Raw genomic sequence first — 243,793 nt, 5'->3', positions numbered from 1 at the left:
CCACACACACATACATGCAGGCGAATTTATAAAATGGGAAACAATGTGACAAGGGCAGAAAATTAGAATGAGATTGTGCAAAAACAGAAACACAAGCACCTTAGAAAGAATGTAACCTGCATTATATCAGATCTGATTAGCTTGAAGCAAGCTCTGGACAGATGAGCAAGATTTCTAAGAATTTTAAGTTTGTGTGGAATTTATATGGTAAACAACATTGGTATTTAATCATTTTTGACATAGGATTGCAAAGATCTGCAATTTTTTATGTAAGCCCATTAATTTGGACATTGTACAGTTCTTCAAAAACATTGATTATAGCCCTCCATCTTTGTGTACAAAAAAACTCAGTTTTAAAAATTTGATAGTCAATTTACTTAGGGTTTCAAATATCTAATTTCCCCTTTAGTTTAGCCTAAAAACTTTATTTTTATTAATCTTTTTCCTTTTTGTGATTTCTTTTTTTCTTTGTTCTTTTTAGATATATAAGACAGAGTTATTTTGACATATTATACATATATGGAGTATAACTTATTAGGATCTTATTCATGTGATGTGTATGACCTGGAGTTACATTGGTCATGTATTCATATATGCACATAGGAAGGTTATGTCCAATTCATTCTACTTTTCTTTCTAATGTTTTTCTTTTTAAATTCATTATAAGTTTAGCAAATATAAATCACTTAAATTTTTTTTAGCTGTAGATGGACACAATATCTTTCTTTCTTTCTTTCTTTCTTTATTTTTATGTGGTGCTGCAGATCGAACTCAGGGTCTCACTTGTGAAAGGCAAGCGCTCTACTACTGAGCCATAGCCAAAGCCCAAATATAAACCACTTTTAAGGGACCTTTGGAAAACACTTAATCCTTTTTTCTTAATTAAGTTAATCAAGAAATTTTCATGCATTTTAAAGCACATTTAAAACTTTTAGTAGACTGCATTCAATTCCCTTTTAAATCACTTCAATTGTCTCATTTAACAAATACATTCCCAAGTATACAAATAACTTTTTGCAATCTAATGAATCAAATTTACATAGTGAAGTCTCTCTTAAAATACTCAAGTACTATATAAAAATTTTGTTTTCAACTAAAATCACAAGTTTAGATTACTCAATGATATGTTTTATTATGGTTTCCAAAGTTCAGAAATTCCTTTAAACTTTATAAATGCTTCATATATCAGATAAAGTTGGTACTCTGTATCTGCATATATTCAACTAACTGCAAGTTTTTTAAAAAAATTGCATCTCCACTGAATATGAACAGACTTCCCCTTCTTATCATTCCCTAAAGAATATAGTATAGCAATCTCTTGTGTAGTACTTACATTGTATTAGGTATTATAAGTCATCTAGAGGCTTGTGTAGGTTATATGCAAATACTAACCATTTTAGGTAAGAGTCTTGAGCATACTTGGACTTTGGTATCCTTGGGAGTTCTGGAACTAATCTCCTGTGGATGTCAATGGACAATTCAATACACAGATTCCTTCTGCATTCCAAGTATAAATCCTATAGTTGTTTTTCTCTTAAAGGGTACCTTTGTACCTTTCCTAAATCTTCCTGGAGGTGAAATATTCACCCCTACTTCAAATGATCTGTGTACACACCAAGATTTGGGCCTGGCCCTGACTAGATTCTTGTCAGTGCCCCTAGTGGGATACTTGAACCCTATTAATGATTGCTATGTCCATGGTACCATAATTTATTAAAGGTGGACTCAAAACCCTGACCTTTAGTTTTAAGTTATAGACATTATTGATTCTCCAATGCACACGTGGACTTCTGTAGGGCCCACAGCATTGATAACTTGATTGGATTTTGCATGTTTTTGGTTGTTAGGGTATGTATTTTTCCCTCTAGCTGTAAAGACCTTTGCACTTAAAGGAATCCTAAGATAGATAAGTATCCTTTCTATCTGCTAATAAAGACCTTTGGAATCCATGGAATCTTTCTAGAAGCTTTGATCAGATTTGGGTTTGGGGGCAGGATTGCCTCATAGATGGTGGTGTTTGCTTTCTTCCCAAGAGGCACATCATGTCTAGTGTCTTTTTTTCATGACCTCAGCAGGAACATTTAAAAATATATCCAAATAATTGTCAATTTTGGATACCTCATATGGGTTTGTCTGAGCTGTGGTAACAATTTTGAGGTTATTTTGACAAGATGTGATGTAAATGATTAACAAGATTATACTTTATTTATTTAACAAATATCTTGATTACTTGTTCTTTGCAGATATACTGTGGAGAATAAAACCTGCTCTTTGACTTCTGTTGCTTCTTGCCCAAGGTTTCTCAACCTCTCTACTATTGACATTTGGGGCTGGATAAGTCTGTTATCCAGGGCTTAGTATGAAGGTTAACAGCCTCCAATCAGTGGTCTCTACCCATTGAAATTTCAGTAGTTTTACCTCTCTTCTTCCCTAGTCTTTACAATAAAAAAATGTTTGCAGATGTCAACAAATGTCCCTGTGAGACAAAAACTACTGCTTTAGTTTAGTTGGGAAGGTAGATATCAACAAATAAATACGACTACAAATTTGATAGGGGCTATTAAGGGAAATTGTGGTAGTAATAGATAAATTCTGGTGTCTTAGTCCATCTGAGCTGCTATAATAAAATACCACAGATTGGGCAGTTTAAACTGTAGACATTTATTTCTCACAGTTTTGGAGGCTGGAAGTCTGAGATCAGGGTACATGCATAGTTGAATTCTGGGGAGGGCTCCCTCTCAGATGGCAGATTGCTGACTTCTTTTGCTTGTATTCTCACATGATGGAAGGAGAGCAAACTAGTTTTCTGGCCCTTTATTAGGTCACTTATACGATTCATGAGGGTTGTACCTCTAAGACCTGATTACTCCCAAAGGCCTCACCTCCTAGTAACATCACATTGGGGGTTTGGATTTCAACATATGATTTTTTTTTTTTGCCATGCTGGGAATTGTATCCAGGGCACCATGTGTGCCAGGCAAGTGCTCTATCACTGAGCCACATTTCCAGCCTCAGCACATGAATTTGGTGGGGACACATACATTTAGTCCATAATACCTGTTGAGGAGAAGTATCTCTGAGAAAGTGGTTTTCAAGTTGCTATCTAGCCCAAGAGTCAGCAAATGTTTTTCTACAAAGTGCTAGATAGAAAAACAAAGGTCAGATAGTAAATATTTTAGGCTTCCTGGTGTCTCTGTTGCTATTACCTCTGTAATTGTAGCCTGAAAGCAGCCATAGATAATATATAAATGAGTGGGCATGGCTGTGTTCCAGTAAAGCTTTATTTGCAAAAGTTGGCAGCATGCAAGATTTGGCTTGTGGGTCATTTTGATCTAAAGGTTTAACGGAAGTCAGACAGATAAAGGTATGTGATGTTTTATGCTTAATGTCTTATAAACACCAAGGCAGTTTTTACATGTCTTATTGCCTGGTCTATTGAAACTTATCTATCACACATACCCTATTTTCTGGAAGCTGGCAATCAGATCCACAGGCTTTGATCCCATTCAGGTTTGAATTTTTGGCAAGACTGTGTCATATGTGATGTGTTCTTCCATGGAAACAGATCAGGGCTAGCTTTTCTCTCTCTCTTCCCCTCCTCCCCCTCCCCCTCCCTTCCTCCCTCCCTCCCTCCCTCCCTCCTTCCCTCCTTCCCTCCCTCTCATGTGTTTGTGTGTGTGTGATGTTAGCAGCCATTGATGCTCAAAGTTGGGATCTAGTCAATTCTTGGAAGTTATAGTCCTTCATTCTAATTCTATCACTCCTTCAGGATTATCTGGAATGCTTCCATATAGGCGCTTTCCTTACCTACAGGTTGGATAGCCAGGGGTCTAGGGTAAATCTAAATTTGAGCATTATGTGGCAGATGGGTCATTTCTGATTTGCTTTTGGTCTCCACCAGATATGGCTATTACAGTTTATGGCATACATGCATCCATTGGGTCAAGTGTGCCATACCTGGGGTTTCTGGGTTTGACAAGATTTCTATGTGTGGTTATAGTGGGCTTCTGTTTCCTGGAATTTCCTGGTGCTGATTGGGACAGAGTTGTACAGACTCCAATCTGCACTAAAGCAGTAGCAGGAGGATGTGGGCAAGTTTCCAGGTGCTGGGCAGCTTCAAAAAACAGATTTATTCTCTTACAACTGTGGAGGCTAGAAGTCTGAAATCAAGGTTTGAATAGAGCCATGTACACTCTGAGGGCTCTAGTAGAGAATCTGTTCCATGCCTTTTTTTAAACTTCTGTCAGTCGCTACCAATCATTGACCCTCCTTCTCTTGGGCTACATCACTTCAATCTCTGCTTCCATTGTCACATGGCCTTTTCCCTGGGTGTCTGACTCTTTTCCTTTTCCTATAAAGATACCAGTCATATTAGGGTAAGTGCCTACCCCACTCTAGTGTGACCTCATCTTAACTGATTATATCTTCAAAGACCTTCTTTTCAAATAAAGTCACACCCACATGAGCCAGGAGTTAGGACCTCAACACATTTTTTTGAGGGGTCAGCACAATTCAATCCCCAAATCCAGGGAGTCAGGATGGTAGAAATTCTTCCTGCCACCAGGGTCATGTTGACCTCGGAGAGGTAACTGGGTTGGCAGGGAAGACTGGGGCAACAAATAACTCCATTTGTACGGACAGGTCTGATTTCCCCAAAAACAATCTCCTTAGCTCTCACTGAAAATTTTTATCCCTTAAGATTTTTCAAAGGACCATATGATCAAATCTCAAAGGCCTAACTTCATGGGTTCCTGTCTGTGTAGTTGACCAGAAACCTGTGTTCTGAAGGGCCTATGCTTATTTTGATGTTCTGTGACCATCTTGAAATTCTTCCAGTTTTTTGGACAGGGGTTAAATGTATTTTCATTTTGTATTACAAAACGTAGACTACAAATTACATAGCCAGTCCTGGATAGGGGCACCAGGCAGGAGGAAATGCATAGAAAAAAGGCAAAAATCAAATTTTATTTATAGTATGCTTGGCCTACAGGTAGCTTTTTTGTCCATTTCTACTTCCTTGCCTTGGAAGACTGACTGCACAGCAACATAGCCTAAAGCTGAGTCACAAACAGATCCAGGCTCTTTTTTTTTTTTAAATTCTTTTTTATAGTTGTAGATGGACAGAATGCCTTTATTTTATCTGTTTATTTTCATGTGGTGCTGAGGATCGAACCCAGTGCCCCATGCATGCTAGGCAAGCACTCTACCACTGAGCTAGAGCCCTAGCCCAGATCCAGGCTCTTAAGTGGACTCATCATATAGGACAAGGGTGGAAGTAACCTGTGATTACATTTTGCTCACTGACTGATGGGCTCAGCCCTTCTTAAGTGATAAATAAACCCTTGTTAATTATGGAGTTAAATGAAGAAAATATTGCCCAGATGGCTCTTTGAATCAACATTGTAGTATAATTGTTATTAAAAATTACACATATATTAAGTTTTTCTACCTTAGCACTTGTGACATCTGTACTGGATAGTTCTCTGTTGTGGCTGTTGCTGTGGGTACTGTAGGATGTGTAGCAGTATTCCAGGCCTCTACCCATTAGATGCCAATAGCACCCTTGACCTGGTTGTGGCAAGTATAAATGTCTTCAGACATTGCCAAATGTCCACTGCTCCCTGTCCCCCGTTGAGTGTCATCGATACATACCGGCCATGACCATCTTGGAGCTGTTGTTTCAGGATCCAATGAGGTTATTTGTGTTAATGAACTGTTCCATTCATGCTACAAAAAGACTAATTTGTAACCCTAGTGTCACCAAATGAAAAAAAGATTACTCATTACTGTGTGGGATAAATCCTCCTTCTTGTTTCTGCAAGCCCGAGACTTCTGAGCTGCTGTGCTTGGCTCAAGCAGAGGTCTGCAGTTTTAAGAATCTGTTTTTCCAAATACACAGGGGACCAGAGTCATAATCCTAAACAGGAGAGAGTCCAGCTAGGAGGAAGCATCTGGCTCATAGCAGCTGCATCTTCCTAAAATTATGGTTTGCCTGGAATAAATTTTAAATTGGCCCACTAGCATTGTGTTGAGCAGAACCCATGGGATGGAAAGGAAAAGAAGTAAAACTGTAGCATTGGGAGGAGAGGAAGGAAGCCGGTGATGCTGAGTTTTCATAAATTGGGGTGAGAAACTGATATCTCTCTCTCTCTCTCTCTCTCTCTCTCTCTCTCTCTCTCTCTCTCTGTGTGTGTGTGTGTGTGTGTTTTAAAAATTTCAGGTTTTTACTAACCCAGGTACACATCTACACAAATCGAGGAAGTCCCACTTGAGAACAGTACTCCCAGGTTTCTGGTCCACACAAAACATCCAAACAATGACTATTTTGATTGCAAGTCAAATAAGTATCTAAAGTTTATGTCTTTAAATAAAGTCATGAAATAAACATCAAGAAATAAGCCCACCTCAACCCCATTCAAATTCCTGAGCTCAGGGAGAGGACTCCTTAGGGATCTTTGCACTTTCCTCTTCCTTCTCAGCCCCAAAACCAGCAAAACAGGAATGAACAAGAATAACATCTTCTAATCTCCCCCAAGTCCTGAGGATTTGCATTATTTAAATATATGAGAAGCACCTATAATTGAGTAACTATTCTAGCATTTAAAGAATGCCAAACAATGAACCATTTCTTCTTCAGACCAAATCTAGCCCATTTGTTTTCGCTAGCACAATGTGTAGAATTACTCAATGTGTTACTTCCTAGAACACTATATTGTTTATACAAGGTAGGTAAGACTTCTCTAGCGATACTGTATTTATTTTTCTCACTCTAGCACTTGATGATTGCAGCTGTCATGGATTTCCCTTTTCTCTAGATTCTCAAGTATTGCAAATGTGCAGATTCAATTTTGCACCTTACGTTTGATAAAAAAGGTTATCCTTTGGGGAGAAGGGTGTAGAGAGAAGGCAGAATTTAACAGTAAAAAGCTTTAATCTCTGTCCTTGCTTGTTTGATTTACTCTGAACAATCATTTTAAAGACAGAATTCTGCAAGTTCTGTATCAGTATATTTTAACAGCTTCAGAAAGGGGATTTTCCAGAGGGTCTGGGTGGAGGAGAACAAAAGTATTTGCATGTCCTTTCCCCAGAACCTAAGTGGATTTTTCCTGAGCTGTTTTCCCTCTGAAATCTTGGTGGGAGGATCAGTCACTACAGTGCTCAGACTTTTATTGTTGGCATGACTGTTGGTATTACTGTGGAGGAAAGAAAGAATGCACAATTGTGCACTCAGTTAAGACTAAAGACTCCTTTACCCTGCAGTGTTGTGTGTGTGCATGTGGTTTTTAGTCCAACATGGAAAGCCCCACTTGACTGTAAGAAAGACAAGCCTTATTCTCCCTAACAGTTAATGCACGCGCACGCATGTGACTTCCCAATTTATGGCAAAACTGGAAGTTGAGTTTCTTCATCCCTCTACTGACTTCTTTTCTTTCTCAACTCTATTCATAGGTTTTTAGGGACAATTATCAGATAACTTGCACAAACATTACAAATCCATAGGGACTAGTGGGGGTAATAAAGGTCTTGGTCACCACAAATTCTGCCTTCTTTCTCTCTGATTCAGTTTCTTTTAGGAAGACAAAGGCAAGAACCTCACTTATCTCAGACAGAGTGGTCCAGAGGTGGTGATGGGAGCTTGCAGATTAAGCTTTTTCAGGGAGGGTCTCCAATGTCATCATTGGCATGCCTTGTCACATTCCTTTCTTATCTATTAATGGGAAGATCAAATGAAGAATACCTATAAATGCTATGATGATGAATTCAGTTCATGTTTACTAAGTGCTTAGACAAGAGCATGCACAGAGGAGACTATCTTAGGTTAGGCTCCCTAGAAGTGGCTGAGATGAGGTTCTCATGTAAGTGACTGGGAGCATGTTTCCACATGTATGAGGGGCAGAATAGGGCAAGGGAGGAGTTGGTAAAGCTATAGTTTTGGAGGAGTCTAGCTTCAGCCCACTGCCTGAGGAGCTTTGGGTATGAAAGGCACTAGAGTTTGTTACACCAAGGCAAGATGGTCTGGCTGTTATGCTGCACAGTCAGCCCCTGGGGGGAAGGTAGGTGTAAGCTCTCTGACATCTCTTGTCAATGGAGGGTTTTCTTCATTAATCTCTGGAGAAAAGTCAGCCAAGGCCACCTGTGACAGGCGCTGCAGCATCTGCTACACAAATCAATAAGGATTTGATGACAGCACCACGGAGCTCAGAACTTAGGAATCTTAAGACCTCAGTTTCCCCATCCAGGCTACCCTTCCTTCAGTCTCACAAAGCCTCCTGAGTCTTGAACTTGAGGCTGGCACCCTGGCTTCATTTGCAGACAAGCCACCAATATAATAGTCCATTTCTTTGTTTAGCGCAGACTCTATGCTGTTCTGTGCAGCATCCCAACCCCCAGCACAATGTCCATGCATGGTAGGCCCACAGCCTGCCTTTTCAGCTAGTCAAAACTGGTAGAGAAGGTTCCTCACCCCAGTGAAGGCCAGTCAGCATTGGCCTCCTTGATCTCCTGATTGGTGCAACTCCTCCCACCCCTTACACTTTATCTAGTGTTGTTTTCTTCTTGCCTTGTCTTCTGTGTATCCAGTGTGTGGAGTACCTGTTCTCTTTTTCTTTCTACCTCTTTCTGTAGAGGTTTCTTTCACTCTAGTATGCTCCAGCCCCACTCACATCAGTTTTGCGTGATAAGATTTGTATCTGGATTTGTGAGATTCTGAATGACCATGTGCCCAGAAGGGTGGAAATTCAGCTACAGAATGGCCATTTTTGGTGGTAACATGACTGCAGAGTGGGCAGAAAGGGAGGGGAAAAGAAGACAGTAGCAGCCCCATTGGTGATGAATCATACCAATCAGAAGGAAAAATGTCAGAACAGGGACGCTCAGAATTTGGGGAATTACCTGGCACATCACAAAGTACAGTTGTCTTTCAGTGTCTGATAGGGATTGATACCAGTTCTCCTCACCATACCAAAATCCTTGGATGCTCAAATCCCTTATATAAAATGGTTTAGTATTTGCCTATAATCTACACAATCCTTCCATTTACTTGAAGTCATCTCTGTTACTTGTAATACTTATTATGATGTAAATGCTATGTAAATAGTTGTTATACTGTATTGTTTAGTGAATTATCGCATGGAAAAAACCTGTACATGTTCAGTGCAGATGCAACCATCATAGGCCTAACTACATAGTACACACCAGCAACAACATGACGTCTTCTGTCCTTGGTTGATCAAACCTGGAACTCAGAACTCCTGAGTAGGAAGGGCCAACTGCATTTGCTTTTGTAAGCCTTCTCCCCTTTCCCTTGGGCACCTAAAAATTGTTCATATTTCACTAAAAGGACCCAAGTGTTGGAATTTCTACCATAGAACATTTGGGTTGGAGTACATAGATACTTGGGGAGCAAGGAAGTTTCTGTGTTGTGGAGGTGGGAGGAGGGAAGAAAGACCTTCCTTAGAGACATTCCTGTATCTTCACATTCTCCTTTTTAGAAAGAACTCTTCCTTCTATAAATTAGTACTATGTTACAAAAAATAAAAAGGAAGGTAAGTAATCTTTTGAAAATCTCACCCAAGGAATACAAGCGACTGTGAGTTTTTGGGGGGAATTTTCCTAGTCTCTTTCCCTGCATATCTGAATTTGGATCACTGTTAGACTTTTTACTAGATATTTTTGTATCGATAAAGTGATTAAAAACCTCCCTAATACTTTCTTGCATTTCTTGGCATACTATCTTATGACCTGCTCTGGCTGTGGAGCACTAAGTAGTTGGGGAGTTGGGAGCAAGACACACAGCTCCAACTCTGGGCCTTCTTTTCTCCACTATGAGATGTGAGGTGAACAGAAGTTACCATCTAGGGTTCATTAGGAATTGACACAGCTTCCCCCCCAGCAGTGCTCAAACTATCAGATCCCACAAACTGGTCTTTGTCTAGACCCTGGGCAAACCCTCTGGTGTTCTTCTGGGAGGGCTGCGAACTGGCCACCTGCTCGGCTGCAAGTTTCCAGTTGTGTCCTCCCTACCTCACCCAAGAGTACCACTGCGGGTTCCTCCTCCAGCTCCCTAGTTCCTTCTGCCTCTCCTTAGCGTCTTCACCCATTTTTGCGGGACCAGCTTGGGTATTTTGGGTAACCCCTAACCCCTAAGGTGCGCATAGAGGGGAGGACCCCAGATGTCCAAGGCCTAGGAACTGGGGAAATGAGGTGCCCTGCCTTTTCTCTGGAGAACTGTTGGGGCCCTAGGAGTCAGCCACAAGCTGGCAGCGCCTGCATCCCGGGTGGAGCGTCGTGCTCCTGGCCCTCCTTTCTCTCCGCGGTGGCCCCGGGGGCGGATTGACGTGGCGGCGCCCATCCTGGCCCCGTGCGGTTTCCCAGGGCTGGAGGAGGTGGTGCAGTGGGAGCGAAGTGGGAGGAGCGCCAAGCAGGAGAACTAAGGCAGAGGAGGGGCAGCCGGAGGGGGTGGGGTGGGGGTGGGGCTAGTAGCTGAGAACTGAGGAGGAGTCCCTGAGGGAGACTGGAGGAGGAGCTGCGAGCGAGCCGGAGCCGCTGAGGGAGAAGGAACGTAAGGGGAAAGCTCAAGGCAGAGGCCAGAGGAGGAGCCTTCGAGAGATTGAAGGAGGGGCAGGGAGCAGGGGAGGAGCATCTGAGAAGGGGGTGGAGCCTGTGGCGCCCCGCCCCTCTGACCGGCTGCACCGAGGAACGAAGATGGCCGGACGGGCCGCAGGAGCAGAGGGGCCGCCGACAGCGGTGGCTGCAGCTCCAGCTCTGGGACTGTGACTTCGCGCGAGGCAGCGACCCGGGCAACCGGGGCGGAGCGGGCGGCGCAGGCAGCGGCGCACGAGGCTGGTTGGGCGCCGGTGCGCGGGCGCCCGGCGGAGGATGCGCCGGGTGCGGCGGGCGGCTCCCCGCGGCCGCCCCCGCGACCCGGGCGCGGGGCAGTAGTGCTGGCGGAGGAAGCGGCACGCGCGGGGCGGCCGGGCGGCGGCGGGGCCAGGGCCGTCATGCCGTGGCTAAGTGGCGGCCGGCGGCGACGGCGAGGACAGTCGCGAGAGGCCCCGCGGGAGCCGCCGGCGTCCACGCAGTCCCAGCGTGAGCCGCCGCCGTCGGCACCCCCGGCCGCAGTCCCCGCACCTACGGTGCCCGCCGCGCCGCAGCCGACGCGTGCCCGAGAGAGCGCCGAGCTGCCACTGCCCGCCGGCTGGGAGGAGGCTCGCGATTACGACGGTCGTGTCTTCTACATCGACCACAACACGCGCCAGACGTCGTGGATCGACCCTCGCGACCGGTAAAGGGGCCGCGGGACCTTAGCGTGGGGGGCCACTGGCCGGTGCTGCCGGGGGGATGCACTGGCAACATGCCTAGCTCAGTGCAGGGCCACCGAGAGCCCGCTGGCGGGAGCAAAGAGCAGGGTACCCCTGTCCTGTGGCTACAAGGCCAGCATGGGTGCTATGATCTGGGTGTCTTCACTCTCAGGGCTAATAATGGACCTGAGCCCTGCGGTCCAGCTATGATCACGGCGTTACCATCCCTTAGGCCCAGGGAGAAGACCGAATACGCCAGGAGGCCTTTGGGTTTGGGCGAAGTTTGTACGTCCCAGGTTGAGGCGAATATCCATCTCCCCAGTACCCCTATCCCAGGGCTCTGAACGAGGATGTAGGTGTCCGCTCTCAGGGCCTTGAGTCTCTGGAGCGCAGAGTCCCGGTCTCCTCCCGGCCGGCCCCGTGTCGCGGAGCGGACACTGATTCGGTTCCCTCACGTCACCCGCTGTTCGGGGCCTGGGAGTTGGGCCCCTGGAATTTCCTCTCCCGGGGCTGACGGATGGCCCTCTTTTCCTTTTTCTGTGGTAGCCTCGCCCATCCCTTTCCCGGGCCTCTTCGGCCCATCGCATGGGCTCAGGCAAAATGAGCTGTCACCTTGTATCACAAACGTGCGCCCCAGCTTCGGGGTGTGGGTTCCTTGCCTGGCGGGCTCAGCCTGGTTTCCATCCAAAGCCTGATGCCAGACGGGCACTTCAGGGATTCCCAACCCTTTTGGAGTTGGGAGAAATTGTTCCCTAACTGTTGGTTTCTCTAGCGCCTTAAAAATCGAGTTAACTTCTGTTTGAAATAGCCTTGTGTACTGCAGCCCGAATGGAACATGATTAGTCCCATATGCTTTTGGAATAAGTGAAAAACATGAGTTTAAGTTTCCTTTTTGTGCAAGATATGCATAGGGCACAAAATTGTTTTATTATTCATGTAAATAAATCTGATCAAGTAAAAACAGATTCTTCTAAAAGCACTACCAGATTTTATTTAATTAATTTCATGTAATGAAGATTTTCCTTGACTTTTGTTTGATTCTAATGGTTCATCTGCTTTTGGAGAGATGTATTTTTTGTGGTTGAAACCAAGTGTTTCCACTGGTTATCTGATATCTTGTCCTCTCTAGAGCAACTTCTCTCCACCCTGGTGTGAGTGCCAAAAAGGAAATACTGCAGGCTTCCTAGTGATTTCAAGACTGAAAAGGCCCAGTGTGGTGACATTGTGCCTGCTTCCTCCCACCTACACAGGAAAGGCAGCCTGCATGGCACTGGCGTTTGAAAATAAACTTGTAAGGAGGGAAGCTGCTGACTTGTTTGAAGATTTCTCTGGGTTCAGATGGAGAACAACAAAACAAAACAAAAGGATGGAGGTTCCCCAATATTCTCTCTGAACATTGCAAACTTCTAGACTCAGAAACTTAACATAAATCCTGGCACAATTTTATGGGTTAAAAGGATGCTTGATTATTTTGAAAATCAGGTGACATCATATTATAATTTCAACCAAATGTTAGAACCACATCTGTTTGATCAAACCTTAGATGGTTCAGGAATTGGTAGAACTGCTTGGAATGTGGTGCCCTTTTGTACTTATGTCTGCTAAAAGCCCAAACAACTGGAAAATGAACCAGTTAAAAATAGTGTTTTGCTTAGAAAAGGCTAAGGCTCATTTTATGAGAGTAATATAAAACAGTTGTGGTTGTACTGGAATTGGGACTCATGATGAAAGATATAAATGTAAGAATTTTTGTTTCAGTGGTGTAACCTGTAACATAGGTATGCAGACCAGCTTGTAGGATCTTTGTTTCTATATATTTCATGCACATCTCCTATGTTCCTTTTTTCGGAAGTCTGTCTGTTACTGAATAACATTTTTTTTACCCTTTTCAGACATCACTTATTTTGTAGGTTCTTTAAAAGTCCTGTTTCTAATGCTAAGTGTTGATTGAGTGAACTAAAGTGGATATTCTACTTTTTTTTTGGTAAAGTAAAAACATACGTATACTTTTATGAGACATTGTTTTTATAGTGAGTGAAAATTCAGCCGGGACAGCTTGAACTTCAGCTCCCATAATACCTTGCCCGAAATATGTATGGAATGTTCAGCAAGCCACAAACATCTCCGTAGAGTGTGCTGAAGGGTGTAATAGTCATTCTTCTTCCTCTTTCAAAACACAACGTTGTCGATTTTTATAGGTGACTGGTAATCCTTTAAAGTTGTAATTAACTTTTATTATATGGATGGGACTGTATGTCAGAATGCAATGTTTTCTCCATGTGCATCTGACAGTTAAAACCCTTTTTGTGTTGTGTTTGCTTCACATGCCTGGAAAATGGTGTTCAAGAAATGAGAACTTTTACCAGTTTCCAAATGGAAAGTTGAAAGGAGAGCGACAAATAAATAAAATGTTTCTAAAGAAAATGAAATTATGGAGAAATAAATGAATGCAGTAAGTTAGGTGAAAATTGTTGATTTTAAACATTTATTTCATATATAATTTAGTAAAACCTATAATAGCATGAAATATGCTGCTGTTAGCAAAACTAAGGGCCAAGAGATGTAATTGCAATTCCTTCTAGAGTATTATAGTAATTTCATTCAGTGTTCTGTTTAACAACATTTGATGTTGCCACCTTGGAATATTGGTGAATTATCGTAGCTCTATTTTTTAAAATTACAACAAAGAGAATGCAAGCCTAAGGAAACATATTTTCAAATGTGACTACAAGTGTATCAAAGTCTCAGTATTTTATAAACAGATTTTTTATTTTATTATTAATCCTAGGTTTAAATTTATTATTTTATAGACCAATATTATGAATATAATTTTTATAGTGAGTTTACTGCGAATTGTCTCCAAAATTTTTGTTACAAAGTTAATTCACTATTTCTATGGCTGGCATTTTCTTTGCATAAGTCTTAGGTGGTTTACATTAGTGACACATATATATTTGGCATATGTTAACTCAGTACAATGATCACCTTATTAAAAGGTATTTACCATCTGGCAGAAAATATAGGAAGAAAAGTTTTGTACCTTTGTAAAAATTCAGTCCCTTTAATAGTTGTGTGTATATATATGCTTCCTGCAGGTTTCTTTTGATATTATTCTGTAGAAGGACCTGAGTTGTTGAGACTGCATGTTTTGCTTCCTGTAGCTCAGCTGGAGTTGTACACTCCTGGAAATGCCAGCTCTGGGCATCTTAAGAATGGAAGGAGAAGTCACATTTGAGATCAAAGCAGAGTGTAAATAATTAAGATGTGGTGGAAGACCAAGATTATATCATGGCATGAGCTTTTTTTGGGGAACCATTTGTTCATTGCACAGGATTTGGCCTGTATCTCATGGAAGCATTTTGTGATATATTAAAAGTCCTCTGAGCTGGCTTTTGCTTTAAAAAAAACAGGAAAAAGAACACAAAATTTATTATATGCCTAAGGTACGAGAGTATTCATCTTCAGTCTTTTGTTCTAAGGAGAAAAACAGTACAAGGCTCCAGAATTCGCCAGGCTGGAGCCCCATATAACAGAGACAGATAACATTGTTAGTTCTTGAAATCTTTATTTAGAATTAATTAATAGGAACTTGTCTATATTTACCCCTATAGAGTCTATTTCTGGATTCTACATATTGTCCAGGTTGAGCTTTCTAATAAACAACTAATAATTTCTCCTTTTTTCATCATAGTGTTTGCTTGAGTGAATGTCTGGCTTTTAAGGCCAGCAGGGATCAACCCTGGAAGAATCTTCTCTTTCTTCCATTTAGATTGTCAACCACCACTTTTTGGTCTAGTATCATCTCCCCCCCCACCACCACCAAGACAAGTAACTGGAAAAGTCATTAATTTCTAAATATAACCCCCGGATGTTTGAAAATCTCTTAGTTTCCTTCTCTTTGCTTTGATTCTGATTTGGGAAATTAAAATGTTGTCTTATCACTTTTTATGGTAGGTTCTACTTCAGGAGCCCATGTGTCAAGTGACATGTTCAAGGTCACCTGGTAAGTCTGAGGTGGCCTTTTAGACTTTTAGCCCAGGTTCTTTTGATAGTGTTGGCTGCCTTTCCAATAAAGTTAATAAAATTAATCTGACGGAATAAAAGTAAAATTAAATTCTACTGAGCTCAGTTACCCCATTTAAATTTAATAAAGTGAATGAATATTTATGGAGAGTCTTAACTTCCTTTGTTCTGGGATGTTGTGGAGATGAAGTTGGTTGGTAGATAGACATAAAAATGAAGAGACTAATGATCACAGGGCATCCCAAGATTAATTAAATTCCTCACTTGGTAATCTCTTCCCAGAAAAGGAGGGAGAGCTCACTTGAGCTTGGGTGGCATTTATTCCTGTCCATTGGTCTCCTGGGGTGAGGGCTTCTTGTCCCTTTATAGTGCCAGGCAAGATAAGGGGAAAATAAGAAAAATTGCTGGAGTTGAGGCAGTGCTGGGTGTGTTCAGAATAATTGAGTTGATTCCCTGAATTTTCATGTGAAAACTGACCAAGTTTTCATGTGAGGGACAGAAGACTCTAGCCAGACCATGCATAGTTTAGACTCCCACAGCTTTGGGGCCGGAAAAGCTAGGAACATTTTGTTCAAGCTCTTCTTTTTGCACTTCAGAGCATAGCCAAGTGTTGTGTTCCGATTGAAGTTAGAAGGGCAAGGGTTTGAGCTGGGGGTCTTCTGATCCCCATCCAGTGCTCCTTCTATTATACTACCCAACTACCCAATCCCCACCCATTTTCAAGCATACTACCTCTGATCATTTGCTTGTTCATTCATTCAATAATGGTTTGTTGCATAGCCTCTTGGTCTTGGGCCTTCTTCCAGGGCTGGGACTTTAGTAGTGAGTGGTCCCCACCCATGGATTTTTCTCTGCTGGGATCCCTTGGCTCTGTGCATCTTATTTATTTATTTGTTTATCTATTGTGTTTCTGGGGATTGAACCCAGGGCTGTGTGCCTGCTAGAAAAGTGCTCTACCATTGAGCTACACCCACCCCAGCCTCTGGCTTTCTGAATATGATGGATACATGTTGAGTGCTAATTGTGTGCTAAACACTTTAGGCATTTGCATGGATGTTTTCATCAAAAGCCCATAATGGCTATGTGAGGTATAGGTGGATACATGATGAAACTTAACTTTGTGATCTCATTCCCATGCTAATGAGGGGCAACATCTGTATGCCTCCAGAGTTGAGCCCTGGAGTCAATATGTACTTTACCCTCCCCTAGTTAGGTAACTGTGTACCCCTTGCATCGTGCTAGACACACTGGTTATTTTTATCGTGTGTTTTTTGCTGTTTGATATTTAATCCCCCTGTGGTATGATGACTTCTTAAAGATGTCAATGTCTTAATCTCCAAAACCTGTTAATAAATTACCTTCCATGGCAAAACAGCCTTTGCAAATGTGATTAAGTTAAGGATACTGAGTTATGGAGATAATCTGAATTATATGTGCAGGTTCAGTGCCAATATCATCACAGGGGGTCTTGGTGGAGGGAAGAAGGAGGGTGAGGGTCAGAGTCAGAGGTTGAGAGGTGACAATAGAAGCAGAGGTTGGAGTCATATGGTCATGAGTCAAGGAATGCAGGCATCCTCTAAACGCTGGAAAAGGCAAATGAATTAATTCTCCCCTTTAGTCTGCAGATGCGAGGTAGCCCTGCTGATACTTTGACTTTAGCCAAGTGAAACTGATATTGGATTTCTGATCTCCAGAATTGTAATATAATAAATTTGTGTTGTTTGAAACCCCTTGGTTTGTGGCAGTTTGTCACAGCATCCTTCCTAGAAAGAATGGAAGCATCTGGTTAGCTTAGTGTCTTTGATAATAGCCTCAAGAGCTGACATTTATCACATGCCTATGAAAGTACCGTGCTAAGTATTTTAAAGCCATTTCTCCTCCTGGTTCTTCACAGTCTCCTTAGTAAGTCCTTGTTTCTAGTATGGAGTTTCATGTTGTGGACTCACATCAATTATAATGCACCAAGTCATATCTGATGAACTAGTTAAGTATGGCATGGTGGGTCGACTGGATTTCAAAGAATAGAGGTAGGTTGGAGACAATTGAAGGTTTTCTCAGATAGTAATGGGAATGAACCAGAGGGATCAGGAGCTAGGGCTAGAAAAGACAGGGAAGTGCAGAGGATTTAGGTAGTACTTGAACTAATTCCAGTGAAATCAGGAGGGATGTTAAGAATCTTGCTACCACCTTAGGAGGAACTGAGGCACACTGGGCCAACCTGACAGCCTTCTTTTTAGCCATACTTGGAAGCTTTCATTTTTTGTTATTATTTTATGTCCTCAATAACTTGGAGACTAAGAGAAACATTCATCCCTCAAGTTACTGGATGATAGGTAATGTCCTAAAAGTTATCCAAACCATGAAAGTTACTTTGGACCAAGATTTCTTAACTTTAGTACTCTTGATATTTGAGACAGTATAATTCTTTGTTGTGTGGGCTGTCCTGTGTAGCATAGGATGTTTGGCAGCATCTATGGCCTCTACTCACTAGATGTAGATGCCAGTAGCAAACCTTCCAGACTTTACAATTTTGACAATCAAAAATACCTCCAGTTGGGTGTGGTAGCACAGGCCTGTAATCCCTGTGACTTGGGAGGTTGAAGCAGGAGCATCACAAGTTTGAGGCCAGTCTCAGCAACTTAGCAAGGCCCTAAACAACTTAACAACATCCTGTCTCAAAATAAGAAAATAAAAAGGACTAGAGATGTATCTCAGTGGTAAGTAAAGTGCCCCTGGGTTCAATCCCCCTTACAAACAACAAAACAAAAATTAAAAAAAAAACAACCCTCCAGATTGTCAAATGCCTTCTAAGGGGGAAGTATTCCCTGGTTACAATGTTTCATTTTTGACAGCTGAATTTGTTTCAAGCAGATTGACAGTTCCTGAGATACTATGTAATAATGGGTAAAACCACAGAGGCCTGATTTCTGTGTTTCCATGAAAAACAGACATTAAATGTGTTTATATGAAAAAACAAATCAGCATATTAAACTTTGGGAATGTATATTAGTATGTATATTGCTGAATTCTGTCAATCAAGAGGTATTTATACTCAGTCAAGTGTGTGTGTGTGTGTGTGTGTATATGTGCATGTGTGTGTGTGTGTGTGTGTGTGTGTGTGTATGTGTATGCAGTGAAACAGAAGAAAATGAATCTGTTCACACTTTATTGCAGCGACCCAGGGAGCTAACCTGACCTTTTGAATATATAGGCATATGTGTGTGCATATGCACCTACACATGATATCAACTGCTCAAGATGCCCAAGCCATTTGGGTGTTCCTTCCATGGAAGGAATGAGAGTATTGCTTCTGCCTTTGCTCAGAATATGTAGAAATGCAGAGCAAACACATCTTGAAAGGTTGCTTTCTGGAGCTATGGGATTTCCATCCAGAAAGTCATCTTCTTTCTTTAAAGAGGAAAGGGCTCAGGAAAGAGTGGAAAGGAGGCAGGAGGAATGTTGATGTTGATAATGAATGAGGATGGAAACTGGCTGTGCAAACATTAAAACTACAGAGAAAATAGTTGCACTTAAGCAGCATTATAATTATAGCACTTCATCATAAATATCACATGGCACTCTAAATGGTCAAACTAGAGGAATATTCAATAAGTTTTAGTACATCTGCTCAGTGGCAGCCTACACTCCCAATAAGAATGCCAATGCCAATGATAAAAACTGCAGGGCCACAAGGGGTAGAAAACACATAAGTGAGAGTACTTTTTGCTGGTGGCAAAAGCAGAAACTTCAGTCCATCTGGCTTTAAAGGATAAGGAGGTATTGTTATATTTTTCACATAAGAAAAGGTGCTAAGGGCAGACCTCTCCAAATGCTTATTTTATCCATTCATCTACCTTATCAAGGACTTGGTCTTTTCACTCAACCACTCTTGGCTTCTCAGCCAGCTCCTTCCTGGTTCTGTGGTAGCAATATGGTTGCCCAGCTCCAGGTTTACACGGAGAATAGGACTCAATTAGCAGGAATTCCTTCCATATAGGTCTATGGGGACAAAGACCTTTTCTCCAGACCTATCTGTCTCACACCTCCCTTCACAGTTCATTGGACAGGTCTAGGTCCTGTGCTCCTGCCTCAGTCAATTGCAGGCATAAATACTATATGATTGACTTAGTAAAATCTCAAGCACTGTAGATATTTAGGGCTGGATCATTCTTTGTTGTGGTAAGGACTGTCACATGCATTATAGGATATTCAGCATCATTCTTGGCTTCAACCTACTAGATGCCAGTAAAACCCACCCTAAAATGTAATAACAAAATATGATATTAAATAAATGCTGCCCAATATCCTCCATGGGGTGAGATCCTCTACTCTTAAAATTACTGAAAAGTTATAAAGATTGGGCAGTTTTCACATTGTGAACATTTCAAGTCATCATAGAATATTTGTCAAAACCAGGAAGCTAATCTTGATATGTTATTATTAACCAAACTCTAGATGTTTGGATTTCACTAGTTTTCAATAATGTGTTTTTTTCCTGAGCCAGTTGCTTTTAGAACTAAATTGTTATTTGCATGGTTAAACCTTATGAAAATATCTATTATCTATCTGTTTTGCAGTCCTGAGAATTGAAACCAGGGCCTCATAAATGATATGTAAGTGCTCTACCACAGAGTTACATCCCCAGTCTTTTTAAATATGTATTTTGAGACAAGGTCTCACTAAGTTTTCTGGGCTGGCCTTGAACTTGTGATCCTTCTGCCTCAGTCTCCTGAGTAAACTGAGGTTACAGGTATGTACCACTGTGCCTGGCTTAAACCCAATATTTTTGTGGGTGATCTTTTATACCATTGACAACTTTGCTTCAAGGCCTCATGACAGAGTGCAGGGATTCTGAAGAATTTTGGAATCATGGAACTTGTGAAATATGACGTAAGGATTCTGTGTTTGGAAAAAGGGGCCAGGTACAGGAGTTTGCATATGATGTTGGAAGAATTACCAATCTCTGCAAGCCCAGCTATAGTGCTCACTCTGTAAATATTGCAGAATGAATTCATCCTCCCATATTTACCATCACTTGCCCAGGTTTATCAAGAAGATTCATCCCACAGTGATTCACTGAGAAGCTTCCATGATTTCCCCAGCTCTTCCTGGCCTCTCAAATAACTCACCTTTAAATTGTGGTGTACAGACACTAGATACAGTTCCCTCAAAACATGATGCTAAGTGAAAAGAGCAGATGTAAAGACAACATTTTTGTTGTATTTTATGATCTGATTTCTACAAAGTGTCCAGAAAAAACAAATCCATGGACATGGAAAGTGGATTTGTGATGCCTGGGACTGGGAATAAGAGGGGGTGGTGACTTCAAGTGGGCCTGAGGGCTTTCTTGGGGTGATGGAAATGTCCTATATATCGCAACTTCAGTAAGCTTACTAAAAAAATCATTGAATTGTACATGTGAAATGGGAGAGACTTACTGTATGCAGACTATACCTTAATAAAGTTGTTTATAAACAATTTTTTAAAGGTAACTGACTTTTAAATTCAAGTGGTTACCTTGACTTTGTAGGTGGAGAGACCAGACTATGTAGATTAGACTTGGCAGTCTCTAACCATGCAAAAGGTTTTTAAGCTTCTCAAAATGTCCATCCAATTGTCAGGGAAACCTGCCAAGAAGCCACATGTTAACATTTCCTAGGAGTTTTGCCAACTGTAAGGGGAGAACAATACCATGTAACAACCTGGTAATCATTACTAGGTTAAAAATATAAGTTGGTTTTTTACCAAGGCAACTTTTTCATTCAGAGCAATTTCTCTTATAGGGTGACTCACCAATACTTCTGTTTGTTTTAGTAAAGTTGAAGTGGTATCTGATTACCTGGCAGCATTTGGGGTAAAGTGAATTTTGTGGATAAAGGCCTTGGGCCTTTAAGTATCAACATTCTTTTCTTTCATAAATTTTTGGAAGAATATCTTTAATATTGTATTATATACTTTTTGTAATGTTTTTTTTTGATGGTTAGGATTCATACAGGTGAATATCAAGGTTGACATGTCCTGGAATGTACCACTAACTGCATGGACTGCCTAGGTGTGGGTATCCATGATTTTAGACATGAACAGAATTGATTATGACTCTTGTTTTTTTCCATTTGTCATGTGTCCCAAGGCAGGTTATCTGGGCTCTCTGAACCTCAGTTTCCTTTTCCATAAAATGGGGACTGAGTATTTGCCAGTTTTGAGGATTCAGTAAATAGGGCAAAGCACTTCATCAATGTCTAGTACAGAATAGGCACTTACAGTTTGTTTTAGTCACCTATTTTGCTGCTATGACTAAAATATCCAACCAAAAAAAAATGTAGAGAAGGCAAAGTTTATTTAAGGGCTCACAGTTTCAGAGGTCTTCGTCCACAGAAGGCGGACACCATTCCTCTGGGCTCAAGGTGAGGCAGAACATCATGATAGAAGAGTGTGGTAGAGGGAAGCAGCTCACATCGTGATCAGGAAGGAGAGGGGGAGAGAGAGAGAGAGAGAGAGAGAGAGAGAGAGAGAGAGAGAGACAGAGACAGACACAGACAGACACACTGCACTCTCCAGATACAAAATATATACCCCATAGCCATGCCCCCAGTGAACCACTTCCTCCAGCCACACCCCACTGGCCTCCAGCCCCTGCTCAGTTAATCCCATCAGAGATTGATTCACTGATTAGGTTAAGGCCGTAACCCAAACATTTCTCCTCCAAACCTTATTGCTCTCACATGTGAGCTTTTGGGGGATACCTCACATGTTAAAAAACAGTTTAATTGGTTTTATGCTCGTATTCCATAGTCATTCAATCTTGTTCTTCTCCAGTGTCTTTGCTCTTCAGCCTGTCAAAATTTCCTTTCTCCATTATATCACTTGGGCTTCTGAATTGTTTCCTTATTTTCCTTGGAGTTGGGTGGCACTGGAGGCTTGCCAGTGTAAAGACAAGTGCTCAGAGTTCATGATAACTATTGTTCTTCCCTGCTTGTGACTATTCTTTGCATTCTCTTGATTTTGTGGCTGGGTAAGTAAAGTTGATGGAAATTAAATGTTACTAAGTAGAGATAACAGATTGAAGCAGAGCCATCAGACTCTGTGGAGGTCCAGAGGGTAAATATCTTTTATTTACAGACCACAGAAGCTCTGTGGAAACTACTCACCTCTGCGTTGTAGAGCAGAAGCAGGCATAGATAATAACATAAATGAATGAGCTAGCTGTGTTGCAATAAAACTTTATTTACAAAGACTGGAGGCAGGCTGGATTTGTTCTGAAGGCAGTCTGTTAATCCATGGTCGATGTCATGCTTGTTTGTTTACCATGTTAATAAAACAAAACTTTTATATCATAAAATTTCATTATTGTTTTATTAGCTTGGTTACAAATCTGAAAATACCCTGAATATGTACAAAATTATTGATTTATAGGGTGTGAATGTCATTGTGTTCTGGAACTTGGATGTAGTACTTAGTGATATTAGAGACTGTAAAAAAGTTCTTATCATATGAATGTTTCTATAACTAGTAGTCACTTACTACTGAACAGATAGTAAGAATAGGAGTTGATTGAAAGTCAGAATTATCAGCTACATCTTCTTGGCCCTCTCATACAATAAGTATGAGGCAGTTTTTTATTGTTTGTGTCAACAACTTTCAGATGTACAAATGTACAGGTGAACTTACTTTTGGAATGAAATGATGTTTGCCCAAGTATCTGTGCCCTGTGGGTTTTAGAAGGAAACCCACAGAGTACAGAGTGAAAGAGGTTGGGGCAGCCTAGGAAGTTCTTGCTTTCATGAGGCTCATAGGCCTATGGTGAGGGATGGGAAAGTAGATGAAGTAGGTTAGAGAGAGGCAGTGGAAGAAATTAATAGTAAAGAGTTAATTTCAACATTAGCTTAGGTATTTTCTTAGCAGCATGTGCCTGAAGCTGTAAAAGATCTACATACTCTGAGGTTCACAAATTCCACTAAAACAGTGGTGGTCCTTAGCCAGGGATAATTTAGCCCCCTAAAGACATTTGGCAATGTCTGGAGACATTTTTGGTTGTCATAACTTAGTGATGGGTGGGAAGAGTGTGTGCTAAGGGCATTAGTGGTTTAGAAGCCACGAATGCTGCTAAGCATCCTATGGTGGGGCCACCATGCACAGGATGGCCTCTTGTGACAAAGAATGACTATAGTTCTGAGATCAAGAACCTGCTCCAGGGTCCAACACTGAGCTATTCCTGGAGAGTCCTTGTTCATGTGGGGTAGTGTAGTGGTAGAAAATAGCAATAATGAATATGTCAGTACCTTTAGGGCAAAAAAACTCTGGCTAGTGAAGTTGACAGAGAGTATAGTGGGGTACAGGTGGCCATTTGGGAAACAGGGAAAAGCTGGCTATTGAGGAATATTTTGAGGTGATGCCTGAAGGAGGGTGAGGAGGGAATCTGAGGTATCTGGAGGCAAATGTTTTCAGGCAGAAAACCGCAGAAGCAGAGTTGAGAGTGATGAGGCCAGTAGGAGAGTGAGTGGGTTGAGGTGGCTCTTGAAGGGCCCGTGCAGACTCTGACTGTGATTCTGAGCAAGATGGGGAGCCATTCTATTGGGAAGACTTTATATTGAATCCCTCTGACTGCTGTAGGGAACTAGGAGGGTAGAAGATAAGCAAGGAGATTGGTTAGGAGAAGGTGGCTGCCAGCATGGCCAATCAGTGATGGCTTAGGCCAATGATGAAGCAGCAAGGATGCTTGTAGACCTAGACATGATTTCTTAAGGCCATGATCCCATGTTTTTGTCACCTGTATGATTGACCTAAAAATTCTTGAGGGTCTCTCCAGAATTCCTGCTAGCTTGGGAAATAAAGGGCTCTGCCAAAGTGGATATCAAGGCTGTAATGCTTAGATCAGCATAGAGGAGCTGTTTTTTTTTTTTTTTTTTCCTGAACTGTTTCTCAACTTTGCTGATGGGGCTGTAAGGAATTCCATAGAATAGGAAATGCAGTGCAATACATGCATTATGTTCTTGTTTTAGCAATGAGGCCATGTTCTTAGAGATGGAGTCTTCAGAGTAGATTTATGTATGCTTTCAGAATGTCCATATGGTATAAGTAATAGTGTTTAGAAGCTGATATTTTAAAATTATTTTTAAAAGTGATGATGGGTTGCTTTCTAATAGCTGGAGTGGTTTAGAATCTAAAATGATAGGGAGGCTCAAGTTCACAGTGGCCCACTCTACAGAGCTTGTCACATCCCCCCATGCCACAGGAAAACACTTAAAAGTTTTCTTCAGAATCACTCCAGTGCTGTTTTATTTGCTATGGATATACTGATTCAAAAGGCATTCCAGATAAATCATTCTGAGATGGACCTGATCCAGGTTAACTCAAGATTGCTATCTTATCAATCTTAGTATTAAAAGCCAGACACCATAAACCAATCTTTTCCTCCTTCCCAGTCCATATCATAAACCTCCAAAATGTCACCGTGTACATGGCATATTGACAAAAATGTCAAGGATTACCAAGAATAGCTTCTTGGATTCACATGCAGTTGCAAGAGAAGGACAGAGTAACTTTTGCATTTTAAGTGCCACTGCAGTGGCCAGAACCAGCAGCCAACAATCTTTTTTTTGGTTCTGGGGATGGAACCTAAGCCCCTGCTCATGCTAGGCAAGTGCTTTACCAGTGAGTTACACCCCCAGCTCCTGATAGATGAATTTTTTATTTTCTTTTTCTTTGAGACAGACAGGGTTCCTCTAAATTTCCCACGCTGGCCTCAAACTCTCAATTTTCCTGCGTCAGCCTCCTGAATATTTGGGATTACAGGCATGTGCCACCATGCCCAGCTCCAAAACTTCTGGTTTTAAAATTTCCCAGTGCTCAGCTTTACCTTGGAGATTTAGACATACTTCTTACTTCCAATATTTAAATATGAACACATGTATTTATTATGCTTCTAAAATTATTAGTAGAATTCTTTTTGTTATGCCATTTGTCACCCAGCTCTTTGAGCATACCGATGGCTGTGAAGTTTTACATAAATCTGTGTCTGATTTTTCCTGAGTCATTGTCAGTGTCTCAGCTCTCAAGCTAGTGCCACCTCAGTAAATATTTGATGGAATCCAAAGTCTGAATTTCTTTCAAATGGGCTAGTTTTCTCTTATTATGTAAAATAGAGAAAATATCACTTTCAATCTATTTAGGAATGATCATTAGCCATTCTTTCATTGGATGGAGTATATATATCATCCCTTTTCTGCACCAGTGAAAATAACACCTTAGTATTTTACTTCAGGGACAAATGCTACTTTTGTCTCATTTTTGGAGTTCTAAAACCACGTGGTTTAATCCCAACCAGGTGGCGGGGAACAAGAGCTAAACTGTTCCTTCCACCTTCATGACCTGTGAGATTAGTTTGTGGAAGAACCCTCTCCAAGCCCATGGGTGGCTCACAGATGACTTGGATTTCTTAGTTTTTCAGTTCAATGGTGAGATCTTCATCAATTATATCATGGGGGGTGGGGGAAGCACACCCTGGTGTTTTTCTTTTCTTTTCTGTAAATTTTTTTATGTCTTACTGGTGTTGAATTGCTTTACCTCTCCCCCATTGGGAGAGGAATTTGGTATATTCCAAACTTCTAAAATAAATGAAAATTAGGAAATTTTCCATGAAGCAAACCAATGACATAATGGTACCTCGAGCATCTGAGTTACTGGAGTTGGTTTTGTGAAATGGTTGGCCAACAATGTTTGCAAAGCTGGAAAGTATAAGAAATGTTTTTTCTTCACCAGAAAGGCAGCCAGGCACAATGATACACCAGTATTCTCGCAACTTGGGAGGCTGAGGCAGGAGGATTACAAGTTCAAAGCAAGCCTCAGCAGCATAGCAAGGCCCTAAACAATTTAATGAGACCCTGTCTCAAAATAAAAAATAAAAAGGGGATGTGGCTAAGTAATTGAACATCTCTGGATTCAATCTCTAGTTAAAAGAGGCAGCCCTACACTAAAGTTATAGTTTCCTATTAATTAATGGGTTTTGAAGAAACTGATGTTCATAAGCTCTTTTTTTTTTCTCACATGACTTACTGCAAAAGTAAAGGTGAAACAGAATTGTGACCCTTAGGTCATGATTCTTTTAACAGTTAGGTCTTATACTTACTGGAAAGCTAATACCAGAGGATGAACTCTTTAGAAACAAGAGAAAGAAAGTCCTACAGAAATATGTCAATTACATCATAGTTTGTTAATGAAGGGACAGACGAATATTATGGAATATTATGTGAAGTGATCCCTCAAAATAACTACCTCCACTCTGATAGAATTGTTTAATAAAGCTGTCTCATCATTTCAATCAATATTGTTAATACCTGATACCTGAAATACCTGTAATAACGATCCACAGTGAACAGAATTAGAACATCGTAGGTTGAAACCTATTTTGGGGTGGATCTTGCTCCTCAAAATCATAAACTTAAAGCATTGGCTCACCAGAAATCATATGGCTGGATTCTTCCTGCTGAGAGACATCTCTAACCACTGGTAAGCCAGCTCTGAGTTAGATCATTCTTTGTTCTGTTGAGCTAGCTATGGCTGCCACTGAAGTTTTACCTACTCATTTAGTACTTGCTGGTTCTCCTGAATTCATTAATATTTGCCCTATTTGTTGCTACAATGAGCATACAGTGGTCCACTGATACTTGACAACAGCACTCCAGTTCATTTGAAACATTCATTTATAAAGACTGAACTATCTTTAGGTTTTTCCATTATTCTGGGGGCATGATTTTGAATGCACTCAATGTTCTTATTGTGTTGCTCTTGAGTGCCTCATAGCTGTGATTTTACCATTACCTGTATCTTCTGAATGCTACATTTCTACTTATATTGTTTAAAACATATTTTTAGTTATAGATGGACATAATACCTTCATTTTATCTATTCATTTTCATGTGGTGCCAAGGATCAAACCCAGTGCCTCACACATGCTAGGCAAGTGCTCTACCACTGAGCCACAACCCCAGTCCTATATTTATATTATTTTAAAATGCATATTTTTTTTCAGGGAGAAGGAAGGAGCAGTAATATGATACTCTTTACCCATAAGAGTATAACATCAGATAGAATGCTGTGGTCTTAGCCACAGAAGTGCTCCATTTTTATGTTAATTGGAGGATATATCTATATCTGTATCTCTATATATCTCTAGCACACTAGCCTGGTGCTATTTAACCCTAGCTGAAAGTAAATTTAACTTGAGGAGCTATATATTCGTACTTATACACATATATACACTCTCTCTCATTGCTCAGTCCCAGAAGATTCTGATCATCAGGGCCCAGGAAGCCCCTGATAGCCATTTTTCCCATGTTGAAAACAACCCAATTAATAAAGGAGCAAAAGAACCAAACAGAAGAAATGCAAATGGCCAGAAATATATGAAAAAGTGTTCAATATCTCTAGCAATTAGATAAATGAAAATCAAAACTACATTGATATTTCACCTCGCTCCAGTCAGAATAGCAATAATGAATTATAATTAATAATAATAATTATTAAATAATAGGTGTTGACGAGGGTGTGGAGGAAAAGGTACACTTATATATTGTTGGTGAGACTGAAAATTAGTGCAACCACTCTGGAAAGCAGTATGGAGATTTCCCAGAAAATTAGAAATGGAACTAACATATGACCAAGTTGTTCCACTCCTTAGAAAATATGCAAAAGATCTAAAATCAGCATACTATAGAGATGTAATCACACCAATATTTTTAGCAGCACGATTCACAACATACAAGCTATAGAACCAATCTAGGTGCCCTTCAATAGATGAATGAATAAAGAAAATGTATATATGCACCAATGTCCTTTGTGTCTCTGTGAAATTGCCTATTCTGGGCATCTCTCATGAATAGAATCATAGAACAGTGTCTTCTATGTCTGTATTCTTTTATTTAGGGTACTGTTTTCAAGATTCAACCATGTTTCAGCATGTCAATACTCTGTCCTTTTTGTGGTTGAGTACTATTCTATTGTATAGGTAGATTATATTTTGTTCATCCCTTTATCCATTGATGTTTCCACTTTTTTGGCTATTTTGAGTAGTGTTAATATGAAAATGCATGTATAAGTATTTTTGTCTCTATTTCTAAGAATTTCTGGTTCATATGGTAATTCTGTTTAACTTTTAGAGGAGCCTTCAAACTGTTTCCAGAGCAGCTACACCATTTTACATTCCCATCAGCAATTTAGAAGAGTCCCAGTTTTTCTACATCCTTGCCAGCTCTTGTTATACTGTATTTTTTTGCTTTCCTGCTTTTAAAAAATAGCCAACCTAGTGATATCTCATAGTGGTTTTGATTTGCATTTCCCTAATGACCAATGATGTTGAGTGTCCATTCATGTGCTTGTTGGCCATTTGCATGTCTTCTATGAAAAAGTTGCTTGCACATTTTTCAACTGGGTTGCTTTTTGATGTTTAGTTTTAAACTTTCTTTACATATTCTAGATACTAGACATTTATCAGATACATAATTCTTAACTGGTGTCTTTTTTGAAAGATATTCCTGCTGGATTCCATTAGCTAGCAGGCTTAAGAATTATTATTATTATTATTTTTTTTATTGTTGGTAGTTCAAAACATTACACATTCTTAATATATCATATTTCACAGTTTGATTCAAGTGGGTTATGAACTCCCATTTTTACCCCGTATACAGATTGCTGTATCACATCAGTTTCCCTTCCATTGATTTACATATTGCCATTCTAGTGTCTGATGTATTCAGCTGTCTATCCTATTCTCTACTATCCCCCCTCCCCTCCCCTCCCCTCCCCTCTCCTCCCCTCCCCTCCCCTCCCCTCTTCTCTCTCTACCCCCTCTACTGCTGAGCAACTGATTCATTCATTCTTTAGGGCTTCCTGAAAAACACTTGGGAAGGTTTCTAAAGCAATTTGGAAATTCTTAAAAAATAAGAAAAACCCCAAACCCCTTACCCTCAAACCACTCAGGTGATTCTGATACATCTCTCCCAAAGAAACAAACATAAATACATATGAAAAAGCAGTTTTTTACATAAAGTGACTGATTATCTAACTGAATGAATATATGTCATCAAAACAGAGAATCTAGTGCTTCCACAGAAAGTCAGTATTAGCTCCTTGCTTCCTCTTCCCCAGACTATTCTGTACAGATCATTTGTTAAATGTGTGGCCACTCTTTGTTGATTGTTCCCATGTTACTGGATGGCCCAGCTCTCCCACCATTTTTGCCATGTTGTCAGGCCTTTCAGGATGTGACACTTGGTTCACCTAAAGGGCACCTCAGTATTCATGTGTGAGACCTCAAGCTATGTAATTATTATTATTATTATTATTATTTTTCAGGGGGTTGCTTCAATTGAGAAAGCACTATTGGTGCTTGCTTGATATGCCACTGTAATCATGTTAACATGGAATACTGAGGATTTCTACTGTGAAGAATAATATAATCATCCTCATTTGTCCCCACCTGGCATACCTGTAAATCCAAAGGGTGGCTGAGGGCTTGGCTCAAAACTGAGAAGGTGAGAACATTCCAGGGCTGTTGGTGGAGTTTTCTAATGACAGTCATTCTTATCCAATAGGAAACTGGCATAAGGGTGGGTAGGGATGGGTTCCTAGGGTTTTCTGTGTCATAAGAATCTCTTAAGAGAAAACCCCATCGATTACTCTAACTTCTGCTTTCTTTTAGCATCCCTAGTCACTCTAGTGGCTCCCATTTGGCTCCTGGGTCCATGGGTGATGGGAGTGGTCCTTTTTGCTTGCTACCTATTCTCTGGTTTACCACCTCAACTACCCTTCCCCCACTTATGTGATGAAGCTACCATAAAAATCCCAAAAGTATGAGGTTCAGACAGCTTGTAGGTTGGCAAATGCGTCCACCCCAGCTCCTTGAGGACAAAAGCCCCTGCACTTCTTTTCACTTCAATTTTCTAATCATGGTTTGGTCTTTCTGGTGACCAGCCCTCATCTAGGAGCCCACCATGAGTCCCTTATTAGAACAAAAGATGCTCCTATCACCTAGGAAATTTTGAGGAATTAGGAGTTCTGTGTCAGTATCTGGGGACAGAGACCAAATTTGTATTTCTTTGTATACCACAATATCATAGTTCTTACTCTGCTCATCAAGAAACTTCCCTCTCCATTTAGACACTAAACATTGAGGAGACAGATGAATATCTACCTTTGAACATCACTTATACAAATGGTTCTCAATCTGAAGTTCAATTCTGAATTATCTGAAGAGTGTTTAATAAAAACTACTGTCTATACTTCATCACAGGCAAATTAAGCCTGAATTCCTGAGTGAATCCAAATGTCCCTGGCTAGTGTGCAACTTGCTCACAGTAATGAATATTCGTTAATGATTTCAAACTCTTTCTGAAGCTTGGATAGGTAAGCCTTGACTTTAGAAATTAGATGTGTTAGAGTTTGTAAAGGAGAAAGAAAGGTGGAATAGTTGTAAATGCCATTGCATTATTTCTTTGGAGTAGAGATGGGGGGTGAGGGTGGGGATAAGGGTTTAATGTTCTGCAGATCATAAAATGATTTATATTTATGTTGAATAGCTTCCTCCTCTCAGTTTCCATAGCCCTGTTTGTGCCCCTCCCATTGGGTGAATCTGTCAAGTAGTAGCGATTTGTTATTGTTTGTTCCCTGGTAGAGCTGAATTCCTTGAGGTTAACTTCTGGCACTAAGCATCTCAAATAGCTTTCCTGCTGTGAATATTTAAACAAATGAATAGCACTTTGCAGTTTTCATAGAGCTTTTCCTAGGGTGGGGTCCTCCAGTTCTCTCATCCTTAGCCAAGATTACATGCCTGAGGCTTGTGAGCATCATTTATATCATGCTTCATGCATGCCTTGCCTGACAGGAGTTCTCTGTACAGACCATCTGTCTGCTGAGCCATTCCTCAGGAAGAATTTTCTCACCTCTGTGCCTCACCTTGGTGTGGTCATTACAGACTAAAATGCCCATGAGGGCTGGGCCTACAACCAGATGGCCAGATGACAGAGATAACAGGGATTGGTGGGGACTGTGTTGAGCCAGTCAGCTGACCCTTTTTTTCCCTCTTTTTTTCTTTTTTGCTTTTTTTGGTACTAAGGATTTAATCCAGGGTCACTTAACCACTAAGCCATTTCCCCTAGCTCCTTTTACTTTTTATTTTGAGACATATTCTCATTAAGTTGCTTAAGGCTTCACTCAGTTGCTGAGGCTGGCCTTGAATTTGTGATCCTCCTGCCTCAACCTCCCTGAGTTTGTGGGATTACAGGTGTGTGCCACTATGCCCAACTGACTGACCCTTTTAAAAGGACAGCCCTAGTCAGCTTTAGCCAATTTTTGTCTTTGGGAACTGAAATCTCTGTGCACTAGCTCTTCTCATTTTCAAGAGAGAAATTCCAGGGAGATATATATTTATATTTATTTATATATTTATATTTAGTTGTCAATGGGTCTTTTATCTATCTATCTATCTATCTATCTATCTATCTATCTATCTATCTATCTATCTATCATGCTGAGGATTGAGCCCAGGGCCTCACCCATGACCCATGCCAGGCAAACAGTCTACCACTGAGCCACTACTCCAGCCCCAGAAATTCCAGATTTTGAAATGAAATCTCCTAAATTGAAGGGCTGGAAACACTTTGAGGCCTTAGAAGAGCATCCCCAGGGCCAATACACCAAGACAGAGAGAACGTCTGCAGGAGGAGGTGGCCTGGGTGGCTTTGGAGTCATGTTGTTACAGTTCTCACCACTTGACTTGCCCACTTCCTAAGCAGAGAGAAGCAGAACTGAGAGAATTCAGTGGTGGCTCCACTTGCCCTCAGGGATCATGGGAAAGGGGGGCTATGATGGATTCTGGTTAAGTTATTTAAAAAAATGTCTCCTTTAATTTCCCATCTACTCCACTAATAGTAATTACAGTGCTATTTGGGTGTCTTCTCAAATCTTTTTCTTTTTTAAACAGGGAATCAAAAGGTGATCATATATTAAGTAATTTTCTAGTCACACTTTCTCCTTGACCATTTAACTAAAATATTCCCATGTTATTAAAGATACTTTAATAATTACCCAAGTAAGCATAATAATAACAGGGGTTATATTTTGCTTTTTGCTCCACCCACAGCATCCAATCTGAGCCTTATGTAGAGCCTGTGTTCAATGAATAACTAATGAATGATTATTGGCATGCAATAATTTGTGGATCACATTCTTATTTTAAGTCATTTGGCTTGTTTCCTTTTTCTTGCTCTTGTAAATAGAATTTTGATGCACCTCTTTGTACATTATGCTCTCTACATATTTTAGATATTTTCATAGGTAGTGCTATATAGACTTTTGGGGCTAGAAGATTCTCTGTGGTAGGGACCTCCTACATTGGAGGATGTTTAGCAACCTCCCTGACTTCCACCCACTAGATGTCAGGAGCACTTACCATTTCCTGTTATAATAACCAAAAATGTCTCTATACATTGTCAAATGTCCAGTGGGAGGCACAATGGCCCTTGGTTGAGAATACTATGCTAATATAGTTAATGAAATGAAGGATGTCAATGTCTTTTAATATTTTATCCCTTAGCCCCAAAACACAAAGGTTGAGTGTTTTCACTGATATGTAGAAGATAAACCAAAATAAAGATGGGGAGGAGAAGAAGAGATATTCAGTAGATTAGACAAAGGGGAACAAAAGGACAGAAGGGGATAGGAATAGGAAAGACAGTAGAATAAACCTAACATAATTTTCCTATGTACACATATGAAAATACCTAAGTGAATCCCATCATCATGCCCACCCACAAGAATGGGGTCCTAATTAGAATAAGATATATTCCTTGCTGGTATCATTTTATCAAAATGGATCTATTGTAATGTATAACTAAGAAGAACCAATAAAAAATAGGAAAAAGAAATTATAATGAAACTGAAAATCCCTTTTAAAAAGTTTTTTTTTAATCTTAGAATATGTGCTGCTCAGAGCCAATATTTCAGTGATCTGTTGCTCACTGTTTCTGTCTACCTCCATTTCATCTACTCTTCTTTCTCTGAGGGCTCAGGGTCTTCCCACTTCCCTTGACTCCCTTTTAAAGCAATGTTGTCTGTGTATCCTTGAGTTGCTGTAACAGAGTGCCACTGTGTGGGGGGCTTCAACAACAGACTTTTATTTTTTCATAATTCCAAAGGCCAAAAATTCCAGATCAAATGCTGGCAGATTCTCTTCTGGGTTGTGGATGGTCACCTTCTCTCTGTCTTCACAAAGAGGAGAAAGCAATCTCTGATTTCTCTTCATTTTTTTTTGAATAAGGATATCAGCCTTTTAAGATTAATGCCCCTACCTTATAATTTTGTTTTAACTTTTATCACCTCTTCATAGGCCCTATTTTCAATATAGGTATTTTCAATATTGTCTGTTAGGGCTTCAACATGAATTTTTAGTGGAACTCAATTCAGTCCACAGCATTCTATTCCTGGCTCCTCAAAACTCATGTCCTTCTCACGTACAAAATACGTTCACTCCATCTCAACAACCCCCAAAGTCTTAACTAATTCTAGCCACCAACTCTATAAAGGTCCAAAGTCTCTTCTAAATATCATCAAAATCAGATATGGCTGAGACTTGAGTTATGATTCATCCTGAGGCAAAATTCCTTTCTAACCGTGAATCTGTACAACCAAACAAGTTTTATGCTTCCAAAGTACAATGACAGGTTAGGAATGTCATAGATAGTCCCATTCCAAAAGGGAGAAGTAGAAAAGGAAGTGGATGGTGGGTAACAAACAAGTACAAAACCTAGCAAGGCAAATTCCATGCAGTCTTAAGGCATGGGAATAATCTTTGGGTTGATATCCCACTTTCTAGATCCACTGGATGGCAACATCACACTCATGGCTCTGCAAATTCCCTGCCCTTTGAAACAGGAGGAGACAGCCTAATTCCTGGGCCTGCAGTGGCAGTGGCAGCCTTGCTGATCTCTGAATTGTCTTCAGGGTAATTCTTTGATTTTCTTTAATAGTCCATGTTCATATCTGAATATCTCTATGGTAGAATCTTACAGAATCTGAGAAATCAGACAGCTTTCTTTCATTTCATCCTGATTTCTGTGTACCCTATAGTTCAAATTGGCAGTTTCTCTACTGGCCAGTTCTGCCTCTGTTTCTGGTTGCTGCTGAGATGGCTGATTAACATCATAGGTAACCTCTCTATGGAATGATTGTCCAGCCACGCCCTTGATGATCTCTTTGGAACAAGTGTCTTCATTTTTCATATCCCTTTATCTGTCCCTTTGTTCGTCCTTTAGTCCATCTATACATGCATTCCTGCCTCCTATCCATCTGCTTTTCCATACCTCCATTCCTTCATCCATCTGAACATAGAGAACCCCAGGGTCCATGCTAAGTCCTGGGGGATAAAACCTCTTGAACCTTGATTTTGAGGTGTGCAGAGTCTAGTGGGGCATCTGAAGACACTTACCAATCAATGAAGATTCAGATCAAAGAAGAACCTTGGGATCAGGATTGTTTGAGCTTGTGGTGAGGCAAGCCTCTCCAGGGGAAGGGGGCTATAGATTGCTAGAAAGAGAAGATATTTAGAGATAGGTCATTTATGACTTCTGAGCACTGGACTGGTGCTTTGGAGTAGACAAAGACAAAAGACCTGTATCCTCTGTGATTGGATTACTGGGCCATGTTTGAAAGGCAGGCAGGCATGGACCTTTGGTCTTACCTCTGGATCTCAAGATAGCCCTTCCATTCTGTCATGTCCCCTCTTCTATCATGAAGCAGACCTTGGGCACACAAGGTTTATATCAGCAAAGGATCTCACTGTGGAGTCCTGATAAGCATTGTTTTAGCTACATGGGTGGCTAGGCAGTTTTGTACCTGAGCAGTTCTGACTTACCTGACAGTTCCCTTTGATGGCAATGCTGAACTCTCTTTGCAGAGGGTTCAGAGTATATCCCCTGCAAAGGAACTAACTCTAGCCTGCGAGCACAGTCAGCCTTGGGTGGGTATACTTGACTGGATGTATTTTGGCCAGGTTCCATTGGTCTGCACATGCATTATATTGCTGGTATTGAGAGGTTCATTGTGGATGCTAATGGGTTTCTAGATGCCTTAGGGTCCAGAAACTTCTGCCAGAGTGGTAGGGGCATATGATGATGTATACTGGATTGGTTCCACAGAAGGTACAGTTTAAAGTAGTTTTTATGATAAGGAGTATTTACTATGCTCCTTCAGGTGGGAGACTTTAGCTTCTTTTCACTTCTAAAGGAGAATTTGGAGCAATATTATTATTGATCCACCTCTTGGGGCTGCCAATTGGTTTGGCCTGCAGCTGTCTTGAGTCAAGTGTTGTTGAACATGGTCCTGCTCTGAGGATTCTTTTTTTATTTTTGTGACTTGATGTTAGGCAAAATGATGGTCCCTGCATGAGTGCCAATTGTTTTGGGGAGTGACTTCCTCTTTTAAAGACTTTCCCAAGTCCAGCCCAGCAAAACCTGGACTGTTTCTCTAATTCATTTGTTTGCACATCTATTAAAAAGACAATAGTGACCAGTTCCTACCTTCTTAGAGATTGTCATTGGAGAAATCTTTACACAGACCACAAGTTCCTACTTTGGCAGACTTGCATGAGTGCAGATACTGAAAATGCTTACACTCTATGTCTTTCTGGTATTCCTTAGAACAAAAGCCATCAGGATCATGGGAATGATTACAAAGTAAGCACCAGTGTTCCTGTTACTCTTTCCATGGTATACAGCTGAGATGATAATGTTCACCCCACTCTTGGTCAGGGTTCTGGTAAAGGGCTTCACAACACATTCAATGACTCCAGCCTCTGCCATGGCTATTCACAGCCCAACACTAGTTCAGGCATCATGGTTCTTGTCCTGCTCCACCAGCAGGCTCCCTCCTGTCCACACTTCCTGTCTGTCTCTGCTGTCTACTTTCTCTGCAGCCCAAGGGCTCCTTTACAAAGCAGATCTGCTGATGACACACCCTGCTTCATATTCCTCGGTGGTTTCATGCCACCTGCAGAACCCAGCTTATGTTCTTTAGGACATCCCACACTTTCTTCAGGAGGCTTCCTTTCCCCACGCTAGCCCTCATCTCACCTGGATGGGGCTGGGGTGGGTCCCCAGTCCAGGTAGGACTGGCTCATCAGAACTCAAGTGTCCTCCCCCACACCCTGCACTCCCAGGCAGGTTAGAGACAGCCTTAGTGCCTCTGTTAAAACCAGCCCTTCCACATCCAGCAGTGCTTGTTTACTAGGATGGCTCTGCCCCTGGGCGGTGAGCTTTGGGAACAGGATTCCTGAAATTGGAGTTCCCAGACTAGCTGCATTTTGAGTGTATGTGTAGGCACATTTTTCTGGCAAAGAGACTGATGACTTGTCTCAGATTCCCAAGGAGAAGCAAGATCTAAAAAGAACTGCTGTCCCTGAGAGCTTAGTATTCTCTGCATACTTTCCTGGCATGCAGTTAATATGTCATAGATTGTTAGCATTTCCCCCTCTGTGCTTTTATTCATGGATTTAGTTCATGATGTATGCAAATATGTGACTATAAATAATGGAATTCTCATGACCCAAAAGAAAATGGGTTAGGTGATTGTTAAAAAAGTCGCTTTGCGGGGGAGATGGTGGTAATTAATGCAAAAAAAAAAAAGTCTGTTGATAAAATATTTTTGCTCTTATTCCTTCTTAGAAATCTGGTGCAAGAATTTATCACTGGGCTTCAATACAAAGGGGAGAATTTAATCTTAGCAATATTTGGAAAGTTTACATTGAGATTACAGAGCCCAAATGACTATAGCATTACCACTGCTGGTTGTCTGGGGATGGCCAAAAACCATCCTGCTTTGCCTTCCTTGTGATGCCATTTCTGAAGAATGCTATTGTTCAGCCTCTTCCCTCTCCTTGGCTGGTGTGGTTTTCCTCTCCCATTACAGTTGAATTTACTTCTTCCGTCGATTGTTACTATTTGTTTCTTTTTTCCCCAAAATCCTTCCTTAAAACCTCCCCTTTTAATTTTTAAATCTCTCTTCCTGTCTTTTATATTCAGTAGTAAATTAAGTACCAAAATATTATGATGCTTTATTTTGGAAGAACTATGTTAGGGGACCCCCCCCCGCCCCCAGCATTTGGCAATTTAAAAAAAAAGTTGGCTAGTAACTTCCCTAACTATGTTCTCACCAGAGAAATCATCATTAAAAATTTGTCAAGAGGATAAAGGAAAAAAATAATTATTTAAGAACAGATTGTAGTGCATATTATGCTTATTATAGAGCTCTTAGAGTCCTTTAATTTTTCTTGAAATCCCTTCACTGTGCTCTATGTGGATGTGGAGGGAGGTGGCTGGTTCCACATGCAGGCTTATGAGTCCTTGACTGCCCTTACCTGTGTCCCCTTCTCAACACTTAGGTGTGTGTCCCTGAACTCAATTTTCTCCTAGGTAAATTGGGGATGGAACCCAGGGCCTTATGTATGCTAGGCAAGCACTCTACCACTGAGCTTGAATCCACTTCTTAATTGTTATGATGATTAAATTCTTCCTATTTGGCTGCACACAGTGTTAGGCGTTGCTGCAGGATTGGCAAGTATGGTTGCACAGTTTTAGTTGTAATTTCAATACTGGCAGTGTGTGTCTGTACATTGTGCTTCAGTGCTTACATGACTAGATATATCTCTGTACAGTCAGCCTTCTGTATCTGTGGTTTCTGCATCTGTGGATTCAATCAACCCTCAGAATAAAAGTATTTGAAAAAAATTTCATGTAGACTAAACATATACAAAGTTTTTTTTCATGTCTTTATTCACTAAACAATACAGTATAACAGCTATCTACATAGCATTTACTCTGTAATTGGTATTATAAGTAACTTAGAGATGACTTAAAATATACAGGAGGATGTGTATAGGTTATATGCAAATGCTAGACCATTTTGTATAAAGGACTTGAGCATCCATGGATTTTGGTATCCATAGAGGTCCTGGAACCAATCCCCTATGAATACCAAAGGACATCTGTATAGATATATTCTGGAGTATTGCCTTTCCAAATGCTGCTGTTACCAAAAGTAAGGAGATTATTTTATATAATATGCACAACCAAAACATAAGTTCATGACAGTATGTATTATGTTACCCTTAAGAAGTGTCAGGTGCTCTAATATTTTCTTTTAGAAATAAACATTGCTGGGGACCTACATACTCAATTTCATTGCTCACTAATGGTTTGTGACTACAGTGTGAAAACCCTGTTACAGAGTAATGTGCTGAATGAATACAGAGGATCAGAAATCAGTGGTTTGGAGAATGTTTCAACACATGTTCTGATATTTGAAAGTCATTCTGGGATGTTCATCAGCCATGACTTAGAACTTATGGGCCAAAATTGCCAGATGAATCTAACAGTTTAAAGTGAGTAAGATGACAGTGAAGCTAGCAATAGCATCCATGTTTTCTGAACTTTTTCTTTTCCCAAGTGTTTCATAGGAGTTAGAATCCTGAAATTGTTCTTCCCACTGCAAATGAAATACTCAATAGGAATCTCAGTGTGTATGTATATTTTAAAAACAGCTTTAGTAAGGTGTAATTTACATATCATAAAATTCACTCATTTTGTATATAGTTTGATGAGTTTTAGTCAATTTATATAGCTACATGATCATCACCATAATTATGTTTTAGAAAATTCCCATTGCTTCCCACCATCCTTTGCTCTAGCCCTGTGACTGCTGACCTGCTTTCCTGGTTCCTCTGAGGAAAAGTCATGTTTCAGAAGCCAGACTCTTCTGGGTGTCATCATTTCTACACCCTCCCTGATGAATGAACTACAGTGGAGCTCAGGGAGGAGGATTCAAATGGGGTCTCTAGAAAGTAATAAAGACTTCTCTGCAGATGCATGAGATGGGTGTGTGGGGCTTGTGAGGTAGCTGCACAATGAAGGCTCAGAGCTGATTTGGGGACATCCTTGTGAGGACCTTCCAGCCTGTGCTGGCTCCCCTCCCTTAGCTCTGTGCATCCAGGATGCCATTCCTAACGTGACAAGTCTGTATTTCCGATGGTGCTGGTAAACAGATCCTGAGCACCTGTTGTGCCCAGTCTCTTAAGAGGAAGCCACGTTTCTGTCATGCTACAGCCCATTCTCCCTTGGGTCTAGTCTCTCTAGCCTCAGATCTGCACGCCTGCTTATAAGTGTATTCTTTTGGGACCAGGACCATCTAAAAACAACTCTAGAGCTGCCATAGAAAACATACATTTGAGTGGCCAACTCTACTCAGCATTGGTCAAGTAAAGTCTGACTCATCCTGTGTCTGCAATGGAGCACCTTCAGGGCATACCCAGGAGCTCCATGGGGGTTGGGTCAGAGTTGGAGGAGCCAATCTTGCCCTGAAGGCACCAATACTAGGGGATATAAACAAATAACCACATTATGCTTTCAGTTTTAATAAAATGTTGCAGAAGAGATCAAGTGCTGAGGCTGATCAAAGAAAGGGCAACTTGCTTCCTTCTTCTATGGACAAGAGGAATATGAACCATACCTTGGAAGAAGCATTAGAATGTGACAGGAAGCGGGTAGGAGGGAAGCATGGCAAAGAGAATGAAACAACCCAACTTTGGGGATAATGGTTACCATGGGTTGCTGGGTAAGAAGATGGACAAGAAGGAGCCAGAGGGAAGCCAAGAGTTCCTGAGTGAGATTTTGTGGTCTCAGAAATCTGTTTCTTTTAAAATGCCATCAGGGGCTTATAGAAGTCAGCTTCTCTGGTCAGATATTTCTTAAATGGTCTCAGCTGGGTGGATTTCATTGTGAAGAGTCACAGAATCAAATGATTGTAGAATTTAGATGAGTCACTAAAACAGAGGTCTCCAAAATAGTAGCCATAGCCACTGAGCTCTTAAATCTTGGGGAGCCTGAAATTAGAAGGACACAACCTGTGAAATACAAACTAGATTTCAAAGACTTTGGTACAAAAATAGAATGTAGAACCTTCCAGTTAAATTTTTTATAATTACTACACTTTTCAGTGAAAGTATTTGTAATATGTTGTGATAATAAATTTTTGAAATTAGCTTTGCCTGTTTCTTTTTACTCTTTTAAGTATAGATATAAGAATTTTTTAATTAGATATGTGATGATTCTCATTGTGTTTCCATTGAGCAGGACTGACTTAGGGAATTCAGTTTACCAACTTGGGTTAATTTTATCTTTATTTTACCTTAATTTGTATTGCTAGAATTGCTTATATGTAAAGTTGAACATCTCAGAGAGTCCACTTGATAGGCTTGCTGGGAAAATTCTGTTTTCAGCCCTGTTGGGTGGTGCATCCAGATGAATGGTTGTGATTGATTTGGTACCCCTCTGGGTGTGGTTTCCTTTGCATGGCAGGCTGGCGTCTTGGCCTGAGGTTGGCTTACTTTTAAACTATGTTCTGCTTATATGGTATTATGCTTGTAATTCAGAATAATAATCATATTCTCCTCGTTTGTAGAGGAAAAATATAACATGGAAGGAAAATAGACATCCATGGAGTATGTAGTAGTTCCAGGAACTACTATGTCTCTGCCTTTCTGCCTCACCACCCCCATAGTAATAACGAAAAAACTGAGGTGCAATGAGACTGAGTCATTTGCCCAGGCTCATCCTCATTAGCAAGTGCTTAAAGTATAGTTGCCCCAGTTTTAAGTTTTTCTCCCTAGAAATTTTAGAAAGTTATTGCCATCTATGCCAGTGATTCAATAAACTATATTATGAGAGACCTTACATTTATTCAGTCACTAGTTGGTGACATTTCCCAGGTGTGCTGACTTCCATTGCATCAGTGCCTGAACATGTTTGAGAACCGGTTGGATCAGATGACTGGGGGAGCAGAGCCTGGGAAGATTGCTGGTCTTCTAAATGCCTCCTCTACTGGTCTGCCTTGGGAGAGTTTTTTCTTTGCTGGAGGATAGAACATTTTGCCTCTTTGTCTCCTCTGGACACTCTTTCTGGTGGACAGGCCTATATTCAGGAAACCATATAACACATCAGAGGCTGGCTTGATCATTAGAGAATTAGAACAAAAAGATGGAGGTCTTCAACAATATTTCAGTCAGTTCTGATAAATTACCTTTTTTCTTTCTAAGGACAGATCAGTTTTAAAAAAGAGATATCCAAATGAGGACTAACCCCATAGTACCCTGGCCTTCCAAATCCTGCTTTTCTTATCATCTAGGTCTTGAGAGCTCAAATTCAAAATACCCTTTTCTTTCTTCATTTTCTCCCCTTTCAATTTTTTCTCAACTGTTAATTGGCTCTATTCTAGTTTTTGCATGGTATCAACTTCTGAATTTGGCTGGATTAATATATCAAACACTTTAATGAAGAACTGTATTTCTGGGGACTCTGGCTTTGAAGGGTTAATTAGAGAAACAATTGCCTTTCTTTCAAGGAACTCACAGACTAATTGGGGAGATGGCCATGTCAAAATAATACTAGCAAGTAAGAAGAACTATCCATAATAGAATTTAAGACTATGGAGTGGGGGGACGGACAAACCACCTAATCCTCTACCAAAAAATGTCTATACTTGGATAACAGTTTTTTTCTAAATCACTAAAGACATTCACATCATCAAATGAGATTAAATATTCAGATTTTTCATAGATTCTGATTACTTCCCTTCTTTGTCCAGATCTCTAAGTGTGTCAGCCAGCTAACTGCTTTAGCAAACAACTCCACAGTTTCATCTGCTTGGCAGATTAGAAGTTACTTGCCCATGTCAGATCATTATGGAGGATGGAGGGGCTTCTAAGACCCCCTGATATGCATAATCATTCAGGGACCCAGATTACTTCCATAATGTAGCTCATCCATCTTTGGAGCTTTGCTACCCTCTTTTGAATCCTCTGCTTTTGGCCAACAGGCAAGGGAAGAGAGAAGGCATGGAAATTCTGCCAGGAGCTTATGGAACAAGTCTGGAAGGGGTCCACATTATTTAAGCTTACATTCCATTGGCTAGAGTGCAGCCACATGGACCCACCTGGCTGCAAGGGAGGCTGGGAAGTATTTGACCTTTCTGTGGGCTCAAGAGGCATATAGAACTGATGCTGCTCTATTACTTTGAGTAATAAATGCTGAATTAGGAGGCAGCCTTTAAATGTTGGCTCAATTGATAGAGCAGCAACATTTTATTTGCTATTAAAAGATGCATTTGGCACACTTCTTTTTGGGTTTTGTATCCTGAATGATATTGATAATACTGACCTTCAAACTCAGGCAGGTTGACTATGAGTGTCCTTAGACTGACTAACCTGTTTCTCCATGGTGAAATGCTGTGCCCTGTGGAACATGTCAACTGTGACTTTGCAGGGGAGATTCAGGGAGACATGTGCACCCCTGTGAGTGGTTGTTTGTGGGAGGGACATGGTAATTTAGAAAAATCTCAGTTGTACCTAGTTGAAGGCAAAAGAATAGTGCTATGTTTTGTCATTGCTGAAGCAGAGAGATAAATCTGGAGATGTGCCTTTCATTTTGCAGACTGAAGACTTGGAGACTGGAGGTCTCCTGCAGATGCACTTTTATGCTACTTGAGCAAAGGGGTTTACCCGCATCCAATCCTCTGTGGTCATTTGTCTTAGGGTTTACTTCTAAATATCCTTTTCCTTAAGGTAAGGTTGATGAGCCATTTGCTCTTCAGATTAGTCTGGGAATTTATCCATGAACTGGGATAATTTTGTGTTGGAGACAGTGAAAAGAATGACAATTACACTTTTTAAAAATTCTCAAGAAGACTCAGTATTTTCACATAGAAATCACAAATATTATTTGGGAATGGTCAGTTCTAAGGCTCTATCTCTAATTGGAACCCTCATGTTACATTAATACATTGAATTTCAGTTGCAATGTTTAGACCAAGTTCTGGGGGGAATGATGATTCTTCACCCTAAATTCTAGAATTGGGACTTGATGACAAGTGCCACTTCAGTTTTTAAGCATATTCTAAATAAGTATCTGAGGTAAACATACTTTTGCATGATCATTCTGATATTTTTAAAAAACATTTATTCTTTAGTGTAAGTGGACACAATACCTTTATTTAGTTTTTATGTGATGCTGAGGATCAAACCCAGTGCCCCACGCATGCTTGGTGAGCACTTTTCCTCTGAGCCACAATCCCAGCCCCTAAATGATCATTCTGAATGGCTTTTCAGGACTAATGTGGCAGGTTTTGTGGTACATTCACCACTGTTTAAAGCATTGGCAGACAAATGCAGCATATTTTGAAAAGAACTTCTCAACTTCACTTTGGGGGTAACTGACATCCCTTCTTGTCTTTTGACCTTGGAATTAGTTCTGGAAATCTTTAAAAATGATTGTCAATAGAGCTTATGAATTTTATGAAGACAAATGTTTCTTTCATTACCTTTCATAGACAATAATATTCAACAGTGTACAGTTTATTGGTTTTTAGTATATCTACAAAGTTTTGTGACCATCTCCACTATGTAATTACAGAACACAAATATACTATTCCCAAAAGAAAACCCTGTACCTATTAGCAGTCACTCCCCATTCCCCTTTTCCCCAACCCCTGGCAACCTCTGATCTATTTTCTGTCCCTGTGGATTTGCCTATTCTGGATTTTGCCTTTTGATGGAACCATGTAATACATAGCCTTCTGTGTCTGGCTTCTCTCATGTTATCCCTCTCTACTCCCAGCACCACCCCCACCATAATGACTTCAAGATTCATCCTCATTGAATTATGTGTCAGTACTTTTGTCTTTCTTATGGCCAAATAATATTCCATTGTATGGATACACCATGTTTTATTTATCTATTCATTAGTTGGTGATTGATGTTTCTATTTTTTGACTATTGTGAATAGTGCTGCTATGAACATTTGTGTACAAGTTGTTGCGTGGACAGATGTTTTCATTTCTCTTGTGTACACATCTAGGAGATCATTGCTGGGTCAAATGGTAATAACTATATTTAACTGTTTAAGAAATTACTGAATTGTTTTCTAAAATTAATGACTGTCATGGGTATTTATACTTATGAAAATGTGGAAATAATGTAGATGTCAATAGTAAGAGAGTGCTTAGGTAAATTACATTAACCCCTGGAGTGAATGAATGATTTGTATGAATGTAATTTATTTATTTAGCAAACATTATTGAACACCTATTTCATGTTATACTGGACCAGGTCAAAGGAAGTGTAGAGGGAGTAATTGTTTTTGAGGAACTTGAGGAGCTTGAGCTGTTCACCCATTCCAGGTGATATTCATAAATAAATTATGACAAAGGAGACAGAATTCTTTGCTGTAGTTTAGGCTGGCTGGCTCCAGTAATTTTAGAGAGACTTAAGGTAAGAATTAATAAGTAAGCATGTTCCAAAATTAAGTGGAAGAAGGTAGAATAGAAAATCACATTTACTATATGATCACAACTATGTAAAAAAACCACAAAGAATGCATTTGGTAAAGGAGGAGAAAAAAATACCAAATTAGGAGTAATGGTTGCATTTTGGTGGTAGGTTGAAGGACATTCTTTCTTTTTTATGTGCATTTCCAAAACTTCATGTAATTCAACCCCCACTCCAAGTCTGTGCATGATGATTGTGGGATAGAGTTGGTAGAAAGAGTCTAGCATCAAATTTTTGGGGAGATAAGAACTCAAGAACCTGGGGTAGCATTCCTGTGAGTGAAGACAGACCTGGGAGAAATACCATTGTGAAGGCTTTAAGCCTGAATGCCTTCCTCCTTCCTTCCTCAGGCACCTGTCTCCTAGTTCATATCCTTTACCCATCTGTGGCCCTGCCTGGGCACCAGCAATACTTCACTGTGTACTTAACAAGGAAGTTTTTAAATTATTTTGAAAAGAAAAAAAGTGTCTTCCAAGTTAAAAGCCTAAAGCATGCTTTTTTAAGAAGACAAGTTGATTTTGCTCATTTATTTGCTTAAATTATCTTGCCTAATCTTTTTGTTCCCTTTCAGAAATCAGAGATCAGAAATGAGAGACAGCCCACATCATCTAATCTATTCCAGAATGTTCTACTTTGGGTCCCTGACAGCCCCCACCCCCTGCAAATCCACTTATCCCTGTTTTTAAAAAGTGAGGCTTAGATACTGATAGGCCTAATCTGGGGGAGGTGAATGGGAGTGATGGAAAGCATAGAACTCACATGATTTTACCTCTATGCAAAGGGGAGGAGGAAGTATCAATGTGGGAAATCCCATCACAGTTGGATGAAATGGAGCAGAGAAACAACATAGAGCAAAGTGCTTTTTCTTTTTAGTTTTTCCTTGATTTTTAAATGTGCTTAGCATTTGAACTGGCAAATGCAAATAATAATAAAAATCAATTACATTTATAAAAATACAAGATGTTTTCCCTAGTGACAATTTAATTGCAGAATTAGAAGTTGCACAGCTTTGGTTAATGCAAACACAGCTTTGGGCATTAAAATTAAGAATATATGGGGAGAAGGATAGGAGATCAGACTAAAGATATAGGTTTGATCCTGTTTGTAAAGTATCAAGAATTAATCTTAAGCAGAAACTATGAAATCAAATTTTGGATTGGTTGAATTTGAAATACTAACAAATAAATAAATACCAGTTTTACCAGTGTGAAAAAAGTAGGCATAAATAAATTCATGGTGGTCTTTGTGAGTATGAATTATTGGGTGGTGCTGTAATAGAGAAGGGTCTGGGAGAGGCTGAGGTGTCTGGGTTGTTTTTTTCCCCCATCTTTTACTAAATGGCCTTTGGTAGTTTGAGTTCCCCTGTTTTATTGTTTGTGGTTTTCCTGTCTCTTTCCACATATTAATATGCCACTGTTTTCTCTGTGTGACTGCTTGTAATAATGTGTATCTTTCTGCTTCTAATTTTTCTCTTTTGCTTTATTGTAAGAGAAATAAGTTACAATATTACCATTCCCCTGCTTCTATATACTATGTAACTAATATGGGAAAGCTGAAAGACTTATACTTGCACTGGGGGAAGTTGGAGAGCTGAGAAAGATTTAAAATATCTCCAGTTCTGTCTTTGACATGTTTCTAACTTTTTGTTAAGTTCCATTAAACTTTTATTTTTTTCTTTTTGGATTCAGCTTAATCTGGATGTTATCTAAGGTTTTAGCCTTTTCACATACCAAGCAACTTCCACTTTTTTCTTAATTGCATAAAGTTCATAAACCTCTCTGCTAATGTTAGCAGTATCATTTTCCATTCATTTTGATAAAATAATACAAACAAAATGCATTCAACCATATGTAACCCAAGCTGTTATAATTTTTTTGTAGTTCCTCTCCTTGTGGTCCATGCTGTCTCTGCCCCGAGAAAGTTCTGTTTCTATGAAATGACAGTTTGAAAACCATGCAATAAAATTGTCAGAAGTGCCCACATGGTGCTGAACAGACCTAAAGATGCCTGAGCTCGCCAAACTTTTTTTTTCCAAACAAAGGTCTGGATATTGGGTCCATTGGGAAATGCCTAGAAGCATGAATCTGGCATTGAGGGTCAATTTAGGGGGTCAGTGTAGTTCAAACAAAAGGGTAAATTGTCTGAAATTGGAGGCATGTGTGTATTTAGGGCCACTGTGGCTGTGGCTTCTCAACAAGGAGTAAAGCAAACGTGCTTTAGGCTGTTTGTTTCAAAAGCCTCCTTCCCTTGTGAGATCACTGCTGGGTTCTGGTTGAGTGAGGAGGCTAACATTCATTTAAGTGGAGGGTGTGCACAAATTTAATAAACATGATTAGGAGTGGTGTTTTGTGCCTGATGGGCACAGTAACATGAAAACAGAAGTGGCTCCCACACAGAGGAGACAGTAGGAGTTTGGGAGTCAGACAAAACCTTATTGATAATTTGTAGAGAATTGAGCTGGACTTTGCAGGGCAAATGGGAATTGGGAATGACAGGGGTATTGGAAGCCTATCCACAGGCCCAGGAAAGGCTGAGGACAAGATGCTCAGACTAGAATGAATGTTATGTTTTGCGGGGGGGGGGCAGATGAACAGACCTATCTACAGATTGTGTGGGTATATGGAGTGGGGGGAGTGATAGGGAGAAAAAGTAGAATGAGCTAGAAACTTTGTATGGGCTTGGGGAAGACTTTAGTACCAGCCCAGGGAATTTGGCAGACTGAATGCTATGCACCTTTGCACAGAGCACCTTGGCTTGAGGAAGAGTCTTTGGGCATTAGTCTCTCCATTAAAGTGAATGGATGATAATTGGCAAGAAAAAGGATCTTGACATTTTCTAGGATGAAGCTTTCTACCTTGCTTGGAGCACTGGTTATCCCCCAGCCAAGCCTGATATCTCTTGTAGGTGGTTCCTAGCCTTATGCTGACAATGCAAGACCATGCTTTTTAACCAACAATAGCCAGAAACACCCCTTGCTGAAAAGCTAACACCAAAAGAACGCCAGTGTTCCAAACCCCAGGCAGTGCCCTTCTAATATTCAACTCTCCTCATTGTAGAGATGTGATAGATAGATTCTGAAACTGAATAACTTATCAGAGGAGATTTACTCATTGCTGATGTAATGTTACCCACTGACACCTTTCTTGAGAGAAAAACATCACTTTTATATTAATATAGTTTAGAATATTCATGATAGTATATGTTGTGCAAGAGAAAACCACAAAGTCCCTGTCTCATAAACATTTTGGGTAATTAGGGAAGTAAATGTAAACATTTTTTCCATATGCTTTTATTGGTGTGTTATAATTGTTCATAATGGTGGGATCTGTTTATATAGTCATACATAACATATACAAATCAAAGCATTTTTGATGCTGTTATTGAACATTGTACCAGGATTTGTTTATCTTCAATGAAGCCACAACTATCTGGACATCTTGAGAATGTGACATTCTGGTAGATAAGTCAGAAGAGTGGTGTAGATTTATTTTAATATTCTTGAATAGGACTAAATGTGCTCTGTGCATTTCAATGCCTGCTGCTAGATGACAGCCTGCATCCTCACCATTGATGTCTTTTCCATGTCTGATGGACTGTGAGGGGCTTAGGCACTAGTTCTCTATTGCTGCATGATAAGTCACCTGAAATTTTTGGTTATATTGTCTCACATGATTTCTGTGGTGTGGGATTTGGAAGGGTTTGTATGGATAGTTCTCACTTGGGGTCTCATGGGTTGTGGTAAAGATGGTGGCTAGGGCTTCTACATAAAGCCAATATGAAATTCACCAAAATGGCAGAAGTATCACTTGAATTGTAAAGTAAATGAATTAGGCTCAGAAGTGCCATAAGGATGGGGTTCCCACTTATATTTGTTGATTAAATGACATTGTATACAAATATGCTTAGTATATGCTTGCTTTTGGTCATTTTTCTCTAGGCTTTTTTGTTTTTTGTACTGAGGATTGAATTTAGGGGCACTTGGCCACTAAGCTACATCCCCAGCATTGTTTTGTATTTTATTTAGAGATAGGGTCTCACTGAGTTGCTTAGTGCCTCATTATTGCTGTGACTGGCTTTTGAACTCATGATCCTCCTGCCTCAGCTTCCTGAGCTGCTGGGATTACAAGGCGTGTGCCACCATGCCCAGCTTCTAAGCCTATTCTTGAATATTATTATGCTGGAATGGCAGTAATATGCTCAGGACTCAATTTGAGTTAAGGTAGGATTATTTTTGCTGTGTTTTGGTCCAATTTAGGACTTTATTCATGTACAACACTCTGCTGCTACTTGCTTGGCTTGGAACCACATCACCATCTCACCATCCCAATCGGTAAGGGAATCCTGCTACAGGTGTCAGTGTCAAGGGATAAGACAGAGTATGCAGTAGTTTATCTTGTGATGTGGTTTTTTTAGTGTATCATATATGGGAGGATGTGTATAGTCAATTTTCCCTTCTGGATACTTCTGTTTTTATATTAATGTTAACTTCTTAAAATCATATATTTAAAACTAAGATTAAATGAAGATCAAAATCAGAGTTGTTCTGATAATATTTATCAATTTCTCAGTGCTACTGGGAGAAATAGCCTTGTGGTCCAACCAGTTTGGGAAAATCATATATTCAAAATTCAGTTTGTGAGGCCTGGCTGTGGGTGTGATGTCTCACTTTCCCGGGGCCAGGGACTTGAACAGAAGAAGTGGGAGGGTTGAGCTTGTGAAATTTAGGTTATCGGATTCCCATGCATACCAGTCAGTGTGCATTTATAGAGACAACCAAAGAGATAGCTGCCCAGACTCAGACAATTATAGGTGTGTCCCGTTTTATACAACAGCTGCTGCCCTAAAACCATCTTGTCAATCAACATGATCAAGGCAGTGGGGGAGGGGGAAGCTCTGCCCAAAGAAATCCATGAAAAACAATTTACTTTCTCTCTTGTCAAGCCCAGGTTTCCTTAATCAGATTTCCCTCAAGAAGAGAAGTTTGTAGACAATGTGCTTTTGCTGTTTTTTCTCTAGAAAAACGAAAAATGATCCTTTGAAATTTCTGATTCTTATAGTGCAGGAAGTGCTCAGAAGGCATCTCATTGTACTGTTACCTTGCTTGACTTTCTGCGTTTGCTTGATGGTTGATGTTGGTTCATTAACTTATGACCATGGTTAGTGAAAATGCTTCAAGTGCATTGTGCATAGGTTTAAGTTGGTGTTCATGTGTGCTGGATGGAAACTGAAAGTTGTAAGAGAGAGCATTTCTCACGGAGTGAGAGCAGAGCATGGGTGCTCTCCAATTCTGGAAGAGTCACATTCCATTGTCATGGCCTCATTAATAGACTGTGTGGAAGAAGATGCTTGTTTTACCTGTTTTGTTGGTAACTGTCAATATCTGTTTTTGCTGGTATTTAAAGTGCACTTTGAGATAGTAATGCTTTTAATTATAAGTGTTACTAACATTGTTATTTACGCAAAGCTGGTGAATTTATTTTCCAACCAAATAGTCGTGGCAAAAGGAGTCAATTAGATAAGATAATGTATAATTTTATTCTAAAACTAATTCTAGAATCAACAGAGCTATACAAAACTAACCTGACTTTCAAATTTGTTTTCATAATTTTATTTTGCAGGATAACAAAGCCATTGACCTTTGCCGATTGTGTTGGGGACGAACTTCCTTTAGGATGGGAAACTGTATATGATAAACAAATTGGAATTTATTATATGGACCACATAAATAGTAAGTAGAGTGCCACATTTGCCATCATTACACGTAAATGATTGTTCAGGTTGAATCTCAAAAAATGCTAAAATGTTGTTTTGTAAAGAAAAACAATAGTTACCATCTGATGCAATGTGGAATGGATTTTATAAGTATAATGTGAAGTTTTCATTAACTGAATGCTCAGTACATGAAGCAGTTAGCTATGTGTTATTTATGTCTTGCTGAGGACTGAATATAATAAGTTTAATGCAGGGTTTTAATATTTAGTATAAGTAATAAATTTCCCAGGCAATCTGGAATCAGAAATACCTCTCATAATGGAAAGGTTTATTGCAAAGTAGAATTTAACAAGTTCCTGGAACAGCAAGTGCCCAAGTGGTTGCTTTAACACACCAAACCTTTTGATCTTCATGTGTGAAAGGAGAAAATGGTGTAAAGGTGACAGGTCTTTGATCTTTCCAGTGTCTTTTGTAGAACTATTTGGAGCAGTGGTTCTCAGCCTGGGGTGATCTTTGTCCCCTGGGGACATTTGGCAGTACCTAGAGGCATTCACAATAGTTGTGCCTAACAGAGGTGCTGCTGGCATTTAGTGGGTGGAGACCAGGAGTGCTGCTAAACATCCTACAGTGCACAGGATGGTCTCCCAACAGAGGGAATAGTGCCAAACAAGGGAAACCTTGATACAGAGGCTCCATGTCATTCTACATCCATTCTCCACCCTCACTCTTGGCTTTCTGCTTCTTCATTAGCCTTTCTAGAACTGAGTCCCAACTAGGGTTCCATTTCTCAGTCCCATTTTCATTCTAGCTCCCTTCAGTGTTTCTATCATTGTCATATTACTACTGGGGACATGAAGGGGACATGAAGCATGGCTTTCCCTTGCCTTGCTTTTTCTTTCAGTTTATTAAGTGTGGGTCTGAAGATGCATGATGGATTTTGATATTCTTTCCCTCTCCAGTCCTGTGGTACCTCATGTTCCCTTAGTATGATTAACCTGGGCTGGTTTCTTTGGGGTTGATTCCTGAGTTTTGAATTGCCCATGATGTTTCAAGGTTGTGAGCCTTCTTGTCTCAGATATTGAATGACATTGTCAGGCAGTGGGCTTTCCAATTCCTGGCACTAAGCTTTGTACAATTGTAGCCATTATTCAAAAACTGGCCAGTGATGATTGGAAACAGAAAATAAATATTGTCCTGGCCCCACTGGCCTCCCATGCAGGTATCCAAGTGGCAGGAGAGTTTCTAGGTGGATCTGCCACCCACTGGATAGAGTAAGGTACCTGGAAGAAGAGAAGTTGAGAGGCCCCAGCTGAAGACTATTCTTCCAGTGGCACTATTGGCTTGCCACCTCATGGCTATGTGTTTGGGTGAATATGGCTATCTTGGGTGGCCCTCTCAGCTGATAGAGTAAGAGGCAGTTCCTGACAGCCAAAACCCTCTCATTCTGTGAAACTACTATGCTATGGGACTGGGCAGTATGGCTGTATCACCAGGCTTTCTCCTTCCTGGGCCTAAGTAAGTACAGATGCTCACCAAATGGTATAGACATTTGCCTTATACAACATTTCCAGAAAGTCTGCCTGCTGCTCTTGTGGCCTAGGACCTGTTCTGGCCCGTCTTTCTTGTAAACTCAGCACTTATCCACCAGCGCCCCTTGTTTACCATGACATTCCTTGCCCGCTCACTCACTGAATCACAGCAAGCGTTTATAGAACACCTTTGAACTGCCCACTCTCTTTAGGCCCTGGGCACCTAAGAAAGTAAGACCCATTCTTCACCCTCAAAGATTGACACTCTAAAAGTGGCCATGAACCCAAAAAGAAAATAGCCACCAAGGACTTTCTTCCAGCCACCAGGAACATAAAGGATGACCTAGCATGTGGGGGGTAGTGAGTGAGCATGAAAGCAGCTCTGGGGTCACATCACCTCCTTCATCTGAGACCTTCAAGGAACCCAACTCTTGATGACACAGGTTTAAAACTCTTTAAAGCAAAGATCTAAGGAATCAAATATTAACATTGAACTATGCAGGTGGGTGAGGGACCAGAGAGGCTATGGGTTGATACCCTCAAGATTCCTGAGACCCTCCAGAGCACTGGAACACTGCAAACAATGCCATTGGCTGGCTTCAGGGTGTCATGCAGCTGAATAAACATCAGGAACATCCGGGCAATTACGAAAGTACTGATTCTGCCCCACCCCAGTCCCATTGAATCTGAACTCTGGGGCCAAAGCCAGACTCTGATTTTTGTTTTTTTGTTTTTTCGCTTTGTTTTATCTTTACCCATATAAGCTTTCAAGGCCTAGAGAGGCTTTCTAAGAGCCTGGGGTGGCAGTGTAAAGGGCTGATTAGGGGTATAGGCAGGAAGGTGGATGGGGATAATGTTTTCAAGAGAACCTGCTTTGGAACATTTAGCAAGCACACTTGTGTGGATGGCAAAACAAGAATACATAAAATTTACCTTACTAACCACTTTGAGGTGAAATTCACAGGTCACAAAATGAACGTTTTAAAGCGAACAGTTCAATAACATTTAGTGCATTCATAATATTATGCAACTGTCATCTCTGCTAGTTCCAAAACACTTTCATTAGCCCAACGGGAAAGCTATCCTCATTAATCAGTCATTCTGTATTGCCCTCTCCCCTAGTCTCTGCTAGCTGTTTCTGCTTTCTGTCCTTGTGAATTTGTACATTCTAGACATTTCATATCTATGGAATCATCTGTATGGCTTTTTGTGTCTGGCTTCTCTCACTTAGCATGAGTCTTTCAAGATTTCTCTATTTTGTAGCACATGTCAGTACTTCATTCCTTTTTATGACCTAAATCTTTCCACTCTCTTAAACTGAGAGAAGATCCTGGGGATATAAAGCCTAAGGCAGAACCTTTGCTGTCCAGGGTTCATAATTTACCTGTGAAGCAGAAAATATAGAAATAAGTATGTGCCAACTGGTACAGGTGGTTAGAATGGCATTGTCAATTGTGCAGAGGAGAGACACAGACCAGGAGAGCCAGAGAAGGCTTCAAAAAGAAGGCCTTTGCAATGAGTGTTGGAAAGTGGTAGGCTGCCCTGGTGAGCAGAGAGGACAGAAGCAGCATAAACACAGGCACCAATGAGCTAGTCAGGCACATCTGGTGATTTTGGAAAAGTTGTCTGTACAGAGGTTGTTTGTGAGGAAAAGGAGAAGCTAGGAAAGAGATGAAGCTAGAAAACGAGTTTTGGGACTCATGCTGTGGATACTGGATTTTGTGCTTTAGAAGAGGTACATATGAAAGAGGGTTGCAGCAGTTAGGAAGGTAATGTGGGTAAGTGCACTGAGGATGGGCTTTGTTGGCATGAGACAAGAAGCTGAGTGACTATGGGGGAAGATTGTGAGGCCCTGATTGAAGTAAGGGGAGACAGAGAAAAGGGCATATAGTCAGTCATTATTGTATTCATCAGTAGGAATCACCACTTCTTGATAATCCTTAGAGTATTCTGGGGGGTGGGGGGAGAAGAGCACAAGTTCTTTGAGGATGATACTCAGCTTGGATTCCCAGGTTGGCTAAGTAGATAGATCTAGATACTGCTCATCGAGAGAGGGAAGCAGTGCATGGTGTGAGTTGTTTAGTTTGGTTTTGCTTCTGGTAGTGAAAGGGCAGTGTGTGAGAACAAGTTGTGCTTCAGATGACTGGCTCAGAATTACTATGGGTCTGACAAGAAGTAGATGCATTTAGGAGGCAGCTGGGAATAAAAAAAATTGGAGCTCAAGATAGGAGTTGGAGCCAGAGGTAGATGTGGGCCCTTTCAAGAGCCTGCAGAGTGGGAAATGTGGGGAATTGTGCGTGGGAGGGGAATGAGAAAAGGAAAAGAGTAGCAAGTCAAGCAGGGGACAGTAGTGTTTTTACACATCCCATGTGAAGACTGTTCTTCTCACTGACTTTTTCACATCTCATGGTGAAGAAGTCAGTGAGAAGAACATTGTGATTACCCATTATACAAATATCCATTAACAGTTTTGAACTCATTTGGGTGCATCTCCTTGGGCACTTATTTAAAGTATGGTCTTTATTGATGAAAGGATCGTCTTGTCTTTCCTCCTCCACTGAACTATTTCATATCTGTAGATTTTTCTTTTTGTCTGAACTTTGGAAATATAAGTGGAAGGTGTTCCAAACTTCAGAAAGTTTCATGATGTGAAACCTTTCACAATGTTCATCCTGATAATTAGTTAATTTTCATATTGACTAGTAGCATAATGCATGACTGTTGGTCAACCTACAGATGTTACCCTCAAGACACTCATTTCCTTATCATCTTCCTTTTAGAGCTTACCCAGATTGAGGATCCAAGAGAGCAGTGGAGGCGAGAGCAGGAACGGATGTTGAAGGAGTATTTAATTGTAGCCCAGGAGGCTCTCAATGCCAAGAAAGAAATATACCAGATCAAGCAACAGCGGTTTGAGCTGGCCCAGGAGGAATACCAGCAGCTGCACAAACTGTGTGAGGACGACAGCCGCTCGTATGCTAGCTGTGAGTTGACTTGTTCCCTTCACTGAATGCATGTGACTTTAAAAGCCATCTCCCTGCTAAGTTATCTGCAAACAACCAACTTTACTCGGGCAAGATGGCTTTGTAAAGGCTACAATCTCATACTATTAGCTAATGGATATTTATCAAATACTCACTTTGTGCTCAGATGTTAAAATATGGTGGTGATTAAGAAAGGAAAGGTCCCTCTCCTCATGAAGCTACATTCAGGTGGGAAAAGTGAAAAATAAATGAGCTAACAAAATTTCAGGTCATGCTATGAGACAACCTCCTGTCTCATGATGGTCAGTTTTGAAGACACTTCACTCAGAGACCAGTGCACTTAATAGCTGTCTTACTATGTGCCTTGAGGGAATGGAGGAAACTCACGTATAATGATATGTTGCTTCCAAGTCATATTTCTCCTGGTCTTCAGATATTGGTTCAAATATTGCAACTTAATATTGCTTGTCTGGAGTGACCTCTTAGGGAATGATTCCCTTATTCCTGGGTGGGAAGATTTGGGAGTCTGCAGGCATGCTCAGCTCCTGTCTGTCTGTGGAGGCCTTTCCTGGGCTTTAGTCTTTATTGGGCAGTACACTGAAGGAGAAGGAACCCAGTCTAACCCAAAGAATCAGAGAAATCTGACCCCAAAGTAAATGGCTGTATCTACTGTTCATGCTTTTTTCCCCCTTTTTTGGTGGTGCTGGGGATTGAACTCAGGGCCTTGTGTACAAAAGGCAAGCACTCTACCAACTGAGCTATATCCCCAGCTGGACCCTACTGTTCTTCAGAGAAATGCTTCCTTAGTTTCAGAGGCTACCACAGATGAGTTCCCATTCATTAGTGCTTAGTGGGTGCTCAGGGATGGAAGGAACCAGGTCTGGTCTCAGAAACCAAATTCTTTTTTTTTTCTTTAACTGATGGTAACTGCTCAAGCTAATCCCTTCCCAACAGAATTGTCACACTCAATAGTCCACTGCAGGCATGCATGGCTACCATGTCTTGGGGGCCTTTGAGCTTGGAGAGAATATATGAAGTTAGTACCACTAAGTTTTATTTAATCAAAACCTAAGTCTAGTGACACACAGGAGTATCTATGTGTGACATTGTTGTCATGTTGTCAGGTGTTTGGCTCTGGTGACCAAGCTTTGAACATAAAAGATGTGATCATAGCTTTATTCTGTGTTGCAAGTCAGAATGGAATAAACGCCAAGGGGCCACATGTCTTGTGCTCTTTTTATTGCACTACTGTCAAAGGTGAAAGAAGCATAGAAACTGTGAACAGTGGCAAGGTTTTGCCTCTGTAATAGGAATGTAAGATGTCTTTCTTACCATGTGCCTTGAGGGAATGGAGGCAACTCAGGTATAATGATGTGTTGCTTCAAAGTCACCTTATCTCCTGGTCTTCAGATATTGGTTCATGAAAGTTTTTTATTGATTCTTTTTAGTTATATATGACAATAGAATCCATTTTTATATAGTTACACAAGCATTTTTTATAATATATCTCATTCTAATTAGGACCCCAGTACATGCAAGTTTTTTTTTTTTTTTTAAACTTTCCATGAAAAGGTGATAGGTCAGCTCAGTGCAGAATTTTATGGACTGGTTTCTTCTCTCCATAGTTTTCATGTAATGCCTTTCTCTGATTATCATATTGGGGTAATTAATGCTAGCTTCATAGAATAAGTTGAGAAGTTTTCTCTTCAATTTACTGTAAGAATTTTTATGGGATTAATATTAATGCTTTCTCAACTGTTTGATAGAATGTATCAGAAAAGCCACAAAGGCTTGGAGTTTTTTGTGGTAATGTTTTTAACTATAGAGTTCAATACCTTTGATAGATATAGGGTAGTTTTTAAAAATTTTTTCCTCTTGAATAAGTTTTGGTATTTGTATGTTCCAAAGGTTTTGTTCTTTTTATCTAATCTTAAACTCAGTAAACTTTTCTATGAAGAGTCAGTAGTGACTATTTTATGCTTTGTGGGCTACTGGATCTTAGCCTCCACTACTCAATACTTTTGTTATTGGGCAAAAGCACTCAGAGACAACATGTAAATGAATGTGTCTGGCTGTGTTCCAATTAAAGTATAAATACAGGTAATAAGCCAGATTTGGCCCATAGGGAGTTTGTCAAACTATGATGTGAGCTGTCAAGTCTGTATTGTTCATAGTCTCCCCTTGTTATCCTTTGACTCTCTGTAGGATACAAGGTGTGAATCCTCTTTCATGCCTGATATTAATAATGTCTGTCTTCTTTTCCTTTATTATAAGTGTAACTAAACTTTTGTCAATTTTATTTATCTTTACAATGAACTGGCTTTTGGTTTTCTTTCCCCCTCTGCCTCTTGTCTTTTTTCTATTGATTTTTATTATTTTTTATTTCCTTCTTTCTACTTAGTTTATCTTTAATTTGTTCTTCCCTTTCTGGCTTCCTAAAGTGGAAACTTAGATCACTGAATTTAGACCTTAGTCTTTCACATAGCCTTTAAAGGTGCAAATTCTTGAAGCTCTCTTTAATTCATCCCATACATTACTATATTTTAAATTTTTATTCCTTTCAAAATATGTTTTCATTTCTATGTGATTTAGATTTTGACCCATGGGTTCTTTAAAAGTAAGTTGTTGGGGGCTGGAGTTGTGGTTCAGTGTTAGAGCACCTGCCTCGTATGTGTGAGGCACTGGGTTTAAAAAATAAATACATAAAAATAAAAGTTCATCCACAACTAAAAATATATATGTATATGTATATTTTAAAAAGTAAGTTGTTGGGAATTTTAAAAGATAACATGTTGTTATTGATTTCTAATCTAATTCCATTGTGGTCAGAGACTAACCAAGCTAAAATTTCAATCTTTTGAAATCTATTGAGATGACTTTTATGGCCCACCATGTGGTATCTCTTGGTGATCTCAAGAACAGATGCCCTTGGACTTGATGCCTCAACATCACATCTAGCTGAAACATTGACTTATAACTGGTTCTGAGATCATGTAGTTCATACAGCTTTCAGAAAGCTACTTGGCAGAAGCAAGGTTAAACCAAACAAAATTGCCATTTTTTTGCTAAATAAATTGAATATTGGCTATTTCTTATGATTCAACCTAATAGTGTGTTTCTTTCCCATATCCCTTAGGCACTTTATCTGTTACGTTTTGGGTTTGGTTAGGTCCCCAAAGAGGCCCTCAAGTCAATCTTTCAAAAAGTGGAACAGAAGAAGTACATATCAGAAAAACTTGGTAGGAAGTTTCTTTCTCATGATTAAAAAGAAGAATTGAGTTAAGAGAAGGTGGTGTGTGTTATGTACTAGCTACAGTCAGTGCAGCCAGAATTTCAGCTTCAAGGAGTGTGGGCACTCTGGACTGTACACCTTTGAAGAGGTAGATATAGGGGAACCTTAGAGCAGCCACTCTGAAGGTGGAGATGGGGAAACTCAATGCAGTGTTGAGCCTGTGGAGTAAGGTTATTCAGTACTTAGAGTCCTATGGATCTGGGATATTCAGCAAGATTGGTTTTTGTATTTCCATCACCTTTTTATGCTCTTGATGTTTGGGCAAATAAGGAATTATACTTAATTGCATTCCTTCCTGTACCCCACAGAATTTTATTAGTGCTCAGTAAAAATACTCAAGACGCTATCTTTCTCAAGACACTGTCTTTGAAGTGGCGTCTGCTTCTTCAGTAGAGGAAACTGACAGTTCTGCAATGTTGAGAATTGAATATACCCATCAGTTTCCATTGGCTGACCTGTGAAGTCTTGGTGTAGACAGAGTCCCTTCTCCATGTGAATAGGTTGCCTTGGAGGCCAGAATTAGGCCTGTCTGTTTTCATGAAAGGGCTAGAGATGCCAGTGGAGCTTCCTGGGGCCTCTTAGCTCACCAGGGAAAAAGTCAACTATGAATGGAATCTAGGAGTTAATCCAAGTGGTTTATCAAATTGCTCTGTCCCTAGGGCTCCTACTAGGCTCTTTTAGTCTGTTGTTTAACCTGAACAACTGATTACAATGAGGAAAACCCTGATAGTCATGACTCAAATGAATTCTTTCTGGCCACAGGATAAAGTTCAGTACAGTGATCCTGTTGGTATGAATTGCTGATTTAACAGATGGCTTGCACAGCCATGTCAGAGGTAATGGGCCCACGTTGGTAGCTGCTGTGGCTGTACCACAGCACATCTGGCTCCAGTTGGCTACTTGGATCTTACAGCCTCTCCATCTCTTTCACTGCCAGTTGATCACCTGAAGCAGGGAGGTGACTCCTTGCTCTGGTACTGGGAACTATATATCACCTGGATTTACTTTGTTACTTCTTCATTGGTAATAACTTGAAGTAGAAGAAAACAATATTCAGTAAGGTAGTGTTTCATATGCTTTGTTATGTTTTCCACATTGTAGCCTCTGCTATCATCTTGGGAAACTGAATCAATTGACTAAATTACTTCTTCAAGGTTATATACCCAGTAAATGATAGAACTTGAATTTGAACCCAGATCTGTTTTTTTCATGGCTGTCAGTTTTCTGTACTATTTCCCAGACAAACAAGGCAGCTCAAAAGAGCTGATTGCGTTTTTAGAATGCTTAACTTCTCTTTCAAGTTATCTGAAAATAAAGGCTGGTTATAAATGGACAGGTTGTATGGCAATTATACAACAATAAAGGGGCAAGAGGAAAGCAGAGCACTTTCTACTTCTTGACTTTCTCATAGCCCATGTAGGATCACTCAGCTTTCTCTTCACTTTTTGACAGGTATTTATTAAGTACCCACTGTTGGTGTATACTAAATGCTAGGAACACACTTTATTCCTAATGGCTGATTACAGGGGAGAATGAGGCAATAATGATAAACAGCCATTTTTAATGTTGGAGCAGAAGGGTGTGGGGAGGAGTGGAGGAGAGGAAGTGCATCTCACTTATACCCTTCAAAGATTTTCTCCTGAGCTATTGAAATCACCAGAAAAAAAACTCCATTCATTGGAGAGGAAAGATTTTGTGTCAATGTTGAGCCATCTGGTATCTAAGAATATCCAAGCCTTGACCTTTTTTGCTCCTGACCAAAACAAATTCAGATGCTTTGCTGGATTAGTTGGAGCACAATCTCCAGGAACCAAGATCCCAACTCTATTTCTATGGGCCTCTGAGCTCACTGCCTGGTGCTCAGTCCTATTTTCTGCTTTGTAGAATACTGGGATGAGACTGGTTCACAATGGACTCATTCTCTCAGTGGCACACCTGATAATTTTTCTACAGCTTTATTTTGTAGATTTCTCTTCTCCATTTTTCTTTGCAACATGTTCACCTCGCTGCCTTCTTTTTAAATGAAGAATGCATTCATTATCTCAGAAGCCTTTTCTAGTGTTACTCCTTCATTCTTGAGAAACCTCTGGCATCTACCCAGATATGCCATTTATCTGGCATTCAGATAAATGATGTGATGATTTTCAGGATCTTCTGGAAGAAATTCTTATTTATATATTTTTTTGTGGTGCTGGGGATTGAATCCAGGGCCTTGTGCATGTGAGGCAAGCACTCTACCAATTGTGCTGTATCCCCAGCCCTGGAAAAAATTCTTGCACGAGTAGAATTATAATCTGAGCTACAGGTTTGCAGACTATGTTAGTTCTGCTGGCTGAATCCTGTCCAATGCAGGTGTTGCAAATAACGTCTTCTTGGAACACAGCCATGCCCATTCACTCACTTGTTGTCTATGGCAGCGAAAAAAGCAGAATTGAATATTCAACACAGACTGTATGGCCCACAGCAAAATGTACTGATTCTCTGTCCCTTTGCAGAACCAGTGGTTCTCAACCTTGGCTGCAAGTTCAAATTTCCTGGAGGGCTTTTAAAAACTACTAGACCTGGGCCCTATGCTGTCCCTAGATTTATTTAATTGGCCTTTGATGGGGGAGGCAATATTTTGCGTGTTTCTTTAAAGCTCCCCAGGTGGTTCCTGAGTCAAGATCTACTGGTTTAGATAGACTGTGTATGTCCCTTCTAGCAGCAGGAATGCGACTTTGTTATCCTGACTGCCAGGAGCAATACACTGAAAGTATCTTTAGGTGCCTGGGAAAGAGTCAGCCTTATCTCCAGTGAGAAGGTGCTGACTCACCCTGGATTCTTGGGTCAGGTGGTGGTGAGGCTTGACCTTATCAGCCATCAGTCCTGCCAACATTCTTTCGGAGGCTCCAAGCCCATCCCACAAAAACTATCTTCCCTCGCTCCTAGCTAAAGGATTTCTCATCTGCTGTCTGAGTTAGGATAAAGGCTACAGTCAATCTGTTCAGACTTTTGTTTTCCTTCACATGAGCATGTTGGAGCAGGCAGGAGAAAAATGGATCATGCAGCATTTTCCCCACATATTAGTCTGCAAGCCTCAATCTTGGAGGCAGTAGTAGAGTACATGTGTTTACTGAGAGATAATCCCCCAGGAGTTCTAGACACAAATTCTTTTATGAATGATGGCATAGTATAGATCAAGTCATTACAAATTCAGTCTTTTAATCTACAAAATGGGGAAGCATAATCATCATCTTCCTTTCATGAAGATTTTTGAAAATAGGTGAAATAAATGTGAAAGGGCCTCTAAAATAGCAAGGTATAATAATTTAAATTGCTGTGGTCCAGCTAAACTATAACCTTATTATTATATCATCTGAAGCAATATTTTATGCCAGAGCCGACTACTTAAGCTATTTAATAGCTCTGCATATTCAACTCTCTAGAGAAAAGAAAGTTTCAAGGTGGCAGTCTGGTCTTTATCATAAACCTTGAGATTAGAGAATGTTTACCAGAGGAAGAACTTTTTATAAATGTTGTAGAGTGCATGCTGTTAAAAAGGGGGTCTGGAATCCTAAAACTCTAAAAATGGTTCTGTTAGACTTATGGGAGGATCTAAGAAACTGAGGCTTTTATTTATAAATTGAAATATACTATTCAAAGTTATACCAGTGTTCACAACTATTCTTAGTATTTGGAGATAAAAGTTATTCATGGTCTTAGGTACTTGAGTTGCCTTATTCCTTGTTTCAGACCTGGGATTTCATAATTGTAGAGACCATAGGTAAAGTTATATGAATGGTATAAGTAAAGTCTGTCATTTGGGATGATTTTAGCTGTAAGTAATGGAAAACTAACTTTCATGGGCCTGGACAACATGGAAATTCATTATCACATAATAGTCCTTTGGGGGCTGGGTGGAGTTTTTCCATTGTTGTATCTGATGGCTCCATGTGTTCTTGGTTTATCAAATTTGATGTCTAGGACTGAGTATGCACCAAGTCTCCTAGAGGAGAGATAGCTACTTGTCAACATTGGAGTTTTATTAATTAGGAAGGAGAAATGGGGGGGAAGGCTGCTGCATTGATGTCCAACAGTACTAACCACATGCTCCTTTATGTATTTCAAGACTCCACTGATTTTTCCCTATGAAATTGCAGGCAGAAGAAGTTTGGTGGTAATGATTTCCAGTCATTGTTACTGATGTTAAACATTGAAGTTAACTTTGCTGAAATCCCGTGGTGGGGTTACTTTCTACTCTTAATGTGATAAATCCCAGGCGATAACCATTGGCATTGTCTTCCTATTAAGTTGACCAGTTGTACACACGTGTAAAGGAGGAGGCAGCCATCTGTAGCCTCATTTGTATATTGCTTCCCTCCAGGGTAGAGGGCCTTTAAGCTCAGGTCTGGGAGATTTAAGTCCCAGGACTTTACTGTGAAGGTTTTCTATAAACAATTTTTTGTCTCTTGAGGGCACATTGTTTGAGTTATTGCTTTCATTACTGATCTTAAATGAAACCCATAAGTCGGGCAATATTTAAGTCATAGGATTTGGAAATAGCCATTTTCATCTAACAATTTTTTTTCAGTGCTGGGGTTTGAAGCCAGGGCTTCACACATGCTAGGCAAGTGCTGTACCACCGAATTACATCCCCAGCCCATGAAATTTGTTTTAAAAATATTTTATTTTGTGTCCTTGAGAGATCACAATTTTAAGTATAAGAATATTTGAGATAAATCTGGCAAATATTTAGCTCCTCCAGATATTTATTTCCAGTAGATCCAGATTGAAGTTCTGACTAAATGGGGCTTGAATAGAAGATTTTCCATAGAACCATTTTTAAAATGGGAGATCTGAACTGCTCAAATTAACTTTGGATGTTGTTCTAATTGAAGTTTTAAATAATCTTGCTGTGTAAGCTACTTGATGGTTTTGAGCTATCCTTTCCAATATAAAGCCAGAAAAGGATTTTTTTCTCTTGCCACATTCTTTGTTGGTATGTTATAGTTGTTCATAATCATGGAATTTGTTGTTACATATTCATACATGTACAAACTATGACAATATAATTTGACCAATATCATTCCCCAGCGCTCCCCCTCTCCTTCCCTACCTTCTAGTCCCTTTCCTCTACTGATCTCCCTTTGATTTTCGTGAGATTCCCCACCATTCCACCTTTCCTTTCCCTTTTCTTTTCTAGTTTCCACATATGAGAGAAGATATACAACCCTGATCTTCTGAGTTTGGCTTGTTTCACTTAACATAATGGTCTCAAGTTCCATTCATTTTCCTACAAATGACCTAATTTCATTTTTCTTTAGGGCTGAATAAAACTTCATTGTGTATATATATGCCACATTTTCTTTATCCATTCATTCTCTGATGATTACATAGTTTGACTATTGTGAATTGTGCTGTTGTAAACATGGGTATGCTTGTATCACTGTAGTATGATGACTTTAATTCTTTAGGCTAATACTATGGAGTGGTATAGCTGGGTCATATGACAGTTCCATGCCTAGTCTTTTAGGAACCTCCATACTGATTTCTGTAGTGATTTTACTAATTTACAATCCCACCAACAATGTAAAAGTGTTCCTTTTTTCCCCCACATTCTCTCCAGTGTTTATTAGTATTTGTATTCTTGATGACTGCTATTCTCATTGGTGTGAGATGAAATTTTAGTGTAGTTTTGATATGCATTTCCCAATTGCTAATAGTGTTGAATAGTTTTCATATATTTCTTGGTCATTTGTATTTTTTTATTTTTAGAATTGTCTGTTTAATTAATTTTCCCATGCATTAGTTGAGTTTTTTGACTTTTTGGTGTTATATTTTTAGAGTTCTTTATGTAGTCTAGATATTAATCCTCTGTTGGAAGAGTAGCTAGCAAAGCTTTTGTCCCATTTTGTAGGTTCTTTTCACATTACTAATTGTTTTCTTTGCTGTGCAGAGCTTTTTAATTTGAAGCCATCCTGTTTATTAATTCTTGTCATTAAGGAAAGGATTTTGAACTAAGTTATAGTTCTAGGCACCTAAGTTAACTGTGTGACAGTCAACCTTTGGTACTCAAACCAAAAAAAGTAAAAGAAGGGGTTATGGCCCTGCTGATGGATTTTCTGAGCAGGTGATATTAAGGACAATAACCAGGAGGCTGATAATACTAGTGTGGAATGACTCGCAGATGAAGACAGATGAGCTGAGGAAGAGAATAGAAGTCAAATTGCCATAATACAAAAGCCTGTAGTTTCAGACACCAAAAGAAAGGAGCCAGAAACATCAAGAAAAAGCTATGCAGAGAGATGGAAGGAGTGGTAGAAATGAGAAACAGCCACTGGCTGCTCTGGCCACTGGAGTACTAGAAAAGAAGTGCAGTTCTCTGTGCCGACAGAAATTGGCAGAGAGCACATAGCCTGTAAACAGCTCTGTGGAGCTTATTCACCCTGAGTATTGGCTATTCATACTAATGACACTGTGTCTGTAAAAAGCATTTAAATCATGTGCACTGCACTGTTTAAGAAAGCATTGAGTGATGTGATATATTTAAGCTAAATATCCATCAATGACAAGCAACTAGAATAAAACCATGAGTACCTCATTTCAGTTTCTGGGAACAAAAAACTTGGGGGTGCAACTTTCCTCAGCTTTGCCAGACTAGTGTAGTTCTAGTAGTGGCATAGTACAAATCTGCCTTTTTTATTTTATAAATTCTTAATGTGTCAAAAATTATTCATCTGGATGTGAAGAAAATGAATACAAAATCAAAATGCAACCACAGAAAATAATCACAGTTAACCTTTTGCTTCTATCCTTCAGTGACTTCCATATATGTATATTGGAAAAGACAGAAACAGTGGGTTCATACTGCTTATACTGCACATAGGACAGCTTTCCATGCCATAATCACCTCTTGTTTCCCCTTGTGTACGTATGTTTTTTAACCCTAGTAGATTTGTAGTAGAAATAAATAGGGTTTGATTTTCCTGCAGCCATATATTTTCCTATATGGGATCATGAAGAAAATCTTGATGAAAAAAAAATCAAACCTCAGGATTTGAGGTTGTGCAATATTAATTCTTTAGGAAACAGTGCCCACTTAAATCAGATATTTAGAATTAATTATTTAATATGGTAAATCAGAAGTTTCTTGTGTGAATTTATTTATTTTAAGGATCTATTGTAAAATAAAATATTTTTCTTCTATTTAGCCTTCTCAGGATATTCAACAAATACAAAGTATGACCCACACCAAATTAAAGCTGAAATAGCAAGTCGTCGGGATAGGGTGAGTAAAACTAGTATTTTTACAACTAGATTCACCATACACATTCTTCTTCTCTTTTTTAAAATTTTGGTATATTGCAGTTGTACCTAATAGTGAGGTTTATTTTGACATATTCATAAATGTATATAACATAGTTTTCTCCATTTTAATCCCTAATATTATCCCCTTCCCTTCTATCCTCCCCCCATTCACCCCCTTCATCTACTGTATTGGTCTTCCTTTTATTTATTTAATTGGTGCATTATTATATATAAGATTGGAATTTATTGTGATATATTCATGCATGCACATAGCATAATTTGGTCAATTATATTCCCCACTTCTTCCCCTTCACCTCCTATCCTCTCTCATCTTTTATCCCCTGCTGCTTCTCTACTTTTCTCCCTTCTATTTCTGTGAGATCCCCTTGATTTTATTCCTTTTTAATCTCCAGCTTCCACTTTGACTTTCCGGGTCTGTCTTCTTTCTTTCTTTCTTTTTTTTTGGTCTTGTCTTATTTCACTTAGCATGATGTTCTCCAGTTCTATCCATTTTCATTCTTATTCTGAGTAGAGCTCCATTGTGTACATATACCACATTTTCTTTATTCATTCATCTGTTGATGAGACTTGTTCCACTATATGCTTTTTTATGTAAAATTATTAATCATGGTTCATTTTGTGGTTATCAGTGTATCTAACATGTTTTAGTAAGATTTTTAATTTCTTGGTTTATTATTTTTTTTTGTTTGTTTTACTTTCTACTTTTTCCAATAAAAGGAAAAATGTTTCATTTTGAAGCCTTAGCTCACTTGACAAAAGATAGCCTGTATCCCTGTGTATTTCATGGGGCTGGACTCACCAGCTTTGGGGAAGACATGGTGACATCAGGGCCCAGTCTCATAAGGCTACTTCTCTGGACTACAGGGGTGCCAACTTTGACCCTTAGCAGCCTCAGCAACTATTGTTCTCCACTGGGTGACTAGTCCTAGAGGGATGGATTTTGCCACGGTGTTTGACCAGAAGGGTTCAGATGCTCCTTCCCTGGTGATGCCTGGATGCTTCAAGTGTCACCTCATTTTATCCCATCAGACCTTTGTCTTGGCTGTCTAGGAAGGATGACATTTTTTTTTTTTGTAACAGGGATTTAGCACCCAGGGGTGTTGAACCACTGAGCCACATCCCCAGACCTTTTTAATATTTTATTTACAGTCAGGGTCTCATTGAGTTGCTAAGTGCCTCGCTAACCTGCTGAGACTGGCTTGAACTCACGATCCTCCTGCCTCAACCCCCTGAGTTGCTGAGATTACAGGCATGTGCCACCATGCCTGGCTGAAGGGGTCACTTTTGTTGCATGTGTGAAAAAGCACAGGGGACACATTGAGGCCTCTCCTTCTCCTGGTCTGTCATTCTCTGAACCAGGGTATATCTTTTAGGTAGTGGATCTCAAATTTTAGCATAGCTAAGAAAAATACCTGAGAGCTTTGTGAAAGTACACAATTCCAGGCTAACTCCTGGGATTTATGTAGTCCTAGAGCCAGTCCAGAATCTGTTTAGAAAAGCCTAGCAGGCAGTTGAGTTTCAGGTAGTAGAGACCCACCTTTTAGAAACAAAAGTTTCCTAGGTCTAGTAAGTAGAAGGAAGGATAATGAAGTATTACAAGTTTGCTAATTGTAACATAGAAATTGTTACCTCAAAAAAGAAAATAGTTATACAGGTTTCCCACGTGGGTAGGGAACTGTCAGCAACTGGGGATTTTGGTGTCTAAGCAAGGCGGTTCTTCCAGAGTGGTGGTGATTTTATCTGTGTGCAAATGGAAGTTCATGGAGGGAATAGATGATCATTGAAATTGCAAGCAAATTAGAAACTTAAATGACAGTGCAAATAACAACTATAGAAACCATTTTTCACAGCTTGTTTTTGAAAATGGAATTTGTCTTTAGCTTTCCAGATTAAAACGAGAGCTGACCCAGATGAAGCAAGAACTACAGTACAAAGAAAAGGGCGTGGAGACCCTGCAAGAGTGAGTTGCCTGCATGTGTAGATGAGAGCATTTGCCTGTGATTTCCTGTTGTCTTGACTAATTGGGCTCCTGGACACATGTACCCAAAGTTTCATGACCTTTGCTTTTATGCCTTTATTTATGCTTATTCTTTCCCTATCTTATACATCAGAGTCTCTGTGTCTCTTAAAGATTCTTTAATCTTTTAAATGGAAACACTGAGAAAAGAAGACCTTTATTTGTATGTATTATTTGTATGTTCATAGCTCTCCTTTCCAAGGCACACATGACCATTTGCATTTGAATTTGGGTTTTTAAAATTTTATTCTTTTAAAATTTTTATTCTAAAATTTAAATTAATTAAAGTAAAAAATTTAGAATTTAGTTTCTCATTCTCAGTAGCCATGTCTGAAGTGCTCAGTAGTCACATGTGGTTAGTGCACATTTTTTTGCACCATGACACTAGTGTGACATTTTGGACCAGATAACACACTTTGTGAATATCATTCTGTTACTGTAGGATGTTGAACAGCATCCCTGGCTTTTACCTGATAGCTGCCAGTAGCACCCAACCCCTCATTATGACAATTGAAAAGGGCTGCAGATATTCCTAAGTGCCCCCAGTTGAGAACCTCAGGGCTAGTTGATACTCATCGGGTAGCATAGGCAATAGATTTCCATCATCACAGAACTAGCCCTCAGACAGTCTATAAGTCTTCCTGTTCATATCTTTACAATTTTAACTTTATCCCTACCAAGAGTTTCAAGGTGAATTTCTTACCATCAGTGAGCTATATTAAATCAGCAAATTTAATGAACAAACATTGTTGTTTAACAAATGGCTATTATGATGGTCTGAAAGGATTAATTTTGTTAAGAGAGTATTATTGGCTTGTTGACTAAGAGTGCTCTCTTGACTCAGAGCCTGGCTTCACTGGCTAAAATTGGACATGTGCTTCACACTTTCTGAGCCTACTTTTCTTATTTGTAAATGGTGATTATCTTAGTCCACTTAGGTTGCTATATTAAAATACTATTGACTGCATGGCTTGAACAATGGATATTTTTTCACAGTTCTGGAGACTGAAAGTCCAAGACTTCATTCCTAGTACAGGCCTCATTGCTGACTTTCATGTGGTCACTTTTTTTTGCAGTGTCTTCACATGGCTCAGAGAAAAAGCTCTGGATCTCTCTTCCTTTTTCTGAAAGGACACTAATGCCATCATTGGGATCCTACCCTCATTACCTCATCTAAGCCTAATTACCTTCCACTGGCCCCACTTCAAATACTTTCATATTGGGGGTGGGGCTTCAAAATAAGAATCTAGTGTGGGGGATCATAAACACAGAATACATAATAGTGATCACTGTGCTAAATTGTTCAGAGGGTGGTGCCAGGGTCTTGTACCTAGTCAGCCTTCATCAAAGGCAGGAACCCACATGGCTACTATAGTGATGAGGACAAACAATGTGCCATGCTTTGCATTGTGGAGACAGGCTCAATAACAGTGTACCAAATATGACTGCAGTATCTGTCTTTATAGGGAAGTAATAAATGAATGTGAACGACATATGTAATTATCTCTACCTTATTCAAAGGGGAAGACTGGATATAGCAAATCCTGTTGTTTAACATTATGTCAAGATTGACCTCCTTAATTAGTCAGGATTGGGTTGGTTCAGGATTCATTTGTGTCTGTTTTTTCATTAAGGCCATCTAGGCACCTGGGGAGATACAAAGAAAGGGGAGTTGCATAGAGGGGCAAGACTTTCTTGTCCCTGTCCCTCAGGGCTGTTAAAAGATGATGGTTTGTTCAGAAACACTGCCATGCCCCCTGCAGGTGGGTTTTAATAAGCCTATTAACATGAGTGATCTGAATTCTTTTAAAGTCATTGTCCACTTTTTGCTTTCTCTGTTGTTACTCTGATGTGCTGTTACACTTGTGTTTGCATGCTCTTTCCTGTGTTTTAGATCTACTATTTGAGGTTCTTTTAATTATCCCTAGTTAGTAGTACAACCCCCACTCCCCAACCCCCAAAAAGTTCAGTTTTAAGCAAATGAAGCTTCTTTTCCAGTACTGTGATTTTACTGTGATTTTCTTTTTCCAGTATTGTGATTTTACCCCTGACAGTCCAGTCAGGCTCCAGAAACTCCAGCACCTCCTAGGATGCTTTTCTGTGTGTGGTATCTGTGTCATCCTGTGTCACTTCTGCTAAAGAGATTGATAAAGAATAAGTGCAAGCAAGTAATTTGATCTGATAGGTCATCAAGTTGCCCAAACTGTCTAATTGAATTGGAAGGTGATTTCCTACTTTCATTGGGCCCCACAGTAGGTTTCTCTCATTACCCTACAATGTTTATAGATAATATGTCATTTTAACACTAGTCATTGTGTGTGCTGGAGGTTGTCATTTTCATTCTCACTTGCAGAAGCTCTGAGGAAGGTGACTGGGGTTCAGGTACAGTCTGAGGCTACACAGTACCCATGAGGCTCATGGGAGATCCAAGCTTTGTGCTTTTCCATGTTGGCTGTGATTTCTGTATGGGATCACCTGGGCTCAGTGCCTGCTCCTTTGCCTAGGCTCCATCACTCTGGACAGCTCCATTTCCTTATTGAAGTCAAAGGCTATTTGACAATGTCAGTTTAAAACTGAATACTCGAGAAAATGAAATGTGCCAAGAGAAAGGCAGTTCCCCTCACTGGAAAGTAAATCCACCTCTTGTAGTCATCAAGGATAGGAAAAGGCAACCTCTTTTTCTCCAGATGTATGGGGTAGGGGAGCAGGAGTGGGCACAGAGAGATTTAACTTGATCCCCACAGCTAACATGGAGTATGAGTTGTGCTCCTGGAAGAGAGAAGAGCAAAGTTTGTATTTTCTTTCTGCTTTCATTAGCAAGATCCCACATTTGGGAACAGCAATTACAAACTTGCCCTTTGCCAAGGGGAGGCTGCTCGTGCCTGCCAGAGCTCAAGGGAACACTCGCCCTCCCCTGGGGAGGCTGAGGAGTGGCAGTAAAGGCTCTGGACCTGGCCTTGGTCCTGAGGGGCCCACCCCCTGCCATGTGTTCTGCCAATAGGCCAGGCAGCTTTCCCCAGAGGAGCTGCAGAGCAAGGCCTTGCTTAATAGGCATGTTGCCTCTGCTCATTTGAAGATGCATTGTCACTGCATATTTACTTGATTCTGTGACACAACCTCTCAGGAAGAAGAGAACACACGGACATTTATATCACTCTTAAAACTCTTTGTAAGTGAAAAATAATCTGGTAGCCTTTCTATGAGTTCTATAGGCTTTGAGATGAAAACAGTCTCATTGTTTTTCTGATATTGAAGATTTGGCATTTCTTTTTGGGTTCAATCATTCAATTTATGTTATTCATTGAGAAATTTTGAAAACTCTTTTTAAGCATTGAAGATATGGTTACCACACCTCAACTGTGAAATCCTGAATACAAGTACAAATAGTACATAAATGTGAGCTTCTCTGATTTTATTACCAACATCAATTTAAGGCAGTGGCCCTAGATTTTCCTCCAGAAAACTTTCTGCTATTCTTGCTTCCCAGAATCACCAGTGTATTCTTTTCCAGAGCACCTCACCAGGAGTCTGGCTGCTTATAACATTTTAAATTTAACTTGTTTATCTTGGTGAATTTCCTGGCTAGCAAGGAAATCCATCATTATGCTTGAGTCCAAGTGAGGAAAAAAGAACCTTTTGTATTTTAAAAAATATCTGTATATGTTGTTAGTATGTGTAGCAGGGAGCTGGCCATGGATATAGTCTCTGGATTAATGATAGAATATATACATGTGTGTATGTATTATTTATTTTTTAAATATTTCAATGATGGAAAATGTCAAAGATAAACAAAAGAGAGAAAATGGTATAATGAAACCCTCCTGTAAATTTAATCCCAATCTTGGCTCATTTTGTAATCCTGCCCCTTCCCCTAAATTCTTGGTCCCTTATTGAAGAAAACTCCAGAATCACATTTAGATGATATTTACCTCTCCTAAATCTGTGGACTCCTTTTAAAAACATAACTCTAATACTCATACTCCACTTGTTAGGCATCCCTTCTCTAGCCACACTGTCCTATTTCTCTATTGTTTGGGTTCAGATTCATCTGAGGCCCACACATTGTCTTTCCATCTTGCCTCCTCCATTTTGTTTGCCTGAGAACTTATTTGTTGATGAAAGTAATTTGCTTGTCCTGTAGAACTTCCCTGATTTGGATTTTGCAGCTTGAATTCCTGGAGCATTGTTGAACACATTCCTCTGTTCCCTGTGATTTATGTACATGGGTATAATTTGAGGGTCAGCTTCTGATTCAGGGTTGACTTCCTTTCTTTCTTCCTCTTATCTCTCTCTCTTTCTTAATGTCCATAACAATGTTCTATAGGTGGTGGTACTTCCATCAGGGGGCACATACTCTCTGGTTATCTTTTTTTCTGCTGTGAAGATTATCACAGCTTTCTTGGTCTGCTGCATCCATTTATAGTAATTGCTATCTAGGTCTTCACCTGATATTGTACATGTGTATCTTTCAGGGTAAAGTCCCTGTTTTCCATGGCTTTGCCAATAGAATGTATCAACAAGTTTCTGCATTTTTGCCAGCCTCAATGATGAAAGTATCTCAGTGTAGTGTTAATTTGCATTTCTCTTGAGGTACTCTGTGAAAATCTTCAAAAATAGGAGCATCATTTATAATAGATAATGAAGGTTTGCAGAAATATTGAGCACTTCCAGCAAAAGATGTTCTAGACTCTGTTTCCCTTATTTTCTGAAGCTTTTTGAAAAATCACCTTAATATAACTTACCACTAGTGTCCAGAGGCAAATGGAATGAGGCAGAACTAAGATGTAGGCAATGTTTCCCACATGGGTGATCCATAAGAATAGGCTGAGCATGTCAATAGGTGTGAGGAGATTGCTCTTTGTGTTTCCCTACTGGAGATCTAGGATGCACTTTGAGTTAGATTCTGAGTTGTCTTGATCCAGGAAGTTCATTTAACATGGCTTCATCCTGAGTTACCAAACTTATATGCCATCAAAGCTTTTTTTTCTGCCATGACATATGATGTCCCTGAGCACTAGTGCAATGGCCAGAATATTGCCCTGACCACCTTATTACCACCTCTGTTGTTCATGTTGTGATAGTTCCATATCTGGCACCCAATCCTTCTCACAACTTCCACTGTGACCGCTTTGAGCTGAGATGCTATTATGACTCACCATTCTCACTGGAAACCACAGGAATTTTTTACATGTCTCCCCTGCTGTGACCCTCCTGTGGCTTTCTCTCTCTCCTAGAAAACAACCAGACCCTATAAGAGTTGGTTCCTGACCCAAGGTCATTTCCTGCTAGTTTCATCCTCACTCATTTATGCCACCCACCCTGGTTACCCTGCCAGCTGTCCAGTTTTCCAGGCACCTCCTGCTCTTAGTATGGGTACTTGTAGTCATGTGCCTGCAATGCTCTTTCCCCCAAACTCATCTCTACCTTTTGTGATCTTCCAGTCAGTGACATCTTGCCAAGATCTGTGCTTAACTATCCAATCTGAAAAGGTATTCTCTCCTTTACACACTATCCCAAACTTGACTGCATTTTGTTTAAAACCCTGGATTTATTTATTGTTTTGTTATGTATTTTAATTCTCATCTCCTTGACTAGAATGACATTGCATGAGGACAAGGATTTTTCCTTGTTTTCTGCCCCATCCTGAGGACACAGACAGTTCCTGGCACAGGGAAGGGCTCAGTGGAACAAATGGACAGTAGCCCAGGTGCTCTGAAGAGGGGCTGATGTCACTGCTCTTGCCACTGGTAACTGTCACATAGTTCACTTCATTCTTGGATGCTGTAGCCTTCTGAGCAAGGGCAGATCTATCCTTAGCCAAAAGTTTTGCCTACTGTGAGGATCTCAGGGATCTATATAAATTGGCTGGTCACCTTATTAACTGCCCCCAGCATTTCCTTCTTGTCTAAAATTTGTGTTATACTGTGTTTTGGCCCTGTTTTTAAGAAGTCCTATTACTTATTACTGCTATTCAAATCATAGTAGGTATGTGTTACAAAGTATTCTGATGACCAATTTCCATGAGGTATATTCTTAGCTACTAGGTAAGCTTCTTAGCTTCAAGCCTTCTGATTACCCGAGGAGCTTCCCTGATAGGGTGGAATGAATGAAGTTATACCCATTTTTCTCCTTGGATAAGAATAATTACATACTTCTGAGTATTATATACCACAATGAGGCATTACTAGATGTTAGTTTTTTCTGTCTGAAGGGATTTAGTAGTTTCGGAAGAGAATGGGATTGTTGAGTTACAACAGGCTTACATTAACAATATCCCACTCACACAGCACATAAAGTACAGCCCATGTGAAAACCCTGGCAGTACTCAGATAACAAGAAAACATACAGAAATGGGGATGGAAACAAAAAGAGCATTGTTCCTAGCTGTGGGACAGTCCGGTGTTCCACACAGGACCTGCTGTTGATAGAAAACTGCCGGAAGCTTTCTGAGGTTCACTTGAGGCCCTTGCCAGAGCTGCTGATGTAAAAGGTAAAAGTTGTAACAAAACTTTCCATTCTTTTAGGTTGTAATCTGTGGTATTAATGTGGAATATCTTTAGAAGCCTGGCGGCCTTTTCTCCAAAATGTGGGATTAAGAAATTGTTTGGTTTTGCTCTTGTTTTTATTCATACAATTCTCTTGACATCTTCAATTGAATAACAAACATGGAAACTGTAGGGTGATTAGAAGGTTGAGGTTGATTGTAAACATCTCAAACACATTTTTGACTGCACCAAGTTCTGCATCTGAAGCTTTATCTGTCTTTTTTTCCTTTCCTCTCCTATCTTCCTTTTCACAAGCAAACCATAAAGAGCTCCAGTTTACTTTGGGATGACATTTGACTAGCTGTATGTGTTACCTTCACGTATGACACAGTGAAAATGTGAAGGCCTTGACTTTGAGTGTATTACTGTCTGAGTGATGAAAAGGGTGAGTGCTGGCATGAGGGACCATGACTTAGAACCTCGCTGTATCTCTTACTGGCTCTGGACCTTGAGCTAGTCATTTAACACTTAACCTCCCTGCAGCTACATACAAAATGTAGAGGGTGGAAAAGTAAAGACTACGAGTCTGTACTCAATTTTTTCAAACTGCATTATAACTTAAGTTCTTGTTAATGATTCCTTTTGTTTTTCCTGAGTAGTTATAATATTTCTATAATTTTATCTGCAGTGTGCAGTATAAATACTGACTTGCATTCTTAATTAAAATTAAACACAGAATAAACTAGGTGTAGTGGTACATAGCTATAATACAAGTGACTTGGGAGGCTGAGGCAGGAGGATCACAAATTTGAGGTCAGTCTGTGCATCTTGGCATGATATTATATCAGAATAAAATAAAGAGGGCTGGGAATGTACCTCTGTGATAGAGCACTTGCTTAGCATTTGTGAAGCCCTGGGTTCAATCCACAGTACTGCAAAAAACAAAAACAAAAAACAAAGAAGAATAAGGCAGGGTTATATTTATATTTTTAGTTGTAGTTGGACACAATACCTTTATTTATTTTTATGTGGTGCTGAGGATCGAACCCAGTGCCTCACACATGCTAGGCAAGTGCTCTACCACTGAGCTACAACCCTAGCCCCAGACAGTATTTATTTTGACAATCACAGATATGACTTTTTCATGAAATGGAAGACATTGATGTTTTGGAAAATACCAAATCATTGAGTACATCAACTAGATTTCAACAGAATTTTATGTGGAATTTTTAAAGAGGGAGGGGACTCTGAATTAAGTGAATTTTGCAGAAGTGAAAAGAGAGGATTCCTGCTCTTTAATGTTTTTGTTGGATAATAATTGATCAAAATTGAAAAATGGAAGCTTTTTGAGTTTTGTGATATATAACTTGCCCTTATAAAGAAGCACCTGAACCCAATTTGGCCACTCTGAGACAGGTGATGGATGTTACACTCAGCATCACTGCACCCTGTGATCCTGTGTGGACTTCAGAGTCAGGACACGTAGGTTTGAATCCCCAGTCGGCCAGATACTAACTTGTTATCTGGGCCCCTTAATTAATTGCTCTGATCCTCAATTTCTTCATTATAAAATCCAAGATTATGCTTAACTCATAGGGCAGTTAGGGGGCTAAATGAAGTGATAAGTAGAAAGCATGCAGCTAGACCCTTCCACCAAACAGGTGGTTTATATAGTGAACTATTCTTAAATAATATTATCAAATAATATATTTTAATTTAGTAATGCTTTATACAATAATATTTATTTATAAGTAATAGTATTTCAGAGATTCCTAGCTTTGAGATCATGTTAACTACTTATTTTCACTTTTAAAAATGGAACCATTCCCCTACCTTCCCTGCACACAGCACCTTGTAGGGAACTAGAATATCTTTGATAGAGCTTCAGTAGAAGCTGGGATGTGGGTCTCTAGCCTAGCCTGGGCTCCCTGCTTTGCTACAGGGCCTTGCCACTTTAGGGTGCCTTGGGAACAAGGTCAGAAGAGTTGCCCTGGTCAAATCCTCATTCTTCTCCAAAATCTCATAGCCACTTGGGTTGAGCTAAGAACAGAGCCTAGGCCCCTGGGCCTCTAAGTCATGTTTTTGTTTTCTAAAGCACTCTGCAGTGTCCACCACTGGCCTGAATTACAGGTGCTGCTAGTCCTCTCTCTTGTAGAATTGGGGCCTGTTTTCCTTGATGTGACAGCTATCCCCATCCTAGAACCTGATGCCTCAAGAGGCTACTGGCTTGATTCCTGGGTTTACTGATGGCCCTACTTAGGTGTTATGGCTGCTAAAAACCACACGGCATCCACAACAGTCAAGTATAAAACAGGAACAGAAGTGGTTAGTCTCTCTCAAATTGCAGCCTCGCCAATGATATTTGATAAGCATCCATTTCTAGGCACCTGAAAAAAATTGCATTTGGTGCAGTAGTTTCACTTCTCTACTTGGTGGTCAGTGTCAGCTGGTGATGACTTGCTGTATTCTTCATTCAGTGAACAGAAGCTCCAGTCATCAATTGTTAAAGAGCAATCTGACTTTTCTGTCTTCAGGTTTTTGTCTGGAATTGAGGTAATACTCTTCTGCAGTCCTCATCAATCTAGGGAGGTTATGGTTTATGACATTAAAAATGTATTGAAAACCTTTTATTAGAAGATGAATACAAGATATTGTTATGTAAATAAGCCTAGATTTTCTCTGCAAAAACAGATTGGTGACCTCTTTGGCAGAGTTACTGCTTTAAGATGTATGGCCTTTTATTTCTGCTTTGCATTAAAGACTCTTGGTTTCTTCCTAGAGCATCTACAATGGAAACACATATTGGCTTTCCCCCAGTTTTATGTTTTCCTATATCATGTGTCTTGGTGTTTCTGCAATTCCTATAAGATGAATAGCTCTCAAAAGACACTTTTTTAAGTGCTGGGGATTGAACCTAGGGCCTCACACATGCTTTCTGCCACTGAGTTATATCCCCAGACCAAGATGAACTGACTTTGTACAAGGGACCTCACCCCCCAGCCTGAGTTCCTGAACGAGACATGGAACCAAATAATTTCATCTCTGTTTTTTGCTGTTGCTTTTGAGTGATTTTATGTTGGAAATGGATCTCTATCATATAATTCCTTCTATGTCAAGTCAATGTTTATAACTCTACAGAAAACTGTAGAGTTCAATTTAATGATAACTGTTATATAATGTGTGTCAGTGAATAATAAGTATTATAAGAGGAGTTTCCTCCAATGTCATGGTTCTGGGAGCTGGCCATTGGATTAACAAATTTTCAGTTCTGCCTGTAAATGTTCATTTATAGCAGGGACCTAGGAGTCTATATTCATTCTGGTGAGTCCCCACTCTGTTCCCATGCTTCTTATTCCATTCTCTTTCCATCATACCATTTAACCAGAGAGTTCACCCTGGGCAAAATTTCAATGAATGACATTGATTTTTGTTGTGAAGTTTTGACAGGTAAGAAAGTATAAGATAGGCCTTTAGTGAAAGTCACACTTGATTTATAGGGCTGGGTAAGGTACTGGTTGTGAGTGAGAAAGCCAGCCATTTTGGTGGAAGTGGGGCTGGTTTTAAGAGACAAACAAAAGAGTTTTTAAAATGTACAAGGGGCTTATATATCTACTGCTGCCATTTTTGCTACTGACTCCCACATTTTAGAGATCACAAAATGGCTAGCTGATACTATGCTGGGAACTTTTTATATTTTATCACTAAATCTCATGAAGACTCTCAAGGTATGAAGTTAAAACTAATCACTTCAATAATTTGAATGAACTATTGTGAAGGAACTGGAATAGGGACTTATTGAGAGCAGAGAGCAAAGAGAAAATCCATGATCACAGCCCAAGCTTTAGATCATTCTCACTTATTTTAACTTTCAGCATGGAATTCCATAGTTAAAAATAAGTGTGCCTTCTTATAAAAATGTGTAATTAAATAATTTTTGCTTTGTCTTCCATTCACTCAAACCTCTGGCATGCATTCCAGCCCTGCCACTCACTAGCTATAGGACCCTGGACAAGTCACCTTTTTCAATCTGTTTCCTTGTATCACAAGTGGGGATACTGAAAATACCTCTCCTATGGGATGGATGTGAGATTTAAGGAGAAAATGCAATGTAAGGGCTCACTTGGCAGGAGGGCTAGCATGTAATGTCTTCCATGATTATTATTATCATTGGGATAATGTGGACTCTACTTACTCATGGGAGAAAAGGTTTGTGTGAGTGGAAAACAAGGCAATTTTGGCAGTCAGTTAATGATCTAGATTTTCAGGATAACATGTGGGAAAAATTTTAGAACCTGAATCTGTGTAATGGTGGGCCTAGAACCTGAAAAGCAACCTCGTTTCTTTCCAGGGAAGGAATTCATTCCATTTTGGAGCCAGTTTCCCAAGTTCCTTATCCCTGAGGGCTTTTAAGGCTTAAGACTTAGGTATGGGAGACGTGACAAAGGACAAGTTCCCGAGGCTGCCTGCTCTTTGAAGGCAGAGCCAAGTCTTGTTCTGTTTTTTTGTTCTGCTTCCACCACCCAGAGCAAGGTCTGGTATATGTAGGGGTTAGCTAGAAGTATGGAAGGAAGAAAGGAGGGAGGGAAGAAGGGAAGAATGGGTGGATGGATGTTTGGATTGAAGGAAGTAATTGAGGTGTCTGGGGGAGAGAGAGAGAGAGTAATAAATGAGAACTAGAGTAAAATAAAAGAGAGGAGACATAAAAGTTTACAACTTTTGCACAAGGCACCGTTATTGAAAAGCTCACTACTTATTGCTGTGCCCATATATTCTCCCTGCACACAGATCTCATTCATAGGTTTTTATAATAAATATTTTTACCACTAACCTGGATGATGCTGAGAATAAACAAAGAAGGCTTGGTCCTCCTCCCTGAGAGGGGAGTGTACAGCTTCTTATATTATTCAAGCTAGTGATCTCAGTGCCAGCTCCTTAGTAGAGGACATGGGCACCCTCACTTGGAAAGGCTGCTCCTAGAGTGAAGGCAAACATCCACAGTCAAGTCTCAGGTCTTTGTATTTACCATGGGAAGGAAGGTTTCATGAAATATTTACTTTTCTGTACCAGAACATCACTTTTAACTATTTGCTACCTTTCTATGAAACTTTTGGGTTTTTATTGTTTAAAAGGAATGTCATGATCTCATGTGGTATGACTCTAATTTTTATTTTAACCAGGATTGATCGGAAGATGTCAAGTGCTCACACCAACTACAAACTAGATGAGGCACAGGCTATAATGAGTGAGCTGCGCACCATCAAGAAAGCCATTTGTACGGGTGAGAAGGAACGGCGAGACCTGATGCAGGTAAGGCCTGGGCCACCCCCTACAGAGCCCACCTACTTGCCTGCCTGCCTACCTGTATGTTATTTATTACATATTATATATTTATTGCATATATAGTTCACATATAATATTATATGTACATATTTTAGGCACACATACACACTGTATTTAAATAAGTATATTAATTTCCTGGGGCTGTTGTAACAAAGTACAAACTTTGTGGTTTAGAGCAGTAGAAATTTGCTTTTCTAGTTGTGGAGGCCAGAAGTCAAAATCAAGGTGTCAGTTAGGCTGTGCTCCCTCTGAAGATTTGGGTGGGGTCCTTCCTTGCCTCTTCTTAGCTTTTGAGGCCCCAGGTGTTCTTGGCCTTCCTTGGCTTGTAGATACATCACTCCAATCTGTGCTTCCATTGTTATATAGCCTTCTTCCTGTGTCTCCGTGTTCAAATTTCCTCTTCCTTTCAGGACACTAGTCATTGGGCTAGGGACCACCCATCCAGTATGACCTCAACTAGATTATATCTCTAAAGACCCTGTTTCCAAATAAGGTCACTTTCACCAGTTCCAGGGGTGAACATCTTTTGGGGAAACACCATTCAATCCACAACAATGGGTAATAAATTCATGCTGTTAATAATGAAAATAATTCAAAAGTCAGTGATAAGAGGTCTTGCTATTGCCCCAACTTCTCACCTCCCATAACAACTTTTATTCTCTTCTTCCATAACCTTCCTGTATTCATGCGGATGCAAAAAAAAAAAAATGTGAATACTTGTTCAAAGGTCCTCACACAATGCTGGGACTATTATACTGTTATGCTATAGCTTCCTTATGTGATGATAACATTCTGTACTTTTCCCCTTATCTGTTCCCAACCAGCTTCTTCATTCAAGATGGTTTACATAGGGGCTGGGGTTATAACTCAGTTGGTAGAGCATTTACTTTGCATGTGTGAGGCACTGGGTTCAATCTTCAGCACGACATTAAAAAAAAACAACAAACAAATAAGTAAAATAAAGGTATTGTGTCTGTCTACAACTAAAAAATATTTTTAAAATATCTGATTTACATAGTATTTTACCATGTGGATAAATTTGAATTCTATAACTGGTATCATTGTGGTTTTATTTGATTTATGTTTTTTCCCCTTGAACTCCAATAGTTTCCATTAGTTTTCTAAAAAGTTGAGCTTTTGCAAATAGACATATGCTTGTCTTGCTTGATGCTGGAATGCATTCAATGCTTTGGGTTACAGCCTTTATTTTACACTCAACACCTAAAGGAGTACATAATGCCTGGTAGGCATTTGCCTAGATTATGTAGTATGTAAGACTCAAGGGGCATATAAGGCACTGTTCAGACTTATAGACAAAAATGAGACAGATGCATAATAGCATCCTTACTTGGCAGTGCTTCCTAAGTGTTCCACAAGTCACTTCAAGGCCCTGAGTGTCTCTTGGAGAATTCCCATGTGTTCATTAAAATGCAGTTTACCAAGCCCTGTCCCAGATCTCCAGAATTTCTAGAAATGGGACCCAGAAATCTATATGTTCAGATGACCTCTCCAGGCTATGATAGATAAATAGTCCATTCATTGTTAGATTTTTTTTTTTTTTTGCATACTGGTAGCACTGAAGACAGCTTCAATTTACTAAAGTCTCTGTGCATACCCTATGTCCACTAACTGTATCATACTAACCAACATCCAAGGGTTAACCAGGTGATATTTCATAGCAGAAACACAGAGGATTTACCCTTTGAGGTCAAGCAGGCTACCTACCCTGACCTCTTTGAAGCCACAAGTGCACAGTATTGGGAAAAGCCACCCAGTTGCTTCACTTGGGTTCCCCACCATGGCTGCCTTCTTCAGGCAGGATACACAATTTCTGGAAGAAACTTTAGGCCTTAGTTTCTTCTTTGAGGTCTTCATAGCCTCTCCAACTCTGAGAAGCTCCAGAGAGGCCTGGGCAAAATCTTCTTTCATCAAAACCAAGTCGGTTGTTTTGTCTTTCTTATATGAACTCAATCAATGTGACTGACTCTTTCCCAAAAGCCTTTGTCTTTTTTTTTCTTTTGAGCCAGTTGTGTGAGTTTCAGTGCACTTGTGCATTCTGGTTCTGGGGTCTGCAGTGTTGCTGAAGGTGAATAGGTCCAAAAGTCTAAAAGAAATGCTAACACATCAGATTTCTCTTAAACTTCCACACAAAGGAGGTCCATGTGCCAGAATAAATACTTGTTCTAATTTTTGGCAACCTAACATCCATATGAGATTACTTTTGACCATGTAGAATTATGACTGAAAAATTATGTTGTAAAAATACATAAGCATTGTCTGGGAGCTGTTGTTATCTTCTGTGGTTAATCTATGAAAGTCTCAAGGTGGCCTGAACATTTTGGATGGGAATGCTTGTTTCTTTTTTTTTCTTTAGAAAACATGCAGGCTTAACAAACAGTAAAACTAGTACCATAGCTTTTTTCTATATGCATGTGCCTCCAGGAGGACTCAATCACTATCTGATTTAAAAAATTTAGAATTTTTTTAAAGGTGGATTCAGTGAGGAACGTTTATTTTAACTCTAATGAGAATGAAGAATAGGGTGGGATAACTCTCCAGTCATAAGGCTGCAGAACTTGAACAAAAATGAAAGGACTCCTCCTATAAGAAAAGGAATCATCATTGTCTCTACTCAAAGATCTTGTCTTGATCTCTTCCAGAGCCTGGCCAAACTTACTGATAGCTTTAAGAATAGCTGCTGTATTACCGACTCTATCCAAGATTTTTCTCACAGTGCAGGCGCACTTGGTGATTCTGGTGTCCCTCAACAGTTCTGTGATGCTGGCTCTCAGACTGATACCATGGGAGAGGTATGCTTGCTTGTGTTGTCCTCAGTCATTTGGCTTAATTTTCCATTTTCATCTCAGAAATATTTTAGATTTTGTGCCATTAGGTTTGAAGAAAAAAATAGTGCTTCTCACATCCAGCTGCAATTGTCTAGTGATGTAGGAAGCAATTGAATTGCTTGTTGCCTTGTGATTAAGATTTTAAAGTAGTAGACTCCAGATGGGTGCAGTGGCACATGTCTGTAATCCCAGCAATTTGGGAGGCAGAGGCAGGAGAATCTCAAGTTAGAGACCAGTCTCAGCAATTTATTGAGATCATGTCTCAAAATAATTTTTTTAAATAAAAAGCTGGTGATATATCTCAGTGGTAGAGTACTCCTGGATTCAATCACCAGTATCACAAAAACAAAAGAAAACAAAAATACAAATGTCAGACTCCTTGTGAGAATTGAGTTTAAATATTATCTTGATATGTGTGTGTATAAAGGAACAGATAGTAAATATTTTAGGCTTTGCAGGTCCAGCAGTCTCTGACATGATCACTCAGCTCTGTCATTAGTGAAAAAGCATCCCTAGATGATATGTGAGATAATGAGCTTCACTGTGAGTCAGTAAAGCTTTATTTACAAAAGGAGGCAGTCTGCTGGATTTGGCCAAAGGGCCATAAGTTTGCTGATCTTTAGTTTAGACCAGCAATTTCCAAAGGCTTTGTGGTTGTGCCACCTTTGGTTAGACTTTGTTGTCATTTCTTAGTCTTCTAAAAGAATGTCAGGAAATCAAATTAAAAAAAATTTATTTGAGACTTGGAAGAATGTCATCAAGTTCCCTTTGATAATTAGTAAAGTATTAAGTTAGTCACAAAAACAAAGTTGGGAGAATCATCATTTGAAGCTGACGAGTGAATATTCCAAAACACATTACTGTAAATTGAATTGAGTGAAGTTTAAAATTGATTTATTACCAAATGGAAAGCAGGTCATATTTTTATTAGGGCTTATTAAAATAGAATAGAATATACAGTGCCTCCAAATTAAATAAAAGTAAAGCAGAAAAGGAGAACACCAATTGATGGGGAAACTTTGGGTTTTAAGTAATTAGCTAATATTTTGAAAATTTGGCAAATAGTGCCTTTTTAAGGTGAGTATAATGTACATTAGGACTTTTTCTCTCCTGGATGTTCTGGAAATGTCCTATATTCAATTTTACCCTCATTATTGTCAAAGGCATACTTGGTCATTTTGAACCAGGCATCTTCTTTGGTTTAGAGAACATGCTCGCCATCTGTAACACACAGAGAAGGGTCTGAATCAAAAATGTTTGGCATTTTTGTCTCAAGATTTAGGAGTAAAGGAAGGAAGCAAGTGCAAGACTCATTGAATTCCGGGAATGATTTCTTGCTGCTTGTCATAAGGTTAGATTTAGAGTGTAGAGCTCTAAACTAGTGTGAGAGGAACAACTAAGGTCCAAGCTTCTCTAATGATTCCATCAAGCCATTCTAAACAGATCAGGTGGGGAGTAGTGCCTGGTTCCACTACTTTAGCTGTAAATTGTCATGTTTATGAGCTCCTGAAGTTTACTGGGGCTGGCCCTGGGTTGGGAGCTTCACAGCTGTTGTCTTGGTTTAACTAGTTTTTGTTAGTATTTTTATATAGGATTTTGTTACTTTCAAGTATAATTGATATGAAAATATTAAGGCACAACTACTGATCATACTTTGGGTATTTAAATTGTAACTCTAAAGTTACATCCCAATCCCTGGCTTTTTGAGACCTTGCTTTCTTTCCTTTTACCTTTGGTTCTTTTTCATAACTTGTGACCTTGAAAGGCATTCTCTAGTCCCTACCTAAGACAGCTAGTCCATCTTCAGATCTTGGAACTTTGTAGTACAATATCATTATAGTTGTCCCTCTGTATCCACCAGGGATTGGTTCCAGGACCCCCTCAGATACCAAAATCTGAGAATGCTTAAATCCATTGTATATAATGGCCTACTAGTAGCATATAATCTATACACTTCCTCTCATATACTTCAAATGATCTCTAGGTGATTTTATTATACCCAATGCAATGTAAATGCCATGCAAATAATGACAGAAAAAAAGTCCATCCATGACAGAAAAAAAGTCCATCCATGTTCAGTATAGATATGACCATAATGGGCCTAACTCTATTTTCGATCCTTGACGGTTGAATCTATGGATGTAGAACTCATAGATATGGAGGGCTGAATGTATTGTGCATTTATTGAGGAACTAGACAGTGTAATTCACAAAGTGGGATTTTTTTTGCCTTTTTGTCACCTTATGCTAAATAGTTTCCTATTTTTTTAAAGTCAATTTATTATTTTTTTAGAATTATACAATAGATGGATATATACTTACCCTGTTTTAAAAAAATAAACAAAACATCAAAATACAAGTTTTGGGAAAACAAAAGTCTCCACAGCCTGAATCTTAAACCTCACCAGCCAGAGGTGGCAGCAGAATATTATTTGAAGTGTTTCATTCTATGCCTTTGAAAAATTGGAATTGAAAGACAAATTAAAAAAATATTTTTCATTGTTGCTGAAATTTTAAGTGAATTTTCTGGTTTGAAAATATGTTTTTATTATGTGTTTCTCTTTTTGTTTTTCTTTTCCTCTTGTGTTCCGGAAAGTTTGTCTTTGATGACAAAACAAGACTTGTAGACCGAGTCAGACTTAATTGGCAATATGAGGAAGCCCGAAAGAGGTAAGAAGCACACTTTTTCAATCTTGTCTTCTGTTCACTTATTTCCCACAGAAAAAAGGCTTAACACAGTTCCACATTTTATCTGATGGAACACAAAAATAAAGAATCTTTGTTGTTAATGTAGCTTCTTAATACACATGGCAAAGTTTCAAGTGCACTTAAAATGTGAAATTCTCAGTATTACAAACAGTTATAAAGATGTGATTCAATAAGAATAGAGATCTTCCAGTTTTCTTGTTTTTCATATCCAGATGTGGTGGTTCAGGAGTGTAGAATACAATTGAATTGCTTATTGCTTTGTGATTAGGATTCTTAAAATGGTAGCCTCCTTCTGAGAATTGAGTTTTAATGTTCTCTGGATACATATGACTTTCGAGGGCATGGGTCTAAGTACTATACCAGGTAGTTAAGAACTCCTTTCCCTCTGTCCCTCCCATAGACAGCATCAGTTCCTCAAACCAGCGTAAGCAAAACCATCCTCTGTTTCATACAGGTGCCTTCTGATGCCATAGACTGATGAAAAAAGCCACATATTCAAGTTTAAAAGATGTTTGAGTAAGCACTGGGTCAGCAGATGATAGCAGTGCCTACTTGCTCTCATTTTATTTGGAGAGAAGTGACATTTATGTTGACCTGCATTGTAACTCATCTGCCTTCTGGAAATTGAGATTCATCCAGGTCTATGCATTGGGTTTCTCTTTCCTCACCTCTTTCCCTCCCAGTATATACCATAGGACATGGGCAAATCTGCAAGGGCAAATTCAAAATCTTCACCTCAATGCAAAATTTTTGATGCAGTATTTTTAGCATGGCATGTTTCTCCTCAGGTGTTCAGCATCCCCATTTTCAAGGTTCTGATTCTGCCTTAGCTTTTCTGTCTTCTTTTAAAAGATTTCTTAGTCATAAATGATATATCTTATCATGGTCAGGAGAGGAGCAGAATGCCAGGTGGGGTGAATGAGTCCTTCCAGAAGCTAAAAAGTTGGGCTTGCTCAGTATACTGTACAGTTCATGGAAGTCCGTAAATCTACTTTGTTGGCTTTTATAAAATGCAAAAATAGTAAACCATCTGTAAAAGTAAACCATCTGACTCCATGCCACAGAGCCTGCAATTACCATGGCCCTTCTGCTTTCTAGGAGATGTTCCACCCAATTCTTCCTGGCTTTTTAGGGAGTATTTGTGATGGGCTTTAAATGTCCTCATAGAGTACCACCAAGTTCATTTACCAATACTGGTTACCTTCATGGTTACATGCTTCATCCCTCATGTGTTCCTTTTCTGTTGTTTGTGGGTGCTTATGAGGGGTGATTGTCTTTTCTGACTATTCCTCATCTCCTTCCTCCTATTTCTAAATGGAATTGCAAAATGTGGGTGCTGGAATTTGCTGTGCTGTATTAAATACAGAAACTAGATCATTGCTACACTTAGAAGCAAATTGTTATGTGTGTTGCTGTGACATTTACCAAATATAGCAAGTGATTTCTTTGTCTTCTAGAACTGGTGTCAAGATATTGTAAGTAACCTTTTAAATGTCACAATACATTTGGTGAAAAATGTATTTGGGAAGTTACTGCACTTCATCATTACTTTAATACAAATAATACAAAAATATTATTTAAAGATTGCTAGAACCTTGTTAGGAAGTGCATTGCAGTTACAAGTGAGGGTCCTAGTTCAGGTATTTTAACCTTAGTAACCCAGTAGGGGTTTTGAGAAATTCTTTTTATGGCCTACATTAGAATATTTAAAAATCAGAGATGTGGTTTAAACTTGTCCTGGGTTGGCTTGCCCAGTTGCTAACTATCCTTTTCTCACTAGTACACTGGTCTTCAACATAAGGAATAGACTCTTTAGCTCTCAGGAGATTTCTGGCAATATCTGGAGCCATGTTTAGTTGTCACATCTCTAGGGCAGATACTACTGGCCTCAGGTCTTCAGAGCCCAGAGATGCTGCTCAACATCCCTCAATGCACAGACTAGGTACAACAGCAAGGACTTATCTGGCTCATCATGTCAGAAAGTGAGAAAAAGTTCAATAAAAGACCTGATGAGGATTACATTGGCTAGAGGGATAAAATCAAGAATCTAAGAGAGGATGGCTGGAGACAAGAGGGGAAAAGTGTAGGAAGTAAACCTTGGAAAACACTTACCTCCAAGGGTCCAAGAGCAAAGGAGGAGCACCTAGCAAAGGATTCCAGGAAGAGAGCAGTGGAGAAGTCAAATCAGTTGGCCAGCAGACCTCTGCCATCCCAAGGCATCCTGATCTACAGAGTCAAGGGGAGAAGGAAAGCAATGGCAGGTTTTCATAAAAAAAAAAAAAAAATTGGCAGTCCTAAGTTAGCCCCTCCCACCTCCTTTCTTAAATTTTCCCAGCCTGTGGGAGATGTCACAAAGATGGTGCTCTCTGCTGGATTTAAAGGAGGAGAAAGATAGAAACTTCTGAAGAGTTTCCAGGGTCCAGCATTATGGAGGAAGATCATTTAGATGGGAGATTTTGATGGTTGACAATGAGTTGGTAGCTTCAGTGGGCTTCAAGCAGCTTAGAACTATACTCAAAGTGTTCTTGTCAGTAGAATTTGCCTTAGCCAGTTGATTACAATTCATTGGTTCCAGCCCTTCCAGGTTCTGCTTCCCTTTCTAGTTCCCTTGGAGACATCATAGTCTGCCTCCAGTCATTGCAAGTTAATTCTTGTAGTTAAGGCTTGACTGGTAACCACTGTGTGCCTGAGTTATACACTACTCTTCTATGGATCATGTGATCCCCAGTGGCACTAGCAAGGCTCTGAACTCCCTATACCTTTTAACATTGTCAAGCAGCTCTTCCCTATTTCCTCCCCAGTAGACAAGTTGAAAGTTAGGGACAGTTAAGGTCATCAGGTCTCACCTTGCCCTAGATCATTGATTTTACTACAACTACTCTGAGTATTTATTTATTTATTTATGAGTCAAAGCCTGATGGCTTTGAAGTCTTGTCTATGGGATTTTCACACAGTGCCCTTGATCAGACTGCAACACATCCCTGATATCCCCATGAACTTCACTGGAGAAAAGGTGTCCATATACAGGAAAGCACATGTTCACCTGTTCACCCACCAATACATGAAAATTAATGTATTGATTTTAGTGTCTGTGTTAGCAATGAAAAATATGTCCTTCCCTCATTATTTACCCTGAGGTTACTGAGCATTATGGGCCCTTTTATCTTGCTCAAGTGGACTTCCATTATTTTGGTGCCACAATTCAGTGTTTGGTTGTATTCCTTATGTCACCTCACCCTTGGCCATCAGTCTCCAAGCTTTCATTTCTGAAATTATTCAATCCTGCAAATCTTAGCCCCCCTGCTGATTATCCAGAGAAATAAAACCAAATGGGGCAAGGAGATTGATTTATAGGAATTGACTCATGTGATTAAGGAGGCTGAGAAGTCTGCAAAGTAGACTTTGCAAAGCAGAGAACCAGGAAAGCTAGTGGCTTTCCTGAAGCCTGAGAACCAGTGTTTGGTAGTGATGATGTTGGGGTAGTTTTAGCATAAGTCTTAGAATCCAAAGGCCCATGAACCAAGAGCCCCAATGTCTGAAGGCAGGAAAAAGTGGATGCCCCAACTCAAGAAGAGAAAGCAAGTTTGCGTTTTCTCTCTGATTCTTATTTTATCTGGGCTCTCAGTGAATTGGATAATGCCCACCCACATTGGTAAGAGTGTGTCTTCTTTACTCAGTGTACTGACTCAAATGCTAATCTTTTCCAGAAACATCCCTATAGACACACCCATAAAAACTATTTTGCCAGATATCTGGGCATCTTCTAGCCCAGTCAAGCTGACACATACAATTAATCATTACACCTTTCTCTGCAGAACCACCTGTGCTTTGCCAATTCTAAAAAGTGGAGATGTTTATGCCTTTATGACCTGGAGAAGTCTTTCCTTGGATATCTAAATTTGAGATTGTTTTTAAGAAGTACAAAATCTTCAAAATGCAGAGTACTGAACAATGCATTCGGATTTAAAGGAAGTTTGTGGAAGTGGAATTTACAATTCTAAGTGATAGTATGATTTCTAGAGAATTCCTTAACTAAACTACTACTGTCATGGTGACCAAATTTTGTGTTTTCAACTCTGGATCATGTAAAATGTACCAAAAGAACTGTTTCTTCCATCTCTTCATGAACATCTCTTTGGATACTCAAGTCAGATATTATGCTAGGAATATTTTCACATTACCGGTTGAAAATTTTTAGAGTTTTTAAAAGTGAAGTTGGAAGAATATGTCTTCTTGAAGCAGTCCTGATGACACAGATGACTTCTTATTTTTAAATTAAGAGTACTTGTTCTAGAACTGTGCACAAACTCTAGCTGTTTCCATAGAAACACTAAGTTCAGATAGGAACAATACATTTGGTCCAACCAGTTTCTCTGTGTATTAATTTTTGTTGCCAGGATCAGTTCTGCTGTATGTGATTGTCAGGAATCAGTGGCATTATGATTCCAGTTAAATTTGATCCATCACTTGGATTTTACTTTTATTTCGCAAGTAACTTTGTATCTGGGTTTGGGGGAATGAGGTACAGCTTTGAGGAAAGAAGAAAAGCATCTTTGCCACTGCAGTCTATCTTTCCCATTTGGGTCAAGATAAAGAAACCTGAAGACTTTCTGATATATATATTTTTTAATTTTAGGAAGTTGCTTTCAGAAGATCTTGCTTTCCAAGGGGAGAAGCTGTTAGAGCAGGGAAGGTGAGGACAGGGCTGGATTTTGGTGTATTAGTAGAACATTCTTGCACCATATGTTCTAGATGCAGAATTGTCGAATTTTCCACATAGAATTAAGTGGAAGCCAGGCACCGTGGCACATGTCTGTAATCCCAGCAGCTTGAGAGGCTGAGACAGGAGGATTTTGAGTTCAAATCCAGCCTCAGAAACTTAGAGAGGCCCTAAGCAACTTAGGGAGACCCTTTTTCTAAATAAAATATAACAAGGGCTGGGGATGTGGATTAGTGGTTAAGTGGTTTAATCCCTCGTACCAAAAACAAAACAAAAAAAGTGGAATGGACACTGATTTATCAATACTTCGTTCAGTCAACTGAAGTGATTTCATCTTACATCTAACTTAGATCTCAGCTGAGGTTTTCTTTAACCTTTGCTTTCATTTAGATATTTACAAAAAGAAAGCTAAGAGAAAAATGTAAGAAGTATTGAATATGTAGTTACAATTAAATCTGAAGGCATGATGCTCTAAATTGACACCATGTCATGGAATGTGGGATTAGGATCCATCATAACTCATCACCATCAAATGGAATTGTGGGTTGCCTAGAGTTCTGTTTGCTATTCCAGAAAGCAGCAGGATTTTAGAAAGATGAGAAATTATACAGTAGACTGCAGGTTTTAGGTATTCACATAATTGGAGATTGATTACTCTTGATATGCCTCAAAACTTCTTAATATTAGAAGTGGGGGCTGAAATTGTGGTTCAGTGGTAGAGCACTTGCCTGGCATGTGTGAGGCACTGAGTTCAATTCTCAGCACTGCATATAAATTAAAAAAATAAAGGTCCATCAACAATTAATAAAAATATTTTTAAAAAATATTAAGTGAGGGGCTGGGGTTATGTGGCTCAGCAGTCGAGCACTCACCTAGCACGTGAGAGACCCTGTGTTCAATCTTTAGCACCACATAAAAATAAATTTTTTAAAAAAGTTATTGTGTTCAACTACAACTAAAAAATAATTTAAAAAAAAAATATTAAGTGTATTTTTCCTAGAAAAATGCAGATCCTTTTAAGATTTTCATGTGAATTGTGAAGGTCTGAGTCATTTCTGCAGCATAAATGCAGGTTTCTATTCACGATTTAATGTTCTAGGTTTGTAACAGACAAGGTGTTCGGGCAGAAATTGTAAGGGGAAAATTATTTATATTTAGAACTGTTTATGGAATAGAAATTGGAAAACACATAATAAATATGAAATCTGATTGCTTAATTGAAGATTTTACTTTTATTTCTTCACTATCAGGGCATGGGGACATATATTTTAAAGCTTTTAAAGGCATTTGTGACAGATTATATGTGGGCCATAAAACGTATTACCCATAAAAAATGAGAATCAATAAAACAGGTAGTTGACTTGTAGGGAAAAAAAGAAAAAAATCCTTGCCAATTTTAAGTGGCTCTCAGTTCTCTTTAAAAATGAACTTGGAAAAGTTTTTTTTTCTGCAAACCTTAATGATGACCTTGCTTTTCTTCCATGTATTTAATTTCACTAAAATGATATTTCAAAGAAAAGCCTTTCTGGAAATTGCTTTTCCTTTAATACCCAGAATAGGAATGATGGCCCTCACAGGAATAGGGTTCCAACCAGTTGCTCAGCTGTTTGGCATGGATAAAGAGAAGGTGCATCGAACCTCAATACATCTGTGTTTAGTCTTAGGCAGGAAGTCTGTTTCTTCAAGTAAACCTAACATGCTAAAGATACTCCCTGTGGATGACTGGCTCTATTCCAGGCCAGCAGCATGGTAGACAAGGCACACTGTTTTAAAGGCACAGCCATTTTGTCTTCCCCCATGGAGAATATGTGAGTGATCAGTTGTTGAAGAAATCATTCTAGTGCTTTTGACTTTCAGAACAGACAGACAGATGTGCCTCTCTTGACCTGGCTGAAGTGGACCCCAAATGTCTACGCCCAGAGTTTGGATATAAGGAAGGAAATTGTAGTTTTCAATATATGCCAATATTCTTCTAGATTCATAGCTCAAATATAAACGTAACCATTTGCATTGTTGTGAAATTTTATTTTAAAAGCACAGTTCTCAAGCAAAGAAATGTTTGCCTATGTTCAGCATAGCCCAAATAACTTTTCCAGATGGATTGCAAGAAATCAGCCTCATCCGGATTTGTTTCTGCTGAAGAGGTCGTCCCTCCCCATATGTCTTTGCATATATTTCCTGCAAGCTGTGGAAAGTTACAGTTTGGCTGCTGTACTATTTCTTTATGCCCACAGTAGACAAGCCTCTTGAAAGTTGCCCTTTGCTTCTCCTCCCTCCTATAGTTCATTTTCCTCCTCATTTTTTTCAGATAACTTGAGATTTTCCTGGAAAGGTTATGATTATCTGAGACTGAATCTTCTGCCACCCTCAGCAACTTAAATTCTTTTAGATAGCAGCTAACCGAGAGCTGGTAGACTCAAATGGCATCTTGAGCTCCTTACAAACCTCAGGAAACTTGAACTGGGGATTCAACTCAGTGATAGAACACTTGCTTGCCTAGCATGCATGAGGCCCTGGGTTCCATCCCCAATACTGCAAAAAAAAAAAAAAAAAAAAAAGAATAGAAAAAAAACCCCTACAACAAAACACCTCATAAAAGTCAAAAGGAGTGTTTTGAAAATGTCTGTTTATATTATATGTATGATACTTAGATCTGGCAGGCTTTAGCTAGGCTCAAATAGGCTTTCCTATGGATCAGATAAATTGAAATGAAAAAAACTATGGGGACACAGTAGATTTTCTCATTGTTCTCCAAATCAGTTATATTTATTTTTGACTTGTCTACAGTAGAATGTTCCAGAAATTTCATTTGGTGTGTCTCATATGAGTCTGATTGGAGTGTATATTCCCTGGGCTTCAGTTATATGACTGTCATAAATTTTAATTACTCTAATTAGACATAGGTGGATGCTTAAGCCCAGTTTTATTTTTAACCCTGTTGGGCTGCCTCTGTCATCATTTTTTTTCAGTGACATGATTTGTTATCATTTTTCAACACATTTTTCAGGAAATTAGTTTTAAGTTAGAAAAATTGTCTAAGGAAGCTACTGACACTCAACTAGTTTCTTTACCTTCTTGGAGAAATGGGCTTGAGTTAGATGTATGTGTTTAAGCCCTAACCTGTATACCCTTTCCTTTCCATGTTTGGATTGATTTGGTACCTGGAGAAAGAGCATCATGTATGATCCTCCAGCCAGGCAGATGGGTCCTTATGCTCATGTCTAGATCATGCAAAGCCTGACCTGGCATAGTACTTGACAATGAGTTTTAGTGTATGGGCCAACTTCAGTCAATTGGTTGTATCTGTGTGGAATGTGGTGTTGAGAAGGACTCTGAGGGCTGGGCCCAACAGGTAGGATGCCATATTTGGTTAGTGCTGTGCTACCTGGGCACAGGAGGTAAGTAGTCTTGGCAATGCTCTTGCCCCATGTCTGCCATTCCAAGTTTAGTGAGGATGATCCCATCAGTGCCTAATGCAAATGCTTAAAACAGGCCAGTTAGCAACCCCCAGACGAGGCAGGGCTGCAGAGGAGGCAGCTTTGTCTTGGAGCAGTGGGTGTCCACCTTGAGCAAGCATCAAAAACACCTGGAGGGCTTGACAGACCCCAGATTGGCAGGACCCATTCCCAAAGTGTCAGATTCTGCATGTGGGGCTGGGTTCTGAGATTTGCATTGGTAATAAGTTCCCAGGAAATTCTGAAGCTGCTGGTCCTGGGACCCCACTTTGAGAATTGCTGCCTCAGAGATATATGTACCTGCCACTTAATTGTTTTCACAGTACTCTCTCATCTTAAAGAAGTCTTTGCATGTTTTTAGGCATGTGTACCAAACTCGATCCTCCAAATCATTGGGTTCAGGTTGGGTCTGGCATAACTAGTTTCTGCCTGGAAACAGGCAGCCTTACTTGAGGGGCTTAAAACATACTACTATTTTAAAGGGTGATTTAAAAATATGAGCTATGTCTGTTTCACTTAATCAGCATTAGACACCACTGCAGGACACAAAATATGATGCAATCTATTTGCCAGGCAAGCACTGAAGATTCAAGGGCATGGAAAGTGACAAGATTCTCTGTTTTTATACCCTAAGGATTGTCACACTGACACCTTTGGTGAGATTGACTGGTTTGCATCTAGCCAGATGATCACATGCCAACTTCTACATTCATGGGGATGCCTCTCATTCTCTCATATATTTGCTGGCATGCTTGCCCACTGTTTAATGCTTGAGCTTCTCTCAGCAGGGTGTTGTGTGTTCACATCTGGTTCAGGTCTCAGGTGCAGGAAGTAGCACATACAACCAGCATATGTGGGCATGGGTTTTGGCTGTTCTCTCTTATATTTTGTTTGTTTTGTTTTATGACCCCCAATGGATATTAGTGCTTAAGCATGGCCAATGAGAAAGAAAGCCAGAAGCTTCTCTCAGTATCCAGCCTAGTGTTCAGCTACCGATGATAGTGGGGTGGGGAGAAGTGAGCAGCTTTCCTCGACTCTGGGACATCATCTTGCAGGAACCAGGAATCTGGGGAAAAAAACTAGTGTGGTCATGATGAAGACTGGTGGACTTTTTGTCAACTGTTTGAAGCAAGTATGAATCTTGGACAGGGTAGATTATACAAAGGACTTTTGCATTATTTTTATGACCCATCATTTCCAGACACTCTTAAGTTTAAGGTTGGTGGCATTACTTTACTATTTATTTAGCAAAGTGAGTTTACAGAATCAGTGATGGTGCAGAGAATGTATAAAGGTGATTTTTTTAAGTTCATTGACATCTTCCTGGGCCCCCCTCTCTCAGGGTCGCAAACATTCAGCAGCAGCTGGCCCAGCTTGCTAATGAGTCATGGCCAGGCATGGCTGAGGCCGACAGGGACCGGCTGCAGCTCATCAAAGAGAAGGAGGCCCTGCTTCAAGAGCTGCAGCTCATCATTCAGCAGCGGAGGTCGGCTGAAGATGTGGCCAGGCTGGAGGAGGAGAAGAGACGCTTGGAAGAAGAGATCCAGCGTGCGCGGGCCACATCTGCACAAGGAGCAACAGAAAGGTGGGCTGGTCTCCAGAAGTTCAGGGGCAGGTGGGACCAGATTCCAGTGAAGAACCAACTGGAAAATCTTAATTAGATAACATATATATGGCTTCAGCATGTTCTTGATTAGTACAGGCTGAGTATCCCTTATCCAAAATGCTTGAGCACAAAAATGTTTCCCATTTTGAAGTTTTTCAGATTTTGGAATATTTGCATAGACTGTACTGGTTGACCATCCCTCATTTGAAAGTCTAAAATCTGAAGTGCTTCAAAATCTGAAACTATTTGAGCATCAAGTATTTGAAAAGAGTTTGGGAGTTTGGAGAATTTTGGATTTTCAGATTAGGGATGCTCAACCTATACTGAGAGCAGCTACTGAGGCATTTCCTTGCTAAGTCAAGGGGAAATGGGACCTTGTGCTTTCCATGTCATGAGAGGTAGCAGCTTTCCCCAAGGCTCCCTGAGCCCCTTAGAAATGGGAGATAATGGAGAAACGGGAAGACAGGTGATGCAGCACCTACATGGACCCCTTCCTGGAGTAGGTTCCCCGTGCTTTCACCTGTATTTGTGGGACAGTACCCTGTGCTGGCTTGGGGCACCAGCAGGAAGATGGGGAGACAGATGGTGGTATAGCTTTGGAATAAAGTGGCTCTCTTGCTCCAGAGAACTGGCCCCTATAGCACTGTGGAAGTCTACCTACTGCTTTTATCTCTGATTTCTGGCCAAGGCAGCCTGCTCTTTCTTTTTTAGTAGGAAGTCAACAGCCTATCATGGGTCTATTTCTAACCATACCTTTCCTAGGTTGGTCTTGAGACTCTTTCAAGCATAGGACACATGAAACCAGAGTCTTTTGTATTCTTCAGTGCCAAGTTGTTTGGCCTTTCATCATATGCCATGTCTTCTGGTTTCCATTTGCTGCCTGCAATCACAGATTGTGTTGAAGGCTTGGTCTGCTTTCCACATTTAACAGCTGTCCACAGTTTATCTGTGGCTATCTGCTGAGTTTTGGAAAGCCCATCCCCCAATTGTTAATATACTAACTCCCTAAAACTCAGTGTATTAACATGACCTTTTTCTGTATTGCTATGAGCATGAGCATTCTCTACCTAGAGTTTAAGTCACTTAAATTATTTGATCTGTTCAGATGCACCCACAACTAATATTTTATCACATCTTATGACTGTTCTTTGTATGTGTTGGGCAATCTTTATGCTTGATTCTCATTATTAATCTTTTGGATACATGAGTGTGCATTATGGTATTCAGGACCCATGGCAGCATTGAAAAGAAGGAATGGTGTTTGGGAAGTTCAACTCCTGGTAACAGGCAGAGAGAATTTTGATCTGCCTGAGATGATGGCACCCTATATCATCCCACTCAAACTGAGTTGGGTCTGAATCTTAAAAGGAGCAAGGCAACTGAAGTTTTCTTCTGTGCTGCTGTGTTTCTGCACATTTTTTAGTTAAACACTGTCTTCTATTTTACCCTTGGTATTCTCCTATGTGTGTTCTGGATAGAAGAGCCTGGCGTACTTGTTCATTCTTGACTAAGGATGGTAGATTTGGTCCCACAGTGCTTCCTGATTCCCAGGAAGCCCACCCATGCACCCTTGACTGTGGAAATTCGGCATGTGTGAGTGCTGCAGTCCCAGAGTACAAATTCCTGGAATTCCCTAGAGTCAGTGTTACCCTGATGCCTCAAGGGCTGCAACATCCAAACTGGACCAGCTTTCACCCAGATGGCAGTTTCTTGTGGGACCAGGCTGGGTGTTAAGTTCTGGGACTCAGAACCCTCAACTGGAACTGAATTGACCTAAGGGCATGACCTTGGCTAAAGAAGAACATACACATGTGCTGAGCTCTTTCCTCCCATGTGCTTTGTCTATTCTGTCCACTGCATTGTAAGATGAGGTCAATGCCCCAAGAGAGCTGCTGCTGCTCTTTGATATTTTGTGCCGAGTGGATGCAGACACATTTCTCAGTGTTGCCTCCTTTTATTGAGCTGTGCTTGAAGACTGGAAGTGTGGGACCCATGCTGGGAGACTTCCTCTAGCACAGACTGAGGGGCAGTAGAAGGAGACCCAGTATGGATCTGGGCACAAGGAACCAAGGTTTGTGTTTTAAGGCTGAGTTGTGGTAGCTGTATGACTGGGGCCTGGCTTTTGCCTTGTCTCAGCTACAGTGTCATCAGTATAGAGAGTTCCAAGTTATAGCTTGAAAGCCCAGTGAGGGGCATAATTTAAACTTCCCCTTTTTGACTCTTCACTCTCTACATCTTCTGAAAAAAGAAATTAAAGATGGTTTTTTGAAGTTATTTCCTTTGCTAAGCCTTAGGTAGGAATTTAAGTGTAACATTACATATGGAAAATCTTTCATGAGTAAAGGAATTCTCTCTTTCTTGCCATACATAACAACAGAATTGAATGATAGGAAGTAGGGGCAGTGCAGAGTCTCAGTAAAGTGCCTTGACTTAGGTTCAAGCTGACTTGACCAAACCTTGAACTTGCATAGCACAGGCAAATTACTTTCACTCCTTGAGTATCAGTTTCCTCATCTGTAAAATGGGAATAGGATCAAGTGAGCAGTCAATGAGATACAACATATGACATATAATATGGTCTTTCTGTACTTGGCCTTGCTTCTCTTGATATGACCAGCATTATTATAAGTGCTCAAGAACCTTGTGCTTTCTTATGTGCTCATATATCTCTTTTGGCATAACATGAAAAATATACCCAGTAGAATGTCAGCATTACTTTTTAAAAGTTATTTTTGTTTGTAAAAGTAATAAATTGAAATGTCCTTCTTAAAAATTAAAAATTTTAGACAAGCAAAATTCTTTTTTAAACATTACAACTGGAAGAGTTTATTATAGCTGTTTTCAAACTTTTGGGTTCCAGGACCTCCTTCTACTGTTAAAATTACTAAGGATCCCAATGAACTTTTGTTAAAAGAATTATTCTAAATCAGTCGATATTTACTGCTTTAGAAATTAGAATTGTGAAAATTTTAAATATAATAACAATTTTTATGCATAAATAGCATTTTGAGAATTTTTCGAAACAGAGTGAGAAGTATTATATTTATTCTATATTTCTGTAAACGTCTTCAGCATCTGGCTTTCCAGAAGGCAGCTGCTCAGGCATGTGATCTGTTATCATATATCACTTGTGGTGAGCATATGAAGATCTGACTGCACATGGATATATAGTTAGGAAAGAGGGGAACTCAGAATCCCTGATGGATTCTTGGGGATACCCTGGGATCTGTGGACCACACTTTAAAACCATTGGCTTGAATTTATGCTATTCAGCTTTAAAATTGGTTTTATAGTGGCTCTAGTTATTAAGGTATTTGATTGAGTAAGAAATGTTGTAGCCCATGTCAATCAATGGAGCTTGACATTGTTTTTGCCTAAAAAAGGGCCTAGAATGAGGAAATTGAATTTGTTCTAAGGAATTCTAGTAGATTAACACATGATCTGCCTTTGGGCCAGTTCTACTCTAGTCTCCCTTCCGTCTGTTCTTCTACCCACCCATCCTCCTATCCATCCACTTACCCCTTCCATTCTTCATATGACCATCCATGCTCTGACCTGCCTATCCACCTATCCACCCACCCACTCATCTACTTACCCATTTATCTACCCATCTATGCTCCCACTCATTTTCCTGTTCATCTGCTGCCCTGTCCACATACAGATCAAGTGTCTGCAATGTATCAGGCACTGCTCAGAGTGTCAGGGATGTATTTTTCCAACAAACCCCAAACAGATTTTATTGTCTTGGCATTTAAGACCTAGATACTTTTAGAACTGATAGTCATTCCAATGTAACTCACTTGTGGGGAATTTTATAGTTGAATTTCTTGTTATAAAAATATACTTCCTATTTTTCAAATCCTCCAATAGACTATTTTCTTACCTGCAGGATTCTACTTCAAGAAAAAAGAAATTGTCTACTTATGCAGCTGGAAGAAGCTACACGCTTAACATCTTATCTCCAGTCCCAGTTAAAAAGGTAGGTTCCTTTAGAAGAGAAAACTTAATTATCGTGTTACAGTGACATGTACATGAACTTTATTAATTCCCATTAGCTTGTATTTTTCTCCTATTGAAGTTTAGAACCTGAAGTGGTGTCAAAGAGAATAGAGATGTAGATAGATATGTTATATTTTTAAGATAATCTGCTAACATATGACTCGAGGGAAATGAGTAAAAATTTGGCTTCATAATAAATAACAAGTCTGATGTCAAGTTTATTGAAGCCTTTTGTAATCTAACAGCTTTAGAAGTGTTCATATATGCACATAGACATTTTTATTTTGGGAGTTTTTAAAAACGATATAATTTTTTTTTTGGTACTAGGAATTGAACCCAGAGGCACTTTACCATTAAGCTACATCCCCAGCCCTTTTTATTTTGAGACAGGGTATTGATAGGTTGCTTAGGGCCTTGCTATGTTCTCAGGCTGGCTTCAAAATTGCGAACCTCTTGCCTCACCCTCTGGAGTTGCTGAGATTACAGGCATGCCCTGCTGCACCTGATGGATATGAATATTTTAAATATTCATATTTAAATATTTGGATGCTCAAAATAACCACCTTTTCAAGCACATACTGTATTGTGAGGCATAATGTTAAGAACTTTATTTGAATTACTTTCTTAGTTATTCCTCCTAACAGTGTCATGAGATAGGACCTGTGACTGCCTCAACCCCAGCCAGCAAGTGGGAGGCTCAAAGAGGTTCAGTAACTTAGCGTGCAGCCAGCTAGTGACTGTGGGCGAGGACTCCAACTCAGGCATGAGTCTTTGTTGTTGCTCACTGCCCTCTAGTGTCATTCAAAAGAACAAAGGAGGTATCAATGAAAGTCTGCTCAAATACTCCCAGGGGTTAGGGGTAGGCTGGGATTCGCTGTTCCCAGGTGCAGCAGCCTAGTTGTGCTGCTTGGCAGTGGGAACAGCTATGTGCGTCTCTAAGATAGTTTCTCTCTCCTTTCAGCCTGTCTGCCAGCACCCTGACAGTGTCCTCTGGGAGCAGCCGCGGGTCCCTGGCCTCCAGCCGGGGATCACTGGCCTCCAGCCGCGGTTCGCTGAGCTCAGTCAGCTTCACCGACATCTACGGCCTTCCTCAGTACGAGAAGGCCGATGCTGAGTGCGGCCAGCTTCTACGCTTCGATCTGATTCCTTTTGACTCCCTGGGACGTGATGTCCCCTTCTCAGACCCTCCAGGCCACCCGGGCTTCCACAAGCAGAGGCGGTCCCTGGACACGCCCCAGTCGCTGGCATCACTGTCCTCCCGCTCTTCCCTGTCCTCTCTGTCACCCCCCAGCTCGCCCCTGGACACACCTTTTCTCCCGGCCTCGCGGGACTCTCCTCTGGCGCAGTTAGCGGATGGTTTTGAAGTGCCAGGCCTGGGTGCCCTAGACAGACTGCGAGCACAGGCCTCTGCTTTGGGGGATGAAGATTTGCAGGGCACTGCATTACTTCAACCACACGGATTCTCTGGGGATGGGGAAGGACCTCGTGAGCGTGGACCCCAACTGGCTGGGGCTCCCACCAATGCAAGTAAGTGGTGATGCTTCTCCTGAGAAGCAAAATTAGAAACTCAGGGATGATATTGCAGTGACTGGTGGCTTTTAAGTCCCCGGTGAGCTATAAGTTTACAAACATTGATAGGGTTAGAAGGGTACAGACCTGCTGTAGGGAAAGATAATTAACATTGACAAAGTAGTCTTTGCCAGGTATTTGGCTTGTTTTAAGAATATATTTAATTGTTGAAAATAAGGGTCAGAACCACACAGTCTCACACATTTGGAAGTGAATAGAGAGGTACCAAGACCTCAATGAGTTCTGCAGCACATGTGCCAAGGTAGAGCATGCGGTGTGTGAGCCCACTTCAACCAGTGTGTGAACTAGTGTCTTGTAGTCTAGTGGGAAGCCTACTTCCTTTGTCACTTTGACTTCATCTCTTTATCCTAGTTCTCATAGTATTCAAGGATGAAATTGTTTCAATTGTGGAAATGAAAATAATTGCATAATTTCAAAGACATGTTAGTAAGCATTCAGTCTTTTCCACCAATTCTATTTTCTGGTGATCTAGCTAGGTAAAGCTTCATCTGCCCAGTTGTGTTAGTTTGACTCCTCTTTGGTGCCAGGGTGCTATTGAGGACAATATTGATCCCATGTGCTTTTTAAAGCCAAGCCCCAGCATCTTTAATTTCCTTAGGTTTTAAGCAGGATTAAGAATAAGGTCTCCCATTCCTGAAGTTCAGCCCATTTAATTAACTTTCACTTACACAGCAGAAATGTTTTAGACATACCACTTAGGCAAACACTAGACAATTTGTATAACATAGTGGGTCTCAACCAGGGGTATTTGTGCCCCCCCCCACGCCGGGGACATTTGGTAATGTCCCAGTGGGAGTAATTTCTTCGTTTTCACAACTGAGGTGAAGGATCCTACTGCCATCTAGTGGGTAGAGGCTGGGATGCTGCAGCACATGTGTCAAGGTAAAAATCTTACTGTACACAGTGCTGCCCGCACAAAGAATGATCCAGCTCAAAATGTCAGTAATGCAGAGGATGAGAAACCCTAGAAATGTACTATTGAGTGTTTATGCAACAAGGGGGAGAAATAAAACTAGAATACAAAATTCATGAGGTGTAGTGGAAACAGCTTCAGACTTGCAAACTGGAGACCAGGATTCTGTTCATTTTGTTCCTTGCCCTGTTGACTGCTAGCTGTGTGACCATGAGCTGTCTGTCTCACCTTCCTTGCCCTTGAAGGAGGTGATCTTTATGCTCTCTTCCATTTGCTACCATTCTGTTACTTATGAGACTGATTGATTGATAGATGGAAAGGTTGATTGATCTTTAGATCTAGCTATAAAATAGTAGCCTCCTGGCATTTATATATTTAACCAGAATTCAAGCTGCTCCATGACGTTTTTGGCATTTCAGTTATTTTGGTGTCTTCCCCTCTGTGTTTGAATACACACTTTTTTAAATCCCCACATATATTGTTTTTGTAATTCACATATACAAGTAACCTTCATCCCCTTTGTTCTTCTTTACAGCCCTACCAATTTCTCTTTAAAGTTTGAGATTCAAGACTATCAGTCTGTTTATACAGAAAATCCACACAAGATCTAAGGGCCCCTTTGGGCCATGGAAAAGATAGGATGTGGGTGGGGGGAGAGGCGGCAGGGGGAAGGGGGAGCAGACTTAATTTCTTATCCTAGTTTCTTTGTTTTCCTTCCCACTCTGGCATACTTTGTAATGGTGTCATTTTAGACTGGGAAGTGTTTGCTTTTCTACATTTATATACTGCCACCTGGTGATGGATTTGTGCACTGTCAGTTGACGTGTCCTTAGAAAACTGAAATAATTGACTGAGTTAGTTAATGGGTACTGCTGCATGCTCCTAGATGTCTAGGTTGGGTAATTAGTTTCAGGTATGTACCCAGGGGGCCTCCTTGCCTCCCTTGATGCTTTTGGAACTCCTGAGCACATGGTTGTCATAGTTTCATAATTATGGAGCTTGGTGTTTTATCAGATTCTCCCCATTCCCTTGTTTATCAATTCCAACAGTCATGCAATTCTCTCCACCCTTTTAGTCTTGATGGAAATAGTGGAGTCTGTTTGGCCCCAAGAAAGGTTTCAGTAAGATAAAATTTTTAGTAAGATAAAAATCAAAATTGCCCAAATCCATACAGCAATGATTTCTTGTTGTGTTTTAAATCAGTCAGAGAACAGAAGGCAAGACAGAGGAGTGGGGCAATAGACTGTAATCTTGAACATTTTTTACATTTTTTCCTACAGTCCTGTCTTCCCTGGATTTTGAAAGCCAAATGTGTCATGATTTTGAAATACTTCCCTATTTCATCCACCTATTAGTATTTGCTAATAAAAAGGCATAAAAATATTGACTTTGCTAATCTATTTATTGATGTTTTTATTATATTCATACTCTGTTTAGAATTATTGCTTAAATTATGCCTTTTTTCACTTTGTGCTCTTTTATCTCTTTTCTCATGCGGCTCCACAGAAACATTCACTGTAAGTGATATTGGATTCTCCTCGTTCCCCTTTGTTGCTCAGGATGTGGGCACATCTTTGTGCAGTGAATCCATGTTTAGGATGACTGGGATGTAGTTTATCAATTGTCATTATTTTAATATTAATTTCCATGATGGCTACTAAAGTCATGTAAGAACTTTTCTAAAGCTTTCACTGTATATTCCACATGTGTATTTTCTCCAGAATATAACAGCATTCATTATTTCAATATGTCAGCTGGCAGCTTTGCCCACAATGTATTTCCTTCCTTTTTATCAAGCAGCGTTCATTTCCTTGGGTCTTAGTGTTTGTCTGTCTGTATGACTAACCGTCTTTAATGATGAAAAGGACAGAGACATTTTAAATGAATGTGTAAAAGACTTTTCATTCTTTACTTCACTGGCATTGCTCCCCATGGTCAACCTCATTGCCCTGAAGCCCAAGAGTACAGGTCTTGGATGTGAAGGATAGAGTGTTTCTGTGCTTTTTCTCATCCAGGGCAACTCCTGCTTGTAGTTGCTGTGTGAATTCATTGACTTAGCTTGAGCTCTATGAGAATTAGTTCCTTAATGGCCCTTCTCTTTTCCTGTACTCCTGCCATAATGATAAGACAGAATTATGGTCAGGGTTGCACTCATAGATTAGGGTTAACTGGAAGGGCATAGGATTATTGCTGGGGCTATTTTCTTTTATTATTATTTTTTTAGTTGTCAATAGAATTTATTTATATGAGGTGCTGAGAATTGAACCCAGTGCCTCACACATGCTAGACAAGCGCTCTACCACTGAGCCACAACCCCCGCCCATACTGGGGCTATTTTCTTAAAGGGATTTAAAGCTACATCTAGGAACTATTCACAGTGTCAGGGCTGGGAATGCAAATAATGATCAGTTTCACTTATTAGAGATTGATACAATGCATTGGAAGGTTCCTTTTGCAGTTCAGGACTGGGGGTTGTGGTCCTTTCTCATGGTAGAGATGAAAAAAAGAGCTGGACTTGAGAATCCTGGCATACAATTTGAAAGTCGGTACCTCTGGCCACTCCAGAATGGAGCCAGCTTTTGTCCCTGGCTGACTGAGGCAGGAGCAAATAACTAAACCCCACTCCACTGTGTGGCATTGCAGATCTTTGGAAGGCTAACTTTTGTGTCCAGTTGACAGCAAGAGAACAAAGGCGATAGCCTTATATGTTTGTTTTGTGCAATGTTTAATGTGTTTGTATTTAATTGATGTGAATAATAATTTGGTTGAAAGAGAGATGGTCATCTTTGGACTCACTATTTCCCTCAATTTACAAATGCACAGATGTTAAGATTTTTCTTTTGTAGAGCTTAGAGAGACAAAGAAAAGTATATAGAGAAAAGAGGGACCTGCTTTATTAACAAGGAACATTATGATGCTGTAGCTTCATATTTTATTCTATATTCTAACCAAGTGTGTCCCTCTGTACAACATTAAGACTCCTGGAGGGGCTGGAGATGTGGCTCAAGCGGTAGGGCGCTTGCCTGACATGCGTGTGGCCTGGGTTCGATCCTCAGCACCACATACCAACAAAGATGTTATGTCCGCTGAAAATTAAAAAAAAAAAAAAGACTCCTGGGCACATAATCACATTAACATGGAAAAATTACATGCATATTCTATAGGTTTTGTTTAAAGGAGCTTATTGCTGTGAGGGAAGGGGTAGAAACAGTTAATGAAATGTTAGGAAGAAAAATCTCAATGATTATATTTAGCTCTTGATTGAAATAAATATGAAACACAAAAATAAACTGCCAGGGAATGGTAGTGTTTTAACCCAGGAAAGAAATTCTGGAAACCTGTCTGGCTCCAGGGCAACTGAGGAGGGTACTATAGTTACAGAGTTGGATGGGCATGAGCCTCAGCATACTCCTGGCAGGCTACAGGTTTTTGAGAAGGTGCTTTTAAAGGATTGGTCTGGGTTCTACTGTGTCCTCTTGAAGGTTTGAAGGTCACTAAATTTTGTTAAGGTTTGTTTGGATAGTTAACATTGTGTCCAGTTGTAAAAGTAGTTGTGTGTGTGTGTGTGTGTGTGTGTGTGTGTGTGTGTGTATTTGTTATATAAAATACCAAACAGCATGAAGAAGGAATGAGAAAATGAGAAATGCCACCCTTGGAGAGCACAGTGCTGTTCTTTTCTTTTGGTTCTGAGGTCTAAACATGCAGATTGAAGGGTCTTCCCCACATCCTCTTAAGTTCTCTGTGTTCATTAAGGGGTGAAAAGAGATTTATGAATCCAAGTATCTTTGTAGACAATTTAAAAACTTTCAAAGAAGTAGCCAGAATTCTGATTCTTTAGTTTTTCAATCTTACAAACAATTGTGTGTAGTGTATTTCTATGCATGTGCATATTATGGTGTGTCTCAGGAACACTTAGTAACTTAGCAATTCTCTATAGAGGCCCTGGCCTCCTTTGATGTCATCTCCTGACCCAGGTGTGTCTCTTGTTTGCAGCAGTGACTCTGAGGGAAGACAGTGCCAAGAGATTGGAGAGGAGAGCGCGCCGTGTCTCCGCATGCCTGTCGGATTACTCACTAGCCAGTGATAGCGGGGTATTTGAACCTCTAACCAAAAGGTTAGGAGCTTATCTTATTTCCTTTTTCCCAAACTGACTTACCATAGTTACTGTTACACATGAAAAGGATCCATACTGAAGCTGTCATATATTGAAACTGTTATGTAGAAGTTGAATATTTTTCTAACTTTTTTCAACTTCAGGAGGTTGGGCCTTAGAAACCTGCAAAAATAACTCCTCTGGCTTCTGTGGCATTTGGAGGTTGGCTCTCATTCTGGTGTTCTAGGATGACTTCTTTCTCCCTGGTCCCAGTGAACTTAAGGTTTAAACCCAATAGAGCTGAAAAAGGAGAATCAATACACACATAAGAGAGACCTGCTTTTCTGGAAAGGATAATCCCTAGAAGTGAATTTCCTTCTTATTTCCTTAGCTATAAGAATCCCCTTGCAATGAAAAAAAATGACTTTTTAGACTAATTTTTTTTAAAAAAATATTTTTAGTTGTAGTTGGACACAGTACCTTTATTTTATTTATTTATTTTTATGTGGTGCTGAGGATTGAACCCAGCGCCTCACATGTGCTAGGCGAGTGCTCTACTGCTGAGCCACAACCCCAGCCCCTAATGTGATTTATTTTGATTGACTATTTTTGATTTTATGTTTTCTTTGTATATTCATAAATTTCAAGTATAAGACATTTCAGTTATTTCAAACTTATATTTTTGAATGCTGCCTTGAATATTATATGGAGTTTTGAAAGGTATGCAAAGTTATTTTCCAAAACAAATACAACATAAATAAGTAACAGCAGTTGGTAGGCAGGTACCCATGAGAGACCCCATGGATCCTCAGGATCCATGCCCTTTCATACGCTTAATGAGCCTCTTTATTTATGTCACAATTTGATAAAGCTCTTCTCAGTAAGAGGCACCCTCAGCATGAGAGAGTTTCTATACAACCTGTAGTGATCAGTTCCCTTTGTAATAAAGCTGGGCGAATTTCCCCTTGTGTTCAGGAATGAAGATGCTGAAGAGACTGCTTTTGGAGACACATGTGGTAATGACGACCCCCAGATCCACGTGGGATTTCTGTGAGTACAGAAGCTGCCTTCCCTGTTACTCTTAAAAATGCCTTGTAGGGTGGGGCCCACCATGGTGCTGTTTCCCAATCCTTGATACACACAGTCCTACTTCAGCCAGTCTTAGGTGAGGTGACAGAGGTGGCAGGAAGGAGTGTGTTTTTAGTCAGCTTTTTCACTGCTGTGACTAAAGGACCTGACCAGCACAATTACAGAGGAAAAAAGTTTATTTCAGGACTTGCAGTTTCAGAGGTCTTAGTCCTAGAAGGTTGACTCCATTCCTCAAGACTGAACATCATGGCAGGAGTGTGTGGCAGAGGAAAGCAGCTTACATCATCAGGAAGCAGAGAGACTCCACTGGCCAGATACAAATGTGTACCCAAAGCTACACCCTACTTCCCACCTCCTTCCTCCACACCCTACCACTTCAGTTACCACAGTTAATTTCTATCAGGGGATTAATTCACTGATTGAGTTAAGACTCTCACAACCCTATCGTTTCTCCTCTGAACCTTCTTGCATTGTCTCACACGTGAGCTTTTGGGGGACACCTCACATCCAAACCATAACAAAGCAACAGGGAAAAGGGGTGCCATTGCTGTCTTTCAGCACAGATATTCACAGCTAAGGACTGTCACCTCATGGAGCTAAGGGGTGTGGGAGCCATAATGGGGTACTGAAAGCCCCTGGTTAAGTTCGCCTCTTGGGGATATTTTTGCACATTACTGCCAGGAGTTGAATATGTTAACTGTGGTGCAGATACAGATAATGGGGTCCTTTCCTCTTCCCAGAGAAGTCACCAGGTGGTTTGCAACACAATACTTTTTAGTTTCCAGTTACAGTTTCAATTGAGGCAGTAACTGTACTGTTCACACTAGCAGGACAAGAAGTTCAGATCCCTGGTGTTTTCTTTTGCTTGCTCTTGTTATTTTGTCCAGGTTTTTTGGAGTTGACACTGTTGACATTTGGAAGCAGATCATTCTTTACTCTGGGGGGTTATCTTGTGCACTGTAGGGTGTTCAGTAGTATGCCTGGCCTCCATCCACTGGATGCCATGATACTCACTTTCTCTCTAGTTGTGACAATAAAAAATGTCTCCAAACATTGCAGATATCCCCTGGGGATAAGGTGGGGCAAAAATCCCCTTCAGTTGATGGCCACTGCTGCAGTCCAGTCAGAGGGACTTTTCCGCTGTGGGGAATTTGTGGTCCACAAACTCTGGCTTTGTTTTCTAGGCATGACAGTGCCAGCGAATGTCTTCTTGTGCACGTGCTCCAGCTGAGGAACTTTGCTGGGCTGGTAATGAAGGAAGACTATAAAATGTAAGCTTCCAGCTTGGAGATTTAGGGGCCATGTACAGCTAGTGATGGCCTCTCAGGGGCCCTCCTCCATACAACGTGGTGTACCAACCTGGTTTACTTGGCAGTCTGGGGAAGGAATTTACAGTAAATCACTAGGGAATATCTATCTGAACTATAAAGAACTATACGTTTTAAAAGGAGCCTAGTTAATTATTTGAGGCAGATGAAGTTATGTGCAGTGTTGACACCAAGGAAGTACCTATCATGTGTGTTAAGAGGCCTCTGACTAGGATTAGGGAGACCTTGGCTGAAGAGAACAGGAAAAGTGAATCGGGACCACTTGGGAGTCACCTAGTAACCTTGGCCTTGATAGTGGAATTTCTACCTCTCTGCACTCCATGGCCCTAGGCAGGTACTCAATGGAGTGGTCACTTGCCATTCAAGACCAAGCTTGGAACCCTCCTTCCTTGAGTCTTCTATGTAACTAGTCTTCTAAATTCCTTGGAAGCACCCTGGTGTAAGTGGCTGAGGCTCCACCTGTGATTCAGCTTACCCTAATGATATATGTTGCAGTGGTGATAAATGTTTGAGAATCCCCCATGTGCCAAGTTCTAGGCTGGGAATGGAAAGGGCAGGGAAAATGTCAGTGCCCCCATGTGTTATAGGCTGACAAGTTGACAGTCAGTGCTGTGAGGAGACAGCCAAGGAGTTCTTGCCAAAACACGATGACCATCAGTACTATGGAAGACCTGGGGTATTTAGGACTGACCTCAAAGTTTTCCTTTGGCAAGTGATCTCCTGGGGCACATCCAGTTCTTTGGGCTTACTCTTAGTTTACAAAGGAACTTTTTCCAAAGGACTCTGAAGTTTCCCCATGGGTACCAAAAGAGGGCCACTCATGAGGGTACACACTTGCATCACGTCAATAAGCACTGCCTGCCAATGCTTTCCTCCTGTCTGCTTCCAGCCACGTCCGCGTCTACTTGCCCCCGCTCGACTCTGGCACCCCCAACACTTACTGCTCGAAGGCTCTGGAATTCCAAGCCCCACTGGTGTTTAATGAAGTGTTCAGAATCCCTGTGCATTCCAGCATGTTGACGTTGAAGTCACTTCAATTATATGTGTGTTCAGTGAATCCACAGCTGCAGGAAGAACTGCTGGTATGGTGCCGTGGCTCGTGCTGGCTCACTGCTCCATCCTTCCCTCCCTCTTCTCCCTCATTTGTGTTTAAGTCTTCTTTCCTTCCTTCCATTTTTTTCTTTTAAAATTCTTTTTTCTTAATTTTTGTCTTTCTGCCTTTCTCTCTTTTCTTTTGTTCATTTCTGTTGCCTTCCTTCCCCCCTCTTCTTCCTTTCTTCTCTCCCTTCTTTCTTCTCTTCCATTCTCTTTCCCTTCCCACTTATGTGGGTAGCTTAGAAATGATCCTAATGTCAAGTAGTTTTTGTAGCTGAGAGTACAGAAAGGGATGAGCTAACCAATGATCTTGACCAGTGATTTTTACTTTAAATGTATTATCTCAATATGGAAAACCCCCATGCAATGGCTTCCATATTATCCCCGTTGTCAATTAAGAAACAAAGTAGGGTTGACTGATATGACAAATAAAATATAGGATGATCTGTTAAATTTGAATTTCAAATAAATTATGGATGCATTTAGTATATTTTAGTATAAGTATATATTATTAGTATATTAATAATTAATAATAAGTATATATTATTAGTGTAAGTATATACTCATGCAATATTTGATACTTTCTTGTAGTAAAAAAATATACAGCTTACTTGAAATTCAAATATGCCTGAATTCCCTGTATTTTATCTGACAACCCTAGGACTAGACCTCAAGAGAGGCAACAAATAATCCTGAGAAGCCAGCCGTGCAGTGTCCAGGCCAGGACTTGGAAGCCAGGATGGGTTATTTCCAGTGTTGAAATCTTTCCCCTGGCTCCTGTGTCCTGAGTGGTAGAATTAGGGAGTGTAGAGTTTAACAGGCCTTTCTTATTTCAAAAATTTTGAGGGAATCAGTGGTCCATCAAGTAGCCAAGCTCTGGGTCTGGCCCAGCCCTCCATATTGCTACTTTGCCACTGTTCTAGCACTTTCTGATTGTGCTGAATATGCAAACAGGGGAATCACACTTGTTAGGATCCTCTGGGACCACTTTCATTGTACTGTCATGCTTCTACTAAAAAGAAATATTTTATCTTATGATTGAAGGGTGAACTTGATATTTTAAAGGACTTTAGTTGCTAAGGTAAAATTATTCAGTTCTTGTTCTGGCTTTTCTTTTTAACACCTATGCAGGGCATTGCTCAGATTAATTTAGCTGAATGTGACAGTTCAGGCGACATGCAGCTGCGCTGGTACCCTGTGCAGGTCTTCGCCAGCTCAGAGCCACCGAGGTGGAGGGAGAATGGGCGTGCTGGGGAGAGTGTCTCACGGGACCCTGGGCATGCCAGCTTGGGAAAGACGGTATGTGGCCCTGGTTTAAGGAGCTGACCTTTCATGGCTGCTTTTATGACTTTGAGACTGTCTTTGCTTGGGGAAATCATTTCTAAGAAGATTCTATGTGGATTTAAAGTCAGAATGTGGGGACAATGAAGTAGCATTTCAGAGGAAGGTATAAAAATGGAATATGTCCATATCTATAGCCTTTTCACAGTCATGCTTTTTTAATGCTAATGTGTTTATGATCACCAGAGGTTTGTTGGTTATCTTTAAATCTGACTGTTTGAAAAGGCCAATGAGTATCTTGCTGTGAACAGTGGGTGGGTTCTCCCATTGCAGAGCCATCAAGGCCCACAGTCCAAGGGTGATTGGATTGCTTATGGTGAACCATGGTGCCCGCTGTCTGCTTTGCTGCTGTAAGTTTGTGACTAGGCTTGTTCTCAGAAATGTCTTTTTCTCCTGCAGGATGCAGTGACAGTGTTGCTGGCTCGAACCACAGCGCAGCTGCAAGCCGTGGAGAGAGAGCTGGCCGAGGAACGGGTGAAGCTGGAGTACACTGAGGAGGAGATCCTGGAGATGGAGAGGAAGGAAGAGCAGGCCGAGGCCATATCTGAGAGGCAAGTGCCTAGCTCCTAAGGGCGTTCGTGCAGTCCTCCAGACTCCACCCCAGCCAGGGGATGAGAGTGCTTTACACATCTTCAGGAAGATGAGGCATATTTTCCTAGGGCAAAACCAATGGGTGTTGTTCAGCTGTGGCTCTCTTGGTTGGAGCTGTCTTGGAGTGCAAGATGCTTTTCTCATTTCTGCTGGGTGATTCTCTGGTTCTCTTGCTCAAGAGCTGGGAATCTGATGAGACGTTTGATACTGATCTGAAGAAGGCCAGTTCCCTGAGCTCTCTGTCCCAATTCTCTGTGCAGGATTTAAGCCTTCCCCTTCCCCACTGGAATGTCACTTGAAAGGTGGGATTGTGGACTCCCCTCCACCAGGTCTGAATACAACAAGGTTCCTTTAAAGTCCCTTTGTTGCTGTTTTTGCTTTTCAACCTCCTCGTTGGGATCTAATCTATTTGCCACACAATTCACCCATTTAAAGTGTAAAATTCAGTGGTTTTCAGTATAGTAACAGTGTGCCACTATTACCATAGTCCGCTGTAGGGCATTTTCATCTTGCCAAAAAAGCCCCACCCCTTCTTCCTCTCCTCTAACTCCAGACAAGCACAAATTTACTCTCCACCTCTATGCACTTGCCTGTTCTGGACATTTTCCATAAATGGAATTTTGCAGTGTCCCTTTACATGTTACTAAAGGCAGAACATTAGTAATGTCCTTGACTCTGTAAAGGCCTGCATGTAATGGACAAATAATTCCTATGAGCAAGCACCTCTAGTGAAGTGGTTTGCTTGACCCTCTCTGGAGGCAATTTTTCCATGCCATTTTTCATCTTTCCAAAGGTTCCCTATTTTTCCCATGGCTTCCCTAAATTTAGTTCAAGAGGAATTTATTTTTGGAAGGATAGTGCATAGCAGAGGGGGAGTATATTATGTTCAGGGATGGTCAGAAAGACAGGAGGGGCTCTGGGGTAGGGGTTTCTGGCATTTCCAGTGGCTGCAGTGGTTAATAAGAAAGACCCATGCTGTTCAAAAGCTTTGAAGTGTTTTCTTTCCTAGAAAGCAGAAATGCCTCTTTATTATATGAGGGTAGCAACTGTTTTCAGTTAGTGAATAGAAATGGGTTTCATTGGGTTTCTCTACTACTGTGCTCCAAAAGCAGCAATGAAAGCAATCCCTTCTGATGAATATTTGTGGGATTTTGTCTACCTTTAGGAGTTGGCAAGCTGACTCGGTTGACAGTGGCTGTAGCAACTGTACCCAGACCAGCCCCCCATACCCAGATCCCTGTTGTGTCAGTGTCAACTCCATCCATGGACACACATTTACTGGCCAGGCAGATCCTTACAGCTCTGAGAAGCTTCAGCCCCCACCTCTTAAGGTAAGTAGAAAATGTCAAGGGACTTTACAGAGCCCCTTGATATTTCAATGTATAATATCAGGTGCTGTCCAGAAAGAGAGGCTATGTACCCCTAAATCCATCAAGGGAAGTGTGAGGGGATGGGCAGAGGAGAGGCACTAAAGGAAACCAGAGATGATGGGCACATGCAGGTGTGGAAGGACATGATTACCAACAAGCACCAGCCACATGGACATCATGGAATGTGGGGAAGCCATGGTATACAATGCACAGTGCTGTTGAGTTTGGGGGTCATAGCTAAGCTAATACTGTGTTTTCCTGAGAGCTGAAGAAAAAAATCATCTGGTCTAAGATTTGTAAAGGGCTTAATGTGGTGAAGCAGGTACTTCAGAAATATTTGTCAATTTTATATTTCAAGGAAAGGATAGCTACAACTAAAAATGTAGGTTTTTACTCCTTTGTGTGCTATTTTGTGGTGATCCATTCCTGTCTTCAGGGACAAATGTGTCAAGCAGTTTCCTGGGCCTCAAAGGGTTTGAGCACCTCTTGCTACTTACTCTTTGAAACATGAAGAACAGCAAAGCATCCTTTTACCCCATCTGGTCAACTATGTTTGGTTGACATTGTATCAGTGCCCTGTTGAAATTTTATTACCCAGACTGTTCAGTACACACACACAAAAACCATTTATCACCACGGCCCCTGCCCTTGTCCTGAAACACAAGGTAAAATTTACCCCTTGGGCAGCTGCCCAAGCTGCAGCCTGTACAGCAGGTTTGGAGTAATTTTAGACTAGGCTGCCAGTAATTGCTGTTGTTCTACTTTTTACAACCTTGAAAAGCAGTAGTCTAAATCAGGGTGAGTGGCTGTGGGAGGCTAGTTTGGTGTTTCCCCCTTCCCCAAATTTTATTTTCAAAAATCTTCAAATCTACTCAAAGTTTGCTGGATTAATGCAATAGATATCCATATACCCATCACCTAGATTCCCCAACTGTTAGTCCATTCCCACATTTCCATTCTCTCTTTCTGTGTTGGCATATGTAGTTTCTAGGCATCATAGATACAATAAGGAAAGGGGAAAAAAATAAGAAATGGGCCACCATTAACAGGGAATCAGACAGTTGAAAGGATAAATCTGTGAAATACAATTATGTTCTATGTTAGGTAATCAAAATGTCCACTAAAGAATCAGATGGTAGGGAAGAGGGGTTTATATTTATGGAAACATTTGTAATTTTAGGAAAACTTTACATTTAAAAATGCAAATTTGCATTTACATTTGAGAAAGGTCAGAATCACAAAATAGTGTGACTGCTGTGTAAAACAGCATGACAGTTTCTCAAAATGTTAAAAATAGGACTACTGTGTGGTCCAACAATCTCATTTCTGGGTATTTATCCAAAAGAATTGAAAGCAGAATCTCTGGCCCCAGGGAATCACCCCAATCTGCTTTCTAGCTCTGTGGGTTTGTCCATTCTGCATATTCATATAAATGCAATAGTATAATACATGACTTTTGTGTCTAGCTTCTTTTGCTCAACATAATGTTTTTTTTAAAGAGAAAGAGAGAGAATTTTTTAATATTTATTTTTTAGTTGTTGGCGACACAACATCTTTGTTTGTATGTGGTGCTAAGGATCGAACCCGGGCCTCACGCATGCCAGGCGAGCGCACTACCACTTGAGCCACATCCCCAGCCCTCAACATAATGTTTTTGCAATTGATCTGTATTATATTGTATGTCAGAACTTTGTTCCTTATATGGCTGAATAATATTCCCTTATGTGGATAGAATCTGGGTACTAGATGGTGAATCTGATGAAGGGTTGGTGACAAGTGGTCAAAATCTACTTATCTTGGACACAAAATCAAGAGGATTTTCTCTTGGACCACTCATGGGATATATGAAAGAGAACAGGGCCCAGGATGGCACTAAGATGTCTTTTCCATGAACAAATAGAAAGTAGAGATCTTTGTAAAAGGCTCCCCCTAGTGTGTAGAGAATCCCAGCTATTCACTTTGGACACATGAGGTATGAAATGCCAGTTATATTTGAGGATGAGGTTAGAGAGATGGTTGTTTGCACTGTTTATTGCTTGTGTTATGGAAGAAGTCATAGTAATAAATCAACTGCTGCCCAGGTGGACAAGGAAACCAACACAGAAGATCTCTTCCCAGAAGAAGCAGTGAGCATCCTGAAGGAGCGGCCCAGCCGCCGCACCCGTGGGACACCTTTTGTTCGTAGTAGCACGATTGTACGTTCTCAGACCTTTTCACCTGGAGCACGAAGCCAGTATGTTTGCAGGGTGAGTCATAATTCCTTTGTCACCTCTCTGGATATTCCCTTATTTTTTCTCTTTGTCATGTTTTCATTTTTACTATTTATGCCAAAAGAGCTATGTATCTTCCCAAATTCTACCAGTGAATCAATGAATACCCTACGTGTTGACAGATGAAATCTGAGTTCTGCTGTTGCCTCCCCACTCTTGCCTGGTGCCTGTCTAATTCTGGATCCCTTCAGGATTGGGATACATTTTCCCCTGGTTTTTTTAATGTTATACTTATGCCAACAAGTGGTCAGGAGGCGATGTGAATCATTTCTACATTAGTTTAAGGAATAGCAAGTAAAAACAGGAACTGTCTTTAGTTGTGATCTGGAAGACCAGGTCCCTCTGCATGGTTACAAGTCCTGAAGTGTAGCTGTACCACTGGGTAGTGATAACCTGGAAGAGCCTGAATGCTAAGGCAGTGGGTTCTGACTCAACTATATGTAAATTCATATCCCATGAGGGAAAATGGGGATCCTCAGTGGTTCTCAACCTTGGCTGCACCTTGCAATAAAATCACATTGGAAGGCTTCATCACATACTGATGTCCAGGTCTCACCCCCAGAGATTTGTCATTGGTCATAGGTGAGGCTTGGCATCAGAACTTTTGGAAACTCCTAGATGGCTATAATGGGTGCATAGGACTTTGAACTCTCAGGTGGGTGGAGAGGAGACCCAATCCTGGGTGGTCATTGAAGACAGGACAGTGAGATGGAGGTTGGTAGGCAGTGATGATGTGACAATGATAGCACAGACCTGGACAGAAAAAGAGGTTATTTGGGGTTTTTTTGTTTGTTTTTTTATAGATAAATGGTCATGATGCTTACTCATATAGTTGGCTGCACTTGATTGAAGACTGTTCTCATGTCTCTACCTTATTTTGGACTCTTGCTGAATGACCTAGGGGTAGACTCAGGGCTGCTTCTTGAGGAGGATAGGGTAATAATGCAGCAAAGTTTTGTTCACCTGGAGGAAGACTGGCAGTCCTTGTACAGTGCTCTACATTCTACACAAAAGCTGGCATTTACTGGCGATGTTGTCAGAGGCCTCATTTTTATGTATGTTGGTATCTTGGTGGGGCAGGTTCACTGATGTGCTACTGCATTTCCTGAGTATTTCAGGTTAACTGGCATAGAAAATAAGCTGTGAAGGCAAAGACTTGAGCTTTCACTCAGACACACGTTGTTTCTGTGGTAAGACCCTGACACCACATGAAATCCACAGTGTTATGGTGTGTCCCATAGAAGAAGGCATCCTTTATTTTTCCTCTTTAAAACCAGACTTTCCCCTCGACTGGCATAGCAGGAGTTGGTGGTGTTGGCTTGTTCCACTGCAGCAATGAGTCTCTTGTTTCAACAGCCATTCTCCCAACTTTCTCTGCCCAAACCAGAAATGCAGCAAATGAAGATGATTGATAAACAGTAAAAGGTGCTCAGGACAATGCTGGCTTTTGTGAGCTTCATTCCTAATATCAACTTGTAGTTGGAATCAATAGGGAAAAAATGTTATTGACTCAATCAGTGTGGAAACTCCACATGGTTCAGTTGATAGACTTAAAATGGGACCAGGGTGGTGGCTTTGTCTGCTTTGGTTTTGTCTTTCATTTTCCCTTGAAACTTTTCTGTAGGTTTTGTTTTAACTGAAATCCAAAGACCGATAAGAGCACCAGAAGTCCAAAGTGTATTTATGTGCCTCTAAAGAGAAATGAAATAATACCATTCAGAATACACACAGAATGAATAGTAAATTTCTGATAAAGTTCCTGAACATCATTTTTTTTTTGATACAGCTTTATCGTAGTGACAGTGACAGTTCAACACTGCCCAGGAAGTCCCCCTTTGTGCGAAATACTTTGGAAAGACGAACCCTTCGCTATAAACAGGTGTGTGTTGTGTAAACTAAAATGGCATCTGTTCTTGCCCTGGGAGTTATTTTTATAGCATTCAAAAGGTAATATTTCAGGTAATATTTAAGACTGTGTTTTTTCTTGACAAAAAATCTTTGAAAAACATATATAATGTCATAATGTTACCAGTATTTCTTAAGACACTATTTTGTATAATTTGTGATCTTTATATTCTTAGATGTAGTGAATTAATAATAAATCAGTAACTGCCATCCCAGGTCTGTTTCCGCTTGGGTGGGAATTACTGCCCTCAACTTCATGAACAAGTCTTTTTTCTCTTAGGGGTTTGTTGAACATAGCATATTTGCTTACTTGAGGCTTGTATGGGGAGGAAAGTTTTTGACAGCTGGCGTGTGTGTGCACACACATGCCCACAAGTGTGTCCACACATACACATGGGCATGGGTGTGTATGAAGTTTTTTAAATGTAAAGCACTGATGTGGTTTGTAATGTGTTCTTTTTTCTCTTATACCATGGTCCTAAGGCTTTTTCCATGTCAATATATGTTTTCATTTTTTCAATGGCTACATTTTATGTTGACCTAAATTTATTTAATCATTTCCTGCCATTGTATATTTAGGTTTTCTCCCCCCATCATAAACATCAGTTGGATCCCTTATCCATGTTGGCAGTTGTAACTTTTAGATGCATGGCAAAAATGATATCTCAGAACCAAAGAAAATGTATATCAAATGACTTCTGGAAACTGTGCTCATTTTTGATCCTGCCAGCCCCATATATGAGTGTCTGTTGCTCCATACTTTTGCAAATACATAGGTCATCATTCAAGAAAACAGTTTTCTATTACTAAGCTTATTATTGTACTAGAGACAATCTTGCCCCCCAAGTCTCTGTTTTTGTTTTATTTTTGTTGCCAGGCATTGAACCCAAGGGTGTTTAATCACTGAGCCACATCCTCAGCCCTTTTTATTTTTTATTTTTCTGAGACACATTCTCAGTAGGTTGCTAACAACTTCACTAAGTTACTGAAACTGGCTTTGAACCTGCAATCCTCCTACCTCAGCCTCCTGAGCTTCTAGGTTATAGGCATGCACCACCATGCCTGGCCCAAGTCTGTGTTTTTAAAATTTGGGCTGCACTTAGAGAGATACCTGTGCTGTACCTGTTTCCTATTAATTGTGGAAGAATCTTCCAGAAGGGCAAACATGTAGACTTGCTGGGCTGGTGTGCACAATCATAGCTATGGTCTCCTGCAGTCCTGTAGGTCTTCCCTGGCTGAGCTCATGGCCCGCACCTCCCTGGACCTGGAGCTGGATCTCCAGGCATCTAGAACACGGCAGAGGCAGCTGAATGAGGAGATCTGTGCTCTCCGGGAGCTGAGGCAGAGGTTGGAAGATGCCCAGCTCCGAGGCCAGACCGACCTCCCGCACTGGGTGCTCCGAGATGAGCGGTTCCGTAGCCTGCTGAAGGAAGCAGAGAGGCAGGTGAGAGGTTGTTGGTCTGCCTTGGCAGGCTCCCTGCTTACTACCTGTCCACAGTCACAGCCCTTTGAAACAACTGTACTTGGGTTCAGAAGTAAGCATCTGGATAATGAAGTAATTGTAATGATCTAGGAACTTATCTATGGGGCCAGTTCTCTACTTCTGTGGGTCCGGAGAGTAACATTTATCATGGTACCAGCATACTTCTGGAGACTGTGGGAGCTGGAAGGAAAGCCCAGAGATACTCCCCAACTTATGGGAGGAATGTTCTGCATCCCCGGTCTCCCAGGTCTGACTCCAGCTATCCCTAGTGATGCATGTGAAAAATTTCTCTGAGGGACGTGGAGGAGGTGGACCTTTCTTGACTCTGGATCTTCATGACTGGGGTTGGTTCCTCTGTGCTCCAGGTCTGAGTGTGAACTCACTCATTCTTCCTTAAAAATGGCAATAAAAACATCTTGCTCATTAAATATTTCTGTTTCAGACACGACAGACCAAACTTGACCATCATCAAGAACAAGCAGCTGAGAAGATGCTAAAGAAGGCCTCCAAAGAGATCTATCAGTTGCGCGGGCAAAACCACAAAGAGCCCATCCAAGTGCAGACCTTCAGGTATGGGAGAAACAACACTGTGTCTAACCATGCTTGACACTTTCTTTTTACTATTAAACCTTTGTTATTATGAAAAACAAAGTAAGTATTGAAAAAAAAAACAGAAATACACTAAAAGCAGCATTCCCATCTCTAATAGCTAGTCCTAGTATTAATTTTTTATATCCTTGATATTCATATCCCCAGCATAAACTAGCTTGAAATGTTTCTTGCTTCCTTCAATTCTGATTTAGACTCATTGACTCATTCATTTATTTATTAATAAAACAAATATTCTTATACCTACTCTATACTAGGCACTGTTAGGCACTGGAGGTAAACCCCTGATCTCATGGGTCTTCGTAACTTATTAGAATTTAGAGACTGTATACAAATAGCGTTGTTGCTGGGGATTCAAATTCAGTCACCTTTCAGTGTCTGCAGAACAGCTTCTAACCTGTAATTCTTTCTGATCTCAGGGAGAAGATAGCATTTTTTACAAGACCAAGGATTAACATACCTCCTCTCCCAGCCGACGACGTTTGATGTAGTGCATTGTGCACAGAAGTATTTATCTGCCTGTTTTATTTTCATGAAGTTCTTAGATTAGCTAAATTTGTCTTTAAAATATTTGTGCAAAGCTATTAATATACACATTTTGTAAAAAAAACATATATCTATACATATATATTTTATAATAGTGACGGCAACAGGGCTTGGTTTTTCCTTGTTGTGAAATTGACATCTCTGAAGACAGGTTATTTTATAAAAGATCAACTATCATGTTAAGAGTGTACAGTTTTTACACTGTTTTATTTGACTTAAAGGCTGGAAGACAGAAACGAAGTGAGTTCAGGCAAATTCACTGTATTGTAATTTATTTATAGTACTTTTTTCCTTGAAGGAAAATACTGACTTTAAGATGTATTTTAAGACTGAAATTTTGTTCTTCAGTATTTGTCATACAGTAGAATGGAACTTGGGGCCGGTTTTGTTTCTGACACCCGAAACGCAAACACTATGTGCTAAATCTGTCACTTGTATCAGTTTCTGATAGGTGCATTTACCATGTATATTGTACACTTTCACTCTCTTTGTGTTATGTTAAAATATCAGCTGCAGTGGTTCAGTCGTAATTCACAAGCCATGTATGCGTCGCAGGGCTCAGTGTCCGTTGTGTGCTGTGCACTGATCGCTTCTCATTGCTGTGTTGTTGTCTAATGCATCTTTCTGTGCTTACCACAAGTCTGAAGCCGGTGACAGAGCCTCCGGCATCCCAGGTTTCAGCCTGCCTGTCCATAGTGGCCGTCCACACTGCCTGCATTTGTCAGACCATGTATAGCCCTGCCTTTCCCACCCTTCATGTGATTCTAAAGCAGGAGGGTGGGGTGGCTCCTGCCCTGCTGCTGTTTTGTGAAGGAAGGTAAAAGGTACCTCAGAATGTGTGTTTTCAGTGAAGCTGAGGTGGATGCAGCAGTTATGGCATAGGAATAACCTAGAAAGTGCTTCTTTGTGGAGAGAAGGACATGTGAGTAATTAGAATTACCCAATGAGTCATTTACAGGAGAGTATTTGAGTTAAATCAGAATGCCCCCATATTGGAGTCTACCCAATATTCCCCATGAGATCTTACAACTAGCTCATGAGGAAAAATAAAATTAATGTAATAAAATATACCATTAGTCTTTTAAATGCTGAAAGATATAAGTAGTTTGCCTAGCACATGTTTATCATATGTGAAATGTACTCTCCTTCCTGAGGCCTCAGATAAGTATACAAGTTCGGTCACAGGAAACGTCAAAGAAAGCAGAATTTCTCTTCCTAGATTTTTCTTCCCCTCCCTTGAAAATATCCCTTGTAATCAGGTTTCTCTTCTTATCAATCTATAACCTACCCCCTTATATAACGCACTTCCCTTTACATTTATTAAAAATGAATTTTGTAAAAGCATTTCATTGACACGTGACCAATCACAGACAATGGAGTTTGTCAGTGGTGGTAAAACTGAAAACTTTATGCTATTCACTGTTGTCATCTCTTGCTATGTATTCTTGCTTCTAGTCTTGCTTTTGCTTTTTTTTTTGTTTTTTTGCCAATTCCTTTTTGTACGAACCCACAACAGAGGTAGAGACTGCAAGCCTTGATCCTTATGAAAACTGCCATTTGGCAGACAGCGTTGCTGGGCAGGCCCTCTTTCTGTGCCCTCATGCTGCTGAAACTTTAAACTCCAACCAGGTGCTATCTGCTTCTGGGTACTGGGGTCTGCACAGGGCAGATTGCTCATGTCTCACATGCATGGCACCCTCCATGTGGGGACGGTGCCCTGAACACAGGGATTACATGCCACTTTTGAGCAACTGCCCCAGGAAGCTCTCTCCAAGCTGATCAGTAGGTTGAGACAATTTTTTTTGCCAACCCCCTATTAAGTAATAGTACCAGTGTGGAGAAAACCCAGCAGGGCCAATATAAAAAGCCCCCAGACAAATGTTTTCAACTAAATGTCACTCCCCAGTTGATAAAGATTTCCATGTGAGTGCTTCCCACCTGCCCTCAAGGTTTAATTTTAATTTTTTTTTAAAGAATTTGCCCACAAGAAACAAATGCAGCCTCAGCTTTGGTGTCAGTCCAAGGAGTACTTGTGTCTGACGCCCTTCTGTTTCACCTCTCCCTGCCTTCCTGTCTGTTGTGTCTGCTTTTGCATCTGGCAGGAACTGTAGCAAGGAAAGAAAATTGAGACAAATGAAGGCGAGATGAACAGTTGTGTGGGAGACCGGTCCAAGCAGTCAGGAGGACAAGGAACACCCTTTGTTTCTCAGTCATGATGTGGCTTGCTACCTTCCAGCTAGTTACAACTGCCAGGCCCAGACAATGTGGCAAGTCAGACATGTGAAGTGCTGTCAGCTTAGGGTTATTTTCATCTGCTGTGTAAATTGGTGCATATATAGGGCCTCCTGAGAAGGAAAACTCCGCTGTTTTATGAGCAGTTCTGGTCCAGAAATGATTAGGATTCTGCCATTAGGGTTTGTAGAAATAGCACTGTGTGTAAAAGGGAATTTGGTTTTTCAATATTTAATCACTGCATTGTCAGGCTTTGGTTGATTGATAATTGCTAAAATAAGTAACTTTCTGTTGTGGGAATAAATTATAATCAGTATTCATCTCTTTGTTTTTTGTTACTATTCTCTCTGATTGTGTCATTTGTATTGTTTGAAAGTATTTCTTCTATAAAATTAAACTAACCTGCCTTAAGAACAAAGTGGAAATGTGTGTGTTTTTTTAATTATGGAAACTTTTTTTTGGAGACAGGGTCCCACTATGCTGCTTAGAGCCTCATTAAGTTGTTGAGGCTGGTCTCAAACTTGTGATCCTCCTGTCTCAGCCTCCTGAGTGGCTGGTTTATAGGCATGTGTCACCATGCCTGGCTTTGAAAAATATATAAAAAACAGGAACTATGAATGAAGCTTAATAAAGAGTGCATGCTTAGCATACATGAGGACCTGAGAGTTTCATCCCACTGCCACAAAAAAGAACAAAACATGCACATTTTAAAATATGAAAATAGAGTTATAAAATCAGAGAATAGTAAAATGAATGTACATGCAGCCCCCACCTGCTTCAGCACAGGTCAATCATAGTCAATCATTTTTTTTACACTTCCACTCACTTCTCCTTCTTGTGACTTGAAGCAAATTCCATACACCTTATCATTTCATCAATAAATATTTTAGTATATATTGCCAATAGAGATAAAACATGTACAACACCCTTATGTCTTAAAATTTACTAGTTCCAAGGTTCACTTTCCCATTTGTCTTGTATCATTCTTTTCATTCTTTGAACAGAATCCAAGTATAATCTACTTACTGGGATTTTTTTTTTTTTGTCTGCTTTGGGTTTTTATTTTTGTCATAGCTTTCTTGAGATCTAATTCATGTACCATACAACTTACCCACTTAAAGCATGTAGTTCAATCTTTAATATATTGAGAATTGTGCAAATATCACCACAATTAATTTTGGAACATTTTTGTCTTCTCAAAATATGAACATTCATACCTATTAGCTGTCACTCCCCATTCCTCCGCTAGCCCAACCACCAGTCTACTTGTCTTCTCTCCAGATTTGCCTATGCAGGGCATTTCATACTGAGGGAATCATACAATATATAGCCATTTGTGTCATACTTCTTTCACTCAACTTAATGCTTTAGAGGTCCATCCACACTGTAGCATGTATATCATTTTTTTATGGCTGAGTAATCCCCCATTATAGGGATAGGTCATATTATATTCATCCATTCATCAGTTGATGGACACTTTAGGTGGCTCCCACTCTTTGGCCAACGTAAATAATACTGCTATGATCTTTCATGTTCAAACTTTTGTGTGATCTTTCATGTTCAGACTTATGTTTTCATTTCTCTTAGGTCTATACCTATGAGTGGAATTGCTGGGTCATATGATCATATGGTAACTTCATGTTTAAACTTCCGAGGAACTGCCAGACTGTTTCCTAAAGTCATGGCCCCAGTTTACATTCCCATTAGTAGTGTACTGGGTTCTGGTTTCTTCACATGCTGGCCAACACTTATTGTGTCACTTTGATTATAGCAATCCTGGTAGTTGCAAAGTGGTGTCTTAATAGTTAGGTCTGTTTCTCAGTGTACAGGATTGAACATACACATATTTTGTTAAACATAGGTCATATGTCCCACTTTCTGGACTTATTGATGATATTCCTGTGGTATAGTTGGACATGTTCCTCAGAATTTCATTACTTACAAATTGGTAGTTGGATCTAAAAGTTTGATCACATTGCAGTTTATTTTTCTTCCTTTTTGGGGAGGGATAGGTGGCAAGACTTCTTCATTCTCATCTGTCCTGTAGTCTCTTTGTAATGTTAACAACTATTGGTAGTACCTAAACCCCTTGGTTCCTTAAGGATTGTAAAATGGTGATATTCTAATCCTATCATTTTTCCTACTTATTAGTTGAAATACCTTAACAAAAAGAAACCTACTCATCTATTTAGTTACCCTGTGGTACTATTTTGGGAAAGCAAGATAAATTCTTTTTTTATGTATGTATGTGTGTGTGTGTGTGTGTGTGTGTGTATATATATATATATATATATATATATATATATATATATATATATTTGTAGTTGGACACAATACCTTTATTTTATTTCTTTATTTTTATGTGGTGATGAGGATCGAACCCAGCGCCTCACACATGCTAGGTGGGCGCTCTACCACTGAGCCACAACCCCAGCCCCCACAAGATAAATTCTCAATTCTTACCAGTTTTCAAAAATAATGATTTTGTTTGCTACCAATGCATAGTGGTGGCCAATTTGCTTTTAGTTTTGAGATTTTTTTATATCATTATTAGCATGTTGATTTAAACATGTTTGTGGTATTTTAATTCACTGTGGTTGTCCATATTGGTGATCAAATTCTCCTGTGTTTGGCTGGTAGAATCTCTCCTTGTTGATTCCCAGGTCCTTTTGTTATGACCCCCAAGGATCTGAGATGGATTCCTTATCATCCTGTATGATCAGAAGTTTGTGACCTGGAACTGGTCATTTTCTCAGGATGACTCAGTTTCTTGTTGCTAGATGTCCTTGTTACTGCTGGAGTGGCCATTTTTAATGGATACACAGTATTTTCTAAGGATAAAAAAAGGATGGTAGAAATAGAACATCACAGCATAACCCATTTGCTTTCTCCCATATCACATACATATACAACAGTTTCAGAATAACATTACCAACAGTGCCAACAATAATAGAATTACTGGAAACTGAAATTTTTCTTGAAACTCTTTTAGTGCTTAAGGAATATATAGCCAAATTACTGTGATAGGGACTAGGTGTATAGCTCAGTGGTAGAATACTGTGTTCAATCCCCAGTATAAAAAAATAATATGATATAAAACAACTTGGAATATTTCCTGTTTGGCCTTTTGGGGATTTTTATGGTTTGGTCTTTTAAATTTTATTTTATAACTATATAAAATATTGACATGGTTCCAAGGATAAATATACAAAAGAAGGTATATTCAAATGAGTCTAGTGTTTATTCTTGCCATTCTACCTTGTTCTTTAACTCACCTTGACAGTCAACCATTTAAGAAATATTGTTTTCCCAGGCATTGTTTTTTTAATGTTTATTTTTTTAATTATAGGTGGACACAATATCTTTATTTTTTATGTGGTGCTGAGGATTGAACCCAGTGCCTCACGAATGTGAGGCAAATGCTCTCCCTCTGAGCCACAATCTCAGCCCCTGGGCATTATTATTTAATATAAACAGACATATAAGCATATATGTGCATATATACAAATATACGTACATATGTGCATGTATGCAGATATGTACACATATATACATGTGAGTGTCCATATACACATATGTATTCGTGTTTTTCTCCTTTCTTGGATAAATGATAGCACAATAAACACACTTTTTTCCACCTGCTTTTTCATTTATAAATATATCTTGGGGGGCCAGGTGTGGTGCAGTACAGGGTCAGAGTACTTGTCTAACTTGTATCACAAATATACACTATATGATATATATATATGCATATATACATATATATGTATATATATGCATATGGATATATATGTATATGTATGTGTGTGTGTGTGTATATATATATATATATATATATATATATATATATATATATATATATATATTTGCATCCATTCTAAAGGCCACCAGAATCTGTATTGGCTACTATAATAATTTCCCTCTAATATCTGCCCCCATCTTTGTATCACCCACTCTTCTGTGTTCCTCTCCATCTTCTCCTTTCTCTTATAAGACCTGTCTTTGGATTTAGCTCCCACCTGGTTAATCCAGGATAAGCTCATCTTGAGATTTTAATTTAAGTACTGCTGCAAATACTTTTCAAATAAGGTCACACCCCAAATTTCAGGTTGTCATATCTTTTGGGTTACTAAAAGGGCTACCACTCAACCCATTAAGAACTGCCTTGTCCCTGCACCCAAATTCACATCCATTGTACATGCAGAATACATTTCTCCTATTCCCACATCCTCCAAAGTGGTATATGTAGGTATTCTTCATTTCCTTTTGCCCTTGCACACTGCATTAGTGGCTGTATGACAGTTTATTCAGCCATCTTCTGATTGGTTCTAGTTTATGCTATTAAAAAATAATGTGTTCATCTTCTGCAGACATCTTTTCATGTTTTTGCCTTTATTTCTGTGGAGTAGATCACTAGACTTGGGATCTCTGGACCAAAGGGTAAATGCATATGGAATTTTGCTAGGTCTGACTGCCTCTCCCTTCTACCGGGTGTGCCACTTGTGTTCTCACCAGTAACGTATAAGATAGTGTCCCTGCAGCCTTACTAATAGAATGTCACATTTGTGAGTCCTTGCCTTGCAGAAGTGAGAAAACAGAACAGTCTGAATCTATGTTCATATGAGAGAGTCTGCTTTCATTACAGAGGCTTGTAGGTAGCTTTCAGCATCTGTCAGCAATAGCCTTTCTTCCTTTCTTCTTTTTCAGTGCTGTCCTGGCTATTCTTGTTCATTTGTTCTTCTAAATGAATTTTATAATCAACTTGTCTAGCTCCAGGGAAAAAATAAAGAAGTCTTTACTGGAATTGCATTAAACTCAAAAATTTGGGAGGATTGACACCTTCATGATGTTGAATCCTCTTATCCAAGAATGTGTTGTGTATTTCCATTTGTTTAAGACTACTTTTTTTTTAAAGAGAGAGTGAGAGAGGAGAGAGAGAGAGAGAGAGAGAGAGAGAGAGAGAGAGAGAGAGAGAGAATTTTTTAATATTTATTTTTTAGTTCTCGGCGGACACAACATCTTTGTTGGTATGTGGTGCTGAGGATCGAACCCGGGCCGCACGCATGCCAGGCGAGCGCGCTACCGCTTGAGCCACATCCCCAGCCCTAAGACTACTTTTGTGTCTTTCAGGAATGCTTTCCAGTTTTACTCATACACATTTCAGACATTTCTTGATAGGTTCTTCCCTATTTTGTTTTCTGTATTTTTACAAAGATAAGATATATATACACACAAAAGGCTATTTTTCTTTTTTTTTCCCAGACTTCAGTGAGAAAGCTGTCTCAGTCTGTTTTCTGTTGCTATAAGAAAATACCTGTCACTTGGTAATTTATAAAGAATAGAGATTTATTTAGCTCATGGTCTTGGAGGCCAGAAAGTCCAAGAACATGGTGACAGCATCTGCTTGACTTCTGGTGAGGGCCTTGTGCTGTGCCACAACATGGCAGAAAATTGAACAAGCAGAGGGGTGCAGAAGAGAAAAATGAGGGACAACCTCACTTTATAATAGCTTGCCCTGACTTGTCCCTTTAGAGATGCACTAATCCCTCTTTACAATCTAATTACTTTCTAAAGCCTACCTCCCAACACTGCCACAGTAACAAATTCCAATATAACTTTTGGAGGGCACAAACCTTATTGACTTTAGGGAGTGAATCATGCACACACACACACACACACTTATAAAGGAAACATCTATCAATTTGTATTTTCTTTAGTGTTTTTAACATGAATGTTACTGACTTTCAAACTTGTCTTCTATATCTACTGAGAGGAACATATGATTGATTTGTAGTTGGTTTGCTAGTGTTTATGATTTCTGCATTGATATACTATAATAAATTTTTAGTGAAATCTTTGCCAGGTAGAGAATCAATTTCATACTCCATAAAACAATGTGAAAGTTTTTTTATTTTTTTCTCTGGACTCAGTGGATAACTTTGAGAGAATTCTACTAAGAAGCCATCTGGGCCTGCTCTGTGCTTATTATTTTAATGTTTTCAGGGGTGCTCTTTAAATCACTTTCTCTATTTCTTTTGTGGACATTGTTTTTTAAAACTTGTCTCAAGGTCAATTTTGATACGTTGTAAATTCTTTAAAGAAGTTATTTTACCTATGTTTTCCAATTTATCTGTAAAGAGCTGTAAAGAGCAATATTTTTTTAAAAAATTAATTTTGTTTATTTTTGTGCTGGGTATTGAAATTGGGGCACACTATCACTGAGTTACATCCCCATTCCTTTAATTATTTACTTTGAGACAGGATCTTGATAAGTTACTGAGGCTGGCCTTTAATTTGTAATCCTCTTGCCTCAGCCTCCTAAGCTGCTGGAGTTATAGGCATGTGTCATTGCACCCAGCCTTTTTTATAATTTTCTTCCTCTTGCTGCTGCTTTTCCTCTTCTTATTTCCCACTTTCTGAACTGTATTTTCTTCTTGTTTTTACTTGATTAGGTTAGTTATTGAATTAAAAAAAAACCCTTTTCTTCCTGTTTTTCGAAGAGAACCAGCTTTTGTTTTTTTCCCTATAGTTTTTCTTTTTATGACTCACAAAATACTGCTTTTATTTTTGTTAATCCTTCTTTGTTTTCTTGTGTCTTATATAGTTGCCTTTTTGTAGTTGTTTGAGTTGAATGTGTTTATTTTTTACTTTAAAATTTATATCATTAGTGCTAGGGTTGAAGCTGAGTTTTAGAGTACTTGCCTACCATATATGAAGCCTTGAGTTCAATCCCCATTACCACAAAAAGGAAAAATTACATCACAAAACCAATTTAGTGTGGTGAATTTTTCTCTTGTCAACTGATATGTTGAGTTTTCATTATCATTATTCCTAAGAAATTCTATTTAATTTAAGACTACTCCTTCAAGCCAAGAGATGTTTATTTCCATGTCTTTAAAACGTTTTTCCAGATGTAAAGATCCATACAAATTTTTGTTAATGTCTAGTTACTGCCATCTAGACAGACAATCCTATTCATTATTTTTATTCTTTGGAATCTACTGAATTTTTCTTTGTGGCCTATGATATAGTCAGATTTTGTGTCTATTTTCTGTGACAAGAAAGTGCATTCTGTATAATTAGGGCTGAGAGATTGATTGATTGATACATAGATCTGTACATGTATACATAAAGGATTATTTTCCAGGCCTGCCATTGAAAATTATCACAATATTGGTGACTTTAAAACAACAGGAATGTATTCTCTCACAGTTATGGAGGCCTGAAGTCTGAAATCAAGGTGTAGGCACAGCCATTTTCCCCCAAATGGCTCTAGGGTAGGATCCCTCATGCCTCTTGCAGCTCCCAATGGCTCCAGAAATTCCTTGGCCTATGGCCACATCACTCCCATCTTTGCTTCTGTGATCATGTGACTTCTTCCCATGTCTGTCTGTCTGTCTATCTGTCTGTCTGTCTCTCTCTCGCTCTCTCTCTCTCTCTCCAAATCTTCCTCTCTGTTCTCTTATGAATAGATACCAATCATTGGATTTACAGCCCACCCCAAGTTTCATCTTGAAGATAATTAATTATATTTGCAAAGATGTTATTTCCAAATAAGGTCATACCAAATAAGGTCATATTTTGAGGTTTTGAGTGGACATGAATTTGGGGAGCAGAGCACACATGAATTTCAGCCCTCCCTGCATACCTAACTGTACATCTGCAAGGTCTACTTTGCTGATTAGTGGTCATGTTGACTGGGTGTTCTACATCTGCCTTAGGTCTTGTCTACTTGAGCCATCCTGGGTGCATCGACTGATGTGTGTTAGTGTTTCTATTTTTCCTCATATCTCCAGTAGCTCCTGCTTTTGAAAGCTGTTGCTGTGTAATTAGATGCAAAAGCATTAATGAATCTTAAGTATTTTTTTGTTACACATTTTAGCCTAGAGCACTGTGAAGCATCCCTCTTCATCCCTCTCCATGCTTTTTGGTCTCAATCCCATCCCAGATATCAAGAGTGTGATAATAGCTGCTTTTGATTTAATTTTTTTCCTTGTGAATCTTTGTAAGTCATCTATATTTGGTATTTTTGTTTTAGTTACACCTGTTTCTCCAACAGATTAATATTATATTGTGCTTTGTTAGATATTCTCAAAATGTTTTCTTTTAGCAGATGGTTTAGTTTAGCAATTTACATTTATTAATATTGTTATTATATAAAAATACTCTTAAATCTGATCTGGGGGATATTTTCCAACTTTTGCTTGGCCCTGATGCTGGCAGTTGTGGGAATTTGTCCCAAGACCTGGTTCATTCTTTCTGGCTCTCCTCTATAATCTTGATAAACCCTTTTATTTCAGAGATCCCCTGGTCTCAAGGGCTTTGTTTTAACACTGTTGTGACAAATGATAACAAACTTAATGGCTTAAAATACATATAGTTATCCTTTTATATTTGTTTCTAGAGGTCAGAAGTTTAAAATGTGTCATACTGGGTGAACATCCACGTGTAGACAGGGCTGTCTTCTGCAGGCTCTCAAGGAGATCTATTCGCTTGCCCTTCTAGTGTCTAGAGGCTGCTTATGTTTGTACATTTATGACCCCATCCTCCATCTTCAAGGCCAGCAATGTACCATTTTCAATTCCATCTCTCTGATCACTTTTTACATTGTCACACTTCTTTCTCGAACTGACCCTCCTGCCTCCTTCTTATAAGGACCCCTCTGATGATAGTGAACCAACTTGGATAATCCAGGGCAACCTCATCATCTCAGGATTTCTAATTTAACCACAGTTGCCTTTTTGTCATAAAAAGCAACATATTCACAGGTATTGTGATGAGGGGTGAACATCTTTGGAGTTCACTGTCCAACCTACCTCAGAAATATCCACCTCTGAAGTATTTGTGTTTGTATTCTAGTATGTATGCTCTCTTGCATGCATCTCAATTTTTGCTTTGGAACAAATGACCAGATAGTCCCTTTCCCTCTTAAGACAGGATTTGTAGGCTCCTGAAGAAGTCCAAAGGCAGAGGCTGCCCATTTTGTGGCATTTAGAAGCATCTTGCCTGAGACCTTTGGCAGGAGGCACACAGTCTTGTGGAATCCATGCTATTTCATCATTCCCACCAATAACCACTCTGGCTACACTGCTTTTTCTACCCTGCAATTATAGGCAGAATCCCAAGGGTAATAAACACAAATTGTTTTACTGCAATGGAATTAGTTTAACAGAGATGATTTTGCAGCACTGTCTAATAGAATTATCTGGGATGATGGAATTATTCTCTATTTGCACCAAAATATTATAAGCACTAGCCACATGTGGCTCTTAACACTTGACAGGTGACTAGCATGACCGAGGAACTGAATTTGAACTTTAAATAAATTTCAACATAAGTAGCAACTGTAGCTGGTGGCTATCCTATTAGGAGAGTGTAGTTTGAGAAAAATCATATTTCCAATCCAAAGCCTTGGCACAAATTAACAACTTTTTTTGAAGGCCAGGCCAAGAATGACAAAAGCAGTTCCTTATCTAGGTGCAACAAAACAAATTACATCTATGGCCCATGTACAGTGAGGAGGCTATATAATGAATATCATCATGCCTCACTTTCCAACTCTCCATTCAGTGTCGTGAAGCCAGCTATGGTGGGAGAATTTATACCATGGGAACACAGCAAATGTTATAAATCAAGGCTCTGTCTGCTCTCCCCTTGGACAACTGGGTTGCTTGACATTGACCTGCACACCACTGTGCACATGACAATTTGAAAAGGCAGTCCTACTGAGTTGCCCTAGTACAATCTTAGTTTCTGGCACCCTAAGAAAGGAGATGCTGTGAGGCACAGGTTTCTTGTCAGAGAGGAAAAATTGAATTATTTCTTGGGGGAAGCAAGATTTCCCTTAGCCCTGAGAGCTACACAGGATCTTTTCTCAGTCTTCCTAGATGGGCAATGTCCTTGACAACAACTCCACTGCAAACTACAGAGGGATTTTAAAAGTTTTGTTTGTCACATCAATCAAGGCTATCCCTTTAGACAGATGTCAGTGTAGTATAGTGTGAGTTTTGCAGCTTTCTGATGTCTGTTGTGATCTATAAATGCAGCTTGGAATGCCTGGGAAAGGCTAGATTGCATATTTTTGTATTCCATGTCATTTACTTCTTCCCCACATCTTAAAATTCTTTTTTAAATTGTAGATGGACACAATACCCCTTTCTTTCTTTCTTTCTTTCTTTCTTTCTTTCTTTCTTTCTTTCTTTCTTTCTTTCTTTCCTTCTCTCTCTCTCTCTCTCTCTCTCTCTCTCTCTCTCTCTCTCTCTCTCTCTCTTTTTCTGGTGCTGAGGATCGAATCCAGTGCCCTTACATGTGACAGGCAAACGCTCCACCACTTAACAACGAGCCCAATGCTTCCCCCCCACACCCACCTCCCTGCAGACAAATCTTTTATGATGTTGGCCATATGCACAGTACCAAGCTAGATGTGGAATTCATTCATTCATTCATTCATTTCTTTGGGACAATGTATTCAGGTGTAAAAAGCTCAGGACACAAAGACAGATGAAATAGTGATCTTTACCTCTAGGATTTATAGACTCACCATTTATATAATATTTTTTTTGTGATGCTGGGGATTGAACACAGGACCTTGTGTGTGTGAGGCAAGCATTCTACTGACTGAGCTATAGCCCCAGCTCCCTATAGAATAATTTACCAGATGCTCAGAGTTGAAATTTGAAAGAGTTAAGATAGGCACTTGTCTTGGGTGCAAAATTTAAGAGGGCACCAAAAAACCATCAGTAACCAAGATAACATACTATTTTTTAAATCCAAAATTGATACAAAAATTCATGAAGCACAAAATATCAAATTTAAAAATAAAGACAGGTTGTTGTTTGAGAACCATGCATTGTTGTACAAACATAACAGTCATTCCCAACCAGCCTGGGCTTATAGGGCCCACATGTCCCTTAAGGGTGGGTTTACATGAGTTAACAATGGCATGCAAATAAATTGGGCAACATGGAGCTTTATATATAGTTTGTGTGTTTTGATTTTACAGTCTATTAACTTTTCCACTTGGTTCAAGGTATGGGAGATTATTTCAATAAATGTATATAGAGGTACACAATTTTCCTTGTATCTTAAGTTCCAACAAGGCACAGCTTGCTCTTTCCAGATAGTTTACTTAAGCCTCATGATGCCCCCAAATGGTGAATATGATTATTCTTCCTCTTCTCCCCTATTTTGCAGAAAGAAAAATGAAGTTTTACAGAAGCCTGGCAAAATAGCACACAGTAATATTCTATAACAGTCATGTCACAAGTCAAGGTGGTACATCATTAAAGGTGCTAATATTTGGCTGAGAACATTTTGGGACAATTTAATTTCTGGTGTAACAAACATTGGGTCCCCAAGGCAGTGCTAAATGCTGGACTTTCAAAAACCGATAAATTCAGCTCCCTTCAATAGCTTGAGGATTGATATGAGCAAGTGATTGGGGTATAAAATGGTGAGAGTCGGTGATGAACCTTTTTCCCCCAAGGGAAAAACCCAGGCACCCAGTGTAGGACTCAGTTTAACCACAATATGCTCCTGCCAGGCAGCAGGAGGCTGATGTCAGGGCTGTTTCTGAGCCTGTCCGCAAAATGGGGACAGAGCATCAACCCTGCAGTATTGCTGTTAACATAATCTTGAGATAATCAAATAATCCTGAAGATGAATGTGCTTTGTACACTATACATTTGCTGTATGAATACGGGGGGGGGTTGAAAAATGTCTGTTTTAAACATATGTGGTGCATTACAAACCTAGGAAAGTTTCCCACCTGCCTCTGAGGCCCAGAGCTAGTGTATGTACAGACAGGTAATTATCCTTCTCAAGTGCCAATAAAACTACGTTAAAAGGATTTATGATGAAGCAGAGCTTCCAGCATATTATACAATGGGGAATTGTTTAAAATGGCTGGGAAATGAAATATTTGGGGCATCAAATTATACTTCATAACCAATTTTAAACCAGGCCTTCTCAGCCTCAGCCCTATTGATAGTGTGGGCTGGATCATTCACCATCATGGGGCAGTCAGTTCTGGGCATGTTTAGTAGCATGTTTAAGAATGTCCCTGGTCTCCACTCACTGGATGCCAGTAGCCAGGCACTGTGCCCCCCACCAGCAGTTCCTGAGGGTGGCAGCTGAAAATGTCCCTGGAGGAAAGGGAGCAACATCACTCCCCATTAAGAAATGCTGTTCTAGGGGCTGGGTATGTGGCTCAGTAGAGTGTATGCTTTGCTGCATAAGGCCCGGGGTTCCATCCCTAGCACTGCAAAGGTAAAACAAGATAAAGAAACAAACACTGTTCTAATCTTAGAATTTAACATATCTTCTGTTTTTGAAGATTTAACTTGCTTCCAGTGCTTTGAGATCATAAATAATTGCAGCAAACTTTCCCTAGTTGATTCTTTCCCACCTGTCTCTTCTCTGCTCCCAAACAAGGCAAATTCTTGGCCATAAATTGCTGGAGCAAATTATGTCAAAAGCTGTCTGGGACCCAGAATAATTGGTCAAATTATTCATACTTGCAGGCTTTTGGAAGGAATTATTAAACTGGCCTACCAGAAAGATGGTTCAATTTACCTCTTCAAGGGTGGTGTTAGGTTTGTTTTTGTTCCTATTTGTTGTATTAAACTTTGCCAATTTGATAGACAAGGGTGGGATTTTAGAAGAGTTATTTCATTCTGTTCAAAATTGCATGGCCTAGTTTAGGCTTTTTCTAAACTATTTGTTGTGACTTTTTTTTAAAAACAGTTGAGCAATCACCTGGAAAAAGAGAAGGTGAAACAAACCTGTTGGGGAAAGCAGAAACAAAAACCCCAACCGCCCTGGATGAGGAAGGTGCCTGTATTTAGTCATTTCAGCCAAGTGGAACACAAAGCAAGGCTGTAAATACAGTTTCGAGGTCCTCTTCTGGCCTCAGGGGGGCATATTGTATATCCCCACCCCCCAGGGATTCAGGGAATTGGTGTCCCAGTCGTTCAAGCAGCCCAGCCTCTGGCGTGGGGCGGGGCGCGTCCTGTATGGGAAGACTAAATTCTCTTTGGATACAAATGCAGCAAGGGTGGGGGCGAATGACACTGGCATTAGGGAGCTGCGGAGTCAAGAGGTGACCAAGGCCTGCTGGGCTGGGCTGGGCTCTGTGGTTGGGTAGAGCACGTGACGCTCCCAGCCTGCCTCCCGGGCCCTCTGGGCGCCTGAGGCTGAAAGCGACATTTGCCTCTGGCAGGAAAATGAACTTGTCAGTTTCCGCTGGCATCAGACCGTCTACCCAAAGGAGCGACGGATCGGGGTAGCATTTTAGCTTTCTATCTCAGGGATCTGACAGCGAAAGGTAAGTTGTTTGTGACTCAGAAAAACAAACACGAGAGGAGTGACTGAGAAAGCCACACTGCCACTTTGTTGATTAAAAAAAAAAAAATCTAGTCTTGAAAATAATATAGATCGCTGTGAGAAGCAAGGGCTATATTTATTCCCAAATTAAAGATTGAACGTCCGAAGAGAAAGTTGGTTAATCTGGAGCGAATAGTGGGAAAGGGGCCCAGGTTAAATATAGAAGGACACCAAAGCTGCTGGAATAAATAGCAAGTTAACTTAACTCTTTAACTCTAGCCTGCTTGTAAAACAATTTATTTCACATTTCTCTCAGGGGTGTGGGAGAAGGGAATGTTAAAATTATGATTTAAACTCAAGTGAAAGCAAATTAATTTACATGAAACTGGAATATAAATAACAATTTCTGCTTTTGTCCTTTTACATTTCAAAAATGTTTATGTGGTTTGCAGAAAGAAAAGATTGTGTACTGCTTAAGTTTGAAATATGCTATTTCAACTTTATGAAATGATCACAGTTGGAATCTTTTAAAGCTTCCTAGGCAAGGCTGTTTCAGTTGTGAATGGGAAATGTTGACATTGTACATATTTTTTTGTAATTGTAAAATGAATCACTTCAGAATGTGATAAAAATTAGAAAATGTGAAATAATCCACTATTGTGAATTAAATTTTTCATACCTGAGAAATTAAATGCCTTACCAGAAGATTTAAGGAAATAAACAGATATAATTCTGCTCATGCAATATTGCTTTATTTTAAATAAACAATTATTTTAGTAAATAGTATTAATATGTGGTGTCATTATTTTCCCTTTGCAAATACAAATTAATATTGGAATGCAGCTATTGAGAGTAATTAAAGCATCATTCATCATTGCATTTAGTATAATATTCCTTAAGGAAATGCTTTGATAGTGTTTGATGTAATACTTGATATATGATTTGAATTATTGAACCTCTACATAAAGTATGTTCATGCATATTATATCTTAAGCATCATTTTGATTTGCACAAAATATCTCCCTACTGCATTTGATAACTAAATTGTGTCTCCTTTCACTATAATCTCCTATTGCTAGTTATTTTGAAATCCTTTTACAGGTTTGGAGCCTGTGATAATTTGGGTGTCTCCTTCTGTGTGGTTTGTTTTCCATAATTCCTCGTTAAAGGTTAGGGAAGCAGCACACTTAAAGCAGAATGCCCTGAGGGTGGTCAGAGCGAGGCTTTCAAGCCACCGCTCCTTGCTTTCCCCAGGCGTTCAAGGTCTTTCCCTCCTCGGATCTCCCCTCCTAGCTTCCAAGGCGTCACGTGGCAGCGTGGAGCCCGCCTCCCGGTGACGTCACGGCGCTCACAGCCGTCGCGCTGAAGAAAGGATGCTCTAGGATGCTGTCCAGGTGGGCAGCCGCGCTGCGCGATGCGGCACTGCAGGTAAGGGGCGCTCGGCGCCCGGACGCGCTCCCCGGGGCTCCCGGTGGTGCGGACTCTGCAGGCGGAGCCCCAGCGGGTTGGCCTAAAGCCTGGCAGCGTCCCCAGAAACAGAAAGTGGGGCCTCTGCCCGCTGTGGCGCCTGCTGCCCACAGCTACAAGCTGCTGCTGCATGCATCAGGCAGGGAGTGGCCTGGTGCAAGTCCACGCGTGACTTTGAGTCTTGGCGTGCCCACACTGAGAAAAAAGGGTAGGGGCCAGACAGAAAGACAGGACCTCATGTTCAGGAGGGGAAAAATCTGGAATGACCGCAATATATGCATTCTAAGGAAGAGATGGGCTTTTAAAAGATAACCATCAACTATTTTTTTCACTGTCATTGTGCTTAAATAATAACACATTTATTCTCTTTAAAGGGGATGTTCTCAGTAATTAGACTTATGTCTTTTAAAACAAAAGCCTGCTGGGAAATGGCAGCTTCTTGGTTAATAATTTAAGGGCCAAATGTGCTATCTAAATTGTTTTGCATTTTGCAATGTTCCAATATTTAAATGTGTTTTTTCTTCCAGTGTTTTCAGTAGATTTAAAAATAATAAGATCCAATAAAATAGAATAAAATAAAACGCAGTTTCCAAAGGTAGCATGCCAGTGCCTGTAAGAGATGGCTACATCTCTAAGAACAAAGTGGTCTTTAGCAGAGGGTGAGGGTGGAGATGACACCAAACCCTAAGAATTTCCAGCGTTGTTTTTGATCCCCTTGCTGAATAATCAGCTTGCTGAAGGCAGGGACCTGATGACTCAGCAACAAATGGAGTGGGTCAGGTGACTTAAGTTCCAGCATGAGCGTTGTGGGGGGATTTTAATGGACTTTTCCCTACCCTGTTTACATTCATTTCTCCTGGTCTGTACCCAGGACATGCGTGGGCTCCCTTAGGAGGAGAATGTGTCATTCTTTCCTGAAAACCAGACCCCTCTGGAAGCTGGTAAATGGTATTGGAACTCACACCATGAATAATTTGCCCCATAGGCAACTTGGGGGGCTGCTAAAACAGTGATATTTTCATTGATCATTGAAGAAGGCATTTCTTTTAGAGTTTGAGTTCTTTTAGAGTTGGTGTTACTGCAGTAATTCAGTAATTTGTTTATTGCAGTTTTTTTTTTCTTTGGTTCAGTTGGCTATAAGAATAAAGGTCGGTGGAGGGTGTAGCTCAGTGGTGGAGCATGTGTGTAGCCTGTGCAAAACCCTGGATTTAATCCACAGCATAATTAAAAGGAAAAAGAAGAAAAAAAAAAACAATGAACTTTCCTCAGGTCCCCACCATGGCTTCTCCCCAGCAGAACAAAGCAGGTGATGCAAGTAGATTTAATAGAGATCTGGACTCCACTTCTGGCTTTTTGACTATGTAACCTTGAACAAGTCACCTGGTGTGTTCATGCCTGTTTTCTCATCTTGAGAGGAATTGGGATTAGGTTTTCTCAACCTTAGAACAGTTGGCATTTGGGGCTGGGGCTGATAACTCTGTCATGGGGACTTTCCTGCAGCATCTGTGTCCCCCACCCACTATATGCCAGTATCAATTCCCTCCTGTCAGTTGTGACAACCCAAAATGTCACCTGACCTTGCTACATGCCACCTGAGGACTCCATTGCCCCCAGGTTGAGAACCTCTGATTTAGATGATTTTTTTGGTTTATTTTGTGATGCTGCAGAGTGAACTCAGGGCCTCGCATGTGCTAGGCAAGTGTTTTACCACTGAACCACATCACCAGTCTCTAGGTAATCTTTAAATGTTCTTTTGGCTACAATAAATCAGAATTTATTTTTCTATGATTTGTTCAATGTGGAATCCTCTGTCAAAAATCTGATTCCCTTTCATAATATTAAACATATTGAAAATGCAGTGTGAAGTGAAGATGTTTTTGTACTGAGGGTTTCCAGAAACAGTCAAAAGAGGAGGAGGAGGCTATTGGTATTCCATTTGTAATTGGAGGTCCAGCCTATTAGAAGAGGAGAGTGTTGGAGGAAAAAAAAACACCTCTAGACAAGGTGTGCTGAAACTGTGACCCTGCATGCATCCCCATGCAGGTTAAATCTCAACCTGGGGTAGACCCAGCAGCTGAGAGGCCACATCTTCGTCTGCAAGATTGGCAATAACAGTCTGCACTCAGAAGTGTCCTGAGGATGAAATGAGAAGAGATGACATATTGTGCTGGTGTCAGATGTGGTGAGGACAGGATGGTAGTGATGTCCATAGAGATAGGAAGAGGCAAACACAAACTGCCCACAGAACCAGCAACCTGGAGAGTTCCTCAGTGTGGTGATGGTCACATGCTTTAGGCTTTAGTCCAGGGCCTGTGTCTAAAGGTGTGCTTGGCCACTTATGAGGATATCTGTGTCTGTATTATTTAATCTCTCAGAGCAGTTGCCAAATCTATAAAATAGGACCACTGTTCTTGGTGATCCTGATTCCTTGGTGTTTGGGGAAGACTGGAAGGTGGTAAGAGGATCTGCAAGTTGGGAAACTCCCTGGAGACAAGTAGCAGTGATGACAGAAGTGTTGCAAGGTGTGGAATGTGTTTACTATAGGGCGAGGGGATGATGAATTTAAAAGGGCCAGAAAATATTTCCTTATCCCCCAGGCCTGGGACCACAGTGTGCCTCTCCCCTGCATCTCCTTGCTGCAAGGTCACTCGCTGTCTGGCTCTTCCTTCCTTCCCCATAAAAATAGTCTCCTGTGAGGATTAGAAAAGCCCTCCTGCGAGAATGTTGGCCTTTAGTGAGAAAAGGCTGCTGCACCTTAGGCTCGGGCAATATAGCAGCTAGTCCTGTTCACTTTATAGGCCATTTTCTTCCCAGGCTTCTGCCCTTAGCATTCAGGCTGCTTCTCCTATATCCAAAGCAGCCCTTCCAAACTCTTGTGGCCCTCGGAATGGCTTGGCACTCTCTCTCAGTGCCATCTGGCCTTGTCTCTTCAACAAGTCAGTATCATGAAAGAAAATTAGAACAAGGAGGAGGGATATTTTTTATCAGATGACACTTCAGAGACTGAATAGTCAAATATAACTTGTAGCCCTTGATTGGAACCTGGCCTGAACAAATATATGTAAGAGGCATTTGGGGGAACACATGGGAACTGTTTTATGTGACTGGCTCTTAGATGATACTAGGAAACTAGTGTTGATTTTATTAGGTGTGGTGATTTGTGGTGTGGTAGGCAGCTTCTGAGATGAACCTGTGACCTCTGCCCCTGGCAGCCACAACTTTGCATAATTCTCTCCCTTTGAGTTTGGGCTGCACCTGGCACACAAGTCACATGAATATGATATAGCTGGCGTGAAGGGATGGCACTTATGAGATTAGGGTATAAAGAATCTATGGCTTCCACCTTGGGTATGTTTTTCTCTATTGGACCAAAGGAAGGAGCTGCCATGTTATGAGCAGCCCTATGGTGTGGGAACCCAAGGTCTTCTGTCCAACAGTTCCCACACCCATCCCCAAACCAAGACCTGTCAGTGGCATAAGTGTCCTTGGCAGCAGATCCCTCAGCCTCTGCTGAGCCTTGAGATGGCTGCTAGCCTCTCCTGGATTCTTGACACAGAAACAGTGAGATAAGCCTCTTTACTTCCTGCTGCTAGGTTTTGAGGTAATTCATTACACAGCAATAGCTAATACATGTGTTTGTGGAAAAGAGTCTTATTTTTTGAAAATGTGTGTTGAAATTGAGATGAAATATCATGATAGCAATAATTGGCTTTTTTCTTACATTTTTTGAAAATCTTTATAATATATGGCTGAAGACAAGTGAATTACTCTCACATGTCGTGCTTTTACATTTAGACTGCTGCAATAGCACATATCATGTAGCCTCTGGAAAGTTCCACTATGCACTCATGAAAGAATGGGCTTGAAAGAAGACAAAGACTATTATAATAATATTTTGACATCATGGACCCTGTGAGGTATCTTGGCAACCCCAAGGAGTCCCTAGACCATACTTTGAGACCCACTGCTCTAGATCAGTAATTTACTTTTTTTAAAAAAAAGGATTTTAAATCTCTAATTCTTCAATTGCTTAGCCAACCATCAGAGGCAATAGGGGCAAGCCTTGACTTAGAGGCTTTACCCACACAGAATTCAGAACACAAGCACTGCTGTAGACACAGTGCTGTAGACACACAATAAGCTTGCAGTGAACACAGGAATAAAGTTATATAAGGAGTAGTCTTTTTCCTGGTCTGACATTTTCAAGTTGACCTTTTTTTGTCCTTTTTTTTAGCTCCTAAAAAAAGCATGTATAAATTTTTTAAGGGAGTTGGGGTACTAGGGATTGAACCCAGGGGTACTTTACCACTGAGCCACATCCCCAGCCCTTTTTAGTTTTTATTTTGAGACAGGGTCTCGCTAAGTTGCTTAGTGCCTTGCTAATTTGCTGATGCTGCTCTTGAACTTGTGATCCTCTTGTCTCAGCCTCCCAAGTCGCTGGCATTACAGGCATGTGCCATTGCAAGAAGCATGTATAAGATCTACAAAAAAATTGTACCCAAACCACACATACACACATGGGTGGGTGTCCATACACATATAATCTAAGAGAATAAGAAAATATACTAATAAAATATTTTACAAATGCTCAATAGGAGAAGTGTTCAAAACACCTTCCCTGAGTAAAATTCAGCATTAATTGGAAAAAAATTATATTCATTCTTCTGTTGGTTTGGTATAAAATGTAGTTAAAGCTTTTATATGCCCATGATAAAACTATTTATCCATATTTTATATAAAACAGTAAGGAAAGCTAGGCAGTTATAAGGACTTAAAATCATAAAACAAGTTTAGTCATTCCTCACCTGAATTTTTTTTTTCATTTTTTTCTTTTTCTTTTTTGGCACTAGATGTTAAACCCAGGTCCACTGTACCACTGAGCTACATCCCCAGCCCTTTTTATTTTTATTTTGAGATGGGATGTTGCTGAGTTGCTGAGACTGGCCCCAACTTGTGATTCTCGACTTGATTATGACAAATCAAGACAGAATATTACTGGTACCCCAGAGGATCCTACCCTATCCCACTGTAGTCAAACCATCTGGCAAGTGGCAGTCAGCATTCTGATTTCTGTCAGCATAGATTTTGTCTATTCTTTACCTTCACATAGATGGAATCATACAACATGTACTTTCATATCTGGCTTCTTTCATTCAACATGATTTTGAGATTTATCCATGTTGTTTTGTATAGTAGTAATTCACTAATTTTATTGTAAATAGTGCTTTTAGAGATAAAATGGGAGCATTTGATACATCATGCTTCTCTTACTACTGTTTTTTGGAGACCATTTTGTGTCAGCATGCCCACAGTGTGTTCCACTGTGGGACAGTACAGTAATTTATTCAACCAGTTCTTGATTGATAGACATGTGGATTAAGGCATTCTTTTGTAATCAATAGTAATGGTATTATATGAATGTAAACACTCTCAAGAGGAAGAGATTCACTAAGATTAATTGAATGAATAGAATTCAGTTGTTGGAAGTGAGCTTTAAAATCAAAGCAACCCTTATATTTTACATATGAGGAATAGATATCCAGAGAAATCAAGTGACTGGCCCAAGGTCACATGACTGATCTGACAGAGCTGTGGAATAACCATGGTGTCTCATGTCCTTACAGAATGATCTTTTTTCTACTCTACACTCTGTGAGGACAGAAGCCATGTTTATCTTTTTAGTTCTATAAGCACAGTATGTAGCACATAGCAGGTGCTCATTAAATATTTATTGAATGAAAAAATAAGTGATATATTAGTGTTCTGAGAAAAGACCATCCATATCATGAGAACTGCTAAAGGATTTCCATAGGTCATAAGCCTCAGTATTCATCCAATCATTTGTTCATTCACTACCTTAATTACTTTTTAATTCAGCAAATATTCCTTGGATCCTTGCTGTGTGTCCAGGTCAGTGTTTCTCAAGCTTGATCTATGGACATTTGGGGCTGGATGATTCTTTGTAGTAGGGGCTATCCTGTGCACTGTAGGGTATGTATCAGTATCCCTGAGTTCTATGCACATAACAACAGTCCTACAGTTGTGACAACCAAAAATTCCAGTCATTGCCAGGTGTCCTCTGGCAGGCAAAATTGTTCCCCACTGGAGACAGTGATAAGTCTAGGAGGTGGGGGTACCTGTAGAAGAAAATGGACAAGGCTCATGACCTTGAGGAACTGTCACTGGAGTTCATGAAAGAGGAAATCTCTGTTTCGTAGGTTGTGCTATTCAGTGGGTAGAGTAGGAGGCCAAGGAGGCAGTTCTTGAGAACAGGGTGACCTGTTGTTGGCTGAATTGAATGTAAGTTTGAGAGCAGAACCTTCCCTAGTGGAGGTAACTTTAAGTCCTCCTGAAGTTACAGAAAAGGGGAGTCCTGGAGGGCTCAGGTCAGGCCCTTTGACCCATGCCAGGCACAATCCAGCAGTGAGAGCCAGGATGGTGAGCAGAAAGTTGCCTGGGGTGCCTCTGCCTGAGGACAGTGTCCACATCTGACCCCTCAACAGCAGCTTGTATGCCTGGGGTTGCTCTTGGGGATTGGCTGATGCAAGGTCAGTACAGTGAGGCCTGTTATGCCCATTCCTTGGGGCCTGCTTCTCACCTGGCCACGGACACGTTGACTCATCTCTTGGTGGTCGATGCTGCCTGTACTTGTGCCTGCCCAGCAGTTTCACAGGGCTCTGTGGCCTGACCATGTTTGTGTGCTTCTCAGTTCCTAGCTTCCTTTCTGGTTGCTTTGGCTAAATGTGAAACTTGTTTTCTTCCTCCAGTGTCACCCTTGGAGGCGCTGGTTGGACTGAGGCTTTGTGGTCAGGATAGAGGAGGTCAAACCACAATGAATTATTTTTCTTCTTAGCTCAGTTATGCCTCTCATCAGTGACCCTTTCTCCTCAAACCTGTGAAATGACTGAAATTTCAGCCTCTATCTTGGCTCCAATGGCCTTGTTCTTTTCTCTGTGGCTAGCCTGAGGACAGGAAGGACACATCACAACTGTGTTTAATGCTTCCTGGTGTAACCTTTACAAACTTGCCAGCCGTGAGTGTCTACTTACACTTTTTAAAATCTCTGAGGGGGTGTGTACAGGTAAGCAGCAAATAGATTGTAGTGGAGGAAAACTTGTCAGAAAATGGTCAACAGTCTGAGGAGGTCCCAGGAGAGGAGGAACATGGGTGATATTTCCCTCCAGCAGTATCTTTGGAAGCCGTTATGGGTCAAATTATGCCCCCCTCCAAATTTATATGCTGAAGTCCTAACCCTCAGTATTTTAGAAAGTGACCTGACTTGGAGACAGGGTATTTACAGAAGTAACCAAGTTGAAATAGGGTGGACCTCTAATCTACTATGACAGATGTCCTTACAAGAAGAGGAAATTAGGGCACAGACACACATACAGAGGGATGACTATGCAAGGACACAAAGAGAAGATGCCATTGGTAAGCCAAGGAGAGAGGCTTAGAACAGATTCTTCCCCTTAGAACCCTCAGAAAGAAATGATCCAAATGATCCTACTGAGACCCCCCATCATTTACTTCCAGCCTCCAGAATTGTGAGACAATAGTTTCTGTCATCTGAGGCACCAATATGTGGTACTTTGTTGTGGCTGCCCTAGAAAATGAATACAGCAGTGTTGTTTGTGGATGTGTGAACCTTTGCCCACTTGGGAGATTAGAAGGTAACCAAGATGTCTTGCATAAGCTCTTTTACACAGTATAGGAGAGATGTGGCCCTCCAATGCCTTCTCAGTGGAAGCAGGTGGCTTCCAAGTCTAAAGGTCTGAGGTCTCTTAGGTCCTTGTAGAAGAAGGCCCTTGGGGCCTGGGCTTGATCCAGCTCTCCACTCACCATCTGTGACACTTACCCTCTCTTCTGCCTTAGTTTGCTTATTTGTAACATGGGCCTGAGGGTGACAATATTTGATTCACAGGGTGTAAGGAGCCCTACTGACTTAATCCATGTGAAGTGCTTAGAACAGCACCTGGCATCCTGCTGTCGATGTTGTTATTGGAAGGGGTGTCTGGGGAAGTTCTACATTGTTGGCTCTTGGCACTGGAAATACAGAGACCTCATGCCCCCATCCTCTGTGGAGTGAGGGTGTGAGAACACTGAGTTGATTGTGTCACCCGAGGCCACATGAGGTTGGCCTCGTCTCCTTTCCAACAAGCAGGCTGGGTTTCAAAATGGGACAAATAGCTGTGTGAGCCTGGGGCCATGGGAAGCCTGCCATGGCCCACAACAGTTCACCCAGTTCATATGAGGAAGACTATAGTAGAAGGGGCACAGAGAGTGCTGGAGGGGGACAGGGAGGTGGGCCAGGGAGGAAGGAGAAAGAGGAAAAAGGAAGTGACCTCTTTCCACTTTGTGGCTATAGGCAAAATTATGAAACAGGCCAAGTTTAATTCTCCCATGCCTTTCTGGATATTTGTTTGCTCCCAGCCTTCCTCTCTATTGAAACTGTCTTTGGTCCTGTGGCCCTTGGCCCCTTGCCAGGTGGCCACCATGGGGCTCCTGTCATTGTCAATGCCTCATAATCTTATATCTGGGGAACCCAGCCTGGTGTTTGGAGGGTTGGCCCGAAGGGGCCAATAAACCTCCTCACCATCCTAAAGGTATCTGCATTTTTAAAAGTGAGACCTCCATGATTTCAAATTAATTTGTCATTCCTGGGGTTTCAGGCAAGGCAGAAAAGTGGTGTCAGGCTTCTGCTGGTGTGGTTGCTGGCCTCCTAGATAGTCACTGATGGCCTCACCTCCTGCCTCATGGCCTTGTGTAGTCCCCTCCTCATGCAATAGCTTGGGACTGACCTGTGCAGACTGGGTTTCATCCTTCTTTGTAGTTGTGTATAGTCTATAGTTTTCTCTGCAAATGATGTGTTTTGTTTTCTCTCACTGCTTTAAGAGACCCTCTTTTTCACTAGCTTTAACAATTTGATTACAATATGCCTGGGTGTGGGTGGGTGTGTGCATGTATGTGTGTGATCATGCCCACACATGTGGGCTTGAAGCTCAAAGAGTGTCTTTTTATTTTTTTAATTTAATTTCATTGTTTAGCTGTAGGTAGACATGATACCTTTATTTTATTTATTTGTTTTTACGTGGTGCTGAGGTTCCAACCCAGTGCCTCACATATGCTAGGCAAGTGCTCCCCCACTGAGCTACAGCTCCAGCCCCAACAGAGCTTCTTGTATCTGTGGGATTATAGTCTAGTAGTTCAAATTCTTCTGTAGAACAGCATTTTCTATAGTGAATCTTCTGATTAGCTTATCAAAAATTATTTCAGAGAAACTTCTTGAGAGAGTTTAAAGGGATTTTGAGGCAGGTGGGGATGGAACCCAGGGCCTTTGCATGCTAAGCCACATTCTACCACCTAGTTACACCCCTGGCCCCTTGAAAGGAATTAAAAACCAACTTCCCTCTTGATCCCCTCCCTCCACTTGCATGAGAACAACAAAGAGGGGTTTGTCTTGAGGACTGCTTGAGAAACTGGCAGGTTGTGGCGCTTATAGCCTCTATTCCTGGTTCAGAGTCCATTCCTTTGGCCCCAGCAACTTTGTGTCAAATGCCTGCGGTGAGATATCAGTCAGGATGCTTGGTTGCTGCACTTGGCAGGATGTTTGTATTTGTCAGCTCAACTTTTTTTTTCATGGATGAAAAATTATAAGAGAAAACTCAAGATAAATTCAAAAAGCAAATGAAACAGAACCAGTAGGGGAGAGCAAGTTCTGCCCTTCACACATGCCTCGCTCAGATTATAAAACTCACGATGGTGCGTTTTACATTTCTCCTGACCCCAGTTGAGTTTCCACAGTCATTTTGCCCTCTCTATGTGCACAGATAAAACATTGTTCTTATATCCATTCTTGAGTATGCCCATGCAGAGATGTCTAAAGCATCTGATTGACTACTTGATAGAGTTGCATATCTATAGGTTGATATAGTATTAATTATACTCTTTGTAGAATAGAGATAGTACATGTGGCTGGCTAAACTTTTTGGGTTTAGTAAATATTATTACTCCATAGCAGGGTTCAGCAAATGCTTCTTTAAAGGTCTGGATAGTAAATAGACTTGAGTAAAACAGGCCTCAGCTCTCAAGGAGCTCACAGCCAAACAGAGGAGCAAGCAAGTTTGAAAATTATTATTCCAACAAAATGCAGTTTATGAATAAGATCAATATGAAAAATATTTGTCATTAAACACAACGGACAGGATATAGGGCATGAAGTAGAACCAGAGGTAAGGAGGGAATAAAAGATTATACTAGACTACCAGTTTGCATGTGGGCCCCGGAGCAGCAACATCAGCTTCCCTGGGAGCTAAAATGCAGAATCTGAGGCCCTGCACAGCACTGCTGAAGCCAGGAGCTTGACATGTGGTGGGGCGGGGCCTGGAGCTGTCCCATCCTCCTGGTAGTGCTGACACAGGCTCAGGTTTTAAAACCACTGACCTGGGCAGTTATCTGCCACCAGTGTTCTGCTGGGGGGCTTGTGACAGGCCATTTTGGTACTTAGATTGTCCTTTAAATGCAGAGGCCTTGGCACAGCTTGGCTCTTTTTCTTGGGGGACTGATCATCCATTCCTATCAATAAAGTGTATCAGGGAGATTCTCTGAATTCTTACCTGGAGGAAAAGTTTTGCTTTGTCCATTAATACTGCATAACCATTCTTCTTCTTTTAGGGTTTGTCCTTTTGGTGTCATTTGTTAAAACTCTTTGGCTCTTAGTTATGAAGATTTGCCCATTTCTATGAGATAAAAAAAAAACCCCAAACAAAAAACCCACTCACATGAGTTTTACAAAGGCCAAGGTATAACTAACTGAAGAAATGTATGGTACTATGTGATGCTGCCTGTTTGTGTGGTCTCCCAAGTGGAACTTGAGGCCAAGTTTCTAGTGCAAGGACTGTTTGGGGGAGGTGCAGGGACTCCTAGGGGCAGAGCAGGGAAATGAGACCAGGAAGGGAAAGCAGCCATCAGCTATCAATGCTGTTCCTGCAACTATGACCAGAGCTTAACTCAGCATTTAGGAAACTCTAGGAAATGATGCTTGCTATTTCAAGACCCTCAAGATCACCTCTGGCCCAAGAACTCAGCATGTCATACTCATGGCTATGATTTATTACAGTGAAAGGATACAGAGCCAAATCAGCAAAGGGAAAAGTTGCAAGGCAAATCTAGGGGAAACCAGGCATGTGCTTCTGAGAATCCAGTTGGAGGTATGCAGGGCTTGCTTCATTATACCTGTGAGTTGACAACCCTTGCAAAATGTTGTCCACCAGGAAAGCTAGTTAGAGACTCAGTATCCAGGGATTTTATTGGTAGCTGGTTACCTAGGCACACTCTGCCTAAAATGTATCAAAATTCCAGGCTCTTAGAAGGAAAGCAGGCACTCAGCATAATTCATATTTGGACAGTTTAGGCACAGTGAATCATTCTTATTGGTTCTGAGAATGGCAGGAACCCTTCCCAAACCCAAGTTCCCAGATGCCAGCCAAGGGCAAGCAGACCTCTTAAGGAGAGCAGCCTCAGGCCTGCTACATTGTCTTTTCTGCACGGGTACAAAGCACAGGCCTGGAAATGACCCAGTTCAGGGTCAGGAGAGTGGAGATATTTTGACATCAGTTCTGCTTCCAATGATGCCTTTCAGACATGTTATATGAATAAAGTTACTTTCTGTGGGTCTCAAACAATGCTGTCAGGCACAGGATACCATTGGAAACCAGCTGGAATTTACCAGAAGTTTTGGACTGATCTGAGTGGTGCACTGGCAACATTAGATGCAGTAGTCACTCTAGAAATTGGGTGAGGACAACAAAGCCATGTATACAGAGTGGTTTGTATGCATATGATCATGTGGCAGTGTTACAACTGTGGGTGAAGTTATCAAGGTCAAGGCTTCCTACCTAACATCCTTAGGATGTGGCAGGAATCCCTGCTATAGGATATTGCTGAGCCAGGAGTTGTAGAAAGAGTCACAGGTATATACCTCCTCCTGTTGTCTGCCTATTAGCAAGGAAGGGAAAGTGTGTGTGTGTGTGTGTGTGTGTGTGTGTGTGTATGTGTGTGTGTGTTTGTGTATGTCAGAGTGTGTGTAAGTACATGTGTGTATAAGAATGTGTGTGAGCATTTGTTTTTATTTATTTTTTTATTTTAGATAAAATACACGTTTATTCATTTACTTAAAATTTAGGAGGAAAAAAGAAAATACAAATAATATGGAGATTGTATGGAGATAATATGGAGTTTGCTCTGTCTTCCATAATAAAAGCCCATATACTAGGTGGCTTAAACAACAGAAATTCATTTTCTCACAATTCTGGAGCCTGGGAGTCTGAGATCAAGGAGTTGGCAGAGTTGTTTTTTCCTGAGGCCTCTGTTATTTGCATGTAGGTCAATGTCTTCTTCTCATGTCTTCACATTGTATTCCCTTTTTGTGTACCTGTGTCCTACTTTCTCTTTTATTCTGTTTTTCTAAGCAATAACCTTTGACCATTCTTTTTTAAAAATAATTATTTTATTGTTATGTATTCATTTTTCATTTATTTTATTTATTCATTTATTTTTATGTGGTGCTAAGGATCGAACCCAGTGCCTCACACATGCTAGGCAAGTGCTCTGTCACTGAGGAATAGCTCCAGTCTTCCTTGGATCATTCTTTAGTTGGCTATTTGGTTTCAAAGGTTTAGTCCATGGTCAGCTGACTCCATAGCTCTGGTCCCAGGTAAGGCAGAACATCATGGCAGAGGAAAGCTGCTCAGTTCATGACAGCCAGGAAGTAGAGCTCTTCTGTTTTATTTTTAAACTTCCACTTTTAATGTTTCAATTTTGAGCAGCACAAATAGGCAGATAAAGAAGTGTTTTGTTACATCCTCAAACATTGTGGCAAATTTTTTTTGCTTCCATCCACACAAGCAGATTAAGAGAACACAGCTCTGTTATATAATTTGAAGACAGTGATTAATTTGTCCTGGACTGTAGGGCTTAAGCATGGCATGTTGTATGCGCAGAGACTAATGGTCTGAATAAAGGTAGGCCAGAGTATCCTCATTCTGTGCAAGCTCTGGTTTACTCCCTGTTTCAGAGAACTGAGTGGAAAATGAGGAGCTGGGGACCAGCTTGTCTGGCTGTTGGCAGCTCAGTGGGGGCACATAACACACCCACGTTTGACTGTGGAGCTTAGGTTCTCTGAACTCCCCCCACACCCCCGTGGCCTACTTTCAGCCATTTTGGGGTGTTTATTTTAGATATATCTTCCATATATGTTGCTGAATATCTTAAATAATTGTAAAATAAACAACTGTGTCACCCCCTACCACCCAGGTCAAGACCAAATGTTTACATTGTTGGCATCTTCTGTCCCTATCCATCACTCCCCCTTCCTCCCTCAAATCACTCTCCTGACTTCTACTATGCTTGTATCTCTGATTTGCTTTGTAGATTTGCCACTAATTATGCATTCCCGAGAAGCATAGTTTACTTCTGACTGTTTTTGAACGTTACATAGTGTGTATTTTAATGTGTTTGCTCAGTATTCTGTTTAAAAGTTGTCAGTTGCAGGTATCTTTGGTGATGTATACATAAATCAGAGCAGGCTAGAAGAGAAACCACTGAAGGTGTCAGAGAAACTGCCACAGGTTGGAGACGGAATTATTCTGGTGATCATTTCTTGGGGTGGAACTGGAGCCTTGTGCTATGTGGCAACCTGAGGTAAGGGCTGCTGGGCAAGCCTAGGGGAGGAGCACAGATGAGAGGGCAGGGTAGGGAGGAGGAGCTAAATGTTGGAGCCTAGATGCGGAAAGATGGAGGCCGTCCTCCTGTAGGTTGTTGCTGACCTGTGGACTCTAGTGGAGCTCCCTCTGGTGGCCATATGCTACTATGATATTGCCTCTGAGCCCAGGGGCACCCAGCCTCGTGGCCTTTACAGGAGCCGCCAGCCAGCAGACATCAGTCCTCAGCTCAGCACCTTGTGTGGTCCATGTAGGTTGCAAGAAAAGGAGCTTTGAAAGACTGCTTGTGAAGAGTTATTGGAGCTTCTGGAAAATCTGTAAGAAATGAAACTTTTGGGGTGTTTATTTTTAGATGCCATATGACCAATCCCTGCCTCTGAGCTTGATATTCTCAGGTCCTCTCCTGAGGCTAGTGGTTCTAAAATTCTTAGTGTTCTGTTCATGGTGTTCATCAACACTACAGGCAAGCTCTAGTTGCAGTGATCTTGAATACTTTGTTAGAGCCATGGTGTGATTATTTTTTAATTAAGGAGCTAAGGCACCTGGAATCTGGAAGCATTTGGATCGCTGATTAGTTGGAGAAATCTTTCAGATTGTAGGATCTCAGAAACCTCAGCATATATGTGTGTGTGTGTGTGTGTGTATGTATTAGGAATTGCCTTTTATTTTTCCAAAACTTCAAGGTTGAAATGTTGCTAATGATGTCCAGTAGTTGCATTTCGGGGATGCCATCCTTCCCTTAAATAATTCTATGAGGAATGACTATAGCTCTTTATCTTTTAACTTTTCCCAGTGTATCAGGATGATTTTCTGGGTCCCATTGGTAGGTAAGAGTTGTAAGTGTACTGATAGCTCGGGTTCCTCCAACAGGAGCCTGGCAGGTAGCTGTGGTATAAACAAGGAGCCAACAACTCAGTCTGCACACAGAATCCAGTCCCTTAATTGTTTTTGTAAATAAAGTTATTAACACATAGCCACACCCTTGCATTTACATATTGATGGTGGCTGCTTTGTACTATAATGGCAGAGTGCAGAAATTGCAACAGAGACCATAGGACCCACAGAACCAAAAATATTTACCATCTGGCCCCTTATGGGAAACATTTACTAACCCCTGACTATCAGTTCAGCCTTTTTGAGAGGACAGGAAAGAGAAAGGTGGCCAGAAAGGCTCAGGAGACTCAGACGAGATTTTAGTGGCAGTTTCTCCCAGGTTCACTCTGGTAGAGGACTCTGCTGATGGCCAGCTTTCCTTACAGATTGAGACTTTTTCATCTTTGAATCTGAATTGTAACTTTCTGTTAAATTTGTCCAAGTCTTCTGGGGGTTAGTTAAATAAGCAAATAATATGACATGGTCTGATTTGGGAGAGGAATGCTGGCATAAAAATTGTCAGGTTCCTATGGCACCTGGCCACTGCTGGGCAGAGAGACAAGGGGGGCAGGTAGAAGGTCACAATATGTTATGAGTGGGTGTAAAATATGTTGGCAGAATGCTGTGTAATGTCTCCAAATGGAAAACTACCCAAATATCTATCAACAACAGAATGGAGTAGTACATTGAGGTTTATTACCATAGTCAAATAACATAGAATAGCCCAATCCAGGTCACCACCTACTTTTGTAGAGCTCATGAGCTAAGAATGGTTTTTGCATTTTTATATGTTGAAAAAAACTGAAAAAGAATAATATGTTGTGACATGTGGAGATTATATAAGATTTGAATTTTAATGGCCATAAATAGTTTTACTGAAATATAGCTTCAGTCGTTAATCTGTATACTGTCTCTGGCTGCTTTTTAATGACAACTCGGAGTTCAGTAGACCCAAAAAAGACTAAATGGCTTACAACGCTTCAAATATTTCCTACCTGGCCCTTGGCCATCCCACTATAAGGCAAAGAGAATGAACAAATAGTAATTACACTCAATAGCATGGGTAGATCTTACCACATAATGTAGAACACAAGAAGCTGGAAACAAAAGATTTCATTTATATAAAGTTCCAAAACAAGCAAGAGGAATGTATGATATGAGAGTCAGAATAGTGTTTACCATTAACAGTGGGACAGGAATTGGAGGGCCATGAGAAGGCTTCTGGGGTCAAGTTTTCTTCCTTGGCCTGAGTGCTGGTTTGTTGAGGGCCACAGCCGAGTAGGGATGATGCATGGCATTTTTGCCAGAACGAGTGGTTGAGAGGTGACGCCAGCAAGCCATTGAGATGATGATGGTTATGTTAAGCTGTGTTTTCAATTGTATATTAGACCCCTGCTGTCCGCCTTGGCCTGCTACTTTGGAGTTCTCCCGGATTCCTGGGGAGTTCGCATTGGTTGGGGAAGTGCCGGAAGAGGAGGGATTTCCGGAGGAGGGATTTCCGGTTGGTGTGTGGTGTGTCCCGGGAGAAGGCCGCCTGCGTGGGCATTCGGGTGGCCTTTGCGGGAGTGCGGAGAATAAACGCATTCCTATTTTGAACCTACAAGGCTGTGTGGCGGCTCGGCTATTTTGTGCCCAGCCAGACTGCGGCACTGGTTAATTGGGTAAGTTTCCTTTGTGAAAATTTGTGGAGAGGTATACTTATAATTTTTGTATTTTTGTGGATAGATATTTACTTCAATGAAAAGGTTACTAAAAAAGTGATTTCCAGGACTGTGTATAGTTCAGTGGTAGAGCATGTGCTTTGCTTGCATAGGCCCTGGGTTTAACCACGAGCACAAAACAAACAAATCAGAAAACAGAAGTGATTTCCATCTGACAGCTCCTCCAGTGGTTAAACACCAGTTTACTGTGGACCCAGAAGTTTCACTCCTAAGTGTATGCCCAAGAAAAATGAAAACATGTCCACACAAAGACTCTACAAGAATGTTCATAATAGCATTATTCATATCAGCTTTAAAGTAGAAGTAACCCAAATAGATAGCAACTGATGAATGGATAAACAAATGTGATATAGTTACACAATGGAATAGTATTTTACGATAAAAAGAAATGAAGTACTAACATAGACTACTGCATGGGTGAATCTTGAAAATGTTAAGTGAAGGAAGCCAGACACAAAAGGCCATATATTGCATGATTCTATTTATGGGAAATGTCCAGAATAGGCAAATACATAGAGAGAAAATAGATTAGTGGTTGTCTGGTGATTGATTGGAGAAGGAAGTGTGGTATGGGGTTACTTTTAGGGAGATAAGAACATTCTGGAATTGGATAGTGGTGATGTTGTACAAGTTTATAATTATACCCCCAAAACCTCACTGAATCATAAACATTAAAAGTGAATGTTATAGTATATGAAATATATCTAAAAGAATGCTTAAAATAGATTGTGGCTGTACCTACCCTGTGCATCTATACAAGTCAGAAGGAAAAGATCCTGAGGCCACAGCCATCTTGTTTATGTTTCTGCTGCTACTTTAAGTGCAGATAACTTGAAGAAAGACCTGGATTTTCAACCAGGTAATACAGACCCATCCCCTGGATCCAAACCACTGGAGTAGCACAAAGCAGTGTTTCTAGGATTCAGCGAAAATTGGCATGTTAGATCTGCTACTTTTGCTTACTATAACTGCAGTTCTCAGAAAAAAGCAGGACAAACTGAAAGATTGTAGATAACTCACTTCCCAGACATCTCCTGTGATTATATCCAACTCCACTCCCATTTCCCTGATCTCTGTTTTCCTTTGGTCTGAGGGGAGAGAGGGGAGAATCTTTGCAGCAGCTACTGTTGTGTGTTCCCATTGTCCAGCAAGGACTGTTGCAGGTTACCACAAGACTCCACTGCCTACCTCTAGGTGTTTTTTTTAAATGTATATTTGTCACTCTCTTTTGGGTTACACTTTTTGGTTCTTGCTTGATTTTGAGGATATGAGATGATCATCCAGATTATCTCAGAGTTTTAATTTCACAGACACTGAAGAGTTCAATCTTAGGATTTTCTGTTTTGTAATGACTGATAAAAATGGCTGGCAATGAGATGACTCTGAGATTTCTGGAAAGTTCCACAGGCCTAAACATTATCTGTGGCAGAGACAAATAGTTTTTATGAAAGAAAAACAGGTTTGATTGTCCCAAAGCTGGTAAAAGGAGCAGGTATTAACTTTTAATCTCTGTTTCCTGTGTTAGGGAGGAGGTGGGGAGCACCTGAGAAACAGCCCACTCCAGGGCTCTGAGTTGAGAGAGGAGATGTGCTGAGGGCCAGGGAGGGTCATCGGAGGTCACACAGTCAGACTAGGGATTTGTGTAAATCCCTCCTTAAGTGATCTTGCCACTTTGAATAGAGTTATATTAGATTTGAAAGGAAATGGCCTCTAATAAATGAAAATACTTGGTAAAGTTTTAGGAAAAAGATTTTTAAAGTATTAGGCATAGAGTCATGATTTAATGGCTTTGGTGATTACCCTAACTGCCTGTAGAAGAATTGGAGTTCATCAGGTGCCCCCTGTCAGCTGCAGACTCCAGAGGAGTGATTAGATAAACTTTGGAAATGAGGCAATATGCAGGGCATAAGGAAAGTGTGTTTTCATGAAACACCTTTGATTTTAGGTGAACACTTAAACAGAGCATTAACTACACTGGGTACAATGTGCTTTACAAATGTCAGCTCATTCAGCTTTGTAACAACACCTAAGGCAGGTGCCGCTACTATCCCCTTTTCATAGATGGGGAGGCCGAAGTATGGTAATGTTCAGCAACTTGCCCCAAATCACACAGCTAGGTAGTGGCACAGATGAAAGTTGGAGCTAGGAAGTGCTATGTCAGAGTCTGTTTCTAGCCTCTATGCAGTGCTGCCTCTCATGAAAAATGCTCAAAATATAGAGGGAAAAAGCACAACAATAAAGAAATAGCTATATCACATTGCCCATTTATTTTAAAATGCATCTATGAAAAATATAGTAATATGTTATAGTGATTCACTGTCTAGGGTATGTTGACAGATAATCATTGTTTTCTTCTGGATACTTTTCTGTATTTGTGAAGAGTTTTTATAAGTTGGGTGGTCAGTTTAATTTTTCAAAAATAGCCACAACAGAATGGTTCCTGGCTGCTCCTCCAGAGCCTTTCCATTTCCCCACCCAGAGGTAGTGTTTATTTTCTCTCTACTTGGACCTGGGTGGGCTTTTGTAATTGCCTCAATGGATGGCATGTGGAAGAAGGGCAATTGCCTGACTTCTGTGGCTAGGCCAGGTGGTACCATACAGCTTCTGCCTCATCTATGTCTGGACACAATTACTTTGGAGACCAGAGCCTGCAAGTGAGAAGCCATGCCATCTAGTACCACCATGCTGAGGTGGACACATGGAGATGCCCAGGAAGCCCCAGTTGCTCTAATCCCCAACTGTTGAATCTTACAGACCAGACACAGAGGTGTGAGTAAACAGGTCTTCAGATGACTCCAACCCTGTCTGGCCACAGCCTTAAGAGAGACCCCAGGTGATAACCATCTAGCAGAGCCCAGTCAAACCAAGGCAATATAAAGAGATGATTATTTCTAAGTTGTTGGGTTGGGGGATCTGCAATAGATTATTGATAGGGCTTTTTAAAAAAAACTTTTATGGTTATATACAACAGTGAGAGGCACAGTGATAGTGTAAGGGGAAAAGGACAGAGAGATTGCTCTTAGTCCTGCTGATTCAGGCTGAGAGAGAAAAAACCTGCCCAGCAGACTCCTAGGCTGCCATGCAGGGTGCACCTTCCTCCCTATGTCCTGTTCTTTACATAGTAGCAGCAGGTCAAGGTTCTAACCCTGGTCTTTTTTCATATTTTTATTAGTGCAATATAATTATATATAATAATGGGAATTGTTGCTACACATTCATATATGCACATGATATAACAATATAATTTGGTCAATATCATTCCCTAGTATTTCCCCTTTCCCTCTTCTCCTCCCTCCCCACTGGTCCCTTTCCTGTACTCTATTGGGCTTCCTTCAATTTTCCTGAGATCCTCACCACCACCTTTCTTTTCCTTATCTTCCACACATGAAAGAAAACACATTACTCTTGACTTTCTGAGTTTGGCTTATTTCACTTAACATAATACTTTTGAGTTCTATCTGTTTACCTGTAAATGACATAATTTCATTCTTTATGGCTAAGTGAACTCCATTATGTATATATAACACATTTTCTTTATCCATTCATCCACTGATGGACACCTGCCTCTTCTCACATGTGTTTCTTTTCTCTCTTTCCTGAGTCTTTTATCCTATTTGTGATGAAATTAGATCTTAGGCATTTTTGGTGAGTGCATAAATGGAATCTACAAAACTTCTGTAATGGGGCCTTGCCTCTGTCACCCCAGTGATTCAGAAATACACACACATTTAAATGAACTCAAGATATGTTATTGAACATGAACTCTGTGCTGGGCCTGGCAATGGAGATGCAGCAGGTATGCAGTTGTTGATGACTACAGAGGGTCTCCCTGGAGTGGGAAGGTATTTGTTGCCATGATGTAATTGAGACTTCTGTGAAAGACTCTTTGAGGAGGCCAAGGAACGTTCCTTCAACAATTTCTGGGAAAATTAATGCTAGTTGCATAGAGGGGGATGAACAGAACAGAGTTCTGGAGGGTGAATGGGAGCTTTCCAGACAAAGGAGAGAAAAACTGTTCAAAGTGGAGAGAACAGCACATTCAAAGGAATGGGTTTCTGCCTGATATTTGGTGAGACATGCTGAGAACTATGAGTAGCCTGAGGTAGTGGGTTCTATATTTAGTCAAGCCTTGATTATACTTAGAATCTGTCCTGCTTGATCTTGATCTGGGCGATTTCCTGCTTTTTTTCATCCTCTAGAACCCATTACATTATTGCCAACAGTCAACTGTACAAAGTCCAGGTTTCCCTGAAATGATACAGATCCCTGTTCTGAGGTTGAGCCAATACATTCAGAGTTGCTTTCAACATCAAAGTCATAAATATATTATAGATGCTATCACAGTTAACACATGCTTCTTTTTGTTGGGCCTTGGTGGAGTGAATTTTACTGGCCAGATTCTGTTGTTATCACTTGCTGTTGAAGACTTTGATCTGGCATCTTGAGGTCTTCATGTTGAGACCAAACTGGCTGATACTTTCTTGCTTTGAGGGATGAAATAAAAGACTAGGTGTCTTGCAGGCCTCCCTTTGTAGGTAAATAACGGTTATGTAGGAGAGATGTTATCTTGTCAGGCAGGATAACACTAGCATGGATTAGGGCAAATTTTGTTCAATCCTTCTCTGCTGGTGGCTTTGTCATTTGTTGCTATTGTGACCCTTCTCCCCTGGAGTTGGTCTGCATTGCCACAGATAACTTGACTTGTCTTCCTTTTCCTCTTCCTTGGAGCCCAAGAAAATTCTCTCTTATCAGTTGTTATGATGCCCCTAGCTCCTCCTTACCTCCTTTGCTCCTCCCCCTGAAGCATAGAGACTCTGCAGATTAGATCATGTTTATTTTCCTCTACCAATTTTGTGCCTATTATCATGCCCATGACATGCTCCATCAAAGTTTAAGGATGTATTTGTTCTCCAGAATGACTTTCCATTTCAAGCATTATTGTCTGGAGTTGTTGCTTATCTGGAGATTTGGTTTAGTTTCAGGTAGTATCAACTCCCTTTTAACAGAAGGTTCAAGTCTCTGCAATTCTTTTCTATGCTCTGAGCTTTTCTGACCAGGGCTCTGTCCATCATCTTATTTTTCCCATTAGAAATTTTCTTTACCACATATAATAGGAGATTATGACCATCTTGTTTCTGTAGAAATCAGAATGAAATCTCTGCTTTCTAATTTTATTTCTTCCCTTATCTTATTGGTTATGTTATTGGTTGCTACTGACTTATGCAATATGATTCTTCCCTGGGCCCTCATCAATGGGTGTAGTTTCAACTTGACACAGCTCAGACCTCAAACTTTGAGAGTTTTAAAGTAGCTGAGTTGCACATATGGTCAATAAATCAATCACTGTGGCCACTTTATTGCTTGTAAGTTGATTACCCTACTTTGCCCATAGTGACTTTTCAATTTGATTAAAATGCAGTTTTATCAGGTGGTGGTTGAGTCCTCCAGATACATAAATACATAAAGCAATGGGAGAAGTGTGCAGTCAACTATTTTTATGACCACCTTCAAGTTTTTAACCAGCCATTCCAGCACTTTTGTGGTCCTCGTCTTACAATTCAAATTTCCATACTCTATGCCAAAGTCATTTTTTATTTAGTGCATATTCCAAGCTCTTGTGTCTGTAACAGTGTATTATTTCTTCTGCTAACTGGGGTGATCATCAGTCCTGCTGCAAAGCATTTTCTATATCTTAGATGAGCTCCTCTGTGATCTGTAAAGCAGGCTCTGATGGCAGTGGAACAGGGAAGATGTGTTGGTTCATTCCTGATTGTTTTCTGGACCATAGGAGCCCAAATGTGGGAATGGAATTGTTATCTTAGAAAAGGAAGGGGACTTCAACTTTCCTTCTGTCCTAGCAGCAGGAGCCATTTTAACTGTATCTTAAGAAAAATTTAAAACGAGCATCTGCACTGGAGCTCCTTGCCCAGGACAGTGTGCCCACAGCTCTGCATGGCTCCTGGCAGGTTCTCCTGCCTTTCTTATCCATCTCCATATTGGCTCCCCTAGTGCAGAGGGTTGCTGCTATTTGCAGATTGCTTTGGCTCCTACCAATGAATTAAATTCTCATCAGTGTTTTCACTCTGCTGTTACTGTACATTTGGAATGTCAATGATGAAACTACGTGGACTACTACCTCAGAGGCCTCCTTTACCTCTCAGGGAAACCAGTTATCTGTTTGGTTGCAATTTTGGGCCTCTTTATCCCTCACCTTTTGTGACCTTCCTTTTGCTTCACTTGAGATTTTCCATAAATATGTGTAGTCGATCCTCAATTGCAGACTCCTTATTTGCAACTTTGCCTATTTGCTAAAATTTATTTGTAGCCCCTGTGTTAGTCAGTTTTCTGTCACTATAACAAAACACTTGAGATAATCCACTTTAAAGTAGAAAAGATTTATTTTGGATTACAGTTCTGGAGTTCTAGTCCATAATCAATTGGTCCCCTTGCTTTGGGCCTGTGGTGAGGCAGCACATCATGGAGGGATTGTGTGGTGGAACAAAGCCACTCACTTCTTGCTCACTTCATGGCCAGGACAGGGGGGTTGGAGAAAGGAGCCATACCCCCAGTGTCCTAAGGACCTCCCACGAGGCCCCACCTCTTTTTATTTTATGGTGCTGGGGATTGAACCCAGGGCCTTTTGCATGTGAGTGACCTATATCCCCAGCCCCCCCTTTTAAAAATATATATTTATTTTAGTTGTAAATGGACCTTTATTTTATTTATATATGGTGCTGAGACTCGAACCCAGGGCCTCACACATGCTAGGCAAATGCTCTACCACTCAGCCACAACCCCAGCCCCAAGGTCCCACCTTTTAAGGATTCTACCAGGACCCAAAAGCACCACCTTGGGGACAAAACCTACAACATATAAGCTTTTAGAGGACATTTAAGATCTAAAATATAGCACCCCAAAGTCAATACTTGCATTGCTTTAAAGGTCATTCATAGACAGGCATATGCAGAGTGGCAAAAGGCTTGAGTTGCCAAAAGCACATGCTATCAGTTGAGGTCAGAGAAGATGACCCTTTGCCTTTCTGATTCCACCCTTATACTTTTAGTGTTCTGTTTATTACCACATTTTCCACATTTCTCTGCTTTTTTTTTTTTTTTGTAATTTTGATGTTTAAAATGGCCCTGAAGTACAGTACTGGAGTGCTATCTAGCATTTCTAATTGTGAGAAGATTCTGATGTGTCTTGTGTAGAAAATATATGTTAGAGAAACTTTTTCAGGCATGAGTGATAGTGCTATTGGTTGTGAGTTCAATGTTAACAATACATATTAAACAGAAACCCACGTAAAACAAGGTTATGTATTGATCCAGGGAAGGCAGCTTTAGGGGATGATGAGGAATGATATGGAGAGTGCTCAGAGAGGGAAGAGATGTGTAGGAAGTGAGGCTCAGGCAAGAAGAGACTCTCAGGAACCTCTCCCGGAATTCTCCTAGGAGCAGTGATTCAGTATCTCTTAATTCAGGCTTTGAGGTGACTATAGAACTTAACTGTGATGAACAATGAGAATCAGCTGTGTTCATATTCCATGAGAGCAACAATGCCTATCCTGAAATAATATTTTCTTATATGAGAAAACAGAGCCCATGATTCTTCTTCTGCAGTGACCAAGTAGAAGTCCTGCTTATGTTTTTAATGGCCAGTTTTCTCTCATAGGTGTAACTTAGCATGGTCCATGCAGGAGCGATGAGTGGCTCTGGAAACCTGATGGATTTCCTTGACGAGCCATTCCCTGATGTGGGGACTTATGAAGACTTCCACACCATTGACTGGCTGAGGGAGAAGTCACGGGACACTGACAGACACAGAAAGGTAGGTGGCATTTGTAAGGGCCATGCCAAAGGGAATCTCTGCAATGACTGTGCCATGTTTCATTTGCAAGTTATGGAACTGGGGCTTAGGTCGCAGGTTAGGTTTTCAAGAAGAAAAAAGCTAATGGGAAAGTCAGAGATTTAAAAAGGGAATTATAATAGCAGGTGCTTTGGGTGGGAGGCTATGTCAGACTGAGGGAATGTGGTGTGGAAGCAAGGAAGGGACTCTGGAACCACATAAATTTAGGACACATCCTTCCCTTGCCACCTCCAGGCTGGGTAACTTTGGGGGTACCATTCCTTGGCCCAATTTTCTTATTCATGAGAATGGAGGTAATTATACCTAAAGATTAAATGAAATTATGTGTGTGTGTGTGAAAACACATTATCATGGTGCCTGGCATCCAGTTGGCTATCAGTATATATTGGAATGGACCACAATTCATTTATGTATCCAAGGGATCGTTTAGGAGGGATGGTTAGGGAAGGGTTTTTCAGAGAGGGTGGCATATTGGTTGGATCCTGAAGGATGGCTAAGAGTTTGCTAGTTAGAGAGAGGGGAGAGGATTCTAAACATCACTAGTGAACTTTTTAAAAAATAAATTGCCAAGGCATGAAACAACATGGCCCATTTGGGCAACTGAGGAAGATGCTAGGGTCTGGTGAAGGATTTATGGAAGGGGAGGACTAGGGATGAGTCTGGAAATGTGGGCAATGGGGCCATGTTGGGAATGACCAAGTGGGACATGGAGAGGGGTTTGTATTTTTTGTCGATGGCCACAGAATACAATAAAGATGCATTACAATAAGAGAAGCAGGACACTCTGAAGTTAGCTTAGGAGAAAGAAGGACTTCTAACTCAAAGCAGTGGAATGCTAATGGAGGAAAGGAGATCATGGGCAAGAGACATTCTGAGGAGACATGGACAGACTTTATAGGAGGTATTGGGGTCAGGAGCAGAGTGGCATCAATGAACACCTGGCTGTGGCCAGACAGGTGCAGTGGTGCCTTTGATGAAGAGAAGAAGGGAAGGGGAGGGTGAATAGCAGAGGGAGGCTGGAGTTCTGCTTTTTATGCTTTGAGTCTGAGCTGCCTGGCTGGCCTGCAGGTGGGTCGGGGGTCAGGAAATAGAATTCTACAGTTCAAGGGCTGTGGAAAGAAAATGAAGGCCCTTGGCATGTAAGTGGATGCTGAAGCTTTAGAAATGGTCAAGGTAGCCAAGATACATAGAGAGTAAAGAGGCAGTAGGGACCCTGGGAATGTCAAGATATAGTAGATGTGGGGGTGGTAGGTGGGGAACCAGAGACAGATGCTTAGAAGAAGTGGGTAGAAGAAAAGGAGGGGAACCAGCCAAGAGTGGTCCCAAGTAAGAGGAAGAGGCTGCTCACAAGGTGCCCTGCTCAGAGATGTAAATTAGGTGTGTACCAGCAACATAGGAGCCATCAGTGACCTCAGGGAGAGCAGCTTCAGAGGGGGATGAGGAACAAATGATGTGGCGAGTGCTCAGAGGAAAAAGAGAGATATGTAAGGAATATGTAACATAATCTTGTTTAGGCACAAAAATGATGCAGCCTCTATGTTCCAACATGGAAAAACATGGCAATGGGGCAGCCTTCACCCTAGAGCAAGAGTTATTAAACTATTGGCTCTCATGCCAAAGCCAGCTGGCTCCTTGTTTTATAAAGTTTTATTGGAACTCATTTATATATTATCTGTGGCCACTTTTGTGCTACGGTGGCAAAATTTCGTAGATACAACAGATACCATTTGACCTGCAGAGACCAAAATATTTACTCTCTGATCCTTTATAGAAAATGTTTGCTGACCACTGATCTGAAGGTTTGTGAGAAGGATGATGATCTCAGAGGAATATAGGATTCTCTTAATACAGGAGGAAAGGGGGTGTTCTTACCATATGCAGAGATGTATCTATCTGCTGTGGCGACTGTGATCAACACTACCTGATTCAAAGTTCTAGCCATTAAAATTTAACCTTGAAAACAAAAGTACGAAATGAAGCCTATTTAATAGACTTTTCAATGAACAGACCTTAAAACATAAGTTAGAGTAGTAACTCACATTCAAACTGGTGACTCTGAATCAATGTCTCCCTTCAGAATGGATTTTAAATAATCAAAGAGCAAATAATATTTAGTATGTTTTTTAATTAAGTGAATTTTTTGGTCCTCCAATTCTTTGGAGACTATTATGGCATCTTTATAGCTTTGTGAATTAGAAAGCCCATTCGATCACTGTGGTACATTACTGAAAGAATAATGTAACTGGGAATTTAGTTGCTTAATTACATTCATTTTCTCAATCACTCTGTTTCCCAAGGAAACCATTTTAGGGAAGAAGCATGAATTAGAAAATGTGTTCCAATCAACTGCTGTGTCTGCTTTGTTTCTAGATAACGAGCAAAAGCAAGGAGTCCATATGGGAGTTCATCAAGAGTTTGCTGGATGCATGGTCAGGATGGGTGGTGATGCTGCTCATTGGTCTGTTGGCAGGTACGTGGAAGGGTATGCAGGACTCCCAGGGAAAGCTGGAGATGCTGAAACTCTAAACACCAACTCTTTGGGAAGATATTTGGAGTATGGAGTGTTTCTCTTTTACCCCCAACACAAGGAATTTATTACTTGAAATATCTAAGAGCTAAGTACATGACCATATATTTAGCTTAAAATCTATCATCAAACCCAAGACATAGCTTCTGGAGAGCTGTGATTTTAGCATTGATACGCCCTTCCCACACAGAGCAGTGGGTGATTACCACACTATAGTTTGCTGAAAGTATATAGTTCACATCTGTTATACTTGGTTATGTAGAAGCAGCAAAATATGGAAATATTTTTATCTCTAGTCACCAAACACCATAGGAGACTGGCTTTTACTACTACTGGTAAACCCTGAAATGAACTGTAAATGTCCTACTGCATTCAAAATAATGCTAGATACCCACAATATCTGAGGTGGGCCCAGGCAGTGTACCTCCATCCCCTACATTGTTCTGACTCTCAGAGATAGTGCGTCCTTCATTTTTGTAATCCCAGTGCCATGTTTGTGAGCAGTAGATGTTTCAAAGTAAATGGATGACTATTTGGAGGGAAAACATGTCCTTTTCAAACCAAATGTACCAGCTCTCCATGGAAATTGTTGCCTGAAACTTATTTTCCTTTAAGAGGCTGTGAAGGTTAATGTCTAAGAATTTTTTTAAAATGAGCCCAACATATAGAAAGCCCCTTAATAAAAATCCTCTACATATAGCAATCTAATAATTAAGATTTTAAAATTGACTATAATACAGGCAGAATATAGTAAGTTCTCTAAGAAAGAACACTAATAGGGCACAGATATAATTTTGTGATTACAGAGGATTTTGATTGCTGGGGAATCTTTCATTTATGCCAAAGGTAATTGTAGGCAGGGCATGGTTGCTAGGCAAGAGGTCTGTCTGCTTGGGCTGCCTCCATGTTCCACAAAGAGCCTAGAAGAAATGTCTGAGGTAGGGAGGGTAGCTTGCTTTCCTACTAGTTACAGTGACTGTTTATCCGTCTCTTCAGTTCCATCCTTTTTCCCCCGGGTGGTGTTTTCCAGTGTATGATGATTAAAGCCACCAAGAAAGGGAATTGGTCTTGGGGACATAGTGTTCTGCTACCAATTTTACCTGACTGCTTCTATAAAGACCTTTGAAAGTGGGCAGAGTGGGAGCTTGTTGTGAATTTTGATGCCTTTATGTAGAAGAAATTCATAAAACCTTGCAGTGTATCATTACTCTTGGCTCCTAGGAAGGAGAAATTAATAGGGGAAATGAAGGACTCAGTATCGATATTCTGGCATCTTGCCAAAGTAAATGGCACAGCTTAGATTTATTGACTAATCTAGGGACCCCATTGGGATATCTTTAATGTATCTGATTTTGACCAGCTGGCTTCACTTGTGATCTAATTTCCATCAGTTCTTTTAGGAGGAATCATCTGGGGAATTTAAAAGATATATATACTGCTGCCTGGGCTTCAATTAAACAGCCTCTCCGGAGAGGACTTCCTGGCATTAAGTACAGACTCCATCCTTTTTCTTCCATGATTCTGACGTGAAGCCAGGGATGAGAGCCACAGAGGAAGCAGATCCCATGAGCAAACCAGCAGATGAATATAGGAGGGCAGGAATGGGAGGATATGGAGAACAAAGGTGGCTTAAATGTTCTTTTGATTTGGATGCATATCGAGGGGAAATATAGTGAGCTGTGCCTTTCCCCTACTGTTCTATTGGTGGAGAGGACTCAGGCATCGCAGTGCCTGGCCAGTCCTTCCCTCACAGGCACCCTGACCATTTTATTTGGACTCCCATGATGGGGAAGTGCAGCTGTATCTCCTCTGCAGAGCATTTGTCAGAAGACACCACTGGGTGTCGCTGTTGTATCATGCAACAAAGCTAAGGATCGACCAGAGCACAGTCAGAACCAGGACTGGCAAGAAAGATTGGGTGTGGAATAATGTGATTATAAATGAATGAAAAGTGATGCAATTTGGGCTGATCATTGAATTTTGACTCTGCATCTCTGAAGTACCCTTCCCTCGCCTTCTTTACACCTTTGTTCAAATATTTTCCATTTGAAACTTTTTCTGATCTCTTTAAAAATCACATCCTTCCCTCTCTGAGCCTATCCTATCCCCCTTACTTGCTATATGTATGTATGTAACTACTCTATTGAAATATAATTCACATACCATACAGTTAACCCATTTATGTGTAGAATTTTGGTTTTAGTGTATTCACAGAGTTGTGTAACCATCACTATGAGCAATTTTAAAATGATTTTATTGCCCCTAAAAGACCCTTTAACTATCAAGTGCCAGCCTCCCCTCTCATCCCTGGGTCACCTCTAATCTTCTTTCTGTCTCTATATATTTGCCTATTCTGAAAATTTCATATAAATGGAATCACACAATGTGGTCTTTTGTGATTAACTTCTTTCACACAGCATAATCTTTAAAGGTTAATCCATGTCATAACATGTATCAGTACTTCATTCCTTTTTATCTCCAAATATTTATTCCATTGTATGGATAGACCACATTTTGTTTACCTTTCATCCACTGATGAATAATTGCATTATTTCTGCTTTCTGGCTATTTTGAACATTGATATGAATATTTGTATACCAGTCTTTGTGTAGATGAATGTTTTCATTTCTCTTGAGCATATCCCTAGGAATGGAATTGCTTAGTCAAATGGTAACTCTGTGTTTAATATTATGTGCAACAGCCTGATTGTTTCCTGAGGTGGCTACACCATTTTAGGGTATTATATTTTCTCTCTAGTACTTATCACTTTTCCCCCACCTCATACTTGAGACTGAATCCAGGGCCTTACACATGCTTGGCAAGCGCTCTACCACTGAGTTACATCTCTACACTTTTTATTTTTCATTTTAAGGCAGGATCTTGCTAAATTGCTCAGGCTGGCCTTGAACTTAGGATCCTTTTGCCTCAGCCTCCCAAATTGCTGGGAGCCACTCACACCAGGTGCATTTATTGTCCTCTAATGGAGCCCCTGATGTACGTGTTTTGCCTAGTGTCTTTTTCCCTCTACAAGGTGCAATTCCAGGGGCTGGGAATGTGGCTCAGGCGGTGGCGCGCTCGTCTGGCATGCGTGCGGCCCGGGTTCGATCCCCAGCACCACATACCAACAAAGATGTTGTGTCCGCCGAGAACTAAGAAATAAATATTAAAATTTCTCTCTCTCTCTCTCTCTCTCCCCCCTCTCTCTTTAAAAAAAAAAAAAGGTGCAATTCCATGAAGACAGGGACTTGGCTCTGTTTTGTTTGCTGCTGTATCCACAATGCATGGGCTAGTGACTGGCACATAGTAAGCAGATGATCAATAAACACTCTTTTAAGTGAATGAATGGATCTGAGGATTTTAAAAAATGTTTTCCATTCATTTACACATCACACTCATTCATTTAGCATGAATATATAGCTCCAACTGTGCACCTGACAGATATTACCATGTATAGGGCAGATAGGGTCTGTGCCCACTTGAAGTAGATAGAGGGTCTGGATGACTGACCTGACTTACCCTGTGACACAGAAACTATACAGCGAAACCTTTTCCTCCACCACTTATAAACTAGTGGAAGTACAAACACATGTGCGCGCGCGCGCGCGCGCACACACACACACACACACACACACACCTAGCTAATCATGATATCAGGATGTGAGAAATATGGTGATGGGGGAAGGACAGACTGCCACAGCAGTACTTGGGAAGTATACCTAACCCAGACTTAGGAAATCAGGGAAGAGTTCTGTGAGGAAGTGATATGAATTCTGGCATCTGGAAAATAAGTAGGAGATTGCTTGGTCAGGGGGATTGCAGTGCTTGCTGAGGTGGTGCAGAGAGGACAGCCTGGCATGGTTCAGGAACATTAAGTGGGCAGGTCATAGGGGGTTAGTGCTAGAAAAAGATGAAGCTGGAGAGATGAGTGGCCCACTGACAGGTTCTGAGATCTGTTGAGGATTTAGGTGTTCTCCCAAGAATGATGGGAAACTATGGCAGGGTTTCCTCTATGTGGGAAGTGTGGTGGCATGGACTAGATTGGAGTTTTTGAAAGCCTGTCTGACCACAGTGTGGGGAACCTATTGGAGGGGAGCAAGGATGGAGTAGGGAGACCAGAGAGCAAACCCTTGTACAACCCAGCCAGAAATGATTCCAGAATGTTGGTCTGAATGGCTGCAGAAGTGGCGGAGAAGGAGGGAAATGGAACAATTTAAAAGAGATTTCAGAGGAGGAATTGTGAGGATGTGATGATTGCCTGGAAAGGGGATGTTTATTTAGGTTTCTAGTTGGACAAGTCCCTGGGTGGAGGCATCTCCTCCCAGCTGGGAACAGTGCTGAGGCTAGGGAAAAGTTCCTTGATTTCAGCATTAGAAGCAGTGAGTTGGAGCAGAGATAGCCAATAGACCCAAAAGGCAATTATACTCTTGTCCTTTGTTGATTCCTATTCATTGGTTTTGATTCCTGAGGCTCTATTAAAAAGGTCTGTGAGAATGAGTCCATAGAGTGGGTCATGATTAATTAGTGGTGTCTGCCATGGGCATGTCAAAAGGGTTGTGAAGGTGAATCCAGTGGAGTGTGTCACAATTGATTGGTGATGTCTGCTGTGTGCATTGGAGACTGGCAGCTGGGTTGTGTAGTTATTGTAGCTCAGTAGCAAATGGAAGGATGTGAATAAGGTTGCCAAGGTTGAGAGCTCAGTATAAAAAGAGAAATGTTTAGAGTCAAGTTTTGAGGAAATGAACCTTTTAGAAGTTGCTTAGAGGAGTAGGAAAGATCAGGGGAGGTAGAGAAAAACAGATAACTAGGAGGAAACCAGGAGAGTTCAATATTGTGGGAGCCAAGGAAAGAGGCATTTCTAGAAGAATGGGGTGTTAGCATGTCAAATGATGCTGAGAGGTCTGAACCTGGGTTTAGCATACTTTTTCTTTAAAAGGCCAGTGAGTAAATATTTTCAGCTTTGTGGGCCATACAGTTCCTGCCTCAGCAATTCAATTCTGCCACTGTAGCCTGAAAGCAGCCACAGTCAGTACGTAATTGTATGGTATGACTGTGTTGCAATAAAATTTTATTTGCAAAAACAGTCAGTGGGCCAGATCCAGCCTGTGGGGGTTGTAGTTTGTAGATTCTTTTCTAGAAGATAAAGACGAGCACAGGCCTTTGCCATTAGCTGCATAGGATTCTCCTGATAGACGGAGGGAACGAATTAGGCTGAGGGGAAATGAGACTGAGAAAAGAAGGAATGAGATAGGATGATGGCTGGATGGGAAAGTGGGACCAGGAAGGGCTTGCTTTCTTATAGCTTAAATGCTGATGAGAAGGAGCCATCAGAAAGGGAGGGGTGAAATGCAGGGGAAAGGGGAGGTGTTAAGAAGTGAGGACGAAGGAGATCCAGGGCCTAAGCAGGGAAGGGTCCTAGAACTGAGTCAGGCAGCTTCCAGTGTTGGAGGAGGGGAGTGCTGGTGTGGATGCCTTTGGCAGTGATGTGGAACCAATTCTGTAATAAGGATCTAGTAAAAGTTTGAAGTATTAAGAAGCCTGAAAACACGCACTGCTTTTATAATAGACTAGAATGGGTGATTCTGGAAAGAGACCTGAGGCAGCCTTTTGTGGGCCACTCAACTGCACATTCTATTTTATCCCACTTCCAACAGCCTTTAAAATAAGTTTTGACTTGTATAGACCCACAATCCCTTATCCATAATTTTAAAAGTCCAGAAACTTCTAATAAATATGGTTTTCTCGAGTGCAGTTTGTATTTGGTGGCAAAGCCTTACTCATTTTAGGGTGTGAGGCTGGCATTGTTGCTGTGCCTCCAGTTTGTCTGAATTAGCATGCTTCTGTGAGAAATTGTTACTGTGTGTGATTGCAAGGTCCTGCCCCAGCAGCCACCGAAAGGGTTTTATCTTTTATGGAGAATATTCCCTATTTGAAAATTTGGAAAGGGATGAATTCCCAAAGCCCCTTGACCCTGGTAATGTGAGATAAGAGTGTATCCTACCTGGTGTAAGCCAGTAAGTCCTCTGTATCTCCCATTGAGTGGGGGAACTGCCTTGCCCACACCACAGGTGTTCAGGTGACTTGCTGATTAACGAAAGAGGTTTCCTATGTCAATGCCAGTGGCGGCCCTACAATATGCTCATGTTCTCTCTGGTGCCTGGGCCTTTGTGGCTGCCATGTTCTTGGTTGCTGTCTGTTGCATGGTCTCCTTGCCCTGTGGAGCAACTCCTTTAAATGGCTGTGCTGCTTCTTCTAGGCACTTTGGCTGGGGTCATCGATCTTGCAGTCGACTGGATGACGGACCTGAAGGAAGGAGTCTGCCTGTCTGCCTTCTGGTACAGCCATGAGCAGTGCTGCTGGACATCCAATGAAACTACTTTTGAGGACAGGGACAAGTGCCCCCTGTGGCAGAAGTGGTCAGAGTTGTTGGTGAATCAGTCAGAGGTGGGTGTCTGTGCAGGGGCCTGGCTGGGAATCCCCACCAGTCTGTGATACGTGAATGCGCATGCTTTCTACCTTCTTTTTCCTTATTTTTTCCACAGTGCTGCGAATGGGACCCAGGGCCCAGTGCATGCTAAGCAAGCATTCTACCATTGAGCTACACCCCAGCCCTTTTTATTTTATTTTGGGGTAGTTTCTTGCAAAGCTTCCCAGGCTGGCCTTGAATTTGCTATCCTCCTGTCTCATCTTTCCAAGTGTCTGGGGTTATAGGCACAGCCACTGTGCTTGCTTGCTTTCAGTTTTAAGATGTCCCTGGTGTAATTCTAGGATGGCTTGTTTTCTTCTAGCTCTAATGCTACTTCTGAAACTTCACTTGGAAGAAAATACTTCTCTACTGTTTTATGTACATGGTGTGTGTGTGTGTGTGTGTGTGTGTGTGTGTGTATCTCTTTATGTATGTAAAAGCCTTTTGTCTGCCTTTTTCTTACCAAGGGTGGTTTTTGATCATGCTAAAGAACTAGTGCTGATTTTTATGCCTTCTAATAGAGGAGAAAAGATGTTACATTTTTAAAAAATAACAGCTTTAATGAGATATTTTACAGTTCATATGGTTCTTCCATTTAAAATGTACAATCCAATGGCCTTTAGTATATTCACAGAATTGTGTAACTATCACCATAATCAAATTTTAGAACATTTTCATTACCTCTTCCCTCAAAACCCTGTACCCATGAGTAGTCACTCCCATGTTCCCCCAACCTGCCAGTCTGAGGCAACCACTAATCTACTAGCTGTCTATAGATTTGCCTCTTCTATACATTTCACATAAGTGGAATCACGTATAATGTGCCCTTTGTGTCCCTTGAGAATAATGGCTCCTTCATGTTGTAGCATGAACCAGTACTTCCTTTTCATGACTGGACAATATTTCATTGTATGGATAGATTACTTTTTATTTATCAATTCATCAGTTGATGAACATGAGTTGCTTCCACTTTCTTGGCTATTCTGAATGATGCTGTTATGAACATCTGTATGCAAATTTTTGCATGGACATACATTTTATTTCTCTAGGGTATGAGTGGAACTTCTGGGTCAGATGGGAACTCTATGTTGAATCTTTTGCGGAACTTCCAGAATGTTTTCCAAAGTGGCTGCATCATTTTACATTCCCACCAGCAGTATATGAGGGTTCCAATTTGTCTACCTTCTTGCCAACACTTGCTAATATTTTTTTTATTATTCCTAGCCTAGTGAGTGGGAAGTGGTATCTCATTGTCATTTCAGTTATCATCCCCCATTGCATTTTATGACTGCATTACAGAGGATGTTTCTGGACCTTCTATGAAGAAAATGTCTAAGGCATAGAGAATGTTATGGTGATGCACAGATCCAGTGCTTATCTTCTTGGCAATTATGGCCTCATATCTTTATAAAAATCTTAGCTCTGGAAAGGGTTAACTTCTTACTAAATTCAGTGGTTACCACAATGAATAGGGGTCATTGATGAATCAGAAAGCCAGGTGACGACACTTAGTGGCCAAGCTTCACGTTAGTAGTATTGGGAGGACTCTTCAAGGTAGAACTATGCTTGGAAGATATATGTATTGTATTCGTACATCTCCTTCCTTCCCCACTTTTTTGTTCTTGTCTGACTCACTTACCACAGCTGAGGACATTTGGAATGCACTTTGCCATTTTGCTAAACCTCTGTCTCAGAGGAATTGAAAATTTATTCTTTCACATCTCATAAGTAGACAGGGATCTTGAAATCTCACACATTCTCAATGCTCTCCATTACTTCCAAAAAGAAATTCTCTACCTGGTTTGGTGGTAGTGGGCAGGCGGGATTGGCTGGCTTCCATATTTTATTTCTTCTCTCATAGTCACAATATACATTTGAGGGGAAATATGGCTGTCGATCTTTTCAACTGATTTTCAGATTTATACTTTGATTCAAAGAATTACTGTTTGCAAGAGTGAGAAGTTATTTTTAGCTTCCCCAAAAAGTCCATATTTAAGTGGGTGAAAGGTATTCCTCAGTCTGATTGCTCACCACATAGGGTGTGAGTATATGTGCTTGCAGTGCAGCTTCCAGGAACATGTTGTTGCTTTTAATAGGCACACATGTGGCTGTGGCCGTGGCCAAACTTGTAGGTGATCTCTCTTTCCTTTCCCCCTCACTTGAGTAATCCAGATGGTAATAGAAGCTGAGGTCTAAAAAATGAGGTCTCCACTCAGCAGATCAGGTCCTTGACCCAAAGACCCCAGACTGTGTTTTTGGTTGAGAAACCATTCTCCACACATCAGATAATTTGGAGTAAATGGCTCAGTGAATTATTCTGAAGGAGATGATCAAGCATTTCCACTCAAATTGTGCCTCTCAAATGTCCGTGTGCATGAGAATCGCCCAGAGAACTTGTTAAACCACACAGAGCTGAGTTCCAGCCCATAGTGTCTGATTCAGCAGCTCTGGGGTGGGGCCGCTCTAATAAGCTCCCAGGTGATGCTGATGCTGCTGGTCCATGAACCATACTTAGAGGAGCCGTCTTCCAAAACACAGTTCTGAAGCTTACTCATTGGCAATGCAGTGTCTTGCTGCGGTATGGGTGTGGCTGTAATGAAAGCTAGGAGAGGCCAACCCACCACAGACAAGACAAAACAAATCTTCCCAAGTCTTGGAGGCAGAGTTTTCTGTGTCACACCTTTTATTAACTCTAGTGCAAGTGGTAATTACAACTCAGCAGCATTCATGGTTTCCATTACTGCAAAAATTTCACCCAGTGGAAGGTAGGTGTAAACAACTCCTGGAGGAACACTGGGTGCTGTTTGTGTGTAGTGACTGTAGCAATAGCAAAAAATGACAAATCCAACACTGGCCCCTTTGTTTATGTGGGACAGGGCAAACCAGTTCAGTCCCATCTCAAGATGGAGGGTGTGGGGTTGAGTAGTTGCTCAGGTCTGCTGTGGCTCATGTTTTCTTTCTTGTTTTGTGTCTGTTGTTTAGGGTGCCAGCGCTTACATTTTGAACTACTTAATGTACATCCTGTGGGCATTGCTGTTTGCATTTTTGGCAGTCTCTCTGGTGCGTGTATTTGCGCCATATGCCTGTGGTTCTGGTATACCAGAGGTGAGTTGTGGTTGAATTTCTTTTGTACCAATAATAAGAGTAGCAAATAATTGTGTAGCACTGTAGTGCCAAGCACAGTTTCAAGTATCTAGCATCTGTCAACACATTTATTCCTCACAATAAGCCTGTGAGGTAAGTACTATCAGTCTTCATTTAACAGTCAATGAAACTAAAGGCTAGACAGGTTAAGTAACATGCTCAAGGTCACTAAACTGGTAAGTTGTGAGTTGAACTCAGAAATTTGACTTCAGGATTAATACTCTATCTTCAGGATTTTTGCTCTGTTGTGTCTTAGATGATTAAATGCCTATCTTTATAAAGCAGACTGAACTTTTGTAGCATGTGAGATCAGAGTTCATTAACCATCTACATAAATCTGGCACTGTAATAACTCATAAGTGCATTTATCATGTAATGTGAAAACAGACAATACTGGAGGATCATTGCTGAGAACATTTACTGAACATCAAACTCCTTTGCCACATTTTGCTCTTCTGGTGACAAGGTAATAGCAATCTTGAAAAAATTAATTCTTCTTTTAGTGCATGTACTAGGAATGTAGCCCTGTGAACTTAGAGTTCTTGTAAATAGTTTTCAGCGCTTTTATGTGACCAGGGTAGGAGGGAAGTGACCTCATCCATCAACAAGAATACCTGAGACTGAACTTGAAAGCTAGGAGGATTGACTGGGCAGAATAATGATAACTGAGCTGATTCCCAAAAAAGCCCAGACAATGAAAATTTTAGCCAGAAATAATGTTTGAAGTTCTTATATTTTCATTTAATCAATGCAATTCAGTTCTCCTTTGGCTTGGCACTTCAGCAATGCCCACAGGCAGTGGAGATAGTGAGTTTAGAGATGGAGTTATGGGCTAGTCGTGGCAATGGATCTACACCCTTCTGGGTGCCTTCCCATACTGACTATTATCCAGCTAGTTTACAGAAAGAGATGGAGTGATTAAAAGATGGTCACAGGAAAAATTCAACATGGTCTCATTTCAGAAAAGAGAAGAAACAGTCAATATGCCATACTGAATTTTGATGGCTTATTTTAACATATTGCTTCAGGAACCAAAAAAACAAGCTGTATTACCATCCTGTTTCCTCAGTGCAGCCAATTCTGCTATAATGAGACATATGTACTCTGAAAAATTACTGCTGTGCAGAATGGCACTGTAGAAACCATGGGTTTATGGGGAAAATGGGCTAGAAGGGCACAACACTCAAAAACTTCCCCAGTGGAAGACAACCATTAGACTTTTCCACTCTACTTTTTGGGTCCATTTTGAGTTTTAAATGAGATAATGTGTGTAAAGCTCACAGAGCAATGCGTAGCAATTAGGAAAAAGAATTTAAAAAATTTGTATCATGAAGGACATTATTAAAATAATAGCATTAAAAAAAATTTCCCCAGTGACACAGATTTAAAAATTAGGACCCAAATAAAAATAGTAGTAATGCAGTGGTACACATGTCAAATGGCTAAAAAATATGTAAATTCTACAATACATATGTCACTTATTTTTTTTATTTGTTGTAATTAGTTATACATGACAGCAGAATGCATTTTGACACATTGTACACAAATGGAGCACAATTTCTTCCATTGGCTGTATGTGATGCAGAGTCACACTGGTCATGCAATCATACATGTACATAGGATAATAATGTCGGTCTCATTCCACCATCCTTCCTACCCCCACCCTCCCTCCCCTCCCCTCACTCCCCTCTACCCAATCCAAAGTTCTCCATTCTTCCTTACCGGCTGCATTATGGATCAGCATCCACTTATCAGAGAAAACATTTGGCTTTTGTTTTTTTCAGATTGGCTTATTTTGCTCAGCACCAGCTCCATCCATTTACCTGCTAAAGCCATAATTTCATTCTTCTTTAAGGCGGAGTAATATTCCATTGTGTATATATGCCATGTTTTCCTTATCCATTCATCTGTTGAAGAGTACCTAGTTTGGTTCCATAGCTTAGCTATTGTGAATTGAGCTGCTATAAACATTGATGTGGCTGCGTCACTGTAGAATGCTGATTTTAAGTCCTTTGGATACAGACAAAGGAGTGGAATAGCTGGGACAAATGGTGGTTCCATTTCAAGTTTTCTGAGGAATCTCCATACTGTTTTCCATAGTGGATGTACCAATTTGCAGTCCCACCAGCAATGTATGAGAGTACCTTTTCCCCACATCCTTGCCAACACTATTGTTGTTTGTATTCTTGATTGCCATTCTGACTGGAGTAAGATGAAATCTTAGAGTAGTTTTGATTTGCATTTCTCTAATTGCTAGAGATGTTGAATATTGTTTCATATATTTGTTGATCGATTGTGTTTCACTCTTGAAAAAAACTTGATGTGTGTTTATGGAAGTGAGTATCAGAAGGGATGCAGCATATGAGTTCCTATGAAGGGGTGGAAGGAGGGTATGTTAGTCAGCTTTTCATCACTGTGACTTGAGGAAAACAACTTAAAGGAGTAAATATTTATTTTGGTTCATAGTTTCAGAAGTTTCAGTGTGTGATAAGCTGACTCTGTTCCTTTGGGCCTGTGGTGAGACAGTGCATTATGGCAGAAGGGCATGGCAGAGAAGCTGCTCAGCTCATGGCAGCTGGGAATCAAAGAGAAAGAAAGAAGCTGGGGACAAGATATAGTCTTCAAGGGTTTGCTTTCATGGATCCGTTCCCTCCAAGTAGGTCCCACCTCCTACAGTTTCCACCATCTACCATTCAGCTATCAATCTGCTAATGGATTAATCCATTGATAAGGTTAGAAGCCTTATGATCCAATCACTTCCCAAAGACCCCTGCCTCTGAACATTGCTAAATTGGGGACCAAACTTAGAACAGTTAGCCTTTGGGGGACATTCCAGATCCAAACCATAACTGAGGGTGATCTGAAATCAGAGGGGAAGTTGTGATGTCAGGTATAGACAGTCATGGCTAGCACATGGACTGGTACATGTGTGAAATATGTGCAATTTGTGTTTTTCTACATGGCTCTGTTCAACTGGGTGCAGTTTTCTGCATTCACCTCATATTTTTTTTCTGGAGGAAATTGTGTATTAACAGGCACAAACTTTATGCTCAAGTTTCTCTCTAATATATGAATAGCATTGGGACCAATTTGCATTTTTAAATCAGGTGTTATATAAAAGTGACTGTATTTTATGTGGTGCCCAAAGCCTAAGGCACCCTGGACAATAAAAAGGACAGATCATCGTTGGCATCCCATTTTATGAACCCAGTGCCCACCAGTCAGTGTTTTGACTCAGGCCTTTCCAAAATAAGGAGATGGTCAGTGGGGAATTGGAAAATCTAAAGCAGCAACATAAGACACCATGGGCAGGCTCCTCACCCTCTAAGGATCAGAGATGTGTGGCTCATGGAGAGAGAAAGCTCAAACGTGAGCTCTGTCTTTGAGGGTTTTGTGACTTTTTCTTCTCTAAAGTGGGCATCATTATCGGAGATAGCTGAACTCAAAAGGAGTCAAATACTGAGTTGAGCATTTAAGTTTCTTATGTGACAAAAGTACAGGAAATATTGACAAAAATATGAGGTCATGTGAAGAAAGTAATTTTCAGAAGAATATGTAAAATATGATTGTAGTCATATAAAGTCCACAAACAGTCAAATTGAAACAACATATGTGCTAATGTGGTCAAGAAAGGAGGAGAGGGCATCCCTTTTTTGGGACCCCTCCCTCTTTGGTAGCTCTGCTTTCTTTCTATTACTCTAATAAATCCTGTTACTCTGTTACTTTGCTCTCAAAAAGAGAAAAGAAAGGCAGAGAAAAGGTGAGGGAAAGGAGGAAGGTTCCATTTGGGAGGCAAACAGGGAATTCACTCTTTTATCTCTTCTACTTGGTAGTGGGTTTGTGGGTGCTTCTTTTATCAACATTCTTTTAAGCATAGGTAAGTGTGTAATAGATTCATTTTTCTATTTATAAAAGTTTTCACCTCAATCTTTTCAAGTATCAGGAACCAATGGAAGTTTTGTAATTAAGTATGGTTATGACTCATCAGTAGCAAAGTTTTCACTGTTATCATTTCAAAGCTGGAAATCCCTCCCATAAGGCTGCAGTGCTCTAGCACTGAGCTATGCCCCAACTCAAGGCACGTTTCTAAAAGTGCTCATCCTCCCTCTCAGAACTTATTCTAAGTTGATGTTTCTGTTCCTTACAAAACATGAACACTTGTGCAAATATTGATCAATCAGAAAGGGTTCTGGTTTTAAGGGTAACATCACCCAGTCACAAATCCACTGCATTAAAGCCCTGCTTGCTTCAGTCTCTATGAATTCAAATTAAAGCAAATGATTGGATTTTGGCATCTACTGGGAATGAATTTGCCTTCTTTAGTTCCTAATTTGATCATGACAATTTTATAAAATCATTTTAGAGAATTATAAAATACCTAATACACTGTTCAGTTCGCCACATGTCATGGCTGGCAAAGGCTCAGGTAATTTCGATGCTTGTAATATTCTAAATGGTATTACGCTTTTAAACTGTACCCTGGGGTCCAAATCCACATTAACTAACTGACAAAAAATTACAGATAATTTTATTTGAGGCAACACAAAAGGGCAGGATTGTGGCAGGCATAATAAAACATCCCTTAAATAAAGCGATCTCAGATTCCCCAGAGCACAAGCTCAATCAGTTCAACTACCACTAGTTAAATACTAGTTTAACCACTGCTAGTTGGTCTGCTATTAGTTCAAGGCTAGTTCAAAAAATACTCTCTGATTATGGCTCAGAGATCTCATGTAAGTTCTAGAGGAAGGAGCTCTCAGAGTTTTTGGGAATGCACAAGTGCGTGCGTGTGTGCAAGTGTGTGCTCTCTCCTTTCCCTTCCCCTCACTCTCACCCCTCCTTGCTCTCCTTGAATTAAGAAACATATCTCTATCAATAATTCCTGAGGTGAAAATGGTCCTGTCCACAGACCTTTAAAATTAGAGGATTCATTCAATAACCTTTCCAAAATCACCAAAGTTGATCTGATGTTCAGTAGAAAAAGCTAGTGAAAAAATAGAGTGTTTCAGGGCTGTCCCTGAAATGTCAAGAAATTAGGAATAGCTGTATTACTCTTTTCAGGAATGAAGCACTTTAGAATCACCTGGGAAGGCTATAAAAATTCCTATACTTGGATGCACCCCAGATCAACTATAGCAGATCTCTGCAGTGAGAGCCAATTCTCAATATTTCCTAACTTGCTGGGTAATTCTGATGAGCATCAAGGTTGAGAAGGATTTTCATAGCTATTTGAGGAATTGCTTAGATGGCAGAGCACTGCTCAGAAGGAGGCATTTTGAAGTTATGTAAATGACACTGATAAGAGATAACATTGTACCATCATGTATTACACAATGGGAAAACAAAATTGACCAGTAATTTCACTGAATTCTTATCTAATTAATCTATGATTAGAGGTTTGCAAATTGCCACCTTAGCAGTGAACACTCACTCCATTTTAGCCAAGTATGAGAGAGGTTGGAGGTAGAAGTTATTTTGCTATCAGTGATGCTTCTATCTATGCAAAAGAATACCATTTAGTGGCAAATGTTTTCTCTGATATAAGGTGACTGACTCATAGAGGGGTAGGGAGAGGGAGCATGGGAGGAATAGATGAACTCTAGATAGGGCAGAGGGGTGGGAGGGGAAGGGAGGGGGCAGGGAGTTAGCAATGATGATGGAATGTGATGGACATCATTATCCAAAGTACATGTATGAAGACATAACTTGGTGTGAATATACTTTGTATATAATCAGAGATAGGAAAAATTGTGTTCTATATGTGTAATAAGAATTGGGATGCATTCCACTGTCATGTATTTAAAAAATAAAAGCAATTAAAAAATACCATTTAGGGAAGTGGACTTCAGTATACAAAGTTAATCACCAAGATTAGTATCCAGTTGAATTCTAAATGTATTACACAAAGGCTCATATGTGCCTATAGGAAGAAAGTCATTATTTGGTGAAGTGGAGCAAGTCTGAAAATGGAGCAGGATGTTTCCCTGTATTCAGTCTTTTCCAATACAAGAGGGTAGGATTTGATGGAAGGGAAAAATTTGGAGAGCAGATTGTACACTGTCCTGGATAGTATTATTAAAACTCCTATCCTCCTCTCCATTCTGTCTGGAGCATAAATCATCCAGTCTATCTATGCTGAGTACACTACCCTCGCATTAGTCAATAGCTATCTTGGTTATCAGATTGATTGCAGTTCTTCTGTTCAAGTAACTCTCATTTTATTTAATAATGGCCCCAAAGAATAAGAGTAGTGATGCTGACAATTTGCATATTCCAAAGAGAAGTTGTAAAGTCATTCCTTTAAGTGAAAAGGTGAATGTTCTTGACTTATGGAAAGAAAAAGTATTGTATGCTGAGGTTGTTAAACTCAATGATAAGAATGAATCTTCTGCCCATGAAATTATGAAGAGGAAAAAAACATTTCATGCTGATTTTGCTGTTGCTCCTAGAACTGCAAAAGTTATGGTCATAAGTTGTAGATGAATGCTTAGTTAAAATAGAAAAGCCATTACATTTTTGGGTGGGAGACATGAACAGAAAATGCGTTCTAATTGATATAATGTTCTATTTTATTATTAGTTATTGTTAAATTCTTATGTGCCTAATTTATAAATTAAACTTTATCATAGGTATGCATGCATAGAGAAAAACATAGTATATATAGGACTTGGTACTATCTGAGGTTTCAGACATGCACTGGGGGTCTTGGAATATATCCCTGTGGGTAAGTGGGGGGACTACCATAATTCAAACTTTTGTTAATATAATATCAAATTGAAGACACATCAAAAACTAAGATAGCTTCTCTTCATGTGCTTTAGTGAATCTATCTTGGATGCATTACAGCTCTTTTTCTACCTATGGCTGGAAGCTTTTCAATCCCCCTTGCTCTCTGTCCTCTGTTTCAGATAAAGACCATTTTGAGTGGCTTTATCATCAGGGGCTACTTGGGGAAATGGACCCTGCTAATCAAGACAGTCACCCTGGTGCTGGTTGTATCATCTGGCCTGAGCCTTGGGAAGGAAGGGCCACTGGTACATGTGGCTTGTTGCTGTGGCAACTTCTTCAGCAGCCTGTTCTCCAAGTACAGCAAAAATGAGGGCAAAAGGCGTGAGGTGAGCCAGCTCAGCTTCCATCTGTGGGGAAGGATTCTTCTCAGGGCCCTGGATTCCCTGACCCCTGCCTTTGGCTCACCTGCACAGAGCATACTTATAATGATTTGCTTTGCAGGTGCTTTCAGCTGCTGCTGCTGCTGGAGTGTCTGTGGCCTTTGGTGCTCCCATCGGAGGTGTACTGTTCAGTCTAGAGGAGGTGAGAAGGGGCAGTGAGGGCATTTGTGGTTTTGAGTGGCAAGGCATATGTGGGTGGTTGGCAGAGCAGAAAGCCTTCATCTACCCTTGGGAGATTAAACTCACAGAAGTACTGAATAAGGTTCCTTCAGTTAACTGAGGAGCCACAATTTCCACCATTAGATATGTTTTCAAGTATTTTTTAAAGAGTGATATAAACTCTTTAAAGTTTGAATGTTTTTTTTTTTTCACATGCAGAAGCGAGAGTAAAATAAAGGAAAGGGCGGGGGGAGGATAAGAATACATAACAACCAATCAAATTCAAATTAATAGCTGAGTGAAAAGAAGGCTAGTAGAGTAAAGGAAGGAGAAGGGAGAGGGGAGGGAAATTGGGAGGGAAAAGGGAAGGATCATGAACTGAAATTGATTTTCATGCATGTATGAGTTTGTCATAATGAACCCAACTACTATGTATAACCATAAAGCTCCAATAAAAAATATTGCCAATATAATTTGGGGGGAGATTTATAGTATCTTCTCTCTCATAACCAAATTGGGTTCTATTTTGTTTTTGAAACCTGAGTGGATCAATCGTATGATTGGCAAATGTTTTTTGAAAAGGGCTAAACAATAACTATTTTAGGCTATGTTGGCCACACAATTTCTGCTACAGCCAGTCAACTCTGCTGTTGTAGCAGGGAAGCAGCCAGACAGTGCCTCCATGAGTGGGCATGGCTATGTGCCCTGAAAGCTTTCCTTGTGGACACCAAAATCTGAATTTCATGTAATTCTCAAATGGCACAAAAACTGTTCTTCTTTTGAATAGATATTTCATGTCATAAGTTGCTTTTTTTCTTTTCTGACTATTAAAAAGGTAAAAACCATTCACAATTCGTGTGCCATATATATATTGCTGGCCAGAATTTTCCAATCCTTCATCTTTCTGTTGTCTATAGAATCAAATCCAGAGTTTTATTTACATTTTGGAGGACCTATGTGCTGTGAACACTATTGGCAATATTATGAGTAAATATTTTTGTCTCTCTCTCTCTCTCAGTGATGGGGATATAACCCTGGGTGGGTGTCGAGCATGCTGAGTGTTCCCTCAACCACTGAGCTACACCCCTAGCTCTTTACTTCTCTTAAAACATAGCTCAAACCAGGCATAGTGCTGCATGCTTGTAATTCCAGCAACTCAGGAGGCTGAAGCAGGAGGATTGCAAGTTTGAGGTCAGCCTTGGCAACTAGTGAGACCCTGTCTCAAAATTTTAAAAGACTGGGGATGTAGCTTAGTGGTAGAGCACTGCTGGGTTCAATGTCCAATACCCTGACAAAAGAAAAAAGAAAGAAAAATATGAACTCAAACCTACATTGATTAGTATCTAATCAATATAGTATCTATGCCACTTTTCCACATAGATTCCCTAAATATCTTTATTGGTGCATTTTGGTCACAGTTAAACCTAGACTGATGAAGTATGTGCCACTTACCTTTTGTCTTAGATTGTATTTTTCCTGCTAAGTGCCAGCAGGTAGATACTGACACAAGGGGAAGGGATCTGAGCTGCTTTTTCTCTGGCCAGTCTCCAATTTTCTTCTTGTTTGTCCCAGGTCAGTTACTATTTTCCTTTGAAGACCCTGTGGAGGTCATTTTTTGCAGCCTTGGTGGCAGCCTTCACACTGCGATCCATCAACCCCTTTGGAAATAGCCGCCTTGTTCTCTTTTACGTGGAATACCACACACCTTGGTACATGGCTGAACTGTTTCCCTTCATCCTGCTTGGAGTCTTTGGGGGCTTGTGGGGAACCCTCTTCACCCGCTGCAACATTGCCTGGTGCAGGAGGCGCAAGACCACCAGGCTGGGGAAGTACCCGGTACTGGAGGTCATCGTGGTGACAGCTATCACTGCCATCATTGCCTACCCCAACCCCTACACGCGCCAGAGCACCAGTGAGCTAATTTCTGAGCTGTTCAATGACTGTGGGGCCCTTGAGTCCTCCCAGCTCTGCGACTACATCAATGACCCCAACATGACTCGGCCTGTGGATGACATTCCAGACCGGCCAGCTGGGGTTGGGGTTTACACAGCCATGTGGCAGCTGGCCCTGGCACTGATCTTCAAAATCGTCATTACAATATTTACCTTTGGCATGAAGGTAAGTGAAGGGGAGGGTCAATGGGGAGGGGAGGTTCTGTGTCTTTCTGGGGAATGCACCCTCTTCTCCAAAATAAAATTGTGATGAGAAGGAGGGAAACTGAACTTTCTTGTATGTTCTCATGTGGTTGACATTCTTTTAATCAACAGGAAACAATTCTCTTAATAACTGACAACCCTGTGGAGTTGAAATTTTAATCTCGTTTTATAATCAAGGGTAGCTAAGGCCCAGAGGCCATAGATGGCTTTGTCAGACCCACAGTTTATGGGAGACAGAACTAGGCATCAAATTTGCCTCATCACCTTCACAGACCAGGGGTAAGCAGAAGTTTATCTGTCAGCTGGGTGATAGCAGGGAGTGGAAGAAGCCCAGGTTTGGCTTGAAGGGATCAGCAAATGCCTTGAGCTTCAGCTGTATCCTGAGCACTGTGCTAAGTCCCAGGAACACAGAGCCTGATACAGAATGCTGCCCTTAAAGAATATACCACTCTAAGAGAGACACATGCAAACCCAGTGTTTCGAGATGGTGTGATGAGTACCCTATATACCAGGACCACAGGATGAGAACATAGAGTAAGCATGTCCCTGGCCTGGGTGGGGCTAGGCTAGCAGGAGCTCCTTGTATATGTCCTCTCTTCATGGAAAGTGTTCCTGTGAGCTGTTTTTATTGTTCCTAGAATCAGAGGACAGAGCAGCTTTCATTCTTTTTAAAACACTCTGCTAAATCAGTTCAGATATACTTTGAAAATCCTTCCTAAAGAGCTTTCTTTCATGGACTCTGGCATTTGAGTTATTTTTGCCTTTTAAATTTTGGGAAAACGGAGGACAAGTTCATACAATATAAAAATGGATCATTTTGAAGTATACAAGTCATTGGCTCCTGGAAGCTGCTCATTTGGTCTTTGTCTCAATGGATTTACCTATTTTAGACTTTTCATATAAATGGAATGTGTAGCCATTTGTATCTGGCCTCTTTCACTGAGCATGGTGTTTTCAAGGTTTCTCTGTGATGTAGTAGGTGTCAGTGCTTCATTCCTTTTTTGTGGCTGAATACTATTCCATTCTATGGATATTCCACATTTTGTTTATCCTCTCATCCTTTGATGGACATTTGTGTTGTTTCCACCTCTTGGCTATTACGAATAGTCCTATTATTGCTTATTTTTTAAAAATATTAGAATGTGCACAGCTTGATGAATTTTCACAAAGCACACATGCTGTATAAACAGCACCCAGGACCAGAAACAGAGCATTACTCACCCTCCAAAGCCCCTTGTTATGTTCTATTACTCTTGCTTTTTATGTGATATTTCTGTGAATTTTCTCTTCAAAAAATCTAAAAACTGGTGAACTTGAGTATTTAGTAAAAAACACAAACCAGAATTTGTGCCTTAAGAACAAGGATGGACATCATTAAACAACTGACTGGTTCTAATCCATCAGCTCCTAGCAATGGGATTTATTTTCATGTCTGAGGAAGATGCTAGTAGCATCTTTGGTGCTTGCTGAGAGAAGTTTACTTTGAAGTGTCAGGGGATTAAATTACTGTGGAATAAGAGGAAGTTCAGAAAGAACAATTTCCTAAGGAATGTTTCAAATTCCAATAATTGCACATGAGGACCCAAACTGAACTTCTGAGGTTGAAGACGTACTTCCATCCTCAGATTGATGACCACCTGGGGCAGGCAGAAATGTGCCCAGGATCAGCAGTTGTATGGGATCCCCAAGAATGTGGGGAGTCAGGCATGTTCTGTAGCACGTATATGGTCACTAGGTAAACCAACATGTATTTTCATTCAGCTAAGTAGGTAGCATTCTGCTACCAACATCATTTTGGTTACATAGTCTGTTTCCTTGCTGCCTCTACCCTGGCTGGAAAAATATCAGAATGCCTCTTGGAAAATGTACTTCGTTAGGAAAAGGGTACTTTCCCTCATCTGTCTCTGACGAGTGTCCAGCAATCATCCTTTAAAGAGGGCAGTGAGCCCTTGAAAAGCCTTTTGGAAGACCCAGGCAGCTGCAACGATGCATTCAGCTTCTCTATTTTACCTGGGAGCAATTGCAGACCCTTCTATTCCATTTTCATGCTGTGACTTGACATTTAATTTTCAAAGCCAATCTGAATGACACAGCAAGAGGAGCAAGAAAGTGGTGAGAGTCTCAGGTGACAGATGCTCACTTTGAATGTTATTTGCAGTGAGGCTTATCATTCTTTAATCCACAGCAGGCAAACTAGCCAGCTTTTGAAGGAGAGGAAATGAAAGTGTCAAATTGCATTCTCTCCAAGTTGCAGTAGACTCACTTACTAAGCAGGTCAAATTGCTTGTCCCACCTCTTCCCAGCTGACTTGTTTTGAAGAGTTGCACCTCCTTTGAAGGCTAAAGCCAAAAGAGTGCTTGTTGAAGGGGGATTTCATTTCCTGGGGGTTAGGAGGCAGGAACTCGGCCTCCTTTCCTTAGTCTGCTTTTCTCTGTGTGCTCCCTCCAGATCCCCTCAGGCCTCTTTATCCCGAGCATGGCTGTGGGAGCCATGGCAGGCAGGATGGTGGGAATTGGTGTGGAGCAGCTGGCCTACCATCACCATGATTGGATAATCTTCAGGAACTGGTGCAGACCTGGGGCAGACTGTGTCACACCAGGACTTTATGCAATGGTGGGAGCTGCTGCCTGCCTAGGTATGTCTACAAGTAGGGAGGGAGGGAGTGGAATGCTGATCTGACTTAGAGGACGAGCATGAAGGAAGACAGGGACTTGGTCATTGGGATTACTCAGGATAGGCTAGGTTATGCTGCAGTAACAAGTAAGCTACATCTCAGTGGCTTAACATTTAGTGTTATATATCTTGCTCACAGCATTTATACACACACACATATATAGATAACATATATATTATATATACATGTATGTGTGTTCATAAGAGTCTTATCCACCCAGTCATTCAGAGGTCCAGGCTGATGGAGCTTTGATTCTTTTAAAGCTGTACTAGCTAGAACAACGATTCTCAGCCAGTAATTCTGATGTCTTGGGACACCTGGCAATGCCTAGAGACATTTTTGGTTATCACAAATGAGGGTGCCACTCAAATATAGTGAATAAAGGCCAAAGATACTGCTAAACTTGCTTTAGTGCATGGGACAATCCTGATAACAAGGAATGTCCTTAGTATTGAAGTCAAAAAACACTGGTTTAAGTTTATTGGATTAGTTGTTGGTTTGGATTGTCTCTTTAAATACCAAGGGATACAAAGTTGGGTCTGTCCCTAGTTTGATAACCCTAAGAATTTCTACAGTTTTCCAGATTATGGGTGCTTGCTCAATTGGAAGCCTATATAGCCCATGTAGGATCCACTCACCAAAAATCCAAGCATGTGCCCCTAGTCAGGTTACTTCCAGTTCCCTGATGCCAGGCCAAATTAGAATAAATATGAGGAGAACTGGAGTCTTATTTCTCTTAAGGAAAACTTGGAGACTTGGATTGAGCTGCATTTGGGGGTTGTGAGCCTGTCAGTTTTCACAAATTGTGCCCTAATAAGGGCTTTGGATTGAGTCCAAGAATTGCACTCCTCTCCTCTTCCATTGCAGGTGGAGTTACCAGGATGACAGTGTCACTGGTGGTCATCATGTTTGAATTAACTGGTGGTCTGGAGTACATCGTGCCCTTGATGGCAGCAGCTGTGACCAGCAAGTGGGTGGCCGATGCCTTTGGGAAAGAAGGCATCTATGAGGCCCACATCCACCTGAATGGGTACCCATTTCTTGACGTGAAGGATGAGTTCACCCACCGCACCCTGGCCACTGACGTGATGCGGCCCCGGCGGGGAGAGCCACCACTGTCGGTGCTCACCCAGGACAGCATGACCGTGGAGGATGTGGAGACTCTGATTAAGGAGACAGACTACAATGGCTTCCCAGTGGTGGTCTCCAGAGACTCTGAGCGTCTCATTGGGTTCGCCCAGAGGAGGGAGCTGATCCTGGCCATAAGTGAGTAAGGAGAGGGAAGATCACTTTTTTTACTGAGATGATTGGATGGCAGCGTTTGTACCCCTAGAAGTATTAAAGGAGTTTGAGTGAGTGTTCTTTGAGCCAGGGGCTGTGAAGCTTCAGTGCAGATCTGTCACCTGGAATCTGGTTAAAATGCAGATTCTGATTGAGCAGGCCTGGGTGGGGCCTGAGACTCTGCATTCCTCCAGAGCTCCCCAAGTCACACTGTGAGGAGCAAAGGTTTAAGCCCACACCCTGGAATAGACATACTTGGTTGGAAATTGACTTCCATGTGTGCAGGCAGCCATCAGGGCCCCATTACTACTAGGAGGCAAGCTATTTGCCACTGCATTTTAAAGAAGTTATTGGATAAAGTTGAGCAGGAAGTGATAATGTGAGATCCTGGAGTTGCCCAGGCCAAGCTGATCTCAAAGATGGGCTTTCAGGCAGGCTACCCAGCTGACTTAGGTGCTGAGTACTCTGCCTCTGATACCTGGCTGGCCCCTGCTCAAGTCTTTGCTACAGTGTATAACGTATGTCCCACTCCACCAGTTAGAAGTCCATGTGGTTTAACTAGTAATATCATTAGAAATCAATTCTATGTAATCATTTTCTCCTCATGTTTGAACTGATATTAGCTGCCCTAACAGGTAGGCTGTGGAACTGGGGTAGGAGAGAAAGGGATGATTCATGGCCAGGTGGAGTGTCCTGTCAAGACAGGCACCTCAGAGAACCAATCTGTGGGCCTCAAGTGGCCTAAGGATGGCTGCAGTAGAGAGGGAGCAGAAGGTGGGAGGATTCCAAAGACAGAGGGAACTGAAGGCCAGAGACTTGGGAGAGAATTGTAGGGAGCCCAAGGCAAGTAGGGGTAGTGAGCCTTGGAGGGGTGGAGTCCTGCCAACCTCAAGATGCAGCAGGGGGAGGGATCAGCGTAGTGCATCTCCTGCATAAGGTGAGCACCATGCCCTCACACTCAGCATCCTTGCTCCATGATCTGCACAGCTTCCCTACATCCCATGATAGACTGGGGCCCATGGCATGGCTCATGTTACTCTCCCTTACACCTTCCAGAGTGTTCCTTATAGTACATCAATGGGACTTTCTTTCCCCAATTGCCCCACTGAGAACACATCTTCACCAGACAATTGCTTCCCCCCAACCCACCCTTTGTTCCTGTTTCTAAGGCACTTCCCTTCAATTTCTAAAACCTCTTCCCTATGTTAAATAGCTTTAAAGTATCTTCCTCAAAGGCTTTATAAAAATTAGTTTAGATAAGCTATACCCTCTAATTTTAGTGTGCCGCTCAAGCATGTTTAGCTCCCCCAAACCAAAGATTGATTTTACATTTTAGACACCATAGCAAGTTTGTGCTCGAAAGCTCAGTGATGCTTCTCTTTATTATAGGTCCTGTCACAGAACAGGTAGTGCCTTTAGGGGTAAATATTGCCTTACAAATAGTGAATTTTTTAAAGTTGTTTAAGTAGGGCTGGGTTTGTTTTAAAATAATGTAATCAGCAGCCTTTAAAAATTTATTCAGTCCCTAAAATCTTTTAAGCAAAGGTTGAAATTTAGAAACTAAAGCAATAAATGTCACAGAATCCATTACCTATTGTGTAGCCCCAGGCACACCTGCTAAGAGACAGCTTACTAATTTTGCTGAAATCCATTACTGTAATCAAGTGGGAAGCAGTAATTGGCATCAACCAGTTAGAGAAGAAATTGAAGCTTTGCAAGCGAGCACTCTCTCACAAGCTATGTTTGGAATGTCTGAAGAGGCACCATGCAGTGTAAATAATACCTCTATGCTTTCAATCAGTCCCATAATAGTGTAGAAGCTGTTATTTACACGGTTTGTGGAAAGGCGAGGGGTGTTTTGCTCTGAGGAATCAGAGAAGCTGTTTTCCTGATCTGTGGGAATAGAAGAGTCACTGTATTTTCATGGAGAAATTCATGAGACCTATATTTGAGGAATTATGTGCTCTCTTATGAATATAGAAATATGACATTAGCACTCAGTTAAAAACTATTCCATGTCAATTTCATTTTTAGGGGAATTGGGGGCAAAGGTTATGGCAGGATAGATCCAAGGTAATTATGATAAGGAAAGAATGCTAAATGAGGAAAATAAGGATTTTTCTAACTTGTCATATTTTAAGTTGTAGCAGCTGCTCATGTGGAGCCAAAAATCTTTTGCCAGTTTTTAGTCCATCCGTGGAATGCCAAGGTGCAGCCATTGTCTTTGTTAGTGAGTGATAGTTAGCATCACCTGGGCAAGGTGGCTGTCTTTGGCATCACAAATTACTAACAGGCAGGACCGTAGGTGACCCTTGTTCAAATTCCTGGTAAATGGGCCTTTACCTTGCCTTACTCTTTGCAGATATGAGGCTCTTTCTGTCTTGAATTTTGCAATTAAGCCAGTAAGGGTTCAGAGAGGCCTCAATGGGAAGCCACAATGATGATTAAAGGGATGGAAAGCTGGAGTTATGGGGAAGAGTTGAGGGACCTCTCAATTTTTTCGTCTGGTGGATGACTTAATAATGATTCTCTAGCATATGGAAGATGCTTACTTGCAGAAAGGGATCTCCATCCAGGACTGAACCAGAAGATAAGTGTCAGATCTGTCTGATGAGCTATTTAGGGTTAAAGAGGTTTTTGCCTGGGAGGGCTGTTAATTATTCTAATGGGTCATAGAGAAAAGTGGTGTCAACTACTCTCTGCAGAGGATGTTAAAATATAATGCAGAGGGACTTTTTCATGCCTTAGTAGATAATAACTTGTCAAATATTCTACTTTTTCTTCTCTATAGCCTTTATATATTTTTTTTTTTTTACTTTTTTTTATTGGTTGTTCAAAACATTACAAAGCTCTTGACATATCATATTTCATACATTAGATTCAAGTGGGTTATGAACTCCCATTTTTACCCCAAATACAGATTGCAGAATCACATCGGTTACACATCCACATTTTTACATAATGCCATATTAGTAACTGTTGTATTCTGCTACCTTTCCTATCCCCTACTATCCCCCCTCCCCTCCCCTCCCATCTTCTCTCTCTACCCCATCTACTGTAATTCATTTCTCTCCTTGTTTTTTTTTCCCATTCCCCTCACTTCCTCTTATATGTAATTTTGTATAACAATGAGGGTCTCCTTCCATTTCCGCCTTTATATTTTTTATATCATCTTTGTACTAACCAGCATAGTGGTTGCTTCCAGATTTCTATTTTAGCCTTTCTCATTAATTGCATCTGTCTTATGGAAGCATTTATTTTATTTTATTTATTCTAATTTGTTATACATGACAGAAGAATGCAATTTAATTCATACTACACAAATAGAGCACAATTTTCAAGTCTCTGGTTGTACACAAAGTAGAGTCACACCATTTGTGTTTTCATATATGTACTTAGGGTAATGATGTCTGTATTATTCCACCATCTTTCCTACCCCCAGGCCCCCTCCCTTCCCCTCCCTCCCCTTTTCCCTATCTAAAGTTCATCTATTCCTCCCATGCTGCCTCCTAATCCCCACTATGAATCAGCATCTTTGTATCAGAGAAGACATTCAGCATTTGGTTTTTTGGGATTGGCTTACTTCACTTAGCATTATATTCTCCAACTCCATCCATTTACCTGCAAATGCCATGATTTTATTATCTTTTAATGCTGAGTAATATTCTATTGTGTATATATACTGCATTTTCTTTATCCACTCATCTACTGAAGGGCATCTAGGTTGGTTCCATAATTTAGCTATTGTGAATTATGCTGCTATAAACATTGATGTGGCTGTGTCCCTGCAGTATGTTGTTTTTAAGTCCTTTGGGTATAAACCAAGGAGTGGGATAGCTGGGTCAAATGGTGGTTTCATTCCAAGTTTTCCAAGGAATCTCCATACTGCTTTCCTTTTTGGCTACCCCAATTTGCTGTCCCACCAGCAATGTGCGAGTGTGCCCTTTTCCCCACATTCTCACCAACACTTATTGTTGTTTGTATTCTTAATAGCTGCCATTCTGACTGGGGTGAGATGAAATCTTAGAGTGGTTTTGATTCCCATTTCTCTAATTGCTAGAGGTGTTGAACATTTTTTTATATATTTGTTGATTGATAGTATGCCATCTTCTGAGAAGTGTCTGTTCAGTTCCTTGGCCCATTTATTAGTTGGGTTATTTGTTTTTTTGGTGTTAAGATTTTTGATTCTTTATATATACTAGAGATTAGTGCTCTATCTGATGTGAATGTGGTAAAAATTTGCTCCTTATGGAAGCATTTTTAATGAATGGAATGATAGAGCATTTCCTCCCTAAAAACATATGTACTCTAGAGGTCCTCAGCCTTAACACTACTGACATTTGGAGCTGGATCTTTCTCTATGGTGGGGACTTTCCTGTTTATTATAGGATGTTGAGCAGCATCCTTGATCTCAACCCATTAGATACCAGTAGTTTCCCAACTGTGACAACCAAAAATGTCTCCAGATATTTTCAAAAGTCCCCTGAGGGTAGGGGTAGAGTTGCTCCCAGTTGAGAACCATTGCTCTAAAGCCACTTAATAACTTCCAGTATGTGTGAAGATTGTTTCCAATTTTCAAAAATTTCTTGACCTATCATAGTTTATGAAATCCATCTCACTAACATTTTATCAACTACTTTCTTTGCCTCTGGTGTTACTGCTACTAGAAACTGGAATGGGAAGTTGAATAACCTTAGTGGGAGCTCATTAAATGTATATCATTTTTCGGGAAATGTGGCCACTGAGGCTAGTTCTAGCACAATATATTATAAGCCCTTCAACTAAAAACATTTAAAAAATAATTGATCTACTTGAACTTTAAAATATTTTAAAATAATGTATTAATAGACTATTAGAAACTCATAGACTATTAGAAACATTTTTAAAAGATACTATGTTAGTTTTTGTTACTGTGACAATACCTGACATAAACATTAGGGGAGAAAAGGTTTATTGTGGTTCATGGTTTCAGAAGTTTCAGTCTATGGTCCATTAGCCATTTCTTTGGACTTGAAGTGAGACAGAATATCATGGTGGAAGAAAGCTTTCAGCTCATGGCAACCAGGAAGGAGTAGGGGTGGGCAAGGGCCAGGGACAAGATATAGTCCCAAGGGCATGCCTCCAGCAACCAACTTCCTCCACTTCTTCCAACTAGGCCCCACCTCTCAATCATTTCTGAATTATTAATTCATCAAATGGATTAATCCACTAATAAATTTAGAGCCCTCATGATCTAATCATTTCATAAAATCTCACCTGTGGGCATGAAGTTTTTAAGTCCCTGGGCCTTTTGGGGGACATTCTAGATTCAAACCCTAATTGGCACCAACATTCTCACCTCTCTAGAGGCCATGGTTCATATTCAGTACATTCTTCCTTGTCTTTCAGGTCTTTTAAAAATGTGTATTTTGTGTTATATTTTTTAAAATTCTTTCCCAACTTGGGCTCCCCAAAGTTTCTGGGGTCTGTGAGTCTGTTTTCTCATGGCACTGGCTTATCCTCTGGGTGAGGAGTTGGTTTATTTTTTCATGCAGGAGATATATATTGAGCATTCATGGCTTTTGCAAGTGTTTGGTGACTGATGAATATTTCTGGTGCAAACTAGGAGTTGACTCCAATAGAGAGTTGCATAGAGCTTTCTTGCTGGTTTTTCTTTCATTCATCAGCTTTTATTTTGTATGTAGCACCTTCTCCTCCAACATTTGAAGCCTTAATATAAGTCTTTATAATACAGTTCCAAAGAAACCTAGCAAAGCCCTTCTGCAGAGAGTAGCAGTTGTCACTTAAAGTAGCCAGCTTAGATCTCCAACTCTGACCCTAGCTGATGCCTGTGATCTTTGCTTGGTAGTAAATAGCTCATGGGCTTTCTTTCCTAATGAATATTCCATGAAATAGGCTCTGTTCTCCATGATATAAGAACCAGATACACTGATATTTAGGAGACTGACTTATTCATGCATGCATGCATGTGACAAATATTTGTTTGTGTCTCCCATGTGCTAGGCATTGTTCAGGCAGTGGGAGTTCACTGGCATGTAAGAGTTCACTGAGTGGAGTGGCTGCTAGAATCAGGGTTTCTGGCCCAATCCGTAGATTCAGAAGAAATATAACCGTGTTGTCTATTTTAGCAAGTGGATATATGTCTTGCTAAGTTGTATTTGGTTTTATAAGGGGTTGAGCAAATCCATGTGATCAGTTCTTGATTGGGGTTTGTGGCTTGATTCAATCCTGTTGTTCAGTCTGATCATTGAAATAGATAGAAATCCTGTTATGTGGAACTTTAAGAGAATCAACTGGTCTATGGAAAGAAGCATATAAATATGTGTTGGCTGTTGCCTCCCTGCCCTGGTATGGAGGATAGAACCCTCTTGATTTAGGAGAGCATGCAGAGTGTGTCAGGCAGGATCTGCATTTGAAAACATGTGCGTCAGTGTCGTCTGGTATTTGTGGTTGAATCATATCCCACTTGATGTAACTAGATTTAACCTGACCCATATAATGTGCAGGCATTTGCCCAGCAGGCTCTCTATTCCTCTTTTTAACAGAGACCCTTTTTCAGACTCAGCCTGACCCCAAATGCTACCAGCTTTCCATTAGAGTGCTCTATTGCACTAAATGGCCTTAGAGGAGGTAGTTCGAATTTTATTTTTGAAAGAACAATATAGGTGAATAGTAGTCTTTGACAAGGCAAGAAATGTATTATGGAAACCAGGATTCATTTTAAAGCAGGCCCTGCTGTACATTTTTCCTAACCTTTTCCCACGAACCAAAAGAAAGATTAAAATTCCAACAGAAGGAAAATCGCCTTGGAGAAATATCTTGAGACCGATGGATTTGTTTCATGTGTGACTTAAAATAGCCTGGGTTTCTAGCACTGCATTAAGCTGTATTTCTAATGAGTTCCTGTTACCCTACTTTTCTTCAGCTTCACATGGCTTTGCCTACAGACAGAAATAGACTAATTGCTACCATAACAGTTTTACTATCTTTCTTTGAGAAATCTACAAAATGGCCCATTTTTAAGAGAGGAGATCCAAGGAGTGGGGGGATGCAGCTTTTCTGGGGTTGTTTCTTTGGTCCCAAGGGTCATATTTGGGATTGAGCTGCATTTCTGGGCTGTGAGCCTGGGCTGGTCTTATTGGTTTCTTGTTCCTCTTAGGATTCATAATGCCATTTAGGCCAGTTGTAAGTTAGTTTGTAAAAAACGGTGTTTTAAGGTCACTGGGCAGCTAAATGTGGTTTCTTGTCATGACAAACTTTAGTCCATGATGAGGTGAAGGAGTGTTTGGAAAGCAAGAATGAAGGGTTCTGGGCTGTTTGGGGTGCTCTGGAGTGCAGGAGAAAGCAGTGAATATCCCCAAAGGAACCATGTTGGTCAGGCCCATCTTGTAAGGCATCGACAATGAATGGTCTGGTCACAGCAGGGGGGCCTCACACAGCATTAGCTTAGAGAAATGCCAATTTCACAGATGTTTGGCTGAATCCCCTCATTAAGAATGTGTCATTTGCCCTTGAACCCCTTTTCTGTGGGATTCTGGGATGCTGTGTGGGGGATGGTAGGAGGGTAGTTAAGAGAAGAATTTACATGTGGCTTATCGTTCCTACTTACCCCATTCTAGAGAATGCCAGGCAGAGGCAGGAGGGCATCGTGAGCAATTCCATAATGTACTTCACGGAGGAGCCCCCTGAGCTGCCAGCCAACAGCCCACACCCCCTGAAGCTGCGTCGCATCCTGAACCTCAGCCCTTTCACGGTTACAGATCATACACCTATGGAGACAGTGGTGGACATTTTCCGGAAACTGGGGCTCCGGCAGTGCCTGGTGACTCGGAGTGGGTGAGTAGGTGGACCAGTATAAACAGAACATGTACTGTGGCCAGACTTGGGAGAAAAAGATGACTAAGACCTGGTCTCTACCTTTAAGGAACTCAACCATCCACTGGGACAGACCTGTCCTTGACAGGAGATGCCAATAAGCTGTGATGAATGTATGGAGAAGTAAATGTAGAGGGAGCTTTGGAACTTAGAGCAAGGTGGCCAGTGCAGCCTGGAAAGGTAGAGGAAACTTCAAGGTTAGACTACTCTCTGGGCCCAGCCTGAAGGTTGAGTCAAAAGGGGAGGAGCCAGAGGAGAAGGACTTGGTGTTGCTTTTCTACTGCCATATGACATTTGGGTTATGGAAGAAGGTACAGCTAGTTCTGCTGTAATGTAACATATGTTCCTCAAAACCACAGAGCTATCCAAAATACAGCAGTGAAAACCATAGGACTTATGGGAAAAATGAAAAATGGAATTAGATACATGATATTCAAAAATTTCATTAGTGATATACATATATTTTTTAATGAGCTAGGCATGGTGGCATATGCCTGTAATCTCAGTGACTCAGGAGGCTGAGGCAGGAGGATCCTGAGTTCAAACCCAGCCTTGGCAACTTAGTGAGGCCCTAAGCAACTCAGCAAGACTTTGTCTCTAATAAAATACAAAAAAGGAAAAAAATATATAAAAGGGCTGGGGATGTAGCTCTGTGGTTAAGTGCCCATGGGTTCAATCCCTGGTACCCAAAACAAAACAAAACAAAACAAACCCCCCAAAAAACTGAGATAAGAACACAATAAAAATGGTAGTTTTACAACATTTTGCACATGTTAAATGGTTAGGAAATATTTGAATATGACAGTATGTCACTTAACCTTGAAAAAGACCTGAACTTGACTGTGGAACAGACATCTGAAGGACTACATCTTGTGATTTGGAATAGGGGCAGTTATCACAGCTAGATGGATGGCTGTGGCTTCTCACATCCACGTGAACTGAAACAGTGTGTTCAAGGGGTGTGCATATGTGCACTTTGTGTCCTCCAATGCTGCTGGGTTCAGCTGGGTGCAACTGTCTGTGCTCTCCTGGTTTCTCATGGATGAAATCACACACGAGCAAATGCAAAATCCATGTTGTACTCAGGTCATTCCCAGTGTGAAACAATTTCATCTTTGCCAAACAAATGGTATTGGAGAATGAGATATTAGATAGCCTCTTGGCATTGTTTCTGCTATCATGTTCTATTGTGTGAGTGTGTGTGTATGTGTGTGTGTGTGTATATGTGTGTGTGTGTGTGTATGCGCACGTGCATGTGCATGTGCTACTGGGGATTGAATCCAGGGGTGCTTTACCACAATACTACATCCCCAGCTCTTTTTATTTTGAGGCAGGGTCTCACTAAATTGCCTAAGCTGGCCTTGAACTTGAGATTCTCTTGCCTCAGCCTCCCAAGTCACAAAGATTATAGGTGTGCACCATTGTACCCAGCCATGCAATTACTTTTATTTTGTATTATTACAAACCAGTAAAGTATCAATAAAAAAGGTCAAAGTGCTACAACAGTGCTGGAGGTGCAGTTCTCCAAGGGCCATTCTTTTGCCTCAATATGTACCCCAAGTTCCACAGTTTCAGAAGCTTGGGTAGAGAAAGGGACTGGCTTGGTCTGCATGTCCTGGAACCTAAGTTATCAGTCTATTTCATTCCTTCTAAGCTGGGTGTTGGAATGAGGGAATGGGTTTTGGTGATGATGGTTTAGGCCTTTATAGAACCAAGAGGCTTAACTATCTAAAGTAGTTTACATTTCTGAAGGCAGTACATTCTAGTTTAACTTAGTAGTTCTCAACAGGGGTGGTTTTGTCCCCTAGAGATGTGGGACAATGACTAGGGGCAATGTCAGATATCACAACTAGAGGGAGAGGTGCTATTGTCATCCGGTGGGTAGGGGACAAGGATGCTGCTAAACATCTGGAATGCCAAGGCAGCCCTCATCATCATCGTCATCAACAACAACAACACAATGTGGCCCAAAAGTTCACTTGATATTGTGGTTGAGTGACCCTGATCCTGGACTGGATGTTATGGCTAAGCAAATAAGCAATCCTATCCATTCAGCTTTTTGCCTGCTGTGTTAGTAACAGGGATATAGGCTCTGCAAGAGATGAAATGTGCACAATCACCCAGAGAACTCCTAGCTGGCAGGAAGTATATCCTTAGCTCTAACTGCAGCCAGAAGGGCATCTTGTACATGGGAGGTGCAATTAATAGGGAACAAACAAATTGGTCCTTGTATTTGAAGCTAGAGGTCATTTCTGCCAGAGAATGTTAAAGGAGCTTTGTAATTTCTCAAAGTTGAGCCTGCCTAAGAATGGCCTGGCAGATTAAACCTGCAGGTTAAACCCAGTTTGCTGGGGTCCACTGCAGAGCTGCTGATCCCTGAGGTCTCAGGTAAGACCTGAGAATGTGCATTTCTAACAAACTCTCAGATAAGGCTGCTGGTCTAAGGACCCCAGTTTGGGGAACTGCTGAAGTTGATTTCTGCATTTAGATTTCCAGCTCTTGGCATAAATACCACTGTGATCACCCTTGCCATCTCAAGTGTATAGCAGTTTCTTCTTTCCTTTAAAATAATAATCCAATGTCAGTTTTCATTGGAATTTCCAGTGTGGGCAGGAAATTCTGCCTTAACACCCACTCTCACCTCACAGAGCCCCATGAGGCTTTCCTGAGAAGATCTGGGTGCTGAAGTTGGCTCCGAATGTTCTGTGAGAAAGCAAAATCATTCTCTCTGGCTCTACATATTTTAAACAAACACAGATGCTGCTACGTTAGTGCTGGCAAGAGATCCTTGTTTGCGGGGCCTTTCATCTTCATCTCCTCGGGCTTTCAGCCAGAGTGGGCCCATCTCAAGCCAGCTCGCATTTTTGATGCGTTCCCTCACCATGTGCCTTCCCTGCTCAAGATGGCTGAGAGCCTGAGCCTGTTCCTTGACCTGGATCATCTTCAGGATTTCTCAGGGCCTGGGGCCTAAAGTAATCATGAAACCAGACCAGAATCCAGAGGAGTTTTGTCCCCAAAATGCAGGAGTCTAGGAAGCCTCCAGTGACCAAGAGCAAATTTGGGTAAGATTTGCCCTGTGAAGGTTCTAGAAAGGAAAAGCAACTAGAGGAGATGGTGGTAGATTTCCCCCAAACCCTACTAGGTGGTACATTGGGTCTGTTTAGGTTAGATTTCTCAGAAGAGCCTAGCTGCTCAAATCTGAATTATGTTCTTGGTCATTATCTAGCCATTTATGATTCACTGAATTCACTTGATCTGCCACCCAAAGGGGCTGAAAGTTCAAACCCTTGATTTAAATCAAAGAGAACATTTCAAGCCACTAATGAAGTCTACAGGATTTGATGTTGCCTCTTTTTGGGTTGATGTTTAGCTTTCTTCTATTGTAATAATTACTCTTGTAGGCCCCTGGCACAATTTATGCCCACACCCAAGTCAGCACCTGAATTAATAGTTTCACAATGTTATTGTACCTAACATAACTTTCAGACAGAGGAAGTGAAAAGGTTTTTGGAATTGTAAATGCTTGGGTTTTGGTTTTTGATGTGAGGTCTCTGTGTTGCCTGGTTGGGCCTGAACTTCTGGACTCAAGCGATTCTCCTGCTTCAGCCTCCTGAGTAGCCAGGAGAACAGGCCTCTGCCACAGCATCTGGCTGTGCCTCATCTTTTGATACTGTCTCCAGAATAAAGACAAGGAAATGAAACCCAGGCTTTATAGATACAGGAGGGGGATGTGTGGAAGCATGTTGTATTTTTAGTAGAGTTCTTATCTTTGCAAATATGACACTAGTAGTCATATTTTTTGAAGAGACATTGGTGTAATCAACATTTTACTGAGCATCTATTTTGGCTGAGGGCTGGGGAGGATCAGAAAGTGTTTTTAAAAGAAGTCAAGGATCCTGTTATCTGCTAAGGAACATGGACACAATTCAATGTATTTGATGCTACCCAAAGCAGGTGTTCCTGAGGAGGATGTCCTAAAGCAGGCTTTCCAGTAGAAAATAGATGGCAGAAGCTAAATGAGTGGTTTAAATTGAGGGTCTGTCCATTAGTTCATCACTGCAGAGCCCCCTCCCACTGCCTAACAACCCCTGTGGATGCTCTGTGTGTGAGCTGATCTGTTTGTATCTGCTGTGATTTCACTCCTGATCACATCTTGCTTAGCAGCATATTATAAGTATAAGCTGCTGGCCTTATAACTGTCACTTTTTTTTTTTAATTTTGAAAGAACTATCAAAATCCCAACCCTTGTGAATGTGAATGCTCGCATTTTTACACTTCCATTTACTGTTCTCTTGCCCTTCATTTTTATGCATTCTGCAAGAGGTCAGTGAATTCTTTGACCTTCCCTGTGTTTCTGTCATCTAGCATCTGAAGGGTCATTGTATAGCCCCTGCGGTCCTGCCTTTATTTATACTGATTTATTTATTTTACAGCATATTGAGATAATTCACATACCATACAATTCACCTATGTAAAATGTTGAAGTCAGTAGTTTTAGTAGAAAATGAATTACTACCATCAACTTTAGACTATTTCTATTACACTATAAAGAAACCCTATACACCTTAGCTGTCACCTCCTGTACCCCAGCCCTAGGCAACAACTAACCTACTCTCTGTTTCTGTGGATTGTTCCCTATTGGATCTTGTGTGTAAATGCAGTCATATCCTATGTGGTCTTGTGGCTGGCCTCTTTTACTCAGCAGAGTATTTTCACAGTTCATCCATGTTGAAGCCTGTAACAGTCCTTCATTCTGATTATGGCTGAATATCATTTGTTGTATGGATAGACCACATTTTGTTTATTCATTCTTCTATTGATAGACATTTGGATTATTTCTACTTCTTGGCTGTTATAAATAATACTGTTACGAATAAGACTTGTGTGCAAGTTTTTGTGTGAACATATATTTTCATTTTTCTCAGAGGAATTGCAGTCATGTGGTAAGTCTATGTTTAACTTTGTTTCCTTCCTTCCTTCTTTCCTTCCTTCCTTCAGAGATATAATTCATATACTATATAATTTGCCATCTTAAAGTATATAATTCAAGGGTTTTTGATACATTCTCAAAGTTGTGTTAACAATTGCTTTGTTGTAAATCCAGAACATTTTCATCACCCCCTAAACCCTTTTCTCATTAGCAGTTACTTCCTATTCCACCCTTCCCCCAGCCACTGCCAACCACTAATCTACTTTCTGCCTCCATGGATTTGTCTATTCTGGATACTCATTATATATGTGGCATTACATGATATGTCACCTTTTGTGATTGATCCTTTTATTTAGCATAGCTTTTTCAAGGTTCACCCAAGTTGTAGCATGTGTCAATACTTTTTATGGTTAAATAGTACTCCAACGTATGGATGTTTATCAATTCATTAGGAGATGGACATTTAGGTTCTCTTTACTTTTTGAATGAGAATATGAGACCCTAAGAAGTAAAACACTTAAGATCAAAGGAAATTGGGTACAGAGCCAGTCCTATCTGGGGATCTACCAAGGACCTTTGGTGGAGGACCCTGCCAGTCAAACCAGAACCCAGAGGACATCAATGTTCTCTACACAACAGCAGAGGGGAAGTAGACTGGGGGCAATTTGAAGATACCCAGCATCATCTGTGAAGATGCAGAATCCTGAACTATTGGAGAGCATCCTATAGAACCAGATTAGGACTCATTTGGCTACTGTCACATAGGAGTCCTTACTAGGGACTCTAATTTGTCTTTAAATAAGGCCCCTTCCCAGTATTAGAGTCACCTTTCCTTGCTATTATTGCTCCATTAAAATTAATTATTTTCATGAGAACAAGAACAGAATGTATCTGTCCCCAAGAATAAACCTCCTTTATTTACCTGGACCTCCAAGCCTTTGCCATGCCTTGGGCCTGGAGGCCTGGGCAACTCTTCTCAGCAGCCATATGTGGTTGCCAAGGCAAAAGGGAAGCTCTGATGAGATAGAGGCTCACTAAAGCTTCCATAGAAGCCAGGTGAATTGACAAAGTATTGGGTAATAGTGCCCTTGAGAAAATGTTTAGCTCTCATTGAATGAATGCAGTGGGCCCTTATTATGGCAGTTGACCCCTAAGTAACTAAGACAAATCAGGATGGAAAATGGGGGGGTTTAGAACCACCAGCTGGACCCAGCATTATTCCAGTGCATGAAGACCAGATCCCTTATTGGGTCCTGATCCCCTCAGATGGGTTTTCCTGGAAGAACCCAGCATCTCACTACAGAGAATGATAATGTTCATTTCTTTTGGGGTCATCTTATTCAGGATTATACCAACATTTGGGGGGAACAAACTAGGTCTATTTAAATCAGCTTTATGCATCTTACATGTTTTAGAATTTCTCATGGTCTAGAAAGAGAAATATTCCAAAGGTGCTGTGGCAGCTGAATGCAGAGGCAGCTGAACAGCTGTTATGGGCTGAATTGTGTCCCCCACTTCTAAATTCTTATGTCGAAGCTGTAAGCCCCAGCATGATTGTATTGGGACACAAGTTCTTTAAGGAGGTAATTAAAGTTAAATGAGGCCATTGGGGCAGGACCCTAATCCAGTAGGACTGGTGTCCTTGTAAGGAGAGGAAGAGACACAAGGAGTCTATGTGCACAAAGAGGCCATGTGAAGACACAGAAGATGACTATGTTCATCTCTAAGCCAAAGAGAGAGAGAAACCGGCCCTGCTGGCACCTTGATCTGACACTTTGAAAAAATAAATTATTTTGTTTAAAAGCCATCTCATCTGTGGTATTTTGTTACAGCAGCCCAGGCTGACCAACACAGAAATGCAGTTTGGCAGATTTGGTGGAACAGCATCTTGTTTTATGGGACATCTTCAATTTTACTGCATTATGATACATTTTAGAGATGTATTTAAAATAATGCATTATGACCATAAAGTCAAGAAGCCCTAAAGAGCTTGAGTGAAAATCCACAATTCCTGGCTCTATCCACCTTCACCACCGCTCCACTTGTTTTAGGTGACCCATGGTGTTTAGCATGCTTTTAAAGACCCCTCTTGCTATTTCCTCCATCCTAAAGATGTTCCTGTGGGATGAATGGGGAAGGGCCAGTGTTTCTTGTCTTCCCTAATGTGACAGATGGAAAAACTCACCCAAGAAATAAATCCCATTTTCAAGATTGTTTAAGGTTCAATGTGGTCAGAGTCAAACAAGTCCAAATTCTAGCCTGTTTCTCTCCAGGTGTAACTGATTTGAACACCCCTTCGAATCATTTTTATCTCTTCTTCATAGCACTTTCTATAAGTGAAAGGTGACTCTGGCTAACTGGACCTTAATTAAAGAAATTGTGTTAGATTATACTTGTGTTTTCTGATTCTCTTTTGGTATGTCATCATTTTACAAAGACGTAGAATAGAAACCTGTCATTTTAATAGCTATATAGTATTCCAAGGTGAGACTGCCATGGATTTCTTCCTCATTACTCTATCCTTTTGGGGTGTATATGTGTGATAGAGACACAGTGAGCAGTAATTTGCAAACTTATTTGGCAATGGAAATTTTTCTCCAAAGAAGTTGTGCACATTCTCTTCTGATAAACCTTTTACTGTATCCATGGTGCATAATTTATTCCTTCAGGTTGTCCTTTAAATTTTTAATAAAATAGCGAAACAAGGGTTGCTGTGAATGGTCATACAAATGGGCACTGCCTGATATAGGGAGTACTGTTTACATTGTGGTGTGTGTGTGAGAGTGCTCCCCGGGATTGTGTGATGTACAGTTGAGGTGACCCTAGTCAAGGGATCCTGGTAAATGCCATTCTTTTGATCAGTTGAAAGCAATGGAATTTGGAAGGGGAGGCAATTTCCATACAGGGTCAGAGATGAATGTTATTCTTTACCCTTCTAGTAAAATAAAAATTAAAAATATAATATATATAATATAATATATTTATCTCATTCCTAACATTTCTTTTCGTTAAAATGTCTTACACTTGGAATTTCTATGGTGTGGTCAGCTTTCAACAATGGCTTTCATGAGCACTTTTAAAATTGATTATATTATTGAAATTTAAGAGAGTGTATTAGTCATTGTAGTTTTATTGTAATAACAAACAAGCTTGCAATCTCAGTGGTGTAATGCAATAAAGATTATTTTTCTCACAAGTCACATCTTACCGTATTTCAGTGCATAATCATTGTAGATTTTATGCAAACATATTTTGCAAAAAAAGTGGGGGGTGACCTTTAAGAAAAAACTGTGCCAGTATTACTTAAAAATCATTTATTACTAAACTTCCTTTGGTGCAATATTAGGATGCCCAGAATACTCGTGAATATGAGTTAATGTGATGGCAATGATTATGCACTGCAATATGGTAAGCAATTTGCAGGTGTAGGCTCAACCACATAATCACTCATGGCCCCAGGTCTTTGAATCTGGTGGCTCTTAAGTCAGACCTCTGTTTTCCAGAGTCTTTTCACTGGCTCCTTTGCCTCTGACTACCAAATGAGAAGGAATGAGGAGAAATGTGTAGGAGACCTGGGAGTGGCATCTGTCACCTTCACCCATGGACCATGGGTCAGACAGAGCTCACTCCATTGGCCCTACCCAACCACAAGGGAGGCTGGTAGGCTGGTAAACTTTACCTATCCCTGTCCCTCAGTAAAAATGGCACTGGGGATTAGGGACAGGGATGAGTCCATATTGTAATGCTGACCTCTTTTTTAAATTTTCTTTCCATTCCAGGAGACTTCTTGGCATCATCACAAAAAAGGATGTTCTGAGACACATGGCCCAGATGGCAAACCAGGACCCCGAATCTATCATGTTTAATTAGCAACAAGAGAACAATTTTGAGAACACACTGATAATATCATTTTAAAAGAAATAAACAAATGATATGTTACTATCCCCAATGAAAGATCTTGCACTAGGGCTAGCAGAAGCAAAAGCTTTGCTTGAAAGGAGGGGAAGAAGGATGAAACTTTTTTTAAAAAACAACAAAACAACAACAAAAAAAGCAAAACCATCAATGAATAGACATTTTATAGCTTTGAGCCCCTTATGAGTTTTGAGCTGTGTTTCTCCATGGGTGTGTTAACTGCTGTGGGGGCAAGTGGGTGGCATAAGAACCACGTGCTTCATATGAGGAGACAGAACACAAATGCCAAATGGAGAAGCTGTGACCCCACTGCTCAAGGCTGATGTTTGTAACTTCAGAACACATGTGAAGCTTTGAGTCCAAAAGACAAAGGGGTATTGGCATGTCAACATTCTTATTTATTATGATTCCTGATAATTTGCTGCTATGTACTAAAATCATACTAAAGACATTTGCACTTACTTCATTGGAGGAGAAAAGAAATGAAGGTTGAACAGTGAAAGCTGCAAGTGTGCTCCAGTGGGGTCTCCTCATGACTGGTTTCTTGCTCCTCTTCTCAGCCTGTTATTTTGCTTATTTATCAGTTTCTGAACCAACATCAGGGGAGCCACAATGAGTGTGAAGAAACCATTTCTCTCCACAATACTGGCACTTTGGGTCTGAATGATGAACTGTGGGAACATGTAGTGCTCTGTGTAGTTTCCCCTTGTGCAAGCGGACACATCCTTATTTTGAGGGAACACACACTTGATTGTTGATTTGCATCCCCATTGCATTTGCTTCATTTATTTATTGCTGTTGCCTGTGCTTTCTTAAATATTGATCAGTCTAGCACTTTCCATGTGTCATGGCCTGTATGCTCCCAGCTTGTGATAAGTATGTTTTAATTCCCAACTAGCATATGCAAGAGTCAAAATGGGCTACTGAGTATTACTACTTATTTTTCCTCTCAGGTCTTTTTGGATATGGCTGTGAAGAGGGTGAAGCACACGAGTTCTCAGTGGGAACTCTACCAAATGGATTGCAAGAGAACTACTAAATTGATTCTAAATCTGTTCCATTCTCTTCTCTGTGGGATGCAAAGTGTCCAGTTTTAATGTCTAAGCATGCACTTTCATACTAGCAATCATAGCACAGAAGGAGAGAGTTAAATTTTATATAGCCAATTTAAACATTGGGCATCTTTGTATTAGAATTTAACGACACATTTATTCTTTTAGCCAGGATGTCTGTCTTTTCTGTGAGAATGAATTAAGCTATGTTTTAGGTCCCCACTGTATGATCTGTGTAAAATTTATCCCACTTGTCCCCTTACTTTTACCTTTGTTCTTCCCTTTTCACTGAATCTTTCTCATCCTTTTCAATCTCATGTCATTGGATCTTGATGTATGAAGTATGTGTGATCTTGACTGCAAATAACAGTGAAGGACTGAATAAGAAACCTGGGAGATACACACCCCAGGATTGTCTGCATCATTTCACCAAGGATCAAACTCCTTTGGTAGTTTCCACTACCTTATCCTCTCTCCTTTGGTTTATTGCCTCATAGTTGCAAGATGGTTGCTGAACCACCAGGTATTATGTCTGTTTTCTAAGTGGGAAGAGGGAAGAAGAGGCAAGTAACAAGGTGCAATGTCTACATCCAGAAAGCAAAGCTTTCTGTAACTTGGCTCCCCCTAGTGCATGAGAGTCTGGGAAGGAAAATTTTAGCTAGGCACATTACTCTGTGAATGAAATTTAGAGTCTCTCTCTTTTGTTGTTTATTTTATTTTATTTTTTTGCTGTGTGAGGGGTGGAACCCAGGGCCTCATGCATGCTAAGCAAGTGCTCTACCTGAGCCACATTCCCAACCCTAGAGTCTCTTAATGAGGAAGGGGGATTAGGTTTTGGAAGGGGATTGTCTCTGCCACAGTTTCCTCATATCCCTATCATTGCCCTTCAATGTCTTTTTTACTCTCTCATTCTTGACAAACTCTTGCAAACATTCTTCGAACCTTCTTGCTTCCTACTCTTTTTCTTAGATTTGACCTAGAATTCCTAATCAGAATCCATCATTTCTTAGCCCCAGTAAGAATTTTTATTTTGGATAAAAACCTAGCTACAAGTGGGTTTCTATGAAACGTTTTATTGTTATAAGAAAATACATCTTCTGTGGATTAAAATTTTCAAGTCACATCATGCTGACAACTATGGAAAATTTGTTTCTGCAATTAATGCCCCCTCTCTAAAATAACGTCTAATAGCCACTTCAGTGTGGAAATATCCAGTTAATAGCAGAGAATTTAGACTGTGGTCTTAGAATGAAATGCATTGTCTCATCCACAGCATGTAAATAGTAAGAAAAGATCTTAATCTTGGTGGTGTTACTGGGATTTCCACGGAACATTTGCAAGTGAAGCTGGCTTCTCCTGGACTTCAAATCCTGAATTCTTAAAGATTGCTTCATGTAGTCCCCTTTTATTCTCTTGTGGTATCACTCAGAGACAACCTGTAATAGGAAAGAGGATTAGTCACAGCCCAGCCCTATATAATCCAGAAGACCCTTGTAGCTGAAACAGGTAGCTTCAAAAAGAACATGAATCAGTGGAAAGAGAGCCAAAGGTCAGTGAGACCACAGAATTGCCTTCCAACCCAGCTGAGGCTGTGGAGGGACTGAGGGCATGGTTTAGATTGGGCCAAGGTTATCAAGAGGAAACTTGAGAGTTGTTTCCTTCTCCCAGTGCTTAGCACAGAGATGTTGGTGACCCATGGAAACTATTGGAAGAGTTATTGACTGAAATAACCAAGGCTTCTTTTCCTTTACAAGTTGACCCTCCAATCTGTTGTGGGGTTCAGACTCCTCAACAGAAAGTCAGGGTCAGACAGGTAGGTTAAGATCAAGGGTGGGGAGTGTAGTGGGGTTGATAACAGCAAATGACCTTTCTCCCAGGGAGCCCACCTCAGCCATGTGGTCCATTTGCCCACTGGCCAAGGTTTCACACAAGCTCTGTGGGGACCATACTGCTCTTTGTCACTTTTTCTTAGAAAAGTACCCAGCTATGGACTCTGAGGGTATTCACGGTATCCCAATGCAGAACTTCATCTACTTTCTCTAGTTATCTGATGTAGAGAACTGGGACATGAAGTTGAAATGTACATCTTTTAGAATAATATATTTTTTTCTTTTCCAAAACCAAAGGCTTTGGGCATTTGCGGAACTTTCTGGATCAGTTTTTATTGTAAAAATCATAAACACATGTTAGAAAAGGAGTTCTCTAATGAGACATATCACCTACTTCTTGCTCTCCCTTCTGATTACTAAGGGAATGGGTTGTAGGACACCAAAATAAAGGGAATCCCGAAAATGATATGTGAATTTTTTTTGAAGTGTTTTTCAGTGCATCTCTTGGGAATGCTGATATTCCTGTGGCTTTTAGGAAAAGGTAAATGTGCTAGAAGTAAAGCATCCAATATTAAGTGCTTGCTGTTACATAGACATGCAGTCTCAAGGTTCTCTATTCAGTAATTCCTAAAGGCCTTGTAAAAAAGAAGACTTGTAAATATACATTTTGAGCCCTAATAAGTCACAGACACCAAAAATTTTAGGCCAGTTTGTTTTATTTAGGTGAGAACTGATTACTTTAAATTATTAACATGTGCAAATTCTGCTTGGAATTCATCATCAGGTGCTGAGCTGGAAAAGACGAGAAACTCAAGGAAGAGAACTATTGAATTTCCATGTAACTGTAATATTATGCTTTCATTTTAATTTTGTGTGGGCAGTGTATTATCAAACTGGGCTTTTAACCTTTGAAATGATTTGCACAAAGAGGGAGCCTGTATATCTGACCTAGGAAACATTAACCAGATCCCATTTTCACTGGTGCAGAAATAACTATTTATTTGCCGTCCTTAGGTGTTCTGGGAATGAGCCTATGTGTGACTTTTATGAGATATATTCACATTTGGTGTCGGAACAACCACATGGCAACATGTTGGCTCTTTTTTATTGTACCACTCTGCATAAATGTTGGCACCTTATTACAAATTAAATGTTTGAACTCTATTTTTAAAAATAAAACAAGCACAGAGTCCTCAAAAAATGTTGTAAATGAAGAGATACTGATTTCATAGCATGTTTCTGCCCAATGGATCCTCTTGAAACCTGGTCCTGCTGACCAAGCGTCCAGCAGAGTTAAAGACACATCCTTAAGATTGTCAACAGATTGTAACATCAATTTGGTTGGCTTTACAATCCCTTGCTCTTGGCTGCATGGGCAAGGAGCAAGTAAAAATACAAACTGGCGCCAGGCACAGAGACGGGTGCATGTAATCCCAACTATTTGGGAGGTGGAAGCAAGAATATTATAAGTTCAAGGCCAGCCTGGGCAACTTTGTAAAACCTAGTCTCAAAACAACAACAACAAAATAACTCAGACTGTGGGCTTTAAATTTCTAAGGGTGGAATAGGACCACTGTCCTTAGATCATTTTTGTGTCTTCTCTTTGTTGGAGGCTGGGGAGTACAACTGAGTCTAACATTCATTCATTCTTTCACCCTTGAAACAGAACTTTTTCTATTGATTACCTTGAGGATTACAAGGATTTGAATTATGTCCTTCCCCACCAGTTTTTTATTTAGAAAACTTTAAGGAAGATTAGAAAAAGAAAAAAAAAAGAAAGAAGGAAGGAAGAAAGGAAAAAAGGAAGACTACATACCCTTGACTTTACCTTGCAGTTACAGAAGTCTCCTGTGATAAGAGAGGGAACAAGCTGTGGGGACAGCTGGGTGAAGGATAGCCTCAGCAGAAGGGACAGCACTTGTGAATAAACTGAGATGCAAATGGGCCTATCCTTCTGGGCCCTACTAGGGATGAATGGCTACAAGATATGTGGGGGCTCTGGAAGGGAATGGGTGGATTTTAATTTGGTTTTGTTTTCCTTTTGGGAGGAGGGTAGACACAAGCAGATGCCTTAGGATCTTGAAGAGCCACATGAAGATCTGGACTCACAAGCCTTTCTGGCAGTTGGACAGTAAGTCTGGAAGCCAGAAGTCTGGTAAGGAGGCTGTTGCAGAAGATGAGCAATAGGGAGATTGCTCCAGAGAAGTTCTTGAATTCTGCACATATTTCTAAGGAAGAACCAACAGATTTGCTGGTGGATTGGAGGTAAAGTGGTACAGCCAAATTGACATTTACTGAGATGGGCTAGGTGAAGTAAGGAGCTCCATCTTGGACATGCTGCATGAGGGATATCCAACAGACATCTGTCCCCAGAGTTCAGGGGGATCAATAGTGTTGGAAGGAGAAACCAAACCATTGACATATCGGTTGCATTAAAAGCCATGCCTAGAAACTTCTTAGGTCTAATGATATCCTAACAGCAAACAAAACCAACATTCGAATGGAATTTCAATATTGAGTTTTCAGGGAATCTCACCAACGTTAGGTGACAGCAATGTTGCATTTGAGTTACAGCTCTGTTGAGTTTTGATTGTTTGACATTGTCAAGGCATTGAACCTCTCTGAGCCTGGGATTCCCCATTTCTGTGGAGTGGGCTACTGCTCTTGACCCCAGCATGGCTGTAAGAATTAAACTAGATAATCACTGTAAAGTACTTGGCATGGAATATGACCATGCAAATGGTAGCTATTATCATTTTCTCCCACTATGAAGCCCTCTCATTACCTTTAATTAGAAATTAAGTTTGTGTTGTTAAAGGACATATAAAAATTTAGTTTAATTATAAGAGCCCCAAAATAAACAGATTGGGTTTGCTAATGCCTCTCTTAACTCCTGCAGTCATTTTTCCAAAACACAAACAAAAAAATGAATAAAACACACACATACACACACACACACACACACACACACACCCTCAGATCTCAAGGGTTGTGAAAAAAATTTGCCAACTCCAAATTAATGGGAAGTTATAGGAACAATTTGGAGGAAAATTCCATTTTTTTTCTGTGGCTTCATATTGTCTTGGAGAGAAGAAAAGAATAAACAAGTATGAACACTGCACTAGCCATTGATTAATTTAAAATTTGGAGCAAGAGTTCATGAAACACAAGAATGTGTATAACTTGCTTGTTTTTAGACAGCGTAAAACCCAATACTCACCCACTACGCTTTCAGACAAACAACAACAACAAAATCTCTCCAGCATTGTGTTCATGTGGAAATGAGTCTGTTAGTAAAGCTCATGGAAAAACAGCCTTTTGTGGGGGTTGTGTATTTCCCTTTAACATGATATAGCTATATCCCAAAGGGGGATGATGATCAAACAGGATTTGTCCCCAAAGTGACAACCCATCAGTCTTAATTCTTGGGGGCTTAGCTAAAGCTAACCAGAATGGCCTTGCAAATAAGTCTGGGGCATGCGCGGGCTTCCTGGGCTTTCATGGGTTGATGCAGGACCAGGAACTTCCATCTCTGCCCGGGGCTGTGTGTGCGGGATGTGCACAGGCGCCTGGTGTGCTGTGATTACAGCTCTTCCTCAGTTCATTGGTAGTTAATTGGCTAGAAAGAAGCTACCATATGTGAAAGCAGATAGGGAGCATCTATTTTTGGCAGTTCTTCAACATCGCATTTCATTAAAGAAATGGTTTTTTCTTTCCGAATGAGCAATAAGCAAAGAGCACCTTGTGGGGATTTCCAAACCCCTTTAGTCAGGGTTTGGCTCACAGAACGAAGGGAGCAATTTATATGTGATTCCAACGTTTGTTATGGAACACATATTTCAAAGATTAAACAGCCATCCTCAATCCAAACAGATTCTGTCAGAGAAATTGAAAACACATCCATAAATTCTCGGCCCACAGGCTGCCTGACAGGTTGGGTCCAGAGGATGCTTGCTGTAGAATATTCCTTCCTTCTACCAAGCTCCATGTTCATTTCACACACTCACACTCTCAGGGTTTCCACCTGTTTCCAGCCAATACAAACTGAAGCGGAAATTGGAGTTAGCTCCCTTTTGATGAACAGGTTTCCTTTTCTGCCATTTCTCAAACTTCAGCCTGTTCCCCAAAAGACATTTCCAGGAATGGCTGCTGGGTGGTTTATATGATCAACAAGGAACTTTGTCCAGGGAGTTGCCAAGCTCAAGTTACTGCCTGGGGCAGGAGTCTCACTGGGTATTTGAGAGCTGGGGGAAAGGGCAGAGCTGCATGCATTGGAGATGCTCCACTGCTCGTGGCTCCTGCAGGATACTACTGTTTGTGCTGGATGCTTTCAGGTGCCAGAGGACTGGGTTGTGTGGTTCACTAATTGGTGACAGGTGTGTGAGAGTCCAGGCAGTCTCTTTTTCAGTTTCCAGCTGAATGTCCTTGGAGAAGTTAATTTACTTTAGTGAACTGCAACCTGTCATCTGTAGGGCAGGGATGTAGGACCTTTCCTTACACTCCATCACCAGAAAGTGACTAGAGCCCACCCTGACCTGCAGTACTGCAGAGGATGCACCAATCTGAAATGCAGAACCCCAGCCCCACCCAGGTCTGTAGGGGCTGAATTTACATCTTAACCACCCCAGGTGATTTGTGTGCTGAGTGAAGTCTGAGAAGAGCTGTGTTAAGTGACAGGGGTCCAAATGAGATCACCCTCTAAGTTCATGCCCAGCTCTAAGATACAATGTTCTCCAAGATTCTCTCACTTCCAAAGGAAGAGGGAATGATGGCTGTAGTCATCAGGTCAAGGAGCTTGTCCTAAGAAACAAGGTGGAGAGAAACTTGGCAGAAGATCTTGACATCTCATGTCTCAGCTCCCAAACTTTCCCTGCCACAACTGCCCTGTTGCATGAAGCTCTCTTGGAGATTCTCAACCTTAGCACCAGCGACATAAGGGGTCAGGTGAGTCTTCATGGTGGTGATTGTATGAACTGTAGGACATTGAGCAATTTTCCTGGCCTCTACCCAGCAGATGCCAGTAGCTGTTCCCCGAGTTGTGACAACTCAAAAATGTCTCCAGACATCACCAAGTGTTCAGGTGGAGTGATTACAAATTCCCCTTTCCTTGTTCTAATTGCACAGAAGGAACATTGTGGTTTACAAAGTGTGGGGAAAGGGACCTCTCTTTTTTAGTTTTTTTTTTTTTTTTTTTTTTGTAAAACTAGCTGAAAATCCCTATTGTCAAGCAAAGACTGAGAACCCCCTGCCTGTCTTGGTGCATCTGCGTGGCTGTGGAGGAAAGCGTCCCCTCAGCTTTTAAGCAGAGAGCAGTACTCTAAGAAAAGCAGGTTCTTTTGCTTCTTTTTGAGAATCCAATGGTGAACCCAAGAAGATTTTCTCTGGGTCTAAGTCTCATGCCAATTAAGAATTTTGATACAATTAACTTCATTTTCTCAGGTCTGGGTAATCACCCCATCTTCCCTCTTCAGTTACCCCACTCCCCCCATACATGTAAGCAGGGAGAGAAATCACTCTTGTCATTAGAAAGAATACCAGCTGATAGCCAGGCACAGTGGTGCATGCCTTTAATCCCAGAGACTTGGGAGGCTGAGACAGGAAGTTTGCAAATTCAAGGCCAGCCTCAGCAACTTAGCAAGACCCTGTCTCAAAATGAGCAAAAAAAGGGCTGGGGATGTAACTCAGTGGTAAAGCAGCCCTAGGTTAAATCCCAAATACCAAACCAAACCAAACCAAAAAAAAAAAAAAAACCCAAACAAAAGAACAGCTGCTTCCTTGAGTCAACTTTGAAAAATTTTGTCTTTATTGGAAGCTTAGAGGTAAGCAAACTATAGCACATGTCTGAATTCAGTTTACCACTTGTTATTGTAGGTGAAGCTTTTTGGAAAACAGCCACACCCAACTGTTTATGTATGTCTAGGGCTATTTGTTTTTGTCTATGGCTGCTTTTGCACTAAAATGGCACACGTAAGTAATTGCAACAAACATCTGGCCTGCAAAACCTAAAATATTTACCATCAGGCCCTGTAAGGAAGAAGTTTGCTGGCCCCTGACTTAGAGTAAATTAGGGTCACCAGACCATTGGATAGCTACCAAAAGTAATTTAACTTTCTTACCCAGTGGAAAATATGAATAAATGCTTTTAAAATAAAAGCAAGGAGAGACATGTATGTGTTTTAAAAGATGGATTTGTTAAAATGCCTTTTCATCCTCTAAGTATGCAAGAAATATCAGTCTTGACTTAGATATTAAGAGAGGTATTAATGGCCTCTGCTAAATTTAAATGTTTTCTGTGAGGGAAAATGGGCCATTTGAGTAACTTTGTGTCATTTACAAATATTTTAGCATTTGCTTCTGTTTATTAGTCTCAATAGTCCTGTGAAGAAAATTGATTATACCCATTATTCAGAAGGTGATACTGAGGCCCAGAAAGGTTAAAGCACAGGCAAATCATTTACCTATGGAGATTTCACAAAATATTGATGTCCTGGAGCCATGCCCTGAGATTTTGATTAAGTAAATCTTAGGTGGGGTCTGCTGTCAACTTTATAAAAGGTAGATGTGTGATTCTGATGTGGGCTCAACATTGAGAACCTCTGGGCTCCTTGGAGTTGCCCAGGTTGATATAGCTAGGAGGTAGTCTGCTTGGAGGAAACTCAAGGCTCTTGGTGACTTGCAAATTCAGGAACATTTTCCTTCCACATGACAACCCACGTGAGCTCTAACATTCTCTCAGTCCAACTTGTTGGTCTAACCTTGTGGTTCTCAAAGCATGGTCCTTGGACTAGCAACATCAGGATCACTGGGAAATTGATTAGAAATACAAATTCTCTGCCCTACCCTGGACCCAGTGAGTCAGCAAGTGCAGGGGCTGGGCCTGTCCACCTGTGTTTTAACAAGCCCTCCATCTGATTCTGAGGCAGCTACAGCTTGAGACCCACAGGCCTATGGAAGTGGGATAGGGGATAGATGTGTTTTCATGGCAATACGGTGCTAAAACCGGCACACATGCGCACACACACACACACACACACACACACACGCACACACACACCTGGAAAAGACCCTGCCTCTGGAAAATTAGTACTAGGTGTGGAGGGGCAGAATGAGTGTGAGAAGTAATGGGAAAAGGAAGAGTCCACAGGCGTCTGGGGAAGTATGAAGAAGCCAGGGCGCCACAGAAGAAAATGGACCTCACCAGCATCCCAATATGAGCATCTGCAAACTTAATTTGCCCATGGGCAGCCCTGAAGTTGTTAGCGGAAATTTGTGCATTCCTTCACTGTGCTGGCAAGTCAGAGGGGTCTGTTGTTGTTGTTTGTTTGTTTGGCTATTTCATTTTTTGCTTTTAAAAGTTTTTTGGTTTTTTTTTTTTTTTTTCTGAATCAAGCACTTTGTAGAGATGAACATTCTTGTGTGATTAAATGAGCCCCCTTCTGCTTAGAGCCAAAGTCACATTCTTCGCTTTGATTTGATCCCAGGTGCTCCTTTTTAATTGCATTTTGTATTCAACTGTGTAGCCATCCCCTTCCAGGAGAGGGCTGGCCCCCTAATCACCACAGTTCTTTTGCCCTTGCAGCTGGGACTTCAAAGGCCCCAGAAGTCATATTGTAATGTGAGCTCCAAATTGTCCCTGAGAAGGAACCCAGACAGGCATCCTCAGTCAAGACTCATCAAGGGGAAGGGATACCTCCGTGTGGCATGGGGTGAAAGAATGCAGCCTTATCCTCAGTCCCTCTCGGAGCCACCCCCCCCCCACAAAGTACCACCATTCCTAGTCTGAGAACCGCAGTAAGACATATGTAATTCAAGGCTGCCCAACAGTTTCCCAGAGACAGGGGACAGACATGTATGCCCAGGAAAAAATGTTTGTTTCAAGCAAACGTTCACAGCGCCAGCTGCCAATGGGAGAAGAAAAACAGAGAGGAGGACGCCCACAGGCTGATATGGGAAAGTATAAACAACTGTTCCAGGCTCTGCTGAAAGGCTCATGTTAGGTGAGATCACATCATCTGATTTGGGTGTTTTTTTTTTAAATATATAATTACTGGACCTATAGACTGTAACTGCAAAGCACATCCTGTTTCTAGAATGGGTGGGACTATGTGAGCTCATGACGGTTTCAAGTTGGACTCCAAGAGTTAACAAGAGCAGGCCCTGCTTTAAATAGTAGTTTAATTTTAACTTCCAAAGCACGGTCCCTGGAAGCAGATGGGGTAACTTGTGTCTCTATTTTCTTTATTTAGCATGGAGTTAATATAGAATATTGATTCCTAATGTGGGAATTTTGTGGATGAAAAACTGGGGTTAGCTTTCTTGGTCAAATCCACAAATTTCTCAAAGTCAGGGAACTATGTCTCCATGATCTTTCTTTAGTGTAAGTTCTAGCTTCTTGAATATTGAGGACAATCAATGCATATTTTGAAGAATAGATAAATGCTGAAAGCCTACTCTTTAGCAGTGACCTTTTAGAGTAAATTAGGAAAGTCATCCCGGCAGAGTTTTCTGGAGATGTAGAGCATTTCCCCCCCAAAAGCCCATCTGCCATTGTGTAAAATGTCACATAAAACACTAGGTGTCAAAAGAAAATGGCAATCGGCTTGCTGCTGCATGGCCTGAGAGGGGCTGCTTAGTTTAGAGACCTTGAACTTCCACAAAGTGAATATGAAAGTGGAGTCTGAAGACCGTCCGTGCCCTGGCATATCTTTGATCAAACTGAACCTGCAAAGAAGTGTGGCAGGCTCTAAATGCCGCAGAGACTAACTGCTCAGGAAATCCACGCCAGTGACTTCACTGAACATGTCACATCAAAGGACAGAAATGCCCCACTGGCTGGAAAGTTCTTTTGGTGTTCAATGTTGACAGAGAATAGAAATGAGATTAAATTTCAGTATTTCTGGATTTGGTTAATAGATTCTCTCTTTCAAATATAAGAACTTTAACTAATTCTGTTGCTTTAGTAGAAAAAGATCCAAAAGGTGCATCTAATAATAAGGTCTGAAAGGGAATAAAAATGTAGCTGTAGATAGAGCATCATAATTTTAGAGAAGTTTTTTAAAAATTATTTTCAGCTACCACAGTGAAGATGGCTGCAATTCAGTGCACACACTTCCAAAGGGAGACTCCAGGTTCATAGGAAAATCCAAGGATAATATTTGCAATGTGATTGAAAGACTTAAGCCCACCTCAAAATATACTGCTCTGGAATACTGGCTATTTTTAATTAAAGTCACTTAGGAAACATCAGGTGCAGCCTGGGGATGTGGCTCAGTGTTAGAGCACTTGCCCTAGAAATGTGCAAGACCCTGGGATCCATCCCCAGCCCCCCCACCACATACGTAAACACACAAACAAACAAAATGCCCCCAATCCCAGCAAGTCCAGGGGTGCAGAAAGATCAGTTTGATCTTCATTCTGTTTCTTAAAAGAAGGAGGTAGGGCTGGGGTTGTTTCTTAGTGGTAGAGCACTTGCCTGGCACATGTGAGGCACTAGGTTCAATTCTCAGTACCACATAGAAATAAATAAATAAATAAATAAATAAATAAATAAATAAATAAATAAATAAATAAAGGTATTTTGTCCCTCTACAACTAAGAGAAATTTTTTTAAAAAGCAGGAGGTAAAATTCCCATGTGAAAATGTCCTTCTTATATGAAATGCAATAACCTTATTATCATCAATGCTGTGAACTTGAAACTGAGAGAGCACTGTGCAGACCTTGTTATAGTAACTCTAATCTTTCAAGCCTCCCTACATAATTTAGTTGCTTTTCACAAATCACTATTCTTTGTCCAATTCAGTGTATAAGAGATTGACTCTTAACTGCTTTTCTTTATGAGGGTTCTTCATTCTTTATGAGGGCTCACGTGTCTCATAAAACTTGTATTAGATAAATTTGTATGCTTTTCTCTTCTGAATATATCTTATGTAAATTTAATTCTCAGGCACAGCCAGAACCCTAAGAGGATGGAGGTGGAATTTTGCTACATCGATAGCTCCTTACTTTAGGATTCAAGGAGTCTAAAGCAAAATGTTAGAGAATGATATTGGAGGAATAAAAATACTAATTTGTGTTTTATAAAAAGAAGAATATGGCTGGGCTCAGTGGCTCACACCTGTAATCCCAGCAGCTTGGGAGGTGGAGGCAGGAGGATCACGAGTTCAAAGCCAGCCTCAGCAATTTAGCGAGGCGCTGAGCAACTCAGTGAGACCCTGTCTCTAATAAAATACAAAATAGGGCTAGGAATGTGGCTCAGTGGTGGAGTGCCCCTGAGTTCAATACCTGGTACCTCCCCCTCAAAAGAAAGAATATTATGTACTTTTGAATATTTCATGTCATTAACAAACCACTTAGACCCTGCTTTTCAGCTACTGATGCAGAGCTGCCTTGGTGGAAATCAGCTCTTGTACCCTGTGATGGCCATGAAAGTTCATGGCAGCCTCATCTTGGACCCAGAAGAATCCATAATTAAGGCCCCAAAGGACTAAGATAGTGCAAACATTTCATTTATGTTCCCCTTAGTTGTCCTGGGCCAAAAGGTCAAGATGTCTTATTTCTCCTTCTTTTCTCCTTCATTCCAACTGCCTGGCTCAATCCCATCACCTCTCCTATGCTTGAGATAAAAAAATGCCATTTCACTTTGGTTTGTTCCCAGCCACCTTGAGTCTTTTGTGTTTTGGAGGGAAGCAACTACAAGTTAAATCATTCTCTAGTCACTAATATCCATCAATTTTCACAATCAGGGTTGACAGATTTTTATTTGCTAAAACTCAGCTTCACCCACTTGGAACTAACGGTCTGAAAAAGCCAGATTGGGGATCATGTGTTGCCAAAGCAGAATTACTTTAGCTGGGATATGCTAGGCAAGTGCTCTACCACTAAGCCACAACCCCAGCCATATCTCTTGCTTTTAAGAAACAGCCAGGTTCATATTATTCTGACAATCATCTTTATGTAGGCAAAGCCAGGTGAAACTTACCTGTTGAAGAGCTTTGCCTTTGGCATAGAATGGACATGATTTTGAGTCTAAGCTCTGCTGCTTCCTACCTGTGTAATCTTCAGCAAATTACTTGACCTAAAATTTAGTTTTCTCATTTATAAAATTTGTTAATTCATCTATGCATACATACTTGTTGAGCATGAACTGACATACATAGCATAAATGCTCACAAATATGATTGTGGCAGGGAAAGCTGATGCTCACCAAATCCATGTTCTCCCTCTCTTCTAGGCTCAGAGCTAGACTACATTTCCCAACTTCCCTTGCAGTAAGTGTGGTCATGTACTAGTTCAGCCAATAGAATTTGAGTAGAGAGGAGGTTCATAAACCCCACGTGTGATCTTCCACTTTCTTTCTCTCTGCTAGATTAGAATGAAGATGGCCCAGGGTGACCATGGAAACCCTGTGTTGGAGATGGCAGCTCTGCTGTCAGCCTGAGCCTCTGAAGGACTGTGGAGGAGGACATGCTAGTGGTTTGTTTACCTGCCCAGTACTATCATGTGAGTAAGAAATAAAACTCTGTGGTAATGAGTCATTTTCCATTTTGGGATCTGTTTGATAAAGCAAATAGTCTAATCAGACTAAGCAGTTATTACCATTATAAATTTGTATAAGGCTGCAATTTTATGAAGTCAGCTTGTACCAGCTCACAAGAGCTAATGGTTAAATTTGCAGTAGTTTCATGAGCCATTCAATGTCGTATTCCTAGTTTAAAGGCAGCCATGATGGGAATGGTTACACCACAGACATTGCCAGATACTACAAACCAGACCCCCTTTTCCTCACTGGAACATTTATCAGCATACTACATACAGGGAATAGATCATTTTCCTTTTTCATTGTTCCAAAGCTTGACAACCTAGCACATTTTATATTTGTGTGACCCAAATAGTGTTTGTGTCTATGAATCAGGATTAAACTTAAATAAATTATGTGAGGAAACATAAAAGGATAAAAGCTAATAGTTAGGATTAAATGAAATGTGGAGAAGGGGGAAGAACAGTCTAGTCTTTGCCCTTCTAAAATAAGAATATCTTGGGCTAGGGATATATTTTTATGTCTTGATTCTCTTTAGAAATTTCAGGTCTTCAACCTCCTTTACCTCCCCTACCTTGATTGGTTGTCACTGGTTTCTATCTGCAAGTGAGTATCTTCTGAAGCACACTCATTCTCCCCTCACTCCCAAGAACTCCATAATGACAAGTGCTGGTAAGGTGTCTTCATGCTCCTATATAGAGGCCCAAGCCAGCTGGGCTCCCCAGATAGCAGACCTTGAGTTGAAGAGCCAAATGCAAATTATTTATCTGGAATGTGATGCCAGGAAATGGCCTGAGGGAATAGGAAAGAAGGGGAGCAGGGAAGGGGAGGCAATCAATGAAAGAGATATTATCCAGCTGTGGGCAGCTGGAGGAATTGTCAGGCAATATAGAACATGCATTTCAGACTCCAAAATGGGATAAGGGATATCTTTCAGTCATCGGTCAGTGTAGTGCCATATGCCTAAGACTCCCATAACCTCTTCAGACAACCAGACTGTCTCTGTTCTTTCACAACCTAACCCTAAAAATCTCCTTACTCTGCCAAGTCTTCCTTGGTTTATCAGAAGTGATTTAACTCCTTTATTCTGGACTTCCATGTATTTTCTTAGCAGGCCTTGACTGTGACTCCAATCACATATCATCCAGACTTCTGTATGCACCTAGTTCCCTTTGGTACATTCTTGTAGAAGAAAAATTTAAATCACAATGTCAAAACTTAAATGAGGATCCTTCTGTCATAGTACAACATGATTATGATCATCTTGGGTTAAATATATGTTTTATTAGAATTTCTGCACTATGGTAGACACAAAAACTGGCCCTAGTGAATATGTTGTCCTACATGGCTAAAGGGACTTTGTAGATATGATTAAAGATTTTCCTGGATTATTCAGGTGGGCCCAATATGATCATAAGAGTTCTCATAAGAGGAAAGTAGAAGGGTCAGAGTCAGAGAAGGGGATATAACCACAGAAGCAGATCTAAGTAATGCAGAGCCATGAGAGAAAATGGGGGCAACTTCTAAAAGTTGGAAAAGGCAAAGAACAGATTATCCCCTAAATCCCACAGAAAGAATGCAGCTGTACCAATGCCTTTATATCAGTCTGTAAGGTCCATTCAGACTTCTTCCCCCTACAAATGTAAAAGAGTAAATTTATGTTGCTTTAAGCCACCAAGTTTGTGGTAATTTGTTGTGACAGCAATGTGAAACTAATACATGTTTAAGTTTTAAAAGTTATCTATTTTCAAATTGCTTTTTGGAGATCCAGCATAATTATAATGTTTGACTCTCCTTTTTCAGTTGATTTCAGGAATCAACTTTGTGGATTAACAGAAACCAAATCAGGGTTCCAAATCAAGGCTACTATCTGAGGTCCACTTTCATTATTGGCTGGAGGCTTCTCAGGGCATAAGCCCTCGCCTCACACATAGATAGGTAGGCTACATGGTGGGCTATTGCCCCAGGAAATTGGTTGTTGATGGCGCCTGCAGATTATGATTCAGTTATTCTAGATTAACTGCTGCCTTTGATTACCTGCACATTTGTGTGTGTATGTGTGTGTGTGGATAATCCATCATCCAGATAATTAAAACTTCTCCTGAACATGCTGTGTTCTAGGGCACTTGAAATCCTATGGTTTTACTCCTCTGTTTCTTGGGGAGTGCCTTTAAAGCACCAATAACTTTTGTGCTTGCCAAATCACTTGGCTAATTCATGAATGTGCTTCATTCTGGATAATAAAAGCGAATGTTTCCTGAACACTTCACTATGCCAAACTCTAGGTTGAGCACTTTTTATTTTCATTGCACTTTTGAATACTCACTCTGAGCCGCGTGTACTATGGCTCCCCACATTTTACAGATGAGGACATGAGGCTTGGAGAGGTTTTGTGGCTTGTGGACACTCCCATGGCTCAGGCATGGCAGAATTCTACCCAGAAGCCAAGCAGCTCAATTCTCAAACCCACACTTCTAATCAACAATGGTATTATTACACTCTTTTTGGAAATGACTAAAGTTATTTTCCCCCAGAATTAGAGCTGAAGTTAGCATCTTGCTTTAACTGGGAGTAAAAAAGGCCAAGAGTCAGGAAGCCAAAATGACTCCTTTATTAACTATTGCATTTTTCTCCTGGACACATGCTTGTGATGCATAAGAAGGACTCTGTGTGTGGTGGTCCTATGCTCCTTTCTATTTCAGGATACTGAACTTTACCTCCACCATGCAAAGAAGTGAAGATTAAGATTCTATTGATGTTTAGTGATCAAAATGGATTAAAAAGGGTTCTTGTTTGTGTCCATTGGTGTCTCAGAGAAAAGGCCTAATTAATAAAAAAAGTCAGTTACTATTTTTTTCTGCATTTCAGTTCCTGTAGTTCAGTTGTATTTCCCATCTGCTTTGCCTGTCGATGGCACTACCCTGCTGTTCAGTTGGTCTGATGGCTAGCTAGCCTTCAAATACTTGAGCCTTCCTTCCTTTTATATTAGAGGCCAAAATGCCAACACAGGGCTTCTTGATGAGGTGTGGTTTTTCTCCTCATGGGACATTTGGCAATATCTGTAGACATTTTTGATTATCACAACCTGGGGGAGGATGCTACTGGTATCTAGAGTGTTGTATTAGTTTCCTGACATTGGTGTATACATCAAAATGCCACAAACTTGGTGGCCTAAACAAACAGAAATTTATCCTCTCACAGTTCTCGAGGTCAGAACTCTGAAATGGAGGTGCCAGCAGGGTTGATCCCTCTAGAGGCTCTCCAAGGGAGAGTCCTTTCCATTGTTCTCTCCTAGATTCTGGTGGCTGCTGCTATGGTTGGTATTTCATGGCTTGTGCCTACATCACTCCAGTCTCTGCCTCAGACTTTATATGGCATTCTTCTCTCTCTTTCATCTCAAATCTCCCTTTCCTTTCTCTTATAAGGACACCTGTCATTGGATTTAAGGCCTGCCCTGAACTAGGGTGAGCTCATTCTGAGATCCTTAACTTGATTACATCTGCAAAGACAAATGCTATTTCCAAATAAGGTCACATTCACAGATGCTGCAGGTTAGGACTTGGGCATATCTTTGAGGGAGATGCTACTTAACTTGCTACATGGATAGAGGCCAGGGATGCTGAGAAACACTCCACAATGCCCGGGACAGCTTTAAAACAAAGATATTGAGAAACACTGCTCTGCCCTGAATGAAAAATTTTACTGAAGCAGAGAACACCTCTCCCCATGAATCTAGCCCTTCAACCAGCCATGACACACAGTGCCACCCAGTGTAGGCTATGCAGCCAGTTGCCAAGTGGCACCTCCATGTTCTGCAGTGTGGACCATCATTTCCAATATGTGGAGGCCATTTGTGCCCAGTAGGTGGCATTCAAATACCCCATATAACTAAGCCTAGCAAGCAGATAGCACAAAGGGTAAAAGATTAATGCAACTTTCAGAAATGTGTGGATTCAGGTATATAAATCTATAATTTGCATCTCTCGCTTCAATGCAACTTAAGAATCTCTGGTTTCCTAACATAGATTCTCAAGATTTCTGCCTTCTCTATCCCCCTTGTGTACCTTAATGATTAGTCTATTTGGAGAAAGTGGGAATTTATACCAGGGTGTCCCGAAGTTTTCTATACAGGGCTAGATAATAAACATTATAGACTTTGTAGACCAAGAGGCAAAACTGAGAATATCATGTAGGTACTGATATAATAAGGGAGACAAATCCTGCCACACCCTGCCAGGGTGGCTGGTCCTGGGTGGTGGACTTTGTGCCCAGTTACCATTTGTTGCAGACTTTCTCAGGAGGAAGAGTGGCTGACCCTATTGTTGGAGGCAGGTGGTGAGTGGGATTGGGGGAGGCTTGCTACCTTGATCAGTTTTCTCTTTACCTTTTGACACCCAGGTCCTGGTGTACCCTTCTGTACTCCTGGAGAGCTGGGCCATTTGACTTTGTAGCTGGCCAGAAGGCTCCTAGACTGCTCTGTGCTTAGCAGTTGTTAACAGCAGAGGTCTCAATGTGTAGATGTTGGCCAGAATAGCTCCGGAGTAGTAGCTACTGACCTGGGAGGCAGGTTCTGGAAGCAGAGGCAGAAATAGGAGTGGAGGATGGTGCCCTGGCTGGTATCCCAGCTCACAGTGCCAATCTGTTCCTGAAATGTCTTCCAGCTACACAGACACAGGCTGTGGGCTGGATTTGGCCCACAGGCTATAGATTGCCAGACCCTGGCTTGACCATATGACAAATACTCAATTAGTCCTTTTTGGATTCACAAACTGAATGTTTCATTTGTGAAAGCATAATGTCAAAAGCAGTGAGAACCATCTGATTCCCTTTTGTTAAGCCACTCCCTGGGTTTTTATAGATAATATGTCAAGGTTTAGAAAAATGGGCACTGCGATTTCCCTTTGCAAATTAATAGACAGGCCAAAAGGTACATGGGATAAGGATGCTGAAAGAGATGTTTTTGCCTTTTGTGTTTTGAAGTTTAGCTTCTTTCCTTGTAAACCCCCAATCATCTTATTGGAGTACATAATTCTGCAAAAAATCAGGCACTGGAGATCAGATCTTATTTATTCTTGTGATATATAGTTTAGTTCTGGCAAACTAATGTTTTGGGAATGATGACCAATGAATTTATCTTGTCTTTTACTATATAATCCTCAAAGACAAATATTAGAAGCAGTGTGTTTGGAAAGAATAAAAGAGCAGCACACTCCAACATCCAAAGTTTTAAATGTCATGAACTGCATGCCGCATGAGCCAACCATCTGGCATTTGCAATGTGGATGCACTGGGTAAGACAAAATGCCTTCATAGTCAAACCCCAGAAAATTGTCTGCTATCATAGTAGCGACTGCTGTCTGCCAGAAAGTATTCTTCCCTTGCTTAGAAACATCATCAAAATGTGTTCTAAAAAATGAGATGCCACTTCCCATTTTATTTCTCTGACCTCATCCTCCTTTGGATATGAACTTCCCAGTCCTCTCTAAGTAGATTAGATCAGGCTTGTGGAATGTCATCTCTTGAACTCCTTCTTTTTGATCAAAAAGCCTGGGGACCTTTATACCACCAATAATTATGCACAAATTCAGGACTCACTAAAATTCTGGCCTGCCACTCTGCCATGGAAGAGATCAACAATCACCAGAAGCAGAAGTTTAGGAAAGAGGGCAGAAATTGGTTTTGGACTTCCCAAACTGTGTTTCTGCTTCAGTATATAATCAGGTTTAGGGATCTGATTGGCACTGACAAGGAAAATATCTTGGAGGAGAGCTTGATATTCAGAGACATGGCAAAGATGCTATAATGGCTCACTTGTACCCCCAGAGTCAAATCCTTGCCAATGCCCACACAGATGGAGTCTGTGTGTGAGGAGGAGGGCACTCAGAGAGGGTCTGTCTGCCTTCTGGATCCTTCTTCACTTCTGCGGCACCTGCTATTTCTCTACTGAGGTTTCTTCTAGCCTTTGCAACATGTCTATAACTTTGGGAAGAGTAAGAATAATCAATATCCTCCTTGCAGCCTTAAATATCAGGCCCACAGAGTCCTAGTTGTGGCAGGCTCATCTATACAAGCTCGTTCAGTGACCTTATCCAGGCTCTTGGTTTTAACCATCTCTCTCCAATCCCTGATTTGGGTCTATCTCCAGAATCAGACTGGCTCCAGTAACTTCTAGTTTGCATGCAGCTGAAGGCCCCCAGAGGCACTTCAGACTCAATGTGCTGTCTACAAGAGACACCCTTTACATTCAAAGACACCAATAGATTTAGAGATTTGGTATCTCTTAGGAGATTTGGCATTTGCCAAAGATTGGCATCCCCATATATGTGGGAGGACATGGATGGGGAGGAGTCAGTGAGGACACTTCATCTTACTGGAGCTGACTGGGAGGACAAAGAGATGGTGAGAGATGGACATAGTGGTGTCTGTGATGATGGTGGTGATGGTGATCAAAGAGGAAAATGGGGTGTGTTGGTAAGTTATTTTTTGGTTGCAAATTACAAAGATCCAACTCAAACTAGCTTAAACACGTACACACAATTTTTAAAAAAAGAAAAAGAGAGATTTTATACTTTTACTGGCTCAAGGAACTAGGAAGTTGTTTCAGGAGTAGTAGGATCCAGGTATTCCAATGGTGCCATCTGTTAAAGACCGAGTTCCTTCATAAAGGAGACTGAAGTAACAGCTTGTGTGTAGGTAGTTTATTGGGGAGCAGCATTGAACGGGGATGCAGGAAAGCTGAGAAAGATGCAAATGAGTTAGCTGACACTGTGAGAAACCAGAGCTTAATGCTATGGTCTCTTCAGGGGAGCCTTGTAGAATACATTTCAGGATGGACCTTCTAGGAGACATAAGGGGGAAGCATTTAATTATCAGTACTGTGCCCCACTTATCAAATGTGGCCTCGTGTGTGTTGATGCCCCCCACATTTACAGGTTGCACATTTGAATGCTGAACAAGTTCCACAGGTGTCTCACAAGAGGGTAGCCTTAGGGTAGAAAGTGAATTCATTACAGTCTCAGAGAAGTCTAAGGTGGAGAACACTGCCAGGTTGCACCTGCAGAAGGCCCATCAAAGCCAGCATGGAAGTGATCTCAGCAGCAGTGGGTGGACTAAGGGAAGAGGCCAAGAGGATTTGAAGTAGACCATAAAGCTTTCTTATCCACCATCAACATATCTCATCTCCCTGGCTCTTGCTCCATCTCGGACTCTGCTTGCCTCTGCCTGACTCTCAGACAGTGTTATCCATGTGGTGATAAGACATCCCCAAGAAGCTCCAAACTTATGTGGTACTTAAGAGTTCATCATTGCAGAGAAAGAGACAGACCTGGTCAGCCCATGTTCAAAACAGATTCTGATTCTACTTGGAGCATGTACACAACACTGTAGGGGGGAGTCTAGGAAAGCAAAAGGCTTTTAGTCTGTTCTGCTTGCATCACTTGGAGTTGGGGATGGGCTGTTTCCCAATGGAAGGTGTCTGGTTGTGGTGCATGGAGTATTGCTTGGGTCCACCTTCAAGATTAAAGGAGAAAACTTGATGCCAATAAATTGCCTCAGCTTTAGAGCCAGAGTCATAATCTCCTTAGGGCAATTCCTGGCCAAGGACCAAATGAGGCAATGCTAAAAAGGCCCTGGTTATTTGTGCCCAAAATAAGACTCCTCTAAGGGAAATCTTTGTTCTGGCACTTCCAGAACATGGGTTGATGGAAAAATGATCAGATCAGTGTTACAGTCTGGAAGCCTCCCATGCCAAATCCTGCTTCCTCCCTTTTCTTTCTCAGGTGTTATTATCCAATCAACCTGTTGCATTCATAACCTATCTTAATGCCTGCTTCCTATTGAATCCAGTTGACACACAGGAAAATAAACAAGTAGCTGATGTTCTCAGAGGACTTAAAAGATGAAGGAAGGGAGGAGGAAGGAGAAAATACTAACTATGCTTTAGAGAAAAGCACAGCTGCAGCCAGGCCTGCCTGTCCTCATGGTGGCTTTGACTCTATGTAGACCCTCTTGTAGAACTACATGAATTCCAGAGATGAGCTCCCACGCCAGTTGCCTTTTTCCAAGTTGCATGCCAGGGTCCTTTGTGCATGGGTTGGCCTTCCTAAACTGGAAATCCAGGGACCAAGGAAATGCAAGGAACCATGTTATTAACCTAGACTTGCGTGTTCTCATTTTTCTGAGACTACTCTGTCTAATGTGTCTCCTAACACCTGGTTTGTGCATCATTGGCCTTAGGTTTACAAATTGGGAGTGAATTTTATGAGAAGGTGGCACATAAAATTATGGGTCTATAAATGGCCATCGTAAGCCAGCCAAGTAAAAGGCATAAATTCCAAGTCATGTGGTATGATGAAACAGAGCTGAAATTGCTATTATTTTCACTGGCAGGCAAACAAAAATGAACAAAGTCCTTATTCTTCGGAGTGTAGAGGAATCTAAATGCATTCTCATTGTGCCCTACATGCAGGGGAGCAACACAGAAGTTATAGTTCATCAATCTGACCTTCTAATCTTGGATTTGATATGAATACCAATAATAATAGTTTTCTGTGGTGTCTTCATCCTGGAAACCCAGTGTGTATCACTCATTACTAGCAGTGTCATAAAGCTTTTTCTGTGTCACTAAGGGGCAAATTCAAGATAACACTATTTCAATCATGTTTGTAGCTGGTTAAATTTAGCAAGCACAAGGTAATACAATTTCTACTTTGTCATTTCAAGAATTGAGCTCTTTTTATATCCATCCTGTTAAATCACAAACTTCAAGAAAGATGTGTGACTTTAGCTAGTAAAATAACTGTACTGATCTTGTAAGGATCCAAAATTACATGGGCATCATCTTAGACAGTTAGGTCTAGAAAGTGAGAGCAAACTATTCCATTATGTTACATTTTTTCTAAAGAAGGGCCATTTTTTTCTTTAGAAATAGAAATAATTTCCACATGCCTGTGAGGGAGTGTGGGGACATCCAGGGCAGAAATATTTCCTGGTGCAGTTAGAGAGCTGCAAGAACTGACATGACATAGTAGGATAATAGTGTAGGCACTGCAGTGCTATTGCCAGGTTTGGAGTTTACTAGAACAGACAGCCAGTTTTATAAAAATCACAGAGTATGTTTAGTTTTTTTGATCATTTCCTGGATTTTTGGTTCTCATGTGGAGTTCTTAGAAACTGACTCAAACTAGTCAAACACCTAAAAGATTGAGGAATAACCCAGAATACAAATACAAGCACTAACTTTGTGCAGGGCTATAGCATTGTGTCAGCCACCCTAAAACTTTCTGTTCTGATCTCCAGACATTGGGTAGGTTGCGTAGAAATGAGAAGACTTGGATGGATAGCAGAAAATTAGAATTGAGACTGGTGGATGAGTCTACACCCTGGTCAGGATTACTCTGATAAATCACATAGCTTGAAGGAATAAGAGTATAGTACTTGTATTTATCAGATTCAGTGCCTGCCTGTCTCCTAGATAATCATCAACGTATTTTGCTTCTGTTATATGCATTTTCAGTGTATAGGTAGATCATCATCAAAAAGCCTGTTATGGGGAAGAATGTAACAAAATGGGATAATTTACAATCACTTCCTTTTTTTTAAAAAAAATTATTTGTGTAGTTGTAGATGGATAGTATGCCTATATTGTATCTGTTAATTATTTTATGTGGTGCTAAGGATTGAACCCAGTGCCTCACACGTGCTAGGCAAGCACTCTGCCACCAAGCTATAACTGCAGCCCCAATTTACAATCACTTTCTAGACCTGCCTCTCTGAGACAATACTGGTGTAATTCTGGGTCTTGCAAAGATCAGGGATGACTTCCTCTTCTTGATGGTACTAATTATTTCATTGACTTTTGAAAGTTTTGGGATGGACATTTCAGAATATCAAGAGACAGGCATACCCCAAAATCGTTTTTCTAGTTTCTTTTATTATCTTCATAATGGTATCAAATAATAATCACATATTAACCACAGTGGGTTTTTAAAAAATCCTCTATTGGTGATATTTCCCCCTACTTTTCAAATGTTGAAGCTGGGAGTGCCCATTTTAATATGGAGGGCTGGACAAATGCAGGTATGCCCACATTCAAGCTTGACCATTATGACCTAGTCACTTTTGTTTCACCTGAGGCAAAAATAATGTGAATTGGCGATATCAGCTAATGATATTAGTTTTCTCATTGGAATTGCAAAAGGGCAGGCTTCCTCCCCCTTTTCTCTAATAACATCATTAAGATAGCAAGTCATAATTTTGTAAAAAAAAAAAAAGGTTTATCTCAGTCATTTTACACTTTTATTTCCAGTTCTCTTCTTTTTTTGCAGCATGTATAAATTATACTTTGGTTAAAATCAGAGTCTTGTAACACCTTGCAACAGTGATAGAAGTATCAGTTTAAGAATCCCTTCTTGAGCTAGGCACAGTAGCATATACCTATAATCCCAGTGGCTCAGGAGGCTGAGGCAGGAGGATTGTGAGCTCAAAGCCAGCTGCAGCAATTTAGTGAGGCACTAAGCAACTCAGTGGGACCCTGTTTCTAAATAAAATACAAAAACGGGCTGGTGTGTGGCTAGGTAGTTAAGTGCTCCTGAGTTCAATCTCCAATACCAAAACAAAGAAACAAAACAAAACAAAAGAATCTCTTCTTTCCCAGGAGAAAGAAAGATGGATGCACTGCTAGCCTCCACGCCTGTTAATCTCTAGGTCGGCCAATGATTTTTTCAGAGCAGTGCTGTGTTCATAGTTTTGGATATATCCCAAACTCTTTCATTACCCACTTACATGCACATCCTTCTGACTTCTTAATTTCATCCATGATATATGAATGTTGCTTATTTAGCTTTTGTGAATAATCTTATTTTGCTTATAAGGCAAAGATTGTTCATATTCATTAAACTTACTCTATGATCCCCTATATTTCCCAATTTCCTTTGCAGTTAATTGTAGGCCATCTGACCACTTCTAGTGAATGAATTATGTGTGGAAATGTATTACTTATGGGGCATAGAAGTGAAGAACTGGTGTTCCTCTTCCATTCTTCTCCTTGCCAACCATGATAACCTGATAATTAATCTATTAAGATGCCAGCATCAACAGATAGAAGAAACTTGGATTCCTGAGTCACCAGTTGGAAATGAACTCTGGCCAACTTGCATTGAACTTCATATAAGTAAGAAGTAAGAGAAATAAGAGATTTTTGTTACTGCAGCATAGCTAATGCTATACTCAGTATTCTTATTTCCATGTCCTTGTAAAATATAGTGTTTTCTCTATGAACTAATCACAAATATATTATAGATATGGAGATTCCAGACTCATATATGTGAAATATCAGAATAGTGGAGAAATATTCTGGTTAGCCTCTTCTAGGACTTAAGTTTTCTGCTCAAATAACATCCTCTTCCAAACTACCTAGGATTTCAGAAGTTATGTAGTTTGTCAGTGTAGAACTGAGGAACAATCTCTCTTCAGAACTATTATTACAAGATGGGTCAGAGCTATCCTGAATGTAATGTTGAGGAGTATCTTCAGTGGGGCGGGAATGGAGAGATCTATGGAAAATTGTGCGTTTGCAAAAGTTTTCTATATTCTTGTCCTTCATCTTCTGGCATTCATTCTTTAGGTCCTGGCCTAGACTTGATTTTGTAACAAGCAGATTGTGTATACACACAAAAATCATTCCGTGGGAAAGGAAATATATTTTGAAAATAAAAATAAAAATATTATCAAGGGAAAAATCAGAAATTTGTTCAACTTTTCATCCTCTACAGTTCTGGTCGGGTCTTTTAGTCATAGTAGAGAAAAAGCTGACTAAAACATCCTAATGTATGACCTAATGTAGAGCATCTAGTGGAGTAGGCCACATAGATGGTAGGGGCCTGTATCCTTGAATGACTGTGTAGAGCAGAGCCTACCTGATGGGCTGCACTGAACTGTAATATGTATGAGAAGTAAACCTTTAATGTGTGAGACCACTAAGATTTGGGAGTCGTTTGCTGCATTAGTTAACCTGCCCTAACCAATACAGACTTCTTAGTCAATCATAGTTTATTATTTAGGAAATGTGCACTGTATGAAACAGTTCCTTAGGTGTTAAAGCACAAGGGTTTGAGGGTTACCATGAAGGATTAATACCTTTGTGAAATATTGCCAGTTATATCCTTCCAAAAGTAATATTGATGATTTCCTCCTTTCTGACAACATGGTAACAAACTCTTACCTCTGTCATGTAATATATCACAGAGTTTTGAAATTATTGGTGGTGTAATTTGACAACCTTATGCAGAGAGGGGAATTTATTTCACATTAGGAAGTGAGGTTGATAGCCTTCAAAGATGATCACCATCAATTCCTATGTTCCATGTTGTTCCACTCATCAAAGGGTAAAGTCTATTTTTTCTTCCCTGATGTTTGGATTGGGCTTGTGACTTGCTTTGACTAGTAGATGGCAGAGAATATGACATTCTAAAGCCCAAGAACCATATGCAGAGACCATGTGAAGAATCAATGAGGCACCAGATGTGAGTAAAGCCTTCTTGAACCTTCTTATCCAGCCCAGATGCTAGCTGACTACAGCTAGGAAGGTGACTTCAGTAAATGCAAAATGGACCGGAAGAATCATCAAGCTGAATCAACTCACAGAATCATGAAAAAAAATTTTTTTATTTAAGTCATTAAGTTTTGGAGTAGTTTGTTACATAGCAATAGGTAACTGAAACCAGAGGGATTCTAGGTGTGAAGTTCTGAGTGGTTAAGGAAAAGAATTGTAAAGTTTTGCTTAAGATTATTTATTGTTGTTTTAAATCATGAAGGTAGACACATGGCTTTCAAAGAGGTCTGAGAAAAGCCATTATTCTCAGGGGCATACTGTGGCCACTTTGTCATATTCACACTTGGGCCTTGATAAATATTTGTCTAACTAATTTTTTTTGAATGAAAGTAAGTATTCACTTACTTCTCTGTTCTTTATTTTAGGTCACGAGCTTTTTTAGAGGAGCAATCATGCATTTCCTGGGCATATAAGAGTACTTCAATAAGGTAGCAGGCTTTAAAGATTTATTGATTGAATTAATCCTAAGCATGGTAGGGGGTGGGGATATCACCCTTTTGTTGCTGAAAGCTTGGTCCTTGACCCAATGCCAATCCAATAATGAGAATACAATTTTGAGAAAAAGGAAAAAGACAGTTTATTGCTTTGCTAGCAAAGGAGAAATATAGGGGACTCCTGTCCCAAAGGCTGTGATTCTGCCCATTGGAAGGAACAGGGTTTTTTTAAAGAGGTGATTCACAGAAAATGAGATTAAGGAGGAGAGATGGGAGGAAAGAAGATCAGGGAGGAGAAGGTTAGGGAAAAGAAGATCAGGGAGAAGGTTAGGGAGAAGAAGGTTGGAAAAAAGAAAAAAAAAACATGTAAGTTTCAAAGCCAAAAGGGATATAGTCAAAGCATCAAGTGAATCCCTGTTACACTTTGAAGGAATGAGTAAGCTATGAGGAGGAGCCCGTGTTTTATTCCATTATCTCACCTAAAGTTCAAAGATGGCTAAATGAAAGTTTCTGTGCCTCTTAATGGTTCAGTAGATCAATAGATATATCACCAAATGTTGCAAAGGAGAATTTAGTTGTCACTCAATAGAAAAAGGAAGAAATCTTTATCTTTAGGTTAGAAACCACTATTTGAGGATAAAGATCAATCAAATTGCATTTGAAACACTCTCTGTATTATTCTTAGAAAGGGTTCTTTCCTTGAGAAATGAATTAGCACTCACTATAGACAGTATGTTGATCATGAGGTATAAATAGAGATGGTCCTGCACTAGGAAGGGTGAATGTCTGGACAGAAATAAACCTGATGGAAACAAAATATGCAAGGGTGTTTGTTACCTGTTTTATCTGTACTCTGGTTGTAGCTATTTTTATTTCAATAGCCAGGTAGAGATCATTCAATTCATATTTCAATTTATAACATAGCCAGAGGGATTATTTCACCTCTTTGAAAACCATGTGTCTACCTTCATGATTTAAAACAACAATAAATAATCTTAAGCAAAACTTTACAAAAATTATTTAATAATTTTTGTAAAGAATATGAAAGGATTAGCTGAGAAGAGTTGAATCATATTATAGAAAGAGAACTGCATCCATTTTAATACTGAGTTGAATAAATATTTATCACAAACTCCAAAGAATATACTGTAGGTTTATATTATAACTTCTAGTTACTACTTTTTAAGGAGCTATGAAAAACTTTGAATTTGATTCACTAAGCGATCCAGGGTGTTGAACTTAGGCTTACCTTCCATCTGTCCATCCATCTATCCATCCATCCATTTCTGGAGCTATTTGTGTAGCACTTGATATTTTCCTGGTTTTGTGCATGCCATTGGGAATATTAACTAATATGTAATACTACCAGAGTGTGACAAATGGTTTTCATATGGGAGTTCATGGTAGCATCACTATGCTGCTCTTCTGATTGAGCCCCAAACTGTTTTGACCCTTCCAGATTTGTACTTGGACATGAATTTTTTCTTGTTTGAAGACCTAGTCTATTAAATTTAGAATCTTATTTTTCACTTTCTCAGTTGACCAAAGTTTTCTTGAAGCATGAAATCTTTATCACTATATTGTTAAGGTTGTTTGATTTCGCTAATATGCTCAGACAAATGCTGACAGCCTGCTTCAGTCCTTAATCTAGTGCAACATGACATTAAATAAGATGCTTCTTGTTTTTTGTTTCAGCTGATGCTTCAACACCGAGAAAATGTGGCAATTCCTACATCCAGAGAGAAGAATACTTCATGTCTGTAGGATAAAAAATGTGTTAGCTTTCTGGAAATATAACAAAATAACTGAGGTAGTTAACTTATAAAGAGAAAAGGTTTATTTTGGCTCACAGTTTTGGAAGTTCCAGTCCAAAATAAGGTGCAGCCATTGCTTTGGTTCTCTGGTTGACATGCTGGATGGCCATGGCAGTGAGTGTGTTGTATCCCAAACTGCTCACCTTATGTCTAGAAGCAAAAGAGGATGAGAACAAGACCAGTGTTTCATGATCCCCCCTTCAAGGGCACACTTCTAATGACCTAAAAACCTCCACTAAGCCTTACCTTCTAATGGTCCCACCATTTCCCACTAGCACCACCCTGGGGACCAAGCCTTTAATATGTGGTTCTTTGGGGGACACTCAATATCCAAAGAATAGCAAAGTAATTGTGTTTTTCCAAGATCTTTAACTTGGCACTCATCTGAAAGGTGTGAGGGAGGCTGAGGGCTGACTGAAGGAACTGAAGAAGCTGTGTGGTGGGTGGAGCTTACCTCTGCTCCATACTTCCCTCTGGATGCTTGTTGAGAGGTAGAAATACATCATCCAGTTATAGCAATAAGAACAGAAGAGAGCTTGGAGAGAAAGTTTATGGAAAATCTGGGCAAAGGACCCCAGAGTTCAGAAGGTACACAGATTACTATCTGACACGTACCTGGATGTGTTTAAAGTCTGGGCACTGGCAATTTCTGGAAGGGCAGGGAAGAGAGAGAGAGAGAGAGAGAGAGAGAGAGAGAGAGAGAGAGAGCGAGCGAGAGCGCGCGCACGCATGAGAGCGCTGACAGGAATTACTTGAAAGTTGAACATTCAGTTCAGTGAAGGGGCTGATTTTCAGTGGGTCGACTCAGGAAGGCATCTTTCTCAAGAAGACTCCCTGTCTAGGAGAGAGGTTCCAGATAGAAGAAGCCTGGGAGGGGTGATTGCCAGAAGTAAAAGATGGCCTCTGCAAACTGCATATCTGCAGCAGGGGAGGGAAAAGTGGAAAGTTCCTAAAGGAGAGTGGGTGCTATAGTCTGAATGTGTTCCCTAAAATTCATATATTGAAACCTAATCGGCAATATGATAGCATTAAGAGGCTGATCTGTTCCTGCCATCTTTTCTGCCATTGAGGACACAGTGTTCCTACCCTCTGTAGGAAGCAGCATTCAAGGTGGCATCTTAGAAGCAGAAACTGGGCTATCACCAGACACCAATCTGCCAACATGTTGATCTATAACAATGAGAAATAATTTTCTTTTGTTTGTAAATGACTCAGACTCTGGTATTTTGTCATAGTAGCATGGGTCACTGAAAGACACAGCAAAGCATTCTGTGAGAGAAAGAGTTGGTTGGTATACCTCTGCTGTACCAGCAGATTCTAAGTACACAAGCAGGTAAGACCTTTCTCCCCTAACTTTACTCCTTTGCTCTTATTCATCCTGGAGTAACCAGAGGCAGCATAAGTAAGGGACTAGGAATGGAAGGGAAAAGTGCAGAAAAATCAAAGAAGCTCATGCTCCAACCCTTCCTATTAGCTTCCTAGTCTGAGTCAGGTGCATGCTTTGAGACAGTGGGCATTTTTGAATTAGATGAGTGATGGGAGGTTTGCTTTTAGGCCATACTGGACTCTGTGATCTGCAGGTTCATCAGTAGAAATGAGTAAAGCTAGGGCCACACTAAGAGTGGTTCATTCAGTATACTGGGTATATCAGACAATATGATTTATTGTCTTAGTCTCAGAGCTCTATTAGCCTTGTCTGCTGGCTCCTTTGCTGTCATTGGTATTTAATATGGAGTAAACATGGGTTATGTATGCTAAATTCCTTTCATTGCAAAGAGTTGGCTAAATTCAGAGCTTAAAATGGATTTAACTATGGGGTATAAATGTGGGCACCATGATATATTCTGAAATCCTTTCTCAAAAGGTAGGTGACAGGTTGCTTTGTTTTAGCCATTTCATGGACAATATTTAGCAGGCCTCATAGACCTGCAAGAAAGACCAGGTTGTCTGATATTTTAGAAATGAAAAGATTTCAAAGAAACTGAATTATGTGAGGACTCTCATGATGGAAATCATGACAAAGGATAACAAGAACTTGAACTAGGATTGTGGCAGAGTGGACAAATAACTGGGGATGGATTTTAAGTTAAAAATAGATAATGATATTAAAGGAAGACTGGAGGGATGCAACCTTCCATCTCACTTTGTGCCAACATTATCCACCTACTAACCAAACCTGCTTCCTTGGAATCATCCTAGACTCTTTAATTCTTTCTTAGAACTTCATATTCTATTTTGTCAAAAGGGTCTGATCTATTCTTGAAATGCCTCTCAAGTCTGTCCTCTTATTTCTAGTTTCCCCTGTTCCTGATGAACGTCACCACTATTTGATGATCTTTTTCAAGTCATCTCCTAATCGAACACCCCAATACTTGCCCCAGTTTCTCCAGGCTATACTACATGGAAGCTATAGTAGTCCTAAAATCCTTCCAGAATGTCAGAACTGAAGACTGTGGTCTGAGCTACAGGGTTCCTGCCCACTGTGGTAAGTAGAACCACCTACTACCGATATCTATGCCCTACCTAAAGCCTGAAACCTGTGAGTATATTACATGACAAAAAGGACCTTGTAGATGTACTTAAGGTTACAGACCTTAAATTAGGAAGAGTAGTCTGGATGATCCAGCTGGTCCCAATCTAATCACATGACCTCTTAAGAACAGAAAACTTCCTTAGGGCAGTGGAGGCAGAGAGATATAGCAAAAGCATAGGATGAAGAAATTCCAAGTATTTTGAGGACTTAAGTCAGCGTGGCTGAAAGAGGCCACAGGGAAAGAATGAGGGGGCATGTGGGCAGCCTCTTGAAATTAAGGCTGAATTCTAAGCCAACAGCCAGCAAGGAAACCTGAAGAACTGAATTTGGCCAACAACCTGAAGGAGCTTGGAAGTGGATTCATCCTCAGAGCCTGCAGAAAAAAAATTAAACCTTGACTTTTGTCTTGTGAGACTCTAGGTAGAGGATCTATTGAGCCACATACTGCCCAAGCTCCTGACCTATAGAACTATAAGCTAATAAATGGGTATTGTTGCAAACTAGTAAATTTGTGGCTCTTTGTTATAACAGCAATTGAAAGTGAATACAGCCACCCACTCATCTCAGCCAAAAGGGATGAACAGAGAAGGACTGACTGGGATGGGAGGGCTCTTCAGAGAATAAACTATTTCACCAAATATCTGGGAGATGTAAAGCAGAACCTGCAAAACTGATTGACAAATGAAAGAGAAGAGAGGTGCCACACCCCAGACTCTCTGGGCAGAGTAGCAGTGGAGAAGGTAGCCAAATTGTCTCATAAACCTGAAGTGACTTTTTTGGCTCAAGTGGGCAGGAGGTTGGAAGAGGGAACACAGCAGGAAGTGAGGTTCCAATTGGAGTGGGAAGAAACTGAAGCTGCACTATTTCATCTCCACTTGGAGCAGTAGCCTGGGCAGCACTTCTATCTGGGCACAACAGTGAAAATCCTCTAAAGAAAGTAAGCCTGCCACTCAAAGGATCTACAGCTTATCCAGTGGTTGGTTGCACATGGGTCATCACAAGTGGCATCAAAGATAGGGTTCTGCAAGTGGAGGAGTGTGTATCTGAACAAAGCATTCATCTTTCAGAGTCGGGTCAATATGCAACACATCAAGTTGATTAGGAAACAGAAGATTCTAGTCTTCCAACCTCCAGCCTAACTAGCCCTGGAGGTTAGAATTCTCAATCAGAATGTCTCCTTTCTGACTGTGTGTGTGTGTGTGTGTGTGTGTGTGTGTGTGTGTTTTACTGGGGATTAAACCACAGGGCCCTCTACCACTGAGCTACACTCCCAGCTCTTTTCATTTTTTATTTTGAGACAGGATCTTGCTAAGCTTCCCAGGCTGGCCTCAAACTTGCCATCCTTCTGCCTCAGGCTTTTGAGTAGCTGGGATTACAGACATGTGGCACTATGCCCAGCCTTTCTGACATTTTTCTATGAGTTATTATGTAGAGGTCTAGTGAGAAATGCCAGAGGAACTGAAAACAAGAGATTGCCTGTGAGACAGAGGCAGGGAAGGGGGTGGGTGGCAACTGGGGTAAAGCACTGCTTTTCATTTTACTAGTCTTTACTATTCAATTTTTCATCATTTTAAATCATTATATTAATGCCAAAGAGCAAGGTGTAATAAAGAACCTCAGAGCTGATCTGCATTATTTTCCTTTTGAAAATTCCATAGTGTCCCTCACCACCAATCTGGGGAGCTTTTCTAGAATTTAGTCTCATAATTCCTTTACCTACATGTGTAATGACTTTTTTATTCTGCCTCAGAAAACTGTACAGGCCGTGTCAGCTGTCATCACCCTTGTGAAGGCCTGCATGACCCTTGGGCTTTCTAGCACTTAAGTAGAAACCCATTCACCTTATATGCAGTTTTCACATACATTTCCATTGCCATTTTGTGAGTTTCTCAAAATATACTGCAGTGACTTTTTCATTATTGGATCCCCATCCTCTGGCATAGCACTGGGTGTTAGTAGAGACACAATAATCCTTTGCAAACAAATCATTGAATTCTGCCCTTTGTGACTTTCCCCATCTCATGGTGACTTATTGTATTTTAATCACAATTTTACCTTCTCTGATTCTGACATTTAAGCTCTGGTTTCTCTAGATCTGAGAGGGCTTTGAAGTTCATTTTAACCCAATTTTGCCTGAGGAAATATATTTCAATGATGGAGGACTCAGTTATCCCATGTGACTTGCCCCAGTCCCCTGAGCACTCTGGAGATAGTCCTAGTTCTTTGTGTACACAAACAGAATTTTAATGCACATTTAACTGGAACTCTTTACCAATATTTCATCCTTTTACTTGCCCAGATAACAAAGCATTTACTATAGAAGATAATATTTAAAAGCTGGCACAATTAAAAAATTGGTTGTCTAGTCATAAACTTTTGCTAAAAGTCTTTATTTCTGAATAAGATTAAAAAAACCCTCCTGAATGTACATATTCAGTTTTTCAATTCACCTACCTTACAAAAGATTTAGGCAGCCTGCAAGAAATAGAAGCTATTCTGAAATGTTATTGTGACCAGTGTGAAAAAGAACAAGGACTTAGCAATAAAATAGAGGATCATTGTCCATGACCTTTATTGTTCATTCAAATTGTTCATTCTCATTGCATATTTTAGATATGCCTCCACACCCGGAAATTGATTTCACTCACAATTTGTCTAGACTCTTCCTATTGCATAAAGTGAGACACACCTGTAGATGATAAAAAGAGAACCAGACTCTCTTTAACTGACCTGGCAATCAAAAACATGTTCAATGGAAACCACAAGAAAGGAAAAACCTGCTTTCTTTCTGGGTGGGAAAATAATGAGTCATCATATCCTTGTGATAAATAGAATTATCAATTCATATATTCCAAGTGATAGGTTTTCACTTGTCAGGGACTAATGACCCATTATTTTACTGATGGGAATAGCACCTTCCAGTTCCTGGTACACACAGCTGCCAAATTAGATGTGTTGGCACCTGCTGGTCTTTGATCATGTCTAATGAATGTATTCTGCTCATTCTGATGTTGCCTCTGAAATGGAAGAAATAGTAATACCTTAAACCAACTGCTGTGAAGGCTGATGTCTTCTTCAGGAGAAAAACGAACTTAGAAAGCCTCTTTCCAGCACAATTTGTACATGATAAGCTGCCAGACTGATACAGACTGTCTGAACTTCTCAAAATAGAAAAGGTCATTGCAGCCTGACTTTCCAAAAGCTGGTCTGGCCACAGTCTATCACAATTGGAAAGGTCTTTTGTTTTCTCCATTCTCTCTGCAGGATGTGGACCATGTTCCAGGTCATAATTTGTTTGGGGTCATAGCCTGAGAGATGAAAATATTTAATGATGCTGAACCTCCTGATCTCTCATGCAAGGAGTTTACTTTGGCCTTATAGTTCATGAAAATCTGTCATGTGAACCAATTTCTTTTTAAATTTTTTTGCCTATATTTGCCATAATAATGAATCATCAGGCAAATATGACAACATAAAATGCACCTTGACAAAAAGAAATCTATGTACATAGATTCTTAGCTAATATCTGTTACAAATTACTTTTTCTGTGTTTGTGTAATCTGTAAGCTCATTCTTTCAGGATCACTGTTTCAACATTAATGAATTTTTTCAGCCTATGTATCACCTGCATTTCTTCCTACCTCCTGTTTCCTGTATGTTATAGCACTATACAGAGACTGGACATACAGGCCCCAGGTCTCATCTCCAGGCTGGAATCCCACTACTAACCTGGTGTGGGTGTTGGTGTGCTAGCTTTGTCTCTTAGACAAATATATGCCTGGAAAATCTGTCTAGAGAGCTGGACAGAAGCCTTAAGGATAGAATTGAGAGAAATGATACACAGGGGCAAACTGGCAGGAGACCTGAGTTCTAATCATTCCTCTAGTAATTGTTTTCTTTGTGACCTTGGACAAGTCACATAAAACAGTCTGGCCCCCACTTTTTCCTCTGTAAAGCAAAAGGACTGGCTCAGAGTTCTTGAAGAGCTCATGATTCTATGATTCTGGTTTGTAGAATTGCACTAGTCTGTAGTCACCTAAACTAGAAAGTTTACTTGTCTAGAACTTTGCAGTGGTAATTCAGGGGTCCTGCCTCTGCATAGCACTATTTTTTAATTTAGAATATTTGACAAATTATGTATTTCCCAACTATCGGTCATTACTTATGAACTTCAGATTTGTACCACAGGAATTCATTAGACTAAAAGGAAATGACACCAGATTACAACTTGGATTTTCAAGAAGGAATGAAGATCAGTTCCTGGTGTGTTATCTGCTCTCCTGTTATAAGGACCGTTGGGTTTAGATTGAGATTACCTAGATAATTAAGGATCACCTCCATTTCAAGGTCCTTAAATAAGTCACACTTGCAAAATCTGTACTGTCATCCATATTAGGGTTCTCCAGAGAAAGAGAACTAATCAAATATAGATGGATAGATAGATAGATAGATAGGTAAAGAGGTAAAGTGGAAACTGGCTCACAAAATTATGGAGGCTGAGAAGTCCCACAATATGCGATCTGCAAGGGTAAGAACCAGAAAAGCAGGTGGTACCATTCAAGCCTGAGTCCTAGAAAGCCTGAGAACCAGAAACTATGAAGGCCAAGGGAAAAAGATGGACATCCCAGTTCAATAAGAGTTTGAGAGAATTGATCCTTCCTCCACCTTTTTTCCCCCTATCTTGGCCCTAAATTGAACGATGCCAACCCACGCTTGTGGGGTCAGAACTACTTTACTGTCTACTGATTAAAATGCCCTTCCTGGAAACACTCTCATGGACACACCTGGAAATTATATTTCACCAACTATCTGGGCATCCCTTAACCCAGTCAAAATTATCATCATATTATCTAAAATTAATCATCACATCATCTAATGTAGTATCTTTACAGGTTCCAGGGATTAGCCATGGATATCTTTGGAGGTCATTATTATGCCTACCACAAAGTGGTATGCAAATAACAATCCATCATGGAGTTCATTAATTCAGGACCTCAGGAATATGAAAGAAGCATAGTATAATGCAACTCTCAAAACTACTCCCCCAAACCTCTTCAACAATGATCACCAGAGTAGCTGTGAGAATGTCCTCCATTTTGATCTGCTTTGGACTTCTCCTGTTATGTTCTCTTCTGGCTGCTTAAGAAAGGGAATGCATGCATAGCAATAAGCAAGGATGCTGGATTATTTGATTTCTTTGTGTTCTATCATGTTCAGAGCCTAGATGTGCTTAATAAATTGGCATTGTTGGTAGTTTCATTTTTTTATATTTACTTTATTTTTATGTGGTGCTGAGGATCAAACCCAGTGCCTCTCATGTGAGGGGACAAGTGCTCTACCACTGAGCCATAACCCCAGCTCCTCATTCTTTTTTTAAAAATATTTTTTAGTTGTAGATGGACACAATATCTTTATTTTATTTATTTATTTTTATGTGGTGCTGAGGATCAAACCAGTGCTTCACGTGTGTGAGGCAAGTGTTCTACCACTGAGCCACAACCCCAGCCCTAGTAGTTTTATTCTTACTGCTTTTGTGACAAATATTTGTGGGGCTTCTCCTAAACCAAACTCCCAGATGGAAGTGAATGTGCAACCCCTAGGGGTCAGTGACTGACAACGGCCTTTTTAAATCTCCCTGTAGCCAGTTGTGCCTAAGGGAATTGTCAGAACAGGAGGTGTCAAGTTCTGCTGTTATTCTTGAGGACTGGAAACAGCATACAGGGTACAGTAGAAAATACAAGAGAGAACGAGCTACATCTAAGAGAAGGAGGAATATTTAGGTTAGGGTTCTTAACCAGGGCTTCATATTGGAATCCCCTGGGGAGATTTAAACAGTGCTCTTGCTCAGCCTGAACTGCTAGAGATTCTAATTTACTTTGTCTGGGCATTGGAATTTTTAAAGCTCTTCAGATGATTCTAATGTTCAGCCAGTGTAGAGAAACACTGTGTAAGGAATAAGAACCAGGCTGTGTGGGGAGTCCCAGATGAAGTACCCTTGTATTCACAGGAGCCATCTATCTCAGGGCCTCACCGATTTTGCCTGGAGGTCTTGTTTAAAACAGGTCAGATGGGGCCTTTGAGTTTGCATTTCTAGCAAGCTTCCAGGTGCTGATGGTTCACAGACTACACTTTAAGTAGTAAGGATCTCCTAACCCATTTTTCAGAGCAACAGTGGAGGCCCAGGGAGAATGGGTGATTCGTCAAAGGTTTGTGGCTGATTTGGAACCAGAATCAAATTGTCTTCCTTACAGTCCAGAGAACATCCCATACCACATGCTTTTCACAGGTCCGAAGGAGTCAACTGTGTTAGCCATCAGTGAAAAGAAAGCCTTAACATATTTGCACAAAATTATCAAGATTTACCAACCTGAAAAGAGAAAAATGATTGTGCTAATAAATTATATTAATTCCTTATTAGCAAAATGAGCATAAATTATGTATTTGCTAAAGGTGCCACACTATACATATTCAAGATATATATTTATCTATACCTATATAAACTGTTCCTCCCTGACCTAGGATGGTTTGATTTATGATTTTTCAACTTTATGATGGTATAAAAGTGGTATATATTCATTAGAAATTGTACTTCTAATTCTAAATTTGGATATTTTCCCTGGGCTACTGATATGCTGATCACACATTCTTCCTCTCTGGTGATGCTAGGAAGTGGCAAAGTGGTAGCAAACCACAGCTCTCAGTCAGCCATGTGATCAAGAGGAGGCCAACCCATACTCTACAGTGTAGAGTGTTGCTAAGATGGGATGTTTGGTAGGACAGGACTATTCAATGCATTTTTGACTTAATGATATTTTTGAATTTACCATGGGTTTATTGGGATGTAACACCATTTGAAGTAGAGGGGCAGCTGCATAAACCTGACCTTGGCTCAAGGAGTGAGATCAAATTTCTTCTAGCTGAAAATGGTCACTTAAAGCCAGGAGCACTCTGATGGATACTGGGTGACTGCACTGCCCAGGCTTATCTCTGCTTGTCTGTTACCAGCAGCAACACGTTTCTATTTTGTTCTTTTTCAGTAGTATGGATTGAACCTGGGGGTGCTCTACCACTGAGCTACATCCCCAGCCTTTTAAATTATTTATTTATTTAAAACATTTTTTTTTTTAGTTGTAGATGGACACAATACCTTTATTTTATTTATTTTATGTGGTGCTGAGGATGAAACCCAGTGCCTCTCATATGCCAGGCAAGCACTCTACCACTGAGCTACAACCCCAGCTCCATTTTTTATTTTATATTTTGAGATAGGGTCTCCATAAGTTGCCCAGCCTGGCCTTGAACTTGTGATCCTGTGGCTCAGCCACTGGAGTCACTGAGATTACAGGTGTGCACTATGGTGCCTGGCAACACATTTCTTCCTCTTTCTTCTCTCTTCCATTCTTCCTCTTTCTTTTTCTCTTCTCTTCTCCCCCCCCCATTTCCTCCCTTTTTTTATCCTCCTCTTTTTCTTCTTTCCCTATTTTCTTATTTTTTTTATCCCCCCATGCCTGTCCTCCTTTTCCCCACTTCCTCCTTTTCATAAACATTTGGTGGGGTCCCTTAAAAGTCTTCGGTCTCTAAGAATCCCCTCTCCCCAAATCAGTGCAAATATTTTATTTACTTATTTTTTTGCAAAAACTTTAGAATGATGAAATCTTGAAGCTGGGCAGTGGAAAGGTGTCCAAAATCAATGTCACCTACTTTACCCATTTGTAACATGGCTGAGTGGAAGAAGGTGGTCTCTGTTCTACATCCTGGGAGAGTATTGGCTTTTCCACCCATAGCTCTTTGCCCTTGGACCTTTCCTGGCTGGCTAAAAGGGATAATAATATTATTTTAGGTTATAGATATTATAACCTAAAGATAATACAGGCAAAATGGAGAATTCTTACTGAATGGTGGTGTTGTTATTGTTTGCCTTAGGCAAACTCTAATCAGGAGGAGCCTTAAACATTGGGGAGACAAAGAGGTAAAATGACTCTATGAGAGAGCAACAAAGTGAAAGGAGGGCTGTGGCTTTGTTTTTTCATTATATCTGACCCCCTTGGAATATCAAGATGCCCTGGCAAGACGAGGTACTAGCACTGCCAGGTCCTTTCTAGCAAGTATAGTCCTTGTGTTTGTGAGCTGCAACTGGTCCCACACAGATGGTTGTTTGTCATCTGCTGTGACTGTGGGCACAGGCTTTTAGTGATGTACCCTGTCTGATCTGTCTTTGGAATACAATTTCTATTGCCGGTCTGTCTGCTTGGTACAATGCAACTTTATGGAAAGCAAAATGAAAACTCACATTGCTTGAAAAATTGCCACCCAGGGACAGCATTTATTCTGACAGAATGGCTAGAAAGAGGTTGGTATTGAAGAGAAATAATGAGGGTGAACAGGACCCCCAAACCCTGTCATGTCAGTGGCCAACATCCTCAATGGCAGTGACATCTGAGGAAGCTCTGCTGTTTGATTTTTTTCTTCTAGCTTTTATTGACTTTAAAGGCCCTCTTTTATCTTAAAATACTAAAGGCAGGAAAACATGACATTAACTTGAGGATTACAAAATTGAATGCAGTTCATTACAGTGGCATTTGGTAGGGTATACTTCTTATGAGTTTTTTTTTTTTTTTTTTTTTTGCTGGGGGAGTAGTCTTCTAAAAAGGTGAAATTTAGACATCATATAGAGGTGTGAGAAGAACTTTTGGATTATGAGTGAGAATTATTCATGACATTGATTATAAATCTTACTACATGTGTGACAACTAGGCAAGCTCTGTATATGATCATGGGTCACGTAGTTAAGAGATGCTCATGGGGGAGGCTTGCTAAAAATGTAGATTCTAAAAGGGAGGAAACCACATGGACACACAATGGGCAGGGGGCACTGCAGGGCTGAGGGAGGCAGCCAGGACTGTTGTGCTACTGCACTGTTGCTGGATCCCGATCCTCAGCAAAGTTGCTGAGTCTCTGCAGAGGGTGTGCACGTGACAACCTGGTGCATTCCCTCGGCTATGTGGGGTGCAACTTATTTTTTTAAAAATATTTTTAGTTGTAGATGGACACAATACCTTCAGTTTATTTATTTATTTTTATGTGGTGTTGAGGATCGAACCCTGTGCCTCACACTTGCTAGGCAAGTGCCCTCCCACTGAGCCACAACCTCAGCTCAGGGTGCTACTTTTCATGCCATTGTCTGGTGTGGTCCACCCTGAGCAGGCACCATGTCAAAATCTAAAGGATTCAACCCAGGCCTCTGAGATTCTGAAGTCAGCTCAGAATCTAATTGAAATGAATCAAACAGGAATGACCTTAATTTATCAGCTGGGTCTCTTGTGCAGTGGATCTATGGCATACAACTGAAGTGTCCTTTGCAGCATTGGTTATTACCTGGAGAGTTTTGTTTGTTTGTTTGTTTGTTTGGTAGGGGATTTAACCCCAGAGATGCTTAACCACTAAGCCACATCCCCACAATTTTATTTTATTTTATTTTTTTTATTTTGAGATAGGGTCTTGCCAAGTTGCTTAGGGCCTTTCTA

General features: G+C 40.6%; 2 protein-coding genes and 1 long non-coding RNA gene across 4 annotated transcripts; all 3 read left to right on the top strand.

The window, feature by feature from the left end:
- The first annotated feature begins 11,000 nt into the window (after positions 1 to 11,000).
- Positions 11,001 to 121,599, top strand: Wwc3 (WWC family member 3). Its single transcript, XM_026395169.2, has 23 exons — positions 11,001 to 11,284; positions 50,361 to 50,470; positions 54,764 to 54,967; positions 65,450 to 65,526; positions 67,448 to 67,527; positions 79,247 to 79,376; positions 82,070 to 82,219; positions 84,851 to 84,924; positions 94,481 to 94,723; positions 98,634 to 98,723; positions 99,705 to 100,270; positions 105,240 to 105,360; positions 106,315 to 106,389; positions 107,613 to 107,699; positions 108,646 to 108,838; positions 109,983 to 110,150; positions 110,592 to 110,743; positions 111,949 to 112,114; positions 114,235 to 114,399; positions 116,210 to 116,302; positions 117,545 to 117,772; positions 118,254 to 118,381; positions 118,840 to 121,599. The coding sequence occupies exons 1-23, from the start codon at positions 11,001 to 11,003 to the stop codon at positions 118,904 to 118,906; spliced, it is 3,651 nt and encodes a 1,216-aa protein (XP_026250954.2). The 3' UTR covers positions 118,907 to 121,599.
- Positions 121,600 to 134,371: 12,772 nt separating this feature from the next.
- Clcn4 (chloride voltage-gated channel 4) lies at positions 134,372 to 206,644 on the top strand. 2 transcript variants are annotated; one of them, XM_026395141.2, is made up of 13 exons: positions 134,372 to 134,522; positions 135,815 to 135,949; positions 159,972 to 160,127; positions 162,537 to 162,636; positions 168,947 to 169,134; positions 172,139 to 172,261; positions 179,209 to 179,415; positions 179,531 to 179,611; positions 181,201 to 181,746; positions 184,233 to 184,419; positions 185,326 to 185,724; positions 193,359 to 193,575; positions 202,324 to 206,644. In XM_026395141.2, exons 3-13 carry the CDS (start codon positions 159,984 to 159,986, stop codon positions 202,412 to 202,414), a joined length of 2,283 nt encoding a protein of 760 aa, XP_026250926.1. In that variant the 5' UTR covers positions 134,372 to 134,522; positions 135,815 to 135,949; positions 159,972 to 159,983; the 3' UTR covers positions 202,415 to 206,644. The 2 variants fall into 2 exon arrangements, with proteins under 2 accessions (XP_026250926.1, XP_026250927.1); XM_026395142.2 differs by having other exon boundaries at positions 135,776 to 135,949.
- A 10,069-nt stretch (positions 206,645 to 216,713) lies between these two features.
- On the top strand, positions 216,714 to 231,683 carry LOC113187392 (uncharacterized). The gene is made up of 3 exons (XR_003301413.2): positions 216,714 to 216,841; positions 229,854 to 229,916; positions 231,618 to 231,683. It is a non-coding gene; the product is annotated as an uncharacterized LOC113187392 (long non-coding RNA).
- Positions 231,684 to 243,793: the final 12,110 nt, after the last annotated feature.

The sequence above is a fragment of the Urocitellus parryii genome, chromosome X (genome assembly GCF_045843805.1).
Source record: "Urocitellus parryii isolate mUroPar1 chromosome X, mUroPar1.hap1, whole genome shotgun sequence".
Taxonomy (NCBI): Eukaryota; Metazoa; Chordata; class Mammalia; order Rodentia; family Sciuridae; genus Urocitellus; species Urocitellus parryii.
Note: the sequence above shows the minus strand (reverse complement) of the source record. Positions and strands in the feature narration are given on the sequence as shown.

Coding starts and splice junctions, on each gene's coding strand:
- Wwc3 (XM_026395169.2), top strand. CDS start 11,001: ATGCCGTGGCTAAGTGGCGGCCGGCGGCGACGGCGAGGACAGTCGCGA. Junction 11,285..50,360: donor TGGATCGACCCTCGCGACCG/GTAAAGGGGCCG, acceptor TTTATTTTGCAG/GATAACAAAGCCATTGACCT. Junction 50,471..54,763: donor TTATATGGACCACATAAATA/GTAAGTAGAGTG, acceptor TCTTCCTTTTAG/AGCTTACCCAGATTGAGGAT.
- Clcn4 (XM_026395141.2), top strand. CDS start 159,984: ATGGTCCATGCAGGAGCGATGAGTGGCTCTGGAAACCTGATGGATTTC. Junction 162,637..168,946: donor GCTCATTGGTCTGTTGGCAG/GTACGTGGAAGG, acceptor TGCTTCTTCTAG/GCACTTTGGCTGGGGTCATC. Junction 181,747..184,232: donor TATTTACCTTTGGCATGAAG/GTAAGTGAAGGG, acceptor TGCTCCCTCCAG/ATCCCCTCAGGCCTCTTTAT.